The 275,354-nt window shown below is 43.4% G+C and overlaps 2 protein-coding genes across 9 annotated transcripts; both read left to right on the top strand.

Annotated features, from left to right (window-relative positions):
* The first annotated feature begins 34,691 nt into the window (after positions 1–34,691).
* Positions 34,692–179,743, top strand: golim4a (golgi integral membrane protein 4a). 8 transcript variants are annotated; one of them, XM_068042191.1, is made up of 17 exons: positions 34,692–35,289; positions 68,576–68,650; positions 86,296–86,345; positions 89,401–89,454; positions 102,343–102,493; positions 108,469–108,551; positions 110,388–110,471; positions 115,948–116,139; positions 117,488–117,829; positions 125,904–126,109; positions 134,666–134,742; positions 142,759–142,850; positions 152,052–152,222; positions 153,456–153,494; positions 154,334–154,402; positions 161,469–161,531; positions 175,706–175,788. In XM_068042191.1, the coding sequence occupies exons 1-16, from the start codon at positions 35,103–35,105 to the stop codon at positions 161,517–161,519; spliced, it is 1,923 nt and encodes a 640-aa protein (XP_067898292.1). In that variant the 5' UTR covers positions 34,692–35,102; the 3' UTR covers positions 161,520–161,531; positions 175,706–175,788. The 8 variants fall into 8 exon arrangements, with proteins under 8 accessions (XP_067898292.1, XP_067898290.1, XP_067898297.1 ...); XM_068042189.1 differs by lacking the exon at positions 161,469–161,531 and having other exon boundaries at positions 175,706–179,743; XM_068042196.1 differs by lacking the exons at positions 117,488–117,829; positions 161,469–161,531 and having other exon boundaries at positions 175,706–179,743.
* A 14,998-nt stretch (positions 179,744–194,741) lies between these two features.
* LOC137375278 (transient receptor potential cation channel subfamily V member 6-like) lies at positions 194,742–243,147 on the top strand. Its single transcript, XM_068042197.1, has 15 exons — positions 194,742–194,776; positions 198,052–198,146; positions 200,386–200,508; positions 203,098–203,238; positions 207,483–207,581; positions 217,256–217,428; positions 219,762–219,908; positions 225,304–225,510; positions 227,470–227,556; positions 230,054–230,130; positions 232,734–232,899; positions 241,040–241,106; positions 241,883–242,151; positions 242,801–242,910; positions 243,003–243,147. Exons 1-15 carry the CDS (start codon positions 194,742–194,744, stop codon positions 243,145–243,147), a joined length of 1,941 nt encoding a protein of 646 aa, XP_067898298.1.
* Positions 243,148–275,354: the final 32,207 nt, after the last annotated feature.

The following is a 275,354-nucleotide window of genomic DNA, read 5'->3' as shown; positions in this document are numbered from 1 at the left end:
ATGACTGTTTAATCATTTACTTAATGCGCAGTCACGTTATTAAAAAAACTTTTTCATGTTTATCGCAAGTTAAATGTCGATGTTTTTATTTTTCAGCAAGTTTTACAACCTTGTAAAATCATCACTCTCAACTTCAAGTCCTGGACTATGTTTTATTCTTTCCGTGTTCTACTTTAGTCATTTTCAAATTGCTATTTCTGGGAGCTTGATGTACACAAACTGACTGCCGTGTTTCCTACATTACAAAAGTGAATACTATTTCAAAAGCTTTGAGGTATTCTGAGGTCGTAACAGGAGCTTTTTAAATGCAAGTCTCCTTTTGTTTCAAGGTTTGTGGTACCTTATTCCAGGAGATGTATCCTCAACTTTGGTTGCTGCTGGCATCTGGTTGCAAGGTGGCACCTCCTATTGTGGATCCTTCCCAGTGGCTGGCAGAAACAAATACAATAGTTTCTCGAATTTACAGTCTGTGATAAGTTCACTTGTAAAGTCTGTCATGAACATTAAGTTTTCTGAAATAAATCTCTCATCCATATTGTTTACCTTGATCCTCAGTACAATGCGACCTTGAGACAATCTCAATGAAGCAGCCAACTCCAGGTCAGTTGGAAAATAGTGTGGTTCAATGGCGTTGTAAAAAAACTGTCCAGATAGCAGTACCAGTTGTCAGGCAAACTCCCCACCTACCAAGACTGAGGCACACATTATTTTGCCACATGAACATTCAAACTTAAAATTGCAAGCCCTGACTGGAAAGACATTTGCATAGTACTAGCAGTGTTGGAACAATATGGACCCAGTCGTTGCTTCCCCAATACACAGAAGAAGTGATCAGGCCAGTTTTAGTCACATGACTAACTGGCTGTTGCAGAGAATATGAACTTCCAACAAAGGATTTTGAACTCAGACAAAGCCGTGTGCTCATTGGGTAAAGATCTCTGCAGGAAATGAAGCAAGAATTACCTCCTCTCATGTCTGCCTGTCCCATCTCAAGATCACTGGGCCCTGACGAAAGAAAGACTACTTACAAAAAGGACTAAACTGTGAGCTCGAAGCACCGTAGCAAGATATTGCCTCAAACTGTTCCACCTTTTCTTTTCTTCTCTTTTCTGTTCCTATCTGCATGTGTATATCGTGTATGCATGCTAGTGTGGGTGCGTCGTATATCTGTAGGCATGAACCGTATTAGTCTTTAAGTTTTAAGTTTTAATAAAATTCCATCTTTCTTCTTTAAACCTGAGAAAGCCTGTGTGAATTGGTTTCTTTGTCTCATAATTGGAAAATTGTGAACAAGGATTCACAAAAAGGGGAGCCCAAAATACAATGTGTTTAAAATTAAACTCTGTTCCACTAAGACCAGGTAAAGACAGCAAAAGACCCTTAGACGCATTTCTCACCTGGTTGTAACAGAAATTTGGGTGCTAATCTCCAGGATTTTACCCACAGACAAACAAGAGAAATTGGAAGTGGGAAGCCAAATTGTTCCCAATCAAAAAGAGCAAAATATCAATACAGGTTTTCTTATGGTTGTGTGTGATTGAAAACTAACATGTCTGCAACTGAAGCTAGTAGCTTTCCAAGCCAGGGTGAAGTAACTTGGGAAAAGTTAAAAGAGGAGTTGAGAAAAATGACTGAGCAGTGTGGGATCACTGTACGTGGCAAGGCTAGGAAGTCTGAACTCCTAAAGCTAGTGGCCAACCATTTTTCCCTTGAATCTGAAGATGCAGAGGCAGTCTTAGAAGCAGACCCAGACAGGGTACTGCTAGCAAAGCTACAGTTGGAACAAAGGAAGCTTGAATTAAAGGAAAAAGAGAGAGAGAGACAGGAAAAAGAGAGAGAGAGGCAGGAGAGGGAGAAAGAGAGGGCTTTTCAAAAGGAACGTGAAGAAAATGAAAGGGAGGAGAGAGAGAGAGAGAGAAAGAAAAATTCCAGAAATAATGAGAAGAAAGAGACTTGAAGTGGCTTGAGTTAACTAGGGGGTGACAGAGTAACCCTAGTGAAAGCATGGCCAATATGGGGGAATCAGAATTCAGGGTTGGGTACAAAATTGCTAAAACTCGCTCAATTAATTCCAAAATTCAATGAGGAAGATGTGGAAGTGTTTTTCATGTCCTTCGAGAAACTGGTAAGGCAGCTAAAATGTCCAGCTGAGACTTGGTCTCTTTTACTGCAAAGCAAACTAACCAGAAAAGCCCATGAGGCTTAATCCTTGTTGCCAGATGAGAGTTCATCAAATTATGAACTGACCAAAAATGCTATCCTCGGGGCATATGAATTAGTACCCGAAGCCTACAGCCAAAAGTTTAGAACCCTCAAAAAGCAAGCCAATCAAATTTATCTGGAGTTTAAAAGAAACAAGCAGCTGGCTTTTGACCAGTGACTGAGGGCTTTAAAAATATAACTCAGCTATGAGACTCTCAGAGAAGTAATCCTGTTAGAGGAATTTAAAAACTCTCTCCCATTCTCAATAAAAACCCATGTAGAGGAGCAGTGGTTCGGGGAGCCTGGCAAGCGGTCATTCTGGCCGAAGAGTTTGCTTTAATTTATAAGTTGGTTTCCCGTGGAAAACCTTTCCTAATCACCCCCACAAATCTGAAAAGGACAAAGGGTGGGAAGGTGATAAAAGTCCAGGCATTCCTGGGAGAGAAAGGAAAGCAGGAGACACAGGGGGCCCTCCTCCAGCCAAAAAGGAAGGTGCTGTGAGCAAGAGTGAGACCCAGAGACCTGTGTGCTTCCATTGTAATAAAGCAGAGCATTTAAAAGCTGACTGCTGGAAACTAAACGGGAAAACCGCTAGGGTTAATCAAGGCATGCCCACTCATTGACGATGGGGACCTGAGGCAAAGGACAGCAGAACAAGCTGTGACTTTAACTGCAGTAAGGGTGCAACCCAGAAAGCTTACTACTGCAAGTGCAGGAAAAGTTAATAGGATTCCTGAATGTCATCAGGGTTTTGTATCTGAAGGGAAAGTAACCCCATACCCCTCGAGTGGGGCAAGCAAGCCCATAGTGATTCTCAGGGACACAGGGGCCACCAGATCCCTTTTACTGGGAAAAGGCCAGACCTTTCCCCCAGGGAACACCAAAATGGTGGCGCATGGTATTGGAGGGCAGTGTATGTCTATGCCTGTACAAGGTGCATGTGGCGTGCGACCTAGTTTTGGGACCGGTGATGTTAGGGATTGTCCCTAGTTTGCTTGTGGATGGGGTTGACCTGCTCCTCAGTAATGATCTGGCAGGGGTGAAGGTGGTATCTCCCCAAGTAGTGAAAGGAAGACCACAGGAGATCAGAGAGACAGGGCAGTGGCAGGAGATAGTCCCCTGCATAGTCCCTGAATGTGTAGTGGGTCAGGGCATGATCAAACCAGCTCACCCAGAGGAGACTGCATTGGCACTGCAAGCAAATGACCATGAGGTCTGCTTGTCCGAGACTTTCTATGGAAAGTTAGGCGACCCAGGGAATGAATTAAATGGATTTTCCCTAGGTCAGGCTCTGTGAGCAGACCCAGTATTGCAAGAGTTAGCACAGGCTGCCCAGTCTGAAAGTGAAGCAGAAGGAGTCCCTGACTGCTACTATTTAAAGAATGATGTCCTGATGAGGAAATGGAGTACTCCTCACAGACCTGAGGGCCAGGAGTGGATAGTTGTTCACCAGTTAGTGGTGCTACAGAGGTACCAGGGAGATATATTAAGAAGGGCCCATGAGACTACAGTAGCTGTACATGCCGGTATACGAAAGACCAAAGCCTGCATAAGACAGCAGTTTGACTGGCCAAAACTCCACAAAGATGTGGTGGAGTATTGCAGGAGTTGCCACATGTGCCAGGTTGAGGGGAATTCCCCACCTACAGTGAAACCTGCACCCCTAGGTCATGTCCCAGGGTTAGGAGGACCCTCCAGCAGCGGGCTGGTGAACTGAAAGGACCCTCCGCCGAGAACAAAAGGGGTCAGGCAGGCACACAGCTGGCAAAAGTTTAGAAAGAGAAGGGGACAAAGAGACCAAGAGGGCAGGTTAAAGGAAGTCCGGGAAGAATCCCAGATGAAAACCCCTACTGTCTGGTCAACTGACCCAGAAAAATGTGAAAAGTCTGACCCCACATCCTCCTATGTGAATGCAGAATCTAGAAACGTCCCACAAGAGTTGCTAACAGCATTTACAGGAACATGCAGAGACAAAGAGAGACCTCTAGGGAGATGAGAAACTATGAGGGTGATGCGTCACCTAGTCGAAGTGTCACAGGAGAATGCAGTTGCATCTGCACAAATACCTGCAGGTATGAGTATCCCAGAGAACAAAGGCAGAGGAACAGAGACTCCTCCCTCACAATCAGAGGACAAGGGACCCACCCATCCCCTGAAGCCAAAAGTCTTTGCAGGAATCTTGTAGTGCAAGATAGAACCACCCCGCCTACTAACTCTCCTGAGGAAAAAAGAGAACATTAATGCAGTCCTGGCACCCAGAACAGACCATTTTTAATGAGCTTTAAGATTGGTGAAAGAATGGAAATGAATGAGAGAAATGCATGGTTTTTCTTTCTGTATCTTATATTTCTCTCAAACTCTGTAATGAAATGTGGCATTTTCTTCAAATCGCATTTTATTCCACTGGGTTTGGAGGTGTCAGGCAAACCCCCACCTACCAAGACTGAGGCACACATTATTTTGCCACATGAACATTAAAACTTAAAATTGCAAGCCCTGACTGAAAGGATATTTGCATAGTACTAGCAATGTTGGAACAATGGAGACCCAGTCGTTGCTTCCCCAATACACAGAAGAAGTGGTCAGGCCAGTTTTAGTCACATGACTAACTGGCTGTTGCAGAGAATTTGAACTTCCAACAAAGGATTTTGAACTCAGACAAAGCCGTGTGCTCATGGAGTAAAGACCTTTCCTGGAACTGAAGCAAGAATTACCTCCGCTCGTGTCTGTCTGTCCCATCTCCTTCCAAAGGAACTGAATCTTGTGAAAACATGTGAAACGCAAAGAGAGAAAAGTCTCCTACATGAACAAGGTTTATGAAGAACACTGGGCCCCGACGAAAGAAAAACTACTTACGAAAAGGATTAAAACATGAGCTCGAAGCACTGTAGCAAGATAATGCCTCAAACTGTTTCAACTTATCTTTTCTTCTTTTTTCTGTTCCTATCTGATATCACATGTGCATGCTAGTGTGGGCGCGTCGTATATCCGTAGGCGTGAACTGTATTAGAGTTTAAGTTTTATGTTTTAAACCTGAGAAAGCCTACGTGAATTGGTTTCTTTGTCTTATAATTGGAAAACTGTGAACAAGGACTCACAAGGATTCACAAAAAGGGGAGCTCAAAACACTGTGTGTTTAAAATTAAACTCTGTTCCACTAAGACCAGGTAAAGACATCAAAAGACCCCAAGATACATTTCTCACCTGGTCATAACACAGTCAAGCCACTTTTTGCCCATTCTGAAAGAAAGAACTTGCATTTATATAGCATCTTTCATGGCCTCAGGATATCCCAAAGTGCTTTACAGCCAATGATGCACTTTTGAAGTGTATGACTGCTGAAACTCATTGTTCTGTACTTGTTCCATAGGAGCTCAACGACACAGAAAGTTCTCTTTATTCCACACATCATGAATTTTTCATTAGTTTCCAAATAGAAACTAAATACAGTAAATTTCCAATATTGTACAGAACATACTCTGAGGAAAAAGAATTAGAAAAGTTGAATAACTAGGGTAAATGCCCAAGCCATTCATTGGATAAAAATTGCATCTCATCAAAGCAATTGGGTCAAATTTGTGATGGCAATAGGATTTGTCCCGTCACAGCTAATAAGAAACCTTTTCATAGGAATTTGTCGATGTACCAAGTAGTGCAAAAATTTAAAACTCAGTATCTTGAACATTTTTGTGTATTTTTGTGCAGGGCAGATGAAAAATATACAAACTCTGTTTATGATGTAAGTGGCAGCTTTGACCCGAGATAGCTTGCCTCTGTTTATATTGATTGTTCTTTCAGCTATAATGGTGTTCAGGACATCATAGCATACTTAAATTATAGTTTAACAGTCATCTTATATTGTCCACTTCACCAGTAGAACTGTTGCTGATCACATCAGGGACTGGCATAACCGTAACTCTCATTGATTTATCTGATTTAATGAGACCATATTGTGGCTAAATATGACGCTATTGCCAGTGTGCCCCACTAGGAAGTCTTTTGCCATCTGAAGTAGATTTGCTTCATTCTGGAGTTGTAATAGTCTGCCTGAATTTTGGTGAATGATGTGTTGTCACTGGCTAAGCCAGCATTTATTGCCCATCCCTAATTGCCCTTGAGAAGGTGGTAGTGAGCTGCCTTCTTGAGCCACTGCAGTCCATGTGAGGTAGGTACAGCCACAGTGTTGTTAGGAAGGGAGTTCCAGGATTTTGACCCAGCGACAGTGAACCAACGGCGATATAGTTCCAAGTCAGGATGGTGTGTGACTTGGAGGGGAACTTGCAAGTGGTGGTGTCCCCATGCATTTGCTGCCCTTGTCCTTCTAGTTGGTAGAGGTCGTGGGTTTGGAAGGTGCTGTTTAAAGAGCCTTGGTGCGTTGCTGCAGTACCTCTTGTAGATGGTACACACTGCTGCCACTGTGCGTCGGTGGTGAATGTTGAAAGTGGTGTCAAGGGATATGGGGAAAAAGTGGGAACAGGGTACTGAATTAGACGATCAGCCATGATCTTTTTGGAATGGTGGAGCAGGCCCGAAGGGCTGAATGGCCTACTCCTGCTCCTATTTTCTATGTTCCAATGGGGTGCCAATCAAGCGGGCTGCTTTGTCCTGGATGGTGTCGAACTTCTTGAGTGCTGTTGGAGCTGCACCCATCCAGGCAAGTGGAGAGTATTCCATCACATGATGTTTTGTGCCTTGTTGATGGTGGACAGGCATTGAGGAGACAAGAGGTGAGTTACTCGCCGCAGGATTCCTAGCCTCTGACCTGCTCTTGCAGCCACGGTATTTATATGGATTCTCCAGTTCAGTTTCCGATTCAATGGTAACCCCGAGAATGTTGATAGTGGGGGATTCAGCGATCGTAATGCCATTGAATATCAAGGGGAGAAGGTTAGATTCTCTCTTGTTGGAGCGGGTCATTACCTGGCACTTGTGTGGCGTGAATGTAACTTGCCACTTATCAGCCCAGACTTAGATATTGTCCAGGTCTTGCTGCATTTCTGCACGGACTGCTTCAGTACCTGAGGAGTCGCGAATGGTGTTGAACATTGTGCAATCATCAGCGAACATCCCCACTTCTGAACTTATGATTGAACGAAGGTCATTGATGAAGCAGCTGAAGGTGGTTGGGCCTAGGACACTACCCTGAGGAACTCCTGCAGTGATGTCCTGGAGCTGAGATGATTGACCTCCAACAACCACAACCATCTTCCTTTGCGCTAGGTATGACTCCAACCAGCAGGAGAGTTTTCCCCCGATTCCCATTGACTTCAGTTTTGCTAGGGCTCCTTGATGCCACACTCGGTCAAATGCTGCCTTGATTTCAAGGGCAGTCACTTCCACCTCACCTCTTGAATTCATCTCTATTGCCCATGTTTGAACCAAGGCTGTAATGAGGTTGGACCTGAGTGGCCCGAGCAGAACACAAACTGAGTGTCACTGAGCAGGTTATTGCTAAGCAAGTGCTGCTTGATAGCACTGTCGATGACACCTTCCATCACATTACTGATGATTGAGAGTAGACTGATGGGGCGGTAATTGGCCGGGTTGGACTTGTCCTGCTTTTTATGTACAGGATATACCTGGGTAATTTTCCACATTGCCGGGTAGATGCCAGTGTTGTAGCTGTACTGGAACAGCTTGTCTAGGGGAACGGCAAGTTCTGGAGCACAGGTCTTCAGTACTATAACCAGAATATTGTTAGGGCCCATCGCCTTTGCAGTATCCAGCGCCTTCAGTCATTCTTGATATCACGTGGGGTGAATCGAATTGGCTGATGTTTGGCATCTGTGATGCTGGGGACTTCAGGAGTAGGCCGAGATGGATCATCAACCCTGCACTTCTGGTTGAAGATGGTTGCAAATGTTTCAGCCCTGTTTTTTGCACTGATGTGCTGGGCTCCCCCATCATTGAGGATGGGGATATTTGTGAAGCCACCTCCTCCAGTTAGTTGGTTAATTGTCCACCACCATTCACAACTGTATGTGGCAGGACTGCAGCACTTAGATCTGATCTGTTGGTTATGGGATTGCTTAGTTCTGTCTACTGCATGCTGCTCGGCACACAAGTAGTCCTGTGTTGTACTGTCACCAGGTTGATACCTCATTTTGAGGTATGCTTGGTGCTGCTCCTGGGATGCCCTCCTGCATTCTTTATTGAACCAGGGTTGGTCTCCTGGCTTAATGGTAAGGGTGGAGTAGGAAACATGCCAGTCCATGAGGTTACAGATTGTAATAAAAGCAAAATACTGCGGATACTGGAAAACTGAAAACTGAACAGCCGCAAGTACAAACATGAAAAAAAAGTGCATAAACAAACTAAAATAAAATAAACACAAAAAATATATAAAAAAGAAAAAATGACTAAAAATAAAAGTAAAATGGGAGGCCCATCATGCTCTGAAATTATTGAACTATTGAATTCAATAATATCAGAGCGTAATGGGCCACCCATTTTACTTTTAGTTACTTTTTCTTTATTTTATTTTATCTTAGTTTGTTTAGTTTGCTTACACACTTTTTTTTCATGTTTGTACTTGCAGCTGTTCAGTTTTCAGTCCGTTAACACCCTATCTGTTCTAATGCTTTGTCTTTCAACACGCCATTAACATATTGTTTGCCTTTGCTCCATGACCTTCTGGTCGGTTATTCTCTGTGACCTTGTCCTATCTACACCTTCTCCTTTGTTATCTTTTGCCCCACCCCCGCTTTACTTGCCTAAAACCTTTCACATTTCGAATATTTGCCAGTTCTGAAGAAGGGTCACTGACCTGAAACGTTAACTCTGCTTCTCCCTCCACCGGTTACAGATTGTGGTTGAGTACAGTTCTGGTGCTGCTGATGGCCCACAGCATGGATGCCCCATTTTGCATTACTAGATCTGTTTGAAATTTGTCCCATTTATAACAGTGGTAGTGCCCCACAACATGATGGTGGGTATGCACAATGTGAAGGTGGGACTTTGTCTCCACGTGGACATTCCTACCAATACAGTCATGGACAGATGCATTCTGCAGCAGGCAGATTGGTGAGGACAAGGTCAAGTATGTTTTCTCCTCTTGGTGGTTCCGTCACCACCTGCCACATACATAGTCTAGCTGTTATGTCCTTTAGGACTCAGTCAGTAGTGGTGCTATTGAGCCACTCTTGGTGATGGACATTGAAGTCCCCCACCCAGAGTACATTTGGAGCACTTGCCACCCCTCAGTGCTTCTGCCAAGTTCTGTTCAACATAGTGATTCATCAGCTGAGGAAGGGCAGTAGGTTTCCTTGCCCAAGTTTGGCCTGATGCCATGAGATTTCACAGGGTCTGGAGTCAATGTTGAGGACTCCAAGGGCAACTCCCTCCCAACTGTATACCACCACCTCTGCTGGGTCTGTCCTGCCAGTAGGACAGGACATACCCAGCAATGGTGATGACAGTGTCTGGGACATTGCCTGTAAGATATGATTCCATGCATACAATTATGTCAGGGTGTTGCTTGAGTAATCTGTGGGACAGCTCTCCCACCTTTGGCACAAGCCCCCAGATGTTAGTAAGGAGGAGTTTGCAGGGCCAACAGGACTGGGTTTGCTGCTGTCGTTTCTGGTGCCTTGGTCAAGGCCAGGTGGACTGTCTGGTTTTATTGACTTCATAGCAGTTAGATACAACTGAGTAGCTTGCTAGGCCATTTCAGAGTCAAGCATATTGCTGTGGGTCTGGAGTCACATGTCGGCCAAACCAATTAAGGACAGCAAATTTTCTTTCTTAAAGGGTATTTGTGAACCAGATGCGGTTTTAACAACAATCAACAGTGGTTTCATGGCCATCATTAGACTAGCTTTTAATTTCAGACTTATTAATTAAATTCAAATTTCATTTCCTGCTTTGATGGGATTCAACCCCAGAGCAATATGCTGGGTTGCTAGTCCAGTGACAATACCACTACACCACCACCACCACCCCTTGTGTATTAGAAGTCTAATTTGATTCAAGTTTTGCCTCCGAAAGCAACACAGGCTAAGAGTAAATATACCTGCTGATGATTACTTAAGTTCAGGTGATACATTCATTTAGTTACACATTAGAACCATGAACCAGAACACCAACTTGCTTAAAAGCCAAGAATTTACATTAAAGAATTCTGATAAAAGAACTTTTAAGATTTCTTTTTGTTTGTTCTAGGCATTTGGTTGTTGCTGACAAGGCCATGTATATTGCCCATCTGTAGTCTCCCTGAGAACGTACTGGTGAGCCGTTATTGATCACTGCGTGATTCCTTTCACAGAGCCCATTGCTGAAAGGACTTTCAGATGTGGTATTCATGACCATAATGTTCATGTTTTCACATGTGTCTCTGAACTCGTCAGAAACCTAGCTGGTGCCCCAAGTTCAGTCCCTATTCATTTCACCATGATTTTGTCTATAATCACCCTTTAGTCCTTGCTCAGTATCATTGTAGAAAGACTAAATCTGGTTGCCAGTAAAGGCCTGCTCAGGTCACAAGAAAAACGACTTGAACACGACAGAACCACATTGGACCCAAGCCCAACCCGACCCGAGTCCCTCCATTTATTCCCCGCACCCTACCTGACCCAAGCCTGACCCGACCACCGAATGTTCCCTTTGCCTACCTTGCGACTCTGAATCTGCAGGAATCTGCAGCATGAGCGTGATAACATCATAGAGATGCTCACTTGCTAATTGCACAGACTCAGAGTTTCCCTCCTTGACATCCCGGACTCCCAGCTCAGATAGGTTTTTTACTTTTAACACTTCTTGCTGTGTGTGTCCGACTTGGACCCGGCCCGACCCGGACCCAGCGCAACCCGACCAGAGCCCAAAAGCCGGACCCGGAAGAGCGACCCGACCCGAACCCGAAACATGTCATCGGGTCCCATCGGGTTCGGGTCGGGTAGCAGGCCTTTAGTTGCCAGGTCTATAAAATACAGAATGAAAATATTTCTGTCTTTGTTCCATACCTTTAGATCCATGGTGACCATCTTGCTAAGTCGCGTGCCAATGGAAGGCTTACAATAGGATGCAGCGGTGTCCTCCAATACCTTTTACAGGTTTCACACTTTTCACTAATCTCTTCTATTAACCTCGTATATTCTTCATCAACCACACCTTCATCTTTTAGCAGAGTTTTTAACATATGACAAATAGGGTGAAGAAATTGTCTAAGTAACTTTAAGACAATTTGCTATCTTTCTCTATGATTCTTATTACCTGATGCCATTAAGACCTATCTAACACTCTGGTTTTGTTAAAGGGCTACAATAATGTCCTGATTGGGTATATTGCAGATCCACAGACTTTCCAAAAGCAATTGCCTTATCATGCTCCACGTCAAGTTTCATTTGTGCCTTTTTCATAGAATATTTACTCAACAGCAAAGGTATCTCACTAGAGACTACATAAGTACTGATAAAGTGGCTTACTCCGGCTATTTAACATGGAATTACAACTCTCTTTAGTGACCTCAATGTGTTGTCATCACCACATAGTCTTTATAGTCTTTAACCGTGCATTGATCCTTACTACTTAGTGAATCTAGATAACATTTTAATCAATCTGTTCCACGTACTGTTGTAGTGTGCAGGACCAGCAGGCACTCAGTGGACTGCCATGTCTGATGCTCCATGCAGGGAGCAGCTCTTTCCATGGACATAGACATTAGTACGAATGTCTGAGGCATTGTGGCACTCATACTAGGGACAGACTCCTCAAATCTCTCTCCAATTGTGCGCGGTGCATCTGGAAAGGCTGACACAACCCCACACATTTTCTGCTGATGCTTGAGAATCATCTTCTTTGTCGATGGCTCCCGAGACTCAGCGTCTGGTTCCAGCTGAGCAGAGCTGCGCCCTCTGACAGGAACTCGCCACTGCTTTGCCTATCTCCACCCAACTTGTGTTGTGTAAGACACCATGTGAAAACCCAATTGCCTGTCTTTCCAGTCCCACCGAAATATGTGTATCTGAGATGGAGGGAGGTCGGCATGAGTCCTGTAACAATACACGCTCAGAGTGAATGACCTCCTCTAAGGAGTCTTCCTCCTGCTCCTGCACCACCACCTGCAGAATGCATGAAGGGCACATGGGAGATAAAAAGACATGTCAAGGTAAAAAAATGCTAAGTCATTGTGCACATGATCGTATTTCACTGGCTACTGGCTTCACCTCAACATGAGTGAGTGTTGACTGCCATGTGGTTATGTTGATATTTAATTCTGTCACCAGGTAGCTAAGACACCCACATGTATCCATCTGTAATGTCCAGTCATGCCAAGATTCAACTTACCTCCAGCACCTCCTCCTCTGCAGCTGTCAGTATGGAGATGACTTTGGAGCCAGCTCCGGTTCTCTATCTCTCCCTCATATTCGGCAAGAAGAGAAAAAAAGAGACATGTGACTATGAGCTGTGGAATGTTTTGAGAGGGTATAGGACAACATTTGTGAAGTGTCATCGTGAGGGTTAGCTTTGACATTGCATTAGGATGAGGGTGAGTGTCACTTAAAAACAGATTGCCTGGTCATTATCACATTGCTTCAAAAAGTACTTCATTGGTTGTAAAGCACTTTGAGTTGTCCTGAGGTCACAAAAGGCGCTATATAAATTCATGTGTTTCTTTAATCAAGGATCACACCAAAAACATTCATCTGATTTTTGCTTTCAGATACTGATTGGCCTGCTCCACATTCCAGAATTTACTAGTTTTATGATAATAATGCTTTAACAATTCATTTAACCTTGTGAGAAAGTCTTGAATGTCAACAGCTGTGATACAGTTGTTTAAAATGAGTGAAAATTAAAACATAATTCTATTCAGTTTTGCTAATCTATTATCGTGATCAGATGTAGAATTTAAACATGTAGAATTACTATGATGGCAATGCCAGGTTGTAATAGTTCTTCTAGTGTACACTGCAAAGTGAAAAGTGAAAGTTATCACATTTACAAATAAATAATTTCAGTTTCTTTTATAAAGCCACAGATTTAATGAGCCTTTTACAAAATGCAGATTTTGTTTACTGGAATGCTGTTATATTACAGAATCTGGTTCGGAATAAATTAGAATGTAGACTCCATGATTTAATCTCATGACCAGTAGTTGGAAATGCATACTGTTAAATTATTTATCCTTCCTTAAATCATGATTTAAGAATTATTAATCACATACTGTCCTAAATCCACCACATAATCTCAGTAATTTTAGATTACCTCCTACTTTCACTGTTACTTATTAGCAATTAAATAAATCAAATTAATTAAATAAGGCATTTACGACCCTTAATGACCTACATTTTTGAAAGTGAAATTACTAAAGTCAATAGATCACATTACATTCAAGAAAAAAACTCTATAACCTATATTAAAGTATTAATGATGCAAAAATAGCAAAGTTGCCTTTTGATCTCTCAGTTTCTATCAACTTCTAATGTGATTAATTGATCCAGTGAAGATATCCCACCCTAACTGGAAGGAAAGGCCTTTGATAAATTATTGAAAATGAGGCTCAAATCTCCCAGTTTTGAACATTATAAGACATATTAGAACAATTATGCAAAAAACTTCCATATGCAATTTTTTCATTGAAATTATAGTAAGTTTTTTTTTAACCACACATACTTTGAGTGTTATTATGGGCTGCAAAGAATAACTATAGGCTGATTTTTATAGTACTGCAGAGTCGTCTGAAATTTTATCAGTTTAGATATATTCCACCTACGTTTGATGCGAGATGGTTGTCTGTCCAATGCAAAAGAAATGTTTGCATATAAAATGAAGCCTGTATCAGCAATATGACATTTGCTGCACAGAAGCTAAATTACACTTAACTGTACCATCTGTTCTATTCTGTTTCTTAAAGAGAAAAATAACTTTCAAATACTGAAGATACAAGTGACTTTCCAAATTTTTCTTGAAAATAAAATAGCAAAATTATGCTGCCTAGGCATGTATAGTGTCAGGCAAACCCCACCTGCCAAGACTGAGGCACACATTATTTCGCCACATGAATGTTAAAACTTTAAAAATTGCAATCTCTGACTGGTACATTTGTATTGTACCAGACAATGTGGAAACAAAGGGAGCCAATCCCTGTTCCTCCAATAAACGGAAGTGGTCAGACCAGTTTTAGTCACATGATTGACTGACTGTTGCAGAGTGTTTGAACTCCCAACAAAGGTTTAGAACAGACAATGCTGTACCCTCATGGACTGAGAACATCTCCTCTCCTGCCTGTCTGCCTGCCTTCATCTCTTCCCACGGAACTGAATCTTGTGAAAACATGTGAAACTCAAAGAGAGAAGGGTTTGCCACATGAACAAAGTTTTAAGAAGATTACTGGGCCCGGACGAATCGCAAGACCATATCTTCAATCAAGGACCACAGCGAACTCGAGAAACAGTAACAAGATATTGCCTCAAACTGTTCTGCTCATCTTTTCTTCTGCTCTTTTCTAATCCTATCTGCAAGTTTGTATCGCATGTGCATGCTAGCGTGAGCGTGTTGTTTATCCGTAGACGTGAACCGTATTAGAGTTTAAGTTTAAGGTTTTAATAAATTTCCTCTTTCTGCTTTAAACCAAAGAAAACCTGTGCGTGCTCAGTGCTTTGCCTTATAGTTGGAAACTGAACAAGGATTCACAAAAAGAGGAGCTCAAAACACAGTGTGTTTAAAATTAAACCCTGTTACAATAAGACCAGGTAAAGACAGCCAAAGACCCCTAGACACATTGCTCACCTGGTTGTAACAGAAAATGGGTTCTAGCGTCCGGATTATTACCCATAGACAAACGAGCGAAATTGGAAGTGGGAAGCCAAATTGTTCTCTATCAAAAAGAGCAAATCAATACAGGTTTTCTTATGGTTGTGTGTGATTGAATACTAACATGTCTGCAAATGAAGGAAGTAGCTCTCCAAGCCAGGGTGAAGTAACTTGGGATAAGTTAAAAGCACTATCTATGGAGGAATTGAGAAAAATGGCTGAGCAGTGTGGGATCACTGTATGTGGCGAGGCTAGGAAGTCTGAACTCCTAAGGCTAGTGGCCAACCATTCTACCCTTGAATCTGAAGAAGCAGAAGCAGTGTTAGATGCAAACCTAGACAGGGTACTGCTGGCAAAGATACAATTAGAAAAGAGGAAAATTGAATTAGAGGAAGAGAGAGAGGGAGAGGCAGGAGAGAGAGAAAGAAAGAGCCTTCCAAATGGAACGTGAAGAAAAGGAAAAACAGGAGAAGGAAAGAGAGAGAGAGAAAGAAAATTCCAGAAAGAATGTGAAGGAGAGTTACGGCGGCTTGAGATAGCTAGGGGGTGACAGAGTAATCCTAGTGAAAACATGGCCAATATGGGGGAATCAGAATTCAGGCTTGGGTACGATTGCTAAAACTCGCCCAATTGATTCCAAAATTCAATGAGGAAGACATGGAAGAATTTTTTGTGTCTTTTGAGAAACTGGCAAGGCAGCTAAAATGGCCAGCTGAGACCTGGTCGCTTTTACTGCAAAGCAAACTAACTGGAAAAGCCCATGAGGTTTAATCCTTGTTGCCAGATGAGAGTTCATCAAATTATGAACTGACCAAAAATGCTATCCTCGGGGCATATGAATTAATAACCGAAGCCTATTGCCAAAAGTCTAGAATCCTCAAAAAGCAAGCCAATCAAACCTATCTGGAGTTTGAAAAAAGCAAGCAGCTGGCTTTTGACCAGTGGCTGAGGGCTTTAAAAATACAACTCAGCTATGAGATGCTCAGAGATGTAATCCTGTTAGAGGAATTTAAAAACTCTCTCCCATTCTCAATAAAAACTCAAGTCGAGGAGCAGCAGGGTCAGGGAGCCCGGAAAGAGGTTGTTCTGGCCGATGAGTTTGCTTTAATTTATAAGTCGGTTTCCCGGGGAGAAACTTTCCTGATCACCCCCACAGATCCGAAAAGGACAAAGGGCAGTCCTGGAAGGAAAAGGAAAGCAGGAGACACAGGGGCCCCTCCTTCAGCCAAAAAAGGAAGGTGCTGTGAGCAAGAGTGAGATCCAGAGACTTGTGTGCTTCCACGACAACAAGACAGGGCATTTAAAAGCTGACTGCTGGAAATTAAAGGGGAACCGGTAGGGTTAATCAGGGCACACCCGCTCAGTGAAGACAGGACCCTGATGGAAGACACAGAGAAAGCTGTGCAGTAAGGGTGCAATCCAGGAAGCTTACTATGGCCAGTGCAGGAAAAGTTAACAGGATTCTTGAAGGTTATCAGGGTTTCATATCTGAAGGGAAAGTAACCCCATATCCCTCGAGTGGGGCAAGCAAGCCCATAGTAATTCTCAGGGACACAGGGGTCACCAGATCCCTTTTACTGGGAAAAGGCCTGACCTTTCCCCCAGAGAGTGCAGTGAATACCAAAATGGTGCTGAATGGTATTGGAGGGCAGTGTATGTCTGTGCCTGTACATCAGGTGCACGTGGAGTGCAACCTAGTTTCGGGACTGCTGACTGTAGGGATTGTCCCTAGTTTGCCTGTGGACGAGGTTGACCTGCTCCTAGGTAATGATCTGGCAAGGGTGAAGATGGTAGCCACCCCCCACTAGGGGTCAGAGAGACAGGGCGGTGGCAGGGGACGGTCTCCTGCAGAGTCCTGAATGTGTAGTGGGTCAGGCCATGATCAAACCAGTTCCCCCAGAGGAGACTGCATTGACATCACAGGCAAATGACCATGAGGTCTGCCTGTCCGAGACTTTCCTTGGAAAGTTAGGAGACCCAGGGAATGAATTCAATGGACTTTCTCTACATGAGGCTCAATGAGCCGACCCAGTATTGCCAGGGTTAATACAGGCTGCCTAGTCTGAAAGTGAAGCAGAGGGAGTCCCTGACTGCTACTTTTCAAAGAATGAGGTACTGATGAGGAAATGGAGTTCTTCTCACAGACCTGAGGGCCAGGAGTGGACAGTGGTTCACCAGTTAGTGGTGCCACAGAGGTACTGGAGGAGAACTATTAAGAAGGGCCCACGAGACTACAGTAGCTGTACATGCCGGTATACGAAAGACCAAAGTCCACATAAGGCAATGGTTTGACTGGCCAAAACTCGACAAGGATATGGTGGAGTACTGCAGGAGTTGCCACATGTGCCAGGTTGAGGGGAAACCCCAACCTACAGTGAAATCTGCACCCCTAATTCCCTGCTAGGAGGACCCTCCAGCAGAGGGTTGGTAAACTGTAAGGGACCCCCATCGAGAACAAAAGGGGACAGGCAGGCATATGGCTGGCAAAAGTTTAGAAAGAGAAGGGGAAAAAGTGACCCAGAGGGCAGGTTAAAGGAAGTCCGGGAAGAATCCTGGATGAAAACACCTACCACCCACTCAACAAACGAAGAAAAATGTGAAATATTAGACCCCACATCCTCCTATGTAATTGCAGACTCTAAGAGCACCCCACCAGCATTGCTGACAGCATTTACAGGAACCTTCAGAGACAAAGAGAGACGTCTAGGGGGCAGAGAAACTGTGAGGGTGATGCCTCACCTAGTCAAAGTGTCACAGGATAATGCAGTTAGGTCTGCAGTGTTACCTGCAGGTAGGAGTGTCCCAAAGAACAAAGGGGAGAGTAACAGAGACTCCTCCCCCACAGTCAGAGGGAAAGGGAACCAGCCATCCCCTGAAGCCAAACGTCTTTGCATGAATCAGGGAGTTCAGGATGGACACACTCCCCTACTAACTCTCCTAGAGAAAAAAGGGGAAATTAAAGCAGCCCTGGACCCCCCAGAACAGACCATCTTAATGAGCTTCAAGACTGATGAATGAATGGAAAAGAATGAAAGAAATACATGGTTTTCTTTCTGTGTCTTATATTTCTCTCAAGCCCTGTAATGAAATGCGCCATATTCTTCAAATCGCATTTCATTCCTCTGGCTGTGGAGGTGTCAGGCAAACCCCACCTGCCAAGACTAAGGTACACATTATTTCGTCACATGAACAATAAAACTTTAAAAATTGCAATCTCTGACTGGAAGGATATTTGCATTGTACCAGACAATGTGGAAACAAAGGAAGCCAATACACAGAAGTGGTCAGACCAGTTTTACTCACATGACTGACTGGCTGATGCAGAGTTTTGGAACTGTCAACAGAGGTTTGGAACAGACAATGCCGTGTGCTCATGGACTGAGAGTATCTCTCCTGCCTGTCTGCCTGCCTTCATCTCTTCACATAGAACTGAATCTTGTGAAAACACATGAAACTCAAAGAGAAGGGTTTGCCATGTGAACAAAGTTTTAAGAAGATTATTGGGCCCGGACGAATCGCAAGATCATATCTTCAATCAAGGACCACAGCGAGCTCAAGAAACAATAACAAGATATTGCCTCAAACTGTTCGACTTATCTTTTCTTCTGCTCTTTTCTATTCCTATCTGCATGTTTATATAATGTGTGCATGCTTGTGTGAGCGTGTTGTTTATCCGTAGGCGTGAACCGTATTAGAGTTTAAGTTTAAGGTTTTAATAAATTTCCTCTTTCTGCTTTAAACCAAAGTAAACCTGTGTGTGCTCAATGCTTTGCCTTATAGTTGGAAACTGTGAACAAGGATTCACAAAAAGGGGAGCTCAAAACACAGTGTGTTTAAAATTAAACCCCGTTACAATCTTCTTTCTTTGGCCTCCTGGTCTCGAGAGACAATGGGTAGGCGCCTGGAGGTGGTCAGTGGTTTGTGGAGCAGCGCCTGGAGTGGCTATAAAGGCCAATTCTAGAGTGACAGAATCTTCCACAGGTGCTGCAGATAAAATTGGTTGTCAGGGCTGTTACACAGTTGGCTCTCTCCTTGCGCTTCTGTCTTTTTTCCTGCCAACTGCTAAGTCTCTTCGACTTGCCACGCTTTAGCCCCGCCTTTATGGTTGCCTGCCAGCTCTGGCAATCGCTGGCAACTGACTCCCACGACTTGTGATCAATGTCACAGGACTTCATGTCGCGTTTGCAGATGTCTTTAAAGCGGAGACATGGACGGCCGGTGGGTCTGGTACCAGTGACGAGCTCGCTGTACAATGTGTCCTTGGGGATCCTGCCATCTTCCATGCGGCTCACATGGCCTGTTACAATAAGACCAGGTAAAGACAGGTAAAGACCCCTAGACACGCTGCTCACCAGGTCGTAACAATAGCTTTTTAAATTGTGCGTGGCATATGTTACCAGGATTCATTTCTGATTTGTCCACAATGTTTTGAAAATATCATTGGCTCTTGTATTGATTCATTTCCAGAAACTAAAATACCTTGTCCAGTTTTTCCTTATTTCAGCATATCATATTTTGAGAATGCGTTTTTATAAGTCTGACGTAATCTTTAAATTGAATTAATGATTACAGTACCATAATGGTGTTTACAGCAGTATTCTTGCAGAATGTGACACTAATATGCTCAATGTAATTTGCTACTGGTAAACAACCGAACATGCCCCTGTTGATCATAGCCTGTACTGTGGTTGATCAGATTGACATAGCACTTTACAATGAGCAATATGGACTAATATATCAGTTTCTTTATTCCAGTGAATACTCAAAAACTCTACAATGTGAAGATATGGATATATAGACATTGCTGTGACATTAATATAATACATTTTTGCAATATACTTTCTTTGTATAAACTTCATTGGCATTCCACAGAAAAGGACTTGTAACCTCAGTTGATAAAATGTTATTATATATTTCTTTACAAAAATTCATTGAAGTTAGTTACACATTTTGCCGATATGAATATTGATTAGCTTTTTTAAGACTTTCTTCAACTATATAGTGGGACCATTCTAAACTCCTTTAGTAGGACAGATCTTAAATATTATTCCTGTCAATATAGAGTTTTAAGTCTCAAGGCTAGCACATTACCAACCTGGACTTTTGAAAACTAACTGTCAAAAGTGTGCTTTAATGTTACAAAAAAAATGTTACTGGAGATTTCAGAAATTGAACCTCATTACTGATCTTCAAAAAAAGTACGATGTGATTCAGTAGACTTTGACACTACATGATCTTTGAAGAATTAAGTCTGACCATACCTCTAGCACATACTGGTGCCAATTCCTAGCTCAGCATCTATTGTCTTACACTGGACCAGGAGTACTCAAAGAAGTGAGGACCTCATTCCTAATAACGATTTACTTACCTTTTTATTTGAGCCACAAATATCTATTTCAGATCACACCTGGATTATGCTTTCATATAGTTAGCTTTAGGGCAAAGTGGGAACATCCTCAATGTAAAACACTCTTACAATTAAGAGTGACTAATACCATGTGCGAGGGAGTATCTCAGACTAGACTCAAACTTGCAACAGTCTCCAAGCTCTGCCTTAACTCTTCTTGGATTTAATGTGGTCATCTGCTTTTTAAATTCTCTCTGAGAAGAGAGTATAGATACTCTGTCCCTATAGTATTACTAATGCTCTTTCTCATGGAATACACACATTCATCCAGTTCTCAATTGTTGTACTTCTGTGAACTGTAAAACATCTGTTTTGATTATATAAAGAAATTCGGATACTCTGTTTCAATAGCTCCCCCTTTCTCTTAATTAAAGGCTCTATTTTCATCCCTTTCAGCTCTTCTTACACCTGGCCATTGTAAATCATAATATTAATTACCTTCTTCCTGTTCTGTGCAAAATAATCCTACACTGTAATGTTGCAACCTCATTAATCAACTAATTTCCTTGTTTTAGTAGAAGGGTTCATAATTCTAGCCATATGGAAAAGGTCCTGCCAAGTGCCTCACTGTACTGTAGGGTTATATTCCCCTAAAGTGGGGATTGGTTGGCATCCTTCCATCTACGAGAGATAATGGACATGCAGCAAACAATACATTTAGATGGGGTGCCTACATATGGCTCACCTTTGCTGTTGGCTGAGGAGGCCAATCCTTGAGTGGCAGGTTCTGCCACAAGTGCTGCACATGAAACTGTCAGGTGTAACAACAGGTTATTGCTTTCAGCATTGGCGCCTGTTGTCAAGCAGCTGTATGTCACCATACAGAAAGTCCTTAGGGATTCGACCATCTCCCATCCTGCGGACATGCCCAATGCATTGAATCTGCCTCTGTTTGATTAGTGCTAGCAGACTTGGGAGCTCTGCTTTTTAAAAGGCTGCTGCATTTGTGATTTTATTGATTGTGCACGTCAGCCCACAAGAGGTGTCGCTATTTTCCTCTTTCATCGGCTAGTGATTCCCAGGTGCAATAGTCGATGTTTAGGGTTTTCATTTCACGCTTGCAGGCATCCTTGAAGTGGAGCTTTGGGTGCCTCACTGATTGTCTGGCTCTGGCTACCTCACCATACTGAAGGTCCTTAGGGTTTTGACCATCTCCCATCCTGCGGACATGCCCAATGCACTGAAGCCGCCTCTGTTTGATTAGTGCTAGCGCACTTGGGAGCTCTGCCTTTTCAAGGAATGCTGCATTTGTGATTTTATCCTGCCAGGATATACCCATAATACGGCACAGAGAGCAAAGATGGAAATTGTTCAGCTTCTTCTCCTGGTAACTGTAAGTCACCCATGTTTTACAGCCATTCAGAAAAGTGCTGAGAACACAGGCCTTATAAACCATCAGCTTGGTCCTAAGGGTCAGCTTGGTGTTATCCCATGCGCGTTTCATGAGTCAGCCAAAGGTGGTAGCTGCTTTCCCTATGCGTGTATAGAGTTCCGTATCAAGAGACAGGCTGTCTGTCACTGTGGACCTGAGGTAACAGAATTTGCTGACCACTTCCAGTCGGGTGTTATTTAGTGTGATCAGGGTGGAGATGCAACAGTTTGTCTCGTTACTAGGTTTTCTTGATGCTTATAGTCAAGGAGAACAAGTTACAGGCATGGAAGAGACAGTCCATGAGTCTTTGTAGCTGAGTTTTAGTGTGGGCGACCAACGCAACATCATCAGCATAGAGGAGTTCTCTGATCAGAACGTGACATGTTGTCTTTGGTTTCTGTCCTCATAGATTGTAGAGCTTGCTGTCTGACCTAGTGTGCAAGTAGACTCCTTCCATATCTGCGGGGAAGACAAAAGTCAGGAGCCTAAGAAGATACCAAACAGAGTGGGGGTTAGGACACAGCCCTGTTTCACTCCATTTTTCACTCTACAACTGTCAGAAGTGGAGCCATCAAACTGTACATTGCAGTGCATTGCTGTCATGGAAGAAGCAGATGAGACTGAGGAGCTTTGGCGAACAACAAATTGTCCCCAAAATCTTGTAGTGCCCTGCTCTGCTGATGGTGTCAAATACCTTAATGAGATCTACGAAAGTAAGGTGAAGGGTTATGCTCTGCTCCCTATACTTCACAGATTTAAGGTAATTAGCAAAAGAAGCAATAACTACATGAGTATTGGATCCCATTAGTTACACAAAGAGAGACCAAGTCCGACTGTAGCTTTAAGAAACTTTATTGCAGTACTTCTTGGTTACATCATCAGCAAAGCAAACAACAACAACACCTGGGCTCTTCTCTCCTCTCCCCCCTGAGCAGGGAAATCAAGCCTTTCTTATAGTTCTTCATACAAATCAGTGACACCCCCTTTATGTTCCCAATTGGTTTACAAACTTTGCAGTTTCTTGGTGTCATGGCCTGATTGGGGTACTGCCTTATCACCTTCCCCTCTAGCAGTTTCTCATCCCCCCTATCTCCTTGGACCGTTAGGCTGATTGCTATACAATGGGCTACTATGAAGCAGCTTGCAGCTGTCCTGTTAGTTTTTGCTTGTTAGTCCACTTCTACTGATAAGCTGTCTGTGCAACCCTGAAGCTATGAAGTCAATTCTGATAAGCTGTCTCTGCAGCTCCGAGGTTAGTTTGTTAGTAGTACATGATTGATTAATTATTTCACCTTAAATGTCCCCATATTATTCTGTCCCCACAGTCCCCGCTTTGATTCTTCAAATACTTTTAAGAATCATTCCCTTGATCCCACCTAGGTGTCTTTAATGGTCTCTACTTGTCTAGAAACAGCCTTCAACACCCGGAGGGGTCACACTCAAACGTTGCCTGCTTGTGCCACAGGAGGGGCCCGCGGGAGCTCTGTAAAGGCATAAGTTTTGCAGGGGCTTCAGTTACTTGTTTACAACAACACTTAATAAGCAAAAACATCAAATACAGAATTACAATCATCACTAAAAAGAATTCGGCGTTCAATCACAGGTCGCTCGTTTTACATGAGAGGCGTGTATCCAGGCTTTCTTTCCTCTGACTTTAACTGCTGACTGGGTGGTCAGTTGCACTTGGAAAGGTCCCTCCCACTTGGCACCCAAAGGTTCTTTGTGTCAGATGGGACGCATTCAGTTTACATATTTGCGTGCGTGCGTGCGGGGGATCACCCTGCGAGACGGCTGCCTTGTCGGCTAGGGCATTCCCCTTTGCCTCTATGGTGTTGTCTTTCATATGGGCTTTACATTTCAATATGGATACCTTTTGTGGCAATTGCATGGCCTCCAGTAAGTCTCGGACCTCTTTCCCATTTCGAATAGGTGAACTAGCAGCAGTGAGAAATCCTCTTTTGCGCCACAGCTGACCAAAGTCGAGAGCGACTCCAAAAGCATACCGTGAGTCTGTGTAAACATTAGCTGTCTTCCTCTCTGCTATTCGACATGCTTCCGACAGGGCTCACAGTTCGGCTTGTTGGGCCGATGTCCCTGAAGGCAGGCATCCCACTTCCACAACTTCATGTAGGGTTGTAAATGCCCATCCTGCTTTCCGTGTACCGTTGTCAACAAAGGATGAGCCGTCTGTAAAAAGGATTAAATCTGGGTTAAGCAATGCTTCCTCTGCTGCTAGGGTTACCTCCTCTGTTTTTTCCATAATCTCCACACAATCATGTTCTTCTTCCTCCCTCTCTTCAGGCCACGGGAACATAGTCGCTGGATTTACCGGGCTGGCCCAGACTATGTGGAGATTGGGAGCCTCTAGGACTGTTGTCCATCGGGTCCATCTGGCTGCTGTCACTTGGGATACTCTGTTCATAGATAGCAATGTGTGGACTGTGTGTGGACACTTAATGGTTAACTTTTGATCTAACACCAGACCTGCAGTAGCCATTACCGCTTGGCATGTAGCTTCCATAGCTCTTAAACAACTGCCCCATCCTAGGGCGACGGTGTCCAGTCTTTTCGAATAGTATCCAATAGGTCTCTGTTTGTCCCCATGCTCCTGTGTCAGTATGGCAGTCATATATCCCTCTTTTTCATGAACAAACAGGGTAAACGGTTTCCCGTTGTCGGGGATTCCCTGGGCTGGCGCTGAGCACAAAGCCCTCTTTAAGTTGTCGAAAGCTTCTTGTTGTTCTTTGGTTAGGGTAACTGATCCTTTAGAGGCCCGCTTTCCCTTCAAGAGATCGGTTAATGGTTGAGCCAGCTGTGTGTAGGAGTCGACCCAGTTTCTGTTTAAGTTGCACAGACCCAAAAAGGACCTAAGGTCCTGGATAGTGGTGGGCATTTTGGCAGCTCGAATGGCGGCGGTCCTGTCCTGGGTGAGTTCTGTCTTTCCTTTCGAAATCTTTTGTCCCAGGTACACGACCTCTCCTTCTGCTATCTGTGCTTTGTCGATACTGGCCTTATGTCCTCTCTGATGACGGTGGTCCAGCAGGGTACGCAGATCTTGTTCGTGTTGTTCTTCTGTCTCAGAGGCTAACAGGATGTCGTCCACGTACTGAATGACTGTGGAGTACATGGGAGGTAACTCCCTCAAATGGTTTTGTAGGGCCATATGAAATACCGTGGGGCTGTTGTGGAAACCCTGCGGCAGGCGAGTCCAGGTGTACTGTTGTTGTTGTACAGTAAAGGCGAACCACGGTTGGACTTCGGGTGCCAGTGGCACTGACCAAAATCCGTTGGCCATATCGATAACAGAGAACCATTCATGTTCCGGCTTCAGGGCATTAAATACCGTAGAGGAGTCAGCTACCAGAGGGGCCTTTTGATCAATACACTGGTTAGCCTTTCTATAGTCAACAGTAAGCCGCCAGGTCCCGTTAGGCTTCCGTACTGGCCACACAGGGCTGTTTGAGGTACTGTGTGTTTTAACCAGCACGCCTCACTCCTCTAGCTGTCTAATTACGGGTAGGATTCCTGCAATAGATGCTTGACTGATGGGGTATTGCTTAGTACAGGGCAGAGCAGATCCCATAAACGTTGCCGGTTCCATCTGAAGTAGCCCACAATCGTTCTTATCCTGGTCCCATATTGGGTGCTCCCTCAGCTGCTCTTTCTTCAAACTTCTGATAGACCAGGTTACCTGGCCGCCTTCGAAATGCATCGAGGAGTTCAGCTGAGTGAGAACGTCCATACCGAGGAGTGCTTGGTCCACCGGACCTACCCAGACCGGTGTTATCAATTCGTGCGGACCAAGACTGATGCGTACGGGCTGGGTCCTCTTTATTACCAACCCATTGCCCTCAGCTGCGTAAGCTCTTTTCGTCTTACTGTCCATCGGTAGGGAGTTTCCGTATTGTTGAGGTAGACACGTTAATTCGGCTACGGTATCCAATAAGAAGTCAATGTCTTGGTCGCCCACCCTCGCAGTTACATACAATCCATCTTTTCTATTTTCTACTAGCGCTAGGAGAAGCGCCGGAAAGGCGAGGGGGGGCTCTTCTAGTTTTTTGTCGCATCTATTAAGGAGGACATCTCCTTCTGTTGCTGGGGCGTCAACCGTTTGAACTTCTCAAAGAGGTCGTTGGCATCAGTGGAGGAAGCTGGTTTGGGTGCCGGGTTGCGTCCTTGACATCCTCTGCCTCGTCCTCTCACTCTACACGCCTTAGCCCAATGGCCTTCCTTCCCGCAGTAGTAACAGGGGCCGGGTCGCCTAACTTGCTCTTTGTCAGGCTCTTTCGGTGCTGGATCTGTCTGCACGGCTCGAAGCTTGACTCCCATATCCCTGTCCAGCTGTGCGCATCTGTCAATTAACTCTGAGTATTTTACTCTTACCGCGTCCCACTCCAGTAAAGTGGCCTTCAGTATTTTAGACAGTTCTGGCTTTAGTCCATCGACAAAAGCGGATTTTAAGGGTCCAAAACTGGTGTCGTCCAGATCCTCTGGAGTAGGGTCTATTATCCCTGAGTATTCCACCCAGGTGGACCTAAACCTCTCTTCATGCTCCCGCACGTCCTCGGAGTTCTTCTGCTGACAGGCTGCAATTTTGCCCCAGTCCGTTTTTGCAGGACAAAACTCTCGCAACCATGTGTTAATCGCAATCCATCCGGCGTCTAGTAGCTGACCATCTTCACCAAAAGCAATTTGGACCTCTCTCCTTAGCTTTCGGCTTGCTCGTCCGGGCACCATTACGGTCAGAATCTGTACCCCATCCCATAGATGGAGATCGTAAATTCCCTTCAATCGTTCCAGCTGCTCCCACGTTTTCAGACCCCCTTTCTTCGGGTCAGGCAATCTTGTGGATCATTTGTCGATTTTCTCAGGGGAAGCCAGGACGTGTGCCCAGTATGCGTTGTGCTCGGCCGTGGTGACCTCGCTACCGTTCACAGTCTTCTTTTCCGTCTTGACTTTAACGCGTTTCTGTTTAAGGGGAGCTAGTCGCGGAAATGATAACCCATCATCATTGTCACTTTCTTCACTGGAAGACTCAGCTGGACCTGCTTCACGCAGTTGCATCTTCTGTTGTTCCGTTTGTAACGACTTCAAATTCGGATACAAGTTAGTTGGAGGTGGTCGGCGGGAGTCGCAGAGCTGTCCCGGTTCCTTTGGTTGGGTCGTCTGCTGGTCTTGTAGTTGTTTTTTAAGCTCTTTAATTTCAATCTGTAGCCTTTCCTTTTCAGATTGTTGTTCAGTTTCTAGCTTTTCCTTTGCAAGCTTTTCAATTTTCAATTGTTCGCAGACCGCCTTCAGTTGATCCTTTGCACTCGTTAGGTCGCGATCACATTGGGCTTGTCGCATAATCTCATTGCGCTGCTGAATCTGGCCCATTACGGCTAGGGACCATTGGGTCCGTTCTTTATCCTTTAAACGGGTTGTTTTTCCCCAGACTCTCTTTATATCTTCTAGGGACCACTGTCCCGTGGAGGTGCCATATTTTTGCCCAATTTCGGTGTACGCTTTAGCCAGATTAAACTGTTGCTCTACATATTCTTTCAACTGCCGAAGTATTTAATCTTCGGGAACGTCAGGTGGGGCCCGTCCACCTTTGACGGTAGTTGGTAACTGTCGGTTGCCTTCGTCTGTCATCTTATCCATTCAGGTAGGGAAGTAGGTCTCGAGCCGTCAGGCTTTTCGTCAAGTAGGTATTTCGTCAAATACCGCCAAGTTAGACGTCTAGAAAGGGGGTCTCGAGCCGCACAAGAAAGGGTATTTCCGTCAAATACCGCCAAGTTCGGGATCGCGTGACAGGGAACCGAAATTTAGACAACGACCAAGGACTTTTAACCTAAAGAGGAGTCCTTACCTCTGGGGCGCCGATAGGTCCGATGTCTGTGGCTTCAGTCTTTATCCTCCAGCGATCCTGCCGACTACGCCAAGTGATTGGATCCCAGTAGTTACACAAAGAGAGACGAAGTCCGACTGCAGCCTTAAGAAACTTTATTGCAGTACTTCTTGGTTACATCATCAGCAAAGCAAACAACAACAACACCTGGGCTCTTCTCTCCTTTCCTGCCTGAGCAAGGAAATCAAGCCTTTCTTATAGTTCTTCATACAAATCAGTGACACCCCCTTTATGTTCCCAGTTGGTTTACAAACTTTGCAGTTTCTTGGTGTCATGGCCTGATTGGGGTACTGCCTTATCACCTTCCCCTCTAGCAGTTTCTCATCCCCCCTATCTCCTTGGACCGTTAGGCTGATTGCTATACAATGGGCTACTATGAAGCAGCTTGCAGCTGTCCTGCTAGTTTTTGCTTGTTAGTCTACTTCTACTGATAAGCTGTCTGTGCAGCCCTGAAACTATGAAGTCAATTCTGATAAGCTGTCTCTGCAGCTCCGAGGTTAGTTTGTTAGTAGTACATGATTGATTAATTATTTCACCTTAAATGTCCCCATATTATTCTGTCCCCACAATGAGGAAAAACTTTTTTCATGCAGCAAATAGTTAGGATTTGGAATGCTATGTGGAGAAGATCAGGGAGTGACACTCGGTCAACTGCTCTTTTGGAGAGCTGGCGCAGACACGATGGATTGAATAGCCTCCTTCTGTGCTGTAACAGTTCTGTGATTCTCTTGTAGTTGGCATGTAGAGAAGATCATATCCATAGTAGATCTACTAGCTCAGAAATCGCACTGTGCTTCAAGGTACACTTGGCCTTTTTAAAGTTTTTTAAGTATGATCCTAGCAAAGGCATTCTGAAGATGTTGATGATGCTTAGGAATGAGATGCCTCTGTGCATACAAACATACAAATTAAGAGCAGAAGTAGGCCATTCGGCTGCTCAATCCTGCTCTGCCATTCAATAAAATCATGGCTGATGTGTTTATGTTTCAAATTCCACACTCCCATCTACCCCCAATAACCTTTGATTCCCTTGCCTAACAAGAATATAGCTACCTCCACCTTAATAATATTCAATGACCCCACCTCCACCACCTTCTGAGGCAGAGTTCCAAAGTCGTACAACCCTCTAAGCAAAAAAATTTCTCTTCATCTCTGTCCTAAAAGGGCGACCCCTAATTTTAAAACAGTGCCCCCTAGTTCTGGACTCACCCACAAGAGGAAACATCCTTTCCACATCCACCTTGTCAAGACCGTTCAGGATCTTATATACTTCAATCAAATCTCCCCTCGCTCTTCTAAACTCCAGTGAAAACAAGCCCAGTCTGTCCAACCTTTCCTCATAAGGCAACCCGCTCATTCCAGGTATCAATCTAGGAAACCTCCTCTGAACCGCCTTCAATGCATTTACATCCTTCCTTAAATAAGGAGACCAAAACTTCACACAGTATTCGAGATGTGGTATCACCAATGCCCTGTATAACTGAAGCATAACATCCTTACTTTTATTTTCAATTCCTCTTGTAATAAAGTATAGCATTCCATTAGCCTTCTTTATTACTTGCTGTACCTGCACACTAACTTTTTGTGATTCACGCACTAGAACACCTAGATCCTGCTGCACCCCGGAATTCTGAAGTCGTTCTCCATTTAAAAAATACTCTGCTTTTTTATTCTTCCTGCCAAAGTGAACAACTTCACATTTTCACACATTATAATCCATCTGCCAGATTTTTGCCCACTCGCTCAACCTATCGATATCGGTCTGCAACCTTCTTATGTCATCTTCACAGCATACTTTCCTACCTATCTTTGTGCAATCTGAAAATTTAGCTACCATGCCATTGCTCCCCTCATCTAAGTCATTGATATAAATTGTAAAAAATTGAGGCCCAGCACAGACCCCTGTGGGACTCCACTTGTCACATCCTGCCACTCAGAAAAGGACCCATTTATGCATACTCTCTATTTTTTGCCAGCCAGCCAATCTTCTATCCATCCTTATATGTTACCCACTACACCAGGAGCTCCTACTTTGTGCAATAACCTTTTATGTGGCACCTTGTCAAATGCCTTCTGGAAACCCAAGCATGGTACGTCAATGGGCTCCCCTTCATCCACAGCGCATGTTACTCCTTCAAAGAACTCCAATAAATTTGTTTCCTTTCACAAAGCCATGCTGACTAATCCCGATTACCTTGAGTTTTTCTAAGTGTCCATCCAAAACCTCCTTAATAATTGATTCTAACACCTTCCCCATGATAGGAATTCATCTAACTGGCCGAAAGTTATCTGTTTTCTGCCTCCCTCGCTTCTTGAATAGAGGGGTTATACTTGCTACTTTCCAGTCTGATGAAACCTTTCCAGAATCTAGCGCATTTTGAAAAATTAACACCAACGCATTCGCCACCTCTTTTAAGACCCTAGGATGAAGTCCATCAGGACCCGGGGACTTGTCAGCCTGCAGCTCCACCAGTTTGCTCAGTACTGCTTCCCTGGTGATTGTGATTTCACCAAGTTCCTCTCTTCCTTCCACCTCCTGATTTACAGCTATTAGCTGGAATGATTTTGTATCCTCTATCGTGAAGACAGAAGCAAAATATTTGTTCATTTCATCCACCATTTCTTTATTACCTACTATTAACTCCCCATTCTCACTCTTTAGAGGACCAACAGTTACTTTACCTACTCTTTTCCTTTTTAAATACCTGTAGAACTTCTTGCTGTTTTTACATTTCTAGCTAGCTTCCTCTCATACTCTAATTTCTTTCTCCTGAATAACCTTTTAGTCATTCTCTGCCATTCTGTAGTTGTTGTAGTCTCCTCTGTCACCTTTGTTCTTGTACAGTGAAATGATTTTTGCATCATGCTTCTCCTTTGGAAGGGAGCCTACCTTCCAGCGAAGAAGGAGAAGAGCAAGAAGATGTGGCAATAGATGGGACTTTCTATTCTTGAGCAGTTTGCCGGGTGCCCTTCCGTTTGCTAGGCGGTCTATGGCCTTCTTGAGCTCAAGTGATGAGGGTTCTTCATCTAACTCATCTATAACAGGAAACTGTGGGAGAGCATCAAGCATGGACCGGGAGATGTCCAACACTCAGTACAGCTCACAGTAGTGTTCAGCCCTGTGGGACATCTGTTTACTTCTGTCAGTGAGTACTTCACCATCTTCCAACTTCAGGTGAGCAATATTGGTGATGGCAGGGCCAAACGCCCTCTTCATCCCTTCATACATAGGTCGTAGATTAGTTGGGATAATTCTCATTCAATCTTATTTGTCCTTTTCTCCTCTTAGGCTGTGTTCAGTGAGTTTTGTTCATTTGGCTCAATCTTTCTCTGAAATGAACTTTTGTTTCAACCTTTATAGTCCATTCTTCCTTTTATAGTCATAGAAATTTACAAGATAGAAGGAAGTTATTCAAATCATTATTCCTTTGCCAGCTCTCTGATAGTTTTGCGCTTAGTCTCAATCACTTGTCCTTTCCCTATACCCTTTTTTTCTTAAATATTTATCAACTTTCCTTTAGGGACTCTAGTTTCACTACTGTTTTGGGTGGGGCACTCAACATCCTCATAACACTCTGTATAAAGAAAATCTCCTAACCACTCCCTTTGCTCTTTCAATGATGATCTTATATTTAAGCCCTTTTAATTATCAACTCACTAACCAGTGAAAATAGTTTTTCCAGATTTATACAAACCTTTTGTAACTTTTAACATTTCCACAATCTCTTTTACACCTTTTTTTCTAATGAAAGGAGACCCCATTTCTCTAGGCCTCATGCAATTAAGGATGTTACGGACAGGCAGGAAATGGTATGGATAGCTTCCACTTTTCACCTCTCAACTGACTGCAGGTAGTGTTTTAAAAAGTGTTTTAGTCCAAGTGTTTAAGGGTCAAATAAACAGACAAATGACAGGTTTCCTCATAGGTTTAAAAACAAAGATAACTATTTATTAAAACAATACCCAAAAAGTTCACTACCTCACCCACTCACACATTCACACACACACAAGAAAAGATAGAGAGTAGAGGGTAGCATGCAATTAGAGTTTGATTGTTGTAAAGAAAGTTCACTTTGACACCTTCTGGGTTTTTTGGGAGGGATCTTTAACAGTGTTGCAGGCCTGAATGTTCCTTGTCTTAGAATTAATGAAGTGTCGCAGACTCCTTTGTTAAAACTCAGTCTGAAGTTGTTGGTGGAAATCCGGGTTCAATTTCTTAGATGGGGAGTTTTCAAGATCACCTTGCAATCTCTCTGCCTCAATAGTTTAAAGGTGGTACAGGCAGGGCTTATTGCTCAGCTGGATTGATTTCACTGCTTCTCTAGCTGGAATGGCTTTCTGTCTCTCTCTACCAGAGCACTTACTTCTTTTAATTCTATCAGGTTACTTATCAGGTTTTAGTTTTAGTTAGGTGACTCAAGACGCTGTCTCCTGGGGTGTTCATACAATGTTCCAGTATGTGGGGACCATTGTTACATAATGGCGTTTGAATGTGGTCCATTTTGGTAAATACATGTTATTTCACACTTATTATTTTGGCCTTGGCTTCAGAATCAGTCTGTCTGCAAAAGCCTTTGCTAGCCCAATTTTTTGATGATAGGAGTCGTTAGCATGGGATGGGCTGTTTTACATGTCAATGTGCCTCCTCAAGGCGATTCCAGACATTAATAATGGTCCCATCTTCAACAAACATGTTGATAGGCAGTACAGGAGGGGATCACCCGACCTCTCTTTCCATGTTGCTAGGTAGCAAAGTGTCCATTTTCTTGTAGCTTAGTTCAACAGTTTACTTCTATTTCATAATTCCTCCAGTTCATTTCATATTTCATCACCGTTCCCTCTGGAAGTGTGACAAAGGCGCTCATGAATCTTTTCTGCACCCTCTCACTAGCCTTAACAGTCTTCCTAAGTAAGGTGCCAAAACTGAACACAATATTCTAATTGGCCTAACCAATGACTTGTATAGGTTTAGTATTATCCTTTTGCTTTGTACTTGATGTCCCAATTTATAAAACATAGGAGCTTGCATGCCTTTTTATACCTTTATCAACTTGTTCTCCCACTTTTAAAGATTTGTGTATCTGAATCTTTGAAGTCTCTCTTATGCACCTCTACTCCTTTTAAACTTTTACCAATAGTATTTATGTCCTCTGTTTCTTCTTTCTCTCAAGATGTCTCACCTCACATCTGCATTAAATTTATTCTGAAACCTATCTTACCAATGTATTGACTTAATTCTGCCCCCCAGAAGTTACTTACAGTTCTCTTACCATGTTTTCAATTTTGTTCAACTGCAAATTCCCATACACCCAATTCCAGACCTTTCATGTATGCCATGAGTTACTATAGTAAATAACCTTTGACTGGAATGGTAGTCTTACTTACTCTAGATGTATTAAGCACAGCAGAGATACTGGGGTTGATGGTCACCCTGCTTCAAACACATGCTTGTTCTTCCTCTCGACACGTGGCCAATTTGGTCAATTCTTCCCTCATCATTGATAGTTGTGAAATGTGAATGGTACCAATTCCCTGACGTCATTTTTACCCATCCAGGGATACAATATATGCAGCAGAAATATAAAGTTAGCATACTGCTCTCCCTATTCTACGATCAAGTAACAATAGATATATTTACAGTATGCTTGTAATATTCATTTATTTATGCTATTGCATTTTAACATTAAAATTATATCTGAAAAAATGTTTACTTTGCATATACAATGATTACTTTGGATAGAATTCAAGGTGAAAAGGCCAATCAAGGTTCTACACATTTCTGAATCACTTGACCAGTTTGTAGAAGTAATTTGGCAAAGGTATATGTGGCCACAATGAAAGTGAAGAATTTTTCCAGCAGTTTCACAGGACCTGCATGTAATATAAAGAGTAAAATCCTGTACATGATTAACCCAAGCAGCTCTTGTGCAAAAGAAACTGCAAAAGCTTGTAATGTACAGTTATCCATCCTATTTCTATTATTAAATAAAAACTACACAGGAATATAAAATTCCTCAACAAATCAAAATTTCCACACATCACGGAAGGCAGAGGTCACTGGAAAGCCAATGTTATAAATTCCTCCATGCATAAAACATTGTATTTTCTTTCTGAACTCCATTCAAATGTTGAGGTTTTCATCGTGGATATTTATTTTCTGCAGCATCATTTCCTGGCTAGAGAAGTCAATTTATGGAGTCAGACTTTCATTTTCAACAAGGTTTAAGAAATTACCACAAGGACGTGGCACTAATGCAAAAGGCGATTTCAGCTTCTCAACTATGTTATACGGCAAATAATAGGAATGAGTTTCCAAAAGTGACGTGGTTAGTTTTGGTCTTTTTTCAATACTAATCTGTTCAGCTTTCTGCTTTTCTAAATAGAACTGTGCATTCTTCATCTGGTTTTCTTCACCTTGCCAATATTTAACTTCAGAAATAATGGAGCTTATCATAAACCTGAAAAGCAATATAAATAAAAATTATACATGCTCTTATAATGCAAGTAGTGCAAAATTCTGCTAGTAATAACATCAAACAGTTGTCCCATTTTTGTCGGGACAAATGCAAGTCCGAGCTTCCAGCAGGCTGCAGCACAGGAGTGTGTTCTTTCCGTTTAATGCATTTCGGCCTGAGAACAAAACGTCCGAAATCTACATTGCGGACATGGATACTGTCCATCGATATTCTCATCCGAGCAAGCAGGATTGATCTTCTTCGCAATTTTAAGGACTTTTAGAAAGAAGATTTTTCTTCAAACTCCCTCGTCCCTATTTTGTGTAAAACAGGAGGTTTTTGTTGTTGTTTTGCACACGTGGCACCACCCAGTCCTTCAAGTTAAATATGTTAGGCAGTAAGCATAAGCTGCTTGTGAAGACATCTAACTTTTTGGGATCCTAACGTTTATCGAATGCCTCCAAGGTAGTAGTGATGTTAATATGAGATTACTGCCTGATGTTAAGCATCGATCCAGGGACAGGACTTGCATCGTGGAGTCCTCCAATAGTAATGGGGACTGTGGGAATGCTACCAATCGTGCGGGAGGGGGTGGGATTTCCTGTCTGATGTGAGGCTGCAGCGGACTGGAGGTGACACGTAAGACGGGAGATTGGGGAATAGGCCTGGAACTTTTTTGTGGTGTGGATTTAAATAGTACTTTGTTGTTACAAAGCTGTATTCCAGTATACGGATTGCTGCAACCTGACCGATTATAAAGCGGTGCACGGTTTTTGGCAACATTTTACTTCATTCCTGAAATTGGATCAGAGACTTTTTTTTGTTGAACTTTGAAACTTATAACCTGGAAAGGATTTTCAACGTCAGAAGCAGCTAAAGTTGCAGGGACGTGTCTTTCCAAGGGATTGTTGCCCCCGATTATGCTCTTGTTCCATTGAAAATAAACATTGACTTGTGAAGGGAAAATCCCTTCAATCCTTCGGTTTGGAGCCGTCAAGTGCACGTTTTGGAGGAAAAAAAGAGAATATGGGAAATAATATGTGTTCCAGGAGGCAGAAAAAGATTTTTCAAACTTTGTTCTTTCTTACGATAGTGTTTGGGTTTCTTTATGGTTTGTTGCTATACTATGAGATGCATAATCAGTTAAAGAAGGCGGAAACTCTGGCGTCGAAGTACCAGCAGCATCAGGAGGCTTTATCTGCACAGTTACAAGGTAAATTGTTAAAATCGCCACTGTGTGTGTGTGTGTGTGTTGATGTTTACACGCGCGCGCCCGTACTCCCAAACTTACGTTCCTGAGCTTCTTTGTTGCTTAATCGTGTCTATTTTTACCTCCGATTAATAAATATTTAAGGTCAAGACATAACACCAATAAAATCCACAAACTTTTTTTTAGAAAACGAAGTGTTGTTGCACCCAGTATTAACACTTGCTTGAACACCACACTCTGGCATTCCTCAGATTCCCAGGACTGTTTGAAGCGAATATATTTTTTTAAACTGACTGTACTGGGAAGCCGCGGGGTTATTTGGTGTGAGATGCATTTGCGGTTTCATACGGATCTGGGCAGCAAGGGTACCTGCATCTGCTGTTTTATTTGCAGCCGTGTTTAAGTTCGACTGAGCAGCAACAGCAAGAAAATAAAACAAGGCGCAGAGTTTGGGTTTTGTGCTGAGTAAATATCTGGCAGTGCTAAAAGGCGTGTCCAAAGTGAGAAGTAGCAGTGGACGGGCTCTGCTGACCGTTAACATTGGGCTGCCCCTCACAAATGTGATATTGGCAGCAGATCGGAGATAGAGCCAAGAGTGTAAAAAACGGACGTTCCTGCCCATGCACAGAATGATAGGAATTGTTTTCGCTGTTTCTTTCATCTTGGTGTATGTTAACACGTTTGCTCAGTTTTCGGATCTGTGATCTTACTGTTTGAAATGATCGGGGCACATGGAGTTGCGGTTGCAACTGTGGCTGCGAAAAGCACTCGTGGAGATCGAATTCTCTCCTCAGCTTTCCTCATAATGTCTTTCAAACTGCCGTCGTTTAAAATCACCCCCGTTGTGCAGCAGCCACATTGTACCATTTTTTTTTTACTGCCGCATCACTACCAGCAATGTTTCTGTAACATTACAGACTTTTGCATTTTAAAGGAGTTTTAACTTAAAAGTAGTTACATAACTCGAGATCCACCTGATGTGTGAGGCCCTCAGTGGGAGGCTGTTTCACACTGGCTTGGGTTTAGGTAAAATATACCTTAACTCCTGAGGGACCGTGCGATTTATTAGATCAGTTCATGTAATTCAGGATGTGGATCTCAAAAGTTACCAGGGTGGGTGCCAATTGTTTTTTTTGTTCAATGCAGGAATCTCTGGGATTCTCCTGTTTGGTTCTGGACCAATTTATGGAGTAAAGATGTAATTCTCTCCATTATGAATTTGCATATCCCGTTTGGACTATGGAGGTTCACCTTTTTGTATAGCTTTCACTGATAACCTTCCAAACTACAAAGCACACTGTTCATTTCCATTCTGTAAGCATTGTTGATATGTTCCCCGTCTGGACCAGTGTATTTCACACCCATAAAAGTAGTTACATAAAGTGGAAAACATCACTTAATGGTCCTTAACTTTTTCTGAAAATATCTTAGACTAGATGATAGTACAGTAGTACCTGGACTAATAACCCAGACTCATAAGTTCAAATTCCATCATGCATATTGAGAATTGAATTTAGTTTTTTTTAAAAATTGGAGTTAAAAAATACTTTATCAGTAGAAAAGTTGGCGTGAAGCTATTGGATTCTCGTAAAACTCCATTTGGTTCACTCCTTTCCTTTAGGGAAGGGATCCTGTTGTTCTTACCCGGTCTGGCCTATATGTGACTTCAGTCCCACATCAATGTGCTTGACTCTTAACTGCCCTCTGAAGTGGCTACTCGGTTGCATCAAACCAACAGTTCAAGGTGGCACATTCTTAGGGCAGCCAGGGATGGGCATTAATTACTGGGCTTGTCAGCAGGGCTCACACCCTGAAAAAGAAAGTAAAATGATGCATGCCGACTTTTCCTCCTTGGTAATGAATAGTGGAGCTGATAAGTTTAGAATAATTTACACTTCTTAAAGAATGTGTGTTACATGTATCACAATGCCTGTTTGGTATCACTCAGTGGGAACAGTTTTTTCCCCCAATATTTTAAAAACAGTAGATTAAAACATTCTAGTTTTCACTGCCAATTTACCAAACTAGAAAATAGTTTGCTTATTTTCAGTTGAAGTTCAAAACATTTTTACAAGTTATGATACATTATGTCCTTTGGTCTTGCAAATGAAATGCTTGCCTCTGGGAAAAGACTCTTTGGAGTACTCTCACTTTTGTTCCCTCAAAACCTGATTTTTACACTATAATGAATATTGGGCCATTGAACTTTTAATGCTGCCCTATTTACAAAAGGAAAATAAAACAATATTTGGGAGAACATTTTAAAAGTGAGATAGGAAGAGTTCAGGGCCGGCATGTTCCTGTTAGATGGAAGGGCGAGGCTAGCAAGTTTAGTGAACCCTGGTTGATGAGGGATATTGAAGGTCTGGTCAGGACAAAGAAGGAGGCATATGTCAGGTATAGGCAGCTGGGATCGAGCGAGTCCCTCGAGGAATATAGGGGATGTAGGATGACACTTAAGAAGGAAATTAGCAGGGCGAAAAGGGACAATGAGATTTCCCTGACAGATAAGATAACGGAGAATCCTAAAAGATTTTATAAGTATATTAAGAGTAAAAAGGTAGCTAGGGAGAGAGTAGGTCCCCTTAAGGATCAGTGTTGTAATCTGTGTGTGGAGCCAAGGGAAATGGGCGAGGTCTTAAATGAATACTTCTCGTCTGTATTTAGCATGGAGAAGGTCATGGAAGCTAGTGAGTTCAAGGGAGGGAACACCGATATCCTGGAGCATATCAACATTACAAAGGAGGAGGTGTTGGAGGTTTTGAAGCGCATGAAGGTGGATAAATCCCCAGGGCCTGACCAGGTGTATCCTAGGATGCTATGGGAAGCAAGGGAGGAGATTGCTGGGGCCCTGGCCGAAATTTTTGTATCATCGTTAGCCATGGGTGAGGTACCGGAAGAGTGGAGGATAGCTAATGTTGTGCCTTTATTCAAGAAGGGCAGCAGGGATAAGCCAGGGAACTACAGGCCGGTGAGCCTTACATCAGTGGTGGGAAAGTTATTGGAAGGGATTCTGAGAGACAGGATTTATATGCATTTGGAAATGCATGGTCTGATTAGGTATAGTCAGCATGGCTTTGTGCGTGGGAAATCAAGTCTCACGAATTTGATTGAGTTTTTTGAGGAGGTGACCAAGAGGATTGATGAGGGCAGGGCGATGGACGTTGTCTACATGGACTTTAGCAAGGCCTTTGACAAGGTCCCGCATGGTAGTCTGGTCCAGAAGGTTCGAACACATGGGATCCAGGGTGAGCTAGCCAATTGGATACAAAATTGGCTTGGTGATAGGAGGCAGAGGGTGGTAGTGGAGGGTTGTTTTTCAGATTGGAGGCCGGTGACCAGTGGTGTGCCGCAGGGATCAGTGCTGGGCCCTCTGTTGTTTGTCATATATATTAATGACTTGGATGTGAATGTAAGGGGCATGATTAGTAAGTTTGCAGATGACACCAAAATTGGTGGTATAGTGGACAGTGAAGAAGGTTGTCTAAGGTTACAACAGGATATAGATAAACTGGAACAATGGGCAAGGGATTGGCAAATGGAATTTAACGCAGCCAAGTGTTAAGTGATGCATTTTGTGAAGTTAAACCAGGGCAGGACATATACAGTGAATGGCAGGGCCCTGGGGAGTGTTCTTGAGCAGAGAGACCTTGGGGTGCAAGTACATAGTTCCCTGAAAGTGGCAACACAGGTAGACAGGGTGGTGAAGAAGGCGTATGGCATGCTTGCCTTCATCGGCCGAGGCATTGAGTACAAGAGTTGGGACGTCATGTTACAGTTGTACATAACATTGGTTAGGCCGCATTTGGAGTACTGTGTGCAGTTCTGGTCGCCGTACCACAGGAAAGATGTGATTAAGCTAGAGAGGGTGCAGAAAAGATTCACAAGGATGTTGCCTGGTTTGGAGGGCTTGAGTTATAAAGAGAGATTGGATAGGCTGGGTCTGTTTTCCCTGGAGCGAAGGAGACTGAGACGGGACATGATAGAGGTATATAAAATTATGAGAGGCATAAATAGGGTAGATAGCCAGAGTCTGTTTCCCATGGTAGGGGTGACTAAAATTTGAGGGCATAGATTTAAGGTGAGAGGGAGGAGGTTTAAAGGGGATCAAAGGGGTAAATTTTTCACACAAAGAATAGTGGGTATCTGGAATGAGCTGCCTGAGGAGGTGGTGGAGGCAGGAACAGTAGCAACATTTAGGAGGCATCTGGACAGGTACTTGAATGAGCAAGGCATAGAGGGATATGGAATTAATGCAGGCAGATAGGATTAGTATAGATAGGCATTATGGTCGACATGGACGTGATGGGCCGAAGGGCCTATTTCTATGCTGTATGACTCTATGACTCTAATATAACAGATTTTAACTAAATAATGATCGTCAAAACTTTGACAATTAAAGAATCTGTGAATTATGCTGTTGTTTGTTTAAGGAATATGGGTTGCAAAATTGGGCTCCTAGCACTGCTGGTGCCAGCTTGCTAGTTAGGATGCGAGTGGGCGTGTGCCATATGTGCACTGGAAGCTTTTGCAGTGGGCAGATTGCAGTGTCAAACAGCTGTTTCGGCTGATTTGACGCATATTCTGCAAACTTGGACTGTGCAGGTCCAGTGAATGCCCTGTGCTAACCCACTCACAGCTGAACAAGAGCTTACCTACATGAGGGATTCCCACCCTCACCTCCCCCCCCGCCTCCCCCCAAGCCACTAGCATTGTTTAAAGGACCAGGCATCCAACGTCCAACTTGCAGTTGTGGTACTTTTGATTTATTTTGACTTGCAAAGTTTATGTAAGTACTGTGGAATGTTTTTGGAGGTGTTGTGGTGAGTTGCTGTATTCGGAAGTGAGTGTTGTTGCATCCATACAGGGAGGGCAGAGGAGTTTTGTGACCTGTCCAGCCAAGGGCTGGAACAGTTATGGTGGCTGTAGTTGCAGTATCTCTGGGTCTGCAACATGACAGACAAATGGAGCAGAGGCTGCAGAATGGGGAAATTTGGCACAGAAGACCCTACTCACCAAAAGTTTTCAGGAAGTACGTCTCCTGCCTCCACCTCAGCCAGAAATAATGTTTGAGGTGCTTGGGGCACCAAGGAAGTGGCCAGAGAACAGTGCCACCTTCTTCAACAGGACGTGTAGTCTCTGAGCAGGGTGAGGACGACGCTGCCAGTGGCCTTCAAAATCTTTGTCGCCATAAACTTCAATGCGGTTGAATCCTTCTGAGTAGGAGCAGGCGACATTGCAGATATATCCCAGTTTGCTGTCCATCACCGCATCCGAGAGGTGACGGAGGCCTTGTATACCAGGAGAGGTGAGTTCATAGTTTTATTTCTAACCAGAGAAAAGCAGGAAGAGTGGGCTTTGCCTGTGTAGCGGAATCCTCTATGGTGCAGGGAGCCATTGACTGCACGCAAATAGCTCTGTGAGTGCTACATGTCAATGGGGAGAGGTAAAGAATCCGCATGGCGTTCCACTTCATTGATGTGCAGTTGGTGTGCGACCATGCTGAAGCTATCATGTCGGTGAAAGTTGCTATCCTGGCAGCAGCCATGATGCCTTCATCATGAGGTAGTTTGCCACTCCCACCTTCTTCGGGCCACCATCTCGAATCTTGTAACTAAAATCCCCCATCCATTCTGGTAAATCTGGTCCTCTGCACCCTCTCAAGGACCCTCACATGATTCCTAAAGTGTGGTGACCAGAACTGGATGCAGTACTCCAGTTGGGGCCTAACCAGAGCTTTATAAAGGTTCAGCATAATTTGTCTGCTTTTGTACTCAGTGCCTCTATTTATGAAGCCCAAGATCCCATATGTTTTACTCACCAATCTCTCAAAATGTCCTGCCATCTTCAAAGATTGCACCCCCCCCCACCCTTCTGTTCCTGCACATCCTTTAGAGCTATGCCATTAAATATATATTGCCTGTCTCTATTCCTTCTGCCAAAGTGCATCACTTCACACTTGTCAGTATTAAATTTCATCTGCCACCTGTCTGCCCATCTGCTAGCCTATCTATGTCCTGTTGCCAGCAATTCATATCACCCCAGTGTTTGCCACAAGAAGTGGCTACAGAAATAGTGGATTCATTGGTTGTAATTTTTCAAAATTCCCTAAATTTTCTGGAAAGGTCCCAGTGGATTGGAAAACTGCAAATGTAATGCCTGTGTTCAAGAAAGGGCGAGACAGAAAGTAGGAAACTATAGGCCAGTTAGCCTAACATCTGTCATTGGGAAAATGGTGGAGTCTATTATTAAAGAAGTTGGAGCAGGACATTTAGAAATCATAATACAATCAAGCAGAGTCAATATGATTTTGTGAAAGGAAAATCGTGTTTGTAAAATTTATTAGAGTTCTTTGAGGATTTAACAAGCAGTGTGGATAAAGGGGAACAAGTAGATGTAGTGTATTTGAATTTCCAAAAGGCATTTGATAAGGTGCCACATAAAAGGTTACTGCATAAGATAAGAGCTCATGGTGTTGGGGGTGATATATGAGCATGGATAGAGGATTTGCTACCTAACAGGAAACAGGGAGTCGAGATAAGTGGGGCATTTTCAGGTAGGCAAATTGTAACTAGGGAGGTGCCACAGGGATCAGTGCTGGGGCCTCAACTATTTACAATCTATATTGACTTGGTGAAGGAACCGAGTATGTTGTGCCAAATTTGCTGACGATGCAAAGATAAGTAGGAAAGCAAGTTGTGAGGGCTGCATTTTGTAGTCCTGGCGGCAGGCGCGAAAAATGGCGGCCATCCCGTGTGGCACCCAAGCCGCCGCGATCCTGCAGTGGGCAGCCACTTTACATATTCACGGCAGCCGCCACCCCCTACCCCCAATCATGTGGTGGGGGCGGCATTGGCGATGTGGAAACAGGTGCTGGTGCCATTTTTAAAAGGCTGCCAGCCCTGCAGACAGTTCAACAAAGTGCAGAATTCACCCCATCCCACCCTTCCCTATACACAAAGTGCAGAGTTCACCCCTTCCCCACCTTGGCGGTGCCAGCTATTCCTGGACGGGAAAATGAAGGTATGTGAGTGCCGCTCATTGTGCTGAGAATCGGGAACGGAAGGTAAAATCGCTGCAGTTTAGATTTTAATTCATGCAAATATGTAACTTAAATATATGCTAAGTCAGGTCCCGTCGCAGAGTGGTGGAGGGGCCGCCACGGAGCTTCCCCACTGCCGGGAAGATCGGGCCCGACAATCCCGGTATCAGGTGCCATGGTGGCCGCTGCCACTCTGATTTTCCGGCCTGCCCCCTCCCCCCACCACCCCTCCCCTGCCACAGGACCAGATGTCAGGCTGGGAACAAAATCCAGCCCAAAGAGTCTACAAAGGGATATAGATAGATTAAGGGAGTGGGCAAAAATTTGGCAGATAGAGTGTAATGTGGGAAATGCGAGATTGTCCACTTTGGTGGGAAGAATAGAAAAGGAGATTATTTAAATGCAGAGAGACTACAAAATTCTGCAGTACAGAGGGATCTCGGTATCCTCGTACTCGAATCACAAAAAGTTAACATGCAGGTACAGCAATTAATTTGGAAGGCAAATGGAATGTTGGCCTTTATTGCATGGGGATAGAGTATAAAAGTAGGGAAGTCTTGCTACAACGGTACAGGGCCTTGGTGAGACCACACCTGGAGTACTGCGTACAGCTTTGATTTCCTTATTTAAGGAGGGATATACTTACATTGGAGGCAGTTCAGAGAAGGTTTATTAGGTTATTTCCTGGGATGAAGGGGTTATCTTAGGAGGAAAGGTTCAGCAGGTTGGGCCTATACTCATTGAAGTTTAGAAGAATGAGAGGTGATCATATTGAAATGTATAAAATTCTGAGGGGGCTTGACAGGATAGGTGCTGAGAGGCTGTTTCCGCTCGGGGAATCTAGAACTAGGGGGCACAGTTTCAAAATAAGGGGTCTCCCATTAAAGACGGAGATGAGGAGGAATTTCTTCTCTCAGAGGGTGGTTAATCTTTGGAATTCTCTATCCCAGAGAGCAGTGGAGGCTGGGTCATTGAATATATTCAAGGCTGAGCTCCAAGGTAGTAAGTGGTTATTGGGTGGGCAGGGGGAGGTGACAGGAAAGTGGAGTGAAGGCCACAATAAGATCAGCCATGATCTTATTGAATGGCAGAGCAGGCTTGAGGGGCCAAATAGCCTACATCTGCTCCTATTTCTTATGTTTTGTATGTGAGTGCCTGCTGAGACTCCAGTTCCCTTAGAACGCAATCCCTTCACCATCATTGCTGCACTATTCCACCTTCCCATCCATCTGCAACGCTCTATCACAGTGCTCTCTTGGCCAATATCCTACAATAAAAGCCACCAACAAAAACCTTTCGATAACGTCTTTATCTAAAAACATATTCCAGTACAAAACTGTACATTCACCCTTGTACATTCCCTTAGTGCCTATCTTACGGGTGCCTTTGCCTGTTTTGGTGCTCCTACGCAGTGCTATCCTAGTGGCAGCAGCATGGCTGGTGGAAGGCTGTTGACTTTCAGTGGGGGAGACTGCAGAAGGCTTTGCAGGATGACCTCGAATCGCTCCAGGCCTAGAATGCCCAGTTTTGGATTGCACCACCTCAGCATGGGCGGCAGCATCCTGCACTGGCTGGCTGAGAGGCAACAGCAAGGGCACTGGCGGAATGACAGTGGTGGGAGCACTAATACTGCCACCCTGAGAGAGAACCTTGGAGGTTCTTGCTCCAGGGATCCACTGCCATTCCCCTGGTGCAACGCCTCAGTAACCCTAGTAATTTGTTGGAGGACAGATTGCTGCCATGAGACCTTGCCTTCCCCTTTGAGCACTGAGATGCACAGCAATGATGGCAGCAATCTGAGCCTGCATGGCAGTAAGCATGGGTCTAATGACCTCTGTCTGAGCTTCCAGTGCAGCACTGAAACCTTGGGTAGCTTTTACCTGTGCTGAAGCTGAGACAGCTACCAGGTGCTGCATCATGGCTGGGTCTGCAAGTGCTGTCATGGAATTGGGCACCATTTCCACAGTGCTAAGGGTGGGCTTAATGCCCTGTGCCAAGTTGGAGCTGGACTCCTACATGTTCCTTGATAGTGACAAGAAGCTATCTGGCAGACTGCCAATGCCCCAAACATCTTGGTGTGCATGCTCATCAATGTACTCCTGTATACAACCCTATCAAAATCCTCATCTGAGTCCCTTGTAGCAGAACTCATCTGCGATCTCGCCCTTCAAGGACTTGGCAAATGATTTGTCCTTTCCCCCGGCCTTGCTGTGGCCCATTCATGCACGGTGACTCATCACATGCAGATCCCAACTCGATTCTGCCCTGTAAGATATGGGCAGTCCCAGTATCTGTGCTGATGGCTGCAGGTATCAGATCAAATGATAGTACTTCTTCAGTGGAGGCTTGGTGTTGTTCTCTTTCTTCCTCCTGATGCTGCTGTGGCTGACTAAAGTGGCAGTACTGGGTATCTGACAGCAGAAAATCAGAAGGGGAGGTTTGGGGTGAGGAAATAGGGGAGGCATGGAAAGCAAGAGGTCCATGTCACATCATCTGCAGCTTGTAATTCCTGTCAGATAGCAGGATGAGGGAGAGCTGGGATTTGAGAAGGGCCGTAAGCCAGAAATATATTGTCATCCTGAAGGTTCTCAATGGCACTAGCTGCACCAGTTTCTGCCAATGCTGGTAACATGATGTGGAGCACAGTCTCCTTCATTGGGCTAAAGTAATGCAGGTATGCCTGACTCCTGGTCTGCTCCCTACAGTTATTGGCTGCCTTGTCCTGTAATAGAGAGAGGGAAGAATGTTTGGGTGATGTGTCTGCTAGCCCAGGATTGGTTTTGAATTGTGTTCACAGAACAGTTTGAGTCAGACTGCAATTTGAAGACAAAAGAGAAGGAATGTCTCTCTCCCTGGCTCTCTCTCTCTCACGAATTTCCAGATCCACTGAAGCCACTTAAACCTGATGAGAGAAGACTCCTACATTGAAACAAGTTTGAAGGCATGCACTGGGCCCCAACAAAATGGCAAGATTTAACTTCAATCAAAGACTTTACATTGAACTTAAAAGACAGTAAATGAACTCCAGCTATTGCTTCAAACTTTTCCCTTTTATTCTTTCTCCTCTTCTGTATCTATCTGCGTGTGTGTTTATCACATATGCATGCTAGCGGTCGTGTCGTGTATTCATAGTAGTTTTAACTGAATTAGAGTTTTAAGGTTAAGAAACTTACATCTTTCTTGTTTAAATCTAAGAAAACCTGTCTGTTTGATTTATTTGCCACTAAAATTGGAGAGCAGTGAATAAGGATTCATAGAGGGGAAGCTAAAACATGGTGTTTGAAAAAATTAAATCCTGCTGTGGTTAAACTAGGAAAGGCTGAGAGGGAACCCCTAGACCCCTTTCTCACTTGGTCGTAACAAATGCCTATTGCTAGGTTCTTGGGGTGAGACTCCGTGAATTGACCTCCCTGACCATCTGCTCCTATTTCCTTCGGAGAGTGTTCTTTGAGGGCCTGTCTCTTCCTGTAGACCTCTTGAACCAAGGCCACAAGAACCACATCTGACAACTTGGGAGCCCTCTCTCTTACCTGTTATTCCATCTGACGTGCTTTTCCTTTTACCCAATTCCTGCTGAGCTAGCAGCAGCTTCCTTCTAATCAGTGCAGCACCTCTTCTAAGTGAGGCAGTCTGCCTTTAAAAGGTGCAGGCTACTTGGAACATGTGCTAGTCATGCACGCTACTGTGCTCCCTGTTGAGCTTTCATCCAGCCACCAGCAGCGCAGGTTGTGTTTGGCTAAACGCTGCAAACATGCAAATGAGAAGGCAGCAGCTAGCTTGTCTTAATGGGACCGGGAGCAAGCAGATGGCAAATCGTGACCTCTTCCCCGCCCCACCCCCCCCCCCCCCCCCCACCCAACCATGCCCCCACCCCCCACTGAAATCAGGAGCGAGCAATTTTTAGCCGTTAATGTCTGGGATAGTTAATTCCTATCAATGAAATCTGAGACAGCAAACAGCTTTAAATGCTTTTACTGAACACCCATGTAATGTCGTGTATTTGGCAGGAATTCATTATCACATAATGTAAATGGTAAAATGAATTGGAAAGTGTAAATTTACCAATTAACTATTAGTAGGAGCCAACTGCATTGGTGGAGATCTTGTTTTATTTTAATAGGATATGCTGTTAGCAGTGACAGCTACTGGAAACATTGAGGATTTGGAGTTCTGTGAATTTGTTGTACTTTATTTGACTCAGAGGATTGTTTATTTTACTCAGGATTGTAGGGTGATTGGTGACAAAGTATCATTCTCTGTTCTAACCAGTTGCAGAATTTATTTTGTGATTTCCTATTTTGCACATTTTTGGAACAATTTATATCCCTTTTGCTGTAAAGTTAAATGTTACTATCAGAAAGCTTTGTGTTCCCATTAAACCTGCATTGACTGCAAGTTGTGTACATTCTGTCAATGTTTTTGATAATGGTCAAGATGCATTGCTGTTGCATACTCCTCATGCTACCACAGCACGCACAATGGTTTGAATGAGGATTGGATAATGCAGCTTTGGATATATCTCATCTAACTGGTAAGTTGTGGGAATGTGAGGATCGGCTTTTAATTTGGAAAAAGTCCATTTGCTAACTAGTCAAGGGCAAGTTAGCTTGTTGCTTTTGGGAGTTGAAAACAAAATAACTCTTTACCTTGAAAGTTATAACATTTTATTTATCCCTGGCCTGGCTAGAATTTACTGGAAAAGTAACTGATTTAATTTGCACCCTGTTCTTCTTCTTCTTTGGCCTCCTTGTCTCGGGAGACAATGGGTAAGTGCCTGGAGGTGGTCAGTGGTTTGTGGAGCAGCGCCTGGAGTGGCTATAAAGGCCAATACTAGAGTGACAGACTCTTCCACAGGTGCTGCAGGTAAAATTGGTTGTCAGGGCTGTTTCGCAGTTTGCTCTCCCCTTGCACTTCTGTCTTTTTTCCTGCCAACTGCTAAGTCTCTTCGACTCGCCACACTTTAGCCCCGCCTTTATGGCTGCCCGCCAGCTCTGGCGACCGCTGGCAACTGACTCCCACGACTTGTGGTCAACGTCACAGGACATCGTGTCGCGTTTGCAGACGTCTTTAAAGTGGAGACATGGACTGCCGGTGGGTCTGATACCAGTGGCGAGCTCGCTGTACAATGTGTCCTTGGGGATCCTATCATCTTCCATGCGGCTCAGATGGCCAAGCCATCTCAAGCGCTGCTGACTCAGTAGGGTGTATAAGCTGGGGATGTTGGCCGCCTCGAGGACTTCTGTGTTGGAGATATGGTCCTGCCACCTGATGCCAAGGATTATCCGGAGGCAGCGAAGATGGAATGAATTGAGACGTCGCTCTTGGCTGACATACGTTGTCCAGGCCTCGCTGCCGTAGAGCAAGGTACTAAGGACACAGGCTTGATACACGCGGACTTTTGTGTTCCGTGTCAGTGCGCCATTTTCCCACACTCTCTTGGCCAGTCTGGACATAGCAGTGGAAGCCTTTCCCATGTGCATGTTGATTTCTGCATTGGGAGACAGGTTACTGGTGATAGTTGAGCCTTGGTAGGTGAACTCTTGAACCACTTCCAGAGCGTGGTTGCCGATATTGATGGATGGAGCATTTCTGACGTCCTGTCCCATGATGTTCGTTTTCTTGAGGCTGATGGTTAGGCCAAATTTGTTGCAGGCAGCCGCTTGTGTTGATGCGCGGGTGGCCCTTCTGCTTGGAGTGATGCAGCTTCTTTGGTTTGAGTCTAACCTTGCTGCACACCATGGAGTGGTCAGTGTCACAGTCCGCACTGTGGAAGCTGCGTGTGGTTTGAACGCTGTTTAAAGAGGCTCGCCTTGTGATGATGAGGTCCAGCTGGTGCCAACTACGTGATCTTGGGTGCCTCCAAGAAACCTGGTGACAGGGTTTATTGTGAAAGAACGAGTTGGTGATGCAGAGGTTGTGATAGGTACACGACTCTGTCCATTCTCATTCATCCTTCCAATGCCATAGCGCCCAAGGCAGGAGGGCCATGAGTCATGGTCGGCCCCAACCCTGGCATTAAAGTCCCCCAGCAGGAACAGATGTTTCGTATTGGGGATGCTACTAATGATATTATGGAGTTCCTCGTAGAACTGGTCTTTAGCTTCAGGTGGGGAGCAGAGTGTTGGAGCATAGATGCTGAGTAGGTGTACTGGACCAGAGGCGGTGAGCAGTCGGATGGACAGTATGTGTTCTGAGCCATTTGAAGGTGGCTCTATCATGCTGAGCAAAGAGTTTCTGATGGCGAAGCCCACTCCATGCTGTCTTGGTTCTTTAGGATCCCTACCCTGCCAGTAGAAGGTGTAGTCTTTCTCTGCTAGAGATCCACTTGCGGGGAGGCGTGTCTCCTGAAGTGCTGCAATGTCCACTTTGAGTCTCCTGAGCTAATTGTTAATGATGGCGGTTTTCCAAGAATCGTTGATTTGTGTAAGGTCTTCTGACAGGCCAGGACACATAGTTCTGACGTTCCAGCTGGCAAAATGAAGGGCTGATACCTTCTTTCTTCTTTTTATCGTGCTGTTTGGTGCGCTGTTGCAGTCCGCTTTTCGGGCAAAGACCCTGAGCTCCAAGCACCCATTGAAGCAGGTGGACTGTGGTGGGACAGAACCTTATTGACCGGGGGCTGCCCGGTTTGAGGCGGGCAGTAGTTATCCAGTGAGGTGCGATGACCTCTCCCACCGACAAAGGCAACCCGTGACGCCCAATGTCTACGCCAATTGAGCTGGACTTATAACCCGTAACTGCTGCCTTCCATGTTGTTTCGGTCGCTATGAGGCGACTATGGAGTGACCTCTCCATGGCGCATGCCTGGGCGAATGTATGGGGGTTGTGAGTTGCCCAAGCGTCAAAACCCCCCTCTCGGCCTTTATGGTGGGGTCCAAAGGAGTGCAGAGCATGATGTTTGGCACCGGTATGGCTGCAGGAACTGCCGGAAACATGCCAAATGTGACACATGACCGCCTACGGGGTTCCGCTCCGGATTTTCTGTTAGGGTTTACTCCCTTAGCCTTGGACTCTCCCGAGACGCCCACAAGGCAGTGGGGTTGTTAGGGCCCCTGCTCAGGCATAGGTGGATGCCGGTGGGAGGAGGAGGTGCGAGGGGGAGGGGTGGAGGGAAGGGGGTGCGAGGGGAAGCTGGGAAGGGGGCTGCAGGGGGGTAGGGGGTTTGCAGGGGAAGGGTGTGCGGGGCGAAGATGGTGCGAGAGGGGAGCTCGGAGGGGGCGGTGGGGGTGGGGGGGGGTGTTGGGGGCGGTAGGGGGGTGCAGGTAATAAAACATTTCATCAGTTCCCACCATCCCAGAAGACCTCGCTGTGTCTGGTGTGTTGGTTGCTGCTGTGTTTAACAGGATTCCTCATAAGGATTACTAATGAAGATGACAAAGGGGAATGGTTCATAACCCAGCACAAAACCACTGCCGCACATCAATTGTCATCAGCCTGGGAGAATGTTACCACTGGAGTCCCACAGGGGTCTGCTTTGCAACCTGTTTCATATCTTCATAAAAACTTTGCAGCTGGGAGTCACAGCTCATCCGTGTCCTCCGGGAGGTGGGTGACAGCCTCAGGCGCCAGTATCAACAGCAATTCGCCGACATTGCGCTGCAGATGCGCTACGAGCCGCACATCTCCCGCGGGCGCTTTGAAGTTGTGGCCGAGGAGCCGTTCCGCGATGGAGTCAACTGGGGCCGGGTCGTGGCTTTTTACGTGTTCGGGGGCACCTTTTTCTCAATGCTTCCCCCTCTGTACTAGGTCTTATTACCCTAGGGTTTCACTGCTCCTTCCTCTCTGCCTCTCTGCACTGGACTTACCGCACGCCGTGGCCGCGGATGCTCTGGACGATGTAGACAACAGGATAGAAGATCAGAGTATCACCAGCTGTACTTTGCAATTTTGTCCAGTGGAGAAGTGTAGCCCAGGCGTCCAGAAAACTGGATGTCGATTTTAGCAAAATTCAGTGCTCAATGAAGGAAGCAAAGAGCAGGTATGGCTGGGAGAGGGCAGTGGGCCCAGGTAACATTAAACTAGCTGTTAACTTGTAGTTAGGGCTCAAATGTACTGATTAAAGAGCCAGGGGAATTCAAACAGTTTAAGAGGGTAGATTGGGGGAGAAAGCACTAAGAATGGGAGCAGATGGCCATGGATAGAGTTGCACAGCAAGGGAGCTTCCTGTTATCAGTGTGTAAAACATCCAACAGTTTGTGTTAAGTAACAGTGGCGCAGTGGTTAGCACCGCAGCCTCACAACTCCAGGGACCCGGGTTCGATTCTGGGTACTGCCTGTGTGGAGTTTGCAAGTTCTCCCTGTGACCACATGGATTTTCCCCGGGTGCTCCGGTTTCTTCCCACAGCCAAAGACTTGCAGGTGATAGGTAAATTGGCCATTGTAAATTGCCCCCAGTGTAGGTAGGGAATATGGGATTACTGTAGGGTTAGTATAAATGGGCGGTTGTTGGTTGGCACAGATTCGGTGGACCAAAGGGCCTGTTTCAGTGCTGTATCTCAAAATAAATAAATAAATGATACCTCATGAATTGTGAATCACCACAAATTGCTGGACAATTTACGCTGCTGCACCAATAGCCTCTCGAAAACAACAGCTTGCTGCCAACCTCCTTGGGAGTTTCAAGAAATTGCTGCATTTGAGCATTAATTAGTAAGTAAACTTGCTGCAGAAAGTTAGGGATGGTATTTAACAGTGTAAGAACCCTTTTAGTAACGAGAATTATGTTCCTGCAATGCCACTCAAACTCTCCCCCCCAGCAAGGGAACAATTGAAACTATTTTGACTCATTTGCACAGGTAGTAAATTGTTCGTAGAGATTTTAAAAATTTTATTTTGTATTTTTTCTTACGTTTCTGGCTTTTTTCCTTATTCTTTTAATCCAATCTTTATTTCCCTCACTATTTCTCTTTTTGTACCCGATTTTACTCTAATTCATCTTATTTCTATCTCTGTTGTTCCTCTGTTCCTTTCTCAACCCTTATTGGTCCCATTGTTCACCAAGATCCCAGACATCCATTGCCCTCGCCACAATGTTATCAGCTTGCACCTCCAGCAACTTGTGTTGCAAAGATTTATGGAGCTGAAGGGCAAGGAAGAAAATCTAATGGGCACGTTGTATAGTGCCCCTCTCCAGCAATGTTATTCCTGCATTTGGACCATTATAACATGTTACAAATTTCCAAATTCCACCCCACTCCTCCGTGTGGAAATAAAAGACAGTGACCTAGATTTTCTGCCGGAACTGCATTGGGGTACATATTGCAGTACTTTCACCTGCTACAAAGTGGTACCCATAGAACCAGTTTATTTTCTTATCTTAGGATCAGTGCCATATTTTAGGAAGTGTTCCTGGCCTATAACAGCGAGCGTGTTCAGAGTAGGGTTAATGTTTGTTGTGTCCATCTTTTTGTTGAGGCTCGCCACATTGCTGTTTTGCTGACAGCTTCTGAGCTATTGGTATAACTGGCAGGTTTTTGGTGAAAAATTGAAACCTACCTTGTGTGGCCTGTGCCATCCACCACTTGGCAAGCATTTGCACAGGCTTTGTCAATGATTTAAGAATTAAAGGGCCTCCTTCCAACACCATTGCAATAGTGGATGCTAGGGATCAATGAACATGTCTGGCGTTCACCCTTTCTAACATGCAAATGACAGAAATTAAACATTTAGAAAGTTTCCCTCTTCAAATAATTTTGAAACGTTTTGAGCTGAAATTGCTAGAATATTCCAGCAGTACAGCTAACTGAATGCTACTGATGTACCCTGGGAAAGTAGACACACTGCACATGCTCAGACGACATAAACTAAATTCGGCTCGCAAAATTGCAGCTTTAATACTGTCCCAAACCCTTGGGACAGTCCAACATCTTCAAGTAGAATTTCAATGAAAGCATTCTAAGCTTCAAAAGATAATTCAGTGAACACATATAATAATGTTATTGTGAAATATGTACTTTTTGATTTTTAAAATTTTGTTTAAACCCTAATTTTAGACATTTGAGTTTTCAATTAGAGAAAAAAGGTGGATGCAAAAAAAATTCAGAAAGCATTTTGAACGCTTTTTGAAAACCTGGTAGCCATAGAAGTTATAGTCACCCCAGAAAATATGAGCTATTGTCTGTGTCACAGATGCTTAATTAACATCTTTAGCACAGATAATATCTAACATGGCACCACCTACAGGGTATTTACAATAAGTCTTCAATGATATAGGTGCCCATGTACTGAATGTACTAAATAATATTCAACTGTGCAGGAATGTAAGTGATTTCCCTTCTTCTTGCTTCATTCCCTCACCACCCCACACCAAAGCATGCTTTTTTGGCAGTTGATCTGCCTTAGAATTTTGGAATTATTTAAAGTGAGTAACATCAATGAAATGCCAGTTGTGAAGATTGCTCATTGCTTACATAGCTTTAACTATCAAACTCAAAATTGGGCTATTTTTAACTTAAACATTTTACAAATGTTAATGAATGCAGTTCCCTCACAAAGCACGTTCTGATCATTTCATGGACTTGTGATTTAAAGGAGCTGTTTGTCTTTATGTATCATTGGCTGTAGGATTACAGATGTTGTGATTCTTCTGCCAACAACATAAAAGAAAGAACTTGTGTTTAGGCAGTATCATGCCCATTCTCAGAATGTCCCGAAGTACTTCAAGACTAATGGAAGTATTTTTGAAATATTGTCACGGTTGTATTGTAGGCAAATGCAACAGTCGGTTTGTACATTGCAAAATTCCACTAACAGCAATGAGTTAAATGACCAGATAATTTATTTTTAGTGGCATTATTTGAGGATAAATGCTGACCAGGGCACCAAAAGGACTCCCACACTCTTCAAATAGTGCTATGGGATTTTTTTTATGTCCATCTGAGAGGATGAGAGAACATGGTTGAACATCTCAACTGAAAGATTGCTCCTCCAATAATGCAGCACTTCCTCAGTACTGCACTGAAGTTTTAGCCTAGATTATGTGCCCAACTCTCTGGAGTGGGTCTTGAACCTACAGCCTTCTGGCTTAGAGGGGAGAGTCTTAACGTAGAACCGCAGGCCATCCTGTGTAAGGGGTCTCCCTCCACAATGATAGCCTGGTCGCTGTGGCCGCATATAATTTTGAATAATTTGAAACTCCTTAGAAGGTTACTTGATCTTGAGGTGGCCTCGTGTTCTCCCGCCTGCCGGTGGGTCTGCTGAAAGACATTGCTACAGGCCTTCCTATGGCCCAGCTGGGTACCTGTCGCTCCTGTTGTCTTTAATTGGACGGCACTCCTGGAGGAGGCCTCTTAATTGGCTGCAAAGCAGGTAGGGTTCAGGGGGAGGTGGGGGAGGGAGCAAGCAACACCAGTGGAGTTGGGACCTGCTTTTGGTCCCAGCTTCTGAAAATCTTTAAAGGGGCTGCGATTTCACCCAGGTATCATTCCAGTAATTCTCCGCTGCACTCACTCAAAGGCCATCCTAAGGTTTACACAGCACAGCCCTGCTCCTCTACAAGCTTCGCTGCGTTGTTTCCTCGCCAAGAGACTCCGGTATTAAAACACATGAAGGGTGGGAAGTTGCTGTGCTTACCCACTAGACACCACTAAACATGTCAGAAAATGTTAGGACTCCATTCCCAGTTGGTCTCCTTTACCTACCTTTAACAAGGTGGATGTGGTGTATTTAGATTTTCAGAAGGCTTTTGATAAGGTCCCACATAAGAGGTTAGTATGCAAAATTAAAGCACATGGGATTGCGGGTAATATACTGGCATGGTTTGAGAATTGGTTGACAGACAGAAAACAGAGAGTAGGAATAAACAGGTCTTTTTCCGGATGGCAGGCAGTGACTAGTGGAGTACCACAGGGATCAGTGCTTGGGCCCCAGCTATTCACAATATATATTAATGACTTGGGTGAGGGAACTAAATGTAACATTTCCAAGTTTGCAGATGCCACGAAGGTCGGGGGGAATGTGAGCTGTGAGGAGGATGCAAAGAGGCTCCAATATGATTTGGACAAGTTGGGTTAGTGGGCATGGCAGATGCAGTATAACGTGGATAAATGTGAGGTTATCCACTTTAGTTGTAAAAACAGAAAGGCAGATTATTATCTAAATGGTGATAGTTTTGGAAAGGGGGAGGTGCAACGAGACCTGGGTGTTCTTGTACACCAGTCGCTGAAAGCAAGCATTCAGGTGCAGGAAGCAGTTAGGAAGGTGAATGGTATGTTGGCCTTCATTGCAAGAGGATTTGAGTGCAGGAGCAAGGATGTCTTACTGCAGTTATACAAGGCCTTGGTGAGACCACATTTGGAGTATTGTGTGCAGTTTTGGTCTCCTTATCTGAGGAAGGGTGCTCTTGCCATGGAGGGAGTCCGAAGAAGATTTACTAGGCTGATTCCTGGGATGGCAGGATTGACGTATAAGGAGAGGTTGGGTCGACTAAGCCTCTATTTACTAGAGTTTAGAAGATTGAGAGGGCATCTCATAGAAACATATAAAATTCTAACAGGACTAGACAGGCTAGATGCAGGGAGGATGTTCCCGATGACTGGGGAGTCCAGAACCAGGGGTCACAGTCTCAGGATACGGGGTATGCCATTTAGAACTGAGATGAGGAGAAATTTCTTCACTCAGAAAGTGGTGAACCTGTGGAATTCTCTACTGCAGAAGGCAGTGGAGGCCAAGTCATCAAATATATTCAAGAAGGAGATAGATATATTTTTTGATGCCAAAGGGATCAAGGGATATGAGAAAAAAGCGGGAACAGGGTACTGAATTGGACGATCAGCCATGATCTTTTTTGAATGGCGGAGCAGGCCCAAAGGGCCAAATGGCCTACTCCTGCTCCTATTTTCTATGTTTCCATGTTTGTATAAGTTGGACTATGGAGGACATATGTGGTGAAGGATAGAATGGCTGATGATGTGGAAAGTGACAGCACATTATCATCACAAAGGAGGTACATGCATATTTAGAAATCTGGAATCTGACATTTTTTTGGTGAATAATTTACTTTTAACTATATATTGTACAGATGTTGTAGACTATGGCAGCAAGGGGGTAACCTGGTCATGGTCATTGTTACGATTTGGCCTCACTTCCAAATCTTTTTATTTGTGTTTGCTGCAAATGGTCTTGGTATGCCCACATGGAGCTCAGAAATTTCTTTTAGACAAATCTGAAACTGAACTGAAAATATAGTGAAGAGCCTGCAACATATACTTCAACCTAAGAAGCCTCTGACCACAGAACTGTCAACCAAGAGAGATCAAAGAATCAATGGAACAGCTTGTATACGGAACCACTTTATGAGAACAGTTCACAACTCATCCAAGTCTTGCATAACCAATTAATGCTCTGGTGAGGCATTGGGGTAATTTTCAACTTCAGCAGAGACTTCAATTGAAAGGAAAATTGTGTGGCATGTGTAGGGCGCTGATTTGCTAGTGACTGGTTCCGTCCTCGGCTGAAGTTGTAAAGTGACTTTAGCATGAGCTTTCTACAAAGGATTTTTTTACAAATGAGTGCAGCTGTTAACTATGGCTCAGTTGGTAGCACTCTTGCCTCTTAGTCACAAGGTACTGGGTTTAAATCATACTCGAGGACTCAAGCACAAAAATCAAGTTTGATGCTCCAGGGGCAGTTCTGATGAAAGGTCACAGAGACCTGAAATGTGAACACTGTTGTTCTCTCCACAGATGCTGCCTGACCTGCTGAGTATTTCTAGCATTTTCTGTTTTTTTCACCTATTACCAGCATCCACTGTATTTTGCTTTCGTTTCAGTTATCCCGGTGTCCTGGCCAATATTTATCCCTCAATCAACATCACGGAAACAGATTATCCGGTCATTATTACATTATTGTTTGAGAGAGTTTGCTATGTGTAAATTAGCTGCCAAATTTCCTATATTACAACAGTGACTGCACTTCATTGGCTGGAAAGCACTTTTGAGACGTCCATTGGTCGTGAAAAATGCTTTCTAAATGCAGGTCTTTTTGTTCTGTGACAAGATTACTTAACTAGTTTAGCTGTCACCCGTCTGATTGAAGAATGCAAATACAATATCCATCATTCTTCAAAAGATTTGTAATTTGGTTAGCTGCAGTTTAAAGGCCCCTGGGGCTTTGACCCAAATGTTTCCAAGCTACTCGAATAATATATTTTCCTAAAGATTTAATTGGTTGAAGTCTTTTTTAAACTCATAGGCTCTAAAATTCCTGGGCCCTACATGAACAGTGTACATGTAGCAGAGTGGACCTCCTGCCTACCTTGTACTAGACATCCTGTCTGAATTCCTGGTGACAAGGTAATTTTATACTCGGGGTAGGCCGCTGGTGCCTGTAAGGTCACATCAGCAGTAATCACCCCAACCCATCCTGATTTATCTTATAAAGCGGAGTCGCACTTTACACTATATTCAAGGTCACCCAAGTCCCAACTGTGCCTAAGAAAAACATTCATTTTTGATTCTTCAGCTCCCACTGCACCATTCTGCCACTAGAGAAGATCATTGACCCCCTCTAGATCCTGGATTCTACTTGTTATGCTGCCATAATTGTGCGCTCTGATATGTTTTCCTGTCTTAATTGATCACCGTTACAAAGATTAAGATGAACATTGGATCAGATTGTGCAGCAGGTATTTAGAAATCATGGAATATTTGTCTGTGGTATGAATAGTTAAAATAGTTTTTACATTATTTAATTTGCTTATTTAAATTCTGAAATTTGATTGCTTAAGAATTGTTTCAGGTTTTTATTATTTAGGCCAGCTAAGCTTGATTGATGATCTGATGATTGGATTGGAGAACTGATCTTTGTTCAGTACTTTTTACTGTTGTAAGCTTCATCATCAATATATCTTTAACATTTTTACTCTGTATTTTGGATGTTAACCAGTATATTTTCAGAGCTTATTTTTTGTAACAGGATTATGCAACACAGGAGCAAATAATTAAATGAATATTAATGTATTCAGGTATGTGTCAAGTAAAACCACACTCAACATGTGAGGGCGATTTAATTGTTTGGTCGACCATCAGTTACCAAATGTGTGACAGTAAGGTGCTATTAGTGTGAGTCCTATACATAAAATCTTTTTAGGTACAATTACTATGTCATCAAAAGATTCCTGTGGAAAACTGTCATTTAGATAGATGCATAGATATGGAATATTGGCTGAGAGAATAGATATTACAGCCTAGTTATTTTGTTGCAATGGCTTTGGAGACATGGTTTTATTATGACTGATGTCTTTGGATGTAATAGATAAATAGTATCCCAGAGATTGATGACAAGGATTGATTAGTAATCCTGCTTCAGCACTATGTGGCAAATCAGCTTAGATATGTCATGCATTGGAGAGTTGGGGGGGGGGGGGTGGGGGGTGGGGGGGAGATAGGGGGGTGTTGGTGCAGTAAGAATGATATACCCAATGGGATTAAACTTAATCGTTACGGTGATCTTCTCCAATGGTTATTTTTCAGAGGCTTGTTGACCTGCTGTATTGGAGTCTGAATTTAATGTTGTAGAGAAGTGATGCTGTGCTGACGTGCATAAGCACCCTCTATAAATTTATCGTCATATAAAACCAGAAGCAGTGTAATTGCTGCAAATTGTCTTTGAACGAAATTACTGTGCTAATAGATATTATTGTGCACCTCTGCGAAAGCTTTCATGGACTAATGATGCGTAAGGGCAGAAAAAAAATGCCTCTTGCTGTGGGAGTCAAAAAGAACACCCTTGTTACTATGATTTGCTGGAAATGACATAACCCTCTCATGTCAACATTGTTCTTCAGATAATGGACAAAATATGACTCCGGTTTGCCATGTGATGTAAGCCCTAATCTACAAATTGGGTTTGCCAAAAGTATAAATGAAGCAATAGCAAAATAAACTGCGTTAGATTCCATTACTTTCTATTAAACTATAACTCCTTGCAAAATAGTAAAATGTGTCTCTTCACTAATTCCACTAATAATTCTGAACTTCGATCAGAATCAGTGATGTAACCTTTCAATGCAACCTTGAACCCCTCAATAAGGCTTTGCATGCTCAGTCTTCTACAGGCTGCAGCCCAGTCGAACAGGAGGAATTGCAGATCTGGCAAAAATGTCTGTGCTGGAGCTGTTAATTAACCACTTCCCACAGACATACCCTGTGGGACAACCCCAGCGTTTAAAACCAGGCTACTGAGTTCAGGTTTACGAGAATTTGACAACCTGATTGCTGTGATCTCTGCATTTAAAATCCAGACTTGATATCTCAGTATAAGTCCATTCATTGATATCAAGATAAGAGGATCGCTTATAGGTATCAGCGCTAAGGAAAGCCAACCAAACCCAGTAGCACTTTGTGGATTCTCTTACAACATTGGATCCATTTCTTTTAAGAAGGCAGTTCCAGATAACTCAGTTAACAACACTTTGGGCGGCACAGTAGCGCAGTGGTTAGCACCGCAGCCTCACAGCTCTAGGGACCCGGGTTCAATTCTGGGTACTGCCTGTGCGGAGTTTGTAAGTTCTCCCTGTGTCTGCGTGGGTTTCCTCCGGGTGCTCCAGTTTCCTCCCACAGCCAAAGACTTGCAGGTTGATAGGTAAACTGGCCATTGTAAATTGCCCCTAGTGTAGGTCGGTGGTAGGGAATATGGGATTACTGTAGGGTTAGTATAAATGGGTGGTTGTTGGTCAGCACAGACTCGGTGGGCCGAAGGGCCTGTTTCAGTGCTGTATCTCTAAACAAATAAACAGCAATAACTTGCATTTATATGGGACTCTTAAGATAGTAAAACCTTGAAGGGTGCTTCACAGAGTATTATCAGACAAAATTTGACACTGAGCCACAGAAGGAGATATTAGGACAGGTACCCAAAAGATTGGTCAAGGAATTGAGTTTTAAGGAGTGCGAGCTAGAGACACAGAAAGATTTGTGGAGGGAATTCCATAGCTTAGAGCCTATATAGCTGAAGGCATGTCTGCCAATGATGGGGCAAAGGAAATTGAAATGCACAAGAGACTAGAATTGGAAAAATGTAGAGTTCTCAGAGGGCTGTAAGACTGGAGGAGGTTACAGAGATAGGGAAGGGTGAGACCATGGTGGGATTTGAACACACACATGGAAATTTTAAATTTGAGGCATTGCTGAACTGGGAGCCAATGTAGATCGGCGAGCACAGGGTGGATGGGACTTGGTGCAAGTTAGGATATGGGCAGCAGAGTTTTGAGTGAGCTGCAGTTCACAGATGGTGGAAGATGGGAGGCTGGCCAGGAGCGCATCAGAATAGTCAAGTCTGGAGATAGCAAAGGCATGGATGAGGGTTTCAGTGGCAGAAGGGCTGAGGAATGGCCAGAAAATGGGGATATTACAGCTGTGGAACTAGGCGGTCTTGGTGATGGAGTGGATATGTGGTCAGGAGGTCATCTTGGGGCCAGATAGGATGCTGAGTTTGTGAACATTCTGGTTCGGCCTCAGACAGTGACAGACAAATGTATGAAGAAAGAGCCTGCACTTAAATAGCACCTCATGTTATCCCAAAACACTTCACAGCCAATGAAGTGTAACTAAATGCTGTTGCAATGTAAACATGGTAATCAATTTGAACTCAGCAAGGGACCACAAACAGCAAGGAGATTAATGACAGATAATCTGTTTCAGTGTTGTTGCTTAAGACATGAACATTGGCCAGGACACTGGGAGAACTTGGCTGCTCTTTGAATAGTGCCATTTGCTCCTTTACATCCATCTGAGAGACAATGGAGTTTCAGTTTAATGTCTCGTCCAAAGGATGGCACCCCAACATTGCAGCATTTCCTCAGTACCGTACTGAAGTGTCAGCCCATATTTTGTTCTCAAGTCTCTGGAGGGGATCTTGAACACAACCTTCTGCTTCAGAAGTGCAAGTGTTACCCAGTACCAAGGATTGATACATTATTGGTATAATGCTCACAGCTGAGGTAGAAAGCTATGGGTTACAGCATTACATATGATCTCATCTGTTCTGATTTTTATACTCTCATTCCTTATAATTAAAAAAAAATTGTTGCTGTGTAAGTGAAGGTCTAGTATGGTTGTGAACCCAAATCTCCTTGTTGTGACAATTTTCACTGGGGAACCTGGAGCAATGGAGAAATCCAACCAAGATCCTTGCTCCCTGAAGGAGGATCATCTGCTTTGTGCCTTCTCTTGTTTTGCTTCAACTTGTTCAGCCTGCAGCCAATGTACAGCATTTTTTAAATTAGAAGGAGTCAGTGCTGAAGCATGTACTGACACCTGCATCAAGCACTTATAGCCAATACAACACAGATTTGATTGAGGATAAAATTTCCTTAAAACTGTTCCAGCAACTTCCTATTTCTCAGTTAACAGAATTCTATGTCCACTTATACTGCCAATAAGGTCAAAATGTAATAGCATTATGAGCTCATACTCATAACATTATAACAGTTTGGGGCTTGGAATATATTCTGGATTCCTTGGAGGCATAAGAATAGAAACAGCAAAACAAGAAAAGCTCATTTAGTCCATTGTCTGATTGCATATAGCACATACAATCTACACTGTAGTGGACTTGTAACTCTACCTCACCCATTCCTGAAAGAAGATTCTGGTTGGAATTTTATGCCCCCCATGGGAGCAGGCTGGAGGCGGTGGGTGGGGGGGGGGGGGGTGTCATAAAATTGTGTGGGAGATGGCGGGAAGGGGGGGCAGGTGCTGTTCCCATTGCCTTCCTGCCCTCACTGCAATTTTACTAACGATGGGAAAGGTGGAAAATGGCCTACCCGCCCCAGGTCAATTGAGTTAAAGGCCTACTGCCACTGGTATATTTGCACTTTTTCAACTGAGGAGGCCGCCCAGTAATACCAGACGGCCTCCTTGCAGGCCCAAGGGGTGGGTGGAATGGGCACCTCCTGATCGGGCACCCTGTGCCCCACAGCGGATGCCCCCAGCAGCTCCTGCTGCCCCCGCTAGTGCACCTTCCACCACCCTCCTGATTGACCCCTAACACCTCGCCAGGGCCCAGCCGCTTGTCCCGGCAAGGCCCAAAACCCCACTTACCATTTTAAGTTCCAGTGTCCATGATCCTCCTGTAGCTGGGTGCAGTAACAACAGTGTCATAGAGTTATATAGCACAGAAACAGGCCCTTCGGCCCATCGTCTTCTTGTCGGCCATCAAGCACCTATCCTAATCCCATTTTCCAGCACTTGCCCCATAGCCTTGTATGCTATGGCGTTTCAAGTGCTCATCTAAATATTGTGAGGATTCCTGCCTCTACCTCTTCAGGCAATGGGTTCCAGATTCCAACCACCTCTGGGTGAAAAAATTTTGCTTCAAATCCCCTCTAAACCTCCTGCCCCTTACCTTAAATCTATGCCCCCAGGTTATTGACCCCTCCGCTAAGGGAAAATGTTTCTTCGTATCTAACCTATCAATGCCCTTCATAATTTTGTATACCTCAATCATGTCCCCCCTCAGCCTTCTCTGCTCGAAGGAAAACAACCCTAGCCTTTTCAGTCTCTCTTCATAGCTGAAATGCTCCAGCCCATGCAACATCCTGTTGAATCTCCTCTGCATCCTGTCCAGTGCAATCACATCCTTCATCTAGTGTGGTGCCCAGAACTGTACACAGTACTCCAGCTGTGGCCTAACTACCATTTTATACAGCTCCATCATAACCTCCCTACTCTATATTCTGTGCCTGGGCTAATAAAGGCAAGTATCCCATATGCCTTCCTAACCACCTTATCTACCTGTGTTGCTGCCTTCAGTGATCTATGGACAAGTACACCAAGGTCCCTCTGACCTTCTGTACTTCCTAGGGTCCTACCATCCATTGTCTTGTCCCTTGCCTTGTTAGTCCTCCCAAAATGCACCGTCTCACACTTCTCAGGATTAAATTCCGTTTGCCACTGCTCCACCCATCTTACCAACCCATCGATATCGTCCTGTAATCTAAGGCTTTCCTCCTTACTGTTTAGGACACCACCAATTTTCGTGTCATCTGCGAGATTACTTATCATACCTCCTCTACTCACATCTAAATCATTAATGTATACAACAAACAGCAAGGGTCCCAGCACCGATCCCTGCGGTACAACATCGCAAAAACAACCCTCGACTATTACCCTCTGGCTCCTGCCACTAAGCCAATTTAGCATCATATTTGCCAAATTGCCCTGGATCCCAAGGGCTCTTACCTTCTTAACGAATCTCCCATGCGGGACTTTATCAGAAGCCTTACTGAAGTAAGGCCACCACTCCCGGTGGTGCTGCTGGGACTGAGGAGCTGCTGGCCCCTGATTGGCTGGCATTTCTTGGAGGCAGGACTTCCTGCCTCAGAGGGGCAGAAGTCTCGCCCAAGGCCAGTTAAGGGCCTGGGCCATGTAAAATCTCTGCATGGCTCCCAGACCTGGCGGAGGCAGGTTTGCCCCCAACCTTTAAGCCAGTGGGCAGGGCCTCCGCCCTGACATAAAATTCCAGCCTCTGTGTGTAAATACTCCCAAGTTCCAAAAGCAGATGAGCAAAATGCCAATACAGTCAATCATATTTCCATTTCCATTATCCACCTGGCCTGCTTCTCTCCACATAGATGCCCCAATGCTACAGAATGGCATCATACCCCATGGAGCACGCCATCATTTCATTTTATACCTTTCATTAACCACCATTCCCGTTCCTGACTGGGGATTTCTGCAGCTTCTTTTTGAATGAGTTAAGCAGTTCAGTCTCAACTTTTGCGTGGAGTTTTGTCTTTCCAGGTAGCCACACTTATATCTGGAAAAAGTTTACTTTAAATTTCCGGCTCGCTTGAAGCTTGTTAATTTAAAGTCTGCACTGAAGTCAGTCTTTTTACATTGTATTTATACCTCACAGAATTTTAAAGATTTTGATCATAGTTTCCTTCTTCCTTTTCCTAATTTTAAAAGTAAGTAGAGCTTTGCGAGTCTGTCATTGAAATATAAAGTTCTGTATTATCCTTGCGTCTCTTCACCTTTCCAATGTCAGGACAACCACATCAGGTGTGGCAGCACAATGGTATACAGTTGGGAAGGAGTGGCACTGGGAGACGTCAACATTGACTCTGTACGCCATGAAGTTTCATGGTATCAGATGAAACACAGGCAAAGAAATCTGCTGATTACCACCTACTGCCCTCCCCAGCACATCAGTGCAAAAGACAAAGTTCTCCTCCATGTTGAACACCACTTGGATTAAGCACTGAGGGTGGCAAGGGCACAGAAGGTTCTCTGGGCACGGGATTTCAATGTCCATCACATAGAGTGGCTCAGTAGTACCACTACTGATCCAGCTGACTGAGTTCTGAAGGGCAAATCTGCCAGACTGAGCCTATGGCAGGTGGCGAGAGAATCAACAAGTGAGAAAAACCTACCTGACCTCATCCTCACCAATTTACCTGCCGCAGGTGCATTTGTCCATGACAGCATTGGTAGGAGTGATGACTGCACAGTCCTTGTGGAGACGAAGTCCTGTCTTTGCACCTCCATCGTGTTGTGTGACACGAACGCTGTGATAAATGGGATAGATTCAGATCAGATCTAGCAGCTCGAAACTGGGCATCCATGAGGCTTTGTGGGCCATCAGCAGCAGTGGAATTGTATTCAACCGCAATCTGTAATCTCAAGGTCTGGCATATACCCCACTCTACCATTACCATCAAGCCAGGGGATCAATCCTGGTTCAATGATGAGTGTAAGAGAACAGCACCAGGCATACCTAAAAATGAGGTCCCACTCTGGTGAAGCTACAACACAGGACTAAACAGTAGAAGCTGCATGCTATAGACAGAGCTAAGCATTCCGATAAACAATGGATCAAATTAAAGCACTGCAGTCCTTCCATATCCAGTCGTGAATGGCAATGAACAATTAAACAAGTAACGGGAGGAGGACGTTCCACAAACATCCCCATCTTCAATGATGGCGGAGCCCAGCACATCAGTGCAAAAGACAAGGCTGAAGCATTGGCAACCATCTTCAGCTAGAAGTGCTGAATGGATGATTCATCTCAGCCTCCTCCCTAAGTTCCCAGCATCACAGAAGCCAGTCTTCAGCCAATTTGATTCACTCAATGTGATATCAAGAAATGGCTGAAGGCACTGGATATAGCTTGGCTGTGGGCCCTGGCAACATCCCAACTGTATTACTGAAGACTTGTGCTCCAGAACTAGCCCTGCCCCGAGCCAAGCTGTTCCAGTACAGCTGCAGCACAGGCATCTACGCAACAATGTGGAAAATTGCCCAGGTATGCCCTGTCCACAAAAAGCAGGACAAATCCAATCCAGCCAATTATCAACTCATTAATCTACTCTCAATCATCAGCAAAATGATGGAAGGTGTCATTGACAGCACTTTGAAATGGCACTTACTGAGCAATAACCTGCTCACCGATGGGTTCCACCAGGACCTCTGGGCTCCACACCTCATTACAGCTGGTCCAAACGTGCACCAAAGAGCTGAATTCCAGAGGTGAGATGAGAGTGACATCAAGGCAACATTTGACCAGGTGTGGCATCAGGGAGCTGTAACAAAATTGAAGTTAACGGAAATCAGGAGGAAGACTCTCCGCTAGTTTGAGTCATACTTCGCACAAAGGATGTTGGTTGTGGTTGTTGGAGGCCAATCATCTTAGCCCAGGACGTTGCTGCAGGAGTTCCTCAGGGTAGTGTCTGAGGCCTAACCGTCTTCAGCTGCTTTATCAATGACCTTTCCTCCAACATAAGGTGAGAAGTGGGGATGTTTGCCGATGATTGCACAATAGTCAGCACCATTCACAACTCCTCAGATACTGAAGCAGTCCATGTCCGCATGCAGTAAGACCTGGACAACATTCAGGCCTGGGCTAATAAGTGGCAAAACATTCGTGCCATGCAAGTTCCAAGCAGGAACCCTCTGAAGTAAGAAAGAGCATCTCCTCTTGTCGTTCAATGGCATTGCCATCATTGAATCCCCACCATCAACATCCTGGGGGTTACCGTTGACCAGAAACTTAACAAGACCAGTCATATAAATACCATGGCAAAAGAGCAGGTCAGAGGCTGGTAATTCTGCGGCAACTCATCTCCTAACTCCCCAAAGCCTGTCCACCATCTACAAGGCACAAGCCAGGAGTGTGATGGAATACTCTGCACTTGCCTGGATGGGTGCAGCTCCAACAACACTCAAGAAGCTCGACACCATCCAGGACAAAGTGGCCCGCTTGATTGGCACCCATCCACCCCTTAACCATTCACTCCTTCCACCACTGACGCACAGTGACTGCAGTGTGTATCATCTACAGGATGCACTTCAGAAACTCGCCAGTGCTCCTTCGACAGCACCTTCCAAGCACATGACCTCTGCCACCTAGAAGGACAAGGGCTGCAAACGCATGGGAGCACCATCACCTGCAAGATTCCCTCAAAGTCATACGCCATCCTGACTTGGAAATATATTGCCGTTTCTTCAACATCACTGGTTCAAAATCCTGGAACTCCCTCCCTAACAGCACTGTGGGTGTACCTACAGCATGGACTGCAGCAGTTCAGGCAGGCGGTTCACCACAATCTTAAGGGAAATTAGGGATGGGCAATAAATGCTAGCCTTGCCAGCGACATTCACGAATTAATAAAAACAGCATGCCATTATGAAAATATGAGTGTAGAAATTCTGTTTTTTTTGGACAGAAATCTAGGGCTGCATTTTAAGACTGCACTGCCGATGTAGGTGGCGGACGTAAAAAATGCAACCCACGCGTACCACGTCACAGAGCCACCGCGATTTCAAACGTGGCGGCTCATTTGCATGGCCGTGGGGCCCGCCCACCACGATAATGTGGACGGGCAGGCAAGCCGTCGCCGGCAACGGCGTTCAGTGCCAATGCGCAGGCACTGATGCCATTTTTAAAGGGCTTACCGCCCTCAAAGGAGATTTAAAATTTAAAGGGCCAGGTAACGGAAAGTATTGTAAAATTAATTGAGATGACCTGTCCATGCATTCTGCCACCCCCTGGCTTTTTCCCCCCCAGAATTCCAATATTGAAACTTTGACCATCCCGCTCTTGCCCAAAAGTTCAGCACCCTTGTCCTTTACCTCTTCCCATCACCCCTCCCGTACAGAGCAAAAATCCTCCTCCCCCCACCCTCCCCACAGGTGTCGCGCCACGTTTCCCCAAACGGGGATTCAGAGGCACGGCATTGTCGGCAGCAAGAATGAAGATGGCAACGTGATGGCAGAATCGCTGCAGGATAAATGGTAAGTAGCTATTTACATATTTTAATGCCGGTCCCATCGGCGAGCCGCGGGGCGACCGCCACAAGGCCTCGCCACTGCCGCTGAGATCAGTACGGAGTCTGCTGCCCTCGGGGTTGGTGGCGGGCCTCCGCTGTACCGATCTTCATTGCACCCCACCCCCACCACTGTTCCTGATGGCGGAGGGGCTTTAAAATCCAGCCCCTGGTGTACTGGTTACAGAGGGACAGGAAATTTGGAGTGGAACCTATTCCTGCTGGGTTTTCACCCCGTATTTACGCTTACAAGAAATTCTGAGGGGGCGAGGTTGTTGCAGGGGGGTATGGTGTGGGGGAGTGGGAATCTGCCCCACCCCTCAATCCTGAAATAACCTTTGGGGATTGCTAGGATCATAGACTTCCTCAGAAATCCCAACAGTGACTCCTGTTTTCTGAATGTGGTGAGTACACTTGCACGAAGCTTACAGGGCGATTTGTGGGCTACACAATACCATATTCAAGAAGGAATAGATTACAGAGTGATCGATTACCATTTGCATCAGAGCCTAGAAACAAGGAAGCATCCAGTCGGAAAATGTGGGTCATGCAAATTAATTAGTTTCTCCCCTCCCCAGCAAATTGCTACTCAGAATTCCTTTCAGATCTTTCAATTCCTTGAATATTTTAATGTCCCATTCCTAGGATTTGGGACCATATTGTAACAAGCTAGACCAGTGGGCATAATTTCTAGGTGGTAGTGCCTCACCAATGATGGCAATAACTTGTTTTGATTTAGTCAAATTCCCTCATATATGGTTGAGAAATTTGCTTGATTTGGTGTGTTAAAATTGCTTTTCATTAATTCTTTGATGTGGTTGATTTAATTACTATTATTAAGGTGCTACCTTTTACAAAAATTTTCTTCAGGAATTGCTGGACCTGTTACATAAACACAGAATGTTTGCTAAAGTGATTGAGCAATTTTGAAATTCATGATTCTTTTGTGCTTTTGTCTGTTAATAGCCTTTGACATCATCATGTTAATAAAATCAATTCAAGTATGTTACTTCAGTAATATACAGAGAAGAGATTTCATGGAATTGCTGTGTACTTGCAATATATAGTTGCCAATAGTGTAATAAAAAAAGTTAAATGAAATGAACTTTTCTTTAAAATCTGTAAATGGGTAATTTAAAGATTGCTAGATTTGTAATATTTTGCATTTGCAAGCAGATACAATAATGTGTTTTCCAAAACATGTAATGGTTGATAAGACATAATTAATATTATTTTCACCAATCACTGATTCCTGTATTTGTTATAGAGAGAAACATTTTGGTCAGCAGTGTAGACCCAGTAAAAACATAGACAGTAAAAACACATAAGAACTTAGTTGAAACAAAGGGGCCAGTAACACAACAATGAACAGTGTATTGAAGGGAGGATGGGTAAAAGAGGCCACAGCACACAGATGTCCAAAGAGTTATAGATATGATTATAGAAAAGGTATTGAGGAGGATCCCAGAAACTAGGAGTCGTCATGGACACCAGATATGATTAAACTCATAATAGACAATGGGAAACTGTGAAGTTTTGAACAGGTTCTCACTGAGCCAAATAAGGAATTATCATTATGTCATTATACCAGACCCCTATGAGAAGTAAGAGGGGCAGGTCTTAGAAACAAGATTTAACCCCTGACTGAAACTGAGGAAGGTACGAGAACCCCAGGGAAGAACACTGGAGAAGATACCCTGAGCCAGGGGCTCAGAGAACAGAAGAGCAGCTGCAAGTCCGAGACTGATCACCTCGTGTCTTGACGGGTAGTATACTGTGCAAGTAGTGAGAGCTTGTACTTGATGATTTAGTGTGTGAATAAAATATTGATATACCTTTCACCAATCGGATTCCGTGGATTCTTTAAGAGTAGAGTGCGTGTTAGGCACAACAGCAGTAATGTCTGAATAGATCTAAGTGTACAATTCAAATATAAGTGAATACTTAACCATATCAGCTGACCTACTGGTTATTTCTTACAGTTGTTTATGAACATAGATCAAGATTAGAAAAATCACTACAAAAAGAAAGAAATGAACACAAAAAAGCTAAAGAAGGTAAGGAAACATTCAGTCACATTGTCATTTTATAAATGCATTCATTCATTTTCATTTGTTCATTTCCCCTCCACATACTGGTGCAGGCTTGCAAGCTTGTGACACTCCATTCCTCTGGCTTTTTGTGTGTCCTTTGTCTCTTAATCTTATCATTGATGGCAGTGAAGTGTTTTCGCATACTTTTTACTTTAAAGAAACTGGGGTTGTGGGCATTCTGGAGTAGCACAAAATTGGCGGTATTGGATTGGCTGCCCGTTATACATAGCACCTGATATTCAGTTCCATTAAATATCAGGCGCTGTGTATAATGTGCAGCCGATCCAATCCCATTTTGTACCACCAGTTGAAACAATATAAGTACAAATCATTGTTGTCATTGTCATCACCGTTAGAGGCCAAGAATCAGCAACTCTTGTAGGATTCTCAGTTAAGAAAATACATTGAAAAATTAATATTTTACAGTAATGCATTCCTGGCATATATGTTGATTATATATGTAAAGAGTAGATGGTAAGAGAAAAGCGATTAGTACTAGAATCTTCTGACCACAAGTATATTCATAGTGGCCTTGACTGGCGATCTATGGTGGTGGTGAGAGGGAGAGCTGGGCGTATAAATGCAGCAGGTCTACGAAAATAGAGCCTTATGGCAAAGATTGAGAAGAATTAGGCTGACCAGGGACATTATAACTTTCATTTGTTCTACAGTATTGTTCCTGCGGGGACAATCAACCATCTACAATGGGCTAATAGCAGTAAAGGTCATCATTGCCCTCAATTTTAATGTTGCAAGGATCTTCTAAAAATCGACAGGGGATAATTGAGAACTGGACTGTTTGGCATGTACTGCTCCATTAAGGAGATAATTGAAGCCCTGTAATGTTATTCACTCCTAAGAACCACAGAAAATAAGTGCAATGTGTAGGGAAATGGAAGGATAATGATCTGAATGCCCAGTTCTGTAACTGGGCACTATTTTCTTTTTGGACATTTTCAGTTACCAGCCAGTCATGTTTAGTTATTGCTGTTCACTGCCTATATTTTGCTTGGACTCTGGAATCTGATACCTGATTTTTTTTCTTGAATCAAAGAACAACAGATTGCAAGTGGATTCATTTTACTAAGTTTCACTGTTGTAGTGTATGTGTTTTAATGTGATTTGAGGTTTTGTTTGTTCCTTGTGTGCCGTGAACTTCTCCATGCTTGTTGTGGATGCTATCTACTGTTACACAAAGCTCAATAGTTTCAGCGACTACATATGGAAATCCATAAGCATTGGTGCCTAACAATACTTTTAATTTATTCAGCATTCAAACTGCTTTCTAGTGGAAATACTGAAAATCCTGATGTAACAGCTCCTGTTAGGATTTGAGATTCCTAGGTGAAAGAAAAGGATTTTCATGTCCTCAACTTAACCCACAGAAATCATATTTACTTCTGTTAGGGCCACTTGACTAGTCACTGAGGGTTGCCATTAAATCCACTGCCCGTGCTACAATCAACAAATTGTTTTTTAGAGCCAATTAAGGTGCTGTGTTTTGTAAATGTGGTATTAGTGCTGAAACCTTATCTTGGTGTGTCTCTTTAATTGTAGAAACTTTTTTTATGCTTGTTGTAATGACAACCTCTCTATCAACTGTCAAGCTAAATTCCAATTTCTTCACAATGTTTCAGTTTTTTACTTACTAATGTGAAGCAATGTCTTAGACTACTAAATTGTTGCTATTCTTATTCATGCTAACATAAACCCTTGATTGGCCAGCAGAGCTATTTAATGTCTAATTGCATTTATATTTGAACTTTTCCTTGCAGATGTATCTTGTGTCAGTGATATGATTCCTTGCCCAATGTGGCTTACTTTGAAGTTTTTTTTGTATGAAAAGAATTGAATTATCCTGTAATGAGAATTAAGCAATTTTAATATAACACCACATCAAAACACTATAGGACCATCAAAAATGCAATAAAAAACATCTATTGTAATGCATGTAATCAAAACTTGAGCACTGTCTAAACTGTGTAACACAAAGGTAAGTAATTTATTGAAATACTTCAGGATTATGGTTTGCTTCCTGCAGACAGCACATTCGTTCACAAAATTCTCAATTCTGTGTAGTGCAGAGAAAATTTCCATTGGGACATCTGTCTCAGTGCTCAGCAACTCCATCAGCAATCACACATAATTGGATGCCATGACTGTAGTGAGGGCTGGTTCCTGCAAGTCGCATTAGATCACTGAATGTAGTTATTGGGCCTCTCTCACTCTCACTGGCAGCAGCATTCTCCCACATGGCAACAACAATTTCTATGTCTCAGCAACCGAATGTTCAGAGTTCCTTATCAATACTGACAATGGTTTCAAACTCATGGCAGCGGCAGGGAAGAGCTAATGTGCTCAAATAAGTTTTCTGCTTCAAAGTTGGCTGTCAGATGTCTGTGTGGGCTGTTTGACTGTCAGATTCAGCTGATTCCTCTGCTGTTCCAATGAATTTATAGTGCTGAAAGCAGTCGGCAATAGATTCAGCTGTCAGCGCCTTTCATGATGAATGGATTATGTGGATTGCCACCAGTACATCAGATGAAAATGTCAATGCCAGCTTCACGTACAGCAATTACTTTTCACATGAAACAATTCTTGTAGTGCTGTTTCAAAATATAAATCACATCAGTATCCATTGGCTGATCTCATGGATGTTACACTTGGCAGGTAAAAATATTACCTGCATTGCATTTAGAGACAGGCACTTCCATGAGCCCCACAGACATCAACTATGGAGGTGACTTTTCTACCTTACAATGTCACACTTAAAGGTCACACACAGGCAGAGTAACAGTGGTTCAAAAACTTTGGGTGGTTTTGGAATTTCCAATCATCAGCATCTTTTTTACTCAGTCATGCTAGCACAAACCATTATGGTAATTTGCTGCTTTGTTTTTGTCCCCGTCTCATCATTTCTCACTGATGAAAGTTAGCATTTTGTTTGCTGCAGCTTATAAAATGGCCAGTTTCATCAGCATTAAAGACAGGTTCGAGTTATATTTCAGGATTTCTGTTAATATACCCAGTTATCAATGATTTCTGTGAGAATGATTTTTTTCTACCATACGTGAACTTGATTGCATGGCAGTTTTTGAAGTGGCCGATACATGATGTAAAATTAGGATTGGTTCCAATTCAATGTCATTTTTCAACAAGACGAGTTTGGATGGTTTATGAAGATTGGGGTAGAAATTGATATGTATTGCACTTATTTTTGGGCAGTAAATAAGTACAAATATATCAATTTCCAGCAGAATGGCCTGTGTCTAATCTGCTCAAGTGGCCCACTACTAAATTCATGAGACCCATTTTTTAGGTGTCCTGGGTGGAAGCCCTTTGAATATATTAATGAGGAGCTTATTGCCTATTAAAAGACCCCCTTTTCAAACTGAATTCCCAGTGAGTGGAGCAGGCACCTGGTCTACCGCGCTCGGGATTCTTCAGTAGCATCCCACTACACTTAGGTTTAAAACATTCTCTTTTTAAAAAACATTTCCAGTGGAGCCAGAAGTGTTCTTCAGCTAGACAACCATGCCAACCCCTGCATCTCCCCCCACTACCCGCCCCGACACCAATTCCAATGCTGCTGGCATCCCAAAATTGTTTGCCTCTGTCGGGTGAGCTGCCTGTGGAGGCATGACCAGTGGCAGCAGCTTCTCCCAATTATTCAGAAGAGGCCAGTGCACTAATTTCTATCAATCATCGGGCTTCTTGGTTCGAGCATGAACGGCCTTCTACTCTTATTCTATTCTTGTTTTTGAGATGCGGAGAGAGGGTATGATATGTTGCTGTGCTGCAACTATTTTTATTTCTCCAGGATGCACCCCAACGTATTTGATGATCTTGTATTTTTCTTCATTGGTAAGGGTCTTCAAAATCTGGCTAGTCATGTTCAGATGCTCTCTATTTCCACTTGCTGAGGCATTGCACTCACGTGGGGGAGGGGTGCCACACCTAGGCACCTGAAATTGATCGTGGGAGTAAATTCAAATTAAATGGTGGATCTCGCTGATCAGGGGTTGTTTGTGATAGGAATTTGAATTCAAATTAACCAGTAGTTTGAATTGAAATGCAAAAGAAGCATTGCATTTTTAATGGGAGGTATTTGTTGCACAATTTCAAATTAATTAACAGATAATTGAATAAAGCAGCTTTGAATTAAAAGACTGTAAAGTTGACTGTAATGACTGGGTTGTTTTACTTTGCTGCTCATGAAAATCCGGTTTCATGTGGGTGCTGCTCTTCCTAGCATATCCTATCCCACCTTGCACTATCCTTTCCCCATTTTTATTCCACTTGTGTCACTCTCCCCACTCATTTTATCTAACACTGTGTCACTCTTCTGCATATGTTATCTGCTCGGTGCTGCTCTTCCCCCTTTATTTTGTCTCGCTATATGGCACTCATACTGGTTTATTTTAAGCCATCCTGCATTGTTCTCCATATGTCTGTAGGACTTCAGTTGAGAATATTGGGAACTTTCTGCACACATATGCAGCTGTTACAAATTAAGGGTTTGCACTGGATATTCTTGAGTAGGGTTGTCCAACCTTTTCGCGTGGGGGGGCCACATTACAATTTTTGTCTTACATTGTTACATAGGGGGCCAGTGAAACCATTTTGGAAAGATAAATGCATTAAAACTTTATTTTACTATTGTCATGCTAGGCCCCCACCTGCCAAGAATCAGGCACATTAACTTTGTCATGAACATTGATATTAAATTGTTACTGGAGTGAAGAAAGGACTTGTTAAAAAGATCAGCCGTGGCTGGAAAAGACATTTGCATGCTAACAGACAGTGATTGGAAGGACAAAGGACCATTCCCTGACACATTCAACCCACAATGGACTTTGATCACCAGGTATTGTGTGTAAGAGGAGCATTCCAGAGACTGCTAAGGTGATACAATCCAAGACATGGTCAGACCAGTTAGTCCCATGACCAACCTGCATGGCAACCTGGGTTTTTCTGAATTGTACAAACAGTTTGAACTGAGAGTGTCTGTTTGCTCCTGGACTGAGAAGATCCCTCCTGTCTACTCCCATCTCTTTCTCAAAAGCCTCTGAATCTACTGAAGACACATGAACCCTAAGAAAGAGAAGTCTCCTACAGCGAACAAGATTTAAGAAGAATACTGGGCCCCAATGAAAAGCAAGATGTACTGACAATCAAGGACACTACAGTGAACTCAAAGAACCATAACAAAAACTCTTCAGATATTGCCTCAAACTTTTCCACTTTATTTTTCTTCTCCTTTCTGTCTTTATTTTGCATGTGTGCATCACGTATGCATGCTAGCATGGGTGCGTCGCGTATCTCTTGGCGTCAACCGAATTAGAGTTTAAGTATCTGTAAGCATCAACCGAATTAAAGTTTAAGTTTAATAAAATTCAACTTTTTTCTTTAAACCTAAGAAAGCCTGTTTGTGCTGGTTTTATTGCCTTATAATTGGAAAGCGGTGAACAAGGATTCACCAAGGGGGAGCTAAAAACATTGTGTGTTTAAAATTAAGTAAAATTAAAAGTAAGACTAGGTGAAGGCTGAAAGGGAACCCTAGACCTCTTTCTGACCTGGTTGTACCACTATTAATCAAAACAACAACAAATGTGCATTTTTGTGAAGAAGCTTTAAATGAGAAGATTAATTTATTGACTTACTTTCTCATCACTATGTTGGATGTTGATTTAGTGAGATACCTGGCATTTTATTGCTTGCACAAGTCATCAGTGTTTGCCCGCACATCTGTAATGATGCAGAATATTCCAGATAGATGCCAATCTGTCAGGAGTGATTTTGATCACTCTCTCTCCCTCTCTCTCTCTCTCTCACTCTGTCCCTCTCTCTCTGTTCTCCTCTCTTTCTCTCTGCCCCCCCTCTCTCTCTGTTTCCCTCTCTCTCTGTTCCCTCTCTCTCTCTCTCTGTTCCCTCTCTCTCTCTCCTTCGCTCTGTTCACCTCTCTCTCTGTTCCCCTTTCTCTCTCTGTGTCTGTTTCCCCCTCTCCCTCGCTCTCTTATCCTCCCTCTTTCTCTGTTCCCCCTCTCTCTTTTCCCCTCTTTCTCTCTCTGTTCCCTCCCTCTCTCCTTCTCTCTGTACCCCCTCTCTCTCTCTGTTCCCCTTTCTCCCTCTCTCTCTCTCTGTTCCCCCCTCTCTCTCTCTGTACCCCCTCTCTCTCTCTGTTCCCCTTTCTCCCTCTCTCTCTCTGTTTCCCTCCTCTCTCTCTCTGTTCCCCCCTCTCTCTCTCTGTTCACCCCCTCTCTCTCTCTGTTCCCCCCTCTCTCTTTTCCCCCCTTCCTCTCTGTCCCCTCCTCTATTTCTGCCCCCCCCCTTGCTCCCCCCCCCAGTCTCTCTCTGGTCCCCACTCTCTGGTGGTTGCAGAGAGTGGGAGTGCTTAGCACAGCAGCTTTGTGGTTGGTCAGCTTTTTAAAAAAATCACTTTGTCAGTTTCACAGCTGACAGGTACTGACATCGGGAACAGCGGTTTCCCAACTTTGGATAGATCTGGCGTTCTGGGGTGGGCTTTTTAAAAAATGTTAGAATCTGCCGGAAAACACTGAATTTGTCCGTAGTTGGGTAACCGCTGTTCCCGATGTCAGCACCTATTGGCTGTGAAACTGACAGAGTGATTTTTTAAAAGGCTGGTCTGAAAGAAGAAGACGATGGGAAATTTCTCATTTTTGAAATACATCTGCGGGCCGGGTGGAAACTTTTGGTGGGCTGGATCCTGTCCTGTGGGCCATATGTTGGACAAATCTGTTCTTGAGCTTCAGCATCACTGTTCTCACCCATAAGTAGACTTTGGCTGGAATTTTCCTGGCCCCTTGGAGGTGGGTTTGAAGGCAAGGAGACTGAGAAAATAGCGGAAAACTCCATTGTGACAGCTCCCCGACATGGTCCCACCTCTTGGCAAGTTTCCCAGGGCGGGCTACCACTGGAATCGGCAATCCATTCGTCAGAGGCTGGCAGGCAATTAAGGTAATTAAAGCCTCAATTAACAGCCACATTTTGAGAGTGATGCAAGTTTGCCAGCGTTGCACGGGCCCCCTGCTGTGTTGGGAACCTGGCAACGCTTTGGAGGTGGCCTCTTGGCAGGAGGTCGGAGGGCCATCAGAGGCTGTTGCAAATGCCGGTATCAGGTAGACGTAAGACTCAAAGGAGTGTATTCCTGGGTGAACATATTCTTTTGGACGGGTTCCCCCACCACACTGAGGGCCCTCTGTTCCAGGTCTTTTTTTTATTTCTCCCTCTGGATCTTTTCAGGAGCGGCTCCTTTTTGAGGCACCCTCTCGGTCTCCCTCTTCCTCAGCAATGATCACTTTTCCTAGTGGGGCTGCTGGCCAGCCTTTCTGTTGGGCCCAACCATTGGCCCCCCTGCGTCCATGTGCTGCTACCACCCCTAATTGGCCATCTCCCATAAGATCACGCAGGCAGGGGGACTGCTGACACAAGCCAGGTGGGGACCCAGAAATGGTCCCTACACCCATAAATTTCATAAGTCTGGAAGATTCTGGCTTTTGTGGCCTTTATGGTCAGGAATTTACCTTTTATTTTACATAAAATTTGTGAATGAACGCAACGTTTACAGTGAAATTTATTCTGTTACGTAACGCTCCTCATAACAGAAAATAACAAAGTATCTGTCAGCGGGGTAAATTCAATTCACTGATTAGCAGTTTTTTTACCTACTTGGTGCTAAACCTGAGAAGTTTTTCTCCCACTTTCTTGTCCTCCACACTCAATTTCTTCAAACTGTCACTCATTTCTTAGCTGACCAGGCAGCCAGTGGTTTCACTTATGTTCCTCCCACTGTTCTCCCTGCCTGGGGACTGACTAATTAAGTTACCAGTTCAACCTGCTGCAGCCCCCTTAGGAGTGGGCTCTTGGCAGATAATCCACTGAGCTGACATTGTAATAAACGGTTTCTTTTTTTTCTCTTCAGATTTGAAAAAAACAGTGTGTACCTTTAAGACTCTGTTTAAACACATTGCACCTTTAAGACAGGGAGAGGAGGCTTTGGATTTCTGAGGCACAGTGTGCCACCTGCATTTTGTTAGCTAGACGACAGCAGGAGAGAGAGAGGTCACATGGTATAATGTTTCCCCTTAACTGTGTGAAAACCGGCTGAAACCAGTTTTGAGAGACTTTCCAGTGAAGCATGCTGCTGAAGAGAAGAGCTATCTATTTTTCTCAGCAAAAATTCTACAAGGAGCTACAGGACGAGTTAATTGTCCAAAGAGGAAAAAACTCCTTTTTTTTGAAGAGACCATTTGTATTACTGAAGTAAATTTTCGACTGAGAGAATGTCGGTTTTAAAATTCAAGTTGACCGATTGAGGTGTACAAAATCATGAGAGGTATAGACAGGGTGGATAGCAAGAAGCTTTTTCCCAGAGTGGGGGATTCAATTACTAGGGGTCACGAGTTCAAAGTGAGAGGGGAAAAGTTTAGGGGGGATATGCGTGGAAAGTTCTTTACGCAGAGGGTGGTGGGTGCCTGGAACACGTTGCCAGCGGAGGTGGTAGGCGCGGGCACGATAGCGTCTTTTAAGATGTATCTAGACAGATACATGAATGGGCAGGAAGCAAAGAGATACAGACCCTTAGAAAATAGCTGACATGTTTAGATAGAGGATCTGGATCGGCGCAGGCTTGGAGGGCCGAAGGGCTTGTTCCTGTGCTGTAATTTTCTTTGTTCTTTGTTCTTTGATTGCTTTGCTCATCATTGAAATAATTGCTTAATACCTGCTGCAGCCAAAGTGTTTTGAATGCCTATCAAGAACAGACTATTTCATCAAATCCATGTGGAGACTTCGAGTAGCACTTGATTATTTTCACATTAGAAAACTCATCCATCAGGAACGTAACCCACAAAGACTTACTTACTTATTTATTCTTAAGAAACATCTAATTTTTAAAACACAATTTTAAAAAAAAGGAACCTGGTTAACCATAGTTTTTGAATGTATGTGTGTGAATGGGGGAGTTAGGTTAAAATAAGAGGTTATAAGGTCTTTAGGCATAGGTTTATCTTAATAATGTTTAAGATTTAGTTTTTAATAAATAGTTAATTCATTGTTGTCTAAAGATACCTGGTTTGGCCTGTTTTATTCCGAAGGTTACTAGAGTGTTTAATTTGGCTGTTTTCCAGTTTGGTGGGAATACTTCAATATTATGCTGAGTCCTGTGGAGTGATGGGCCTGAATTGATGGTGCATTGCTCCCCCCTCGGTCGTAACATATTTTAAATTGTGTGTCTTGTCTGGGATCAGACTAATTGGGGGGCTCGAGTTTGGAATCATATTAATTGCTCACCTCTGGGATAACATATAAATTGGGTCTTGCGTCTGGCATCATATCAATTGCCCTCACGTCTGGGGTCATATTAATTGGAAACTCGATTGTCGAGATCCAAATCTAATGCCAGTTATGAGAAAAAAAGGAACCGGGTTTCTTTTATAATAAGGTACAGTTTTTACCATCAGAATGGCGTTAGCAGTTGCAGCAGAGTTTCTGGGAAAGGAGAATGTTTCCCTCAGTGACTTGATAACTTTAACTAAGAATACACTAAAAGAATTGGTGGCAAAATTGGGGTTAGAATTGAAATCAGGTGCCAAAAATAAGTTATATTTGATGTAATAGTCCAACATTTAAAATTAGAAGAAGAGGAAGAAGAAGATAGTAAGTCAGAGAATGATACTGTGGAATTGGCTAGAGTTCATTTAGAAATGAAATAACTTGAGCAGGAACAAGAAATGAAAAAACTTAGGCTTCAACAGGAAACAGAAAAAGAAATAGCAATAAGAAAATTTAAACTTCGGAGAGAAAGTGAAAGAGAAGAGAGGGAATTTAGGTTAAAAGAGATGGAAATAAGACAGAGGGGTGGTCTTGAATCCAGGGAAAATTCTGGTCAGGAGGAATCTGAATTCAGCTCAGGACCCAGCAAAATGCTGTTTAAATTTGTAGAAGCTCTCCCTTAGTTTGAGGAAGGGGACATAGAGACATTTTTCATAGCTTTTGAAAAAATAGTCAAACAAATGAAATGGCCAAAGGAGAGCTGGACATTGCTTATGCAAAGCATATTGGTAGGCAGTGCTCATGAAATTTTTGCCATGGTTCCTGAAGAGGCTTCTGTAGATTATGAGATGGCAAAAAAGGCTATTCTCGCTGTGTCTGAGTTAGTCCCTAAAATTTACCATCAGAAGTTTCCGAACTTACAGAGATTGGCTGGGTAGACATATGTAGAATTTGAGGGGGTGAAGCAAATTAATTTTGACCATTGGATACGGACATTAAAGATGAAAACCATATATGAGAAGCTTTGAGAATTGATTCTTTTGGAAGAATTTAAAAATTCCATTCCATTCCATAGTGAGAACTCATGTAGGTCACCTGAAAGTTTTGAAAGCTAGCCAAGCAGCGGAAATTGCTGATGATTTTGAACTTGTAAATAAGCCAAAACCTTTAGTCTGTCACCCCCATAAACCCGAGAAGGATAGAAAGTGGGAGAGTGAAAGGAAGGCAAGTAGACGGGGACATGAAGGAACAGCTGGGAATGGCCCAGGATTACCTCCTCAGGCAAGAAAGGAAGGTGCTGAGGGTAGAAGTGAGGTTCGCAAGCCGAAGTTTTATCATTGCCACAAAATGGGCCATCTTCATTCAGAATGCTGGAAATTGCGAGGTAAACCCATAGGACTTGTTGGGGTACGCAAAATTAATGCAGAGGAAAAGATTGAGAGTATAGCAGACCAGGCTATAGCTTTAACGACAGCTGTGAAACCAGATACTAAAACTAAAGTGATTGTAGAAGTTAAGAAAAACATACCCGAAAGTTATAATGAATTTTAAGTGAGGCAGAAAAACCTATCATTATACTCAGGGATACAGGTGCAACTCAAACACTCTTGCTGGGGAAAGATATAATGTTTCCACGAGAGAGTGCCTTGAACTCTAAAGTTTTAGTTAATGGAATTGGTGGGGAGTATACACCCGTACCTCCATATAAAGTATGCCTAGAGAGTGACTTATATCTGGGATGGTAACTGTAGGAGTTGTCCACAGTTTGTCAGTAGAGGGAATTGATCTACTCCTAGGAAATGATTTGGTCGGATCAAAAGTATCAATTTCTCCTATAATTACAGAGGAACCAAGTGAAGTTAGGGAAACAGAGCAATTACAGGAACAAGTTCCAGGAATATTTCCTGCGTGTGTAGTCACCTGAGCAATGGCTAAACAGGATCCATTGTCGGAGGTAAAAGTGGCACCAGAAACAGCCAAGTATCTGAAACCTTATTTAGGGACTTAGATAATCCAAATGAGATGTTTAACAGATCTTCTATAATTGCAGCACAGCAAACTGATCCAGAGATATACTGAATAGCACAGAGGGCTCTGACAGAAGCTGAGGCTAAAGGAGTTCCAGAAGGCTATTATATGGCAAACAGGGTTTTGAGGAGGAAATGGAAACAACCTCATAGACCTGCGGATGAAGACTGGACAGTTGTTATACAGATAGTGGTACCACCTAAATATCACCAGAGATTATTAAGGTTAGCACATGACATTCCTTTTGCAGAACATAGGGGAATTCAGAAGACCAAATCACATATAAGCCAGCATTATTACTGGCCAGGTCTTACAAAGGATGTGAGACAATTTTTTAGGACATGCCAGACATGCCAAATGGTGGGGAAACTGCAACCTACCATAAAACGGCAGCACCACTAGTTTCCATACCAATGATTGAGGAACCATTTAACAGGGTATTGGTGGATCATGTAGGACCCTTGCTAAAAACAAAAGCGGGACATCAATACATACTTACTATCATGGATATGGCTACTTGATTTCCAGAGGCCATTCCTTTTAGGACAATTATTGCTAAAATAGTAGTAGAAAAGTTAACCCAATTCTTTACGAGATATGGTTACCACTTGAAATTCAATCGGATCAAGGTTCTAATTTCATGTCTAAGATATTTCAAGAAGTCATGGGCAATTTGGAGATTAGACAGTTGAAATCTTCAGCATATCACCCATTGTCACAGGGAGCTTTAGCGAGATACCACCAAACTCTCAAAACAATGATTAGAACATACTGTCACGAATATCCGCATAACTGGGATAAAGTACTGGACTTTCTTTTATTTGCCACCAGAGACTCACCGAATGAGTTTACAGGCTTCAGTCCTTTTGAATTGGTTTATGGACATGAAGTAAGAGGTGATCTAAAACTCATAAAAGACAGATTCTTTGAACAAAGGAATGAATCTTCGATACTGGACTATGTATCGGTATTCCCAGGAAGTCTCACAAAAGCTTGCGGTGTGGCTTAGGCACACCTTAAAGCATCCCAAGCCAATATGAAAAAATGGGCAGACAAGAATACAAAAGCCCACAATTTTCAACCAGGGGATGAAGTATTGGTGTTTTTACCGTTACAGGGGGAACCATTAAAAGCACGGTTCAGTGGCCCATATAGTGGGATCAAAAGAGTGATCGCCGGAAGAATCAGCTTTGTCACATCAATATATTAAAGCAATATTATCGCAGGGAGGAGGATAAGCCAGCACAGGCATGTTAGATAACCGGGACTGTTGAGAAGGAAAGGGATAGTGAGGATGAGGCAGAAAGAGGCATAGACAATTCTCAGATTGAACCTCCAACTGTCAGATTAGCGAATACAGAATGGCTAAGAAAATTAGACAACATGCTTTTACACTTAGAGGCAAAATGACGTTAAGACCTAACCAGACCTTTCAAAACATTTAAAAGAGTCTGTAGGGACAAGCTGGGATGTACAACCTTAGCCACACATGATGTGGATGTAGGGGGAACCGTTCCTTTAAAACAACATCCTTATTGCTTAAGTCCGGACAAACAGGCCCAAGTAAAAGCAGAGATCCAATACATGTTGGAAAACAATTTGACCGAACCTAGTCACAACAGCTGGAGCTCATTAGTACCTAAACCTGATGGGTCAACCCGGTTTTGTATAGACTACAGAAAAGTCAATGCGGGTGCGAAGGCAGACTCCTACCCAATTCCTCATTTAGAAGTCTGTATTGACTTGTGATAAGGCAGAGTGAGCAGTGCTAGGTTTCTTACCAAGATCTACTTGTTAAATGGATCATGGCAAGTTCTTTTGACTCCTGAAGCCAAAGAGATATCGGCTATTGTAACACCTGTCGGTCTTTATCAGTGTTGGGTGATGCCATTCGGGCTAAAAAATGCCCTACCCACTTTTCAAAGATTAAGGAATCAAGTGGTAGCCAGTGTTCCCAACTGTGTAGTATATCTTGATGATGTACTAATACACAGTAACACTTGGCAAAAAGGGCGGCACAGTGGCGCAGTGGCTAGCACCGCAGCTCCAGGGACCCGGGTTCGATTCCGGGTACTGCCTGTGTGGAGTTTGCAAGTTCTCCCTGTGTCTGCGTGGGTTTTCTCCGGGTGCTCCGGTTTCCTCCCACAAGCCAAAAGACTTGCAGGTTGATAGGTAAATTGGCCATTATAAATTGTCACTAGTATAGGTAGGTGGTAGGGAAATATAGGGACAGGTGGGGATGTTTGTTGGGAATATGGGATTAGTGTAGGATTAGTATAAAATGGGTGGTTGATGTTCGGCACAGACTCGGTGGGCCGAAGGGCCTGTTTCAGTGCTGTCTCTCTAATCTAATCTAATCTTAAACCAGCTAAAAATTCTGTTCAAAAATTACAAGCTGTGGACTTAGTGATAAATCTGGAAAAAAGCGAATTCGGAAAAGCAAGAGTAACTTACCTCGGACACATAGTGGGGCAAGGATAGGTATTGACAAAAATGGCAAGCCTTAGTAGAGTTCTGTATCCCTAAATGTAAATGGGAAATAATGGGGTTTTTAGGGATGTGTGGATTTTACAGGAAATTTGTACGGAATGTTAGTACTGTGGCTGCTCCATTAACCGATTTGCTACAGAAAAGAGAAACAAAATATTATGGTCAGATGAATACCAGGCAGCTTTTGAAAAGCTAAAGGCAATCTTAACTAATGAACCGGCGTTGGCTGCTCCAAATTTTATGAAACCCTTTAAAATAGCGATTGATGCAAGCGACCTGGGGGTTGGTGCATTCCTATTGCAGGATGACGAATCGGACATAGAGAAGCCAGTAGGGTACTTTTCAAGAAAACTAAATTGCCATTAAAAATAGTATTCCACTGTGGAAAAAGAAACATTAGGACTTTTGCTGGCTCTCAAACATTTCAAAATATATGTCTGCCAAGACTATAAAGAAACACTAATATACACTGACCGTAACCCATTAACGTTTGTGGAAAAATTGAAAAAAATGAAATGCTACAATATTTCGATGGAGTTTGTTGTTAGAGCCTTAACATTTGAATATTATACGTATTTCGGGAAAAAACAATGTTATTGCCGAAGCTTTGTCACAAAATTTAACCATGTTAAGTTATATGGATGGGGATGGTACAAAGAAAATTCTGTAAATTATCAGTAGAGTGAATGGTGCATGAATGTGGAAAATGTTGGAGTGTTTTTTCCCAGTTTCTTTTTTCTGCATTGTAATGAAAAGCATTTTAAGAATGTCTTTTAATTTTTCCAAGGGTGGAGGTGTCACAAAACTATTTCTTTTTTCCTCCTCGGATTTAAAAATACAGCGCATGCCTTTAAGACTCTGTTCAAAAACAGTGTACCTTTAAGACAGGGAGAGAAGCTTTTGGATTTCTGAGGCACAGCGTGCCAGTTGTATTTTGTTAGCTAGGTGATAACAGGAAAGAGAGAGGCCACATGTTATAATGTTTCCACTTAACTGTGTAAAAAACAGCTGAAACCAGTTTTGAGAGACTCTCCAGTGAAGCGTGCTACTGAAGAGAAGAGCTGTCTATTTTTCTCAGCAAAAATTCGACAAGGAGCTACAGGCCGAGTTAATTGCCTAAGGAGGAAAAAAACCTTTTTTTAAGAGACTGTTTGAAGTAAAGTTTCGACTGAGAGACTGTCGGTTTTAAAATTCAAGCTGACCTATTGCTGTGCTCATTGTTGAAAGAACTGCTTGATGCCTGCTGCAGCCGAAGTATTTTGAATGCCTATCAAGAACAGATTATTTCGTCAAATCCGCGTGGAGACTTCGAGTGGCACTTGATTATTTTCACATTAGAATACGTCATCCATCAGGAATGTAACCCACAAAGAATTATTTATTTATTCTTAAGAAACAGCTAATTTTTAAAACTTTTTAAAAAATGAAATCAGTTAACTGATTTTTGAATGTTGTGTGTGAATGGGGGAGTTAAGTTAAACTAAGAAGTTATAAGATCTTTAGACATAGGTTTAGCTTAATAGTGTTTAAGATTTAGTTTTTAATAAATAGTTAATTTGTCGTTGTCTAGAGATACCTGGTTCAGCCTGTTTTATTCCGGGGCTTCCTAGAGTGTTTAATTTGGCTGTTTTCTGGTTGGGTGGGAAAACTTTAATAATATGCTGCGACCTGTGGAGTGATGGGCCTGAAAATTGACGGTGCATTGCTCCCGCCTCGATCGTAACAATATAAATGAAGTCATTCTAACTTTATGTATGTGAATATTTCCTGAAATGTTTCAATGAGCTTCCATTGTTTCAAGTTGATATGGGATGCAGGAAGCATCATTCTGGACAGGCACCACTGGAACATTGTTAGGTCAATTCTTTGACATTTACAACAGGAAACTGCATGCTTGCCATTGATTGCATTTTACTGAGTATTAATGGTGAAAGGTTTCATAAGTAACAAAGCACTTCTGAAAATTAGAAGTAGCTTGACAATCTGATGGAAAATCCAATTATCAGTTTTTGAAGTCACCTTTTAAATTATGTTGTTGATTCCTTAAATAAGTACGGTAGAAAAAATGTGTATCTATCCATTTGAAAACAGTGAAATATCATCTTGAAACTGGAGGAATATTAGAAAATGAAGTTCAACTGATCATTGCTCCTAGTCAATTTATTTGCAAGTAGAAATAGGATATAATAAGGTGATTTTATTTTAGAAAAATCAGACTTTTTGGGAATCATTAAGCTAGCTTTCTCTCAAATTTCATGAAGTCATTTATGACTTGTGATGCTAATGTAAATTGCTTAGTACATTCATTCAAGATCTCAGAGATTTAGGGCGGGATTTTATGTGGGCACCTTCCTTGGGATTAAGGACCCCAATGACAGAAATCCTGCCTACAGATTGACTGGCAGCTCTTTCACTGTGCAGCACCACCGTGGACGCAGTGGCTGCTGCCAGTAATGGACCCATCGGAAGTGGGGGATCTAGATTACAGATAAATCAGGGTGGGAGGGGTTTCGCGGGGGCTGGGAGTGTAGGGGGTTTCAGCAGCAAGGGCAGGAGGGTGGATCTCAGTAGGTCCCCGCCTCCCCGATGCTGGGTAGTGCCTTTTAACAAGGAAACCACCACCCCCTCCCCCCCACCACCCCTGGAGCCAGCAAGCAACCCACACAGGTTGGCTTGTCATGCTCCCTGTGTGGCAACAGGCCCACCCACCGCTGGGCTAATGCTGGCGGAGGTCAGATGAGGCCATTAATTGGGCATTAATTGCCCACTTATAGGCCTCATTTGGTGGTGGGGCAGACCATCAGTGGGCCTTCCCGCCACAGACTTAATTGGGGTGGATGCTGGAAGGTGGCAGTGTCCCCCCACCTGCCACCACCCCGCCCGATTAAATGCTCTCACCGCCTCCAAACTCGCCGCAGAGGTGAGCATAAAATTCCTTCCTTAGTGTGGGAACTAACCTCTTCATTTTAAACAGATTTGTCCCTCTGCTAAAATAGCAGAGAGGAACTGAACCTCTGTTCTCACTCAGTGTGCACCTGCATCTGGGTTGCAACCAGGAGTGGGACTCTGGCTGATTATCACCTACACAGACAGGCACTTCCAAGTCTAGCTACAGCAATCTTGTTGACTCTGAACAGCCCTCTGAAATGGCCTAGCAAATCACTCAGTTGTATTCAAAAAGGAGACTCGCCATCACCTTCTTAAAGGCAAATAAGGACGTGCAATAAATTCTGGCCTTGCCAGCAAAGCTCATATCCTGCAATTGAATGAATCATTAAAAAAAAATCAGTGTCATTAAATGTCAGACATCTAGGGACCTACATCTAGCAAAAATAAATATTTTCTAATTAATATAAATATTTCTAATTTTATTTGGGCATTGACACAAACAATAATGTGGGATAGTTGTTGTCTCCTGCACTGTCCCTCTTCATTGAAGAATGGAGTGGATTGGTTAGAATGTTTTTAAGTTTTGCCTTTTATTATTTCTTCCCTTTACAAATCTCACCAGAGGACGATCTCTCATATCTCAGAGATTGGCATGTTTGGCTGGTTCCAAAATTATTGATGCATGATGCATAGGAATGGCTTGGTGAAAACTCCCTAAAAGTACATTTTTTTTCTTCTGCTTGTTTGAAAATTCCTGACCTGACTGAATCAGGACTCAGTGAAGGATCAAACCTATTACCCATTATTCTGTGCTGCAGTGTGTTGATTTACCAATAGGCTGCCTGATGAATTAGAGCATTTCTATTTCAATTCAGTCTGAGCATTAACTTTTTTTATTTCTACTTTAGATTATTTGGTTTATAAGTTAGAAGCACAGGAGGCCTTGAACAAAGAAAAGGTGAGTAATATGTTGCTAAGGAATGACATCTATAACATTGTCTTAAGGATTTTTTTTTTAGAACAAAATGCACATACTTTGAGCACTTAATGAACATTTCAGTGCATACCTTCAGTTATTAATTGAATAAAATTTTCACGGCATTATTTAAATGCATGTACAAACTTACTTATGTTTAGTTTTTTGACCTAATACAAGCAATAATGTATATGATTGGTTATTTTGCCAGTGGTGAGGTCTGTTGTATTTGTTTCACCAATTTTATCGGCACAGAATATTTTCTTGTATTTTGCAACTGGAGAAAAATGTAGTATAATATGAATTATGAGCATATAAATGACAGACAGGAAGAGATCTACTGGCCTATCTAACTTGTCCCACAGAGTTGTGATGCCTTACACATCGCCATACATTCACTCCCCACCCTATCAAAATCCATACAATCTCCTGGAAGAGGCAAAAAAAAAGTTTTTAAAAGCCAAGCCAATTGTGTTGATGAAGGAGCATCTGGGAGAGGGACTGGAAAATACTTCCCTACCTCCCTTTAGTGATTAAAACTAGTTCAGGAGATCACATTAGCCCTACTTTCCAGTTTACATTATAGGTTACTTACCTCTTGTGTGAGGTGATCTCCATCCCAGCCAGAAGCATGTCCAGCTTTCATTTGAAGGAATCAACATTCACCATACGAGCCACAAGTCCACTTTTCTTTAGGAAAAGAGGAACCACCTAACATCCAACGCAGTTCTGTCCTTATATGACTTGTAATTATGACTCCTGGTCCTTCCTAACTTATTCAGTTGAAATAATTCTTCTTCTTCTTTGACCTCCTTGTCTCGAGAGACAATGGTTAAGCGCCTGGAGGTGGTCAGTGGTTTGTGGAGCAGTGCCTGGAGTGGCTATAAAAGCCAATTCTAGAGTGACAGACTCTTCCACGGGCGCTGCAGATAAAATTGGTTGCTGGGGCTGTTACACAGTTGGCTCTCGCCTTGCGCTTCTATCTTTTTACCTGCCAACTGCTAAGTCTCTTTGACTCGCCACACTTTAGCCCCGCCTTTATGGCTGCCCGCCAGCTTGGCGATCACTGGCAACTGACTCCCACGACTTGTGATCAATGTCACAGGACTTCATGTCGCGTTTGCAGACGTCTTTAAAGCGGAGACATGGACGGCCGGTGGGTCTGATACCAGTGGCGAGCTCGCTGTACAATGTGTCCTTGGGGATCCTGCCATCTTCCATGCAGCTCACATGGCCAAGCCATCTCAAGCGCCGCTGACTCAGTAGTATGTATAAGCTGGGGATGTTGGCCACCTCGAGGATTTCTGTGTTGGAGATACGGTCCTGCCACCTGATGCCAAGGATTCTCTAGAGGCAGCGAAGATGGAATGAATTGAGACGTCGCTCTTGGCTGACATACGTTGTCCAGGCCTTGCTGCCATAGAGCAAGGTACTGAGGACACAGGCTTGATACACTCGGACTTTTGTGTTCCGTGTCAGTGTACCATTTTCCCACACTCTCTTGGCCAATCTGGACATAGCAGTGGAAGCCTTTCCCATGCGCTTGTTGATTTCTGCATCGAGAGACAGTGATAGTTGAGCCTAGGTAGGTGAACTCTTGAACCACCTCCAGAGCGTTGTCACCGATATTGATGGATGGAGCATTTCTGACGTCCTGTCTCATGATGTTCGTTTTCTTGAGGCTGATGGTTAGGCCAAATTCGTTGCAGGCAGCCGCAATCCTGTCGATGAGTCTCTGCAGACACTCTTCAGTGTGAGATGTTAATGCAGCATTGTCAGCAAAGAGGAGTTCCCTGAGGAGGACTTTCCGTACTTTGGTCTTCGCTCTCAGACAGGCAATGTTGAACAACCTGCCACCTGATCTTGTGTGGAGGAAAATCCCTTCTTCTAACTTATTAACTTCCTAACTTATTCAGTTGAAATAATTAGTTTACATAAATACAATGTACTTCCTTCTTTGGGTGGCACAGTGGTGCAGTGGTTAGCACCGCAGCCTCACAGCTCCAGGGACCCAGGTTCGATTCTGGGTACTGCTTGTGCGGAGTTTGCAAGTTTTCCCTATGACCGCGTGGGTTTTCGCCGGGTGCTCCAGTTTTCTCCCACAGCCAAAGACTTGCAGGTTGATAGGTAAATTGGACATTGTAAATTGCCCCTAGAGTAGGTACGTGGTAGGGAATATGGGATTACTGCAGGGTTAGTATAAATGGGTGGTTGTTGGTCAGCACAGACTCGGTGGGCCGAAGGGCCTGTTTCAGTGCTGTATCTCTAAAATAAAAAAATTATTTTATAAACCTCAATCAAATCACTCTCATGTCTATGCTTCTAAAAAGAATATGGAACAAAGCTTTTGAGCCAATCTGATAAAGTGCTTAAAACTGGGAATTAATCTTGTGGTCACCAGTTCCGCGATGCCTCCAGATCTTGTTCCCCTTCCCCTTTCACCTGTGTTGTGTTCTGTCAGTTGTGGTCATAATGTTTGCTGGTTAACAGTCAAAAATAAAGCTATTAAATGCAAATTAGTAGAACAATGTTTAGCAGTGAGTGGGAATGTAAAATTCTTTGTTTGTGAAAATATGCAAAACTAACTGGCTAATGCTATATGGCAATTAAAGAGGTTACTGACATTCTTGGGAGTAACCTTCTAAATTTACAGAACCAGTAATTCATTTTCTGATCTGCATTTCATTTTCAACTTGTTTGTATAACTTGTTACAGTTTGTCTTTTCATGCCAGTGTAGCAAATTGTTTTACCTGAATTCAGTTTCCTGTCAGATTAGTCACCCTGGGTTCCAATTATTTACAGTAGCCTGAAGAAATTTACATCACTCTTGTCATTGTTAAATGGCGGAGGCTAACACTGCATCAATAAATATCTGAATTTGACACCCTATTAATAAGCCTTCTTTTGACTATTTTCCTGCTACTTCCCTTTGATTTTTGTCTTTTGATCTGCTTTCTATTGTAATGTTACTAAGAATATCTTTTAAAATGCCAACAAAATGACAAGGTGGGCTTCTTTTTAATTTCTGTTTTGCAGCAAGATTCCAGTAACCGATACAGTGCACTTAGTGTACAACACAAAATGCTGAAGGTAGGTGGACTGATAGTTATAACAATTGGATACAGTATTCTTGAGCAAATGTTATCAAATCACTTTACTTCACTTTTTCCAGTGAAGGGTTATTAAATAACCGTATAATAAGAGCATAATTGCCTATGTTCAAGGTACATTTGCTTCCTTAAATAGGCACTGCTACATTTAATGTACAGAGCATTTTAAGAGGACCTCTTGTGTACTTGTAGTTTCATCGTGGACTTGAACAAACTATTCAATATTATAAATTGGAATATTCTGAATTAGTCTTCTAGATAACCTATAATGTATGGAACCTGTATTAATGGCTACTGTATGAATAAAAAACAAATTTATATGGTTAACACCACAAATTCAGTAGTTAGCATGTTTAATGTTAATAATGGGAGAGTAGGTTTCTTATAATTGAAACAAAGAAACCTTTACATATTAAAAGACAAAATACTGCAGATGCTAGAAATCTGAAATAAAAACAGAAAATGCTCAAAATATCCAGCAGCAATGTTCCTTCTAAGCTGCATGGCTGCACAGCAACCCAGAAGTTCCCATGCAGGCTGAGCACAGTTCAGCTCCTTTAAGTTACCACATGCATGTATCTTTTGAAAAAATTTAAAGGGCTCACGCACTTCAACGAAGCAGCCATGCACTACAAAAAAAGAGGAAATGTTGCTCAACAGGTCAGGCAGCATTGGTTGTGGAGAGGGAAACAGAAATAGCAGCCTGGGGCGGCTGTCGCTGACATTGCGGGGGCTCATTTAAATGGAGATGGTGGAGCGGTCACCCTTGATGACATAAAGGGGGTGGCTGCTCTGTCCCCGGCAACGGCGTCCGGTGCCACCACGCAGGCGCAGGTGCCATTTTTAAAGATCCTTCATTCTCATTTAAATTTTTAAAGGTCCCGCTTTGCTGCAACCTGCCGAACAATTTTATTCCAACTTAGATTCCCCTCTCCCACCTCCCCACCCTGCAATGACTCCTCATTTATTACAGTGACATATCCCCCCGATAAAGCATCTTTTGATTTCTTGAACTTCCCCCCTCCCCAACATCAGAACCGTCCCCACCAGTGGCACGCCTCGGATCCCCGAAGGAGGTTGTGGCAAGCCTCTCTCGGAAGAATTTTCCGGGCCCCCCATCATGACCCCCAATGTTGGAGGGCTAGTAAAATTCAGGCCAATATTTCAGAGCAATCATCTTTCATCAGAACCTTTCTTTCTCCACAAATGCTACCAGACCTGCCGAGTATTTCCAGCATTCTCTCTTTTCATAACCTTTTTCTATCTTTCTCTTGAGCATTATGATTCATACCCCATATGTGAAATGCATTATATTGAAATATATCAGCTTTCTAATTCTTGAGTCTGATCATTTTTACATATATAACATATTCAGATTTATAATGGAAAATGGGACTGAAATCATACTGTGTATGAAATGGTTCACAACTATCACAAATGAAGGACCCATTTGCATTGAGCTTCCATTTTATGCAGAAAAATATATAGTGTGTTATGTGCTATGTGGCTGACATACTTATAATGAGGATGTAACCTGAATCTGAACACATCTTTTATTATTTTTCCTATTTAGGACAAAGTAATATACCTCTTAAATCAATAGAAAGTTTTGATTTGATATGTATAATTAAGCAATTCATGTTCTGTTTTGTACTGAAAATTATTCATGCCTGGGTAAACCTTTTTAGCAAAGGTTGAGCTCGGGTCTGAAAAAGATGAAAAGGCAACAGATTCTTCAGATTAGATTATTTAAAATCGTTACCTGTTATACAGATATTTAAAATTCATCTGATTTTACTATAAAGACATGTGTGCAACTTGCTCTATTTTTCAGACTAATCTTCAATGAAAGTTTTACACTGTACTTATTCCTTCTAAAGAACCGTTTCCCATGTTATTTATACTTGTTATTTTGATTTAATTAGATACATGTCTAAGAGTTTATACACCCTTAATGATGTTTTATTTCTATAACCGTCATTGAAATTATGGTTGTATACAGTGCATGTTATTTTTACTTTTTGATCTAACATCTCCTTGCCTCCGCTCAGAAGAACAGAATTGTGAAATTCCACTCATATTGATGCGGCTATTTTAGTTCCAAGTTCCTGCTGTATATCATCTGTTGTCATCTTGCTGAGAGATGTATGGGTAACTTTAACCCCACACTGCTGGCAGAAACATGGCAGGCTCATAATTAAAATTGGCCAGGTGGCTTACTTGCTGACGTCCCTCACAGATCCTGTCATGTTCAATTTCAACCTGTTCTTCTGAGCAGGCAGCAAGGACACCCAACTGAAGTCAGCAGGGTCCTTATTTAAATAAGCAGCTCAGGGTCTGAAGAAGTCATCAGGCCACAACTGCAATTTTAACTGTGGCTTGAACAGGGAAACTGCTGTGACTTGCCTGCCACATGAAGACGGTGGGAAAAGGATCCAGGATCAGAAATTGCCATTTAAAGTAAGTTATTTTTTACTTTCCTTATGGGGCAATGAGGAATAGGAGTGCTCCTCTGGGCTCGACAAGGAAAATTTAGGCCTCTCCTAACTGGGCTCCCTCGCATTCATACCGGCAAGGCTTTCCCAAAACCCCCTCTTTGGGGTTGGCTTCCTGCTGCCTGAAATTCTGCTCCTGCCTGCGGCCAACTAACACTTTCTGACTGCTTCAGGCCGATAGCTGACCAGTGCAATTACTCGGGAGTCATACTGCTGAGATTGGGGTGGGGTGAGGTTTAGCGCTCGCCTCGCCTCACTTCAGCTCCATGCTCACCTGAATCCCAGTCAGGGTAAAATAGGGCCATTGTTGTTTTCATAACCTTTGACGGGAAGTCTCAGAGGAATTTGACTGCAGAATCTACTTGGAATGTTCCTTGGAATTAACCATTTCTTGTGAAGATTTTTACTTAGAAACTACAAGTTTGTTAGATTCCCATTGGGAGTCCCTTGTAAAGTTCTGGTCCTCTAATCATATGAAGGATATTATTGTGATTGTAAAAAAAAAAATGCAATCAAGATGATTTTATGGCCGGAATTTTGTCACTCTCGGCAGCTCCAAGGTGGATGAGGCGGAAGCAGATGAGGACTCCGATCCCGCTCCGCGCCTCACGGCCACTGGCATCACGCATTGAACAGCCAATTAATGGCACCGCGACGTATTTGTAACTGAAAAGGGCGCGCACGGGCGGGATGCTAAGCAGTGTTGGGGGCGGGGCCACACCTGGAAAACGCTGCTGGAAGCTCTTTAAAAAGGCTTGCAGCAATCCCATAGACCATTAGATTCTTACCTGACAGCAGAAGAAGACAGTTGGTGGTTAGTGTGGAAATCTGTGAGCAAGATACAAGGCTCTGCACCTGCGAGGATTGCAGGAAGACTGGCAGTGCCCAGGAACAGGAAATCAAGAGAGAACTCACACAACCAGCAGAACCAAACAGCAGTAATAGAAGGGAGAAGTTTCCGCATGGTCTGCAGATTTTTTGAGGAATCTTTGCAGGTCCTCCTCCAGGCGGTAGAGGCGAAGTGGGAGGTCCTCTTCAATTCAGACGGGAGAAGGAGGCCCTCCCAAGTGACCAGGAGGGCCTGGCTGGAGGTTGTCAGAGGAGGTCAGCAGCCGCGGTGTTGTAAGAAGGACATGGCTCTAGTGCCGCAAGCGGGTTAATGACCTTCTGCACTCTGCCAGGGTAAGGGGCATTCCACATTCATCTCATGGTTAATGTGTCAAGGAAGGTTCTATGAGTGCTCATGCTGCAAGGTGGAAGCCCTCTATGATCATTGCTTGGCTGCTGCCTTGCACAGGGCCACAAAATAGGCAAATCTGAGATGCACGATGATCCAGAAGTGTTCCACATGTGCACTGTTCTGGCATAGCTGTGAAATGCAACAGTCAACCCGAGGGGTGAGTGCGTGATCGACCAACTCATATGTTCAAATTAAGTCTTTGTGTATACATAGGAAAAGAGAGCACATAATGCCCGAGAGAGGTCCTGGACCGGTGATGGTATTGCCAATCAGGCGTACCTGACCAGAATGGAGGAGGATGCGTTGATGCTGGCAGGGAGGACGGAGGACACGCCATAGCAGATGGTGAGGCCGGTGGACCTGGCCATGAGAGTGAGTTGCCTAGTATGTGGTTGAAGAGGGGGTTGGGGGTGGGGGGGGTGGGGGTGTGGTGCTGTGATGCGGTGATTGTCTCATGCACTGAAGTGTGCTCTCAAAAGTAGAATCACACAGATGTGACCTTAAGTCAGGAGTGCTGATCAAACTGATCAATATGATTTTCCCTGCAGGTGAAACACAGCAGCGGCCAGGAAGCGTCTCAGGGGCTCATCCGTCCACCCCTGAGGATGAGGAGGGAGCCTTACCATCACATCCTCGCACCTGACCAAGCGCCAGCGCAGAACTTCCACCACGGTTGGGAATAGTGTGTCCGCGGAGATGTGTTCACATACAGGTGTGAGCACATCACAATTGCCGGGCCAGCCGCCAGAGGCAGTACCGGCCGATGCCTTGACTATTGGAGGAGTGTGGGAGGCCAGGCCAGTGCAGAGCCGCAAACTGATGATGAGCCTCTGAGAGCATCCATTCGGCAGGAGGTGTTGCAGGTGCAGCATGCGGTGCAGAGTTGCCAGAGACGCTGCGTGCAATGACTCATACTCTGGAAATGTCCATCCAGGGCATGAGTGCTGCAAACTCTCAGGCATTTATCCATTTGGCATCCTCCGTTGAAAGATTGGCGGCTGCAGCGGAGGGGCCAGTACTGGATGCAATTCGTGACCTCACAGCAAGTGTGGCCTCCCTGGACCAGAGCATCAGAGAGCAGACTCAAATGCACAGGCAACAGGTCAAGGCTGCTCATCCCTCTGGGGTTACCATTGAGGACCAGTCGAGCCTCAGGAGGGCACAGGGGCAGCAGCAGATCGCATATGGGAGCTCCTCTCTGGGCACTCATGATGCACCCTGCAGCTCCTTGCTCCCTCTGCCAGTGACATCGGAACAGCAAACTCCCAGTGTGTCAGATGGTGTTCCTGTGAATTCTCATGTTCACCCTGATATGCCATGGCCTGCATGGCCGCGAGCAGGCAGAGGACTACCGCCAAAGTCACCAAGAACAATGCGGCAACCTGATCAGCCACCTGCTTCTAGTGAATCTGGCGGCGAGGGATCATCCACATGCAAAAGCACTCGCAAATGTATAAAAACATCACTGTCACATCACACCTGATCCACTGGTGCACTTTTCAATTATTTATTTGAATTGTCAAGGCAAAAAATATAATACAATTTGTGACATGAGATTTTAACATGTCGTAGGTCGTTCCTGAAGTTGCAGCTGGAATCATTGCTCTACATGAGAAGGTTTATATGCGAGGTCACACACACAGGTTGGGTTCATCATGATGTAACAGTGTGCATGGTCAGATCATCTGTCCTCCTGAAATTGAGTGTATCTGCCCTCTCAGCTCCTGTCAATGCCTGCTCACATACTGCCATGTCAAATATTTTTCGATGAAAATCCTCTCGAGAAACGCCTGCATGTTAGAGCCTCCCGGTTTTCTCTCGCACTGAGAGAACTCCAACTGACATTCAGCTTCCTCTCTCCGACCCTCGTGTGGCTGCTGCCCATCTTCCTCATCCGAAACTCCATCCTCGTCTGAGTAATCCTCATGCTGACCTTGATCATCCTCCGGGGCCCCTCCCCTCTCCATCACCAGGTTATGCAAGGCACAGCAGATGACAATAATTCTGGATACCCTTGATGGCGCATAGTGCAGGGCTCCACCTGAGCGGTCGAGACACCTAAATCTCATTTTTAAAAGACCTATAGTTTGTTCAATGGTCACTCTGATGACCACATGGCTCTCATTGTAATGTTCCTCCGCATTATCGCCTGGGAACCTTACCAGTCATCAGCATGTCTTCAGAGAATAATCCTTGTCGCCAAGTATCCGTCCCTCCAGGCTTTCAGGAGGACTGAAAAGTGCAGGCACCTGGGAGTTTCGGAGAATGAATGCATTGTGACAACTCCCAGGGTAACGTGCACACACCTCCATGATTCTCTGATGATGATCACAGATGAGCTGAATATTCAGTGAGTAGAAGCCCTTGTGGTTAATGAATGCCCCTGACTGATCTGCTGGTGCTCTAATGGCCACATGAGTACAATCTATAACCGTTGGGAACCCAGCTATTGTGCTGAAGCCTCTGGCTCTCTCAGCCTGACTGGTGTTGTCCGTCTTAAATGTGATGAAATTGTTTGCACATCTGATCAATGCATCAATCACAACCTTTATGCAGTGGTGCGCTGTTGCTTGGGAGACTCTGCACAAGTCTGCCATTGAAGCCTGGAATGAGCCACTCGCATAGAAGTTCAGAGCTACTGTCACCTTCAGAGCGACCGGCATTGGATGGCCACCGACGCAGTTTAAGGCAACATCCACTGCCAGCATCTCACAAAGAGATGTGACAGTCTCCCATGACAGCCGCAGTCTTCTTCGGCACTGGCGTTCTGACAGTTGCAGGTAGCTTAGACCTGGGCAGTGTACCCTGCCTGCTGGATAGGCTCATCTCCGACAGGTGTTCGCACCCGGCCCACTCTGCCACCTGCTCTGCCTCCCACATAATGAGGATGCACTGGGCCAGCTGGTTGCGTGTTCCCTTACCCAGTTGTCCTCCTGACCCTCTTTGGGGCATAGTCCTCCTCATTAGATGACCTGCCTCCAGAGTGCACAATTCCCGTTGTTGAAGTGCTGAACAGATGCAATGACCAAAGGTATTAGCAGCCAGCTGTTAGGACACGCACACACAACCCCCTTCCTTTCATCCAATAACTCAAAGCAGCTGGGGCCTGAGCGGTAGTGAGTAACACTTAGGTGAACCCTTCTGCATAAGCTGCAAGTAACACCAATTGTTAAGTCACACAAATAACATCGGAGTAAAGAAACAGCAAAACAGTACCTCCAACTCCCTCACTGAAACACCGCCTGCCGCTCTTTTAAACCAGCCGGGTGCCCGAGATGCCCCATGACTCGATTTACGGCCATAAAATCAGATGGCCAACGCAAACTTGCTGTCAATTGCTTTCTCAACGAGCTTAAGGACCTCTCAATTGGTTTTAATTGGGTGGCGAGCGAAGACTCGATCTCGCCCGACTTCCTATGTGCGTGAAATGGCGTCTGTGCGTCATGATGCTGGGGACCCGACCTGACATCATCGACCGCCATTTTACCTCCTAGACGCCTCGGAGGAGAGCCGATTCCTGATGGTAAAATTCTGACCTATGTGTCAGAAATCTAAGTTAGGAGAAAGGTTAAGGAAGTTGGGCTTTTCCTCTTTGGAAAAGGGGACAATTCTAAATGACTTGGAAAGTTTGGAAGATTATGAAAACCATTAACACACTTGATCCAAACAAACTGATCAATGGGGTAGGGAATTTAAAAATTCGAGGACACAAATTGAAAGTCTTGTCTAATTTTTAAATTTATTCTCAGGATGTTGGCACTGCCGGTAAGACTCTATTTACTGCCGGTCTGTAGTTGCTCTGAAAAGGTGTGGTGGGCAATCTTTTTGAACCACAGCTGTCCTTCGGTGATGTTCTTTCCACAATACATTTAACGAGGGAATTCATAATTTTGATGGTGTTCAATCGGGAATTTCAGGATTTTTACCCACTGATGATGAAGGAATGCTGATGCATGTACAAGTCAAGACCATACTAAGAGGAGATTTTTTTTTAATGCAATGTGTTGATCTGGAATGCACTGCCTGAAAGGATGGTTGAAGTAGATCCAATGGTGATTTTCATAAAGGAATTGGATATATACTTGAAAGGAAGAATATGTGGGGCTATAAGGAATGAGCAGAGAAGTGGGACTAATCACTTGCTATTGTAGAGAGCTGTACAACATGATGGGCCAAATGACCTTATGTATGATCCTACTTGGAAGAGAACCTGGAGGTGATGGTATTCCCATGTTAGTACTTCTTGAGGTACCTCAATGATCTATCTCTCACTTCTTTCATAATTCTGTAGAACTATCTAAATCACAAAGGAGCTTTTTCCCTCTAATTTTATTTTGAAGGATGTCCATCTTTACTGTAACCTTGTGCAGAAGAGCGTCTTATATCTCACATCACTGATATATTCTGCCTTACTCAGAGTCATCCTACAAAGTTGTTGTCTCTGCCAGCTGCTTGCTGGGAGGGTTCCTATTGTTCTTGAAAGCCATTTAGGATCTTCATTTCCAAAAGGTTTTCAGCCTTGCCAGGCATATTGGAGCTTATTTTCATCTTTTGCTTAATTTTAGTTTCACTAATTTCCTCATTATCTAAGTAACAACATTGACTACACTTCAGAAGTAATCCATTGGCTGTGAAGCACTTTGCAATGTCCTGACAAAGCACTGTATAAATTCCTTATTACATTGCAGAACCTTTCTTTCATATCAGATTTCCCTCTTTTAACCTTTTGATTTATAAAAACTGAGAGCATGGTTTGAGACCTCGCTATTCCTTGCCTGGTATTTTGATAGGAATAGAGAGCTAGTAAACCTTATTGCCTCTCAGTTGAGCACTTCATGTGGTTTTCAATATGTAATTGGTTTTTAAATCACCATTTTTGTGTACAGTGTATCGTAAGGCATTGATGCACAATACGATGTCTGCAGGCCACCCACCCGACATGATGCAGCAAATTATTCGCTAAACCAATGCGACATATTCTGCACTCTAAACTTCAGATTGGTAAGTGTGAAGTTTAAAGGATATGCCATTTTAGAGACTAACAAGAGTTGAGGAAGGGATTGCTTCAAAGACCAAGCCAACTCCAGAGATTCGATCCATATTATTTCTTCGAAACTTCAAAATAATCTGTAACATTACCAAATGTAACCCATTCTTTCTAAGAGCATGAAAACCATGGAACTCCTTACCTTCCTCAGTCATCCCTTCATCCAGTAAGTTTTTAACACTCAAGCTTGGCTTTACCTAATTATTACCCTGTGATTTTCCTTCCATCCCACACTTTTTTTTTTCTTGTGGTGCCTTGCACTAAACCACTTACATTTCTCAATAATCTATCAGTGTCTTATTAAAAATCTAGTATCTGAACGCAGTTTGCACAACTTGACTTTATATTAAAATTTTGTCTCAGTTTGCATGTTAGCTTTTTCCCATTATCGATTCCTGTATCCATGTTTATAATGGGTTTTGCATATGCACGCTCATCATTTTAATTACAACGTCTGGACAGCAGGTATCCATAAATCGTGTAAAATTCCAGAATTTTCTTTTCATCTGCTATTTTCTTCTCCGTGACTGAAATTTCTAATCTCCAAAGTAAAGATTTAAATAAAATAACATTTCATAATGACATAATTAGATTTATTATTTTAATTGAGTTGTGTTTTGTATCTCTTAAAGCTACATTAAGCAACACCTCAATTTTAAAATTCTCATCCTTGTTTTTAAATCCTTCTGTGACTACTCCTCTCCCTATCTCTGTAATCTCCAATCCTACAACCCTCCAAAATACCTGCGCTCCTCCAATTCTGGCCTCTTGAGTATCCCCGATTTTAATTGCCCCACCATTGGCAACTGCCAAAGCCCTAAGCTCTGCAGTTCCCTCCCCACACCTCTACGCCTCTTGTCCTCTCTCTCCTCCATGAAGATGTTCATTAGAGCCTACCTTTTTGACCAAGCTTCTGGTCATCTACTGCAATATCTCCTTAAGTGGCTCAATGTCAGATTTTGTTTCTTAATGTTCCTGTGAAGCACCTTGGGAAGTTTTACTATGTTAAAGGTGCTTTATAAATATAAGTTGTTGCTGGTCATCAACATTTTCACAAAGAAATCAGCTTCTAGTTTTTATTCCTTAAACAACCAGTTTAGATAAGGTCATACTTTTTCCCTTCAGTCCACACCTCTTTAATTGGCTCTTCCTGTGCACACCATTCTTTAAAATAATGTATTTATATATTTTATGTGTGGGTGCATACCAGATATGATTAGGATTAATATTATCTGAAAGTTGTACAAGTTTCTGTAATGGGGCTTGAACCTATGACTATCTCATATATATATATATATATACAAGGTTGCTACCATTGAGCTAAGGGTAACACTATGATAGTTGAGTTTTAATTATATATATATATATATATACAGCTCTTGTTATACTGAGACTGCCCTGTAGTCAGAGATTAAAATAGTTTAATACTGCTATGAGGTATCAGGACAAGCTATTAAAAACAGTTCATGTACAATCTTGTGATATTTGTAAGAAAAGCACTGCCACTCAACACTTAAATTTTAATCGTGAAATTGTACTTAAATAAAATACCAATTTTAGATGTTTATGAAGCAACAAATTTAAGAATGTTACAGTTGTAGAAAATGAATCAAAGCAGAGGATTTCATCTGTGAATGGCAGTATACAATAAAGAAAATCTTTTTATGCATTCATAACCTAACATTGACTTTTCTTTTGCACTTTTTTTGTAAAGAATGTCTAAAGCTGCAGTGTCTGCTTTCTCACTAACCCTTCTATGCTGTACTAGTTTTATGGATCCTGGTTCTAGGTTTCCCATTAATTGATGTTTCTTCCATATTACATGAACCTCCAGCTTTTCTGCATGAGATACTCATCATATGCCAAAAAGTCTCATGCTTGACTGCAGTGATGAGAATTAGCTTGACAAAGAGCATGGTGGAGCAGTTTGAGAAGTTTTTTTACAATGGCTATAAACTTCTGTAGGCAGGTGCACAGCGGAGGTGCCTGGGCATGTAGTAAAATGCAACAAACAAAAGGAAAGGAGAGTGGTCTCTGCATTTGTATTTTCAAAACATGGCTTTTCTTGTAAAATGTTTAATAGCTCCCGACAGTAGTACCTCGATTGTTGACCATAGTGGCGGGTACCCTATCCCACCCGGTCGAGAATGGAAATTAGCAGGTAACTCAGTAACAGCTCTATGCTGATTTTAAAAAAATCAACTCAAATCGGACCCAAAGTGGCAGCACAGCAGCTAAAAAAAAACAAGAAAAGACACAACACAGCCCATTCTGAATTCTTGACATACAATAAGTACAAGGACCAGCCCAAATCTGCAGCTCATTAATCAAAAGACACATCCCAACCCAACCCAAAAGTCCTGACTCCCACTGATCAGATTAACGGATAACAGAAAGATGGATAAACAATTAGTGTAATTTGTTTCGTTAATGACTGGTCAAAATTGGAAAAGCACTTTGAACTATAGGCAGAGCTTTCAACTTAAACTGGGATTTTAAATGGGTGAAATCAGATTGGCTGCCTGATTTGCCATCCCACTGAAGTGTGTTACTGGAAGCCAATTTGATCTTTCTGGAGGGCACATAATTTGCATTGGTAGGCAAGTGCAAGTGCCATTGCAAGTAACCTACCAGCTGTGGGGCTTTCTCAGACTGTTGAAAACCACAGCCACCTTCCTCTTGGCCCCCTGTGTGAAGAGGTCCGTCAGTACTTTCTTCAGGGATTTGGACTGCTTGCCTGACCTAGACTTTGTAGATTTTAGGAGTAATAGTAAGAAAATTACTAAGTTTAGACAACTTGAAATGAGCAGAAAGCATCATGGATTAAGTCACAAATTGGATACAGCATGTGTATAAAACATCTGTTTGCTGAATATGTAGCATTAGCAACGTAAATGTAGTAGATGTAATTAATTGTATTCCTGTAGACAGTAGATTCTTGGATGAAAATGAATTTAGGAGTGTATAACTTTAAAATAGTTAAGCAAGGTCACCATGGATACGGAAGTATAATGGAGAATGTGTTGACACAGTACAGATAGGAGATATATTCTTGAATAATATCAGTTGGAAAGGGTTGAACTCAGTTGAACAGTACGGACAATAAACTTGTCAAGCACACATAAGAAAGTGGCCCAGTTGCAGTTGTAGTTTCTCACAAACCAAGAGGTCTGTCAGGTGACATGGATTGTTCACTAAAAGGTATAGCAGGGAGAGTATACTGATGTAACAGGAGGCAGCTTGAATTTAAGACACCAAGGTTTTATCCAGCAGGTTGGGTTGTTGTAAGGTACTGTGGACAAGGGGGACTTGCCTGTTTTCTATGATGTATGTGTCAATATAAGGTACGATAGAAGACAGAAAATCTGCTAATCTTATATTTCTTAAAGTATTAAAATTGCTAACAATAGACTCAAACTCATTAAAGCAATAGCTAGATTCTCAATGGGACCCACTTCTGATACCATCTGGAGCCCGGTATCCATCAATTCATTTGGTGTACTTGCCTTCAATACTATGCCAGGTGCCAATTGAGCCAATGAAATGGGAACTCTTGACATAGGGACCTTACCTTGTAAGTGAATGGCAGAGATTCCTCATCTTATTAGGCATATCTGGGCGGCACAGTGGCGCAGTGGTTAGCACCGCAGCCTCACTGCTCCAGGGACCCGGGTTCGATTCTGGGTACTGCCTGTGCGGAGTTTGCGAGTTTTCCCTGTGACCGTGTGGATTTTCGCCGGGTGCTCCAGTTTCCTCCCACAGCCAAAGACTTGCAGGTTGATAGGTAAATTGGCCATTCTAAATTGCCCCTAGTGTAGGTAGGTGGTAAGGATTATGGGATTACTGCAGGGTTAGTATAAATGGGTGGTTGTTGGTCGGCACAGACTTGGTGGGCCGAAGGGCCTGTTTCAGTGCCGTATCTCTAAATAAATAAATATCAGAAAATCCCAGAAGTGGAGACTCAGCGCAACCAGGTCGCTGCCATTTTCCAGTGAATGTTATGGCTGGAGACTGGCAGAAGCCTAATGGATTTCCAGGATCCTTATGCTTGCCTTTCTCAACCAGCCCTGTGATTTGTATGTACAGAATCAACATGAAGATCTGAGAAAACAATACACTGACCTACATGGGGAACATCAGCAACTTGGAGAGGATCACAGTAGAGCAATGAATGAGCACAGCCGGAGATACCTGACCTTACAGCGAGAGAAGGAACAGGAGGTTGCTAAGCTGAAGGGTAATGATGAAAATTTAGTCACTGGATAAAATGTTGTCTTCACTACATGGATGGTCAATTAAATTTTTGTCTCATTATAGAAGCCATTGGTTTTCATTTCAGTAGTGGGTAGATGCTCTACTGCACCAGATTACCAGCCATGCAGTGACAATGAAAATTTACCTCTATGGTATTATTTACAAAATAGCCTAATTTTCATTTCTAATGTTTTAATGCAAGTTTCATTTAAAAGAATACAACTGTGCAATGAAAGTATCTGTTGTTTTCTTATGCTTCCCCTTCTCCACTTTTATTCTGATTCTATCAAAATGCTTGTTCATCGCTCAGTCTTCAGTTCTGAAGAATGATACTGCCTTAAATGTTAATCTGTTTTTTTCACTTTGTAGATGCTGCTGAACTGCTATGCATTTCTAATGTTTTCTGCTCTTATTTCATATGTCCAGCATTCTCATATTTTTCTTGTTTATTTCTATTCTTTTGAAGGGTTTGCAAATAGCCCATGAAAGTAGCTCACTTTGTGCAGTCTTTTTTGTCTTGCTGTAGTACAGCCTTGTAAGTGCTCTGCTCTGCTTTCCACCTGCTTCTAGTTACTGATGAATTTTTCACAAAGATAGAGACCTTCGTGGTTATGACATAATGCTGCGTATGTTGTTTACCTGACTGGAATCAGCTCAACCACAATATTACTGTTGAATAATGCAATGCCAATCATATTACTTAAGAGGTTCTTTGGAAATCGTACATTAATGATATGAAAATACTAGTACAACATAAAACTGGGGCTTCTTCCAGGATTCCAATTTTTGCCCTCCCATGCTTTCTGTATATTACAGAGACTTGCACTTGAAAAGTTTTCAAACTGTGTTGTTCATTAAATTGTCAGGTTGAGACACAAATTAGATGACACCACTAATCCCATAGGAGTTAAGTAATTTGACCTATGTAGCTGTTTGCTAAAGCTTTGACTACTAAATGGAAACATGTAATCTGGACCATTTTATACCCTTAAATGTTTGACCTGGTGAACAAAGTCTTAAAACAACAAAGGGGTTAAGTTGGATCGCCCCGAAAATGGGCACAGGCATTGCGATGTGCGATTATCCTGCTATTGTTCACTGCAATGCAGGCAGCATGCCAGCTTCATGCTGCCTGCTGATTTGAATGATTTCAGCATCCAGCCAGCGCTAACTGAACTGTTGATTGGCTGGACGCATCAGCAGGGAGCCAATATTGTGGGTGGCTAGTGCCACTTAAAAGCTAGCCTGCATCTCTTAAAAGTGCAGGATGGCTGAAGAAGGTGATGGCAGTCATGCAAGAAGTGACTCTGACCTGGGAAACACTGAGGAATGGCACACAGAGGAGAGAGTGGGCTCCCAAGTTATTTAGACACTGCACTGGAGACCTTGATGGAGGAGGTGGAAAAGCAGAGAGATGACCTGTATCCACAAGGGGCCAGGAAGCCCACCCGACAGAAGCTCAGTTGGATCAGTTAGCCATGGAGGTCAACACCCTGAGCACCTGGAGGCAGTGCCTCAAGAAGTTCAATGACCTCACATGAGTGGTCAAAGTCATTGATCCCATCTTCATATGCCGTATCCTATCAACTGCAATATTGGCCTCAGATACTGCTCAATTCACTACAGCCCCATCACTCACCCACCAACAATCTAACATCAGGACTCATACCTAACATTCATAGTTTCACCTCACCTTCAAACACTTAGCACTGCTGCAAGCCTCACACCCACATCTCACAGCTTACACAACTTGCCAGCTATTCCAGCATGACAGCCACATCAGCAAAGCAGATTGCACAACACTCACTGACACACTTTTTTGTCTCTTGCAGGACAAGGTGATGCAGAACCAGAGGCAACAGGAGCTATCCAAAGGGGGAGAGCTGCATCTGCAACTCCTAGCCCCTGGGCAAGGAGAAAGTGCTGGCTGTTATTGGGGCACCCAATGCTGAGGCCAGGGCCAGTGGCGGGGCTGAAAGGATCGAAGGTGACATTATTTCCCACCTATTCCTCCTTCTCACATCCACTTCTCCCTTATCCCACACTCAGTTCTGCTATACAAGCTGCAGATGGTATAAGCCTGCATCTCTTGCTTTTCCCCATCCCTGCATCACAGCCTACCCTTGTGCCTTTCTTCTTTCAAATGCCAGCAAGTGCAACCTGGCCAGGCAGTGGTATAACAGCAAGAACACAGTGATTATGAAGCCACACCATCATTCGATTTCACACTCTCAGCCACCAGCTCAGGTACTGACACTGTGCATAATTTACAGGATGGATTGGAGGCAGGATCTGCATGTGATAACACACTGGGTGTGAGTGGCCTGAGGCCAGGATTGGGGGCAAGGAAAGCGCAGCTGCCAGCTCACTAGTGGGCAAGGTTGCACACAAATGCTGGTGCAGAAGACTTAGATGAGGACTTCGAAGGGGCAGCCTAAAGAAGAAGGCTGTTGGGAACATACAATGAAATGTTTGATGCATTGGGAAGCTTGCCAGAAAGTCTGTCTTCAGTGTCAAGGAGCATGGAGGAGTCTGTCACCAAATTGACCAGGAATTTGCACAGAACCTAAAGCCCATCCTTTCCAGTGTGGAAATCGGCACCAACTTCATTTGCACACTTGTGGACCCAACCATGATGCAGCGTTGGATGGCCAATGTCGCAGCTTCCTTTGCAGCACAAGAAGCAGCCACCCAACATCGGTAAGTGCTGCCATGGAAGCTCTGACTACTGTCATGAAAGCTCAGACTACTGCCATCATGCTTGTGGATTACACTGTGCAAAAGGGCTTACAGCGTGTCGCAGCAGTTAAGCAATCTGTCCTCCAGAAATGACTAGGATTTCTGATGCGCTGTCACAGGAGAGTGGCAGTGGCTCCATGGAGCACAAACTTGGTGTTCTCTCTCAGCATTCGTCCTCCCACCCCTGTCATTCCACCAGTGGCCTTGCTGTTGCCTATCAGCCAGTCTGCCCAGACTGCTGCCACGCATGTCGCGATGTTGCAGTCCGCAGCCAGGGCTTCTACGCCCAGAGCTGCTTGAGGTTGTCCTACAAAGCCATTTGCAATCTCCTCCACTAAAGTCAGGTGGCTTTCACCAGCCATGCTGCAGCCACTGGGCTAGCACTGCAGAGAAACTCGAGGATAGGCAAAGGCACACAAAAGACAGGCACTAAATGGATGCGCAAAGGTGATTAGTTGACATTTTATGTGCACTGTGGCATGATTTAATTGGTACATTTGGTTTGGAATGTTTATTTTATGGTGGCTTTTTTTGCATTGTGGCCAAGCACAGGCTGTGATGCTCAGTGACAGAGGGATAGTAAGGTGTGAGGCTGTTGGTGAATGGGGAATTGGAGTTGTCTTATATTGTACTCGGATGAATCCTTCACATACAGCCTGGACAGAAAGGAGCTGTCTAGATTTTCTCCTTGCTTCCTCTTCCTCGTTCTCATATTCCTGCTCCTCAGCTGCTTGCCATATAGCTGGTAGCAAGGGCTGCCCCTTCTTTTGGTGAGAATGTGCAGCATTCAGTGGGCTGCTCCAGTGCAATTCAGGCAGTGGAAATGTTGTTTTAGCTCTATTACATTTTGTGTGACAACATGGCTTTCATTGTATGCATGGATTGCACACCAGAATAATGTGCCATGTTCCCAGAACTCAATGTTTGAATCCCTTCAATCAGGTTTTCCCCTCTGCCACAGTACTGAAATATCTCTTATCAAAGTCACAAATGACATCCTGTGTGGCTGTGGCAAAGGTAAACTTTCCCTCCTGATCCTTCTCAACCTGTCTGCAGCCTTTGGCATGGTTGATCACACCATCCTCCACCAAAGCCTCTCCACTGTCATCCAGTTAGGTGGGACTGTATTCGCCTGGTTCCATTTTTATCTATCTAATTGTAGTCAGAGAATCACCTTCAATGACTTCTCTCCCTACTCCTACACCTTTACTTCTTGTATCCCCGAAGGATCTATCCTTGGCCCCTTATACTTTCACATCTACATGCAGCCCCTCAGCGACTTCATCCAAAAACACAGTACCAGTTTCCACATGTACGCTGACAACCTCTACCTGATCACCACCTCTCTTGACCCTTCCACTGTCTTTGTATTATTAGACGGCTTGTCAGACATCCAGTACTGGATGAGTAGAACTTTCCTCCAACTAAATATTGGGAAGAGCAAAGCTATTGTTTTTTTTGGTCCCCACCACAAATGCCATTCCATAGCCACTGACTCAATCACTCTCCCTGGCAACTGTTGAGGCTGAACCAGATTGTTCACAACTTTGGTGTCATATTTGACCCCCAAATTTTTTTTATTCTTTCATGGGATGTGGGTGTTGTTGGCAGACCAGTATTTGTTGCCTATCCCTAATTGCCCTTGAACTGAATTGCCATTTCAAAGGGCAGTTAAGAGTCAACCACATTGCTGTGGATCTGGAGTCACATGTAGGGTAGACCAGGTAAGGATGGCAGATTTCCTTCCCTAAAGGACATTTGTGAATCAGATGGGTTTTTACGACAATCAGTGATAGTTTCATGGCACTATTACCGAGACTAGCTTTCAATTCCAGATTTTTATTAACTAAAAATAAGCTTCCGACCACAAATCCACACCATATTTTCACCTCCGTATTATTGCCCAACTCTCCCCCTGTCGCAGTTTATTTGCTGCTTCAAATATACATGGCACAGTGGACTATTACTGCTGCTGCCAGGATACTAGGCACTAACCTACATGATTTGCTGCCTATGGTCACACTCTAGCTGGACATTGAGGAAGTGGAATCCCTTTCGATTCCAGTATAAGGCAGAGTTGATATGCAGTGCCCACAAAGTGACATCTGTGTAGTCAGTGGCACCCTGCATAAGCCTGCAATCCTAGCAAAGCCAAGTGCTTGCTCCACTCTGGCCTTCGTCATCAGACTAGCTTTTATTTTAAATTCCAGATTTATTAATGGAATTCAAATTTCACCATCTGCCATGGTAGGATTCAAACTCATGTCCCCAGTGCATTAGTCTGGGCTCTGGATTACTAGTCCAGTGACATTACCACTACGCCCACCGCTCCCCTTCTTAATTATGCCCTTTACATTTAAGTCTAAACCATTGACATACACCATGAAAAGCAAGGGACCTAGTATGAGCCCTGCAAAACCCCACCTGAAACAGTCTTCCCAGTTGCAAAATCACCGGTTGACCATTCCTGCATCTGAGCCAATTTTGAATCCAACTGCTACTTTCCCTTGGATCCTATGGTCTTTTATATTTCTTATCAGTCTGCCATGTGAGATCTAGTCAAAAGCCTTGCTAAAATCCATGTAGACTACATCAAATGTGCTACCCTCATCAACCCTCCTTGTTACATCCTCAAAGAGATTTTTGCTGTATGCTTTTGCTGTATTCCATGGGGAATGCTTGCTTGTGCTTCCATGCCTAGGAGCATTTGGTTTGTGCAGAAGCCTTGAAGTCAGCAAAAAGTCCTTCATCACCTGCCACACCACTCCCTGTAGACCTTTGCAACTTGAAGGAATTATAGAAAGCAACAAACAGTAGTAGAATTGTAGCAACAGCCAGAAGAAATCAACCAGCAACTAACCTGAAAATAATTGATGATCCTTGCACTAATTGTGCTAATTGGGGGACCTTTCTGCTGCTGAACCTGTGTTCAGCCGTGCAAGGTTAAGAGAGGCGTTAGCTGGAACATTTAGCTCAAAAATTGCACCGCTGATGTCAAGTTGCTCTAATCTGCATACTTCCAGCTGCACCAATGCCCTCGCCAATACGTCATCCGGTGCAGTTCGCTTAAAGGAGTTCCACGGACATTTGTAGCGCCCAAAAAATTTCTAACCCCTAAATGCTAAAGAAAACTAAAGGTTATGTTTAACTTTATAATGTCTTCAAAGTTGATCTAATAACAGGGAGCTGCGACTTACCATACAGCATCTGTGTTCACAGAGAATATCTATAATGTACTTGAAGAGAACAAAAAATTGAGGAAGGCCCACCAGGATGTTCATGTTCAACTCCAGGATGTGAGGGTAAAGTCAAGATTCTACTAATCAGTTTTGCTTTTTCACTTTTTCTATGTTTGGTTATTTTTAATATGGCGCGGAGGACAACATAACAAGTGGATTTCTAAAATTACTAATACATATTATCGCCTTCATCCATTTTGAATTGTCTTGTTCAAAATTAAGTTTGGAGAGTATGCGATATTTTACGGTTGGTATATTATTGCTTAGGAACAATCTTTAATATGCTATGTTGACAAAAGTAGAATTTTTGAAGTTTGAGGGATTAGGTTGTCTGGTGAATAAACTTCATTTTTATCTGGGACTTGAGTTTGAATCCAGCTTAGACTAATGGGATGAAAGTCTTCTCTGCATTGGCTGTAAGGATCCTACGTGAATTGAGTTTGGGCAATTTCAACCCAGTTTGTTATTCATAAGCCAGTAATACAAATATGCAACAAAAACAAGAAATGCTGGATTCACTCAGCAGGTCTGGCAGCATCTGTGGAAAGAGAAGCAGAGTTAACGTTTCGGGTCAGTGACCCTTCTTCGGAACTGACAAATATTAGAAAAGTCACAGATTATAAACAAGTGAGGTGGGGGTTGGGCAAGAGATAACAAAGGAGAAGGTGCAGATTGGACCAGGCCGCATAGCTGACCAAAAGGTCAAGGAGCAAAGGCAAACAATATGTTAATGGTGTGTTGAAAGACAAAGCATTAGTACAGATTAGGTGTGAATATACTGAATATTGAACATCAGCAAGTGCAAACCTGAAGAAAAACAACCTGAAAAAAACAGTGGGTAAGCAAACTGAACAAACTAAGATGAAATGAAATAAATGCAAAAAAAGATTGTAAAAAATGTAAAAAGGAATGCAAAAAAAAGGAAGAAAAAATAACTAAAAATGACTAAAAATGAAAGTAAAGTGGGGGGCTGTCATGCTCTGAAATTATTGAACTCAATGTTCAGTCCGGCAGGCTGTAGTGTGCCTAATCGGTAGATGAGATGCTGTTCCTCGGTCTTGCGTTGATGTTCACTGGAACACTGCAGCAATCCCAGGACAGAGATGTGAGCATGAGAGCAGGGGGAGTGTTGAAATGGCAAGCAACCGGAAGCTCAGGGTCCTGCTTGCGGACTGAGCGGAGATGTTCCGCAAAGCGGTCACCCAGTCTGCGCTTGGTCTCCCCAATGTAGAGGAGACCACACTGTGAGCAGCGAATACAGTATACTACATTGAAAGAAGTACAAGTAAATCGCTGCTTCACCTGAAAGGAGTGTTTGGGGCCTGGGATAGTGAGGAGAGAGGAGGTAAATGGGCAGGTATTACACCTCCTGCGATTGCAAGGGAAGGTGCCTTGGGACGGGGACGAGGTGGTGGGGGTAATGGAGGAGTGGACCAGGGTGTCGCGGAGGGAACGAAATACGAATACAAATATGCATCTACTTTGACACTTAATTGGCCATTTTACCCCTCTATAAGGCTAGCTTGCGATGATTTTCATCACCTGTCAGATGGAAACAGGGTGGAAGTCCAGTGAAAATGTTGGCATAACATGCTGTGTCCCATTCTGCCAGTATCTGGTTATCCCCATTTTGGGGGGCGTGAAATGGGTAGCCCATGTCTATATCTCATTAGCCTGTGCAAATCTGGGTCATATAATGTCAATAGGATCTGATGCAATTTTGAAAACCAATGGGCAGAAGCATGGAAAGCATACACTCTGCCCACTGGTACTTGACAGAGAGAGGCCTAACCAGTGAAGAGATAAAACAAGTATGGTTTCTCAGTTAGTTTCAGTTATTCTTCTGTCGATGTCTCATCAGTGTAAACAAAAATGCAACATGATTTTTTTTTTCTGTAGCAATTACATAAGAATTTATTGTTGCAACATGGTCAGCTGCAAGTGACTTTAGAAGACCACAAGAACTCGCTATCGGCTGCCCAGGTGAGAAAATGTGATTAAAAATTATAATTTTTGGATGGACTGAAAATATATACAAACCTTGCAACAGGAAAATTGAATTCTGTCTAATCTCACCCCACTTTGCATTCTGTGCAATTACATTTTGTAAAACACAATTATGCAACCTACAAATTAACTTCCGTACAGATAGCTGATTACTTGAAAGTACTGATTTTCTTTTACCAAAGACAGCTTTAAAGTTAGTACTGCCAGATCTGATAATAAAAATGCTATTTGTTCTTTTGTTGACGGTTGCTTTTCCAAATTTCCAGCATGCTATCTGAGAATGAATGGGTTCTTGCCATGACCTGTTTGACAGTTTCTGTATAGGGAATTTTATTCACATTTAAATTAATATTTTATTTGTAGATCAGTAAAACCCATTTATATTTTATTCCAACAATTCTTTCTGAAGTCTCTTATTCCTGCTTTTGAAGTCATTGAGTCATAGGCTGGAATTTTACACCGCCCCCCCCACCCCACCCCGGCAGGAGCAGGCTGGTGGTGGGGAGGATTATAAAATTGACCGGGAGCCGGGGGAGGCATTCCCGTTGTCTTCCTGCCCGCGCAGCAATTTTACGAGGGGCGACGGTGGCGAGAAACGGCCCGTCCACCCCAGGCCAACAAAGTCCCTTAAGTGGCCAAGGACCTGCCACTGGGGTGGCGGGGGGTGGGGTGGGGGGGTGGGTGGTGTGGAGAGGAGCGCCTCAGACCCTCCAGGAGGCCGCCAAGTAAAGCCTGGTGGTCTCCTTGTGAGCTGGGGAGGGGCCTGCCTGATCGGGCACTCTGTACCCCACGGAGTCTAAATCAGGGTTAATGTGCATGTATGTGAATGCACGGAGTGTGATTAATAAGATTGGTGAGGTACAGGCGCAGATTGCCATGTGGAAATATGATGTTGTGGCTATAACAGAGACCTGAGTCAAAGAAGGGCAGGCCTGGGTATTAAATACAAGGTGTTCAGGAAAAGATAGGAAAGGGAAAAAGGGGGGAGGGGTGGTGGTATTGATTAAGGAGAGCTTTGCAGTGCTGGAGAAAAGGATGTCCCAGAGGGGTGGAGGACAGAATCAATTTGGCTACAGCTATTGAACAAAAAAGGTGCAATTACATTGCTCGGTGTTGTTAGTAGGCCACCAGCTTGTAGAAGGACGTGGAGGAACAAACTTGGAATGAAAATACAGAGAGGTGCAAAAATTATAGGGTAGTTATAATGGGGGACTATAATTATCCAAACATAGACTGGGATAATAGTATTGTAAAGGCCAGTGAGGGGCAAGAGTTCCTAGAGTGTGTTCAGGAAGATTTTCTACAGCAGTATGTTTATAGTCCAACAAGAATGGAGGCACTGCTAGACCTGGTTCTTGGGAATGAGGTGGTCCAAGTGGATCAAGTGTCAAGAGGAGAGCATTTAGGAGACAGTGATCATTGTATCATAAGGTTTAGACTGACTATGGAAAATGACAAAGAACAATCCAGAGTAAGAATAGGTATGATCAGTAAGTTCAGGGATGACACCAAAATTGGTGGTGTCGTAAATAGTGAGGAGGAAAGCCTTAGATTACAGGACGATATAGATGGACTGGTAAGATGTGGCAAATGGAATTTAATCCTGAGAAGTGTGAGGTGATGCATTTTCGGAGGACTGACAAGGCAAGGGAATATACAATGGATGGTAGGACCCTAGGAAGTACAGAGGGTCAGCGGGACCTTGGTGTACTTGTCCATAGATCACTGAAGGCAGCAGCACAGGTAGATAAGGTGGTTAGGAAGGCATATGGGATACTTGCCTTTATTAGCCGAGGCATAGAACATAAGAGCAGGGAGGTTATGATGGAGCTGTATAAAATGCTAGTTAGGCCAAAGCTGGAGTACTGTATACAGTTCTGGTCACCACACTCTAGGAAGGATGTGATTGCACTGGAGAGGGTGCAGAGGAGATTCACCAGGATGTTGCCTGGGCTGGAGCATTTCAGTTATGAAGAGAGACTGGATGGGCTAGGTTTGTTTTCCTTAGAACAGAGAAGGCTGAGGGGAGATATGATTGAGGTTTACAAAATTATGAGGGGCATTGATAGGTTCGATAGGAAGAAACTTTTTTCCTTAGTGGAGGGGTCAATAACCTGGGGGCATAGATTTAAGGTAAGGGGAAGGAGGTTTAGAGGGGATTTGAGGAAAAATGTTTTCACCCAGAGGGTGGTTGGAATCTGGAACGCACTGCCTGAAGAGGTGGTAGAGGCAGGAACCCTCACAACATTTAAGACGTATTTAGATGAGCACTTGAAATGCCATAGCATAGAAGGCTACGGGCCAAGTGCTGGAAAATGGGGTTAGAATAGTTAGGTGCTTGATGGCCGGCACAGACACAATGGGCCAAAGGGCCTGTTTCTGTGCTGTAGAACTCTATGACTCTAATGGAGCTGGGGCAAATAAATCGGATTCAAAAGTTGGCAGGAAAACTCGTAGCTGAATAATGGGCAACCTTCAAAGAAGAGATAGTTCCGGCACAGTCAAGGTATGTTCCCTCGAAGGGGAAAGGTAGGGTAAACAAATCCAGAGCTCCTTGGATGACGAACGAGATAGAGATTAAGATGGAGAAGAAAAAGTGTGCTTAAGTGTGGTAAAAGGGGGAGTGGGGCTGATTAGAGAGTATAAAGGCGATTTACACATGGATGCAGAGGGCATAGCTTTGAATACTTTGCATCTGTCTTTACCAAGGAAGAAGATGTAACTCAGGCAATGGTAAAAGAGAAGTTAATTCAGACACTAGAAGGGTTTAAAATTGATAAAGAAGACATATTAGTTAAGTTGTCTGTACTTAAAGTGGATAAAGCACCAGGACCGGATGAGATGCATCCAAGGATACTGAGGGAACTGAGGGCGGAAATCGCGGAGGCACTGGCCATAATTTTTCAGTCTTTCTTAGACTCGGGGTGGTGCCAGAGGACTGGAGAATTGCAAATTTTACACCCTCCAGTCTGAAAAACAACCATTTACTACGACTTGCTGTTTTCTGTCCTTAAGCCAATTTTTTATCCAATTGGACTCTGACCCTCCTATTCCATTAGGCTTAATTTTGTTAACTAGCCTTTTATGTGGTTCCATATCAAACGCTTTCTTAAAATCCATATACACATCTACCGCATTCCCTTCATCAACCTTCTCTGTTACTTCATCAAAAAATTCAATTAGATTAGTCAAGCATGATCTGCCTTTTACAAATCCATGCTGGCTATTCTTAATTAACTCAAACCTCTCCAAGTGCCTGTTGATTTTTTTTCCCTGATTATTGTTTCTAAAATCTTTCGCACCACTGATGTTAAACTAACTGGCCTGTAATCGCTATTGATTTTGTTTGATGCTCTTGAACTCACTATAAGCCTGACAGATAGCGCTGCATATCGTGACACCATTATTCCCGGCCAGAATGGAGATGATTCAGTAATTTCCCTTCAGATAGATCAATAGCTTAATTTGCTACTGCCCAAAGCTTGCACCAAACAAATGTAGAGATCAGAGTTTAGAAAATGGCTCCTATTTTGTGGATGGCAATTTCATAGATCATGACTACTCTCAAACTGAGACTGCTTCACTGGGGATAATTTTTCTGTATAGCTATCCATAGGTCAGGTGCTGGACACAGTTATTGCCTGATGGCGCCAACATAAGTCCCAAACCTTTTTGTGGTCGGATTTCATTACAGTACTTATGCTGAACACTAACCGGCATCTTTCGAATTGGGGAATGCTGGCAGCTGCTCCAGAGCTGCGCTAGAGGTACATACGAACATATGAATTAGGAGCAGGAGTCGGCCACTTGGCCCTTCGAGCCTGCCGCACCATTCAATAAGTTCATGGCTGAACTAGTTACTCCACATTTCCACCTACCCCCAATAACCTTCCACCCCTTTGTTTATCAAGAATCTATCTACCTCTGCCTTAAAAATATTCAAAGACTCTGCTTCCACTGCCTTTTGAGGGAGAGAATTCCAAAGACTCACGACCCTCTGAGAGAAGAAACTTTTCCTCATCTCTGTCTTAAATGGGCGACCCCTTATTTTCAAACAGTGACCCCTAGTTCTAGATTCTCCCACAAGGGAGAATCCACCCTGTCAAGATCCCTCAGAATCTTATGTGTTTCAATCAACTCGCCTCTTACTCTTCTGAATTCCAGCAGATACAAGCCGAGCCTCTCCAATCTTTCCTTGTAAGACAGCCAGCCCATCCCATTTATTAGTCTAGTAAACCTTCTCTGTATTGCCGCCAACGCATTTACAGCCTTCCTTAAATAAGGAGACCAGTACTGTACACAGTACTCCAGATGTGGTCTCACCAATGCCCTGTATAGCTGGAGCATAACCTCCCTACTTTTGTATTCAATTCACCTAGCGCTAAACAATAACATTCTATTAGCTTTCCTAATTACGTGCTGTACCTGCATTCTAACCTTTTGCGATTCATGCAGTAGGACACCCAGATCCCTCTGCATCTTAGAGCTCTGCAATCTCTCACCATTTAGATAAATGCTTGTTTTTTATTCTTCCTGCCAAAGTGGACAATTTCCCACTTTCCCACATTATACTCCATTTGCCAGGTTTTTGCCCATCACTTAACCTATCTATATCCCTTTGTAGCCTCCTTATGTCCTCTTCACAACTTACTTTCCTACCTATCTTTGTGTCATCAGCAAATTTAGCAACCATACATTTGGTATCTTCATCTAAGTCATTTATATAAATTATAAAAATAAGGTAGACCCTTAAAGGACGGCAAGTGGCATTCCTAGGGGGTGGGAGGTACTGGGTGACTGGCAGGAAGTGGAATGCTTTTAGTGGGTCAGGAGAAGTGAAAAAATCAATAGGGTGTTACAGTTGACTTCAGTGCCTGTGGGCTATGGCAGGGCATGGTAATCTGAGTTCCTGCTCCTGATTACTATCCAGTGTCCTTTCTGGAAACTACACACGAAGATGTTTGAGGACAATAAGGTCAGGCCTGTGGTGATGTCATTGTCCTCTTCTGTGCCCTTGCTCTCACTGCCCCCACACTATGGTCAAAGAGTCTGCCAACATTCACTGTCTACATTCCCACGCGGAAATGAAAGAATGGGAAAAATGGCTCCTTTGGGCAACGTACCCAAAGACAGTCGGTGCCAATGAACTGTGATGCAGCAAGAGACAGGACCTTCAGGAAAGGTAAAATGGCAAATAAATAGTTTCCCAACTGATTTATGCCTGAAAAGCTACTGGTGCCACTGAGAAAATTAGCGATACTTTTGAATGCCAGGCCGAATGTGCTTTCTTGTACTTAAACCCAACATGGGCACAATGAACGGAACAACCTCCCTCTGTGTTGTATGATTCTGTGAATATACTTAGGGCTAATGTCAAATTCTGGAGATATCCCCTGGGCTTATATCTGAATTTGTTACCAATTACCACATTAATTTTTTTTTTAAATTACAGGCTCAGGTAGAAGAATACAAACAGCTAAGGGAAACCTTAAACAAAATGCCCAGCTTAAGACAAGCTGAACAAATGCCATCTTCCAATGCAGAGAAATCACAGCAAGGTGTTGCTGAGACCTTTCAATATCATGAAAATCTGGGAGCACGTGACCAGATACCAAATAGAAGTGTAGGTAACCAGCATGATGAGGTATGTCAAAGTGTAACTGAAATGGTGCACGGAATTGAATTAAACTTCCTTTCATCAAACTAAGAAGCTGTAGAATTGAGCTATCAATTTATAACACTGATGACAAGTTGGAATAAAAACAGGAAAAGCTGAAAATACACAACTTGTCAGCATTGGAAAAACAATCAATATTTTGGGTATTTCTAGCCTCTTTTTTTAATCTATCAGCCAATAGTTAGATTTTGTTTTTGCAGCATTGATCAGGCAAATATGAATATTTTGCCCTAAAAATGTACTTCAAAAATAACAAATACACAATTGAATACTTATAATCAGCTCTTATAAGTTATTCACAAAACCTTATGAGAGTTCCACATATTTTGTCTAAGAAATGGTTAAACAAAATTAGCCGTTTTAAATTCATTGTGATGCAAGGTCACAGATCTGAAACATTAGCTCTGTTTCTGCTAGATGCTGCCAGACCTGATGTGTATTTCCAGCTCTTTCTGTTTTTATTATATTGAATTCATTAAGGTTGGGTTGCACACGGAATTAAAACATAAGGCTGCTCTGACATTTGTCGGGTGTTTTCCTGTCATAGCTTTGTGCAGGAACACTGTTGATAAATCCAAAAAGATTTCTTCTGGTCAGTATTTCTGATTAAATTGTAGGCTTCCGAATATCAAACAGATAATATCTTCCTTAATGTGTTTATAAATTTGCTGCATGTAGTGTCTAAAGGAAAGAATGCCCACTTGTTTCTAATCTAACCCATAATAATGAAACAAGTAAAGAAGTTACATTCATGTAGCACCTTTCAGAACTTCAGGATGTATCAAAGTACTTCACAACCAATGAAGCAGTTTTATAGTATAGTCACTGTTGCCATTTAGGGAAACTATGGAAGAAAGACTCCCCTGCCTGCCAGTTATAAGCAACTAAAATTCCAGTAGCCTGAAATATGTTCCTTTTGGCACAGGGACACAGTACAAAGGTATCTAATGCTGGATAAATTGAGTCAGATTGCCAAAAGAATGGCTTGTGTAGAGTGTGCGAAAATTCATAATGTTGCAGTAGCAGGTGATTTTCTGAGATTGAGCTTGAAGCTTGTTTTTGGGGCAATAGAGTAAGCCTATACTCTACATCTTAACTTATGCAGGAGCGCTTGCAGCTGATAGGTGCTAAAAGCATTCCCTAGGATGGACTAAACAATCATTCAAAGAACTATAGAGATAAATTCATTAAACAAAAACATGACCTTAATGTTGAACAGATTTCATTTTGTCATATTAGAAGTGATGAATTGTGAGCGGGGCAATAGAGAAGAGTTAGTACACTAAATAAAATTACACATCTATCTTTATTTCAGAAGATAGATGCACAGTTACATATTAAGCCAATGATAGGGGAGAATGATGACACTAAAATAAGAGATCATGAAGAAGTACCAGAGAAGCAATATGCTCAACATGAAAACTGGATAAGGAATGAACATCTAGGACTTTCAGATTTGAAAAAGCGTGGGTATGAAGCAGAGGAGCCTCACCCTGAGTGGGAACAGGAAGAGCAAGAAGATCATACAGTGGAGCAGACAGAGCTCCATAGGCAACATAAAGAGGAAGAAGAAACTGAACATCATCTGACAGAGGATCAGGATAATGAAAATTACCAAACACAGGAACAGAATCTGGCTAGAAGCAGCCCTACTGAGGTAATAAATATTAATTATATATTAATTGTGTTTAATTGTATGCAGGTGGTGGGCATTAACAGAGCATTCACTTGTGCCTCTATAAACAGATACAGACTGAAACTGTGGTTGTTGGTTAAGAGGTACATGCCTGTAATGTGTAACTCTAAGGAAATGCTTATTAAAGTGTGTAAAGATTGGCTCCAGTTCTATCCTTCACCAACTGGTTTTCTGGAGTGTAACAATACATTATAAATTTAGCTGTGAAAGCACTATATAGCTTCTATGTCTTTAGCCAACTTTTAATAATGTACGTTGATAGATCAATTTGTCTTTAAATTGCATACCTTTAGTAAAAACAAGTTGATCTCCCATGACTATACCAAAAGTGAAAAAAGGCTTTGCCTGTAATGTTTGCAATCCCAGTCTCTGATCATTTCCATCATATTCTGTTTTTCTGTTTGTCTTTCATTCTTTTTCACTCCTTCTTTCTTTCTGTCTTTTACAGATCTCTTGCTTGTTCTCTCACTACCCTCCCCCACTGTAATATATCCCTCTCACAGTTTTTTTAGTTGAGTTGTCAACACTGTATATCTGTTTGCTTATGACTTGTTCTCACAATCCCCCATTTGTGTCAATTGTGTCCTTGTCTCCTCATTTTTTGCATGTATCTTATTTTTTATCTTTGTTAAACACAATTTGTTTCTCTTTTCGCTGTGCCTCACATTGTCCTTCCTTTTCATCTCACCTGCCGTGGGGGCAGAGTTTCCTCCTTGGGTACAACCCAGAAGTTATCCTGAAAAATGCATCTAATGTTGCCCTAATTTTGCCGATTTCAAGTTACACCCAAGTATGCTCCCAATCTCATTTGAATATAGCCAAAATTAAACTGAGTGCAAATAGGCATAAAGCAGCATAAACAATCAAGGTCCAAGTAAACATCAAACCCACACCAGTATATTTCTTCTGTGAGTCTTAAAATTTCAATTTCAATTGATTTGATTATCATTTATGCACATCGGGCACAACATATTTTTAAAAAAACTTATAAATGGAGAAGCTTTTCAATTTGTAATAAAACAAAAATGCAGTAAGAGAAACTAAAATACAAAGCAGGCTCATCCAAGACCAGATTTTAGACAAGTAGTCTGACAGCACGTTGGCACTGGGGGATTCAAAAGAGGTGATAGAGTTGAGTGTTGGCAGTGTATATGACCCCATGTCTTTGGATGATGTTGCCAAGGGCAGCGCATAGATGAGCAAGAGGAGAAAGCCAAGGATAAATATTTGAGTCTTTGGAGATGAGAAGAGAGGCCATTACTGGAGATGCTTTGGTTACAATTGGATTGATAGGAATGGAATCAAGCAAAGACAGCCCCACTCAGCTGGACTACAGAAAAGGGGTGTTGGAGGAGGATGATATGATCAACCATGTCAAAGGATGCAGAGGTCTTGGAAGATGTCTTTCTTGACTTTGGTTAGGGCGTTTCATTGCTATGGAGGGGGCAGAAACCTAATTGAAGATTTTCAAACAGGGAATTGCAGTAGACATGGGTACAGGTTTGAGAGAACATGTAGAAATCATTCCATCCCTTAGATTATACTAGTTACCCTGTTTGTGATGTTTTCATAAATGGACAGGGCTATGTCTGGGGAAAGCAGTAATCATTAACATTCAGTCAGCCTTCTGATAATGTTTTTGAATGGTTTGCTCAATTTCTTTTTGAACATTGCTTATAGGAATGTTTTAGTGAGCTTGCTTATTATATTCCTTGTTTCTTTGTTTAAACCACTCACAATTAAAATTAGCTTCATGTTGGCTTTTTCTGGATTGACCAAGTCAATTTGCATTAAAGCCAATTTAAATGTACACCAAATTGGTTATATGTATCCATTCACGTGCACTTCTAATTTAATTCTCAATCAGTTATTCAGATATATAGATGGTACTATTCAGCCTTAATAAGCAGACACATATCTTATCCTTCTTTAAAAATCTTAAGATTTAGGATATTTTACATGACATTACAGTAATGTTTCTGTATGCCCGAACATTGATTGTTCTTTGATTTAGCATGACCTTCTGCATCTCTGCTTCGCTCAAAGATGACATAAGAGGGCAGCAGAGGAGTAATCTGTTGTCTTATAAATATTACATACTCTCTTCTCAAAATGAGTGAAAGTGCAATCCTTGTTTGCTTTGCGTTTTATTAGTTTTGTAAAGCAGACATCCCTGAATTAGCACTTATTCTACAGAGCACAAAATAACTGGAGAGTGGATTGCAGGCCGTCCTTTCAGTAGCATTATTTCAAAAGCTTTAAACAACACCACATACAAGATAGTTTTGCTTTACAGACTATGCTGTTTAAAATGATCATTGCAGACAATTTATGTTTCGTCACCAGTTGATTAGTATTTTACTGTGAATTTCCTTGACGTGCAGTACTGTTGTTATGGAGGCACGCAGAGAAGGACTTTGTATGCAGCAAAGTTCCATAAATAACAATGGGATGATTAAAACATTAATCTGTTTTTGTTGTTTGTTGAGGGAAAGTGTTTTCCAGAAGAGCAGGAGAATTCCCTGCTTTTTAAATTGAGCCATGGAATCCTTAACATTTCCTGAATCAGACAGGGCCTTGTTTTAACATCTCCTCCAAAGGCTGAGGCTGGCCCCTCTGACAATGCAGCACTCTTAGTCCTGCACTGGTGTGCCTACATTATGTCCTTAAATTTTAGACCGGGATTTTACTGAGCTCCCGATGTCGGGATCTGTGGGGGGCGGGGGTTGCCAGAAGATTGTATCGGCAGCAGCCTGCCAGGAGTGCCGGGCCCAATTTTCCTGGCGGCAACGAGGTTCTGTGGTGGCCCCCCGCTGCTGCTGGGCAACAGGACCCAGCTTTACATATTTAAATGAAGTAAATGAAAACATTTGAATAAAATTTTAAGCGATCTTGTCTTCTGGCGGGGATCTTCTGAGCAGCAGCCGGCACTCGCTTTCCCATGCAGAGAAAGCAGGCGCCACTGAGTTGGGAATTTTAGTGCAGTTGGGTGGGGGAAACGATCGCCATTAACAGTGTAGGGGGTGAGGGGAGGGGGTGACCTCTGTACTCAGTTTTGGGGGGGAAGGTCAAGTGTTGTAGGTAAGTGTTTTGTGGGGGGTGGAGAGGACAACTATTGAATTTAATTGTTATGGGGGGGGAAGGAGCAAAAATTGTTTTGTGGTACATTTTGGGGTGGTGGGGATAGGCCTTTAAAAATTTAAATGTACTGGCAGGGCTGGCTACCCTTCAAAAATGGTACCAGCGCCTGCTCACAAGCAGCTGACGCTGTTATGGAATCACAGAGCCCGCCCCCTCCACGTGATTGGGGGAGACGGCCCAGCTGGCGCATTATCCTGGGCCGCCGCTAGGTGGATCGCGGCGGCATGGTGGCATGCGCCTGCATGTGTGGGCTGCCATTTTCTTGGATGGGGCAAGCAAAGAAAATTCAGCCCTAAGAGTGGGGCTTGAACCCAAAGCATTCTAGGGAAGGTAAGAGTTCTACAAACTAAGCTTAACTGTCACAGATATGTACATTCTTAACTACAACTCTGTATTGTCTACAATGTATTCAGTATGCAGATGGCACTTGTATGTCCGCTCACACTGAAACTGAGCTCCAGATCATTGTCGACTCCTGCTGCGAAGCAGATGAGAAAATGGGTCTTTCACTAAACACTCAGAAAATGAAGGTCCTCTTTGAACCAGCTCCCACAGTACACCTCCCCCGTCAATCAATATCAGTGGCGAGATCCTGGAAAATGTGGACCATTTTCCCTATCTTGGGAGCCTCCTCTCAGCAAAGGCAAACATAGATGACAAGGTTTATCATCGCCTCCAATGTACCAACTCAGCTTTCTGCTAACTGAGGAAGAAAGTATTTGAGGATCAGGATCTCAAACCTAAGATCATGGTTTACCCAGGCAGCTGTTATCCCTGCGCTCCTTTATGCTTTGGAGATTTGGACAATGCACAGCAGGCACCTCAAAGCACTGGAGAAGTACCACCAGAGGTGCCTCCGCAAGATCCACCAAATCCGGTGGCAAGAAAGGCCATCCTACAGTAGCGTCCTCTCCCAAGCCAACAAGCCCAGCATCAGGACGCTAATCACCCAAAACCAGTTCCACTGGATGGGACATTGTTCACATGCCTGACACCAGACTCACGAAGCAGCTGTTCTACTCAGAACTTGGTCGTAACAGGAGACTCCCAGGAAGACAGTGGAAATGCTTTAGAGATGTCCTCAAAGCATCCCTGAAGAGATCAAACATCCCTGTTGACTTGCGGTAATCCCTGGCCCGTGGCCATTCTAGATGGAGAAAGCTCATTTGGGAAGGCATCATACACCTTGAGGAACTTTACTGGGGACATGCAGAGGTGGAGTCGTGGCGTCAGAGGGAGCGCACAAACCTCCATCTACTCATCTACCTGACCCTTCAAGCATCACTTGCCCCTCATGTGGCAGAGTCTGCAGATCACGCATTGGATTATCAGCCATCTTAGAACCCATCGTACCGGAATGAAAGCAAGTTATCCTCAATCCCAAGGGATTGCCTAAAAAGAGAGACAATGTACAGGATAGAGAAAAAGATTCTTATTAGGTATAGTCATTACATTAGTTACTAATTAGTGTCAGGGGTTTTATTTTTGTACTAAAATCTTAGAATTCTATGTGTTTTAAAAAGAAACTGAAAAAAGGATTTTCAGCAGATATGACACCTGCAAATAGCTGAAATTTTTAGATGTTGACTTTGTATGCAAGAATAGGAAAACAAGCAGTTTCAAGGAAGCCAGCCAGGGGTTTTGATCTCAGAGCACTACTTTGAATGACAGGGGAGACTGTATGTCTGTTCACATGATCTGCTCAGGAAGGTTCACTTTGGACCCTTTTATAAAACAGTGAATTGGCCAAAGAGCAGGCATTTGAAATTTGATTTTTGACCTGCCTGAAGATTAAAATGGAAGACCCAGAAAAAGACGTCTCTCTGTAAAGTAGACTTGCATGTCTTAAAAAGGTGGCAAATTCCTATTGTCTCCTGTCTCTGAAGAATTCTTGCATCCAGTGTGGTTTCTCTTGCCTCCTATATTTTGGGAAATCCTGGCACCTGAAGAAAGCTTCTACTGCTATACTGCTGCTGTGAGTTCTAAGCAGACCTGTTGCTACACCCCTACTGAAAGACCTATGTGATGCCTGCTGTAGCCAAATTGTCTTGAATGCCTATCCATCAAAAACTGTTCATCAACCTCGCCTGGAGAAACTTCGAGTGGCATCCGATTATTCAACTGTGGGATAGCTCACCCAACCGAAGAATCTCCTACCAGAACATGAAAAACTGAATTATTTCATTACTCCTTTTTATTCCCATGAAACAGTTGTAAACCAAAATCCTTTTTCCCTGGTTAACCATATTTTTTGAATGTATGTGTGTGTGCATGAGGGCTGGGGAATTAAGGAGCTTTTCATATATATAGATTTATCTCATTAGTGGATAAGACTTTTTTTCTAATAAATAGTTAATGTTATTGTTGTTTCAAGAAACCTGGTTGGTGTGCTTTATTCTGGGGGACAAATAGAGTTTCTAATTGGCTATTCTTCAGTTGGTGGGAAAATTCATTGATATGCTGCGACCCGTGGAGAAGTCGGATTGAATCAACAGTACATTTCTCCCGCCTTGGTCGTAACATTAACAAAGGTTAGATAACATGACTGTACAATTTTACCTTAAGTATAATTTAAGATCCAAGAGTTAAGGCTAGTCACCATATGAAGGATATCATAAATTATTGTGTCGCAAAATAACATGAGATTTTGAATTCTTTGGTCTCCTTTAGTATCCATTGTGTACTCATTGAGGCTGTAACACCACCCATTCACACATGCACACACACAAGGGTTGCCAACTGTTGTTGATGTATTTCTGCAGATTTGATCATATGACATCTGACCACATGCCACTTGCTCACAAATACTATTGTCAAGATCGGGCCGACTGTGGTAGAGTGTCTTTGCTCCTGGTTTTGTGCTAGCAGTTGTCACATGAGAAGCTCTGAGAATGAGGAGGCTGCCTGCTGGCAGGCGAGGAAAGTGCACAAGTGTAAACTACAGGTGTGAAGCTCCAAAGTAGTAAGGTCCTAAGACCTGGAGACAAGGCTTGCTTTCAGAACAGGTGAGTGCAAGCAGGAGGAAGAGATTGGAGATGTGTTTGAAGTTCAGACGGAACAGGAAATTTGACACAACCATTACTGTATTGATGCCATCAGAAGATAAGTAAGGATGTAATGCAGAATGTGAGGTTGGAAGTGAGATGGATACCTTTTTGTTGTATCCAGTCTGGAAGTGTGCTAGCAGTGTAGGTAGAGTAATGTTGTTGGGGGGAAAGAATTGGTTGGTATGAAAGAAGTTCATAGGCGAGTTCCAGGGAGGGGGCAGCTTCAGCAACATAAGTGATATGAGTGATGTGCCAAGTGTGGTTTATAAGTTTTGGACCACTTAGAGCTCATGTCATTGAACAAGGAGAATGTTAGAGATAATGGCATCCCTAGTTTTCAGCCAGAAAGAAATTTTAATTCCGTTTTAACTATGGATGGTGTTTCTTCCCATATCCAAATACTTGTTGCTAAAGTGCTTTCTAATACCAAAAACAAGGTGACCACAATGGTGGTGCTGATACAATGCCCTGTGCCACTGAAACCACTCTACTCTATGCACAGAGTGGCTGCATGAGCACTCACACGCTCTGCGCTGGCCTGTGGGAGCAGCTGCGCCAGGTAGGGAAGGAGCCAGCAGAGAAGAAATTGCAGTGGTCACTCATTCACATACACTTACACACATACACTTACACACACATACACTTACACACACACACACACGTCAAGGAGGAACATAGAAGATCACATTGAATGTTCTCTGACTTATTACTTGATACTCCGTTAAGAATGAAAATGTCATCCCTGAGTATTTAACCTCCTTCAAGCCATCTTAATTACCCATAGCTGAGAACTGTCCCCCTTTTGGGATTATGTACCAGTGTCTCCTTGTTGTATACCTCCTTGGTTCTAATTCCCTGCATGCGTTTGCAACAAGCCAGTAATGTGATTCTGTGCTTTTTAATGCTTTATTGTAGTTTTAGGGGGCAAGCATAGTGAACAGTGTTCAGAGCCAGCTTTTTATATTACTGATTCCTTTTCAAAATTTATTAATTTTTGGACTATGAAATTAAATTAATGTTGCAGGTAGTACACTGAAGTCTTCAGTTTTCTTCAACAACATGACGGCCATTTGTCTCTGGCTAGAGGAGGATGTCTGGAATTTTTCAGTAATCTGGTGGCCCATCCTAGAAGCTTTTTTTCCTTCCACTGATTGCGAAAGCGGTTTAAAAACGGAGTCAGTGGCTCTGTGTTGAGCCCTGCAATAATGCCTCCCAATTGATCATGTAATGACATGTAGGAGAGTAGTTTGCCATTGTCATGATTAAGAACGTATTGAAGTAAAGTTCTGTTTACTTGTGGAGGGAGGATGAAGAAGAAATTGATAACTTAGGAAGGGTCAAAAACCTGCAACTTGGGTCTAGGTCAAAAACCTGGAACTCCCTTCCTAACAGCACTGTGGCTGTACCTACACCTCATGGACTGCAGCAGTTCAAGAAGGTGGTTCACCACCACCTTCTCAAGGGCAGTTAGGGATGGGCAACAAATGCTGGCCTTGGCAGTGACACCCACATCCTGTGAAAGAATCAAAATCAAAAAAAGGAAGGGAAAAATACAGAAGGTATGGTTCAATAGTAAATAATGGCAAGTCAATCTGGTTTGAGTTGACCATTTCTGTTCTGGTATTTAACATGGCATAAACTCCTTTCATATTTACTTAATGACATACTGTATCACAAATAATTTATGAATGTAATTTACTAAAATATTTTAGGCTATAGTTGGTTTTCCTAATACTAAACATATATGAAATTGTTTGGGTGCATTTAAAAGACGCATTTTGAAAAAACCTCACAAATCTGAATTGAATAGCTTTCATATGCATATTTAATTGCCTTTTTTGGAATAGATTAAAATGAAGAAGTATAAATCACCATATGAGGAACAGTTGGAACAGCAGCATCTAGCAGAGCTACGGGCAGAAGAAGCACGCAAACTGAAAGAAAGACAGGATGCACTGCACCAGCAGAGACTGAAGGAATACATGGATCGGCAGCAACGCCTTCAGCAAGAAGCAGAACGCAAGGAAGAGTTGCTGAAACAAGAGCAATTAAGGTGAATTTTTGTTTAGCTGCAGTCTTTCTGTTTTATGGGACTTCGCCTTAGACAGTGCGACATTTATTACTGGAAGTTAAGATTTTTAGGGCCTCCGCCAGGCAGGAACAGGACAGTAGTGCTCTAAAAATTACTGTGCAGCATTTATAGATCTGTTATCATTGCTGCTTGAGCCACCAACGTTTTTGACCCATCCTCAAAATAAATGGCCAATGTGACTGCCTGTTTCAGGCTACCTTGAATATGCTGATGGGGGTTGAATACTATTTTGTAGAACTGCGATGCAATTTTCAGGTACCAGTGGGCAGAGCATGAGCCAAGTTTGATTTTCATGAAAATTCTTGCCACTGGATTTCTCACCTATCCCGATTGGCGAACTGACTGAGTGTTGATCCATGCTCACTGCTCGCGGTACCTATTATGCTTCCACGCGTAGTTTGGAATTTTGGGTCACTTGCTTTGCTTGCAACGGCACATAGTTAAGTCCCAGGAGAGGAGAGCTGGAGTGACAACAAAGAAGGAGTGATCAGAATACAGTGGATTTGGAGAAGCACCTCCAATGCGCTTCATCTGGCGTCATAGCAAAAAAAACTTCTTTATTTTAAAAGAACTAACCTTTTGCTGGTGACTACTGAAAAATCTGGAGCAGAGCAGACCGAGCTCCTGTGATATCTGTTTACATAGAGGAGGCCTGAAACAAGCGTTGGCCCCTCAGTTACACATGACAGAGGCCTAATGTCAGTTTTAAACAGCTGCCAGGGATACCTGAAAAATGGTCCAACCTGCTATGGGGTTGAACATGTTTTCGGCCTCCTGCTTTAAATTGGTCTGCACCCACAAAATGAGTGCCACTAGTTCCATTTTCCAAGCTATAAACTTAATGACACAAATGAAATTACAATTTATGAGATGGAAAAAACTAATACAGTGCACTCAACAAATGTTATCTCTGTGCCTCGCATTTAAAGTTTAAAACTTTTGTGCAGCTTGTGTGGACAAGAGCGAGGGCTGCAGTGTGGATGAGCAGACTGATCAGGCATTATTGTGCAGGAAGCCGTGCAAGTGGGGGGAGCAAAAAGGAAAGTAGTGGTAGTAAAGGACAGTATAGTGAGGGGGATTGACACTGTTCTCTGCAGCAAAGAGCAAGAGTCCAGAAGGCTGTGTTGCCTGCCCAGTGCCAGGGTTCAGGACATTTGCTCAGGGCTGGAGAGGAACTTACAGTGGGAGGGGGAGGAATCAGTCGTCAAGGTCCATGTAAGTACCATTGACATAAGCAGGACAAGGAAGGAGGTTGTGTATAGTCAGTATAAAGAGCTAGGCACCAAATTAAGAAGCAGAACCTCAAAGGTAATAATCTCTGGATTATCACCTGAGCCCTGTGCAAATTGGAGTAGGGCAAATAAGATTAGAGAAATGAATGCATGGCTCAAAGACTGGTGTGGTAGAAGTAGGTTCCGGCTCGTGGGGCATTGGCACCAGTACTGGGGAAAGTGAGGGATGTACAGTTGGGACAGTCTACACCTGAACCGTGCTGGGACTAGTGTTCTAGCGAGCTGCATAACTAGGGAAGTAGAGAGGGTGTTAAACTAAATAGTGGGGGAAAGGGATCAAATTTGAGAAGTTGTGGTAAATCAAAGAGTAGAGCCAAGACAAGAGGGAAAGGTATTAATATGGAAAAAGATAAACAGACCGTGACAGGAAGGGACAGTGTGTACAAATCTAAGAGCAAATCAGCAGACAAGGCTAGAGGTTACAAAAATAATAAAAGGACAAAGCTAAAGGCTCTGTGTCTGAATGCACATAGGATTCAAAACAAAACAAATGAACAATAGAAATAAATAAGTACGATCTGATAGCCATTACAGAGACATGGCTGCTGGATGACATAGATTGGGACCTGAATATTGAAGGGTACATGACATTTAGGAAGGACAGGAAGCTAGGAAAAGGTGGATGGGTGCAAAAACAAGAAATGCTGGATTCACTCAGCAGGTCTGGCAGCATCTGTGGAAAGAGAAGCAGAGTTAACGTTTCGGGTCAGTGACCCTTCTTCGGATGGGTGGCTCTGTCAATTAATGATGGTATTAGCACACTAGAGAGGGATGACCTAACTTCAGGAAACCAGGATGTAGAAGCGGCTTGGGTCGAGATGAGGAATGATAAAGGCAAGAAGTCACTTGTGGGAGTGGTGTACAGGCCCCCTAACGGTAACCACATGGTAGGACATGGTGTAAATGAAGAAATAATGGGTGCTTGTCAGAAAGGTACAGGGGATTATAGACTGGAAAAATCAGATGGGCAAAGGTAGCCTAGATGAGGAGTTCATAGAATTTTTTTGTGATAGTTTCTTAGAACAGCACATTCTGGAGCCAACCAGAGAGCAGGCTATACTAGACCTGGTATTGTGCAACGAGATAGGATTAATTAATGACCTCATCGTGAAGGCGTCCCTATGCAACAGCGATCATAATATGATTGAATTTTACATTTAGTTTGAGGGAGAGAAGAGTGGGTCTACGACTAGTATTTTAAACTTAAATAAGGGCAATTATGAGGGCATGAAAGAAGAGATAGCTCATGTGAACTGGCAATTTAGGTTAGGGGATAGGTCAGTAGAGATGCAGTGGCAGATATTTAAGGAGATATTTCAGAATACACAGAATAGATACATTTGAATGAGAAAGAAAAATTCCAAGGTGAGGACCCACCATCCATGGTGAGCTAAACAAGTTAAAGATAGTATCAAACTTAAAGAAAAAGCATATAATTGCACAAAGATGGGTGGCAGATCAGAAGATTGGACAGAATATAAAAAGCAGCAAAGAACGACTAAAAGATTAACAAGGAGGGAAAAATCAGCATATGAGAGAAAGCGAGCTAGAAATATAACAACAGATAGTAAGAGTTTCTATCGACAGTTAGAAAAAATCTAACAAAGTAAGCATTAGTCCTATAGAAAGTGAGTCTGGGGAATAAATAAGGGAAAATAAGGAGATGGCAGATGAATTGAACAGGTATTTTGCATCGATCTTCACCATAGAAGATACAAGTAACATCCCAGAAATAAAATCAGGAAATGGAAGGGAGGGAGGGACTCAAGAAAATTACAGTCACCAGAGAAGTGGTACTGAGCAAATTGTTGGAGCTGACAAGTCCCCGGGTCCTGATGGACTTCATCCTAGGGTCCTAATAGAAGTGGCTAGGAAGATAGTTGATGTGTTGGTTTTAATTTTCTAAAGTTCCCTAGATTCGGGGAAGGTTCCATTATGTTGGAAAATAGCGAATATAACTCATTTATTCAAAAAGGGAGGAAGACAGAAAGAAGAAAACTACAGGCCAGTAAGCTTAACATCTGTCATAGGGAAAATGTTAAGAGCTATTATTAAAGATGTTATAGCAGGGCATTTAGAAAAAATCAAGGTAATCAGGCAGAGTCAACATGGTTTTGTAAAAGGGAATCACGCTTAACCAATTTATTGAAGGTCTTTGAAGAAGTAACATGTGCTGTGGATAAAGGGGAACCAGTGGATGTACTGTACTTAGATTTCCAGAAGGCATTTGATAAGGTGCCACATCAAAGGTTATTGTGGAAAATAAAAACTCATGGTGTAGGGGGTAACATATTGGGATGGATAGAAGATTGGCGAGCTAACAGGGAACAGAGAGTAGGCATAATTGGGTAATTTTCTGGTTGGCAAGCTGTAACGAGTGGTGTGCCACAGGGATCTGTGTTGGGGCTTCAACTATTTACAATTTATATAAATGACTTGGATGAAGGGACCGAAGATATGATTGTTAAATTTGCTGATGACACAAAGATAGGTATGAAAGTTAGTAATGAGGAAGACATAAGTGACAATATTGAAAAAGCTGGTCCCTTTAATTAAACAGGAATCATTTCAGTGTTAATAGAGAGCAGGTGATGCTCAATATAATTTTGCATTTCAGGGCTGGGTTTTTGCCTAGTGGGGGAGTTGCTTCTGGACAGAGAATTAGTCCAGAAGGCAAGAGTGGGAAGTGATATTTGCACTGAAATATGAATTGACAATAAAACAGTTGTAGATCAGAGACTGTCATCGGCTTCCTCATTTTGGTGAATGGACATCTGCCTGTTAAACAATAAGGAGGCTACAAAGGGATATAGATAGGTTAAGTCTAGCAAATGGAGTATAATGTGGGAAAATGTGAAATTGTTCATTTTGGCAGGAAGAATAAAAAACAAGCATATTATCTAAATGGTGAGAGATTGCAGAGCTCTGAGATGCAGAGAGATCTGGGTGTCCTAGTGCATGAATTGCAAAAGGTTAGTATGCAGATACAGCATGTAATTAGGAAAGCTAATAGAATGTTATCATTTATTGCGAGGGGAATTGAATATAAAAGTAGGGTTACACAGGGCATTGGTGGGACCACATCTGGAGTATTGTGTATAGTATTGGTCTCCTTATTTAAGGAAGGATGTAAATGCGTTGTTAGCAGTTCAGAGAAAGTTTACTAGACTAATACCTGGAATGGGTGGGTTGTCTTATGAGGAAAGGTTGGACAGGCTAGGCTTGTATCCGCTGGAGTTTAGAAGAGTAAGAGGCGACTTGATTGAAACAGATAAGATTCTATGGGAGCTGCATTGTGGCTGGAGCAGGTGCTGACAGTCATGCAGAAGGTAAACCTGACCTGAGAAACAATGAGGAATGGCACAACATGGGAGAGAGTGGGCTCCAGGGTTTTCAGATGCCGCATTGGACGCCTTGGTGGAGGAGGTGGAAAGGAGGAGAGATGTCCTGTATCCACAGGGGGCCTGGAAACCCTCCAGATACACAATCAGAAGGCAGTTAGTACAGAATGCTGTGGAGATCAATACCAGATGTCAAGCCTTGAGGACCTGGATGCAGTGTCACACCAAGTTCAGTGACCTCACATGAGTGGTCAAGGTCAGTGAATGCATCTTCACATGCCACATCTCACCAACTGTACCAGCAGCCTTGGCCACAGCTCAAATCACCATACCCTCCATCACCCACCTACCAACAATCTCGTTCAATTACGACTCGTAGCTAACATTCATAGCTTCACCTCAACTCCACACACACTGCATTACTGCAAGTCTCGTACCCACATCTCACAGCTTGCACATGACAACCATATCAGCTAAACACATTGCATAACATTCACTGACATTTTCCCCTCTCTGGGGATCTACGGTCTGAGGCAGTGGAGCTAACCAGAGGGCCACATGCGCGCCAGCATCTCCTAACTTCCCCCCGCCCCTCCATGGAGGAGGTGGCATTGGCCATTATTGGGACATGCATTACTGACGCTGTGGCCAGTAAGGGTGCTGAAACAATTGACAATACTTAATCTTCATTCTCACATCCCATTTCCCCCTCATCCCACACAGATGAAGGGTCATCGACCTGAAATGCTAACTCTGTTTCTCTCTCTGCAGATGCTGCCAGACCCACTGGCTATTTCCAGCCTTTTCTGTTTTTATTACCCAAGAGTTGCAAACTGGCCTGGCAGTGGAAGAACACCAAGGAGAGACTGATGATGAAGACACAGCTCCATGTTTGGATTTCACACTTGCAGCCACCAGGACAGATACTGACACTGTGCATGTCCTAGAGGATAGATTAGAAGTGGGATATGCACATGGTGAGGCACAGGACACAAGTGGGCTGCAGCTAGGGCAAGGGTATCACATTGTTGCCCGCTCGCTGGAGGGCAAGGTTGCACATTGTTTCTGATGCAGAGGACTCATGAGGAATTCAAAGGGACAGCCTACAGAGGAACACTGATGGATATGCACAACAAGATGCTCGGTACGTTGGCAGGCCTGCCAGAGTGTCTGAGGTCAGTGTCAAGGAGCGAGGAGGGGTCCAGCACCAACTTGGCACAGGATTTTTTGTAGAAATTAGAGCCCATCCTTTCCCACATGGAAATGTTGGCCAACTCCATTTGCACACTTGTAAACCCAACCATGATGCAGTGGCTGATGGCCAATGTCACAGCTCTCATTGGAGCACAAGCAGTAGCCACCCAGTGTTTGAGTGCTGCTATGGAAGCTGAGTCTGCTGTTGTGGAAGGTCATCTGGCTGCCATGTGAACTCATACAGCCACCATTGTGGATATGGATTACATTATTCAAAGGGGCTTGCAGGGTGTCACAGCAGTCCAGCAATCTGTCCTAAACCGATTACTAGGACTGCTGAGGTGCTGTCCTGGGAACTGGCAGTGGCTCCATGGAGCACAAACCTGTTTCCTTTCTCAAGATGACAGTATTCGTCGTCCTACCACTGTCATTCTGCTAGTACCCTTGCTGTTGCTTATCAGCCAGCCCAGACTGTTGCTGCCCATGCCGAGATGATGCAGTCAGCAGCTGGGCCTTCTAGGGACAGAGCTCTTCGAGGCTGTCCTCGAAAGCCATCTGCAGTCACTCCCACCGAAAGACAGCAGCCTTTCACCAGCCATGCTGCAACCACTGTAGTGGCACTGTGTAGGAGCACTAGGACAGGCAAAGGCACATGGAAGACATGCACTAAGGGGATTCACAAGTTGACTTTTGTATTCAATTTGCCATGATTTCATTAATAAATTTGGTTTGGAATGTTTATTTTTAGTGGCTTTTATTTTTGCATTGTGGCCAAGTGGATGCTGTGATGGTCAGTAAAAGAGGGAAGGTAAGGTGTGGGACTGTTGATGAATGGGGAATTGGGGTTGTGGTTACTGACATTGGACTGAGATGAGTTCTTCATAGACTCCTTGATCTAGTTTTCCTCCTCCTCCTTTTCCTCCTCCCCCCTCCTCCTCTTCCTCCTCCTGATCCTCTTCCTCTTCCACCTCCTCATTCCTGCTCCTCTTCCTCCTCCTCCTTATGGTTCTGCTCCTCAGCTGCTCACTATATAGCTGCTGGCAAGGGCTGTCCCCTCATGATGGCGAGCATGTGCAACATGCAGCAGACCACAGTGAAATTTGACACCCACTCTGCCAAATATTACAGGGCTGCAGGTAGCATTGTTTCAGCCTGCCAATGGTCTGCTCTATCACCTTTTGTGTGGCAGCATAGTTTTGATTGTATGCGTACTGTGGATGTGGGTTGCGCACTAGAGCATTAGTCATGTTGTCAGCGGATACCCTTTGTCACCCACTAGGCACCCTTTGCTTTTCTGTGATGACTCAAATGTAGCTGGCACTGTGCATTGGTGACTGCTGCTGGGATACCAGACAATGATCTGGCTGAATGGCTGCCTATGGTCAATACCAGCAGGATATTGAGTGATTGGAATCCTTCTTGGTTGCGATATAGGGCAGAGTTGACATGTGGCATCCACAAAGTGATGTGTGTGCTGTTAATGGTTGCCTTCACTCTAGGAAGCCAGCAATCTTAGCGAAGCCATGCGCTCCCTCGCCTGCTTTTCTCTGGTAGGAGAGAGTAAAATGTAGTTATCGTTCTTTGAATAGAGGACCTCTCTTAGGTAACACTGGATGGTGATCTGTGAGCGGTTGCAAATATCTTCAGCTCCAGACTGGAAGGAGACAGATGTTTCAAAGTTCATCGTCACGGTCACCCTCACAGCCACTGACGGTGTGGTCCTTGTTCTGTTCTGAGGTTGCAGTCATGGCTGCAGCAGATAGCAGGTTTCACTGAAGCACAGATGTTGCACACATTGTTCCTCACTGAGGTTCATGTAGGAAAATTACTCTCTGAACACCCTGGACAGTTACAGCCTCCTGCTGAAGGCCCTTCTTCCCCCTCCACTCCTCCCACTTTCAGCAGCTTGTCCTGCTCTGCGTGGCCTCTGTTCATTCTCCAAGTCATGCTGATTTCCAAGGGAAATACCTACTCGTTCACCCATATCTGGAAGCAACTGGTTTGTACAGAAGCCTTGAAGTCAGCAAGTCGTTCTTCAGCTCCTGTCACAGACTCACTGTTGCCTTTTGCAATTTGCAGCAACTATAAAAAGCACCAAATATTTGTAAAACTATAGCAACAGCCAGAAAAAATCAACCAGCAACCAACCTGTAAGTAGTTCATGATCTCTTTAAATGGCGAGAGTCCTTCCTGCTACTGAACGAGGTGAAGAGAGGGTATTAGCTGGAGCTTGGAGCTCAAAATGGCACCGGTGCCATCAGATCAGCATTGCATGCTGATTGACTTTATGATCTGCCTGCTCTGCATACTTCTTGTGGCCAAGCATTGCGTGCCCACTAATGTACTCACCAATATAGCGTCTGGTGTGATTCACTCCACAAGTGTGTGTGCATGTTGCGCACACTATATTGGAGTTTTATGCACACTGTAATGCCCAAACAATGGGTGCTAATGAGCCCAATTTCTCACCCAGTGTGTTCAAAAGATGCTACCATTTGCAGCTATTGTGCAAATTAACTCAGAATGAGTAATATTCATGAGATTAGCATGTTCTTTTTGAATTACTATCTTAATTCCACTGTGATATTTTCTGATCATGCATTTAGGTTTCTCCATAGAAATAAAACCATTGATAAGTTAATATTGTACTGATTATATACATCTTGCTTACGCTGGATTTAACATCACAGGCAACAGTCGGATTTTAATAACGGTGATGCTGCTGAAGGTGATGATGAGCAAGATGTGCACGAAGAGGAGGAAGAGGGTAAGATTGGATCGAAGGATAGGGTGATTTAGCTGGTTAACAGTTGTGCACAATGCAATATTGAACTAGCATAGCTGGCAAGAATTTAAATATTTTTCACAAACTCTTGTCTTTAACAAAAATATTGGAAAGATATAATTCATAGAATGTTTTGCAAGTTTAAATTAATGAAGAATGTCTCAAAGGTGCACACACCTAAATAATGCTAAAGTAAAAATGAATATTCTGAACACTTGTTCTATTCTACCACATGATTTGTACCCATTGAGTCATGGCATCTGCATTTAGGCCGGAGCCATAGCAATTGAAGTGCAATCTAAAAAAAAACAATGTTTTTTTCTTTTGTCTGATTGTCTTGCAGAGATATACGTTTGGTTATGCAAAAGTGAGGTATTAATTCAACTGCATACTAAAACTAGTCATCAACAGTCTTTGAATCAACAAATTTATACAGATTTGTGTCTGTATGTGTTGTGTATTTTTCTCTCTTACCCTGCTTTTCTATCTCCCCATGCCTTGCACCATATCCCAACAAAAAGGACAAAAGACCTCCTCCCAGGTTTCACCTGTGTCAGTTTTGAGTTATCTGTTTGGAGACATGCCAGAGTAATTCACACTTTCCTGTTTTGTCTTGTCTCTCCCTTGGCTGTTTTGCTGAGAACAAGAACATAGAACAGTACAGCACAGTACAGGCCTTTCGGCCCACGATGTTGTGCCGACCTTTTAACCTACTCTAAGATCAAACTACCTACATACCCTTCATTCTACTATGTACCTATCCAAGAGTCGCTTAAATGTCCCTAATGTATCTGCTTCTACTACCACCGCTGGCAGTGCATTCCACGCACCCACCACTCTCTGTGTAAAGAACCTACCTCTGACATCTCCCCTAAACCTTCCTCCAATCACCTTAACATTATGCCCCCTGGTGATAGCCCTTTCCGCCCTGGGAAAAAGTCTCTGGCTATCCACTCTATCTATGCCGCTCATCATCTTGTACACCTCTATCAAGTCACCTTTCATCCCTCTTCGCTCCAATGAGAAAAGCCCTAGCTCCCTCAACCTTTCTTCAGAAGACATGCCCTCCAGTCCAGGCAGCATCCTGGTAAATCTCCTGTGCACCCTCTCTAAAGCTTCCACATCCTTCCTATAATGAGGCGACCAGAACTGAACACAATATTCCAAGTGTGGTCGAACCAGGGTTTTATAGACCTGCAGCATAACCTCGCGGCTCTTAAACTCAATCCCCCTGTTAATGAAAGCCAACACACCATACGCCTTCTTAACAACCCTATCAACTTGGGTGGCAACATTGAGGGATCTATGGACGTGGACCCCATGATCCCTCTGTTCCTCCACACTGCCAAGAATCCTGTCTTTAAGCCTGTATTCTGCATTCAAATTCGACCTTCCAAAATGAATCACTTCACACTTTTCCAGGTTGAACTCCATCTGTCACTTCTCAGCCCAGCTCTGCATCCTGTCAATGTCCCTTTGCAACCTAGAACAGCCCTCCACACTATCCACAACTCCAGCAACCTTCGTGTCATCGGCAAACTTACTAACCCACCCTTCCACTTCCTCATCCAAGTCATTTATAAAAATCACAAAGAGCAGAGGGTCCCAGAACAGATCCCTGCGGAACACCACTGGTCACCGAGCTCCAGGCTGAATACTTTCCATCTACTACCACCCTCTGTTTTCTATGGGCCAGCCAATTCTGTATCCAGACAACCAAATTTCCCTGTATCCCATGCCTCCTTACTTTCTGAATGAGCCTACCATGGGGAACCTTATCAAACGCCTTGCTAAAATCCATATACACCACATCCACTGCTCTTCCTTCATCAATGTGTTTTGTCACATCCTCAAAGAATTCAATAAGGCTTGTGAGGCATGACCTGCCCCTCAGAAAGCCATGCTGACTATCTCTAATCAAACTATGCTTTTCCAAATAATCATAAATCCTGTCTCTCAGAATCCTCTCCAATAATTTGCCCACCACCGACGTAAGACTGACTGGTCTATAATTCCCAGGGTTATCCCTATTCCCTTTCTTGAACAAGGGAATAACATTTGCCACCCTCCAATCATCTGGTACTACTCCAGTGGACAGTGAGGACGCAAAGATCATCGCCAAAGGCGTGGCAGTCTCTTCCCTCACTTCCCGTATAAAACCTTGGGTATATCCCGTCTGGCCCCGGGGACTTATCTATCCTCATGTCTTTCAAAATTTCCAGCACATCCTCCTTCTTAACATCAACCTGTTCAAGCATATCAGCCTGTTTCACGCTGTCCTCACAAACGACAAGGTCCCTCTCACTAGTGAATACTGAAGCAAAGTATTCATTAAGGACCTCCCCTACTTCCTCCGACTCCAGGCACAAGTTCCCTCCACTATCCCTGATCGGCCCTACCCTCACTCTGGCCATCCTCTTGTTCCTCACATAAGTGTAGAACGCCTTGGGATTTCCCTTAATCTTACCCACCAAGACTTTTTCATGTCCCCTTCTAGCTCTCCTAAGTCCATTCTTCAGTTCCTTCCTGGCTACCTTGTAACCCTCTAGAGCCCTGTCTGATCCTTGCTTCCTCAACCTTAAGTAGGCTTCCTTCTTCCTCTTGACTAGCTGTTCCACATCTCTTGTCATCCAAGGTTCCTTCACCCTACCATCCCTTCCTTGCCTCATCGGGACAAACCTATCCAGCAGTCGCAGCAAGTGCTCCCTAAACAACCTCCACATTTCTGTCGTGCATTTCCCTGTGAACATCTGTTCCCAATTTAAGCTCCCCAGTTCCTGCCTAATAGCATTGTAATTCCCCCTCCCCCAATTAAATATTTTCCCATCCCGTCTGCTCCTGTCCCTCTCCATGACTATAGTAAAGGTCAGGGAGTTGTGATCACTATCACCGAAATGCTCTCCCACCGAGAGATCTGCCACCTGGCCTGGTTCGTTGTCAAGCACCAACTCCAACATAGTCTCCCCTCTAGTCGGCCTATCTACATATTGAGTCAGGAAACCTTCCTGGACACACCTGACAAAAACTGCTCCATCCAAACTATTTGCACTAAGGAGGTTCCAATCAATATTAGGGAAGTTGAAGTAACCCATGACAACAACCTTGTTACTTCTGCACCTTTCCAAAATCTGCCTCCCAATCTGTTCCTCCGTGTCTCTGTTGCTATTGGGGGGTCTATAGAAAACTCCCAATAAAGTGACTGCTCCTTTCCTGTTTCTGACTTCCACCCATACTGACTCAGTAGACAAACCCTCCTCGACGACCTCCCTTTCTGCAGCTGTGATACTATCCCTGATTAGCAATGCCACTCCCTCACCTCTTTTACCTCCCTCCCTATTCCTTTTGAAACATCTAAACCCCGGAACATCCATTCCTGCCCCTGTGATATCCAAGTCTCCGTAATGGCCACAACATCGTAGCTCCAAGTACTAATCCATGCTCTAAGGTCATCACCCTTATTCCTAACACTTCAACCCATCATACTGGCTGCAACTTTGCCCTGTCAACTGTCTACCCTTCCTCACAGACTCTCTGCACTCTGTATCTGCCTGTTCAACAGCTACCCAATCCACTGATCCGTAGCTCCGGTTCCCATCCCCCTGCCAAACTAGTTTAAACCCTCCCGAAGAGCTCTAGCAAACCTTCCGCCCAGGATATTGGTGCCCCTCCAGTTCAGATGCAACCCGTCCTTCTTGTACAGGTCCCACCTTCCCCAGAAGGTATCCCAATGATCCACATATCTGAAGCCCTCCCTCCTACACCAGTTCTGTAGCCACATGTTCAGCTGCACTCGCTCTCTGTTTCTAGCCTCACTAGCACGTGGCACCGGGATCCATCCTGAGATTACTACTCTGCTCGTCCTGCCTTTTAGCTTCCAACCTAACTCCCTATATTCGCTTTTCAGGTCCTCATCCCTTTTCCTAGCTATGTCATTGGTACCAATGTGTACCACGACTTCTGGCTGCTCCCCCTCCCCCTTAAGAATCCTGCAGACTCGATCCGAGACATCCCTGACCCTGGCACCCAGGAGGCAACATACCATCCGGGAGTCTCGTTCTCGACCACAGAATCTCCTGTCTGTTCCTCTAACCATTGAATCTCCTATCACTATCGCTCTCCTATTCTCCCCCCTTCCCTTCTGAGCCACAGAGCCAGGCTCAGTGCCAGAGACCTGGCCGCTGTGGCTTTCCCTTGGTAGGTCGTCCGCCCCAACCGTATCCAAAACGGTATACTTATTATTGAGGGGAACGGCCACAGGGGATCCCTGCACCATAGGTCTACACCTATGTCCTACTAATCATTGGAAGCTCCTTGGATTAAACTGCACCTATGAGTGCATTTTCAATTACTCAGAAAACAAAACTATAAGATTGCGATTACAAATTTAATTGAATCACTACTCTTGCAAAGGAGTGATAATTAATCTTTTGAATTTTCATGAGAGATTACTGATAGACAATAACTTCGGAATTTGGCGAATCTCGGCCTCTAAGCAATAGCATTCATAAATTTATTTTAGTGGCCGTACATTCTGGTTGAAACATTCAAACAGAAAATATAACTGGAATCATAGATCTTCCGTCTATAATTTTGCTTTAGCCTTTTTTGTGGGCTGCTCTAAATGGTTACTATTTCCAGTAAAATCCATTAATATCTCCATAGTAAACCAAGTACAATCTATGCAGGAGTTTACATCATAAAATGTACACAATAATAGTTTAAGTACTATATACAAAGAAGTGTATGCAAAAGCCACTAACCAGATCAAAAGTTCTTCATAAATAATATTAACTCCCTATAGCCTAGAAATTACTGTTGATGCTGTCAGTGGTCAAAAGTTTAATGCATTTGTATGATGTGTCTTTCTCCATTATTTTAATGCCAATAATTTAAATATTATTGATTTGGTGTCTTCATTATAATAACAGACAAAAATGGTAAATCATATGCAATGAGCGTTCATCTGGTCAGTGCGAAAGCTAAGTTTGTCCAACTGGGAGTCGGGGAATCAAACTTGTACTTTGGATGACTTGGCAGCAAGGGGACCAAACTAGGAGCTGGGAAAGGCTGGCTTAATTTGTCAGAAGATCAAAAGGTGATGGGAGTCAATGTTGAAGATGGTGGATGGGGTGCCAATCAAGTAGGTGCTTTGTCCTCGATGGTGTTGAGCTTCTTGAGTGTTGTTGAAGCTGCACCCATCCAGGCAAATGGAGAGTATTCCATCACACTCCTGACTTGTGCCTTGTAGATAGTGGACAGGCATTAGGAAGACAGGAGGTGTGTTACTCACCGCAGACTTCTCAGCCTCTGATCTGCTCTTGTAGCCACAGCATTTATATGGCTGGTGCAGTTCAGTTTCTGGTCAATGGTGACCCCCAGGATGTTAATAGTGGGGCATTTGGCTATTGTAATTCCATTGAACATATAGAGGAAGTGGTTAGATTCTCTCTTGTTTGAGATGGCACTTGTGTGGTGCGAACGTTACTTGCTGCTTATCAGTTCAAGCCTGGATATTTTCCAGGTCTTGCTGCATCTAGACATGGGCTGCTTCAGTATCTGAGGAGTCGCGAATGGTGCTAAACATTGTGCAATCATCAGCGAACATCCCCACTTCTGACCTTATGATTGAAGGAAGGTCATTGATGAAGCAGCTGAAGGTGGTTGGGCCTGGGACACTACCCTGAGGAACTCTTGCAGTGATGTCCTGGAGCTGAGATGATTGACCTTCAACAACCACAACCATCTTTCTTTGTGCTAGGTATGACTCCAACCAGTAGAGAGTTTTCCCCCTGATTCCCATTGACTCCAGTTTTGCTAGGGCTCCTTGATGCCACATGCGATCAAATGCTGCCTTGATGTCAAGGGCAGTCACTCTTACCTCACCTCTGCAGTTCAACCCTTTTGTCCATGTTTGGACCAAGGCTGTAATGAGGTCAGGAGCTGAGTGGCCCTGCGGAACCCAAACTGAGTGTCAGTGAGCAGGTTATTGCTGAGCAAGTGCTGCTTTACAGCACTGTGAATGATCCCTTCCATCACTTTGCTGATGATCGAGAGCAGACTGATGGGGCGATAATTGTCTGGGTTGGATTTGTCCTGCTTTTTATGTACAGGACAAGATGCCAGTGTTGTAGCTGTATTGGAACAGCTTGACTGGGGCGTGGCAAGTTCTGGAGCACAGGTCTTCAGTACTATTGCCGGATTGTTGTCAGGGCCCATTGCCTTTGCAGTATCCAGTACCTTCAGCCCTTTCTTGATATCATGTGGAGTGAATCGGATTGGCTGAAGACTGGCACCTGTGATGCTGGGGACCTCAGGAGGAGGCTGAGATGGATCATCCACTCGGTACTTCTGGCTGAAGATGGATGCAAATGCTTCAGCCTTGTTGTTGGCACTGATGTGCTGGGCACCCCCATCACTGAAGATAGAGATGTTGTGGAGCTTCTTCCTCCTGTTAGTTGTTTACTTGTCCACCACCATTCATGACTGGATGTTTCAGGACTGCAGAGATTAGATTTGATCCGTTGGTTCTGGGATCGCTTAGCCCTGCTGCTGCATGCTGCTTCTACTGTTTGGCATGCAAGTAGTCCTGTGTTCTAGCTTCACCAGGCTGACACCTCATTTTTAGGTATGCACCATGCCTGTTGCTGCTCCTGGCAGGTCCTCCTGCACTCTTCATTCAACCAGAGTTGGTCCCCCAGCCTGATGGCCATGGCAGAGTGGGGGATATGCCAGGCCATGTGGTTACATATGGTGGTTGAATACAATTCTGCTGCTGTTGATGACCCACAGTGCCTCATGGATGCCCAGTTTTGAGTTGCTTGATCTGTTTGAAATTTATCCCATTTAACACAGTGGTAGTGCTACAAAATGGAGGGTATCCTCAACTTGAAGACGGGACTTAGTCTCCAAAAGGACTGTGTGGTGGTTGCTCCTACCAATACTGTCATGGACAGATGCATCTGTGACAGCTGACTGGTGAGGATGAGGTCATGTAGGTTTTTCCCTCACCACCTGCCTCAGACCCAATCTAGCAGCTATGTCCTTTAGGACACAGCCAGTAGTGGTGTTACCTAGCAACTCTTGGTGATGGATATTGAAGTACCCCACCCAGAGGACATTCTGTGCCCTAGCTACGCTCACTGCATCTTCCAACATGGAGAAGCATTGATTCATCAGCCAAGGCGGGACGGTAGTTGATAATTATCAGGCAGTTTCCTTGCCCATGTTTGACCTGATGCCATGAGACTTCAAGGGATCCAGAATCCAAGTTGAGGACTCCCAGGGGAACTCCTTTACACCTGTAAAGCACTGTGCCACCACCTCTGGTGGGTCAGGACATACCCAGGGATGGTGATGTCGGGGACATTGTCTTTAAGGTATGATTCTGTAAGTACGACTATGGCAGGCTGTTGCTTGACTAATCTGTGGGACAGCTCTCCCAATTTTGGCACAAGCCCCTCCAGATGTTAATAAGGAGGACTTTGCAGGGTTCACGGGGCTGGGTTTGCCTTTGTCGTTTCCAGTGCCTAAGTCAATGCCCGCTGGTCTGTCCAGTTTCATTCTTTTTCTTAGGCATTGTAGCGGTTTGATACAACTGAGTGACTTACTAGGCCATTTCAGAGGGCATTTTCAGAGTCAACCACATTGCTGTGGGTCTGGAATCACATGTAGGCCAGACCAGGGAAGGACGGCAGATTTCCTTCCCGAAAGGACATTAGTGAATAAGTGAACCAGATGGGATGGGTTTGTACAACAATTGACAATGGCATCATAGTTACCATTAGACTAGCTTTTATTTTTTTTTTAACTCCTGATTAATTGACTTCATATTTCACCATGGATGGATTTGAATCCATGTTCTCTAGGTTATTAGTTTAGTGATTATGCCACTGCCTCCCAACATTATTAGATGTGGTTTGACTGCAAAGATTTCTGGATTATTAGCAGTGGGAACTAACTGAATTGAGTAACAAGGTTTTCCATCATTTTGCATACTAGTTGAAAATGAGAACAATCCACACGAAGAAGATGAGGACCCAGAAATGGAAACTGAGGATCATCACACCGAGCACGAGTCTGTCAACCAGCAGGTGAAGATTACTACAATGTGATTTATAATGATCCATTTCGAGGAGTTTGACTCAGTTTACTCAATAACAGATCAAACCACCAGCAAATCTGATGGTTTAAATTTCTGCTGTAGAACTGACCGGAGCACTTGTGTGTCCTTTAATGATATCTGATCAATAAGCAATAGCAGAGCACAGAATCTGCCACTGGCAAGGGCTTTCCTGCAAAAAGAAGTGATAGATTTGCTAATATTAATCTGCTACAGGTATACCTCTGCCATTCATTAAATTATTATAAGAGTACAGAAATTTACTGTGATAATTTGAATAAAAATAGGACTTAGAATCAATTTGATTTTCTGTTCTGGTTTTTACATGGAGTAGCAACATTTCCCTTTGACTAATACTTAAAGTCCCCTATGTATATCTTAGTCATAGCAACTTGCATTTTTACAGTGTCTTTAATATACCATGACATTCATAGAAGAGAAATGGATGCCATGTCGTAGGAGAATTAGGAGAGATGACTGAGCGTATGAAGTTGGGGAGAGGTGACTGGATGGAGGAATTTAGGGAGAGAGTTCCAGTACGTTGGGCTAAGGGAACTGAAGCCTCCGTCACCAGTGCTAGAGCGAAGGGAATGAGGCTGGAAAGAAAAATGTTGGAGAAACTGAGGTTGGAGGTAACAGAAGTGTGAGTTTCAGTGGTGGTAATGTTAGGGCAGAAGAAAGTTAATGTGGTAGAGGTAGAAGTAAGTGCTCTTCACGATGGAGTAGATACAGGATTGAAGCTTAGCTCAGGGTTGAACTGGATTCTGAGGTTGTGCACCATCTGGTACAGCTAGGGAGAGGGATAAAGTCAGATACCTGGGACTGAATTTTCAAGTCTCTTGGGGTGGGAATGGAGGTGGCAGGGGATGAAAATACTGACAACGGCTGGCATGCCAGTCTCCTGATGGCATTCCTGGAGCTGGTGGGTTTCACCAGGGTGGGGGAGGGCAGCCCCGAGATCCCACCCAATCCATTAACAACAGCAATGAAAATTATTAAAGAGCTCATTGAAAGCTTGCCAAGGACATGTTCTGATTTTGATGGAAGCGCATGGGCTCCACGCGCTGTCTGGGGCAGACCAGGTGTATGAAGGCGGACACACAGCAGGGAACCAGTCATGGCTGTCCCAGGGAATTAGGTGTGCACCATGCAAGTGTGAAGGGCAGAGAGGGGGCTCTGCCATTGGTACACAGGTGCTATCGGCTCATTGCAGTTTGCAGGGAGAGTGGTCAACATGTGCAGGGGCTGTCGCCCTCCTGGCATCGGGGTCCGGAAGAGGAAGGGGCAAGGCGGCCAAACACAATTGGCAGCCACCTGAGCACAAAGAAGGCAGCAGCTGGCAATGGGGACACAACTCTCAAATTTTGGGTCCAATGGTGATGTCTAGCAACACTGTCTGCAGGAAGGGCAGTGCCCTGGACATCAGGAAGGACACAGAGATCATACTCTCAGCATAGGATCTACCGGTGAAGAAGGAGCTACCTTGAGATGACCAAGAGCCAGTAGCGCAGGAGACTGCATTTCTCCAGGCAGATGGTAACAGACATCTGTGCCCTCGTCATCGAAGACCTCACACCAAGCAGCACTGCTTGCCATGCCCTGCCAGTAGCCGCCAAAGCCACTGTGGCCTCAAACCTCTTTGTTTCTGTTTCTTTCCAAGGATCAGCTGTAGACCATAGTGGCATCTCAGTTGCTGCAGATGAGTGGGAGAACACCTGCAGAAATTTACCCCCTCTGTATTATTCACATTTGTATACATTTCCTATTACCATTAAATACTATACTTTCTCATCATTGATATATTACATACCTTCACGATTTAAATTTTTGCCCCTTCATAATTATTATTTCAGTCTGAGAAGAAATCCCCAACCCACTATTAAATGGATAATTATAAATGGCTGTGGCGCATAGATTTACTTTTCCCCAACAAATGCTTAAACATGGCTTTTGTTTAATTATTTAGGTATATCATCTTCTTGATGTACTAAAAGGCAAGTTTCACATTAAAGATTATTTTCACATATAGCATTGCTTAATAAGCTCATTGACCCGCTTTTAGTTTTGCTTGAGCCAAATATCGAAGAGTTACTTATGCCTGAGGTGCAGAATAATTGATAGGCTGAAGAATAGAGATGACAATAGAACAGCAGTCCTAGAGCTGGATTTTATGCTTCGTTGGAAGGTGTTTTTTTTGGTGGGGGGGGAGGGGGCAGGAGAATCAGCATAGATTTGTCCGCCATGGAATTGGACAGCATAATGCCAGTTTCAGATTTTTTCGGAGGCGGCAAAGTTCCATGGCAGCACCTCCATCGTGATGTAATGGGATTGTAGTTTAAATATGTTAAAGACTGTTTTGCATGCATTTGTATCTAATTTGCCACAATCCTACCAGGCGCTCACAATCTTCTGCATGACGTACGGCACTCGTGTGCCTTCACTTTCCTGTCTTTGAAAAGCTGGCTCCACCGAGGCGAGAGTCCCCGGTGCCTGCAAAAGTTAGGTAAGTTATCCGTTGTTATCTTGTGTAATTTTTTTTTGGCATCGGACATGCCACTAAGCTCAATCTGCAGATGTGAGGGGAGGTTGGAACTCTGCAAGTGGATACTGTTGGGGGCGGCAGAACTTGACAACTATATAGGGTGTTTTTTTTCGGGGGTCCAGTGCAGGCAACTCAAATGGTATTGGTATGGTTATGATGTCTCACACTTATTGAAAAGTTGTGAGAGCAACATTAAACCATACCATGGAGCTCATGTCGCAATCCTGCAGAACCAAAATTAACACAAATCTTTTCCCAGATAGGTTAACTTGACCTTTTGAAAGAAACCAAAGTTACAAGGAGGATAGAGATGGGTATGATTCACCCTGTCTTCTTGGATCCCCTTGCTGTGATGAGGCATGTCCGCTGGAGGCAGGCCCAAGAGGCAGCTGCGGCTGAAGAGGTAGCTCCCAGAGTCCAAAGAACTCGGATGACATTCCTGCAGATGTCTGAGCACAACTGCCAGAGACAACCGCGGATGTCCAGAGAGCCCGTCACACATTTCTGTGCACTGCTGAATGATGATTTGAGACCAATGGGTTTTGGTGGTCACCTTATGCCTGTGGCCCTCAAAATTACTGTGGCCCTAAATGTTTGTGCCTCAGGATCATTCCACAGATCCACTGGTGATATGTGTGGGGTCTCTCAATCCATAGTGCACCGCTGCATCAAGGAGGTAACCAATGCTGTGTTCAGGAGGGCCAGCAGCTATGTCCAATATAGGACAGACCCTGAGAGTCAGGCCGAGATGGCCATTGGATCTGGGGCCATTGTGGGATGCCCACAGGTGCAAGCTGTGATCAACTGCACGCATGTGGCCATCAAGGCTCCCAAGGAACAACCAGACGCCTTCATAAACAGGAAGGGGTTTCATTAAATTAATGTCCAACTGGTATGCAGCCACAGAAGGCACTTCGTAAAAGTGAGCTCACTTCCCGGGCACTTGCCAGGACTTGTACATACTGTGCCAGTCTCAGGTGCCACTGTTTTTCACTCCCCCACTGCCCTCACCCTCTGCCCGCTGCTCATCTTCAAGAGTGGATTCTTGATGACATGGCTTCTGATGCCTGTAAAGAACCCCAGCGATGATGCGGAAGAGCGCTACAACATCTGCTACGGCTCCACCCGAGCAAACATCGAGCAGACCATTGGTATGCTGAAGATGCACTTCCGCTGTCTCGATGGATCTGGTGCAGCCCTTTAGTATGTCCCAGACTGGATTACGCGCATTGTTGTAATCTGCTGCATTCTACACAACATTGCAGTACAGAAGGGGGAGAAGATGAAGTACGGGAGCATGAGACATCCTCTGAGGACGAGGACACAGAGGGCTCAGAAGGACAAGTATGCATGGAAAATCAGAGTACAATGATGGAGGCCAGACATGGTGAGCAGCGAGCAAGGGAGGGAAGGCAGAGACTAATAATTGTGCATTTCCACAATCCATGAATTTCAATAAATATGTTTGCTAACAGAATTCACCACCATATGTGTAGTCTGAAGTCCTGTGCCTATGTAATATTTGTCTCTCCAGCAAGATTAAACAGCAACAAACTGAGCCATTGCCCATGTGACATCATTCGTGCAATTAAACCTCATGCATATTGACATGGTAATGATGTTAGTGGTCACATGGCAATGCTGTAAGGCTTATGATGGAATTGAAAGTCACATTCACTCCATGGTGGAATGTGGTTTTCAGACAATAAAGGCTGATGATTGGCAGGAAAACACATTTAATTAAAGTAAACATGGCATATCTGTCTCACCCGTGAATATGTGTCAAGGTGTCTTTTTAATACTTTTGCGGGTGCTCCCTCACGGTGTTACCTCTGTGCTAGCAGCTGGACTGGAAAGTTTCCCGATCCAATCTGGAGTCAGACAGGGCTGTCCTCTCTCCCCTGTCTTTTTTGTTTGCTGTATTGAACCCTTTGCTGAGTCGATTAGGAAGAATGTGAGCATAAGAGGGGTGACAATCCCAGGCAGCGGAGGCACTCAGGTTAAAACCTCCCTGTACATGTACGTCGCCGTCTTCTGCTCGGATCCGCTGTCCATTCGAGGACTGATGAGCATCTGCGACCAGTTCGAACTGGCCTCGGGAGCCAAAGTTAACCAAGGCAAGAGCGAGGCCATGTTCTTTGGGAACTGGGCTGACCGAATCTTTGTCCCCTTCACCGTCAGGTCAGACTACCTGAAGGTGTTGGGGATATGGTTCAGAAGGGCCAGGGCGTGCACCAAAACCTGGAAGGAGCGAGTAGCCAGGATACACCATAATCTGAGCATGTGGGAGCAGCGATCTCTCTCCATTGTGGGTAAGAACCTGGTCATCAGATGCGAGGCGCTCGCGTTGTTGCTGTACGTGGTGCAGGTCTGGCCTATACCCCACTCTTGCGCTGTGGCGGTCACCCAAACCATTTTCCGCTTCACATGGGGATCCAAAATGGACCGGGTCCAGAGGGACATGATGTTCGAACCTCTGGATAAGCGCAGGAAAAATTTACCCAACGTCGCCCTCATCCTGATGTCCACCTTCATGTGCGGTTTCATCAAGCTGTGCGTTGATCCCCGGTACGCAAACACCAAGTGTCACTACGGTGTTTTCGAAGGATGGGTCTGGTACATTGCTGTGGAAAGCTCCATCCAGTTGGACCGTGCCATATCACCGTGGAAAATTTTCTGCGGAAAAACACCTGTGACCACCAATCCATCAGGCAGTGGTCTGCACGGAATGTCCTCAAGGCCTTACGGGAAAAGGAGATGGTGGATCCTGTCGGATGGTTCCCCGAGCAGACTGCCAAGGTCATTTGGCGGAATGCCTCATTACCAGAACTTTCAAACAAGCACCAAAATGTAGCTTGGATGGTGATGAGAAGAGCCCTCCCGTCAGATCCTTCCTGCACGCTCGGATTCTCACACCCTCCGCACAATGCCCTCGAGGTGGCTGTGGTGGGGAAGAGACGGTTGCCCACCTCTTTCTGGAATGTGTCTTTGCAAAGTAGGTGTGGAAAGAGATGCAGTGGATTTTGTCGCGGTTCATCCCAAGCAGCTCTGTAACACAGGAGTCTGTGCTCTATGGGCTGTTCCCAGGGATGCACACCGAGACAAACATCAACTGCTGCTGGAGGACTATCAATTCAGTGAAAGACGCCCTTTGGTCTGCCCGAAACTTGCCGGTCTTCCAGTGCAAAGAGTTGTCCACAACTGAATGTTGCAGACTGGCACATTCCAAGTTCCAGGACTACGTGCTGAGGGACGCACTAAAGCTTGAGGCAGCCACAGCAACGGCTCAATGGGGAAAGACCACTGTGTAAGGTCCCCCCACCAAGGTGAACTGAGGGGCTGGATCCATGAAAAACCCCTCGAACTGTATCCAGAAAATATTTGTTTGCTGTAAAATGAAATGGAAGGGTTGTGAGGCAACTCACTCCTGTATTGAAGGAAACTGATCTTCTTTGCACTCTTTGTATTGTTTGACTTGGTGCTTTTTGGAACTGTTTTGGAATGTATTTTTTACAGATTTTTATGAATAAAGTATATTTTGGGGGAAAAAACAGCTGCTGATCAGAATGCCATTTGACATGGGATGACTTCGGCAGTCTTCCTCTGGGTGCCTGAGGTCTGGAGGGCCTCGGCTGCCTGAAGACTTTCTGCACAAGTGCAGGATTGTCCTCAGATATCGCGGCTGCTGGAACTGGACTCACTGGTGGAGGAGCTGAGGAGCTGGTGTCCACACTTGAATCGCCCTGAGGGCAGACTCCAGATGTGGAGTGCAGCCTCTCCCCATCCCTCTCGAGGCTCATTGGAGCCTCCCTGCTCTCCGGAGCAGGGAACTCTCTCCAGACTCCTGGTCCTTCTCTTGCCCTGCTGCTGTTGATTTGAAATCATTGCCAAGGCGAGGGTTTGCAGGGCATGGTGTATCTGTGCAATGTGACTGTCCATGAGGGTCGCCACTCTCTCGACAGATGAAGCCAAGTGCTCACATGCCTGAGACATGGCTGCACTTGTGGCACGGATAGACTCCTCCAGTCCGCTCCTGGCTGTGCATGGCCTTTGGCATCTCTGCCAGATGTTGTCTTACCTCTCCCTTCAACTCAGCATGCCCTGTGCTGTTGACACCAGAGGCTTGTCATCAGCCTGGGTCTCAGAATGAGCCTGGCCACCCACAGTCCTCCGACTGTCAGAGGCCACGGCTGTCTCAGCCTCAGCCAGCTGTTCAGGCACGTGTAGTGCTCTCACCAGCTTGTGACCCCGAATCTAATGCTGATCGGATACCCACCAAGGTGAGAGTATATGCGCTGGTGGAAGGTGCAGGAATGTCATGGGTCGGTGCATCCTCTAAGTGTAGCTCGTCCTCAGAAGTTGTCATTGTTTTCTCATTGTAAGCATTTGCGAGCACAGTCCTGTAAGATAAAATGTGAAGAACAGACATTTAGGTGTTTGGGTACATAGATCACAATGATGACAGCATTGCATTTCCCTATAAAATGTAATTTCAATTTATTCTGGGTTTGTCAATATCACTCTGTTCAACTGGGACCCTGAGCTCAATGTCTGAAATGACACGTCCTCCTTGGCTCCCAGCTAACTTGAGCCCCTCTTCAGCCTGAGACAGAGGCCGCAGGTCGGCCACCCCGCCACCAGTCCTGGATGCCTCCCAGCTGTTGTGGGCTCTCTTCTCCTGAAAGATCAAGGATGCAGTTAATGCTAAGTTTCAAACATCTCTACAGCACATCAATAATAACGTGGGCCCCTTTTCTGTACCTGGGGATGCCGCTGCTCTCATACTGACTCTATCTGTCATGGGTCTAACATGGGCTAAGATAGAAATGAGGGAGACTGTCTCATTTATGTAGTCAGTCATTTGCTATCATTATGCTATAACCTTCTTACTGTTGGAATGGCTGTGCCAACCATGCGTCTTTGTGCTTGTGAGTAAACAGATCACAGCAAGCTGTGTGGAACCGCGCAACTTAACTTGGCTGAGGAGGTCATTGATCCGCTTCCTGCACTGCACCCAGTTACGACAGATGACCCCATGGCTACTAGCCCCCTCTGCGATCTCCGTCCAGGCTTGCTTGGTCAGGTGGGAGGACCTCTTCTCGCCATCTCTGGGGAAGAGGGCCTGCCACTTTTTCCGTGCAGCCTGGAGGAGAATCAGCAAGGAGGCATCACTGAACCGTGGGGCCATCCTTGCTCTGACATCTGGCCTAGTCAGAATGATACCCGGGGGGTGGGGGGGGGGGGGCGGATGCTTGCTGAGTTGCAAAATTATGGCAAACCATTGAAGCTAAACTAAACTGTTGCTGCAGTCAGCTGCTATTCAATACAAGGAGAGTAAATGCAGGGCTAGCAGCCTTTTAAAGATGGCACCAGTACCTGATCCAACATCAGGTGAGTTTAATGCTGTTGCCAATGCTGCCTCCGCCACGTGATTGGGGGGGGACGGCTGCTGTCATTATGCTAAATGCTGCCTGCTTTGTAATCGCAGTGACACGGCCACAAACATCACAGGCAGGCCTTTGCACACCCGGCAGCGAGATATTTAAATCCAGCCCCGACTTTCAAATGCAGCAGATTTCAAGTTGTGAGTCTTAATGGACCATTCCCTCTCTCACAAAGGGATCTAAAAGAAGTTCATCTGATCCTGACTCCAAAAGCACAACATCAACAACTTGCATTTATATAGCACCTTTTATATAGAATAAAACATCACAAGGCTTCACAAAGGGATAATGAAAAAATAAGTGCTGAGCCAGGTGTCCTCTATTGAGCTGTTAATAAATAAGTTCCCCCAATCAATCATTTTAAAGTTGTATATCCTGTTCTTGGACCTCAACTCAAAATCTTGTTGAACTTCCATTTTATGACTGCTATCAACCAGAGGTGCTCGAACTTTCTGTGTCTGGTGCTGTTCAGTTAATTAACCCAAGTCAAACTGTGAGTTTGGTCACAGTAGAAAATTTTACACATATATGTCTGTTCCATTGTACTGGAAAATGAACCAAATAAAGTGCCCAAAATCAAAATTTCCTTATAAGGTGGGGATGTACCCTCAGATCCTCCAGGAATAAATGCTGTATGCAGGGTAAAGTCTAGGTACTTTTAAAATTGCTTGTTTCTTTTCAAAATGTTGAAGGAGCAATGCTGTTACAATAGCGGTCTGCGATGTAGTGGTCCCACACATAGCTGGACAGTACAAGATGAAGATGAACCAAGATGAAAAGTTGTGAAGATCATATATAAAAAAGCAAAGTAAAATTGATTTCTGAAGTGAGCTGCATGTGCCTGCTCAGAGTTGAGCTACAGTGTTAATGGGAAGTGAGCTAATTTGTTATTTTTTTTCCTTTTCTGGAGTTTCTAAGTTCTATGCAGGTCACATACACAAGCATTCCCATAGGAAAAAAAGGAGAAATACATGGTGTGATATATCAATTCCACTTCCTCCAAACCTTTGCTCACTTGTCTCTTTCCTTTTGGTATGGAGAAAACTACATGTGAGTGTGAATAAGACCAAAACTTGTCACTCTTTACCTTTGATAACTAACTTCATTTGATTCTGATGTATTGGACTTAATATATCAACATAAGTTACAAAAAGCAATATGAAGACTGATATCTGTGTTGGTGCAGAAGCCAGTGGGGGAGGACCTAATTCCAACTGATGATCCTAATAATCAGGGTGAGGATGAGTTTGAGGAGGCTGAGCAGGAACAAGAGGAAAGCCCGCAGGATAAAAATAATCCACAGCAAAAAATGGACAGTCAACTACATGACAATCATGAGATAGAGGACCAACTAGTGGTAAGGATAATAAACTACGTTACATAAAAATTGAGGTATGGCTTTAAAGTTAGGGTGCCAAAGCCAAGTGACAATGCTATCATCATTAACCTTAAATTTTTAGCTGATGACTTGTTTGTCACAGAGATTGCTAGATTGCATCTTGTTATGTAGCTTGTGCTAGAATCAAGGAGGGAGCCGTAACATAACTGTACTGCAAATAGGTCTAATAGAACTCATTCTTTTTCTACTGAGCAGTATATTGTAGGTTAAATAAGAGGAGGCTAAAAAGACTAATGGCTGAAAAAAAACTTAAATATAAATATCATTAAACAGATCAAAGTTGTTTTAAAAATTTAATTGGAGAAGTGAAAATGATTAAGGAGAGGGCAGCAATAGAGCAAGCATAAGCACATTCGAGAGAAAAAAAGCACAGCAGTGTGTGTACAGGAAGAAATCAAAGAAGAAAATAGGTGAAAGGGGAAAAAATGAAGCCTTGAAGATTAAAGAAGCTGATTAAAACATTATGAGAAAACAGCAGAAAGAAAAACTGAGGAAAATCAGAAAATAATGACATAATTTAAGCTATAAAATTTTGTTAATTTTTTGCTATGGAAACGATACAGGACCATTATCCATTTCTGCTGTTTTAAAACATTACTAACAATAATTTGCTAAGCAATAAGCCAAGCAAACCTGCTTTATCTTTTTTTGAATCTTTCCCCTCCCTCGCCTATGATAATGGTAAGGTATGTCCATAAGTACTGGATTGCCACTTGATGTTTTACCAGATTTTGAAGCAACTGTAACTGAAAAACATTTCCTTCTCTAACAAAAACATCATGCAGCTACACATCTGTAATGAGCAATTTGGCACTGAAATCAGTAAATCTAATTAGTAGTTATGTGCATTTCCTCTGAAAGTAAGAATTGTCGTCAAGCTAATGACTCATTTCATGAGACATTAACAGGTGGATGCAAATGTGTCCTTCACATTATTCAAAGAAAAGCAGGGGAGCTCGTCTAGTGTTCTGGTCAACACCAAAAACAAATTATCTCATTGCGATTTATGGGATTTTACTGTGCCATGTTTCAACAATGACTACATTTAAAAGGTACTTAATTGATTGTAAAGCACTCTGGGATGTCCTGAAGATCTGAAAAGAGCTATGTAAATGCTAATTCTTTCTTCATATATGTAAGCATGAGTCAACAATTGTTTTTCTTTTGTTAGCATTTGTATTATTTTTACAGGAAAACTATCTTACCTTTATTTTTGAGAAGAGAGAAAAGGTAAAAGCATACTTTTGTGAACATAAACCATTTTGAAGCTTCCTAATTAGAAACTAATTATAAATAAATGAAGAATACTTAACAATGCTTCATCAAACAACACAAATCATTTTACCCATAATGAAGTAAAATTTGGGAAATGCAGTGGGGTGTTTTAATTTTTCAAGAGTTATATATTAAAATTATTTATGTCTATATAGTTATAATCGTTCTAAGTCCTCTGCTTCCTTTTTAGGTCTCTCTCTGCCATGTCTCATTCCCTAGTTGAGAGGGTAGAATTACATCTCTGTTCCCACACATCTGCCAGTGCTGCTCTTAAACCAACAATGAAGAAGTTTGTGAGAGCAACCCAGAATGACTTGTACTCTGATCTCTATCTCTCTTCTCCTCTTTGTCCCCTTCAATGTGACACTTTTCCTCTAGTCACCTCTATCAATAGCAAGACGGGAATAAGGCTTGTGTGAATTCACATCCCATTCCTCTGTGGATGTGTGATGGTGTTTCAAAACACTGAGCCACTGAAACCTGTAGATGTGAGAATGTTTGTGCATGTTAAATTGAAGTTAGTTGCAGTCATCAAAATTAATTCTGCTTCGGCTTGGTCAAATAATTGAGTTAAGTTGGGTTAAGTTCTAAGCTTGCACAAATCAAGGTATGTTTTATAGAGAAAAATGGATACCTGGGGTTAATAGGATGTTGCAAGATACTTTAAATCATAAGTTCAAAGTATGTTTGTATGAATTATCTGAACCTAGGATTTCAACATTACAACATTTAACTTCTTCCTACTTTGTTTTGTGGAACGTGTAGATATAATCTCTATATATTGATGTTTACAGATTGGCGGAAATCCTGACCAACAGGAGGATAATCTGGATGACCAGTACCAGGATGAAGGAGAGGAAGAGGTAAGGAAGTTAGCTGGTGGGATGGCACTGTAATTTAATGTTACTTATACATTGAAATATAGGCAGCACCATCATTATGTTAAGTAGTTTCTTTTTCAAAAAACTTTGGGATAAAATAGAGGTACTCCGTTCCAACAAGTGTGTTGAGAATATCAGTAATGAACATCATATAGAATTCACATGTTTGTATTTAAGCAATGGCATTAATCAATTTAAAATAAATTGGTCAGGCAGCATCGGTGGTTCAAGGAGGGTAAGATGCTTCCTGATCTGTTGAATGTTTCCAGCATTTTCTGTTTTTATTTCAGATTTCCAGCAGCTGCAGTATTTGCTTTTTAAAATAAATGGCTTTATCTTTTTGATAAAAGTAGTTTCATACAAATATTGCATTGTGAGACTTCAACTCAGTTGAATATTATGTAATATAGTCTGGTGAGATAAACTGTTGGTATGGTGCAGTGAAAGGATTATGATCTTGTGAGATATCATATTTTTTGATTATATAATCTAAGTTCTGCTTGAGCATGAGTTTTCTTCAGCCATCTGCCTATATAGATAGGATCTGGGAGATAGCGTTGTTGGGAACAGGATTGATTGTTAAAGGGACAGGTATAAACTGACATCATGCTTCTAGGAACATAATTGTTCCTGTGTTGCTGTGCGCAGGAGGTGGGGAATGTTGCTTGCAGATGGCAGAAGACTACTGTTTAAATTGTGAAGAAATAGATGTAAACAAAAAAAAGTAGAAATGTCAGCCATATGATCCATTGAGATTGTTTCATATCGTCGTGGTGTAACTGAGCATTGTACCTCATCCATTCGTAGCCACACAATCTTTTGGAAAGGCATTAAAAAATAGAAAAAACTAAATGGCTTGGAGGCATGGGGAAGAGATCAGGGCTGTTTGTGAAGGAAATGGGCCAGAAATTGATGAATATTCTGGAATTGTACACAATTACCTGTGGAAATGAGGGAGCATTATTTATGCAGAAATTTTCCTCGGGATATTCATTAGAACGTTTGATTCCATGGGTTTAATGGGGGGAAAAAAGGCTTTTATTTTTCCATGTTTTCCTAGATTTTTTTACAGTCAAAAAGCAGAACAAATTTTTGTGTAGTCACCATCGTAATCCTGATGGGAATTTACATTAAACAGTGTCTGTGTTTAGGTTATAATATCAGATGTTAATTTAAAAAAGAAATAAGTGGCGTTGTGGTATTGCTGCTATCCATATCCATAGTGTATCAATGTTATAACAGAGCCAGCAGAAAGAATTAACAAAACAGCAGTTACAAATTTCCATTCTTTATTTCAGAAACACTGCTATTAATTTTGAATAGTACTGTTTGTCTTTACATGTAATTGCACTATATGTTTGTTTCCCTTCCCCAAACCTTCATTATCTGATCAGGATTAAGGACATCTCCTCGGGGCTGGAGAGGAACTTGGAGTGGGAGGGGAAGGATCCAGTTGTTGTGATCCATGTAGGTACCAAAGACATAGGTAGGACTAAGAAAGAAGTTCTGCTAAGGGAGTATAAGCAGCTAGGGGTTAAATTAAAAAAGCAGAACCACAAAGGTAAAAATCTCTGGATTACTACTTGAGCCAGGAGCAAATTGGCAGAGGGTAAAGAAGATCAGAGATTTGAATGCATGGCTCAAAGATTGGTGTGGGAGAAATGGGTTTCGATTCATGGGGCACTGGCATCAGTACTGGTGAAAGAGGGAGCTGTACCATTGAGATGGGCTTCGCATGAACAGCGCTGGGCCAGTGTCCTGGTGAATCGTTTAACCAGGGCTGTGGAGAGGGCTTTAAACTAAATAGTGGAGGTAGGGTTGACATGAGACAGATTTAGAGAGTTATTGAGAAAATTCAAGGCAATAGTGCAGGGTAACCATATGGGTAATGATAACCAGAGTGTGACAGGAAGGGACAGAGTGTACAAACGTAAGAGTGCACCTGAAAATAGGGTCGGACTAGGGAAAAATGGTAAAGAGACAGAATTAAAGGTTCTTTATCTGAATGCACACAGCATTCATAACAAAATGGATGAATTGGTAGCACAAATAGAAATAAATGGGTATGATATGATAGCGCTTACAGAGAAATGGTTGCAGAGTGACCAAGGCTGGGAAGTGAATATTTAAGGATATATGACATTTCAGGAGGATAGGAAGAAAGGAAAAGGAGATGGGGTAGCTCTGTTAATAAAGGATGAGATCAGTACGTTAGTGAGAAATGTTCTCGGCTTGGAAGTTCAAGATGTGGAATCAGTGTGGGTGGAGATAAGAAATAGTAAGGGAAAGAAGTCACTAGTGAGAGTTCTTTATAGGCCACCTAACAGTAGCCACACTATAGAACAGAGCATAAATCAAGAAATAATGGGGCTTTGTAAGAAGGGTACTGCAATAATTGTAGGTGATTTTAGTCTTCATATAGATTAGACTAATCAAATCGGCAAAGATGATGAGGGTGAGTTCATAAAGTGCATTTGGGATAGTTTCTTAGAACAATATGTTCTGGAACCGACCCGGGAGCAGGCTGTTTTAGAGCTGATAATGTGGAATGAAACAGGATTTATTAATGACCTCATAGTAAAGGATTCTGTAGGCAAGAGTGATCATAACATGGTAAGAATTTCACATTCATTTCGAGGCTGAGAAACTTGGGTCTGGAACTATTGTCTTAAACTTAAATAAAGGCAACTGCAAGGATATAAAGACAGAGTTGGCTACAGTGGTCTGGGAAAATAGCTTAAAAGGTAAGACAGCAGATCAGCAGTGGCAGACATTTAAGGATATGTTTCACAATTCTCAACAAAGATATATACCATTGAGAAAGAAAGACTATGAGAAGGATGCACCATCCATGGCTAGCTAAGAAAGTTAAGGATGGTATCAAATTGAAAGAAAAGGCATACAAAGTATTTTGTATCTGACTTCATGGAAGAAGACACACAAAATATTCCAAGAATAGTGAAAATCAATGGGCAAAAGAGGGGGAGGAACTTAAAACAATCACTATCATTAGAGAAAAAGTACTAGGAAATCAAATGGGACTAAAGGCTGACAAGTTCCCTGGACCTGATGGCCTGCATCCCAGAGTCTTAAAAGTAGTGGTTGCAGAGATAGTGGATGCATTGGTTATAATCTTCCAAAATACCCTAGATTCTGGAAAGGTCCCAGAAGATTGGTAAATGACAAATGCAACAACTCTATTCAAGAAAAGAGGGGGACAGAAAGCGGGAAACTATAGTCCAGTTAGCTTAACATCTGTCATTGGAAAATGGTGGAATCCATTATTAAGGAGGTAGTCACAGGACATTTAGAAAATCATAATACAATCAAGCAGAGTCAACATGGCTTTGTGAAAGGAACATCGTGTTTGAGAAATTTATTAGAGTACTTTGAGGATGTAACAGGCAGGGTGGCCAAAGGGGAACCAATAGATAGTGTATTTGGATTTCCGAAAGGCATTTGATAAGGTGCCACATAAAAGGATACTGCACATGGTGTTGGGCGTAATATATTAGCAAGGATAGAGAATTTACTAACTAACAGGAAACAGGGAGTCAGGATAAATGGGTCATTTTCAGGTTGTTAAACTGTAACTAGTGGGGTTCCACAGGGATCAGTGCTGAGGCCTCAATGTATATTCATGACTTGGATGAAGGGACTGAGTTAATTGTAGCCAAATTTGTTAAAGATACAAAGATAAGTAGGAAAGCAAGTTGTGAGGAGGACACAGAGTCTGCAAAGGGATATAGATAGGTTAGGTGAGTGGGCAACTATTTGGCAGATGGAGTATAATGTGGGAAAATGTGAGATTGTCCACGTTGGTGGGTAGAATAGAAAAGCAGTATATTATTTACATGGAGAGAGACTGCAGAATGCGATAGTGGAATCTGGGTGTGTTCGTACAGGAGTCACAAAACGTTACTTGCTGTGCCTGCATGCTAATTAGGAAGGCAAATGGAATGTTGGCCTTTAGTGCAAGGGTGGGGGGGGGGTGGGTTGGAGGATAAAAGCAGGGAAGTCTTGCTACAGCTGTGCAAGGCATTGGTGAGACCACACCTAGAGTACTGCATACAATTTTGGTCTCCTTATTTAAGGAGGGGTGTACTTGTGTTGGAGGTAGTTCAGAGAATGTTTACTAGGTTGATTCCTGAGTTGAAGGGGATGTCTAATGAGGAAAGGTTGAGCTGGTTGTGCCTACACTCATTGGAGTTCAGAAGAATGAGTGGTGATCTTATTGAAACATAAGATTCTGAGGGGACTTGACAGGGTAGATGCTGAAAGGATCTTTCCCTTCATGGAGGAATCTAGAACAAGGGGACACAGTTTCAAAATAAGGGGTTTCCCATTTAAGACTGAGATGAGGAGGAATTTCTTCTCTGAGGGTCGATAATCTTTGGAATTCTGTATCCCAGAGAGCAGTGGAGGCTGGGTCATTGAATATATTCAAGGCTGAGCTAGACATATGTTTTATCTACAGTGGAGTAAAGGGTTATGGGGGCTGGCAGGAAAGTGAAGTTGCAGATTGGCCATGATCTTATTGAATGGTGGAGCAGGTTTGAGGGGCATTGGCCTACTCCTGCTTCTATTTCTTATGTTCTTGGCACTTATTTCTCTAACCCTTACCACTGAAAAACAGTACACAACACTTAATATGCTCTTGTGTAACTGCTACGACCAAGGCATGAGGAGTGCACAGTCTTTTCTAGTTCCACTTCTCCACAGATCACAACATATATTTAAATGTTTACCTGGTTATCGATACAGCCAATCATATATCCTAGTTTTATATCCCAGAATAAAATACACCAACCAGGTTTCTTTAATAAACAACAGAATTATCAGTTTATTAAACAACAAGACTTAACCAGTAACGAAGCAAAGCATTAACACACAGATTGAAATATGAAAGTTCCCTTTTTCAAATTCCCCAGTTAAACTCACAGACACACGGGGGTAAGAATAGAGTTCTCTCTGCAGAGATCTGTTACAAAAAAGACACTTTGGCCAATTACTTGCTAATTCTTGATTTAAAAAAAAAGAGAAGATATGGAAGGAAGTCAGTTGTCCCTTTTTTAGTCTGGTGTCCGGGTTGTTGGGATCGTTTCAGAAGCAGTCCGTCCTGGAGGTGTCGAGAATTATTCTAGTAGGCTTTCCAGGAGAAATGTGACATCAGGGTTTTCTGCCAGCACACACTTGAATTGCAGGAATTTTTCCAACTTCTCAGGAGCTATGCAGCACCAGGGATTTTTTTTCCACACTGGATCTTTGCAGGATTTCTTCAGAGAGATAGAGAACAAGGTGAGCTGGGTGGTTTCTTTTCTCCTTGTCAGGAAAACACCAGCCCTCTTCAAACATTTCACACCCCAAGACCTCATGCATTCCCTGATTGGGGGCTGATCAGTTTTTTTTTAATTCTTATCATTTTGGGGAGTCAAGTTTCAATCCTAGCCCATTGCCACCCTGCTAGAAGCTGTTATACCTCATCTCCCTGGACATGACAGCCACTAGTTTTCTCCTGGATCCCTTATGGGCCATAAAAGCAGTAACATTAGAGGTGTCCAGAGACTATGACTGTCAAAAGGTTGAGCAGCAATTTCAAAAGAAGATTTGAGTAATGGCAGTAGTTAGTTGGAATGGCCAAAAGATTTGGCGCTGTCATATTCATTCAACCAGCAATCCAAGATATGTATTTGTTATATTTCTTTCCAAACGCACTTACACTTTTCAGGATTTTTGATCTTCCATGGGCTTCTGTTTGAATTTTTCATTTGATATCAGTAGCTAGTCTCTTTAGGTACCATCCAGCATTTGTAATCCAACAGCATATCACAGATGATGCTGTCAGTTTTGTGAATATTGCCTTGATTACTGTAGTAGATGGAGCATGAACTGCATATCTGCCATTGTCTGTGTTCATCTTGTGCTGTTGAGACTTCAAGCTCTTCTAGTTCAAATGCTGGTCTTCCAATCCTTTCATGTGTTTCTAATTTAATTCAGCCATCTCCATCTTACTTCTGTTTCTGTTTAACATGCACAAGTTGCTTTCACAATTTTCCATCCATCCCCTAGTTTCTGCATAAATCTAAATGTGAGTCCGATACTTTTTTGTTTCACCTCTTCTTACTCTCTAAAATTCTGATTGTTCAAACTCATGCATTTCCTAAATGTGTTTGCTTTTTTGGTTTGTCTCATGACTTTCTCTTCCTGGAAGTTCTGTTCAAATTCCATTTTAAAATTCCTTATAGTCAGTGTTTTTAGCTGCATCATTGGTGCTAATATTCATTGGAGAAAAACTACTGTGGAGAATCTTGGTTTTGATAAACCAGTAGTTAATTATATTATCTTCTGAAAAATGAATTGTCAGCTGACAAGCTTTTAACTCTGCATGCACTCCATCCAAAACTTTTCCTGCTTTTCTCAGTTTCATAAAACCTCTGTCCTCATTACGATTTACTCTGGCTGCACTTTATACAATACAATACAATAAATGAATTCTTTGAATTTAGCTGTTTAAAAATTCTGCTATTTTTCTTAATATTTGCTCCCTTCCTCTCTCATGGGTGCACATGATTCCATCAACTTGTCAAGGCAGTATTGTATATTTGAGCTCAGACACTGGGAGTAATTTTGATCTTTAATGGCAGTGTAAAGTGGATGATATCAATTCAACCACCGGTTTTACATCTCGATTTCCGGTTCTAATGACTGCAATGGAGATGAAAATAGAGAGAGATGCATAATGGAGGATAACCTCATAAATAACACATGAAAAGCTTTTCAACTAAAATAATGTTGTTTTTGCCCATCTGTGGAACTATAGCTAGCCTGGATTGTCCAGGTTATAACATGGTTAAGAGGTTCCAATGATATCTTGAATTACCAGAGAGTGAAGCTGGAGTAGTTTTCTAAACGCTTTGAATTCTGAGATTACATTATAGCTTTGGAAAATACTATCCGAGTCAGCTGTTATGTTTTATTTATGGATCTAATATTTTGCCGTTTGGTTGTGTTTTGCCACTGCTACCATACTTTTGTCATTCCTTCACAGCTGTCGCAACTGTTTTGGCATAAGCATTCACAGTTGGGCAGCATCACTTGACAGGAGGAAAAGGTGAGACAAGATTTACTTTTCTGCATCTGAACCTATGCATAATTATGATAATCAGCTGGCAAAAGAAAACTGTTTGCAAACAGTACACTCACTGTGTTTCAGTTCAACATCCATTTCAGACCATTTGCTTTTGAACTGCACCCCACAGAAAATCTAGGCTAAGGTATTTTAAAATCAAGATGAAGGCAAAATCATCAAATTAATTTTACATTGTGTAATCACCAACTCCCATCTATTGTTATCCTCTTGAATCCTTGATCTGTGAGCCATAATGACTTTTTTAAAACATTGTCTTACAGAGACGATTTTATGCTAACTCAAAAATCGGTCCATTTCTCCTTGAAATGCTCTGTAGAGTTAACATTCATTCATGACAATCACAATAATCTAAGAGATTGTGAGATGTTCCATATTAGTTTCTTTTCTTACTGCTGGTCACTTTTTCAATTTCAAATACTTTTACTTGCTGCCCTCAATTTTTTTAAGTTTGGTCTTAACCTCATCTTGCATTCATTTCACTGTGCAGAATCTTCTTTTAGTCTATCCTCATAAAACACTATCTTCCAAGATAATTTTTTACTCTTACCTTTTCTGATTCAGCTTTTCAATGTTCCTTTAAAACTGTCGAGTGGAAAGTTCTAGTGGATTCCCTTCCTTCTGTTTAGGTTCCATTCTTTCAGCACACTCTATTGCTTAGCACATCAGTCACTTTCACTGCTGAGATGTTTCTCAAGACTGGTGTCATTGGTCTTCTCGAGATTTGGATACCCCCCTACAAGATCTGCTGACTACCCCCTCTTCTACCTCTGTGGTAGTCAAGCACTAGAGGGAAGCATGTTATTCTAGGGTGTCTGGGCATGCAATGCTAGGACATTCAGTAATTTATAGTTAAGGTGGTGCAATTTGCTGCATTTGCTTTGCAATGTGTTTAGTTTTTTTTCAGACACAAGGTAACATTCCCAAGGGGTTCCCAATTGTATTCAAACATGTTTCGCTTACATCATTCATCACTCTTTTGAAGATGTGGATGGCCCAACCTCTGGAATTTCTTTCTCTTTTATTCCCCTTTTGCTATGTTTTCCTCTGTCTCCCAGGAGCTCAAATTCCTGTTTTTGTGAATGATATCAAAAAAAGTATAACATGTTGTTTTCTCCAAACAAGACAAAAAGGGCTGGATTTTACCAGCCCTTTGAAGATGGGCTGGGAAGGGGGAAGGCCTGGTAAAATGGCAGCAGCAGGCATTGGGAGGAGAGCCAGCAGCGGGAATCTCAGCGACATGGCCGCCTGGTAAATTGAGCCAATTAAGGGCCACTTCCCGGCCCCTTTGGCATTTTGCCAGCATCGGGAGGGGCTGCTGCCAAGTGGGGAGACCACCAGGTATACCCTGGCGGCCTCCCAGCAGGTTCTGGGTAGAGGGTGCCTCCTTTATGGCAGCTCCATGGCCCACAGAGGGGTTCCTGGGCAGCAGTGGCCACCCCCACGGCTATGGCACCATTGCTGAAAGGTGTTCCCTTCCCTGCCAATCCCAGGCCTGCCTGTCTGACCCTGACACGGTACGAAAAAAAATTACCTCGTCTTCGAGGGCAACTCAGCATGGAGACACCCTCTCCTTCCTTCAGCCTCAGCAATGGCCACCCCCAATGGTAGTGCTGCAGACCCACTGATTGGGCTGGCAGTTCTGGGAGGCAGGTCACTGCCTGCAAGTGGATAGTGGTCCCAGTGGCAGCCTCTTAATTGGCTGCCACTGGTAAAGTGCTGCCCAGGGTCCCGCCACTGGCCCATGCGGGGAGGGAGTGTTGCTTTCAGTCCTGGCGATGGGACTTCTTACTTTAGCATAAGATCCAGCCTGAAATGCCAGTATCCCCTCCCTATTTCTCTGTTATTCTTCCCTCTTTCATTGTTACTCCCTCTCTCTTACTGTCTTTCTCTTTAAGTTCACAAGACACTGAGCTATTATAAGATCACATCAAAAGAAATATACATGTATATGGGCCAAAATAACACAAACTATGAATGCTGCATATAAAAAGGGATGCAGAAGTGCAGACACATGATGAAGGTGGTTCATAACAAAGAAGTCAATAGGATCGGACAAAAAGGAGAATGGGCCTAATATCCCAGACCCTGCAGGAGCATCATAAATTCATTACCTGACTCAGGAAAATCGTAAACTCATTTTGAAACGTTGTATGTCACAATTTACTATATGCAGATCAGACATTATACAAGTTTGATAACTTGATATGGAGGTCAGTGCTATTTCACAGGCATTTGCCATTATTCTCTTACATCTGCATTCCACAAAATGTTAAAAATAAATAGATTTCAAAGTATAATGCACAATAACTAAAATACACATTTTTAGATGTTGCGGCATATTAAGCTATAATGTCTCAGTTTGTATCTTCATAACTTCACAGGTGAGCCAAGTAGATGCTAGCCAAGGTTGACTTCTGAAGAAGAACCCATTGACTTATCAAGAGAAGGAAAAGGACAAGGTGGAATCAGCTAGCTATTTTACTCCAAGGTTTACAATGCCCAGATGATGTTGGTGCCTGATGTGCAGCAGCCAGCATTCAAGAGGCATAATATGCTCATGATAAATTGAAGTATAACTCCACTTCAGGATCCTTCTTGGGGTCACTTCTCGAAACGAAGAGGTCAGAAATCCATCTGGAATGTATAAAAGTAGACACTGAAATTAGAATATCTCAACCCACCAATCCACCCCACACCTACAATCAACAGAATGCTAGAAGTGTTCTGAGGATTTATTACACAGGGAATGTCAAGAAGCTATACATTCTTCTTGGTGCAAATTGCATAATGATAGAACACTATGCATCATTGTGTGCTAGTAATTGGAAACAGTTAACTGAGCAGATTGACTGTAATCTGCTCAGTTAACTGTTTCCAATTACTAGCAGAGCCAATCTGCTTGATGACACTGGTGTACTGCTATCCTATCTTCGTCCCACAGTCCATGAGAGCTCTTCTTGGACAGTCTGATTGGATTGTGTGGAACTCTTGCATGATTTCAATCTGATGTGAAACTCCATGGTGATTCCTTCCAGTAAATCTTATTCACTGAGTTTGATAACAGCATGTAGTTCATTGTTGTAAAAACCCATCTGGTTCACTAATGTCCTTTTAGGGAAGGAAATCAGCTGTCCTTACCTGGTCTACCCTACATGTGACTCCAGACCCACAGCAATGTGGTTGACTCCTATGTGCCTTCTGAAACGGCCGAGTAAGTCACTCAGTTGTATAAAACCACGACAAAGTGTAAGAAAAGAAATGAAACTGGACAGTCATCCAGCATCACCTAGGCTGGAAACAACAACAAACTCAGCCCTGTCGACCCTGCAAAGTCCTCCTTGCTAACATCTGGGGGCTTGTACCAAAATTGAGAGAGCTGTCCCACAGACTAGTCATGCAACAGCCTGACATAGTCATAGTCACGGAATCATACCTTACAGAGAATGTTCCTGACACCACCATCTCCATCCCTGGATATGTCCTGTCCCACCGGCAGGACAGACCCAACAGAGGTGGTGGCAACACTGACTCTGGACCCCATGAAGTCTCATGGGATCAGGTCAAACATTTAGATTTCGAACAGATCTAGCAATGCAAAACTGGGCATCCATGAGGCGCTGTGGGCCATCAGCAGCAGCAGAATTGTACTCTACCACAATCTGTAACCTCATGTCCCGGCATATCCCCCACTCTACCATTACCATCAAGCCAGGAGACCATCCCTGGTTCAATGAAGAGTGCAGGAGGGCATGCCGGGAGCAGCACCAGGCATACCTCAAAATGAGGTGTCAACCTGGTGAAGCTACAACCCAGGACTACTTGCGTGCCAAACTGCATAAGCAGCATGCAATAGACAGAGCGAAGGGATCCCATAACCAATGGATCAGATCTAAGCTCTGCAGTCCTGCCACATCCAGCCGTGAATGGTGGTGGACAATTAAACAACTAACTGGAGGAGGTGGCTCCACAAATATCCCCATCCTCAATGATGGGGTAGCCCAGCACATCAGTGCGAAAGATAAGGCAGAAGCATTTACAACAATCTTCAGCCAGAAGTGCCAAGTTGATGATCCATCTCAGCCCCCTCCTGAAGTCCCCAGCATCACAAATGCCAGTCTTCAGCCAATTCGATTCACTCAGCGTGAGCTCAAGAAATGACTGAAGGCACTGGATACTGCAAAGGCTATGGGTCCAGACAATATTCCGGCAATAGTACTGAAGACCTGTGCTCCAGCACTTGCCGCACCCCTAGCCAAGCTGTTCCAGTATAGCTACAACACTGGCATCTACCCGGCAATGTGGAAAATTGCCCAGGTCTGTCCTGTATACAAAAAGCAGGACAAGTCCAACCCGGCCAATTACCGCCCCATCAGTCTACTCTCAATCATCAGCAAAGTGATGGAAGGTGTCATCAACAGTGCCATCAAGCAGCACTTGCTTAGCACCTTCCAAACCTGCGACCTCTACCACCTCGAAGGACAAGAGCAGCAGATGCATGGGAACATCACCACCTGCAAGTTCCCATCCAAGTCACACACCATCCTGACTTGGAACTATATCGCCGTTCCTTCACTGTCGCTGGGTCAAAATCCTGGAACTCCCTTCCTAACAGCACTGTGGGTGTACCTACCTCACACGGACTGCAGCGGTTCAAGAAGGCAGCTCACCACCACCTTCTCAAGGGCAATTAGGGATGGGCAATAAATGCTGGCATAACCAGTGATGCTCACATCCCATGAATGAATAAAAAAAAAATGGGCAAGGAAACCTCCTGCTGATTACTGCCTCCTTCCACCCCCCACCTCCTCGGCCGATGAATCAGGGCTTCTCGATGTTGAATTGGAAGAAGCACTAAGGTTAGCAAGGACACAGAATGTACTCTGCGTGGGGGACTTCAGTGTCCATCACCAAGAGTAACTCGGTAGCACCACTACTGATTGAGCTGGCTGAGTCCTAAAGAACATAGCTGCTAGACTTGGTCTGCGGCAGGTGGTGAGAGAACCAACAAAAGGAAAAAACCTACTTGGCCTTGTCCTCAGCAATCCACGCAGATCTATCTGTCCATGACCATATTGGTTGGAGTGACCACTGCACAGTCCTTGTGGAGACGAAGCCCCATCTTCACATTGAGGATACCCACCACTGTGTCGTGTGGCATTACCACCATGCTAAATGGGATAGATTCCGAACAGATCTAGCAACTCAAAACTGGACATCCATGAGACACTGTGGGCCATAGGCAGCAACGGAATTGTATACAACCACAATCTGTAACCTCGTGGCCTGACATGTCCCTCACTCTACCATTACCATCAAGCTGGGGGACCAACCCTGGTTCAATGAAGAGTGCAGGAGGGCATGCCAGGAGCAGCACCAGGCACACCAGAAAATGAGGTGTCAGCCTGGTGAAGCTACAGCACAGGACTACTTGCATGCCAAACAGTGGAAGCCACATGCTATAGACTGGGTTAAGCGATCCCACAACCAACGGATCAGATCTAATCTCTGCGTTCCTGCCACCAGTTGTGAATAGTGGCGGACAATTAAACAACTGACAGGAGGAGGCTCCACAAATATCCCCATCCCCAACGATGGGGATGTCCAGAACTTCAGTGCAAAAGACAAGGCTGAAGCATTTGCAACCATCTTCAGCGTGAAGTGCCTAGTGGATGATCCATCTCAGCCTCCACCTGAGGTCCTCAGCATTGCAGATGCCAGCCTGCAGCCAACCTTATTCACCTGATTGCTCCTGACCTCTTTACAGCCTTTGTCCAAACATGAACAAAAGAGCTGAACTCCAGAGGTGAGGTGATAGTGACATTAAGGCAGCATTTGACTGAGTATGGCATCAAAGAGCCCTAGCAAAACTGGAGTTAATGGGAATCAGGGGGAAAACTTTCTGCTGGTTAGAGTCATACCTAGCACAAAGGAAGATAGTTGTGGTTGTTGGAGGTTAATCATCTCAGTTCCAGGGCATCATTGCAGGAGTTCCTCAGGTTAGTGTCCTGGACCCAATCATCTTCACCTGCTTCATCAATGACCTTACTTCAGTCATAAGGTCAGAAGTGGAGATGTTCGCTGATGATTGCACAATGTTCAGTACCATTCGTGACTCCTCAGATACTGAAGCAGTCCGTGTAGAAATGCAGCAAGATCTGGACAACATCCAGGCTTGGGCTGATAAGAGCAGGTCTGAGGTTGGGAATTCTGCGGCGAGTAACTCACCTCCTGACTCCCCAATGCTTGTCCCAAGGCATAGGTCAGGAGTGTGATGGAATACTCTCCACTTGCCTGGATGGGTGCAGCTCCAACAACACTCAAGAAGCTTGACACCATCCAGGACAAAGCAATCTACTTGATTGGCACCCCATCCACCACCTCCAACATTCGTTCCCTTCACCACCAATGCACAGTGCCAGCATTGTGTACCATCTACAAGATGCACTGCAGCAACTCACCAAGACTCCTTAGACAGCACCTTCCAAAGCCGTGACCTCTACCACCTAGAAGGACAAGGGTAGCAGATGTATGGGAACACCACCACTTGCAAGTTCCGCTCCAAACCACACACCATCCTAAGTTGGAACTATATCACCGTTCCTTCATTGTCACTGGGTCAAAATCCTGGAACTCCCTTCCTAACAGCACTGTGGGTATACCTGCACCCCAGGACTGCAGTGGTTCCAGAAGGCAGCTCACCACCACCTTCTCGAGCAATTAGGGATGGGAAATAAATGCTGTCCTAGCCAGCGATGCCCACATCCCATGAATGATTTTTTTTAAAAAGCAAAACACTGCAGGTACTGGAAATCAGAAATAAAAGCAGAAAATGCTGGAAATACACAACAAGTCTGGCTGCATCTATGGAGAGAGAAATGGAGTTAACATTTCAGGTTTGTGACCTTTCATCAGAACCATTCAACCAGCCTGGTCAATAGCTACCAAATTCAATCAAAGAAAAAAGTGCTGAGGCCGTGTTCTGAGATGGTTCTATGTTCAGCACATCCAGTTTCTGGAGCGTTCTTGCAACATGGATTGTATTTGTCATCTGGTTACTTTAATATGCATTAGAAATTGACTTACTTTGAGCTGGATAATTCATTTTAAATTGATACAATGCTGTAGTAGGTGGTGTTATATCTTGTATAATACCTGCAACTCCTAATAAGAAAAACCCGATAGTGACTCCCAGCTGATTTATATTTGGAAGAAAAAATTGCTTGTGTAATGCTGCAAGATATTTACTACTGTTACTACTAAATGAGGACTTGCGGAATGCTCACTCCCGATGTAGATCCTCGCCTACCAGGAGTGGATATTGCAGATGAGTTTAATAATAGGCGGTCTGCGTGCAAGCTCGGTTGGGGTGGTCCTCCTGATCGGGTACCCTGTGGCTCATGGAGGGCCCCCCAGTGGCAAGGGCCGTCCCCTTGTAATACCCCTCTTCCCTCAACAACAACACCCCATTCTCTCGCTGGAGCCTGCCACAAACTTAACTTCATTCCAGGCCCTCCCCCATGTGGCTGATCCTGGCCGGCTGCAGTACCAGCAGTGGTCACTGCTCCCAGAGGTGCTGCTGAGAATGAAGAGCTGCTGGCCCTCCACTTGGAGTGCAGCTCTTGGAGACAGGACCTCTGGCCTTATAGGGGCGGAAGCCCCGACACCAGGAAGTCAACTGCGGGGCTTCTGAAAATGGCTTGGTGGGGTTGCTTCCAGCTTTCTGGTTGGTGGACGGTGCCACTGCCGCAGCTAATAAATTCAGCCCACTGTGTGCAAATACTGGCAGTGGGAGGTGGGGCCTGGCTGGAGTTTTAACTCTGGATAGGTGGGTAACAAAGTGAGTTCCACAGCTGCAGAAAACAAGACCAAGGGTATCTTAACTCCCAGGCTTCATTACAATCAAACAAACAGGTTTCCCACCCAATTTGTTAACATGTGGGAAGCCAACCAGCTTCCAGAGTACAATTTCAGGCTGGTCATCGGAGGCTTATATGAAGCGGTAAGCCATCTCTTCAAGCAAGGTTGCATTGTCTTTTAACTGATTATGTTGTGGAGGAAAAAACTGCTTCCTGTTGAGGTTTTCTGAAGCCTCCCTTGAAGTCCTGCTGGAACAAGGCAGGGAGAGGAGAGAAGATTTCCTTCTTTTCAATGGGAGGAGGATGGCAAACAGCAGGTTCCCAGGCATGGAGAGACATTGCAGAAATTTCACCCAAGGACCTGGATGCAGCACAGGATGTACTTTAAGGACCTCACAAGTGTAGCAGGATTAAGTACATCTCTTAATTTCTCCATTTCTCTCAACAATACTTGGTAACAATCCTCTACCACCTCTCTTAGCATTCTCAACATTTGTTCTCCTCAATCACATGCACTCTTTATTTGTAGAAGACGTGCATTAACTCTTGCCCTCTCTTTCTCTGCAGGACAAGATAGTGCATAACGCAAGGAAGAGAAGGAAGACATGGGGCTGGGGGGTGGTGGTGGTGGCGGGTGGGGGGCGCGAGGTGGTGGACCAGGTAACATCATAAACCTTTCTGAGCACTGAAAAACAATGGCCCCTCCAGAGCTGTCAGAATAGGAGATTGTGCGCCCAGGGACTTCTCTGTACAGGATCTATGACTATTACTTGTACTCCTTCATGAACCTCGAAAAAATTCACAATCTTACAGCTTAACTACATGAAGCTGCATTGTGATACCTGTCATATGCTACTGCCCAGCCTCTCAGTTCAATGCTAACTTGTGTCCCTTTTCTCTTTCCTCCAGCTTCTTCTCAAAGGCTGCAGAAGAAGGCATCTCACAGGAGGAGAGTCCTTCTGAGGAGGCAGCATCATGCATTGCATTACTCCCAAGCAACAGTACCTAGATGGCTGGGTTAGACTGTGAGTTAGAGAGGTTTGCATGTGGTGAAACACTGAGCAATAGTGAGCAGCAGCAGGTGCTGGTGGCAGGGATAGCCCAGGAGACAGATCGCCAGAGAGTAAGGCCCTTTCCCACCTCTGCTGAAGAGAACAAAGATACAAACTTCAGGGGCTCAGCTGTGAGAAGACTTTGCTTTGCACAAACATAGTTATCATGTATTGGAGGGCCTGCCCCAGGGAGTTTCACCGTCATAATTGAAAGTATGGAGGAGTCTGCTTCCAGGATGTGTGGTGCCATCCCTCAAGGCATCACCACTCTGCAGTTTACCCTGAAGAGTGGGATCACTTCCAGGGATGCTACAGCCAGGCCCCTCACAACAGAAGTCCATGTTCACAGCCTTTCCAGCTTTGGTGGAAGCTCAGAATGGTTGTCCTGCAGACTCTGGGCTCAAATCTGTGCTGCCCCTTGGAGAAGTAGACGCTTGCCTTGCAGAAACAGACCTTGGAGAGACTTGTGGAGCAAATAGATAGGAACTTTCAAAATATTAAGTCATATTCTGTAGTCTGCTCTTCACAAATCAGTAGAAGTGATGAGTACCAGATCATTGGGAGTAGCAGTGATTTCCACTAGGTGGGTGAGTTTATATCAGGACCTAGAGTCAACAGGAAGACAATTGGTAAGCTGTACCATCTGCCACAAGGACACCAGCAATCAATCTGCACTGTGGGGTTTGCACTTTGATGATAGGAAAGGTTACTGTTGCAATCAACATTTTTGGCTCTGCCTTCTTCCAGTCCAGCATAAGCATCATCTGCATTATCAATCAACGAACAACTGACTGATACATTAGTCGGAATACCCAGTTATTTCATCTTTCCTACTGACTAACAACAGAAGTGTGATGCAGTGGTCAGTTAATCTTTAAATTTCACCTCTTCCCTCTCTCCAGAATTCTTCCAGCATCAGGCCCAATCACTGTTCCCTCTAAGCAGCGTGGCTACGCAGTAACCTGAAAATTCCTGCGCAGGCTCTGTACAAGTCAGCGCCTTTAAGTTACCACGTGTGTGCAGCCATGCAAAAGGTTTAAGGAGGCTGTGCATTTAAACAAATCACTCGCACACTTCAAAAAAAATTACAGGGTACATTGGGCCCAATATGAAACCGAAGCTCATTGAAGCTGCTCAGTGTAGGTTGATTCCAAAGGTTTCAACAGGGTCAGTGAACACAGATACCTTTGTCTCCATTTGCCCTTCTAGTCTTTACAGAAACCCAAAGATTCACCTTATGATGTCTCTCAGCAAGCATGCCACGTCATTTTCTATGTTTTAACATTGCACCATGCATACAGAAAAGCACAAACTGTTGAAGCTACAATCCTAAAAGAACAAAATAGACTTGATTTTTTTGGCTTTAATTATCATAAACTAGATCGCGGCAAAACTGAAGCTGTCCTGAAACACGGCCTTCATGTGAGCTTCCCAATCGATTAGTAGGGAATATAAAAGTTAATTTCATAATCCTGTGGATTAATAGGGAATTTGGTAATCCTGTGCATCCAGTGGGAAGCTGTGCTTGGAAGTAGCATAGGTCATAGAGTGGCAACTACATTGTTGTAACCCTGTCTCCAACCCCTGCGCTCCTTCCAAGTTTGGCTGATAGTGTGGTATCATCTCAATGGCACAATCTTTCAACATGACCACTAGAGAAGAGGAATGCATAACCGCTATCAAAGTTGTCAGCCTTTAGATGCAGACCCGCTTGTCTTCCAGGAACATTAATCTGCAAAAAAGCACAAATGATGCTTACTCCAAGACTGACGAGGACTAAAGGCAGTCCAACTGATTCACCTCAAAACAACCAAAGAATGTACCTGTCAATAAAGGAAATTATATGGCATCTTATCACATCCGCAGGATATCTCAAAACATTTTACCAAAGTATTCTTTTTAAATGAGTTACTGTTATATAGGCAAACATGGCAGCCTATAATAGCCAATAGCACAGTAAATAATAAATAATGGTCTTCAATTGCAAGCAAGCATGTTTTACACTTACATGGAATTTGTAAGACATAAACATTTCATTCGGGTGAATTTATGTAGCTGATTCAATTTCATACAGTTTGGCTGCCTACCTAAATGCACTGTTGCTCAATTTGGTGCTTTTTGCTCATCTGACTTTCAAATTTACCATTAAAGAAGTATTCATATGTAGTTCATGAATTAAGGAATGCATTTTAATAGGAAAAGACCTTGGTTAAGATGAAATGCTTAGACATCAGATTGATTAGCTTTGTCAGACCTGGACATTTTATTGGGTATGAACTACTGGTGTCATGCAGGCCCCTACCTGCCAATAATGAGGCACATTAATTTCTCCACAAGGACATTAACTTCAAATTGTTGATGGGAAGAAAAGAGAGCCTATTACAAGGAATTGCCAGGCCCCAAGCCAGAAAGACATTTTTGCATACTAGCAGGCAGTGTTGGAACAAAGGAACCAGTCCCTGCTCCCAATACACAGAAAGGACAGTGGTCAGACCAGTTTAATCAAGTGCGTAACTGGTTGTTGCAGAGTTTTGAACTGAGAGTTTTTAATTGGAGAAAGAGTGTTTGAAGACCAAAAAGCACTTAGCTCCTGGATTGAGAACATCTCTCTCCTGTCTGCTCCCATCTCTTTCTCACCAGCTTTGGAATCCATTGAAGACACATGAACCCCAAGAGAGTAAAGTCTCCAACAGTGAACAAAGTTTAAGAAGAATACTGAGCCCCAATGAAAAGCAAGAATTACCTACAAAAGGCCTCTACAGTGAGTTCGAAGAACAGTAACAAGAAACTGTTCAGATATTGCCTCAAACCTCTCCACTTTATTTTTTCTTCTCTTTTCTGCCCCTATCTACATGTGTGTATCATGTGTGCATGCTAGCATGGGCACGTCGTGTATCCGTAGGCATTAACCGAATTAGAGTTTAAGTTTTAATAAATTTGACTTTTCTTCTTTAAACCTAAGAAAGCCTGCTTGTGCTCATTTCTTTGCCTTATAATTGGAAAACAGTGAACAAGGATTCACCAAGGGGGAGCTCAAAACACGGTGTGTTTAAAATTAAATCCTGTTACATTAAGACCAGGTGAAGACTGAAAGGGACCCCTAGACACCTTTCTCAGCTGGTCATAACACTGTTAATACCTATCAGCAAACATTTAACATCCCATCTTCCAAAATTAGGTGAGGAAGGCATGTAACTAGATGGATATAGTGTGATTGTTCTTTGTACTACATAGCAAAATAATCTCTGAATAGATTAGCCAAATCTGTAAATTGGAATATCAGATTCATACATATTTCTACATAAACTCTTCAAAGGATTAAAAGTCCATTTCTCCAGAAAAATATCAACTATTGAACAGCATTGTTAATTGACCAGTGCATTGGTCTGTTGGGAAAACAGTTACCTTTACCTTGGAAATAATAAGCTTTGGAATTTTCATTTCAGATCAAGGCCTTTTTGTGATATAATTTAGATTCTGGAAGAAACAAATATGACTCTCATTGTAATAATTTGGGGTGTCACTGGTGCTTGTCACGCCTCCAGAGTCAGCTTACCCATTGTGAGGGTCTCAATTTCTCCAGGAGCATCCTTAAGGTATATACTGGGGGAAGAGTGGCAGGCCAATGCTAAATATGGGCTGACAGCAGCTCTCAAGAGTGCTGTAGAACTGGGAGGAGCACCCACTGCTCCTCCTAGCTCCATGGATAAGTTTCTTTCCCACGTTTTTCTGGTGACAGCCTCAGTGACTGCTGTAGGATCCTGAGTGGAACAGGTTTGGAGTCTCCACTCATAAACTACTAATTTAGTGCTGGGGTCCTGAAACAGACATATGTAAGTGACCTAATGCCTGTTTCAGATGGGTGCCACAGTTGCCTCGGCAAATGCCTGCACCAGTATGACAGCAGCTGAACCCCTGGCATCAATTGAACACCAGCTGTTTCTCCCCAAAATTGGCACTCATTATGCCCATGATATGGTGCAAAGAGGTCCAATTTCTACCCTGGTGAGTTTTGGTCTCCAGTCATCTGTTCCCTTAAGCATTTTTCGACACACCAGGAGATTGGTAACTCCTAGATTTGTGGGTTCGTTTAAATATAAACCTTAAACTAGACCAATTGCATCCAAAACTCTGCTGCCCATGTCTTAACTTGCACCAAGTCCCATTAACTATCACACCTGTGCTGGCTGACCTTTGGCTGCCAGTCAAGCAACGTCTTAATTTTAAAATTCTCATCCTTGTTTTCAAATCCCTTCATGGCCTCACCCCTCCCTATCTCTGTAATCTCCAGTCCCACAACCCTCCGAGATATCTGCCCTCCTCTAATGCTCCAATTCTGGCCCCTTGAGCATCCCTGATTTTAATTGCTCCCCTGTTGGTGGCTGCGCCTTCAGTTGCCTTAGTCCCAAGCTTTGGAATACCCTCCCTAAACTTCTCTGGGTTTCTACCTCCCTAAACTTCTCTGGGTTCTACCTCACTTTGCTCCATTAAGACACTCCTTAAAACCTACCTCTTTGGCCAAGCTTTTGGTCACCTGACCTAATATCTCCTTATGTTGCTCGTTGCCGTATTTTGTTTAATAACGCTCCTGAGAAGCACCTTGGGATGTTTTATTACATTAAAGGTGCTACATAAAGATGTTGTTGTTCAGATAAACCCAGTTATATTGATTACCATGTGTTAGATATTTGGCAAACATTGCCTCGTATGAAAATGTCCATGATTGTTGATTTATTGATGAGGAGTGATTTGCAGAATTTTAAAAAAAAGATTAATCCGTGCTCTGTTCTAGTACAGATATACAACAACAACCTGATTTTTATACAGCACTTCTGCCCTGTTCCTAGGTGTCTTAGAATGTATTTCAACAAAGAGGAAAGGAGTTGGTGGACACCAAGGAAAGGGGATTAGTAATTTGTTGATTATTGTGAAAAGGATCTAGAGCACCTGAATAACTGGGAGAGCGTTAGCCAAAAATGCGAAAAAAAGTTTTGAATGTTACCATATCTAGTAAATGAATAGAGGTTGTGCACTCATGACTGGAGGAAAGACAGTCACATCAGGAAACCAGAATTTTTTACAGCGGGAATCGTACTGGTTTTAGCGTTTATGTTTAAAGTAGTGTCTTTACCACCTGTGTCTGTAGAGAAGAGAGGTAGTATTTTCGCTTGTGTGTCTGCATTAAGCATTCTGTCAAGTTGTATCATATACACACTTGTTCTCACAGGTTGATGAGAAGGAAGGGGAGGCTAATGAGCAGGAAGAAGAGGCAGTAGCTGACGATACCAACCAGGAAAGGGAGAAAGAGGATGAAAATTATGAAGAGGAGGAGGAAGAAGAAGAAGGAGACGTTCCTGCTGCAAAGACAAATCGGCGGGCAGAAATGTGACTTTTTAATAATTAACTTTTTATTGTTTTTGTTTCATTGCCCAATTTGAGTTGATCAAACTACAATCTTTTATGGATACTTTCACGTAAATATATTTAATATGGTGCTTTTCAGGTTAATTTAAATTTGGACATATTTAAAGGTAAAGTTTTAAACCCTTCAAAGACATCTGCTTTCTGATTATATATAATTTATACTAGGTTCAGTGTGAAAGGATAGTCCACAAAAGATCCATAGTAAACCTTTTAAATGTTACAATGTTCAATCACATTTGTTTGAGGTGTTTTGTTACATGTGCTTCATATGAAACTAATTGTTTCAATGCAAAATCAATTATAATTTGAGCAATTGTTGAAAATTTTGTGAAATTCATCAAAATCTATTTCCTCACTTCAGTGATATTTATCATCATTGTGATCAGATGTTAATTTGTTGACATCATAACTGATCAGATATTAAGCACTGTTCTTATGCAAAGCACACAGTGGGCTAGGTCATGACTTTGTGCAACAGTGTAAAATGGGTGATAGCAAGTCAGTAGCTTGTTTTAGATCTCTGCTGATTTTTGTTCCATTGAAGTCTGTAGAAAGTCAAGATCTACCCCACTTTACTTAAATTGGAGCATTTAACTGTTCTCAGCCTCATAACAAAATGTGCTTCATAAAGAACTGTTCTTGAAATAGTTAGTAATTTCTCCGATATTACGCATCCAATACCGTTATGTTAGTGAGTGACATTCTATTCAAAGGATATTGAGCAAAGTTTTTCTGTGTAATAGGGAGACTCAATACAGAAAGGATCTATTTGTGCTCAATGAATTACTGTTTCTATTTATGTCCCTTTGTTTTCTGAAGGAAAGTATGTTGTATTTTAAACTGTTTTAAAACTTATTGCATTGAAATGACAATCAAACAAGTAAGAAAGCCCATAAAGATATAGACTGAAAAACAATTATTAGTTTGGTTACTCTATAAATAACATTAACTTTCTTCTGGTTCCTGTGCAAGTAAATTGGTTCAATTTAAATATAATCTTACATTTGGGACCGTGTGGGAGTTTATAATTTATGACAATAAAAGGGTATATAAAGAACCCTGCAGCACCTAATCCATGAGGTGTACCAATCTGCAACACTTGGTACAGTGCTGATATTTTAATAATTGTGATAGATTAAAATTTAAAGCTTTAAAATTAAATACATAAGTCGTCAAGACTCTTTTAATGTCAAGGTGACAGAAATTTTTATAAAGGCAAAAGGTTCACTTTTTCTAAAGGATTTCTAATCAACAATGTAAAATATTAATATGGTGCATATGAATCAATATTTACGTCATTGAAGCAAAGGAATGTTGATGTTCAATATCAAATTTATAAGTACAATTGAATATTTACATAGTGCATAGTATTTATAGCACAGAAACAGGCCATTCGGCCCGACATGCCCATGCCGGTGTTTATGCTGCACATGAACTGTATCCCACCTTTCTTCATCTAACCACATCAACATATTCTTCTATTCCTTTCTGCCTCCTGTGCTTATCTAGCCTCCCCTTAAATGCATCTATGTTGTTCACCTCAACTACATACTGTGATAGTAAGTTCCACATTCTAACCACTTTTGAGGTAAAGAAGTTCTTTCTGAATTCCCTATTGGATTTATTAGTGACTGTCTCAATTTTGTGGTTCTTAGTTCTGGTCTCCCCCAACAAGTGGAGACATATTCTGTGTATCTACCCTATCAAAATCTTTCATAATCTTAAAGACCTCTATCTGGCTACTCCTCAGTCTTTTTTTCTAAAGAAAGGAGCACCAACCTGTTCAATCTTTTCTGATTGGTTATCAGCTTTCAGTTGGGAATGTCACTTGAGTCTAATTAGCTAAGTTTCCTTTAAAGTTTTTGGGTACAGTGTAGTAATGGTGCCCCTTTCAAAAGGGGCATTTAGTTCCTTTTGCTAATAACCTCATGTTTGGTCCAAAGAGGTATAAGCTGTCAGTTCTGGTATCATTCTATTAAATCGTTTTTGCACCTACTCCAGAGCCTCTATACTCCTTTTATAATATGGAGGCATGAACTGTTCACACTACTCCAAGTGCGATCTAGCCAAGGTTGTATACAAGATTAGCATAACTTCTGTGTTTTTCAGTTCTGTTCTAGAATTGAACCCCAGTGCTTTGTTTTTTTATGGCCTTGTTAACCTGCATCACTTCTTATAGTGATCTGTGTATCGGTGCCCCCAGACCTGGCTGCTTCTCTACCCCATTTAGACATTTGTTTTCCAAGGAGTGTGCAGCCTCTTTATTCTTCCTAGCAAAATATACCACCTCACACTTGAATATATTGAAGTGCATTTGCCAACCGCATGTCCATTCTGCAAGTTTATTAATGTCTTCCTGTATTTTGTTGCAGTCCTGCTTTGAGTTAACTACACTACCCACCCCCCCGCCCCCACGCAATTTGTTGTCATCCATGAATTTTTAAATTGGATTTAGGATTCCCAATTCCAAATCATTTTTATAAATGTTGAAGATTAGTCGTCCCAGCATTGATCCTTGTGGAATACTATTTTCCACCTTTTGCCAGTCTGAATAACCATGTTGAACCCCTGTTTCTGTTTTGTCACCAGCTTGCTATCCATTCTGCTACTTGTCCCCTGATTGCACATGTTCTGACCTTAGTCATGAGTCTATCTGGTACCTTATCGAAGGCCTTTTTGAAATCCAAACATATTATTTTACTGCATGATCCTTATCTACCCTTTCTGTTACTTTTTCAAAGAATTCAATAAGGTTCGTCAAGCATGACCTTCACTTTTGAAATCCCTGCTGACTAGTCTTCCTTATTTATTTAGAAAAACAGCACTGAAACAGGCCCTTCGGTCCATTGAGTCTGTGCCGACCAACAACCACCCATTTATACTAACCCTGCAGTAATCCCATATTCCCTATCACCTACCTACACTAGGGGCAATTTACAATGGCCAATTTACCTATCAACCTGTAAGTCTTTGGCTGTGGGAGGAAACCGGAGCACCCGGCAAAAACCCACACGATCACAGGGAGAACTTGCAAACTCCGCACAGGCAGTACCCAGAATCAAACCCGGGTCCCTGGAGCTGTGAGGCTGCAGTGCTAGCCACTGTGCCACCCAGTTTTTCCGTTTCTGTATGTCTTTTGCTACATCTTTGAGAAAGAATTCCATTATCTTTTCTACCACCGATGTTAAGCTAATATAATTCCTCAGTCTTGTTCCATCTCCTTTTTTAAACAAACACCTTTTAAGTCAACTAATTTTTAAGTAAAATAGTAGTGGCATGTATTATAACCATTTTGCTTGGAGTAACTAAGGAGAACATTGTTTTTCAAGATGTTAATTTGCTTTAAAGGCTCAATAGGACAGTTATTGTTCTATTGTAACATGCAGAAATTTAACATTTCAGTCCTGTATTCACATTTGGTTGGTTGGCTATGTTATTTTTACATTGCCAGAATACTCTTTAAATAATAGTTGTAGAACTATCTTGACATTCTATCTGTTAATAAATAACTTGGATATTTTAGTATGTTACCAAAGTGTATAATGCTGTTATAAGAAAAATATGCAAACATTTCTAACCAAACTCAAGCATAGATGTCCATTCATGTGTTGCTTTTTGTGCTGTTTTTTTGATGGGTGGGGCAAGGGTTGATTATGCAAAGAACTTTTCAGGATAGATATTTTCCACGGTTTCTTGTCAGCAATATTCATGTAGCCAGATACATGTGGGAACTCCTGTTTACTGAACTTTATATCAGTGTAAGTGTATATTATGTAAATACTAATGCTGATCAACAAAAATGAAAGTATGTATAGTAAAATACTATGATTTTTGAAGAAAATTAAGTGATGTGGAATTATTGGTCATCATTAAGCTGGGTAATTATTCAATGCTTTATGTTATGTGCTTATTTTGTTATTGAAGCATAATTGCTTGAATCATTTTTCCCCCTGCAGTTAATTTTCTTACGTGATTTTAGACAAATAGATCGGTGCAGCAATATTTTAGAAGATAATTATAAAAGAAACTGTTCCTTATTAATCACACCGGCTGGACATTGAACACCCAACTTTTGAGGAAGAATATTTCTTAGTGATTTTATTTTTCAGAACTTAATTGAAACTTTGTGGGTGCTAACAATGGACATTATAGGTTTTTCAGCTGGTAGGTTAGGAAATGGCCCCTCACCCCTGCAAGTAGGTTCAAAAATCATCACAGACTGGAATGAACAGCTCCACTTTGTGGTGTAAAAGCCAAAGATGAAGTGAATTTGGACCAGCTGAGCCTGTTTCTAATGAGACTGAACTGCTGATATGGAGCTACAGTACAAATCTGCCTGCAGTTTGGAATACGTTAATATCGTGTCAACAATCTCACTGTGAGAAGACGTTTCTCATTGCCTCAATAAATCACAGGTTTATGAGGGCAATTAACCCGCGCCCATACAAAATGATGTAGGCAACACGCAAACTTTGTGCTAATTATAATGATTGTGACATGCAGCCCATCACTGAATGCACTGTTGAGTGGCTGCATGTCTCAGCAGGGGGCCTAAGTCTATGCGAGGTTAACACCACTTATCACTTAGACTGCATTTCTTAAAGCCAGGCTGCACCTCTTAAAGGCAAGGTGCATTCTGGCTGCAGCAGGGGCCAGAAATGGGTACAGAAGAGTTGAAGTCCAGCAAGAACCTACAGAAATGGCGCAGCAGGCCAGAGAGTATGCCTGAAGGTTCTTGGATGCCATGATGGAGGTCTTGGTACAGGAGATGCACAGGAGGAGTAAGGTCCTCTTTCTCCAGAGGCCCTGAAGACATATCTTGAGAAGGCAGTGAGGGCAGATAGCTGTTGCAATCAATGCCAGCAGTCTAGCACTGAGGATCTGGATGCAGTGCCACAAGACGTTTAATGACCTCATGCAAGTGGTCAAGGTCAGTGAATCTCCACATGGCATATCTCACCAACTGCACCATGAGCCTCACACACCCCTCCATTCACCACAGCCTTTTCACTCATTCACCAACAATCTCTGTCAGCCACAACTCATAGCTCAGTAGCCTCAATTCACCCTCACCTGGGGTCGGCAACGTGTCCGTAGTCAAAATTTTGAGGTTCGTGGTAATTTTAAATGTTTTGTACCAAGCCTTTAAGCTTGTGTTTTAAAATAACCTCGCAGCTAGGTTTCCATCCAGCCCACCAATCCTCTGTGATTGATAGTGGGCTGCCCGTGGCTCAGCTTTGATTGACAGCTCTCCGATTAAAGTGTACGTCAGGTGGAGGGGGTAGGCGGGACCTTCATCTGATGGGCAGCAGATGCCTGTCTGTAATTGCTCAGACTGTGACTGTAATTGTGAACTGACAGTGGGCTGCCTGGGCAGGGCAAATGCTGATTGGTGGTTTGTGGCAGAGGTGCCCTGAGATTAGTCGCCCCTGCTGTTTTCACGCAGTTCAGGGAGTGAGTGGGAATGGCTGCTGCATGGGGGGAAAGAGAGAGGCCGAGGGGAGGAAGTGGGCCAGTACGCAACCAGAGGCATGGTGCTGAGGGAGCACACTGAGGGTCAGGCAGCCCTTTAAACAAGCACCAGCTGGGGGAGCAGAGGGAGAGAGAGAGGAGAGCAATAGACAGAGAGAGGGGGGAAAGAGGAAAGGGGAGAGAAAGGGACACAGGGAGAGAGTGAGGGAGAGAGATGGACACGGGGGGGGGGGGGTAGGGGGAGGGAGATGGACACAGAGAGGGGAGAGAAAGAGATCAAGATCACTCCTGACGGACGGACATCTATCTGAATTCGCCACATTGCCACATCAGGTGTGTGGGCAGACATTGATTATTCGTGCAAGCAAAAACAATGCCAGGTATCTCACTAAATAGGGAGAAATGTGTTTTAAATCGGACAGTCTTGATTTCATTAAGTTGGCTATCCACTTTTCATACAGATTAATTGTCCCTGATTTCACGGGCTGAGTCAATAATTTTGTCAAATGTCTGTGGTGCAACATGTTGGTGCCTGTCCCTGACCCTGACCCTCACACACTTAGCACTGCTGCAAGGTGCACACTCACATTTCACAGCTTGCAAACATTATCAGCTATTCAGCTGAGGCAGGTGCATTTCCCAAACACATTGTAGCACACGCACTGACACACTTCTCTCTCTTGCAAGACAATGTGGTCCATCGTAGGCAGCAGCAGCAGCTAATTGGCAGGGGACAGTCAAAGCTGCATGTGCTCACCCATGGGGGAGACGATACTGGAAATAATTGGAGCAGCTGTCATTGAGGCAGTGGCCTGTGGCAGGGCCGAAAACATTGAGGATAATGATATATTCCTCCCTAATCCACTGTCTCACATCCAATTTACAAGCTCCAGATGGTATAACCATGTACCTCTTGCTTTTCCCCACTTCCCTCACCCCACCCCTGCCCTTGTGTCTTTATGCTTTCTGATACCCAAGAACTGCTGCCTGGCCAGCCAGTGGTGCAGAGGCTGAAGGTTCTTTTCATAAGAGAAATACAGCACTGAACCAGGCCCTTTGACCCACCGAGTCTGTGCCAACCATCAACCACCCATTTATACTAATCCTACATTAATCCCATATTCCCTCTCGCATCCCCACAATTCTCCTACCACCTACCTACACTAGGGGCAATTTACAATGGCCAATTTACCTATCAACCTGCAAGTCTTTGGCTGTGGGAGAAAACTAGAGCACCCAGCGGAAACACACATGGTCACAGGGAGAACTTGCAAACTCCACACCGGTAGTACCCAGAACTGAACCTGGGTCGCTGGAGCTGTGAGGCTGCGGTGCTAACCACTGTGCAGTCCTAAAGGTCTAGTGGGAAAAAAGACTGATGAGGAAGAGACACCATCACTTGATCAGACACTCAGCCACCAGCTCAGATACTGGCACTGCATGTAATTTAGAGGGTGGCACTCCAGGCAGGTTCTGCACTTGGTGGGCTGGATTTAGTGAGCCCATCACATTTGCAGCACTGGACCAGGAAGTGGGCACTGTCCCCACTCGTCATGTGTTTGGACAACCCACTGCGATTACATGGCGGGTGGCCAACTATAATAATGGAGGTACGGGGCCCGGCCAATTAAGTATCGGGGGTGGGATTCGAGATGCCCAATACAGCGTCAGATAACTCTGGAGAAGGTGTTGGCGTCATATTTAAAGGCCTGCCAGCCCTGCACTCACTCCTGCCTGGTTTAAAAGAGTGCCTTCCTGAGTGTCCTCTGCTGTCCCAAGACCCCTTCTTCTGCCTCCGCTGCCCGAGGACCCCTTTTGCTGCCTCTGCTGCCTGATAGCCAAAGAGCTGAATATGAGCCTGCAGCGACCATGGCTGAAGGAAGACACCACGGTTTAGCAATGCCCCCTTCAAGATTCTCCTCCAAGAAAGGCATGATGCCCTCTTCCTCAGCGATGGCAAGAAGAGGTCCTCCTGCCTGACCAAGCAAGTTTGGACGTTGATCGCAGAGGAGGTTAGCAGCCATGGTGTCACCACCACCGCACCCCCCCCAAACATGGGTACAGTTCTGCAAGAGGGTCAATGACGTCCTTCATTCTGCCAAGGTGACTGCTCCATTCCTCTCTCCTTTTTAGGGTTTTCACGTGGCTATGCAGGAAGGAGCAGAGCATGGGGAGGGAGGCACCACAAAGGCACGGACAAAGCAGGTTAAGCATCATGTGATTCTGATGATGCAGTCATGCATTGTGGCCACAGGCCACCCTCTTTCACATCTCACCCCCATTAACTCCCCTGAGAGCTGATGGGAGGATGAGCTGTATGGGAAACACCAGTCGGGGACGAGGGCCTGCCACAGGCAGAACTGTCATCCTGATCTCTCTGCGAAGTATGACTATCTTCCTCTTTCCACTTGCAGGACAAGACAACTCATAACAGGAGGGAGACAGCGCAGATTGGCTGAGGAATCCCAGAAATTAGGCCTGTATCCACAACTGAGGAGGAGGCACTTGAACTAGTGGGGACCCAGGGTGGCTGCTCAATAGCAGATGGTGAGACTGGAGTCTCCATGCAAGAGAGTGAAGATTAACTCCACCGACATACAATTCACTTCTGGTGACCCACATCACACATTGTTGACATGATGTGATCTGCACATCCTAACCCACACATATTTGTGTTCTCTCATGCAGGTCAGTATCCGCAGGAGACCCAAGTAGAAGGGGGACCTAATTCCACCTCTGAGGAGGATTAGGAGTCAAAGGATGCACCCTCCAATGACTCTCCCACACCCTCCACCAGTGCAGATACTTTCACCTCGGTGGTTTTTTTGTTCGGCTGCAAAATCAAGGTAATAAGCTGGTGAGAGCACCAAACACGTGCCCAAGCAGCTGGCTGAGGCTGAAACAGCTGAGGCCTCTGACAGTGGGAGGACTGTGGGTGGCCAGGCTCATGCTGAGGCCCAGGCTGGTGTCGACAGCACAGGGCACGCTGGAGTTGCAGAGAGAGGTAAGGCAACATTTGACGGAGATGCCAGAGGCTATGCGCAGCCGTGAGTGGACGATGGAGGAGTCTATCCATGCCATGAGTGCTGTCATGTCTCAGGTATGTGAGCACATGGCTTCCTCCATCGAGAGGTTGGCGACCTGCTTGGTGAGCCAGACCCCACAGATGCACACAGACCTGCACACCATCGCCTTGGCCATGAGTTCAATGCGGCAGTGGCAAAGCAAGAGAAGGACGAGGTGCCTGGAGTCTTCTCCAGCTTTTCGCTCTTTGGTGAGCAGGGATCCTCAAGTGAGCCTTGAAAGGAGGAAGAGAGGCTGACCTTCACAGCTGGGGGCTCCCCTCAGGGCGCTCTGAGCCTGGACAGTGGCTCCTCAACCCCTCCACCGGTGAGCCCAGCTCCAGAGGTCATGAGGTCTGAGGAGAGCCCTGCACCTGTGTAGGAAACCCTCAGGCAGCCGGGACCCTCAGGATGGTCACTGAAGTCATCACAGGCCAAGGAGCAGCGTGATCAGCAGCCTGCCTCCAGCCCAACTGCTAACGCAGGAGTCACACCTCGTAGAAGCATTCGAAAACATATAAAGAAAACCATATAGAGACACTTGGGGTTTCAAGGGTATTTGACATTTGTTTTCTCATATAACGTTATTCTGTTTTTGCAATTAACCTTCATTGTGCAGAAGTGATTATTCTATCAGGCATTAATTGTGAGCTGCTGACTTCCCTCTTCCCCCTTAGTGGAATGCCAATGTAGGCACAGCCCTTGTCTGATTAGTGTCTCCCATGGACCAGAGTGTATGGTTCAGCTGGGCGCTAGGCACGGAACACAAATAGAAAGGCGGCGACAGACAGCATGCATTGAGGTGAGTCTTTATTGATTTTATTCTGAGGCCATCATGGTAGCTGGAAGCAGGTAAGTATGAGATTGTCTCTTGCATCTTTGGCCCATTGCTCAATCTGCCTGGCCTCCGGTGCAAAGGGTTCAACATCCAGTGCTGCCTGCTCATCTCCCTCCTCTCATCCTTCTCGTAGGTGGAACACTAGCATTCAATCATGTCCTTATCATGCTAGGCCTCCCCCCTCTGCAGTGCTAGATTGTGCAGAGCACAGCAAACCACTACAATATGCAAGACCCTCACTGGGGCGTACTGCAGGGCTCCACTGGATCAATCAAGGCTGCGGAATCTCATCTTCTGCAGCCCAATTGCCTGCTCGATGGTCATTCAGGAAGAGCCTTAACAAGTTTTTCACCTCTCTTCTGTTGCATTGCGAGGGTTCCTCACAGGCGTCAATAGCTATGTCTTCAATGGGTAGCTCTCGTCCCCGAGAATCCATCCCTGAAGGCGAGCAGAGGGTCTGAAGAGCTGCAGCACCTGAGACTGTTGGAGGTACGTAGGCATCTTGGCTGCTTCCCGAGAAACAGCAGGAAACACTTTCAGTGGTCGTCAACTATTTGAACGTTGATGAAGGTGACTGGCTAGCTGGTCTGTTGGAGCCTGATGGCCACATGCGTGCAATCTATCACACATTGCAGATGAGAGAATCCAGTGATGGCCCTAAATCCGATGGCCCTCTCAGCCTGACTGTCAGGGTCAGTCTGGTAGCGCACATAATCACTGGCCCTCTTGAACAGGGCATTGGTCACTTCTTTGTTGCGGCAATGGGCTGCTGCCTGGGAGATGCCACATATGTCCCCAGTGGATCCTTGGAATGATCCAGACGTGTAAAAGTTAAGTGCCACAGTGATCTTTAAGGCAACAGGCATAGGGTGACCATCAAATCCCATAGGTTGAAACTCAGCCTGCAGCATTGTGCATAGGTTGGTTATGACCTCCCTGGAGATCCATAGTCTTCGCTGACATTGCTGCTCAGAGATTTGAACGTAGCTGAATCGAGTCCTGTATACTCTCTGGTGCAGGTGGGCCCTTCTTCGCATGGCCGGCTGCTGTCACTCTCGTCGTGGAGCTTCATGGGCAGACGCAGCTGCCTCCTGGCCCTCCCTCTGTCGGAGGTGCTGCATCATGCCGTGGAGATCAAAAATGACAGGGTGTATGAGACCCATGCCAGATGATCACTAGGCCTCCAGAAGGCTGTCTTTGCAGACACAGATCTGTTTTGGCTACTTTCTCTTTGCTACTTCGCTCGGTAGACTCACTAATAGCCCTCAGTGTCCACCCTTGCTGATAGCTGACCCTCTCACCCAGCAGTGTGGGCACCCAATACAGCCACCCAAACCCAAGCCCCTCCATACAAACCACCCGAGACCCAGCCCCCCCTTGCAGACCCGATACCAAGCCCACCTGGTATTGCCACCTGAGACCAAGCCCACCCATACAGACTGCACAGCTGTCTGACAATGGCCTACGCTCCCCTCTCTTCTCCTATGCAGTGCTGGTCATGGCTGCCTACCCGTCACGGCACTGAGGTCTCGCCACGGTGCCGCCCGCTTTCAATGGCCGGGATTCCAAAGGCACGTGAGGGCCACCCGTCATCCACTTAATTCCAAGCCCCCCATTGAATCGGTTTCAATTACATGCAAATATATTAAAACTCACTAATCTACGATTTAAAATTGCAGTCCCATCCCGCTTTGGTGCTTTCCCACTGCTGATTAAATCTGGAACTGACTTGTCTGCTGCTATTCTCCAGCCCCCATGCCTCCATTCCTGCTCCAAATGGCCTCACTAAATTCAGTAAGAAGAGTCACTGCGTATGAGTTTGCTGCAGCCAGGTTGGTGGAAAGATTGTGCAGGTAGGTGCCAGCTCCCCGGAGGTCCGGGTCGCACAGGAGTTCTGTTGCAGAGGGCTCTGATAAGGAATTGGATGAGGCTGCATACAGAAAAAGGCTTATGGGCATGCACACAGAAATGCTCGGTGCATTGATTGGCCTGCCAGAAAGCCTGCTGTCACTGTCAAGGAGCATTGAGGAGTCCGGCACCAATTTTACATGCAGATCTTGGAACTCATCCTTTCCAGCTTGCAAGTGGTGGCCAACTCCATGACAGCACTTGTGGACTTGTTAGAACTCAGATAGCCTGCTGGTGAAGGATAGAACTGGAGCCTAGTCTTTATACATTTGCAAGCTTTTATTTACATATCATGCACCTCCAATCAACAACCACACTTTCAGTCTGCTATACATATAAGTACAGATGGGTTCCCAGTTAATGCGCACTACTCCTGAGTACAATTAACCCCCAACTGATACATAATTAACACTGACAATGATGTAACATCTGATGGCTGATGCCTCAGCTTCCACTGCAGCACAAGCAGAAGCTAGCCAATGCCTGAGTGCTGCATTAGAAGCTCAGACTGAGGTCATGAAATCTCAGCTTGTTGCCATGTAGGGTCAGACTGCTGCATTATGGTTGCAGATGCCAGTGCTCAAAGGGGCTTTAACAGTCTTGCAACAGTCCAGCAATCTGGCCTCCAATCTGTGCACAGATAGAAAATTTGACTGAGCATTCAACCACTTCTCCTGCTAGATCTATAACCCAACATCTGTGAAAGCCAATTAAGGTCTGTTGCTTTTAGTTGGCTAATGCAAAGCTAAGTACCAACACCAACAAAGGTTATTGTGTGGATGATCAAGTGTAAAGATTACAGGATTGCAGACAACTGACGTTCCATTCTGTTTTGATTTGCAATTCAATTTCACCTTTAGTGAATTCAATTTAATTGCTAAGGAAATTTCATGATAGAGCTGGTGAGACCAGTATTTCCTGTTAGTTACTGAAACAATCAGTACATTTCCCATAATACACAGAAACCATAGCAAGAAATTGGCCTGTGTGTTGCCAAAACAATTTGTCACATATTTCCTGTCCTCTAAGAACTGGTGTCAATGCCACATTGTGCTGTGAGACTTTTCACAGAAATGATTGTTAAGAGCGTGTAAGGTAAGAAGTTTAAAGTTGTTTTTATGCACGATCTAACAAAATTGAAGCTAATATTGTAACAGTAGCTGTTACTAGAAATGCTCATCCAGACTTTGCAATTGTTGCTGACTATGGTATTGCATAAACACTGGAATGAAAATTAGAGTCTTGCGTATGTCTGAAGAAAAAGATTAAATGTGGAAGTTAAAACATACAATTTGCTTAAAACAGTAAAAATGTAATTTAACATTTACTAAAAATTTTGGGAAGAATGAGGAGAGACAATATAAACTAAATGGTGCAATTTTAAAGCGGCTGTAGGAACAGAGAGACCTGGGGATTTACATACATAGATCTTTGAAGGAGACAAGACAAACGCTTTTTTTTTTAAAAAGGCATATCGGATATCAATAGAGGCAGAGAGTACAAAAACAAAGATGTTATACTAAACCTTTATAATTCATTGGTTAGGCATCACCCGGAGAATTGTGTCTGATTGTAGGCACTACGCTTTAGAAATTTCTAGTAATAGCTACTGTTAGGAAGGATGTCAAGGCCTTGGTGGGGGTGCAAAGGAGACTTACCAGAATGATACCAGGGATGAGAAACCTCAATTACTTGGAAATCCCAGAGAAACTGGGATTGTTCTCTTTAAAGCAGAGAAGGTTTAAAGGGAGATTTAACTGAGGTGTTCAAAATTATGAGGGATATTGATAGAGTAAATAAGGTAGGAGGGTTGGCAACCAGAGGGCGGACTTAAGATAATTGGCAAAAGAATCAGAAGAGAGATGGGGGTACATCTTATGCTGTGAGATTTTATGATCTGGAATGCACTGCCGAAAAGGGTGGATGAAGCAGATTCAGTGGGCTGGATTTTATAAGCTCGCCGCCGATATTCAGCATGGCAGCTCATTTAAATCAGCGGGGCGGACCGCCCACGCCGATGACGTGGAGGGGGCAGGCTGTCTGTCTCTGGCAATGGCGTCAGGCACCATTGCGCAGGCGCCAACGTTATTTTTAAAGGGCTACAAACCCTTTCATTTATCTTAAATTTTTAAAGAGATTATGATGTAAAATTTATTCGAACAAGTTAAATAAACATTTCTGGCCCCTCTCCCAGCCCCCCAATAACCATACAATTAATTCCTTGCCCTCTCCTCCGCAAAATACTTAGCTTGTGCACCTGACCTCCACCCCCGCACAGATCATAAACTGTGAACTTTACCCCTTCCCACCATCCTGTAAACCAGTCAGGTGAATTTGACCCCATTCCCGCCCCCCCCCCCCCCCCCCCCATCTCCCGCAATGAAACACTTATCTGCTTCCCCCTCCCCACCAGTGTTACACCTTAGATAACTGGATGGGGTTCTGAAGGCGCGGAAGTGCCGGCCACCGGCAGCAATGTAGCTCCGGGACAGACAGCAGGAGCGGGTAAATAAGTCATTCATTTATTTAAATAAATTAACATATGTAAATTTGGGTCCCGTCGCCAAGCGGCAGGGGGGCTGCCACAGGGCCTCACCACCACCGGCAATATTGGGCCTGCCCTTCCCAGCAGTGAGGCCCATGGCGAGGCATTCTCCGGACCCTCTCCCTGCCGTCATGACCCCCGACGTCAGGGGGACTGTAAAATCCAGCCTAGTAGTAACTTTCAAGAGGGAATTGGATATATGGTTTAAGAGGAAAGATATGCAAGGCTGTGGGGAAAGAGCAGGTGAGTGGGACTGATTGTTATGGATATGGAACGTTCTATCTGTAAAGCTAAGTCTCCAAAATGACTCCAGACTCCATGAAGTCTCATGGCATTATGCCGAACATGGGCAAGGAAATCTCCTGCTTACCACCTACTGCTCGCCCTCAGCGGATGAATCACTGTTCCTCCATGTTAAACATTGGCATGGACTTGATGGACGGAATAGCCTCCTTCTGTGCGCAGTGTCTCCATGACTTGGAAGAAGCACTGACAGTAGCAAGGGCACAGAATGTACTCAGGTACGTTCGTCACCAAGAGTGTCTTGGTAGCACCATTAGTGACCAAGCTGGCCAAGTCCTGAAGGACATATGTGCCAGACTGGGCCTGCAGCAGGTGGTGAGAGAACCAAGACAAGGGAAAAGCCTCACTCTCACCAATTTACCTGTTGCAAATGCATCTATGACCCATGGCAGTATTGGTAGGAGTGACCGCCACACAATCCTTGTGGAGACAATGTCCTATCTCCACACTGAGGTTGTTGTCATCGTGTTGTGTGTCACTGCCACCATGAGAAATGGGATAGATTCTGAACAGATCGAGCAGCTCAAAACTGGGTATCCATGAGGGCTGTGGGCCATCAGTAGCAGCAGAATTGTATTCTGCATATCCATCACTCTACCATTACCGTCAAGCTAGGGGATCAACAATGTTCAATGAACAGCATGCCAGGAGCAGCACCAGGTATACCTAAAAATGAGGTGTCAACCTGCTGAAACTACAAAACAGGACTAATGCATGTTAAATAGTGGAAGCAGCATGCAATAGACAGAGCAAAGCAATTCCACAACCAACAGATCAGATCAAAGCTCTGCAGTCCTGCCACATCCATTTGTGAATGATGGTGGACAATTCAATAACTAGCTGGAGGAAGAGGCTCCACAAACATTCCCATCCTCAACGATGGTGGAGCCCAGCATGTCAGTACAAGAGATAAGGCTGAAGTATTTGCAACCATCTTCAGCCAGAAGTGCCGAGTGAATAATGCATCTCGGCCTCCTCCTAAGGTTCCCACCATTACAGATGCCAATCTTCAGCCTGTTTGATTCATTCCATGTGATATTAAGAAACGTCTGAAGGCACTGGATACAGCAAAAGCTATGGGCTCTGACAATATCCTGGCTATAGTACTGAAGACCTGTGCTCCAGAACTAACCACCCCCCTAGCCAAGCTGTTCCAGTACTGCTACATCACTGGCATCTACCCAGCAATGTGGAAAATTGCTGAGGTATGTCCTGTCCACAAAAAGCAGGATAAATCCAATCCAGTCAATTACCACCCCATCAGTCTGATCTCAATCATTAGCAAAGTGATGGAAGGGGTCGTCGAAAGTGCTATCAATAACCTGCCCGCTGGTGCTCACCTTGGGTTCTGCCAGAGCCACTCAACTCCAGACCTCATTACAGCCTTGGTCCTAACATGGACAAAAGAGCTGAATTCCACAGGTGAGGTGAGAGTGACATCAAGGCAGCACTTAACCGACTGGAATTAAGGAGCCCTAGTAAAATTGAAGTCAGTGGAATCAGAGAAAATTCTCCACTGGTTGGAGTCATACCTAGCTCAAAGGAAGATGGTTGAGGTTGTTGAAAGCCAATCATCTCAGCCCAAGACATGCTGCAGAAGTTCCTCATGGTAATATCCTAGGCCCAACCATTTTCAGCTGCTTCATCAATGACCTTTCTTTCAATATACAGTCAGAAAAGAGGATGTTCGCTAATGTTTACAAAGTGTTTAGTACCATTCGCGACTCCTCAGATGCTGAATCAGGCTGTGCCTACATGTGGCAAGACCTAGAAAACATTCAGGCTTCAGCTGATAAGTGGCAAGTAACATTCACATCACACAAGTGCCAGGCAATGGCTATCTCCAACAAGAGAGAATCTAACCATCTCCCCTCAATTTTCAATAGCATTACCGTTGCTGAATCCCCACTATTAACATCCTGGGGGTTACCATTGACCAGAAACAGAACTGGACCAGCCACATAAATGCTGTGGCTACAAGAGCAGGTCAGAGACTAGGAATTCTATGGTGAGTAACTCACCTCCTGACTCCCCAAAGCTTGTCCACCATCTACAAAGCACAAGTCAGGTGTTTAATGGAATTCTCTCCACTTACCTGGATGAGTGCAACTCCAATAACACTCAGGAAGCTCGACACCATCCAGGACAAAGCAGTCCGCTTGATTGGCACTCCATTTACCACCGTAAACTTTCACTCCCTCCACCACCGGTGCACACTGGCAGCCATATGCACCATCTACTAGATGCACTGCAGCAATTCGCCAAGCCTCTTTCAGCAGCACCTTACAAACCTGCGACCTCTACCACCTAGAAGGACAAGGGCAAGAGATGCATGGGAACATCACCACTTGCCACCAAGCCACACACCATCCTGATTTGGAACCATATTGCTGTTTTTTCACTGTTATTGGGTCATAAGCCTGGACCTCCCTCCCTATTAGCACTGTGGGTGTACCTACACCACATGGACTACAATGGTTCAAGAAGGTGGCTCACCACCACCTTCTCAAGGGCAATTAGGCTTGGGAAACAAATGTTGGCCTTGCCAGTGCGCTCACATCCCATGAATGAATAAAAAAATGTGGATTCCACAAATAATTTTAAAAGGGAGTTGACCAGCTACTGATTATGGGCAAAAAGCAGTAATGTGGGACTAAACAAGACTTTAAAAGAGCCAACATAGGAATGTCGAGATAGATGGACTCATTTTGTGCTGTACCTTTCTATGATCTATGATACTATGAATTGAATAGTTCTTTCAAAGAGCTGACACAGGCACCATGTGCCAAATAGCCTTCTCCTGTGCTGTATGGTATTGTTTCTATGAACAAGAAAATTAGTTCAAGACAATGCGAGCATCAGTAATTGTTAGAAAGTGAGTCGAAATTATGTGGCATTATGTTCCAAATTTTGGGCTTTTTTGTTTATACTCATTCAATGAAAGAAAATACCTAATGTGCTAGCAGCTTGAGGCAAATTGTACAGCAACTGCAAAAAAAAATGTATCTCTATATAAATTTTGAAAAGTTAATTTATTGGAGGAGGAAATTATAATTTAGCTCTGTACAGTCGCTGTAATTCTTCCCTTCATTTAATTTTTTTTTAAATGTATAATTATTTTTACCCAGTTATTATTTCTGTTATGAATATTGACCTGCTCGACTTCAGAGAAGTTGGACTGTGTGGTCTATTGGAACTGCAGAATATTGCAACCATCAATCGTATTGGCAGTGCAAAGTTATCAGAAAAGTAACCTCCATATTATGAAAAGTATGTGCAGATTGCAAGGATATTAATTATGAGAATTATTAGATTTTTATCAATAGCATTTTCAGCTAGCTGAATTTTAGAAAAGAAAGAATCAGTGAGGAAATGATGCAGAATTACAGTTAAAGGAATATCATGTGGGATAGGGCCTAAAACACGAGTCAATAAAAAAGTCAAAAGCCGCACAAGAAAGAAATGGCTGAAATTTAGTCTAACTTGAATAAGTATTTCTATTTTCTACTTCTGAAACCAAAATAGGGCAAGGCAGTTTTTTTTTAACATTTTGATCATTTCGTTAACTGGGACATAACAGTAAAATAATTGGCAGGCGAGCAAGCAGTCAGAAGAGGGAACATACTATATATTTTAAGTGGAACACTTAGTCTGTGCTAAGGGATTACTGTGGATCGATCTATGAAATAATGAGCTTGATGCTTGGATGCAGTAATTAAAAAAGGTAAATTAGTTACTGGCTTGTATAGTCAGAAGGACAGACTAAAAATCAAAAGCGGCTACACTGTTGCATAGAAAAGCATTTATCAGAACCCATCGTAAGTACTGTCCACAGTTTTTATCTAATCACAGCAAGTATATTGTTGCCCAAGAGATGATACAGAGGCAATCATCCAAAAAATTCCAGGTATTAAGAATGGGTAGGTTAAAAAACTCAAATTTGCTCTTTGGATTAAATCAATTAACATTTTCAAAATTAAAGATGGGGTAAATCCAGACAATAGCAAAAGACTTGAATAGTACCAAGTTAAAATTAGGAAGTTAGGAATATGAAAAGAAACCATTCTTATTAAATGATCACTATCTTCTAAGGCAGCACAATTGATTTTCCACTGTGATTCAAATTGCAATTTAATATATGGACTAGCCTTCCTCGTTGCTAATTCTGTGCCATTCTTAGGATTGACCCTGACCATTGAATTTCTAAAGCTGTCGTCCTGTTGTAATCAGCTTTCTTGAATATCCAAACTTCAAAGAAAGCACAGGCTTTCTCTATTCACAATTTAAATACAAATATAATTTAAATATAGCTACAGATGTGGTGAATTCTTTAGTGCTGTTCACTTGAAGACTGTGGCTTCATCTGGTTAGGTGGAATTATTAAATAGACTATACACTATTGGTCAAAATTAAATAGATTAATCATCTGAGCATGGAAAGAGAATTTCAAACTAAAACTCTATCATGATTAAGAGTTATATGATCATATTATTGCACTTTAAAATGAAAACATTAAAATTAAACATTTCCCAATTTTATCTCAGAATGCTCGATCATATGTTGAAAGTTGTGTAGGACTCAAATATTCAGAATAAACATGAGCAAACCTTTCACTTTTTATTTCTTAAAGCAAATGTTTATATCTGGTCTTTTCACTTTTTAAAGGATTTTACTGGAGCTTGGATTTCTCAAATTCTTTGACAAAGTCTACATGCACGTCACAATGGATATGAATGACACAACAAGGTAAATCACACAAAAAATGTTAAAGCATGAAAAGTAATAGCTAAAAACAGAGTACTGAATATCATAGGATATGGGAGGGAGGAGGAGAGAATTTGAGAAGGATAGCCCAGCGTTCTGGGGGGAAAAAAGGCAAATTTTGATCTTTCATTATTGGAAACCTTCACTATGAAATAGCATCACTGGTGCCGCTGCTACGGAACCCCTGAAGTCAGAGGGAATTTCTTAACGACCTCCTGTCCGCCCCCGGTAACATGGCCTCTCTCCTCCAGTGCACCTCCATGACCAAGGCCTCCAGCACTTCATCCGTGAATCTGGGAGCTTTCTCTCTGACCTGGTTCTCCATTTACAACAGCCTCCTTTCATTCAGTGTAGCTCCATTTTAAGAAGGGTAGATTGTTTTTTAGAGCAGGAGGTTATCTGAATCATTTGCCAATCTTGCCCGCTATTAGGCCCCCGATTGAATGTTCGTCCAGCCAGAGGCACAGGTTGCACTCGGCTGCGTGATGAAATCGTAGAAGTGAGGAGGCAACACAAAGTTTGCATGCTGCCTGCCTCACTGGATCTGGTCGCAGACAGATTGCGAATGGCGACCCCCTCGCATGGACAGAAATGAACAAGTGTTTAGACTAGGAGTTATATTTGCTCTCAACAAGATGTGTGGGTTAAATTATTACTCCTCTTTTTTACTCAATTTACTGAATGGAGATATTTTTTAAGTCTGTTTCCTGGTAGACAGCATCACTGGCAGAAATGCACTTTGGGAATTTCAGTGCACTACCCACAAATTTCCAACTATTCATTCCAATAATCAGAGAATTGTGGATAGTGCACACCTTGGGCTGGATTTAATAGGCCCCCAAGAGATTGGCTAGAAGGTGGGGGGACCCCATATAATTACAATGGGAGGCGGGGCACGGATAGCCCGTCACCTTCCCATCACACCACTATTAAGTTGGTGGCGGGATAGGCCGACAATGGCCTTCCCACCCAGAGGCCTATTGAGGCCCTTAATAGTTCTATTATCAGTCAGTTAACGGCGTCTTGCTGCCACTGCTGGAATTAAGCCAGAGGGAGGGGGCGGAGGGGGGGGAGTGGGGTGGGGGTGGTTGGAAGAAGTGCCTCCGTCACGCAGGGAGGTTGCCAAGTAAAATGAAGCGACCTCCCTGCGGGCTGGGGGTGAAACTCTCCTCCATGGAAATCTGTGGCCCATGGAGGACCCCTGACGGAAAACAACCCACCTTACTGAACCCTCGCCCCCTACACTCAATCCCCACCCTCCCTTTCCCCATCGCGGGGGCCTGAAATAGTGGAAGTGAGGAGGCAACACAAAGTTTGAATGTGGTCTGCCTCACCGGATCTGGTTGCAGACAGATTGCGATTGGTGAGCCCCTAGCATGAAGATGGGTATAAAAAAAGGTTTAGCCCCAGAGTTTTATTTGCTCTCCAAGATGTGTGGGTTCAATTATCTCTCTTTTCTTGTACTTACAGAAATGCCTAAATTTACTCAATGGAGATATTTTTTAAGTCTACTTCCTGGTAGATGTCATCACTCGCCAGGAATGAACCCGCCTCACTTACCTTGTGCTGGGCCTGGTTCCAAGGCCTCCTGCATTACTGGCAGTCAACACCACTCCCAGTGGCACTGCTGTTACTACTGAACTGCTGGCTGTCTGATTGGCCAGCAGCTCTTGGACTTGGCATCCCTGTTGTTAAAGGGATGGAGATCCCAGCGCTAGGCAGTTAATTGCCTGGGTGCCATTAAATAGAACCAGGTGGACTCTGAATGGAAATGGGCCAGGGTGGTTTTCTCACCACCTTTTTGGCCTGGCGCCGGGAGCCCCACTGACTCCACTAAATCCAGCCCTTCAGTTTCTTATATACACTTCCAGCAGGTGAGGCTCCCAGTCAGTAGTGCAGACTGGTAACATTAGCACAAGTGCATTTAGTTAGAGCCTTTTTGTATGACTAATGTACAATAGAGTGATAAATAAGAATGTACCCACAGTAAATCTGCTGATTCACCTGGTAACCCTCTTAATAGGCCCTTACACGCTCTAGCAGATAGTCAGTGCCTCAGAGCAGCTGTGACCTGTGCAAATTTTAGTGCTAATTTTTGGAGTAAGCAGAACTTTAAAAGCCTGCTTCACATGGTGTGAGGAGATAGCAAAATGCAGATCAAAAAGGAAGTACTAAACAGAGTCTCCAACAGATGTAAGTAGCAATCATATAGAAGGTAAATTTGAATCCCTGATTTTAACCCATCCTGCCCAGCAAGAACAGGCAGAATGGAGCAGAAAATTAGATCAGTTGTGTGTAAATCGGGCATCCATTCCAAACCCGCCCCATTCTTGCTGGCTTAGTTTAAAATTGGTAGTGTGGTGCCTACAACTCATCACACTTGGAAGGATTTGAAGGTGTCTAACTTCAAGACAGTGCCAAGGGAAGCAATGAGGATCATTGTCAATTATCTCAAGTTGCTTTCAACGCTTTACACTATATAATCTACCAAGCAGCAGCATAGCCATTGGCGTCACTGATTCAATTTATGGCTTCATACTTATGGGCCATTAAAGAAACAGAAGATTCTTTACAAGCATGAACTGGTGAGTAAATCACATAGCATTGTACAAGGCATCACTAGCTAGTCTAGATAGACTTGCAGTTTCTACCACTAGGCAAGGGTTTTCTGCTTGCCAGATATCTATGGACCTTCTTCAATGGAAATAGAAATCAAAAGTATGTAAAATGGCCTGCCGACTCGCTATCACCCATCTTACACTATTGTGCAAGGTCAAGGTATACCTCGTGATGTATAAATCCTGAGTAAATTTACACCTTTCAGTTTAATTGGTTCTTAATAAGCAGTAAAACATCAATATGTGGTCAGCATTAATGTGCATCACCTGTTTACAATTTGAGGAGGTGTAGACAAATAGTGCTCACTTTATTAGTGCCAACTACCAAAATGACTATACCTTAAATGTGTGAACTAGCTCAAAGCAAATTAAACCCTACGGTATAAAAGTTTTGTTGCAATTCTCCCTAAACTCTCAGGTTATTCAACACAATATTGATAAATAAGTGAATTGAGTTACAGTCAGTCACTATCATAGCTTTGAAGTGTTGACAGTTTTCCGATTAAAGCAACAATTTCAAAGAAAAGGGAAAGCATGGATTTTTCTTGAGATGTTTGAGTTACCTGACTGGCAATGAATTTTAAAGAGACTTAAATGCTTGTTTTTCTTCAAATAAATGCAAAAATGTTATTTTCACAGACATGGGAGTGAGTTTTTTAAGGCAGCTCACACAAATGACACCATCAGCATGAAAGCCTTATTGACAAGTGAAGATTTTGACCCTTACGTTCGAGGTACTTACTCAAAGAATTAGAAGTTTGATTTCTCTTGACTTTGTACCATTAATTTTGCTTTTTCTTCCCTCACCATTTACCAAGTCAAGAAGCTGATGACATAGCCATCTGTGGATGTCTGCCAGTGGCATTCTCTTTGTGTCTCAGAACAGGTGCATGAGTGTAGTCTGGGTTAATGGATCCATGTATAGCTCTTCAATTCTGCCCCAGACATGCCTCATCTCTGGCACTTTAACCTGAAGTTTCAACTGAGATGACAAGCTGACTTTATAGAGAATCATGGAAAACATGTTCCATCACTTTGCCCTACAGATTTGACATGGTTCAACCTCTGTCCTTTCTTATTTATATTTCCTTGCAGCAATCACCAATCAAGGTGCAACCTCTTTCAGACAGATAATTGGGTTGTCTGGCCTACGCTCTACAATCACACAAAATGTTTGCTTCTTTCACATAGGAACTTCATTAATTTGAGCTGTGTACTTAGTAGCTTGAACAAGAATGAGAAGGAAAGAAAGTTAAACTTCCCAGTGATGTAACTTAAACTCATGAAAGTGACAAATGTCCAATGGTGTGATATTTTAAGAGGAAAAATACATTAATGATGGAAGTTCACCAACAATACAATTTGTGGACAGAAGATAAACTTACCATGACGAATACCCCATAATGAATATAGAAAACCTTCCCCTGGTGCCATATATTCTGGTTGGATCAACACACATCGGATTAATCTCATCAACAATAACTACAGCTCTAGGTATATCTATCTGGCAATGACTGAGGGGAATTGCCTTGTATGGTTAGGATCAGCACAGAGACATTGCAGAGCTGTACTGTCTGCTGTGAGGACATCTACATAGGGCATTGTTAATGGCTGCCTCAACAGTTATACCTGTAATTTTCTCTGAGGCTAGAATATAGTCTGCAAATCTTGATTTATCAAACAAGTGACTGCAGAATTGTTCAGAAAGGCCAGTGTTTGCAGCCCCTTTCCTGGTAAATAATCCCCATCTCAAACAAGAGAGAATCTAAACTTCCTTGACATTCAATGGCCATCACTGAAACACCCACCATCTAAATCCTGGGGTCACCATTGACCAGACCTCAACTGGACCAGCTACATAAATGCCACAGTTACTAGAGCAGATTAGAGCCTGGGCATTGTATGGTTAGTGGCTCACCTCCTGACTCCCTAAAGCCTCTCCATCATCTGCAAGGCACAGTCAGGAGTGATGGAATACTCCCCAACAATACTCAAGAGGTTTGACACTATCCAGGACAAAGCAGATCAGCAACCCATCCATCTTCTTAAACATCCATTCACTCCAACAGTGGTGCATTGTGACTGCAGTGTGTACCGAAGACAAGATGCACTCTAGCAACTTGCCAAGTCTTCTATGACAGCATCGCCCAAAACCATGACCTCCACCACCTAGGACAAGTGCAGCAGCTGCATAGAAACACCATCACCTCCAAGATCCTGTCCAAATCACACACCATCCAGACTTGGACGTATATATTGGTGTTCCTTGATTGTCACATGGTTAGAATCCTGGAACTCTACATGTAACAGCATTGTGGAAGTCCCTTCACCACATGGACTGCAGTGGTTCAAGAAGAAGGCTCACCATCACCTTCTCAAGGGCAACTTGTGACAGGCAATATATGCTGATCCTGCTAGTGACGTCCACATCTCCAGAATGAATTTTTAAAAATAGGGACAGTAGCTTTGCACATCTCTGCAAATTGATTTAACTGCTAGATTCCCTAAAACCTAAGAGATCTTTGAGGATATCGATGTATTTGTTCAGACTTAATAAAGGTTTAAAGTTAGAAAAGGTTTTTGTTAAGTGAATATGGAAAGTCTGTTTTCAGTGGGTGGCTAAGCACTCACAAGGGGTTATCAGGTTGAAATTGTTACTGAGGGGAGAGGTTAGGAATATTTTGTTTACACAGAGAATTCTTACAGCACAGATTTCTTTGCCATATGGAGGAGTTGAGGTGAAAACCATTGCATCTTTTAAGGGAAGAGAAGTTAAACATTTGATGTAGTGGAAGATGCAAAGCTACAGAGATAGCAGAGCAGTGAAATAGTTCTGGAATACACAAGGCAAAAGCTAGCATAGACACAGTAGGCTGAACTCTCTCATTTGTTGTTAACTTCACTGGCTCTAATTGTCTTGGTATTCTTCTCTGCATTTGTTCTGAAACTAATATTCAAAAATATAATTTAAAGGGAATTTAGAAGAAACAATACTACATTCAGCATTGTTCAATGGCAATAAGGAAATTGCAGCGTTAATTTTGGATAAGATACCATCACTAATCAATGAACCAATGACGTCTGAAATGTACAGAGGTAAGATACATTATGTCCGTTGTTTATTAGGTTTCAGAGTAAACAACACAGAAGCATTAATTTACTTAATTCAGAAGTGCTGTAAATACATTCACATTATTATTTTTTAAATGTTTTATGAAACACCTTGGGCAGGATTTTTCCCTCAGTGGACAGGAGCCGTCCACTGACTAAAAAGTCGGTGGCGAACCCGCTTCCGCCTGACCTGGGGATCCGACTCACATTTTGCGGTTCCCTGGCCTTTAACTGTTCTGAGGTGGGACTTCCACGCACTTGAGGCAGGAAGTCATGCCTAATGGAGCTGCCGGCCAATCAGCAAGCCAGCAACTCTTAGTCCCAGCACCACCACCGGGAGCGGTGGCCACTGCTGGAAATGCAACCCAGATTCACGAAGCTGATGTCGAGGAGCCCCGGAAACAAGGTAAGGTGATCGGTCAGGCCCCGGCGAGGCAGGTGTGCTTGATTGGGGTGACAGTGGGGGGGCGTGTTGAGTGTTGGGGGTGGGGGTGGTTGGGGCAGTGGGGGCGGCCCTCTTTCGGGCACAGGGTGCCCGATCATGAGGGCTACCACCAGGCCATTTCTCAGGTGGCTTTTCTCGGGCCTGGGCCGCCCATTTGCCATGGGTAAAATCCCCGTAGCAGTGGGCGAAGGCTGTCAAGTTGCCGTTAACTGGCCACTTAAGGACCTTGATTGTCCTGGGGTGGGCGGGCTGTTTTTCGCCGCTGCCGCCCTGCGTAAAGCGGCGGCAGAGGCGGGAGTGGGTCGGGAAGGGTCACCGAGCCTCCTGCTCCATGTTACGCATCACCCCCAACCCCCACCACATTCCCACTCTTTGGGGGGCGGAGGGGGGCATAAAATTCCGGCCCTAGTAAAATTACTGTTCTGGGATCAATGAATATACAAGTAATCAGCAACATTGCACAAACAGCTTTATAAAAAAGTTGTTATCTGTCAATAAAGACTTTAATGAATGTTGTATGGTATTATAGTGCACTTAAGCCTTTAAATATATGACTGTTACCAATACTAAATCTTCACTACCTTTATTTTTGTAATGCTTCCTTTCTCTCATCATCCATTATAGAAACATAGAAAATAGGAGCAGGAGTAGGTCATTCAGTCCTTCGGTCCTGCTCCACCATTCAAAAAAGATCATGGCTAATCATCTAATTCAGTACCCTGTTCCCGCTTTCTCCCCATATCCCTTGATCCCTTTGGCATTAAGAAATATATCTATCTCCTTCTTGACCATATTTAATGATTTGGCCTCCACTGCCTTCTGCGGTAGAGAATTCCACAGTTTCACCACCCTCTGTGAAAAAATTTCTCCTCATCTCGGTTCTAAATGGCATACCCCTTATCCTGAGACTGTAACCCTTGGTTCTGGACTCCCCGGCCATCGGGAACATCCTCCCTGCATCTAGCCTGTCTAGTCCTGTTAGAATGTTGTAGGTGTCTATGAGATCCCCTCTCATTCTTCTAAACTCTAGTGAATATAGGCCTAGTTGACCCAGTCTCTCATACGTCAATCCTGCCATCCCAGGAATCAGCCTAGTAAATCTTCTTTGCACTCCCTCCATGCCAAGAAGATCCTTACTCAGATTAGGAGACCAAAACTGCACACATTACTCCAGATGTGGTCTGACCAAGGCCCTGTATAACTGCAGTAAGACATCCTTGCTCCTGTACTCAAATCCTCTTGCAATGAAGGCCAACATACCATTCACCTTCCTAACTGCTTGCTGCACCTGAATGCTTGCATTCAGCGACTGGTGGACAAGGAAACCCAGGTCTCGTTGCACCTCCCTCTTTCCTAATCAATCTCCATTCAGGGAATAATCTGCCTTTCTGTTTTTACAACCAAGGTGGATAACCTCACATTTATCCACGTTATACTGCATCTGCCATGCATTTGCCCACTCACCCAACTTGTCCAAATCACATTGGAGCCTCTTTGCATACTCCTCACTGCTCACATTCCCCCCCAAATTTGTGTCGTCTGCAAACTTGGAAATGTTACATTTATTCTGCAGGTGTCCAAATAAGTATGTTTGAAAGACCAAACAAGAATCGCTGGTAATGTGTAAAATGGCATCATCAATTATTTGAAGCATAACAACCAAGTGGGACCAGCAGGGAATGGTAGCCTGGTAATTATAATCCAAAATCTTAAATTCTCAGCTGGTAATCTGCAATTTGAGTTCCAGGCTCAGTAATATTCAAATAGACTCAACTAGGAAGGAAAGCAAGGGTGGGGGTGCTGGGAAGAATGGTGTTGTGGTTGCCTTCCTGGTCATCAGAAAGATGCTGCAGATTGAGAGGAATCTATCCAACACTGTTGTAAATCAGCTGAGTGGATAATCCAAAAGTTAACATTGGCAGTATCCAGTGAGTTGTCTGTGAGCAAGACACTGCATCCTTTTTAAGTGAGAAGAACATCCTTGAAATACCACATGAAATGGAGGGCAGAAAATGTTAGGGAAACATAAAAAGAGTAAGGCTACTTTAGTACACTATATAGTGGTCTTATTCTGCTTCGACCAAAGAACTATTTTTAGTATCACTTTTTATTTTTTTTTCAATCTATAGGTGAAACACCCTTGCACATTGCTGTTCTGAAACAAGATGTGGAAATGGTTAAGGAACTGTTGAATCGAGGTGCTGATGTGGTAAATGCTCGTGCAACTGGTTCCTGCTTTGTCCCAGGAGAGGAATGTCAGTGTTACTATGGTAAGGTTTTGTTTTTGTTCTGAGAGGTAAGATGAGATAAATTGTTGAAGCACTATTGTGGATTGCTAAAAGTTGAGGATTCTTATGTATATGTAACACAATTATCTAGTTGTTCATGTTTTAAAACATCCTCAGTAACCAGACAGCTTGACTCTGATTGGTCAAGGCATTGCCCTGAGGAATGAACCAGCAAATAGTTGTCACTTATTTTGTTCAGCTGAAACAGGCGCAATGTTTGTACATATTGTTTCTGTTCTGCAAAGAACAGGGCCCTGTGTATTAATATATGTATAATATGTACAAAATAAGAAACAGCCATTCATTGGTTCATTCTTCAAGGCACTGCCTTGACCAGAGTCAGTTGCCTGGTTTAAAATTCAAACAAAGCTTGGCAGTTAACTGCCAGTCACCGTAAACTGGTGCATTCTCCATAGCAATGCCTCTACCAATCAGAGTTCACTTACCAACCAATCAGCACTCTCTTCTCATGCAGTATAAGTTGTTGTTTTCCCTTACATTGGTTATTCTTGCCATTGTCCTGATGAGTGCAAGATGAAAAGCTTCAACAACATGTCTCCATTTTCAGCAATTATTAAAATATATGGCTTGTGAAATATGTTTTCAATTTCCTTTAGATATGTTTCAAATCTCGAAATAAATTTTCTTTTAATGTCATACAGTTTGATGTTTGCCATTTTTGAGTTGCTCAATAAACTAACAGTCATTTTCAGTAACCTCTTCAGGGAACTCACGTTAGCTTTACATAAGAACGTAACTAATGTTGAATGCTATTTTTTGAAGTAATATTAAAATATAGGTACCTTAAGATTTGAAGAATGCTGTACATCTGAAAACCAATCATCAATGTTACCACTTTTTGATTGAAAACAATCTCAAGTGCATTAATAGGAAAGTGACCATATGACTCATAGAATCATAGAAGGGTTACAGCACAGAAGGAGGCCATTCAGCCCATTGTGTCCATGCTGGCTGTCTGCAAGAGCAGCTCAGCTAGTCCCATCCCCCTGCCCTTTCCCCATAGCTCTGCAATTTTTCTCTCTTCTGGTGCTTATCCAATTCCAGATTTGAAAGCCACCATTGAATCTGCCTCCATCACTCTGTCAGGCACAGCATTCCAGATCCTAACACTCCCTGCGTAAAAAGCTTTTCCTCATGTCATTTGGCTCTTTTGCCAATCACCTTAAATTGGTGTTCTCTGGTTCTCAATCCTTCCGCCAATAGCAACAGTTTATCTCTATCTGCTCTGTCTAGACCCTGCATGATTTTGAACACCTCCATAAATGTCTTCCCAACCTTCTCTTTTCTATGGAGATGAAGCCCAGCTTCTCCAATCTATCCAAGAGCTGAAGTCACTCATCCCTGAAACCATTCTTGTAAACCTTTTCTGCACCCTTTCTTCCTACCAAAATGCATCACTTCACAGTTCCCTGCATTAAATTTCATCTGCCATGTGTCCACCCATTCCACCTGTCAGTTGTCCTCTTGAAGTCTATCACTATCCTCCTCCACAGTTCACAATGCTTCCAAGTTTTGTGTCATGTGCAAATTTTGAAATTGTACCCTGCAGCACAGGCAGCAGAGAGGGGAAACTGTGTTCAGACGGAGGGGGTGCTGGAGGCTGTACCCACCTAGGCTATTCAGGAAACAATTCTCCCACTCCATCTCCATCAGGACAGTATCTGAGGGAGCTATGATTCACAAAGGATGTGGTCACTGAACTGTGCCACCTCCTCCAACTGAACATGCAGCTGCAGTGCAGGATGAGGATGGCACTGCCAGTAGCTGTCAAGATCATCATGGCCTTCAATTTCAACACCTTAGGATGCTTCCAGGCTGGAGCTGGCAGCATTGCCAACATCTCAGTTCACTTTCATCGATGCATCACATCTCTCCTCCTTTCCACCTCCTGGACTACGGCCTCTAACACTGCATCAGAGAGGCTGGGAAACCTCTCCCTAGCCTGCTACTCCATTGGTACTCTTATTCCTTCTCTGAAACACTTTTTTGATACAGTTCCACCAGTTGCTGCAGCCTGAGTACACCTGCCCTTTAAGAGGTGCAGGCTAGCTGTAATTTGTGCTATCCAGGCAGGCATCTCTCACCCCACTATTTAAGAAGGGAGGGAGAGAGAGAACAGGGAATTACAGACCTGTTAGCCTTACATTAGCTATTGGGAAAATGCTAGAATCTATTCTAAAGGACGTTTGGATAATAATGATCTGATTGGGCATAGTCAACATGGATTTATGAATGGGAAATCATTATTGATGAACCTGTATGAGTTTTTTTGAGGATGTTACTAACAAATTGATAAAGGGGAGGTGGACATGGTGTACTTGGATTTTCAGAAAGCTTTTGATAAAGTCCCCCACAGAAGATTGGTCAGCAAAATTAAAACACATGGGATAGGGCATGGATTAAGGATTGGTTAGCAGGCAGAAAGCAGAGAGAGTAAGAATAAACAGGTCATTCTCGCGTTGGCAGGCTGTGACTAGTGGAGTACCGCAGGAATCAGTGCTTGGGCGCCAGCTGTTCATAATATATATCAATGATTTGGATATGGGGACCAAATGTAGTATCTCCAAGTTTGCGGACGACACAAAACTTGGTGGGAATGTGTGTTGTGAGGAAGATGCAAAGCGGCTTCAAGGGGATTTGAACACAATTAGTAAGTGGGCAAGAATGTGGCAGATGGAATATAATGTGGAAAAATGCGAGGTTATCCACTTTGTTAGGAAGAATATTTATTAAATGGTAAGAGATTAGAAAGTGTAGATGTACAAAAGGACCTGCGTGTCCTTGTCAATAAGTCACTGAAAGCTAACATGCAGGTGCAGCTAGCAATTAGGAAGGCTAATGGTATGTTAGCCTTTATCGCAAGAGGATTTGAGTACAGGAGTAGTGAAGTCTTGCTTCAATTGTACAGAACCTTGGTTAGACTGCACCTAGAATACTGTCTGCAGTTTTGGTCCCCTTACCTTCGGAAGGATATTATTGTCATAGAGGGAGTGCAACGAAGGTTCACCAGACTTGTTCCCGGGATTGCCCTTTGAAGAGAGTTTGGGGAAACTGGGCCTGTATTCTCTAGAGTTTCGAAGAATGAGGTGATCTCATTGAAACTTACAAAATACTTAAAGGGAGAGACAGGGTAGATGCAGCTAAGATGTTTCCCTTGGTTGGGGACTCTAGAACCAGGGGACACAATTTCAAAATAAGGGGAAGCCACAGAGATGAGGAGAAATTTCTTTACTCAGAGGGTTGTGAATCTTTGGAATTCTCTACCTCAGAGGGCTGTGGAAGCTCAGTCATTGAGTATGTTTAAAGCAGAGATTGACAGATTTCTAAATACAAATGACATAAGGGGATATGAGAATAGTGTGGGAAAAAGGCATTGAAGTGGATAATCAGCCATAATCATATTGAATGGCGGGGCAGGTTCGATGGGCTGAATGGCCTACTCCTGCTCCTATGTTCCTATGTTCCTATCTGGGACCCCTGCTGAGTGTACAGCCAGTCAGCAGCACTTTCACTACTGGGCTGCTCAGCAAAATAACTATGATGAGCAGGCAGCATGAAGTTTGCTTGCTGCTGTTATAACCTTGACTTGGGGCAGGGTAAGTGCGTATTGTGATCCCTGCACCTGAAAATCGGCACTATATGGTTTTTAGCCGACTGAGTCAAGAGTTCTGAAGTCACTACTTCAACTTCACACCAGTTGTAGAATTAAATCCAAACCAGTGGAAAACTAAAGTTTAAGAGTGCTCAGGAAATCCACTCTCATCTTGGGAATTTTACATACCTGCATTTGACCTTTTATGTCACACACAAAAAAACATTCTCATCCACTTTCTTGTAACATTAAAAAGCAAACAACGTGAGAGTGGAGCCCACTGTGACTGTGATTAATTGAGGCCTGTCAACTGTCCGTGGCATTGTAGATAAACTGGTCTGAGACAGCGGCCTTACATGTTATTTCTGAATTTGGCAATCCTCCTGTGATATTCATTTGTGTCTTCCCAATAGCTGCCATGGATGTGTTCATAACCTGTGGTAAATGCCTCACTCATACTGCACAGAAATGTTCTTGATATGACATAGCCTGGTGAATTATAACTGGGATATCTATGCTACATCCACAGATTAATGGTTCAGCAGCAAAAATGATTTTGCTGTTAAATTTTATTGATAATAGCATTTTGACCACATTTTTTTCTTAACTGCAGGTGAATATTTGTTGTCATTTGCAGCATGCATTGGCAATGAAGAGATTGTTAGAACTCTTATTAAGCACTGTGCTCCATTAGAGGCACAGGATTCCTTAGGTAAGGATTTCACCATTCATCAACCATCAAGTTGTTATCTTTTTCTTCATGTACCATTATCATTGGGAACTTAATCCTTTCCTCAAAACCTTGTGAATTACCATTGCATTGAAGTGTTTGGCTAGGTTAAAAACATTTATGAGCTTTTCATTTTAAACACAACCTTGCATAACTTAGTACAAATAAAACGTTGTAACACTGCTATAATAAAATTAGAATGCTTCCATTTAGTGAATACAAATCTCTGACTACCTGTGGACTCATGGAAGGCTCCTCCTCAGAAATATCTGAATGGGAATAATTACATAACACAGTGCAGAACTCACAAAATTCCTGAAATCCTTGTACACAAACATCAAGAAAACCGGTAAAAACTCATTAACAATTTTAGAAAAGATCACTTAGTACCAGATACCTATCTTTTTACAATCCACATGCCAGACAAGTTAGACTGAAAGTGCAGTGGGACATGGGCTGGTCATAGCTAATTGGCTGCTATATCTAATATTCAACCACTTTGATTGCAGAAAGAAAAAGAAAGTACACAAAAGTGCAGTTTACAGCAGTGATGTAGTAAGAAATTCTTGAAGTGGCACATAAACACGGAAGCCATAAGATTTATTTTCATGCAGCTCAGCTGGAATTTTACGTTAGGCGGGAAAAGTCGGTGGTGAGCCCGCCTCCGCTGGGCCTGGGGAGTAAATGCCGGGTCGGGTCTGCAAATGAAACCCGACCCGAGCCCAACAGAACCGCATCCGACCCCGAGCCCGACCCGGTCCGAGTCCTTTCATTTTTTCCCACGCCTGATCCGACCCGACCCAACCATCAGTTAACCTATCTTCCGTTTTTCACTTTGTTGCTGATTTGATCAAGCTTAAAATAACGGTAACAAAATCACCTTTCTAGTCCAAAAATTACATTAACATTGGAGCCACTTACCTGAGGTTGTGATAGAGCGTGTCCGAGCTGGTCAGACCCGACCCAAGACCAAAGGCCGGACCCAGAAGTGCGACCCGACCCAAACCCGACACATGTCTTCGGGTCCCGTCGGGTTCGGGTCAGGTAGCTGGCCTTTGCTGGGGAACCAGGCTGGGATCTTTCGCTCCCCAGGCCCTTAATTGGCCTCAGACTGGACTTTCACCTCCTTGAGACAGGAAGTCCCGCCTAATGGAGCTGCTGGCCAATCAGTGGGCCGGAAGACCTTTATCTCAGCAGTACCATTGGGAGTGGTGGCCACTGCTGGGACTACACCCAGCAATCGGAGGCAACAGGAAAGATGGCCCTGGAACTCAGGTAAGTTTTTAAGGCCTCACCGGAGATTATCGGGCCCCGGCGAGGCTTGTTTCGGGGGCGGGGGAGTGTTGTGCGTTGGGGGCAGTTGGGGCTTCAGGGGCAGCCCTTCGTGGGGCACAGGGTGTCCAATTGGGAGGGTCCCCCCTCCCCCATCCCACAAGAAGGCCGCCTGGTTTCACAGGTGGGGTTCTTGGGCCCTTTGCCATCTGACCGCTGAGGGTAAAATACCTGTGGCAGTGGGAGGAGGCCCTTACGTGGCAGTTAATTGGCCACTTAAGGGCCTTGATTGGCCTGGGGTGGGTGGGCCGTTTCTTGCCATTGCTGTCCTGCGTAAAATTGCAGCGGATGTGGCAGGGGTTTGGGAATGGCCCCCCCACCTCCCACTCAATTTTACTCCGCCACCTGCATGGTCATTGGGGGAGCCGTAAAATTCCAGTCCTCGTAACAGCTGGGCTCTGCTATGCTGTCAGTTCCAGTGAATATAGCAGAAACCAGTCAGGACATTTGGCTAAGAGTTGGGGTTTTGCCATTTTAGATTTAGATTTTTTTTTTGATTTAGAGATACAGCACTGAAACAGGCCCTTCGGCCCACCGAGTCTGTGCCGACCATTCACCACCCATTTTATACTAATCCTACACTAATCCCATATTCCTACCACATTCTCACCTGTCCCTATATTCCCCTACCACCTACCTATACTAGGGGCAATTTATAATGGCCAATTTACCTATCAACCTGCAAGTCTTTTGGCTGTGGGAGGAAACCGGAGCACCCAAAGGAAACCCACGCAGACACAGGGAGAACTTGCAAACTCCACACAGGCAGTACCCAGAATTGAACCCGGGTCGCTGGAGCTGTGAGGCTGCGGTGCTAACCACTGCGCCACTGTGCCGCATTTTCTGGCTCTTTTAATGATCTACATTTATTTTACAGTTCAACTGCACAATATTTTGGAAGTAGCTAGCACTTGTGATGACATTGTGCTCTTTCTAATGTACATGAGCAATTGTTATGTTTTTGCTATCTGTGTATAAATAAGTAGGTGTTTTCATAGTGCTGATTTGGATTTATACACCCAGGTCGATTTGAAACAGAAATGATTAATGGATGTTGGGACTTTGAGTTTCCTTACATGCTTGAAAGCATTTTGTTAAACTTTTCCTTCATTCTTAAACAGGATTGCACAGCATCTTGCAGAGAGAATAAACATAATGCATGCAACAGATTTTCTACGTGGGTGCCAAATGGGCATTATTTCGGCAGTGTACCCATGTGCCATCAGGAGGTCTGAACCACTTACAGGTTTGGGCCTCATCAACATTTTTCCAGTGAGTTGCAGATGCCAAGTAGTGCTCCACTGCAGCTCGCTGGTTTCCTGTGGCAGAAAACTGGCTGGCTGTAACCTGCAACCAGTCAGCAGGTAAAGCCTGTTGGGGGAGGGAGCAGTTGATGGTGGGGGTGGCGGGCGGCGGGTGTGGGGGGGTGGTAGTGATGGTGGTGGGTGGTCTACGAGCTGACAGTGGACTGAATGATTTTACTGGGGCCTGAAGAAGCACCTTTGTACATGCTAGCTCCACAACGATCATTTAAAAAGCTTACCTTTTTGGACAAACCTTCAGTGGACCCTTTAAGGACTTTCAATGCCCTGAGAAAGTGGGAATGATGTGCATTGCACATACTGCATACATTTTTCTTTGAAACTTGCAATCAGGGTTCTCCGGGATTTAGATGTTTCAGTAAGAACAGAGAAGATGGTAAAAGAGGGGGGGGTGTGGCATTGTTAATCAAGGAGAGTATTTCAGCGACAGAAAGGACGTTTGAGGACTCGTCTACTGAGGTAGTATGGGCCGAGGTTATAAACAGGAGAGGTGAGGTCACCCTGTTGGGAGTCTTTTATAGACCTCCAAATAGTTCCAGAGATGTAGAGGAAAGGATAGCGAAGATGATTCTCGACAGGGGCGAGAGTAACAGGGTAGTTGTTATGGGGGACTTGAACTTTCCAAATATCGACTAGAAATACTATAGTTCGAGTACTTTAGATGGGTCAGTTTTTGTCCAGTGTGTGCAGGAGGGTTTTCTGACACAGTATGTAGACAGGCCAACCAGGGGCGATGCCACATTGGATTTGGTACTGGGTAATGAACCCGGCCAGGTGTTAGATTTAGATGTAGGTGAGCACTTTGGTGATAGTGATCACAATTCGGTTAGGTTTACCTTAGCGATGGGCAGGGACAGGTATATACCGCAGGGCAAAAATTATAGCTGGGGGAAAGGAAATTATGATGCGATTAGGCAAGATTTAGGATGCGTAGGATGGGGAAGGAAACTGCAGGGGATGGGAACAATCAAAATGTGGAGCTTATTCAAGGAGCAGCTACTGCGTGTCCTTGATAAGTATGTACCTGTGAGGCAGGGAGGAAGTTGTCGAGCGAGGGAGCCGTGGTTTACTAAAGAAGTTGAAGCGCTTGTCAAGAGGAAGAAGAAGGCTTATGTTAGGATGAGACGTGAAGGCTCAGTTAGGGCACTTGAGAGTTACAAGCTAGCCAGGAAGGATCTAAAGGGAGAGCTAAGAAGAGCAAGGAGAGGACATGAGAAGTCATTGGCGGATAGGATCAGGGAAAACCCTAAGGCTTTCTATAGGTATATCAGGAATAAAAGAATGACTAGAGTTAGATTAGGGCCAATCAAGGATAGTAGTGGGAAGTTGTGTGTGGAATCAGAGGAGGTAGGGGAAGTGTTAAATGAATATTTTGCGTCAGTATTTACAGTAGAGAAAGAAAATGTTGTCGAGGAGAATACTGAGATTCAGGCTACTAGGCTAGATGGGATTGAGGTTCACAAGGAGGAGGTGTTATCAATTTTGGAAAGTGTGAAAATAGATAAGTCCCCTGGGCCAGATGGGATTTATCCTAGGATTCTCTGGGAAGCTAGGGAGGAGATTGCAGAGCCTTTGTCCTTGATCTTTATGTCGTCATTGTCGACAGGAATAGTGCCGGAAGACTGGAGGATAGCAAATGTTGTCCCCTTGTTCAAGAAGGGGAGTAGAGACAGCCCTGGTAATTATAGACCTGTGAGCCTTACTTCGGTTGTGGGTAAAATGTTGGGAAAGGTTACAAGAGACAGGATTTATAATCATCTTGAAAAGAATAAGTTCATTAGCGATAGTCAGCACGGTTTTGTGACGGGTAGGTCGTGCCTCACAAACCTTATCGAGTTTTTCGAGAAGGTGACCAAACAGGTGGATGAGGGTAAAGCAGTGGATGTGGTGTATATGGATTTCAGTAAGGCGTTTGATAAGGTTCCCCATGGTCGGCTATTGCAGAAAATACGGAAGTGTGGGGTTGAAGGTGATTTAGAGCTTTGGATCAGAAATTGGCTAGCTGAAAGAAGACAGAGGGTGGTGGTTGATGGCAAATGTTCATCCTGGAGTTTAGTTACTAGTGGTGTACCGCAAGGATCTGTTTTGGGGCCACTGCTGTTTGTCATTTTTATAAATGACCTGGAAGAGGGTGTAGAAGGGTGGGTTAGTAAATTTGCGGATGACACTAAGGTCGGTGGAGTTGTGGATAGTGCCGAAGGATGTTGTAGGGTACAGAGGGACATAGATAGGCTGCAGAGCTGGGCTGAGAGATGGCAAATGGAGTTTAATGCGGAAAAGTGCGAGGTGATTCACTTGGGAATGAGTAACAGGAATGCAGAGTACTGGGCTAATGGGAAGATTCTTGGTAGTGTAGATGAACAGAGAGATCTTGGTGTCCAGGTGCATAAATCCCTGAAGGTTGCTACCCAGGTTAATAGGGCTGTTAAGAAGGCATATGGTGTGTTAGCTTTTATTAGTAGGGGGATCGAGTTTCGGAGCCACGAGGTCATGCTGCAGCTGTACAAAACTCTGGTGAGACTGCACCTGGAGTATTGCGTGCAGTTCTGGTCACCGCATTATAGGAAGGATGTGGAAGCTATGGAAAGGGTGCAGAGGAGATTTACTAGGATGTTGCCTGGTATGGAGGGAAGGTCTTACAAGGAAAGGCTGAGGGACTTGAGGTTGTTTTCGTTGGAGAGAAGGAGGAGGAGAGGTGACTTAATAGAGACATATAAGATAATCAGAGGGTTAGATAGGGTGGATAGTGAGAGCCTTTTTCCTCAGATGGTGATGGCAAACACGAGGGGACATAGCTTTAAGTTGAGGGGTGATAGATTTAGGACAGATGTCAGAGGTAGTTTCTTTACTCAGAGAGTAGTAGGGGCGTGGAACGCCCTGCCTGCAACAGTAGTAGACTCGCCAACTTTAAGGGCATTTAAGTGGTCATTGGATAGACATATGGATGAAAATGGAATAGTGTAGGTCAGATGGTTTCACAGGTCGGTGCAACATCGAGGGCCGAAGGGCCTGTACTGTGCTGTAATGTTCTAATTCTAATTCTAATTCTAACATTCATATGGCCCTTTATTTGCATATTTAAACCTTCTCCCACCTATTTGTACTGGGTGGCCATTTAAAGGCCTTTCTGACGACTGATCTAGGCAGGCCAATGGGTGCACTAGGTCTCCACCAGATTTTGTCTGGCAGTTCCCTGTTTTCCCGGCAAAAGATGAGTGGCCGGCAGTTGAACTTCCTTTTCTCCATGTTTCTAACTGTAAATTGGCACTGCTTTGCTTTGAATTCAGCAACAGAGGCTCAACCCACCATCAACACCTGTTACATTATCCAGTGCATTCTTTATCAAAGTTATTATACTCACATGGCACTCCAAGGGGATTGGGTACCAGAGGACTGGGTGATGTTCTACAGTCGATACAGATCTTTTACATTTAGGATCTGAATTCAAATCCAAACCTGATTAAGAAGAATAAAAGTTTCCTTGCTGAGCATATGGGTCCTATACAAAATTAATTTGTACAGTCTCATTCCATATCTTAGCAGGAATAGGTCTCTCTACGGCACAAAACAGACACTAATTGGCAGGACATTAGTTGTCTTATGAAGAGAGGCAATAGGGTTACATAGGAAATAGGGAAAAGTCAATGTACTCATCTAAAGGTGGGGCATGGTAGAAGGAGCTTTATTCAGCACCTAACTGTGCTTTGAGAATGCTTGAGGCTTGCACCTCCCACACCCTTGGACGTAACAGAATTAAAAGCTAGTTATCTGGTCGGCAATCCCACTCTTCCCTTTATCCTCCAACTTCTCTCTCTATTTGATTAATACTATGATGGTCAATATTTCTCTGTGCTATCCTCTTATTCTCCTAAGCTACAAATACACCATCCCACTTACACATCTTCTACCCTGCATTCTCATTGAGTTGAAATCCAATATCTCAAAACTGTGGAACATAAGAACATAAGAAAGCAGGAGTAGGCCATTCAGCCCCTCGAGCCTGCTCTACCATTCAATAAGATCATCTTCTACCTCAGCTACATCTTAATGCAATATCCCCATATCCCTTGATTCCATTAGTATCCAAAAATCTGTTGATCTATGACTTGAATATACTCAATGACTGAGTATCCTCAACGCTCTGTGGTGGAGAATTCTACAGATCCACAACACTTTGCGTGAAGCAATTTCTCCTCATCTCAACCCTAAATGACTAACCACTTATTCTGAGATTGTGGCCCCTAGTTCTAGACTCCCCAGCCAGGGGAAACATCCTGTCAGAATCTACCTTGTCAAGCCTTTAAGAATGTTATATGTTCAAGTGAGATCACCTCTCATTACTTTAAACTCTAGTGAATTTAAGCAATATAGATCTTGTCTACTCAGTCTCTCCTCAAAGGACAATACTCATCCCAGATGTATTTTCTTTCTCTAGTTTCTCTTCCATCGCCCCTCATACTCTCTGTGTGATTACCTTGAGACCCACCTCCTGTTCCCTCGATTCTATTCTTGCTAAACTGCTGATCACACAACTTCCCTCTTGGTCCGCATGTTAGCCAATATTGCAAATGGTTCTCTCTGTTCAGGTGTTTTCCCTCTCTCTTTTAAATCTGCCGTCATCACCCCTGTCCTCGAAAAACCAACCCTTCACCCCACCGTCCTTGCAAACAACTGTTCCATCTCCAACCTCTCTTTCCTCTCCAAAGTCCTTGAATGTGTTGTTGCCTTCCAAATCCATTCCCATCTTTCCGGGAACCAGTGTTTGAATCCCTCCAGTTAGGGTTTCCCCCCTGCCACAATACCAAAATAGCTTTTTATCAAAGTCACAAATGACATCCTATGTGACTGCGACAAAGGTAAAGGTTCCCTCCTCATCCCAACCACTTGCAATGGCTCCTCTTTCTGCTCCCACACCATTACCCCTGGTGTCCCCCGAGGACCTATCCTTGGCCCCCTCATACGAACATACGAATTAGGAGCAGGAGTAGGCCACTCGGCCCTTCAAGCCTGCTTCGCCATTCAATAAGTTCATGGCTGAACTGATTACTCCACATTTCCACCTACCCCCGAAAACCTTCCACCCCCTTGCTTATCAAGAAACTATCTACCTCTGCCATAAAAATCTTCAAAGACTCTGCTTCTACTGCCTTTTGAGGAAGAGAATTCCAAAGACACACAACCCTCTGCGAGAAAAAACTTCTAATTTCTGTCTTAAATGGGCAACCCCTTATTTTTAAACAGTGACCCCTAGTTCTAGATTCTCCCACAAGGGGAAACATCCTTTCCACATCCACCCTGTCAAGACCCCTCAGGATCTTATATGTTTCAATCAAGTTGCCTCTTACTCTTCTAAATTCCAGTGGATATAAGCCTAGCCTGTCCAACCTTTCCTCATAAGACAGCCCGCCCATTCCTACTTCTCATCTATATGCTGCCCCTCGGTGACATCATCTGAAAGCAAAGCTTTAGTTTTCACATGTATGCTGACAATACCCAGATCTACCACACCACCACCTCTCTTGACTCCTCCAGTGTTGCTAAATTATCAGACTGCTTATCTGACATCCAGCACTGGATGAGCAGATATTTCCTCCCATTAAATATTCGGAAGACCAAAACTATTGTTTTCAATCTTCACTCTAAGCTCCGTTCCCTAGCTACCAACTCCATCCCTGTCAACAGGTTGAGATTAAGCCAGTCTGTTCACAATTTTGGTGTCACATTTGACTCTGAGATGAGCTTTCAACCGCATATTTGTGCATCACAAAGACTGCCTATTTTCATCTCCGTAACATTGCCTGACTTCGCCCCTGTCTCAGTTCATTTGATGCTGAAACCCTCATTCATGCCTTAATTACCTCTAGACTTGACTATTCCAATGCACTCCTGGCTGGTCTCCCACATTCTACTCTCCGTAAACTTGAGGTCATCCAAAATCTGCTGCTCGTGTCTTAACCCGCACCAAGTCCCGTTCCCCCTCTCACCCCTGTGCTTGCTGACCTACATTGGCTCCCTGCCAAGCAACGTATTGATTGCCATGATCATAATGAATGGCGGAGCAGGCTCGAAGGGCCAAATGGCCTACTCCTGCTCCTATTTTCGATGTTTCTATGGCCTTGCCCCTCCCTATCTCTGTAATCTCCTCCAGCCCCACAACCCTCCAAGATATCTGTGCTGCTCTAATTCTGGCCTCTTGTGCATCCCTGATTTTAATCATTGGTGGCTGCACCTTCAGTTGCCTAGACCCTAAGCTCTGGAATTCCCTCCCTACACCTCTCTGCCTTTGCACCTCACTTTGCTCCTTTAAGACTTGCTTAAAACATAACTTTTTGATCAAGCTTTTGGTCATCTGACCAAATATCTCTTTTGGTGGCTCGGCATCATACTTTGTTTTATAATGCTCCTGTGAAGCGCCTTGGGATGTTTTATTATGTTTAAGGCGCTATATAAATAAAAGTTGTTGTTTGACAAACTTCATGCTTTTGGAAGTCAAGTTTGGCATCATTTGTCACAACTTATTTATTTTATCTGCATTTGTACTAATCTTTCCAATGTTGATGGAATTCTAAACCACTTCTTATCCTTCATCCAGATTTCTCAATTTAAAAACAAAATGTCAACCATTACATATCAAAGTTTAAATTTAAATTCAAATGAAAAGTCATCTCTAGCAATAACCACAACCCTTCTTGTATCATAGCAAGGGGTGGGAATTCATATTTCTTTGCATGTATAGACATTCATTTCTAAAGGAAGAAGCGAAGTAAAATCCCACCTGAGAATAATTGGGTCTGGTTTAACCATATTCAAATTAACCTGAATTAGCCATGTTGAGAAAGGCTTGGGGTTTTCAGTTTGTTTGAAGAACTTGCTCACAGATACATTCATGTACACTCACACAATTCAGATTACTCCCCATATATTTTGAACACAGGAGGAACCCACAAGGAGTAAATGTTAACTGTTCAATTTTCCTTCAGAAAGCAAATTTATTTTGGACAGGTAATACAGTACTTCATGTGTTGGTTACACAATCAGAAAAAAAACAGAAGTATTCCATGTATGATCTCATCACATCACTTGTGTCTGAGAAACAACAGCCAAGTCTTGAGAACATTGTGAACAATGATGGTTATACTCCATTGAAGCTCGCAGCAGCTGAAGGTGATTTGGAGGTAAGTAAATTGTGGCTTTATCATGAAATACAAAGCTATTGTTCGCTAAACTGAATAAGAAGAAGGATTTTGTTTATTTAAGGACCCCATTCATTTTGAGCACATGCCAGCTTAACTATGTGAATATTGGAGTTTTTTGGGAAAGTGAGTTAGTTCATAGCCACACTGCTCCCTAAAATATATGACACTTTAAGGATGAACTAGATTCTATTGTGCAATGGAAAATAGCCTTTTCAGTACATAGTCTGTTTGTAGCCGCATTATTCAGCACACTATGTTCCTTAACATTCACAATACAAACGGACATACGAGTATACGAATTAGGAGCTGGAGTAGGCCACTCAGCCCTTCAAGCCTGCTTCGCCATTCAATAAGTTCATGGCGAAACTGATTACTCCACATTCCACCTACCCCCGATAACCTTCCACCCCCTTGCTTATCAAGAATCTATCTACCTCTGCCTTAAAAATATTCAAAGACTCTGCTTCTACTGCCTTTTGAGGAAGAGAATCCCAAAGACTCATGACCTTCTGAGAGAAAGAATTTCTCCTCTTCTCTGTCTTAAATGGGCGACACCTTATTTTTAAACAGTGACCCCTAGTTCTAGATTCTCCCACAAGGGGAAACATCCTTTCCACATCCATCCTGTCAAGACACCTCAGGATCTTATATGTTTCAATCAAGTCACTTCTTACTCTTCTAAATTCCAGCGGCTACAAGCCTAGCCTGTCCAATCTTTCCTCGTAAGACAGCCCGTCCATTCCAGGTATTAGTCTAGTAAACCTTCTCTGTACTGCCTCCAATTCATTTACATCCTCCCTTAAATAAGGAGACCACTACTGTACACAGTACTCCAGGTGTGGTCTCACCAATGCCCTGTATAGCTGGAGCATAACCTCCCTACGTTTGTATTCAATTCCCCTCGCGATAAACAATAACATTTTATTAGCTTTCCTAATTACGTGCTGTACTTGCATACTAATCTTTTGTGATTCATGCACTAGGACACCCAGATCCCTCTGCATCTCAGAGCTGTGCTATCTCTCACCATTTAGACAATATGCTTCTTTTTTATTCTTCCTGCCAAAGTGGACAATTTCCCACTTTCCTACGTTATACTCCATTTTCCAGGTCTTTGCCCACTCAGTTAACCTGTCTATATCCCTTTGTAGCCGCCTTATGTCCTCTTCACAAGTTATTTTCCTACCTATCTTTGTGTCATCAGCAAATTTAGCAACCATACCTTTGGTCCCTTCATCTAAGTCATTTATATAAATTGTAAAAAGTTGAGGCCCCATCACAGATCCCTGTGGCACACCACTCATTACATCTTGCCAACCAGAAAATGACCTATTTATTCCTACTCTCTGTTTCCTGTTAGCTAGCTAGTCTTCTATCCATGCCAATATGTTACCCTCTACACCTTGAGCTTTTAATTTGTGCAATAACCTTCGATGTGTCACCTTATCAAATGCCTTCTGGAAATCTAAGTACAATACATCCACTGGTTCCCCTTTATCCACATCACATGTAACTCCCTCAAAGAACTCCAATAAATTGGTTAAACAGGATTTCCCTTTCACTAAACCATGTTGACTCTGCCTGATTACCTTGAATTTTTCGAAATGCTTTGCTATAATGTCTTTAATAATATCTTCTAACATTTTCCCTCTGACAGATGTTAAGCTAACTGGCCCGTAGTTTCCTGCTTTCTGTCTTCCTTTTTGAATAAAAGGAGTTACATTCGCTATTTTCCAATCTAATGGAACCTTCCCCGAATCTAGGGAATTTTGGAAAATTAAAACTAATGCATCAACTATCTCACTCGCCCTTTCTTTTAACACCCTAGGATGAAGTCCATCAGCACCCAGGGACTTATCAGCCCCCAGCTCCAACAATTTGTTCAGTACTACTTTCCTGGTGATTGTACTTTTCTTGCGTTCCTCCCTCCCTTCCATTTCCTGACTTACAGCTAATACTTGGATGTTACTTGTATCCTCAATAGTGAAGACTGATGCAAAATATCTGTTCAATTCATCTGCCATCTCCTTATTATCCATTATTAATTCCCGAGACTCACTTTCTATAGGACCAATGCCTGCATTGACATAGTCGCTATTGTTTTTTTCTCCTGTCCAGTTTTTTTGGCCATTAATATTAGTCGCATTACTCTCAGGACAATCACTATGGGAGAAGCAACATTTGTAACATTTCAAAACAAATGTTAGAAGAAGATGTTCAGTGAACTCTAGTTGAAGTCAAATCAGTTCAAACCTTTTTTTAAAAATTGTATCAGATTTAATTTAATATTTTAATTGAACTTTATTTTGTAGATGTTCAACTATTTGGTGCAAAAACAAAAGAAAATATACTGGACAATGGGGACAATATCCTACTGTGTCTATGATCTCACCAACATTGATACATGGGGTGACCAAAAATCAGTTCTGGACATCATAACAACAAGCAGGAATAGAGAGGTAACCATAAGGAACGAACCAGCCTCTTCATTGTCATTATCAATTAGACCACACATTTCCATGGGATAATTTTCCATTTTGTTTGACTTTAACTTCTTTACTGTGCAGCTGCATAAACAAGTATTCACATTCTTAATGTGTATGGACTTCAGTAGAGATTGTTGCCTTAGTGGTAATGGCTCCCCACTCCAACTCTATATTCAGCTGCTCAGCCTTTGTTGATTTCCTAAAAATATTTTCACTTCCCATCACAGAACTAGTGCCACAAAATTCCATAGTGTAGCGCCCGTATTTTTGGCACTATGGGTGCCATTTCGGGTCCAAAATGGCTTCCATGCCATGTGCACACACTTCTAGTAGGTTCATGCTAGGTGCCATTTTGGGTACATCAGTAACGGTGAGCTAGGAGCGTGCACCAGGAGTAGGCAGATCATGACGTCAGTTATTATGTGATGCTGATTTGACTGGAGCGGTGCCATTTTCAATCTTAACGCTCCAGCTGATGTCCTCTCCTCATCTCGCACATCTGCATGTGTTCAGCAGCAGGAAGGACTCATCACAACCACCACCAATGATATTTAAAGGCATCATCAACCACTTTCAGGTTAGTTGCAGATTGATTTCTATTGGCTGTTGCTGAGCTAGTTGAAGTGTTTGGAGGTTTGTATTATTACCTAAAGTTGATGAAGTCTACAGGGAGTGGTTGGGCACATGGTGAAAGCCTTGGTTTTCACTTCAAGGGTGCTGCTAAGACAACTTGCACCCAGTCATAGATACTGTAGTTTCTACCCCCACTTGGCCTGCAGAGGAGGACAAGGTGCTTGAAAAAGGAGGAGGAGGAGGGGAGAAGGGCTCTCAGCAGGAGGCCATATCCACTCAAGGAGAAATTCTCCGACCTCCACCTCAGCGAGGAACAGTGGCCGGGATTTTACTGAGCTCCTGACGTTGGGCTCCGTGGCCAGGGGTGGCTGGAAGATCATTCCGGCAGTGGCTCACCACAGAGTCCAATGCCAGGAGTGCTGGGCCCAATCTTCCCAGCGGCAGTGAGGCTCCATGGCAGCCGCACTCGCATGCCTTCACTTTCCTGTACAAGGAAAGCAGGCGCCACAGTGGAGGGGAAGGGGGAACTTTTGATTTTTAATGCTGGAGGTGGGGAATGGGGTGAGATTTACAGCACTAGTGTAGGGAATGGTGGGAAAGGGTGACCTCTGCACTTTGTTCAGTTTGTTGGGGGGGCGGGGAGGGGAATGATCAAATGTTGAAGGTAAATTTTTTTTTGGGGGGGGTGGGATAGGCCAAATATTGAATTTAATTGTTATTGGGATGTGGGGAAGGAGTGACAGATTTTCGAACTGTACAGTGAAAATTAACTTTAAGAATGTAAATTAGCCGGCAGGGCTGGCTGCCCTTTAAAAATGGCACCAGTGCCTGCACACAGGCAGCTGACACCGTTGACGGCTTCAGAGAGCACGCCTTCTCCATGTGATTGGGGGTGCGGCCCGACCGGCAGATTATCGTGAACCACCGTTAGGAAGATCACAGTAGCATGGCAGCACTCGGCCCGCATTTTTTTTTGCCTGCCACCGCTTCTGGCGGCAGGTGCATAAAACTCGGCCCAGTGTGTACGATGTCTCCATTTCACTAAGAAGGTGCTCATTGAAATCTGCCATCTGTTGCAGGGAGGTTTTCAGCCTCAGATAAAGAGAGGACAGGCCTGCCAGTGGCTGTGGCCAGGAACTTCCTTACATTGGGCTCCTTCCAGGCTGGAGCAGGCAACATTTCCAAAATCGCAGAGTTCGCCGTCCAGTGTTTTGTAAGAGAGGTCGCTGACCCACTGTATACAAAGAGAGGAGAATACATTACATTCTAGAGAAGCAGATGGAATGAGCACAATGCTTCACCAGGATGGCAGACTTCCCCATGGTGCAGGGTGCCATTGATTGCACACCTGTCGCTTTACAGGCACTGCAAGTAAATTCAGGAATAGACTGTAACCACAAAGGCGATTCAACATCCAGCTGGTGCGCAACCAGACTCAACACATCATGCAGGTCAATGCCCAGGATCCTGGCAGCGGTAACAATGCCTTTCTTCTGCACCAGTCCACTGTACCATTAGTATTTGAGCCATCATGAGAAACCAGAGGGTGGCTACTGAGTGTGAAAAGGTATCCACAGACCATCTTGCTCATGACTCCCATGTGCAACCCCATGCATACGTGGCCAGCATGCATATGACAAGAGCCATGCTGCCACATGAAATGTCATTGAGCAGACCATTGGGATGCTTAAGCAACACTTCTGCTGCCTGGATCACTCTGGAAGAGCCCTGCAGTACTCTCCAGAGCATGTGTCATGATTTGTCATGGTCTGCTGCATCCTGCACAATCCCGGCGTCATGAGGGTACAGCCCTTGCCATCAGGTAGACAGTGAGCAGCTAAGGAGGAAGGGGAGGAGGAGGAGGACGGGCGGAGGTAACCAACAGGCTGTCCATGACCTGCTCATCTGACTGCAATACCAGTCAACGCAACCCCAATTCCCCATTCGACAGCAGTCCTATACCATACATTCCTTCTGTCACTGACCATCACAGTGCCTTCTTGGCCACAATACTGAAATAAAAGCCACCACAAAACAAACATTTCAAACCAACTTTATTAATCAAATCCAATATTCCATTCACTAACCACCCTTGTGCATTCCCTAAGTGCCCGTCTTCCATGCGGCTTTGCCTGTCCTAGTTCTCTTTGACAGTGCTACACCATGGCTGGAGCATGGCTGGTGGAAGGATGCTGACTTTCAGTGGGTGTTGGGGGAGAGGTGGTGGGTGGGGACTGCAGATGATCTTGCATGTGCCCTCGAGCTGCTCTGGGCCTAGACGCCCAGCTTCAGACTGCATGACCTCAGCATGGGCGGCAGCAGTCTGGGCTGGATGGCTGGCTGAGAGGCAACAGCAAGGACAGTGGCATGGTGGCAGTGATGGGAGGATGAATGCTGTAATCCTGAGAGAGGACAGTGGATTCGTGCTCCATGGAGCCACTGCTGCTCCCCCCAGGGTGCTGTCTCAGCAATCCCAGCAGTGTTAGAAGACAGATTGCTACACTGCTGTGAGACTCTACAAGCCCTTTTGAACACTGGTATCTGCAACTATGATGGGAGCTGTCTGACTGTTTGTGGCAGTAAACTGAACATGCATGACTTTTGTTTGCGCTTCAGCTGTAGCACTCAGATTTTGGGAGGCTCCTGTTTGTGCTGAAATGGAAGCCAAGACATCAGCCATCAGACGCTGCATCATGGTCAAGTCCACAAGTATGCTAATGAAGTTGGCCACTAATTCCATGCTCAAACTGATGGGCTCCAAGCTTTGCGAAAACCCTGTGTAAGGTTGGAGCCGGACTCCTCCATGCTCCTTAACAGAGACTGCAGGCTTTCTGGCAGGCCTGCCAATGCACTAAGCATTTCTGTATGCCGACCCATTTGCCTTTTTTTGTACACCACTGCATTGAAGTCCTCTTTTGGGTTCTCTAGAGCAGAACTCATGTGAGACCTTGCCTTCTGGTGATCTGGCACCTGCACTACCCTTTCCCCATTCCCTGGCTGCAGGACACTTGTGCATATGTCACCTCTAAGCTAGCCCCTAAAATATGCAGTGTCAGTATCTAAGCTGGTGGTTGTGAGTGTAAGAGAGAGTGACAGTGTTTTTTTCATCATTAGTCTCTTCTTCCTCTTCCACATCTTGTTCCTCCACCACCGCCTGGTCAAGTGGCAGTTCTTGGATTTATTTTTTATTTGGAGATTACAGCACTGAAACAGGCCTTTCGGCCCACCGAGTCTGTGCCGACCAACAACCACCCATTTTATACTAATCCTACATTAATCCCATATTCCCTACCACATCCTCACCATTCTCCTACCACCTACCTACACTAGGGGCAATTTACAACAGCCAATTTACCTACCAACCTGCAAGTCTTTGGCTGTGGGAGGAAACCGGAGCACCCGGCGGAAACCCACGCAGTCACAGGGAGAACATGCAAATTCCGCACAGGCAGTACAGTCAGTGGTGCAGTTGGTGGGGTGTAGCATTTGAAGATGCATTTACTGACCTTGATCGCTCATGTGAGGTCATTAAACTTCTTGCTTTATTGCGTCCAGGTTCTCAGAGCTAGATTGTTGGTATTGTCCGCGTCGATTATCTGCTCCCATTGACTTTGCAGTGTCAATCTGGAGGACGTCCTGGCTCCCATAGATAGAGAACTTCTCTCCACCTATCCACCTTTTACAACAAAGCTTTCCGCGCTGCGTCAGTAAACCTTGGAGCCAGTTTTCTGCTATGTTATGCCATCCTTGTGTCTTTCCCAGTTCAAACTCTGTTTTAGAATGACTTCCAGCACCTGCTCCAGTCAAAATCCAAGTGAAGGCTGGCTTTAAGTAGTGCATGCTGGCTTGAACTCGTGCTAGCTTCTCACAATTTTGCATCCCCTATTCAGGCATGGAGCCCCTTAAGTGCATTTAGCATTGACTGCATGCTGAAATCATGTTAATGAGCAGACATCACAAAGTTTGAATTCTGCCTACATTGGAAACATTGGGCACAGGGTAATCACATATTGCCATCCCCCTGCCTGTTTTCAGGCCTTATTGAATTTCGTGGCCTAGAAATTTAAATTAGTTTCCAGATACATCGTGAAATGTAACATTTTGGAAATGTTTCTGCTGTTAGTTCTTAACTTCATGTTCTGAGAACTTCTAAGTTGGTGAAAAATCACCTCTGGATCGAGTTAAGAGGCATTTAACATGACCTAGTGGTGACCATCACATGACCATTTTCTTTGCAATATTTACCCTTGACAAAAAAGTATATGATAAATTCAATATGTCATCCAAGAACATGTAATAGCAGCTTAGAAATACGATTAAACTTCCACTCATGTTGATTATACATCTATCATTTAATTGCTTTCATACATCAATCCAGACTTTAAGTGAGTATTCTTAAAGGAGAACTAAGAATATTGATAATTATTGTAGACTTTGGGTATTACCTAGATTTTTCAGACAAATATCTGAACACTTCAGCTGCTATGTTGAGATGAGCAGAGACTTAAAATTGGTCCTGCAATGAAAAATGAAAATGTTTTTCCTTCAGTGATTTTGTAAAATTGCTGGAGCAGGCATTCTTCACTTTTCCTCATGGGTCTGCACTGCTGTTTGTGGTATATGAGTTAGTCTGCAAGTGATACTGAATGAACAGTCGATAAGCAATGGAGATACAAATGGCTATCCTGCTCAGTCTCCCTTATGTAACATAAATCATTTTTATATGGCTGATCATTAATGATTTTGAATTCTGCATCGAAATGATTAGATAGGAATTAAGCTGTTTTCTTTGTAGGTTCATAAACTCATTGATGCTAAACCAGTGAAGGAATTGTTGCATCAGAAGTGGATTTCATTTGCATACAAGTATTTTCTAATATGGATGTTTTCCTATAGTATGTACATCACAATATTCACCATCTCAAGCTTGTACCGACCCTTGAAACCAGTTCCACCTGGCCAATTTGGTGACCATATTGTTAAAACACAAAAGACTTTAGCAGTAAGTATCGTACCGTACTAAAATGTCCAATACTATATTTGTGATGAAAGTATTTTAAAATTTGTGAATTGGTAAATTCTTTATGAAATACAGTAACAAATCACTGTTATCTTATAATGAAGACTTGCTTGGATACTGAATTACCTGCCAAACTGTTGGAATGTCCAAGAAGCTGCTCATCTAGTTTATAGAAGTTGGAATGAGACATCCTGTCCCAGCTGGAAATGTTCACGTTTTGGTCAATCCCCAATACATTCTACAAGAAAGGACTCTGAGGATTACCTCATGAAGAATATAATTCCAAGCAGGTCAATGGGATGTGACAATAGATGTAAGGAGTTGCAGGAAGAAGCAGTTAATTGGAAAAGTAGATTAGTGGAATACGATCTTCAATTATCACAGCTGGGATGCATTTACATTCCTTCATTAGATAACCAGTCACCATTGTTAAAAGCATTCATTATTAATTAATAGTACGGTGCTGGTGCTAATAAATCTATATGCCTCAAATACAAACCAACTGATCATTCTGGTAAGGTAGCAATCAAAAGGTGAATGTAAAAGCATACATATGTGTGAAAGATAGACATGTTATGAATGTTGTGACAGTCAAGTTCATCAATTAATTTTCTTCTTCATCGGCTAAATATCTCTTCTTTCTCATTGGTTAAGCCTCTATTTTTATCCTTCTATTTGATTATTCTGCTTCCATATTGTAGGAAACTGTAAAGTACAAAGTCTTACACAATATTCAGATGATTTGGACTTAAATATAAAGAGATGAATATCATAATTTACTGATAATACCAAAGTGGGAGGAACTGAAAACTGCAAGAAGGAATAGAAGAGACTACAAACATAAACAGGCTTGGAGAATTGGTTGATAAGAGGCTGGTGCAGTTTAAAACAGAATGGAAATATAACTTAATTGTTACATTTCTCAGTGTAGTGGAGGGGACAATAATATCTAGCATGCAAATATATAACTCCTTAAATTTGAGTGAATAGATTAAAAGTCTATGAAGGAAAATGGGCTTTTGAGCTTTAGATCAAACAATGAGACTGTTTTTTTTTGAATGATTACTAAAAGAGGTTATGGAATGAAAGCAGGAAAATGGGAAGGGACAGACCTAATGCTGTAAGGGCAAGAAGGGCCAAATTACCTCCTGCTGTGCTAAGATTTCTATGGGACAGATTTTCATCCATCCACATCCCTCTCTCCCCACCACCCAGCCATCAGGCAGGAACAAGGTGGTAGTGCAATTAAAATAACAGCACTGCTCTTATCACTCATTGCTCCCAATTTGTTGGGAGCCTTGAAATGGGAGTCCTAGGTACCCACCGGAAACAGATAGCAGTCTTTTTAGCCCATTCAAATCAGGATCCTATGATTGTCAATAGGATAAAATAGTAGAATGAAACTCAGGCGGGCTCTATAAAGGCCATGTGATCTGCTCCGCCTGATTACTGTCTAGCTGGTGAAGTTGAAAATCTACCCCATGACCTTGGAAGGTCTCTGCCCAAACCTTGATTCATGCACTGAGCATGGCCATTGCCATCACTGGTGAGATACAAGAGCCTGATTCTTATAACACTTGCAAGCAGTGCCATACAAAATTCTCTGGAATATTTTAATTCAACTGTCATATAAATGTGAAACAGTTATGTAATTAAAGATTTTATATAAAACCTCAGCGCTATAGTTCCTGGTATTACTATTGTTAATTTAACAATTAAAGAATGGTCAGTAAGTATCAGTTTATGGCACATAACTGAGTTAGCATTCCGAATGGGCATTGTTGCTCAGTGTTCTAATGATGCTTGTCTGTCTGTGACCCCAAAATTCACATTCTACTCAGTACAATTCATATTCAGTAGCTGTTCTTTTATATTTGTATGTCATGCTATTAAAATTATCTGCTTAGACCATAATTTATTTAACAAAGTAAACATTTTTAGGAATCCTATCAAACAAAGGAAGACTATCTGAGACTTCTGGGTGAGCTAATAACTATCGTTGGAGCACTGGTAATACTCATCAGTGAGGTAAGCCGAACTCTGTTATAAACATAAAGTCAGAACTTGAGTACTTTAGATGGGTCAGTTTTTGTCCAGTGTGTGCAGGAGGGTTTTCTGACACAGTATGTAGACAGGCCAACCAGGGGCGATGCCACATTGGATTTGGTACTGGGAAATGAACCCGGCCAGGTGTTAGATTTAGATGTAGGTGAGCACTTTGGTGATAGTGATCACAATTCGGTTAGGTTTACCTTAGCGATGGGCAGGGACAGGTATATACCGCAGGGCAAGAATTATAACTGGGGGAAAGGAAATTATGATGCAATTAGGCAAGATTTAGGATGCGTAGGATGGGGAAGGAAACTGCAGGGGATGGGAACAATCGAAATGTGGAGCTTATTCAAGGAGCAGCTACTGCGTGTCCTTGATAAGTATGTACCTGTGAGGCAGGGAGGAAGTTGTCGTGCGAGGGAGCCGTGGTTTACTAAAGAAGTTGAAGCGCTTGTCAAGAGGAAGAAGAAGGCTTATGTTAGGATGAGACGTGAAGGCTCAGTTAGGGCGCTTGAGAGCTACAAGCTAGCCAGGAAGGATCTAAAGGGAGAGCTAAGAAGAGCAAGGAGAGGACACGAGAAGTCATTGGTGGATCGGATCAGGGAAAACCCTAAGGCTTTCTATAGATATATCAGGAATAAAAGAATGACTAGAGTTAGATTAGGGCCAATCAAGGATAGTAGTGGGAAGTTGTGTGTGGAATCAGAGGAGATAGGGGAAGTGTTAAATGAATATTTTGCGTCAGTATTTACAGTAGAGAAAGAAAATGTTGTTGAGAATACTGAGATTCAGGCTACGAGGCTAGATGGGATTGAGGTTCACAAGGAGGAGGTGTTAGCAATTTTGGAAGGTGTGAAAATAGATAAGTCCCCTGGGCCAGATGGGATTTATCCTAGGATTCTCTGGGAAGCTAGGGAGGAGATTGCAGAGCCTTTGTCCTTGATCTTTATGTCGTCATTGTCGACAGGAATAGTGCCGGAAGACTGGAGGATTGCAAATGTTGTCCCCTTGTTCAAGAAGGGGAGTAGAGACAGCCCTGGTAATTATAGACCTGTGAGCCTTACTTCGGTTGTGGGTAAAATGTTGGAAAAGGTTATAAGAGACAGGATTTATAATCATCTTGAAAAGAATAAGTACATTAGAGATAGTCAGCACGGTTTTGTGACGGGTAGGTCGTGCCTCACAAACCTTATTGAGTTTTTTGAGAAGGTGACCAAACAGGTGGATGAGGGTAAAGCAGTGGATGTGGTGTATATGGATTTCAGTAAGGCGTTTGATAAGGTTCCCCACGGTAGGCTATTGCAGAAAATACGGAAGTATGGGGTTGAAGGTGATTTAGAGCTTTGGATCAGAAATTGGCTAGCTGAAAGAAGACAGAGGGTGGTGGTTGATGGCAAATGTTCATCCTGGAGTTTAGTTACTAGTGGTGTACCGCAAGGATCTGTTTTGGGGCCACTGCTGTTTGTCATTTTTATAAATGACCTGGAAGAGGGTGTAGAAGGGTGGGTTAGTAAATTTGCAGATGACACTAAGGTCGGTGGAGTTGTGGATAGTGCCGAAGGATGTTGTAGGGTACAGAGAGACATAGGTAGGCTGCAGAGCTGGGCTGAGAGATGGCAAATGGAGTTTAATGCGGAAAAGTGTGAGGTGATTCACTTTGGAAGGAGTAACAGGAATGCAGAGTACTGGGCTAATGGGAAGATTCTTGGTAGTGTAGATGAACAGAGAGATCTTGGTGTCCAGGTGCATAAGTCCCTGAAGGTTGCTAACCAGGTTAATAGGGCTGTTAAGAAGGCATATGGTGTGTTAGCTTTTATTAGTAGGGGGGTCGAGTTTCGGAGCCACGAGGTCATGCTGCAGCTGTACAAAACTCTGGTGAGACCGCACCTGGAGTATTGCGTGCAGTTCTGGTCACCGCATTATAGGAAGGATGTGGAAGCTATGGAAAGGGTGCAGAGGAGATTTACTAGGATGTTGCCTGGTATGGAGGGAAGGTCTTACGAGGAAAGGCTGAGGGACTTGAGGTTGTTTTCGTTGGAGAGAAGGAGGAGGAGAGGTGACTTAATAGAGACATATAAGATAATCAGAGGGTTAGATAGGGTGGATAGTGAGCGTCTTTTTCCTCGGATGGTGATGGCAAACACGAGGGGACATAGCTTCAAGTTGAGGGGTGATAGATATAGGACAGATGTGAGAGGTAGTTTCTTTACTCAGAGAGTAGTAAGGGCGTGGAACGCCCTGCCTGCAGCAGTAGTAGATTCGCCAACTTTAAGGGCATTTAAGTGGACATTGGATAGACACATGGATGAAAATGGAATAGTGTAGGTCAGATGGTTTCACAGGTCGGCGCAACATCGAGGGCTGAAGGGCCTGTACTGCGCTGTAATGTTCTAATTCTAATTCTAATTCTAATTGTCTATTCTCTCCAGTAGTTACAAAAACGTATATAATTTAAATATTGCCTTTGTTTCAGATCCTGTATTTATACAAGATTGGCCCAAAAAATTACTTTGGGAATACATCAATTGGAGGACCTTTTCCATTACTACTGTAAGAGCATAATTCTTCTTCACCCTTCTTGTTTGAGGGAATCTATTGGAATGTATTGCCAAAAATAATAATTGATGATGTTCTGGTTTCCTATTGCCCAGACTGCTTGCCTAAGATAGGTGTTAGACACCTTGAGCATGCAAATCAGGAGCTTAAGCGAATTTTAGGATAGCAACACAGAATTATTGAAATTCTAGGCTGCACTCTGTTTTCCAGGTCTCCTTTTGCCTAACCAGTGCTCCTTAAAGAGAGTCAACAGAAGAACAAATTAAAGTTTTCATTTTATAACTTAATGTGGTGGCAGGAGGAACAGGTGTGCTTCTCCTGGCAGCTCCACAGGAATATGGTGGGCTACTACCAGGCCTCTCCATTCCCTAGGTGGAATCATTGTCTGAGCGAAGTGATATTGAGAAGGCCCTGACTAGTTAATTGCATCAGGATGCACAATTGGTGTCTGCAGCTTATGTAGATGAGACACGAGACTTAATTTTTATTGAGCCTCGGATCTTTATCACCGGGCCTGCATTCTAAGCCAATTTCCCAGTTAGAGTGCACCAATGGGAGATCTGTTGTCAGACGAGGGTGAGCTGTTGAGTAATGTCAAACAAAGCTCACTATTTAGATGTCTGTTGAGAGAGGGAGTAATAATGGATGCACCGTTGTCAATATCTGGACAATATAGTGGGGGGGGGGGCAATTAAAGTAGCTAATAAAGTGCTGGGATGTATAATCAGCACACTAAAATACAATTCTTATCGAGTTTTGCTGAGGCAAAATAATGTATTTATTATGTGGCTTAGATAAATTCAATCTGGAATTTCTTCATTCAAAGGATGGTAAGTGTTCAGAATAATCTGTCTGGCAGCATATTGAGGACACAGACTTCAGGGGCTTTGAAATTCAATTGCATACCAGGCTGAAAAAAATTCAAATACTAGAGCTTTTTTGGGCCAAGTGACCTTTTCTCATCCTTTACTTTCATTATCTTATGAATTCTAAAGTGTAGCATTCATTTATCTTTACCTTTAAATATTTGTGTTCATAAATTATTTGAGTTCATCAAAGTGATTGATGCCAGTGCTGGAAATTTGAATCTTTATACTTCTGGCACCAGCATCAATAATGATGTTCCCTTTATTCTGTCCAAACAAAATCCTTCAAATATAACTATGAAAGGGCAATCACTCTTTACACCAGTAGTAAATTTCTATTTTACACACTAACCACTCTGACTTGAGATATATTTCCAACAAAATAGAAGGAACAAAGAAAGAACATATATTTTAATAGGAAGTTCATGATCTCTGGACGTCCCAAAACAATTCACAGCCAATGAAGTAATTTGAAATGCAGTCACTATTGTAAGGTATGAAAACATGCTGCCAATTTTTGTCAAATTATTTGCCATTTTTCATAGGAAGTGCAATGTATCCCAATTGAAACTAAATTGAGATTGCCTATAATTCAACTGTCACAGCCGGCTTGAAACCCAGGGCCTACAGAAACAACTAAACACAGTGTAAACCTATTATACCATTCAATCCCTCCATTCCATTTAGTTTAAATCAATTTTCAGACCATGAACACTGAATTGTTAACAGATTAGAGCAATTTTGTTGCTGAATGCTTAACTGTTCGAGCTTTATTTGAATCCCCTAAAGGTAGTAATCAACGCACACAATGGGCAGAATTTAATAGGCCCCCCCCTGGAGACAGGCTAGGAGGCGGGGGGTGGCCCATAGAATTGCAACAGAAAGCGGGGGGGGGGGGGGGGGAGGAGCAGAGGGCCCATCACCTTCCCGTCGCAATGCATTTAAGTCAGGGGCTGTTAATTGCTCGAGCACCATTGAATTGTGCTGGGTGACGGTGGGGGGGGGGGAGGGGGGGGGGGCTCCGAAGGGCTGAGGGGAGGTTCCCTCGCCTTTTCAGCCTGGAAGCAGGAGACCTGCTGGCACAACATAAATTCAGGCCAATATTAGTTTGAATAGTAAGAAGAAAGAACTTGCATTTATTTAGCAACTTCCACAGCTAGAACAAATCTCAAAATTCTTCACAGTAATTAATTACTTTAGAAATGTAGTCACTGTTGTAATGCAGGGCAATGCAGCAACTAATCTGCACACAACAAGATGCCAGAAAGAGCAACGGGATAAGTAGGAACTTGAGCTATTTTGGTGATGTTGATTGAGGGATAAGTGATTAAAAGAATCCCCTCCTCTTCTTTGAATACTCTCCACTTGAGAGGGCCGTAAAGATCTCAGTTTAATGTCTCATCCAAAAGACAACACCTACAGTGTAGCACTTCGTCGTACTGGATTGGAGTCGGGTTTGAACCTGCAATCTTTTGACTCAGTCAAGAGCAGTACTGCTGAGCCAAGGCAGAATATAAGTAACAATTCCATGTTGAATATATATCTGACTTTTTATGATGCGTCATGCTGTATTTTTCAGTTGCTCCAATGCATAAATGTTATGTTTACTGGAAGTGTATAAAGCAAGAGTATTAATACAATTTGTAAAATATACATCTATATAAAATAGTTAAATTACTCATCTAGGTTTGACTTTTTAATATATCATTCTGCATTTTCCCATTGTTCCAGAGTCTGTTACTCCCTTTTGATTGCTGTGGCAGTTATAATGAGAATTCATGCTGATGCTGGAGAAGCAGTTCCAATCTCCTTTGCTCTGATCATCGGGTGGTGCAACACCATCTATTTTGCCAGAGGTTTTAAAACATTCGGGAAATTTTCCATTATAATACAAAAGGTAGGAAAATAGGCTGAGGTAAAGACTGACAGAACTTATTAAACAATAGGCCAGAATTTACTGTCAAAATAATGGTGGGGTTAATGACCCTCACCATTATTTATACACAAATGTTACAGGAACTTCAGGTGAGGGCAGATATGTGGTTAAAGGTGAAAATGTGGAAGTTGCTGTCCAAGATGTGCCGCTCTGTTGTTAACTTCCCAAAGACAGCATCTCGATATCTAACACACCATTGACATGCATTAGATAGCATGACGTTCCTGTACTTGCATGGTAGATATGAATTAAACTCACCTCAAAGTTAGGGCTCGTCCATTTCAATCTAAATATCATTTTTAATGGTGTGAGAAGTCTTAATTACTGCCAAACAACCTCTCTGGCACTGAAAGTTAACTATTAATAAGTGAGTAGTGAGTCGTGAGTCTTATTATTTCAAATTTTAATTATGGGAATTAATCGATACTTTATCAATTTTTTTTTCTTTTTTACTCTTTAACTCCAATCTTTCTTTCCCTCTCTTTATTTTGGTTTCTTTACCTGATTTTGCAATTGAATTCACTATTCTAACTTATACTTTCTGGTTCAAACCCTGCGCTGTCCATTAAGAATCTTCAAACTAATTAGTTGAAGAGAGTTGCTAATTAGTTAATTAGTTGCTTAAAAAAAGGCTTGCATTTTTTAGCACCTTTCACAACCTCAGGAAGTCCTAAAGCACTTCACCGGCAATTTAAGTACTTTGGAAGTGTGGTCACTATTGGTAATGTAGGAAACGCGGCAGCTAATTTGTGCACAGCAAGTTCCCACAAACAGCAATGTGTTACAGACAAGACAATCTGCTTTTTAGTGATGCTGATTGAGGGATTAATATTGATAAGGACCCTGGGGATAACTCCCTGCTCTTTGAAGTAATGCCATGGGATCTTCTATATCCACCTGAAAGAGCAGACAGGCCTTCAGTTTAATACCTCCTCCAACAGTGCACCCACTCCCTCAGCACTGCACTGGAGTGTCAGCCTGGATTTTGCACTCAAATTTCTGGAATGGGCTTGAACTCAGAACCTTCTAATACAGAGGTGGGAGTGCTACCATCTGAGCCCCAGCTGTTCACACCGGTCCCAGATGCCCTTTAGAGGATGCTGCGCCATTTCAATCTCCCACTTACAGCAAGTTCACATGCAAAAGCTTATGGCAATCAGTTGTACAACAGCGAGTCTACTCATTCACTGGCTATAGTAAATTCTGGACCAATCTGTAGTATTTCCATCAGTGAGCAGTAAGAAAAAAGAAAGAGCTTGCATTTATAAAGTTCGTTATCACATAGGATGTCCAAAAGCATTTTACAACAAACAAATTACTTCTGAAGTGTAGTCACTGTTATTATATAGGCAGATTTTGCAGCGGATTTGCACTCAAGGTCCCACAAATAGAAGATTAGTGACTGGCTAATCTGGCTACATTTTGCTCATGTTAGTCAAGGGTCAGTGTACTGAGAGGACTTCTAATAATGCTGAGGGATCTTTTACATGTACCTCAGGAGATAAGCAAAAGTTTTCCAAGAAAAAGTAATTTCCGTCTAATCTTTAGCAAAATTTCCCCTTCAAAAAAAAATTGTCACAACAAAATTGAATGAGGTAATAATACACTATAGGTATTGTGCTAGCAATTTTTCTCAGCTGCCATGAGCCACTTGAAGTAAACAAGATGTTCAACCCAGTAGGAAGTACGTATCATTTTTGAAATTAATTTATTTTATTTGGCTCAAATGATAGCCTGTAAAAAAGAAAAACTCAGTTGGAGCTTTGTTCTACTGAGGACAGAAGTCACTCTATGCATGATGTGACAGGGAGCCGCAAATGATCAGGGTATTGCAATAACCTAGAGTTAGCCTCCAATGAATGAAAAGGATAAATGTCTTCATAAGTTATTTGTACTTCTCTGTTTTCTAAGCTCTTCAAGTCACACTTGACCACTGGTTCTTTGGCAGCAGGAGGAAGAATGGGGGTGAATTAGTAAAATGGGGCTAAATTTTATGAGTGCACCGCAGTTCGCGGCAGCGCACTATAAGAACGATGTGCATCCCATGCGGATGCACCATCCCTGAGCCCCCGCGATATTACGTGCGGGAGCTCATTTAAATAGAGGGGCGAAGCGGCCGACCCCAGCAAAGGTGTCTGGCACCACCGCGCAAGCGCCAGCGCTATTTCTAAAGGGCTTTAAGCCCTGGCATCTGATTTTCAACTTTAAAGGGACCAGCACTTTAAATGTTAATACAACCATTACATTCATCATGAAAGCGCTACTTCCACCCCACAATGGTCACAAAATAGATGTATTTCCCTCTCACCCCCGAGAAACCATTACTGACAGTCCTGACCTTTAAACCCCAAACTTTCCACTCTTTGCCCTTCAACCCCTTCCCACCATCCCCACAGCCAATGAAAAATGTTTTCCCTGCTCCTCCACCCCTCCCGCCCTGAAAATTCTATTCCTCCCTCCTCCCCACCAAATTCTCACCCGGAACTCCGTGCGGAGTTCCGAAGGCGCGCTGAGCATGAACAGTGGCTGCAATATTGGAGTGGGACGGCTGCCACCTGCAGGTAGGTAAATTTGCATTTCATTAAGCCTCATTTTAATATGAAGGTGAAAGGCCCGCCGCCTGGCGGCGAGAAGCTGCACCGAGGTCCCACCGCCGCCGGTAATATGCAGCGGGCCCTTCTCGATGCACAGTTGATGCTGACCTCTCCCCGCAGCATTTTACCGCCCCCCCACACCGCGACCCACAGCGTCGAGAGGCTGGTAAAATTCAGCCTATGATGTAGAGACACTTACGCCAAGTTGAATCAAAAATCTCTGCTGGTAAAGCAATGCTTCTCTTTATCGACAACAGTAAGATTAAGTCCAGCAAATGTTAGGAATGTTATGGGCGGCACAGTGGTGCAGTGGTTAGCACCGCAGCCTCACAGCTCCAGCGACCCGGGTTCAATTCTGGGTACTGCCTGTGTGGAGTTTGCAAGTTCTCCCTGTGTCTGCGTGGGTTTCCTCCGGGTGCTCCGGTTTCCTTGCACATGACAAAAGACTTGCAGGCTGATAGGTAAATTGGCCATTATAAATTGCCCCTGGTATAGGTAGGTGGTAGGGAAATATAGGGACAGGTGGGGATGTGGTAGGAATATGAAATTAGTGTAGGATTAGCATAAAATGGATGGTTGATGGTCGGCACAGACTCGGTGGGCCGAAGGGCCTGTTTCAGTGCTGTATCTCTAAACAAAACTAAACAAGAAGAGTTTTTGAATTGTCACAAATTTAAGCAAAGAACAGATGCTATTTTTCTCTGCTCGAAAAAAGCAAAAAATCATAATTAACATATTTATTGTTGCAACAATATGTTTCTTAGGATATAGAATGAAATCCAAGAGTCCCATTCTGGATATTGCATTGATGCACTTTAATTTTTGTAAATTGTTATGACCGACTGCTCAAGACAAAGCCCCCGATCAAAATATATATGATTCTGATTGCAGTGGGAGAAACACACTGTCAATTCAGTCCCGTCCCTCCACAGATCACCTACCATATCACTTTAAACTGTCCAAATTAAAGAAAACCACAGCTGAACTGAACCATCTATTAACCCCCCAAATGAGGCGAACCAAACCAGATATCTTTATATCAACAAATTAACAGTTTATTAGAGAAAACTAAATTCTTAAACACTACTAAGATATAAACAACATTTTTAAAAAAAATTAACAAAGTCCTTGCAGATTTACGCTCCTGCCGAAGTGGAATCTTCTAATGTGGAATAGTCCAAGGTTACTTGATTCCTCACAGCTGTCCGATGGGGAAAAATCAGGTTCTTCAACAGTAGGACAGTAAGTCAGCAGTTGAAGTGATGCTCTTCGTCTCGTCCAGCAATGCACAGAGTAATTGTAGTTCAGTCGTTAAAGTAATTTTTTTTTTAAGAAATTACTCTGGCTTGACTTTTCAGAATTCTCAGTGTATAATAAATAGGACTTTAAGCAGACAGAGGGAGAGCGCTCCTATTTCCTTCAGTATATGCTGGCAGACAGTCTATGGCCAGAATTTTACGCCACCCCAATAAGTCAGATGGTGGCGTAACATGGAGTGGGCTGCTCCGGGAGGCTTTCCCAACCCACTCCCGCCTCTACCCCTCTTTATGTAGGATTGGGGGGGGGTGCAAAAAATGGGCTGCCCGTTCTAGGTCAATTCAGGCCCTTAAGTGGCCACTTAAGGGTCTTCGCCCGCCGCCACGCGGAGTTTACGCGTGGCAAGCAGGCCTCCTAGAGCCGGGAAAAGCCACCTGGTAAAGGCAGATGGCTTCTCAGCGCCCCAGGGGTGGGCGCTGATAAGCGAAGGGCCACCCCCTGCTTCCCCAACCACTCCCAGGACATAACACGTCCCCCTTGCCCCCCAAACGACCACCCTTGCCTCGCCGGGCACGACCAATTACCCCAGTGAGACAACCAAAACTCACCTTAAATCCCGCTCCATGTCTTCCTCTGAGGTCAGCTGGGCTACAGTCCCAGCAGTGGCAACCACTCCTGGTGGCACTGATGGGACTAAGAGCTGCCGACCCGCTGATTGGCCAGCAGCTCAATAAGGCAGGAATTCCTCCCTCAAGCGGGTGGAAGTCCCACCTCGGAACAATTAAAGCCTGGGGCCCTGTAAAATGTGGGGTGGATCCCCAGGCAAGGCAGAAGCAGGTTCGCCACCGCCTTTTACCTTGGTGGCCAGCTCCGGTCCGCCCAACGTAAAATCCAGCCCTGTGTGTCTGTATCTCAAATGTCTCTGCAAAAGCCAGTTCTTCAACCAGTTTCAAAATTAAACGGCAACATTGTATATCCTGTCCTTGGTCTCCGAATGGCTGTATCTGGGGCAACCAAGATGCACTTCCCTTGGTAACTTCTGGGGCTGTCGTGTTCTCCCTCTCTGTATGGCTATATCCAGCAGCAACCAGGATACACCTTCTGTAACTCCTGAGGCTTACTTGTTTTTAAAGCAGTACTGATCCTTTTCTAACTTAAAGACACACCGCATACTTCCCAAATAAAAAAAACACCAGGATCATAATATCGCCACCTCTGGCGGAATGAAACGCCATTCCTGAAATACATTTCATTACAATGCAAAAAATAGTAATTGAAAAAACTAACTTTTTCACATTTGCAGATATACAATTCTCTAAAATTGCAAGATTATAACAACAAGTTCCACCAGAACATTTGGCTTTAAATTTGCAAAAGGTTGTCCAATTAATTCATTTCAAATTTCCAAGCATAGTTTTCCAGTTGTTTCATGTTTTCCTTCCAAGTGTCCCTATTGTCCATCACCTCAGCCAGGTGAGCTGCACAGCTAGGAGCACTGAGCACTATTGGGTTCACTATTCTCTGAGAAGTTTCTCGAGTACCCCTTAATCTATGTGGCATCACTTGACACTGGAAAACCCTGTCCGGTGTAAACAGAAGCTGATTTTTTCTTATCTGGGGTGTCAAAGGAATTTGACAATATCCCTCCAATACATCTGTCTCTTTAAGACACATGACGTTGCCCACTCTGTCCATACAGTCCTTTAAATAAGAATTTGGGTAGGAGTCTGCCTTCCTTACCGCAGTTACTTTTCTAGAGTCTACGCAAGTTTGAACCGACCCACCAGGTTTAGGCATCAAGACCATCTGCAAATTCCAGCTGTCCTGACTAGGTTCAACTAAGCTGCCCTTCAGCATGCATTATAGCTCTGCTTCCACTTGGGCCTGTCTGTCTGGACCTAAGCAGCAAGGATGTTGTTTTAAAGGAATGGTTCTCCCTACACCCACATCATGTGTGGCTAAAGTTGGACATCCTGGCTTATCCCCACAAACTTTTTGAAATGTTGTGAAAAGCCTGGTTAGGTCTTCACGTTGTTTTGCCTCTAAGTGTAAAAGCATATTGTCTAATTTTCCTAGCCATTCTGTATTCGCCAGTCGGATTATTGGAAGTTGAACCTGAGAATTTCCTCGGCCTGCTTCTGCCTTATCCTCACTATCCTTTTCTTTCTCAACAGTCCTGATTACCTGACATACCTGTCCTAGCTTCTCCTCCCCACTGCGATAATATTGCTTGAGCATATTGATGTGATACAACTGGTTCTTCTACCGGCGATCAGGGGTGTCAATCAAATAGTCCACTTTACCCACTCTTTTGATCACTCTATATGGGCCATTGAACCGTGTTTTTAATGTTTCTCCCTATGATGGAGAATGGGCAGGAAAGTGGAGTTGAAGCCAAGATGAAATCAGCCATGATCGTATTGAATGACGGAGCAGGCTTGAGGGGCTGAATTGCCTACTCCTGCTCCTAGTTCTTATGTTCTAACACTAATACTTCATCCCCTGGTTTTATGGTAGGTTGTGGTTTTCCCACCATTTGACAGGTCCCTCCACAGATCGCCTAACATATCACTTTAAACTGTCCAAATTAAAGAAAATCACAGCCGAATTGAACCATCTATTAATCCCCCGAATGAAGCGAACCAAACCAGGTATCTTTAGATCAACAAATTAACAGTTTATTAGAGAAAAGTAATTTCTTAGACACTTCTAAGATATAAACAACATTTTTAAAAAAGTAACAAAGTTCTTGCAGATTTACGCTCCTGCCGAAGTGGAATCTTCTAATGTGGAATCGTCAGAGGTTGCTTGAAGTCCTCGCAGCCATCCGATGGTGGGGGGGGGCGGGGTGGGGGAAGGTGCTTCAATAGTAGGACGGTCAGTAGTCTAATTCAACAGTTGAAGTGATGCTCTTCTTTTCCAGCCACGAACACAGTAATTACAGTTCAGTAGTTAAAGTAATTGTTTTTTTTAAAGAAATTAATCTGGCTTGACTTTTCAGAATTCTGAGAGTATAATAAATAGGGTTTAAACAGACAGAGGGAGAACTCTCCTATTTCCTTCAGTATATGCTGGCAAACAGTCTGTGTCTCAAATGTCTCTGCAAAACCCAGATTTTCAACGAATTTCAAAATTAAATGGCAACATTGTATATCCTGTCCTTGGTCTCCAGATGGCTGTATCTGGGGCAACCAAGATGCACTTTCCTTGGTAACTTCTGGGGCTGACTTGTTCTCCCTCTCTGTATGGCTATATCCAGCAGCAACCAGGATGCACCTTCTCCAACTCCTGTGGCTTGCTTATTCTGAAAGACACGCTGCATACTTCCTGAATAAAAAAACCCCACCAGGATCATAACAAAATTCAATTCATTTGCCCAATATACCTTCTGGATTATGGCAGAACTTGGCAATGTAACAATAGTCTTCCATCCTTTTCCTCGGGCATATTGTGGTAGCTTTTCGCCTTGCACTCCAGGCATAAAACTGGCATTGAAATCAATGGAAATTGAATGGAACAGTATCTACAACTGAAGTAATAAAAACAGAAAATGCTGAAAATACTCAGCAGGTCTGGCAGCATCTGTTGGGAGAGAAGGAGGGTTAATGTTTCAGCTCGATGACCTTTCATCTATAATGGGTGGCTGATCATAACACCAGTTTTATGCCATCAGGCATATTGAAAACCTTGCCCATTAAATCCCAAATCACACTAAACAAAAGCATTTTTATTCCCAGTGGCATTCCTCATTTAAAATTTAAGGAAGTGGCAAATAAATGATGTTTATCATCTGCTATATTTGTCTAACTATGGTTTTGTTCACAAAATTTCTGTTAACTAGTTGTTTGGAAAACACAAGACAGAAGAAAAGTCTGAATTGGAGAATATAGATAGAGTTTTATTTCTGGAGGTAACCCTTTCCACTGGGTTAATGGATATTGGTTCCTGTTGGGGCTTGCACTTAAAAGTTTGAATTTTGAATGTGATATGTTATTGTAAAATAAAATAATCAAGATAAAATATAGGACATTGTTTATTCATGAGTTTAGATAAATGTGCATGTTTTTTGTGGGGGAATTCATTTAGAGTGTCAATTTACATATTTATCCTTTACATTTACATTTTTTATGATTAATGGTCTTAGGACACTTAGTCATCTTGTACACTGAGAGAAACACAGTAAAATAATCTATGTAAAATTGTACCATTGTACATGAGCATCACAGTTGTGGATTTTTATTTACTTACAGCTAATATTTGGAGATTTTATGCATTGGTGCTGTCTGGTATTTATCTGCATCATTGGATTCACCTTTGGTATGTGTTTCATCTGAATAAATAGCCAATTTTAACCCCTTTCTATTTGAAAATAGAATTGCAGCTTGAAACGCTGAATGTTTTGGTCTGGTTTCATAAGCTGAACCGTTGCTGGAGGTGAAGAGGAACTTTAGAGTGGGACTGTGTGTGGTCATCTGTACATCAATCATGTGTAGTTTTTTAAAAATTGTTTTTAAAAGTAATTTTAGTTGCAGGACCTCATGTGCATGATCTGTGTATGCCCATTCTAATGGTGTAAGTGCCGGAATGTCAGGTGAGAGGAACACTTGATGACGCATTTGCACTGTATTAAAATAGTAAGGTTCATTTATTCAGTTTTGCTAACAGGTCATTCTCCACTGTTTAATTTTATGTTCACACTGAACATTTTCTGGAATCCCTGCTAAATATGTTACAATATATGATTTGATGTTGGTTATTATCATCAGTACTTTGATTTTAGGTACAAATATAACAATACTTTGCTGGAACTATTACAATTTCTGATCCTTTCTTTTGTTGTAGTGTAAGAATTAGTAACCAAATTCTTCTGATTTCAACTTTTTTTTTAATGTAATATATGGCATAGAAATGCCAGAAGTTTAATTTGGGCATTTTAATTTATGTTGATCCTGGGTAGATCTTACTGACAATCAATAAATTATTTCCAAAGAATGAATAAAACAACATTCAGGATGCTGCAGTGTTTGTAGAAATTTTAATTCAAAGCTTTACATTTTCATGAATGACTTTTGTGTTTTATTTCTTTCCTGCAGCATTTTACCTTTTGTTTCGGACTCTGGATCTGGCAGATTATCCGTATTTTAGCGACTTTTCAATGACATTGCGCACCACTTTTGAGCTGATGATGGGATTGATGGATATTCCTCTTCCTTATAATAAGCCTACTCCCACCAATATATATATTGCCTATGTCATGTATATGCTCTTTGTATATCTCCTACTATTAAATCTGCTGATTGCGATGATGGATGATACATACTGGAGAATTGCACCAGAAACAGAGGAGCTATGGAAAGTGCAGGTACACTCTGTTTTTTTAATGTGGTTTGTGAGCCACAGCAGACTAAATAAAGAGGTGGCAAGCAGATAATGTGATCAAAAGGAAGGTAATGTAATCTATACTGAGACCTAGAAGCACATTTTTTTAGAATAGACTGCCTTTGCTTTTGGCACAACCTTGTTGTGGCTATATTCTGTGATATGCTGAATCAATTTATTTCACGACTAATTAATCACTGTAGCAACTTAAAGCATTAAATAAGAATTTTTTTAACTTATAAGAGAAAGTCTAATTTGTAATCAACCTAACTCATGTTTACAGCAAGGTTAATCAGTTTTTTTCCAATCTCTGTGCCTGTATAATACTGCAGAGGTTAGCAGTATTTTATTTTTATTCTTTCATGGGATGCTAGGACAGCATTTATTGCCCATCCCTAATTGCCTTTGAGAAGCTGGTGGTGAGCTGCCTTCTTGAACCACTGCAGTCCATGTGGTGTAGGTACACCCACAGTGCTGTTAGGAAGGGAGTTCCAGGATTTTGATCCAGCGATAGCAAAGGAATGGCAATTTTTCTGTGTCTATGTATGTGTGAAACCAAGTGGTGAATCAAGGCTTTTGTGTATATTGTCCAATCTTCTTATCTGCTTTTTATTGATCGTTTTCTTTTTCAGATAGCAGCTACCATACTACTTCTAGAGCAACGAATACCAGCATTTTTGAAGATCCGCTCTGGAGTTCCAGGAAGATCGCTGGGCTTTGATGATGACAAGTGGTATATTGGGTATTCAAAAAATTGCATTTCCAGATTTTTCTTATTCATAACTTCTGAGTTGAAAATATGTTTCCTTTATCTAAACTGTATTTTTAATCTAGGGTTGAAGAGATTCTTCCTGAGACAGAAGGGGGAGCCGGAATGAGCACACAGAGATATTCACAAAATATAAGATGGGATGTGGTGAGAAGAAATCTTGGAAAAATCATAAAGATGAAAGATTCTTCTGAATCTACCATTTTGTAGGAAATATCAACAATGAATCAATCCCTTTTTATTCTTAAATGAACTAGTGCTTTGATTAAAATTGCTAAATCTTTGATGTTAGTTATTTCCGATAAATATAGAGGTTGAAAAAAGATCAAAACCAGCTATTTCCCCTAAAAAAATTACGTAGCTCCTTAACCACAAATAATCTTAGTGGAGCCATCTCTTTATACTTTATAGCTCAAAGGGTAAAGCCTGCTTTCCTGAGGATATCAACATTCCTACAACTCTTTATGTAGGAACCTTTGGTTCAGAAGGCTCTATGCGATTGGACCTCAAAGCCGGAAGTGGCAATTTACTTTTGTTTGACATGATCTCCTTTTCCATAGTAAGAATGGTATAAATATATAGTAAAATAGAATAATAGGTATCCGGAATCTACACAGTAAATGACCAGATAGCTGTAGGGAAATATATGATAAGCTATCCTTTTATTGTAATGTTAAATAGTTTCTTTTTATTGGGAAATTTAGGTCAAAAAGAGCAAAAGAGATGAGTTAAACTAGGAAATAGTAATTTAAGTTATAGGAAAGTGGAAAGAGTGAAGGATGTAATGAAGTTCAGTGAAAGATTAAGTTAGAGTGTTAGACTCAGATTTCAATACCGTTTAGCTCATAGGACTGCATACTTGGACTTTAGAAGAAACAGGAAAGGAAAGTTCAGAGAATCACTGGCCATAATAAGACAAGATTAAGGATAAAAGCATAGTACTGTAGATACTAGAAATCTGAAATAAAAACAAAAAGTGCTGGAAATACTCTGCAGGCCAGGCAGCATCTGTGGAGAGAGAAACAGAATAAACATTTCAGATCTTTGACCTTTCATCAGAACTGGCAAAGGTTAGAAAATTATTAGGTTTTAAGCAAGTGAAGGGGTTGGTGGTAGTGGGGAAGAGAACAAAAGGGAAGGTGTGTGATAGGGCAGAGGGCAGGAGAGATTAATTAACAAAGATGTCATGGGACAAAGGCAAAGAGCATGTTAATGGTTGTGATGAAAGACAAAGCATTAGTCCAGAGAGAGTGTTAATAGCAGAATAATTTTTTATTTTATTTTTATTTTAGAGATACAGCACTGAAACAGGCCCTTCGGCCCACCGAGTCTGTGCCGACCAACAACCACCCATTTATACTAACCCTACAGTAATCCCATATTCCCTACCACCTACCTACACTAGGGGCAATTTACAATGACCAATTTACCTATCACCTGCAAGTCTTTGGCTGTGGGAGGAAACCAGAGCACCCGGCAAAAACCCACATGGTCACAGGGGAACTTGCAAACTCCACACAGGCAGTACCCAGAATCGAACCCGGGTCCCTGGAGCTGTGAGGCTGTGGTGCTAACCACTGCGCCACTGTGCCACTCTGAGCAGCTTTGTCCAAAAGCACAACATGAAAAACAGGCACATGGTTAAAACCAAAATAAAATAAAATAATTTTTAAAAAGAAATAAAAAACGGCCAGTCATGCTCTGAAATTGATGAACTCAATGTTGAGTCCGTAAGGCTGTAGAGTGCCTAATCGAATGATAAGGTGCTGCTTCTCGAGCTTACGTTGATGTTCATTGGAACACTGCAGCAAGCCAAGGACAGAAATGTGGGCAGGACAGCAACGTGTAGTGTTGAAATGCCAAGCAACCAAAAGCTCGGGAGCATGCTTTCGGACTGAGCGGAGGTGTTCAGCAAAGTTACCAAATCTATGTTTGGTCTCCCCACTGTAGAGGCGACTGCATTGTGAGCAGCTCTGTCCAAAAGCACAACATGAAAAGATTAAGGATAACTGGATTATCCAAAGTTTCACAACTCTGGTGTGCTCACTGATCACTGATAAGCCGCCGATTATCTATTTACCCCTATGCAGCAGGTTATTATAAAGACAGTGAGAGTCATATTTTTCTTTTTTCAAGAAAGAAGTATTTTGAGTCCTTTTTCATTGCTTTTACAATCAACAAACAAAATGTTAGATACCTGTAATTTTGCAATGGAATTGTTTCTTTAATGGCAACGATAGTAATCATTATGGGCCAACATATTGACACATCATTTATTTTACCATACTACAGTAAATTTCAGCGTATATGTCATCAGCAAGATGCGTAACAGCTTGCAATGTTAAATAATGGACTATTTATAGAGCAAGGAGGATCAAAAATAAAGGAAATGAAATAATTTTTTTCAGCTAATCTCATTTTTTCTTATCTATGAAGGCTATGTACTCTCGCAATATAGTTTCCTGATACTGCTAAATCTGACTATATGGGCTGAATTTTATTCTCCCATATGCACTGGTCACAGACTGCCATGCCGCCGTGATCTACCATGCAGCAGCTCAAGATAAGACGCTGGTCAGGCCCCCCCCCCTCCCCCACCAATCACGTAGTGGAGGCTCTGTGACACCAGCAACAGCGTCAGCTGCCTCTGCACAGGTGCTGGAGCATTTTTAAAGAGCAGCCAGCCCTGCCATTAAATTAAAAAAATTTAAAGCTGTACACTCCCCACCAACCCCACCCCCCGGGTACACTACAAAAAGAATTGCCCCACCCCCCATAGCACTTACATATAATAGTTACCCTCCCCCCCCCCAAAAAAAAACACTTACCTGCACAATTTGACCTTCCCCCGCCCCCCCCCACAAACTGTTCAAAATGCAGAGGTCGCCCCTCTCCCCTCCCCACCCCCTGCTCCCCATGCCACGCTTTTTAAACAAATTATTGGCAAGCTGTTGTTACATTTTTGCCTTTGGGGATAGGTTCCAATATTTCCCCTCCTCTCCTTCCACCCTTGGCTCCTCTGTTCTTGCAAAGTACTAGCCTATCACCAACTTCCCTTTCCTATCCAAAGTCCTTTAATATGCTGCCTTTCCCAAATCTAAGTCTACCTTTCCCCCAACTTTATATTATAACTCTTCAAACCAGGTTTCTACCCAATTTGTATCGGAAACAAAGGAAGTGAAATTCAACTTTGGTTGGTTGCAAAATAGCATTAATGGATCAGCTGCCCATTTTACATTGACTTCAATGGATAGGAAATTCAGCAGGATGTATAATGGGCATCAATCCACTACCACCAGTTTTCTACCCAATAGTGAAGGTTAAATTCTACCTTGCCTTTTCTGGAAATGCCAGCCATGAAACAGAACGGTTCTGAGATGTATATTTTTGTTTGATTTCAATTCAATTTCCTTTGGATGCCAAAGAAAGTTTCAGAATCTTACCTGCACTCAACTGTTGACTTGGTTGTTTTCTTCCATTAGGAGATATGTTGGGGATAGTCCATTACAGACTAAATTGTATACAGTCTATTGGAAGGACTACTTAAAGTCAACTAGTCTGTCCTTGCTCCAAGTGGGTCACTTGAAGTTTAAAACTTTTCATTTTATACAGATGCCAGCCATTTGTCATGGAATACGAACAGAAATTGAGTTTCATTGTGAATTCATGAACACTTATATTGTTCTTAAATGCCCCATCATTCAACTTCTATTACTTTTATATTAATGGAATCAGAGGAGGCAGCTCAAAACTTACAGAATGAGTTGGGTAAAATAAGTAAGCAGAAAAGTGGTAAATGAATATATCAACACAATACAGGTAACATTGTATAGAAAGAAAAAAAATTAACAGTTTGATATAGCTAAGTGACTTTCTAGGCTAGGCCTTTCCAAAGGGCAGTTTTGAATCACCCACATTGGTGTGGAACTGGAGTCGCATATAGGCCAGATCAGGTAAGTACAGCAGCTTTCCTACATTAGTAAACCAGTTGGGTTTTAGAACAATTACATTTACTTTTATTTCCAGATTTTTTTCAAATCGAATTCAAATTTTCAAACTGTCGTGGTGGGATTTGAACTCTCGCTCTCTGGATTGTTAGTCCAGGCCTCTGAATTACAAATCCAATGACATTAGCCATTACTGCACCCAATCTAATGATGCGTAACATGCTTAATCAATGTAGAACAGCAATTAACAAAACCAATAGATTGGTGAACTACACAGCCAAAACAACACACTGCAGCCAGAATTTAACATTGGGCAGGAGGCCCCGCTCATTGGCTGAAAAGTCGGGGGCAAGCCCACACCTGCCAGGCCTGGGGAGCCATGCTGGAGTTTTTCACTCCCCAGGTCCTTAATTGGCATTGGGGGGGACTTCTACCTCCTTGAGACTGGAAGTCCCGCCTAATGGAACAACCAGCCAATCAGCGGGCCAGCAGCTCTTAGTCCCAGCAGCAGCACCAGGAGTGGCAAGAGGAAGGACAGCCCCCGAACCGAGGTAATCTTTTGGGACCTCGCCGTGCACAATTCGCCAGGCCCCAGTGAAACAAAGGGGTGTCGGTTAGGGAGGGGTGTAAATGTTGTGCGGTAGGGACGGTTGGGGCTTTGGAGGCGGCCCTCCGTGGGGCACAGAGTGCCCGATCTGGAGGGCCTCCCGCCCCCAGCCCACCAACAAGGCTGCCTGGTTTTACCTGGCGATGTTCTTGGTGCTTTTGCCGTCTGGCTGCCGAGGGTAAAATACCAGCGGTGGCAGAAGGCCGTTAAATGCCAGTTAATTGGCCACTTAAGGGCTTTGATTGGCTTGGGGCGGGCGGGCGGTTTCTCACCACCGACGCTCCACATAAAATTACAGCAGAGGTGAGAAGGCATCGGGAACGGCCCCCTCTGCCTCCCACTCAATTTTATGGCCCCTACCCCTGCCGACAAGGCCACAGTGGAGGTAAACAGACTGTAATCTCTTCAGAAACTATTTGATGCTGAAGTGGAGGAACTTTAGGATCTAAAATAAAAACAGCAAGTGCTGGTGATACACAGCAGGTCTGGCAGCTTCTGGATGATGAACTAAGATGGATGAAATGGTCTTTCGTATCCGTAACTATCTTGTAATCTTGTGACAGACATTTTCTTCAAAGAACTTTTGGACAAAATAATATTTGAAATTATACTGCATTTGTTTATTACACATAATGTAAAGTATTATTCTGTGGACATATTTATGTACAAACAAGAACATACATATGATGCATGTAATTTTTTAAATTTAGCACATTTGTGGAACAGTTAAATAAGTTAAAAAGTGACTTGTTTAATAAATATAATAATTTGATACAACAATTCTCAAAGCTCATTATTTCCCATTATCACTATTAAAAATATCGATAGTTCAAAATGACTTATCAAAAAAAGTCTTGTGAAGGCAGCTGTTGATTACTAGTTTTGTAATTATGCAATAGCACACATCCTGGAGTTTACAGGACAGTCGACTGGTACACAATCAGCTGGCAATTTAGGAATTCCATCTAATGTCTTCAGGTTTGGCAATGAAGAGAACACTCTGGAAATAATGAAGCATGCAATTTTACATATTTCAAATATATTCAGGTTTTTTTTTAAACATATAACTTGTTTTTTTAAATCAGCAAGTCATTAAACAGTCATCTAATTCCCTAAGGCTTACATTTTCTTGACTATGGGTCTTACAAGAATTAATTGACAGTCACTTACTAAATGGAAACATTTAGTAATGAGGGATTATCACACTGAAACTGATGAATAGGATCATGCAAAATTGGTCCTCTGTCACCATCAAGATATGACTTGAAATCTGAGGGCACTAGAAGACCCTAATGTCAGTGCACTGGTCCTGATTGTGATGAATGACCGCTATCAGTGATGCCAGCACCAGGCTCATGGTAAATCTGGGGTGCAAGGGGGGAGTAGATCATGAGGGCAGTGAGCAATAGTAGGCAGTTACCATCAATTTTAATTTTTACCTACCTGAATGCTGTTCCTCCTGGTTCCGTAATCAGGAAAATACACAATTTTACTAATGCTTTTGATAGCAGATTTCAGGGGATTCTTTATAAGAAGCATTGGTTTGGCTGCTTCAAGGTCTGAGAAAACTGATTGCAGAAAGCACCATGGATGCTCTAGTCAGCCACAATCCAATTTCGAAATAAGGCCTGAATTGGTTGTTAGGCTGTCCGCTTGTATAGACAAGCTCATTTCAGGCAAGCACCCGGGCTGACTGAGGAGCGCCCTATCCAATATGGCAGCTGACACACTGGGCTGGATTTTGTTCTCAGCCCAACATCAGGTTTTGTGGCAGGAGTGGCCGGAGAATCGGAGCGGCAATGGCTGCCACTGAACCTGATGCCAGGATTGCCAGGCCTAATCTTCCCAACGGCGGGAAAGCTTCATGGTGGCCCCTCTGCCACTCTGCAACAGGACCCTGGTTTAAATATTTAAAATACCTCTCTGCATACATTACCATGTCATCCGCCAGGAACCTCCCAACTGTTCCTTATCTTCAGAAAGACATGCGGCACTTACGCGCCTTCTCTTTCCCGTTCAGGAGAAACTGGCACCACGGAGGAGGGGAAGGGGTCATCGCTGCATTTTGAGTATAGATGTGGGGGGGGTGGAGGTGGAGGAAAGGGGTCAACTTTGCATTCAGTGTACACATGGGGGGATAGGGGCAACTCTGCATTTTGTTTGCAGGGCTGGCAGCCTTTTAAAAATGATGCTACCATCTGTTCACAAATCGGGACACCATTCACGGAGTTGCCGAGGCCACACCCGCCACGTAATTTGGCGGGGGGGGGGGGGTGTGGGGGGTGCAGCTGCTGTGAATATGTAAAATGTCCACCTGCCATGTAATCATGGCAGAGCGTTGGCATGGGTTCCGTAGGAGATAGCTGCCATGTTCCACGCCTGCCACTGCTCCCAGCGGAGGGACTACTAAATCCAGCCCACTTTGTGTGTTTAGATCATGTGCAATTGCTGACAAAAATTATTGTATTGTGGATATGTTTAGTGTACAAAAAATGGGCTAAATGAGGTCCAAATTTGCCCCCTAAATTTTCTGCTCAGGTGAAAACTCAAGCGGAATAATATCAGGGGGCCATTTGCGTCAATACCAGCACTCAAATGGCTGACTCTGCCACAATTTTCAGTCAGCTCAATTATACTAATGCAGGGAAACCCCTGGCCTTTTTACCACCTCCAATTGGGAGCTGACCATTTGAGGGCAGGGACCACCATGTTGCTGCAGAAGTTAAAGGCCTGTAGCAGCTTTAAGGTGCCAGCTCAGGTTAAGAAAGTAATAACACAATTTGGTTCACAAAGTCTGTCTGGTCTGCTGGAAAACAGAAATCCTCAGGTTCTCTGATGATGCCATTGAAGTGCTTCTATTAGATATTAAAACAGAGAGAGTAATCAGTCTCTGGCACTGCAAGAGGACAGATCAATTAAAGGAGTTCACTATTCACAACTGGGATCCTGATGGATGACTTCTCAGCATTGCAGTCCACTCTGGAGCATGTAGTAGCACCAGGAAAATGCAGTGGAGGTCACTATAACAAATGCCTTCTTCTTTGGTCAATAACCTTACACATACGAAATGCCTGCACATGTCACAAATGAAGGCAGTTACTGCATTTTGAAGTGTTGATATATGGAAACTAGTTTTTTTAGCTGACACATGTATAGATGCAAGCACTGTTACAACTTGTGAGAGCACATTTAAAAGACCTTTGGAGATGATATTACTGCCTTCTTTGCAATCTATGCACTAAATCGATGAACATAAGGAGTGCAATCTACCTCCGTGTGTTTTATTATTCATAATAAGCTATATTGGCCAGAATTTTATAACCCCCGCAGGAGCGGGCTGGAGGTGGGGGGTGGGGGGGGCCATTCCTGGCGTCTTCCCGCCCTCGCTGCAATTTTACAAGGGGTGGTGGTGAGAAGCTGCCCACCCGCCCCAGGCCAATTAAGGCCCTTAAGTGGCCAATTAGCTGCCAATTATCAGCCTCCTCCTGCCAACATTGTGACCAGCAGCAGCTGGGCAGCTCGGAACCCCCAGGTGGCCACTCAGTAAAACCTGACATCCTCCTTGCGGGCTGGGGAACCCTCCTGATCGGGTACCCGCACTGCACAAGCTGCCCCACTGCATTACATTCCCCAACCCCACCCAAGCCAATCCCCCTTGCCTTGTCAGGGCCCGGCCAAGTGTCCCCAGCGAAATTCCACGCACTTACCTTCATTCCGAGGCTGGTGTCCCTCTTGCTGTTCTGGCTGGGTGCAGTCCCAGCAGTGGCCACCGCTCCTGGTGGCAATGATCAGACTGAAGAGCTGCCGGCCCACTGATTGGCTGGCAGCTCTTAGAGCAGGACTTCCTGCCTTAGAGGGGCAGAAGTCCCACCTGAGGCCAATTAAGGGCCTGGGCCATGTAAAATCATAGCATGGTTTCCAGGACCGGTGGAGGCGGGCTCTTCCTGTCTTTCTGGCTGGTGGGTGGGGCCTCCAGCCCAACATAAAATTCCAGCCATTTTGTCAGCAGTAACAACAAGAAAGACTGGTACAGCAGATATTAATTCCACATGGCTCTAAAGGATGCCACAACAACAGCATTTTTAAATGGTCAAGATGTATTTTCCAAGCCACAATGCTGAAACTGTCATATATTGCTATCTTCTCAGGGGCTTCTGCTATATTGTAACCAACGACAAATAAATACTCAGCACAACGTTCAAATCAAGTGCAGGGTATTTATGTTCTCTGTTATGTGGTGAGTGAATTTTAGCAGCTTATATTGATATGGTGTAATTTATCTAATCTACCAGTTCTAAGTGATTCCCTTGTGGAAGAGGTCAGTGAGTTGGTTGGTGACAAACCTTTTCTGGAATTCTGGTGTTGCTAGATCTGCCTAGGTTATGGGAACAATGTCATTGCCCTTCCTGTGAGTCAACATCGAGAACTTTTGTGGCTGACTGTTAATGGCTTTTCCTCTGTGCAATGTACACCAACTACTTTGAGTAGAGAGGTTTCATCAGTCCTTTGAAGTGTATGCTTTTTCTCACTTATTCCTAGCCAAAAGAATTACAGCACCTGGCCAATCAAAGTGACATTTTTCAATCAGTAACCCACCAATCTCCAATTTGGTGAGTGGCCAGTTAAACCCACAGGCTTTTCAAGTGCCTACTTAGTTTCCTAATTACAGCTTGTGGTTGATTCAGGGTACTTAGTGTTGCTTCCTTGTATTGACTAGACCACTGTATGGAACAGATTTACCACATATTAAGGCACATTCTGAAAGCAGCAAAATCATACGTAAACCAGGATAGGTGTTTACTCTGGAAAACATTTAGTAGACCACAACTTGTCCATGATTAGCACAACTAAAACATAAGAAGTCATTTCTGCCTACAGTTACTGATGATGAATATGTAATATTCACCCCTCTCCCTATGATCTGAGAATCCAGGACTTTGCTCATTGTTAGCCCAACCTCCCTCTCCAGTGTTCCGCGGATTCTGGAACTCACTCCCACTGCTCTCAGACTCTGGGTAATTCCTCAAAATACTGTGACATCCTGCGATGCCATCACAGTACTGTCAGACCCCAGGCCACTTTCCCACTGCCCGAGATCACAGAACTACCTCCAATGCTGAGAACTCAGTGACCCTAATAATTCTACTTGACAGAACACAAGGTATGGAATTGGGTGGCACTGCAGAAACCAGAGGCCCTCCCAATGGGGGCACACAGTGCCTCTGGCTGCTTCTGGCGTGGCCCATATGCTTCCTCATGTTGGGAAGAGGGCTCGTGTGGGTGTTCCGTGCATGCCCCAGAATCATCCCATCTGGCCTGATTTTGACAAGGTACTGGCTGATTTGAGGCATGATTTACAAATCTGGACCATGCACGCTCACTCAGCATATTCGCTTGTCACTCACCAAAGGACATGCGCTCAGCTGCAAGATGGACCCACCACTAGTGTTAACTAAATTGACAGGCACTCAACTTGCAGGTTAGTTGATTTTGAATAAATGCTGCTATTGCAACATTTGTGGAAGTAGTGTGGAGTGTATTTGGGGGGGTGGAGGTGAGTCGCTGAATTTAGCAGAGAGTGTGTAGCATTCTCTCAGGAAGTGCAAAGGATTTGGTGACCTATCCCAACAAAGGCTACAACAGGTATGGGGCAGCAGTGGCAGTGACTCTGGGTCTGCAAAACTCCAGGGAGATGAAGCAGAGGCTGCAGAAAGAGGAAGCTCTGCATAATACCCTCTGCCAAATTGGAGCTGGACTTCTCCATGCTCCTTGACAGTGACTGGAGGCTTTCTGGCATGCCAGCCAATGCACCCAGCATTGTGGTGTGCATCCTTATCAATATTTTCCTATATCTCGCTTCATTGAATTCCTTATCTGAGTTCCGTCTAGCGGAACACATCTGTGACCTCACTCTCCAGTGAACTGGCACACTAACTATCCTTTCCCTCTGACCTGGATGCAGCCCAGCTCTATATTAGCCTTTAAGGTACATACAGTGCCAATATCTGAGCTGGTGGCTGCGAGTGTCAGATCATGTGATGGCACTTCTACATCAGTGGTGTGGTGTTGCTCTCTGTCTTCCTCTGGGAGTTGCTGTGGCACTTCTTGAAAGCAGAAAATCAGAAAAGGGAAGGTTGAGGTGAGGGACGATAGGTGCGGTGGAAAGAAAGATAACACCATCAACAACTTGCACATCCTGCCAAATAGCAGGATGAGAGTGAGCTGGGAGTTGAGAAGGGACATAAGGCAGGAACATATCATCATTGTCATCTTCCCAGCGATGCCAAATGCCACAAGCTCTGTCATTAGCTGGCCCCTTGAGGTAGAAAACCATATCCTCCGGAGGGCTCATGAAATGCAGGCGTCCATGTCCACGACTGCTCTGCTTCTGGTGGTTTGGGGTGATCTTGTCCCGCAAGTGAGAGGGAAGAATGTCAGTGATAGTTTTGCACTGTGTTTGAGTGATGTGCCTGCCACAGTTGAATAGCTGGAGTTATGTGGAAGTAGCAAGAGCTGAGTGTGAGACTGGCATCATTGGAAGGTGTTTGAGGGTGAGGTGAAGTATCTGGATATTATGTGTCGGTCCTGAGTGCCAGGGGCTGCTGATGGATGAGTAATGGCGGTGTGGTGCATTGAGCAGCATGAAATGCTAGTGGTGCAGTGGTTATGAGGTTCTTTGAAGCTGTATTCACTTATCTTGACCACCTGCATAAGGCCATTAAACTTCTTGTGGCACTACTGACAGGTTTTTTTAGGACGAGACTTCTGATGAAGTGTCACTGACCTGAAACGTTAACTCTGCTTCTCTCACCACAGATGCTGCCAGGCCTGCTGAGTATTTCCAGCATTTCTTGTTTTTATTATCCTTGCATTGACCTCCCTGGCTATCTGCCTCCTTTCCCTTCGGATGATGGTTCCTGAGGGCCTCCTGGCTTCTTCTGGAAATATGACCTCTTTCCTCCTGTCCACCTCAATGACGAAAGTCGCCAGTGCCGCATCCTTGAACCTAGGGGCCCTCTCTCTTCCCTGGTACTCTAGTTGTGCAATTCCTACATGAAACCAGCGTCAGTACAGGCAATCAGCAGCATCTCCATTCCACTGACTGCAGGTCCGCTTTAAGTGGGACAGACTGACTTTAAGAGGAGCAGGCTGGCTGCACCATGCGCTATCAGCACACACTGCTTGGCCTCCTGCTGAGTGCTCAGGCAGTGACCAGTGGGGGTTCTGCTCGGATCAAGGCTACAATCAGGTAAATAAGGAGACAGCACCACGTTTGCCTTACTCAATGACACCAGGTGCAGGCAGGTTGTGAACCGCAATCCGTCCGCATCCAAAATAGGTCTAATTGAATTTTCAGCCCTGTTCTTATAAACATCCAACATCCTGTAAGCAATGACACAGGCAATCTAATAATATGATAGAAAAATTTCTGCAAGCTAATAGTTAAACCTAGTTGTGAAATCCCAAAGCTGGTATTGCCCAAAACCTTACAAAAAATATGCCAAAACTTATCAGAAAATATGAAAAATATTTGTGTAAATTATACAAATCTATCTATGGGAAAGGCTACGCAACCCAAATTTGGGTAAAAGGTCAACAGGCACTTTATAAGTACAGGCTGATTTTCAGAACAAACAGCCTTTGAACCACACAAAAGCAAAAAAAGGACACATCAATGACTAAAAGATCAAAAACAATTAAAAGCAGGTAACATATTTTGCACAAAAAACAAACATCAAAGCACAGCAAAGGAATTCAAAATTAAGGAAGCAATGAAAGTCATAGAACATACAGCACATAAACAAGCCATTCGACCCAACCAGTCAATGCTAGCTTGGATTCAAGACCAGGTTTGGAAATAAAACAATATTGCAGGCATTAGCAACACTGCAGAGGTAATCTATGGGTACAATGAGATTGTCCTGATAATTATTTAATTTTTCTGTTTTCCTTATGTTATGAATTGTATTTTGTTTAAATTAATAGTCATATAGTGCTCAGCAAACAAACATGGACACCGAAAGAAAGAAAAATGCTCTGCTTTCTGTTTGTTACTTGTTCATTTCTGGTATTTTTTTCCTATTTTTGTTTCATTCACATTTAGTTAACCCAATATTTGATTCAAATAACTACTTACATGCTGTTAACCATTTTCATTCCTACCAATATGGAATTCCTTTGGGATGTGACACTTTTGAGGTTTGGAACTATAGAATTCATGGAATCATAGATGAAATCACACAGTACAGAAAGAGGCTATTCAATCCATCATGTCTCTCTAAAAAAGCTATTCAATCAGTTCCCCTCCACTGCTCTTTCCCCATTGTCATGTAATAGCCAGTATTTTCCCCTTAGATGAAAACTGTACCATCATGTGATACAATCTGGGCGGCACAGTGGCGCAGTGGTTAGCACTGCAGCCTCACCGCTCCGGGGACCGAGGTTCGATTCTGGGTACTGCCTGTGTGGAGTTTGCAAGTTCTCCCTGTGACTGTGTGGGTTTTCACCGGGTGCTCCGGTTTCCTCCCACAGCCAAAGACATGCAGGTTGATAGGTAAATTGGCCATTGTAAATTGCCCCTAGTGTAGGTAGGTGATAGGGAATATGGGATTACTGCAGGGTTAGTATAAATGGGTGGTTGTTGGTCGGCACAGACTCGGTGGGCCGAAGGGCCTGTTTCAGTGCTGTATCTCTAATATAAAAAAAAATAAAAACAACCAAAAAATAAATAGCCTTTAAAGGATCTGCAAATACAAATGTTTTTCTCATCCCTGCCCATTCCCATTTGACTCAATATTGTTGCCCCGATTCACAAATTACTAAAAGTAGTAATGCAGGTTTACAAAGCCAAAAAAAATGCAAACAAAACACTGGGATTCATTTCCAGAGGAATAGAATCCAAAAGCAGAGGAATTATGTTAACCTAATAGAGAACCTTAGTTGTTCCACACTTACAACAATTCTCTATATTATATAAAGGACATAGAAGCACTGGGGAAGAGCAGAAAAGATTTACAAGGATGATACCTGAACTAAGAGGGTACAACTATCAGAAAAGACTGAACTACTGAGGCTCCATTCTCTCGAAAAGAAAAGACAGTTGGACAACCTGATAGATGTCTTTAAAATTCTACAGCGTTTTAATAGACTGGACATAGAGGTGATGTTTCCACTTGATGGGGAGTCTAAAAGTAGGGACCAAAAATGTCAGATAGTCACTAATAAATCCAGTTAGGAATTCAGGAGAATCTTCTTACTCAAGAGTGGTGAGAATGTGAAACTAGAAACTGCAGGGAGCAGTTGAGGTGAATAGCAAAGAGGTATTTAAGGGGAAGCTAGATGAGCACATGAAAGAAATGTAGAATATGTTGATCTGGTGAGATGAAATAAGGTGGGAGGGCCAGCATTAACTAAACGGCCTGTTTCTGTGCTGTGTAATTCTATGTTGAGAAATACATGTTTTTTTGATCATAATGAAAGAATCACAAATGACAATAGTCAATTTATCTTTTATTAAGTGAATTTAAGTGTTCAAGGTGTTCTAAATGACTTCTTGCGATTAGCATACTAATATGTGTTTGCCTATTCCGAAACACTTTCTTAACTGAGGTTGCAGCAGTAGTGGTTGTCGGCTGAGTCAATTGGTGAGCTATGTGCATTTCAGAAGTCCTGTTACCTGCATCTGTGACGAATTCTGATTTTTGTGCAACAGTGTCAGGTGTGCTTTGTGCCACAGTCACTTGAGTTGCATTCCTGAGGCAGTGCTGACTGTCACTGTGCAGAGCAAATGGCCCAGAACTATCAATGGCATCACAGTCACTGCTGGAAGCCATCATCTCATAAAGTTCCGAAGAAGGGTCACTGACCCGAAACGTTAACTCTGCTTCTCTTTTCACAGATGCTGCCAGACCTGCTGAGTGGTTCCAGCATTTCTTGTTTTTATTTCAGATTTCCAGCATCCGCAGTATTTTGCTTTTATCTCATAAAATTGAATGTTTTGTCTGAGTGTAGAACAGTCAGCATCTATTACATTTTCAAATCCCTCTTTCTTAATTGTTCAAGGTTGTCAATTCAGGCTTTAAATGCTCCTTGGACTGGACCCCAGACAGCCAAACCTGGAACATGGACATCCATGAGAGGTATTCTCATTGCTGTGGCGATGGCTTGGGGTATTGCAGTTCCACGGGTGTTGCTTCATGTTCAATGTTGGACTGCTGTAGGGACAACAGTTGTCCATCGCTTGCATTACCAAGGGTATGATGCCAAGTACTTACCCAAGAGAGTGAATTTTTCCAATATCCTTTGTTGGAAAACAAGCTTACCAAATCTTTGTGTCCTGAGGCAACTCATGGGAGGCGTACTGCATGACAAACATTGCTGGCCTCAGCAATTGTCACATGACCAAATGTTCCACACCAGTAGACATGCTTGACCCTCTGTTGTCTCATCCCCAGTAAATTACGGGCTTGAAGTTTCTCTATCTGGACTGGTGACTGATAAGAGTATCAGTGATACTACGATGATTGTTCCTCTGCAGCTGATGACAGCTAGGTTCTCCATGCTGTACTAAGAGAGGACATTTTTAATATCCATTCATGTTTATCCACTTGACAATTATGCTTTTATTTTCTGAAGTATGAAATACTTGTGCACAATGACTGTGGATGGTGTTACGACCAGGTGAGATAGGGGTCTAGGGGTTCCCTCTCAGCCTTTGCCTGGTCTAACCGTAACAGGGTTTAATTTTTAAAAACACTGTTTTTAGCTTGCCCCTCAGTGAATCCTTGTTCACCTCTTTCCAGATGTAAGGCACAGACATCAATTAGACAGGTTTTCTTAGAATTAAACAAGAAAGATGGAAGTTTATTAATCTTAAACTCTAATTTGGGTAACGGCTACAAATATGCGATGCGACCACGCTAGCATGCATACACGATAAACACACATGCAGCTAGAGGCAGAAAAAGTAGAAAAGAATAAAGGGGAAATGTTTGAGGCAATAGATGGATTGTAGTTACAGTCCTTTGAGTCAGATGTTGCGTCTTTTGTTGCCAGTAAGTCTTGCTGGGACCCAGTGCATGCTTTAAAACTTGTTTCAATGTAGGAGTCTTCTCTCTTAAGGTTTAAGTGTCTTCAGTAGATCTGGAAATCAGTGAGAGAGAGCCAGCCAGGAGAGAGGCTTTCTTGTTCCAGGTTCAGTTACAATCTGCAGTCTGACCAAACTGTCCTGCGAGCACAATTCAAAACTCCATGTTAGCTAGCAGGTTAGTCATGTACCTAACTGGCTTAACCACTCCTGTGTTTGTGGATTCCAAAGCTCTCGGTTGGGGCTGGGGGGGGTGGGATGTAGAGCTGTATCCCACCCTCACAAGATGTGAATCACCATTGCCCAGCCCAATCTCTGTTAATTGAATCCATGAGCAATTCGTTTGTCTCTCCAAGCACTTTCTCTTAGTATGCAAATGGTCTTCCAGCCACAGCTGGTCTCTTGAAACAAGTCATCCCTTCACTCCAGCAACAATTTAAAATTGATGTTCATATGACAAAATTAATATGCCTCATTCTTGGCAGGTGGGTGTCTTCATGACAATGGACATGTTGATATAATAAATGGTGCCTAGCATATACTTGATTAATATAGTACATACCAGTGATTCGTGCTGTCATCCTAATGACCAATGTCTTCCCAGAACTTCCCTCCCTATGAATTACACCATGAACTTCTCATGTTCAGTGTCAAATGTTTCTTTTTTAATAGTTACTCTATGTTGCATTCCTTGCCTAATGTTCAGTATTGTGTACCATTAAATAGAACACTATGAATTGACAATGGGGGCTGATGTGTTACCTGGTTTTGCATTCAATCCTTAATGAGGAGAGTGCATATTTCATTCTGATCATAACAAAGCACACAAAGAGGAATTGTCTTTCATGTCTGGCACAAGAAAAATTCTTTGCATTTTGTGAAAATTGCGTTCAAATGGTCGTACCTCCTCCTGACATCCTCTCAGCTCCTCCTGGTGGCTGACCAAAAATAATGCTAGTGCATCAATACTTACAGACAAACATTACCCAGAAAGTGGTGTTATAACTCAGGTGACAGTTTGACAATCTGATTGTTGAATGCACCAAAACCAAGTGGTGGGAAGTCGCCTCCATTAGGAACTTCGCACAAGATGTACGAGAAGGATAAGACAGTGCAAAGCCAAATTTGAAAAACTTTGGTCTCGTATTTTCTCATGGCTGTTCCACGCTGCTTTGATGGAAGTGCTGCAGAAAATCCATGTCCCTGCATAAAAGTAGTTTCTACCTCATTTCTGACAAAGTTATAGTGGTGGAGCTGGAGCAGTTCCAGGAAATTCCAAACTTAAATTTGAAAGTCTTACATTTTAGTAGAGTGTTGATACTCCACTACACTTCCTCCTAATATTAAAATGTAACTAACTGACTAATATGTGCAGTTGTGTACATGCATTCTTACAGATATGCAGAAATCTTTTTTGTTGAGGTGAGAAGTGTGCAGTGCAGCTGGCAGTGTAACTTGGGTCTACGAACTGCACATTGTGCTCTAAAGGTATTGATCATAAAGTAGCACCTGGATTACAAGTTAATACTGTCACACTCACGCAATATGAATTTACAAATAACAAATATGAATTTATGAGGAAAACCCGAAATGACACTTTCCTGTAAACAAAATGGAGTTGAGAGGTCAAGTAACCTTTTCTTTCCTGCCTACACATGGAACTGCAAGAGCCCCAAGCTAATTGTCATGTCTGGACAAGTCTCAGCGAAGTCATTAAAATGCAAATGACCTTTCTGTGGTTATGGTTGCATATCTCCAGCTAATGAAGAAACAACTGAGTTCACACTATTATTGCAAACTCTTTGACTCCAAACTCGAAATACAGAAAATGGTTGTGAAAAGCACAATTTTTTCAAGATGGTATGTGGATGAGTGATACCCAGACTCATTGTCTAACAATGGCCTAACCATCAGAAATTACTTACGAGGACAATGGAAAGGATGTTTTGGTCACATGACAGAAATTAGGTTTTTGATAAGGGGTTTTAATAAGGCATATTCTAAACAGACAGCCAGTGAGAAAGCATTTATGCCAATAGAAAGCCCCCGCCTAAGACCACCAGCTTTAAGCCACATGTGGGCAGAGACTCGAGTTGGCCCTAAACTCTTCACCTGAGGAACTGTAACAGGGCTTCAACATTGAACCTTGACTGGAGTATAACAAGAGAAATCTGCTACTGCAAACATAAAACAACAGTGACTCCATCCTTCTAAACCTCCAGAGCTTTTCTTCAGTGGAAAAAAAAGGATTGCAGGCCTGCATTGTTTCAAGTCATCACCCCAGGGAAAGGAAGTGTAACAGCGAACTCCTGAAATCATAAGACCCAAATGAACGCTACTTTTATAATCCCAATCATTTCTTGAGTGAATGTGTACCAGTATGAGAGTGAGTGTGGGTGCAGTTGCATATATTCAGGTGTTGGACAATCAACATTTATCTTTCTTTTAAAACTTACGAGAAAACCTGTTATTTGTCTGTTCCTGACAATTAAAGCACTCAGGAGCTAAAACAAGTTTTTTAAACATGCTGTCTTCAGTCAGTCAAGAGGTGAAAAGGGGAGCCTTCCCTATCATCTCTCTCTTGTCCATAACAATACAAATAGGAACATAGGTACAAAGGAATGTACATGACCAAAAAAAGACTATAGTGATCTGTCTGTCTTTTCCCAAGATTCAAGAATTACCATGTTTTATTTAATCTTTTATGCCCTTTGATTGCTTCTAAAACAAAAGGTATTGCATTATGATCAGAGACGAAATTTTGACATATTTTGGAACTCTCCAAATATGCAAATAAGCATTCCATTCTTGTTTTTTTTTCACTTGCTTCATATGTGTGGATTAATCATACTTTTGAAGACAGAATGCTCAGTAATAGTTGTTATTTTTCCCCAATCTTTGTCAATGATGGTGTTAGAGGTTTCAGTACCATCATATTTTTAAAAACCCTCATACTTAAGCAGTTAATGATGTCCCCTGTTTAATTTGCATTTTCCCAGCAAAGTTAAATTGCACATACTTGAATCTATACTTATCCTGAAATTCACAAGGGTTCCTTTTCAATGTAAGTGATTCTACTGGAGTTGCTCCTAGTTCATTAAGTCCTCTTAATGTCATTATGTTGTTTTCAGTTAATGACAAATGCTGAATTTGGGGAATTTTCGGCAGTTGTTTAAATGATGTTAAATGATTTTTGTTAAGATTAAGTTCTTTACATCTGCAAAGATAAAATAAGCATATTGTGTTCAGTTAGAATCTGAAAGATTACCAAATTGTATCTAAATTTTGGAAATCAAAGCACTATGTTTCTTGGATTTCTCAATAATGAAAGATTGAGATAAGTGGCAAAAGAGGAGTTGTTAAGAACAAGGCACTAAGGTCAGGGAAGTTAAACCTTTAGCTCTTTTAACTGAACCGGAATGCCTATATTCCCAGGAAAGAACTTTGTCACAAAGGATTCAGAAAGGAAACAAATGAGTTTGTGAAGAAGCTTGGTCCTGAATGTACAAAAAACAATTGGAAGGTATTTGAAGTAATTGTGACTGAAGCTAATGTAATTAACTCTGTGTAATTTCTAAAGTATTAAGGATGACAGTATAGCTGCTGGTAGTTTTAAAGTTTTATTATGATTAAATCAGAGGGATCAAAGTGATTTAAGTAAGGGGCATGTACCAATTTATCCAGGCCAAGCGCAGGATAAATACAAATGTCCCTCACCAGAAGAAAGGCACCATTAATAAGCAATCTAAAAGTGTAAACAGGTAAGTTTAAGTAACAGTTGGTTATCACTGTCAATTAGGCAGCTGATGCCCTGCAGTGCCAACTAGTCATAAAATGTTTCAAATTAACCACATAAACATGCTCCATGGTTACCCTGGCACGCATTAAGTATTGGAACATTGCATGCAGTTAGATAGATCCTGCCATGATCCTATGCATTCTGGAACTGTGGATGGTGGATTTCACGAGTCCCAGAAACAGAACCCCTAGGGCCACCTCTGAACTTCAGATGACCAAAGGTAAAGAGCAAGGCAAAAAATGGAGACAGAAATTCAGAAGCAGCCCTTTTAAGTAATAGAAACATGTAGAGTTGTAACAAAGGCCTTAAGATGTTTCCATATAAACGCTAGTATTACTAGAAATAAAATGTTGAAATCTGCATCTATGGAGGATCAATAGTTAAGCACTGTAGTCCCTACCTTGGCAACCTGATAGAACTAAGGTCTGTCAGAAAATTGTCCACCAGCTGAAGCTTTTCCACTCGAATCAACCTGCGAAGAATCTTATAAAAGTTTTCCAACTGATAGGAATCACCAAGGCCTTGGTATGACAGGTTTACCTCCTACTTAATGAAAATGGAAGTTTGGTTAGTTTGCACATTTTTGACAAAAAAATGCATGTGTTTATCAACAAAGCTGAAATCGTTTGGAAAACTCTTAACATTTACCTGTAGTTCATAGTATTTTAATGCGATCCTAGTGAATATGGAATAGGTTCACATGAGATATGACCTTACAGTGTTTAACATACAGTACAGCAAAATACGGTGTCTATCTCAGAAGTCATTTACTGAATTGGCTTTGACAGTCATGTACCAATTACCATTTTATTTAAGAATTTATAGTTACCAATTTGGCTTTTGTTTAAAACATGAATTAGTCAATTATACCATATAGGTTGTGTTGTTGTAAAACGGTTTTATCTACTTGTTGGCAAAAAATGTGCAACATATTTACTTGAATCAAATTCAAGCAAGTAATGACAGCAACTCCAGAAGATCATAGAATCTTACAGCACAGAAAGTGGCTATTCGGCCCACCATGCTCGTGCCGCCTCTTTGAAAGAGTTACGGCTGAATTTTATGGGATCATTTGAGATGGCAACGGAGGTGGGGGAGGGCCATTAAATTGGGATGGAAGACCATCGGACAGGAAGTTCAATGTTGTGATGTCCCTGCCAGATTTTCCAGTCAAAGGCCAACATAGAGGGCAGGCTTCGCACAGTCACGAAACAGGAAGCCAATTAAGGTATTTAAGAACCCAATTGACAATAATTTTATTCACAATTTTGAATTTTCCTGATGGCGCGTGGGAAGGAGGCGGGAGCTCCGTGTTGGCTTCACTGGGAAGCCATCGGGTAAGGCAGGGTTGTGTGGCAGGAAGGGTGGAGGAGGGGAGGCATTGTGAAAGACTGTCAGGAGTGAGCGCTAAGGTGCCAGCACTGCAGGCACCCACACTAGGTTGGCATTGGGGCAGTGCCACCTCATTGAAAGGAACAAGTAGTGGGGGAGGGGTGGGGTGGTGGTAGGTCTGTTTGGCCCGGATGCTTTGCGTTCAGCGAGAGGCAACCTCTCATGGTTCTCATTCACACAGTTGAGGGGTAGGAACAGAGAGGGAGGGAGCATCAGGGATGGGCAGGAGAATGCCAGAAAACTGAGAGCCCACAGCAGGGTCAGCTATGGGCACAGGAGGCTGGAGAAAGTTGTAGAGGGGCACAGCAATAACCTCCGGTGTGCAGAAGATACGCTCCAGATAGGGTCTACTGGCCGCAGCTCAACTTCCTGCAGATGTCCGAGCAGCAGTGTCGCCGAACACTGCGCCTCTCCAGGGAGGCTGTCAATGAGCTATGTGCCATAATGCAAAATGAGCTGAGGCCCATAAGACTTGGAGGGCACCTAATGCCTGTAGCGCTGAAAGTTACCATAGCACTGAAATTCTACACCACTGGATCATTCCAAGGGTCCACTGGAGATATGTGCGGAATCTCCCAGTCAGCAGCTCATTGCTGCAACAAGGAGGTCACCAATGCCATGTTCCGGCGACTATGTGCACTTCCATACTGATGCAAATAGTCAAGGTGAGAGGGCTAAGGGATTTGGGGCCATTGCTGGATTCCCCCAGGTGCAGGGGATGATTGACTGCACACATCAAGGATCCCATGGACCAGTCTGCTACCTTCATCAACTGGAAGGGCTTCCACTCCCTCAATGCACAACTGGTCTGTGACCACCGGAAGTGGATCTTGCAGGCGTGTTCATGATTCCCGGGAAGCAGCCACGATGCCTATATACTAAGGCAGTCCCAGGTGCCAGACCTTTACCATGTCCCCGTGTGCCTTCAGGGTTGGATCCTTGGAGACAAGAGCTACTCACTGAGGACATGGCTACTGACGCCAGAGAGGAACCGGCACACGGATGTAGAGGAGCGATACAGCACTTGCCAGGGTCAACCCAAGTGACCATCGAGCAGGCCATTGGTCTCCTGAAGATGAGATTTAGGTGCCTATTTCGATTCGGTGGAGATCTTCAGTATGCCCTGGTGAGGGTCTTGTATATTGTGGTGGTCTGCTGTGCAGTACACAACCTGGCACTACAGAGGGACGAGGCTATGACCAGTGGAGGATATCATGGAGCGAGATGCCCCTCCAATGATGAGGATGCAGAGGATGATGCTGCCCAGGCAGTGCCAGTAAAGGGTCCCAGACACAGCAGGAAATGCGTCAGGCAATACGTGCAAGGGAGACATGAGACGCCTTCATACATTCACATTTCCTTTGAGCCTTACCACCTTCTGGAACTGCAAAAATAAAGCCTTACTATTAAACAGCCCTGTTGCCGCATTCATCCTTCTGCACTATAGCACCCAGGTGCAGGTTACAAAGTGGCAAAGCTGAAGCTTCGAATGCTCGGGACTCGTTGCCTCACTACCCTTCCCTTAGAGGGAGGTTTTGCAAAGAACTCCCAAAAGGAATCCACAACAGAAAGGAGAGGAAGCGAGTGAACAACATTTCGCATGACAGCCATTGCAACAAGTTCCTTTTCTACAACATTATCACCGCTGATCTGCTCAGTGCATCTATGTGCTTTAATAAACTTGTTTGCAGGTGCTCCTACGTGATGCTCTCTCTGCGCTCTCAGCTGAGGTGGAGGCAGGCTGCTGACTTTGCTGCCCCTTGGCTTGGGATGACCTTGACGGCCGTCCTCTGGCTGTCTGAGGCCTGGGGGGCCCTGGAACACTGAGGGCCTCCTGCAAAGGTGCAGGGATAACCTCTGTCATCGGGGATGATGGAGGTACTGGCATCACTGGCAGAGGAGCTTTGAATCCACTATCTGCACCGGAGGCACCCTGAGAGGAACCCCAGATGCAGCAGGTAGCCCTGCCTCCCCCCTTGTATGGTACTCTTGTACCTCTCTACTGACCTGAGAGGAACATGGACCTGGTAGAGACTCCAGGTTCCTCGTCCCCCTCTCGTCTTGCCATTACTGCATAGAACTCATGGACAATGTGATGGTGGGCAGGTCAGCGTACATCTCCAACAGCCACTGATTGGTCTGCTGGATGTGACCCTCCATGAGAGTCACTAATCTCTCAATGGAGGAAGCTAGATACGCAATCGACAGAAACAGTGCAGCATCCAAGGCCTGGATGGACTCCTCCAATGTCCGCGCTTGTGTTCGCAAAGCCTCTGGCATCTCTGCCAAACGTTGCCTGACCTCTTGCTGCAACTGCAACTGCAACATTTCCCATATTGCCACCGACATTAGAGGCACGTCATCAGCTTGGGCCTGGCCTCCCAGAGTCTTCTGACTGCCAGTGGCCTGGGCTGTCACAACCTCCATCAGCTGCCCTGGTGCGTATGTGCTGTGCTCACCAGGTTGAGTGCCTAAATCTAAACGTGTGTGACTACCCATTGACATGAGAGTATCTGTGCTGGTGGAGGGTGTGGGGGAATGATGTGATAGTGGACCCTCTGAGGCTGCCTTTACCTTCTCAGAGGTGGCTGATTGTCCCCCAGCCTCTTGAACTCTCCCTTCTCAGTCACCTTTACCTGCATGAAATTTCACTGAAACAGAAGGATTAGGATCTGCCCATCATGACATTTCTACCACCCCAGGTGTACCTCTGCATTGCTGCCATGAGGATTACATGCGCTACATGGCTCATTGGCACCACAGACACCCTTGTGCTTCGGGAGATGCTCAGCCACTCTCTTGGGTAGGCAGCCCTATCTAGCCATCAGCTGTGGCGCGGCCGCCTAGTTGCCCTACCAGTTCCATGGCCTCCTCCTCCATTGAAGATAAGAAACTCTACCGCCGGTCTTAACGTACTCCTTCCTGTTGTGGGCTGTCTTCTCCTGCAGACACAATGAGGGACAAGGTTAATTTGCCTGTGATTAAAACTCCCAGACTTCTGATGATGATTGTCCATTGAGCCATGATGGGGGCTCACATATGCCCCTTGTATGTGACCATCTCGAGGGTCGATGCAGGGGAATGCATTGACAGATGGGCATCTCTCACTGAGGTGCAGCCATGCCTCAGACCCCATTGGTGACTCCAGAACCTCGTTGCCATGGCTGGGTGGTCCCTCCCTCCCCATCAAAGGAATTTTCTTGCTCTGACACAAGCTGAGTGCTAGGGTTGTAATTGAATGGAAGACTCATCTTGGCTGACCAGATCAGGTTATTGACCCACTTCCAGCACTGGATCCAGGTCCTTGGATGACCCCACAGCTGCTGACCTCCTCCGCTATCTCAGTCCAGGCTTGCTTGTTCAGGTGGGCTGGTATCCTCTTCCCGTTCCTGGGGAAGAGGACCTCCCACCTTTCCCTTGCAGCCTGGAGCAGAGTCTGGAGAGAAGCATCGCTGCACTGCGGGGCCACCCAAGATCTTCCTACTGCCATTCGTCCTGCAGACTTGCACAACGATGCCTGGCACTCCTGAATGCAGGGGCTCACTAGATGAAACAATCAGTCAGGCAGGGATTGTCAGCCCTTTAGGTGTGGTGCCGGGAGCTTCTGTGGCGTCACCTGATGCTGCATTCGTTGCCTCCGCCCTCTCAGTGGACAACTCCTGTGACTCCCGATCCTTAATTGGCCAGCTGCTCAATTGCATTTGGCCGGCAGCTCATTGTCCCAATGGATCCCACACCTGCTTACAGTCCCGATGTCGGCACCTGTGGGATACAAATAAAATTCAGCCCATAGTTTCTTACACACTGGGCTGAATTTTATTAGCTCGCTGTGCGAGTTTCAAAAAGTGCGCTGCGCAAGTCGTGCGCCGTGGAGTTGCTGCGATATTTCGCGAGGTGCTCATTAACATGGAGGGAGTGGACCACCCACTCCTGATGATGTGGAGAGGGTGGGCACTTTGTCCCCGGCAACGGCATCCGGCTTCAAGCCAATATCGGTACTTTTACTTTATAAAGTGAAATGGATGTGACATCTAAATTAATAAATTTAATAAATGATCGAAAACTTCCTCCCACTGCCTCAATGATCATACACTTAATTCCCCACTAAAAAACATTTTGTTCCCATCACAAACTTTCCCCCCAACCCATTCCCACCATCCCCTCAGCCAAAAGAAACAGTTTTCCCGTGCCCCCCCAACTGCTCTGAAAATTTCACTCCTCCCCCCTCCCCATCAGTGTTACCCCTCGGATCTGCGAACAGAGATCCGAAGACACAGAACATCTGGCCATCAGCGGGAACAATGGGAAGGGACGGCTGTCGGGAAAAGGTAGTTACTTATGTAGTCATTATAATTTATTTAAATTAAGGCTCCGTCGCCGAGCAGTGGGGGGAGGGGAGGTGGAGGGGAGGGGGAGGGGAGGAACACCACCCGGTAAAATGGGGCAGGGCCTTCTCAGTGCCAAGGCCTGTGACGGGCCTCTCCCGGATGTATTTTCTGGTCCCCCCACCGCCACGACCCCCGTTGTTGGGGGGCTGGTAAATTCAAGCCCACTGTATCAGTTTCACACCCACAGTAGTATAACTGCAAAGGTCTGTTTTCCTGGCACGAAGATGAGGGTATGATATGGGTTTGTTAGCCTATGTTATTCTAAGAAACATGGAGCTTGCTAAAGTCACCTATAGCATTAAATTCCCTTAGTGAACTTAAAGAACTGTAACTAAAAGCTGGGTTCATCTGCTACACCATTTTAACATTTAAGAGCCATTTTTACAGACGTACACGTCTGGTGGATGAGGCTCTGGCGACAGCAGTATTTTGAAATATCGCCCCTTTAGCTCTGCTGCAGTATTTGATTTGTTGAAAGCTTTGTAAATGAAAGAGGATTTGGCAATTGAATATGGTAAATATTGTGCAATTTATTAGATTCTTTTGCATATGCAAAAAAAATCTTATTGCTCAGTCTCACCAGACAATTCTCCCAGTTTTCCAGTAATCTTTGACCCAGTGCACCTTCGTTCTGTCTTTCCTTCCTCACAGGTGAAATTCCTTCTCTGACTTCATCATCTGGTGGAGGGCCTATTACACACAGATTTTATTGAATTGTTAGACATTGCTGTTTAATTTTAAAGACTAATCTTTAAATCTTCCCGTCTTTATTCATGATGTGCTTGTTAATAATTGTTAGGTTTTTTTGATCCTCACAAAATGATCTGTTCATTTAGGACATTTATGAGGGTGATTGTAGGGTGAATTTTAAAGTATTACAAATTGGAAATCTCAAAAATTGCATGCTATGGTAGGTAGGAGATAATTATCTAAAACATAGCATTACAGTTAACAATTGAAAATACTTTGCAGTTAAAGATGCATTTTAAAGCTTGACTGCTTGAGTTCATATTTTTAAAGTTCCTGAACAATGAACCATATGAAAAATGTCTGGAGGTGAAATTGGTCTTTGGTGGCAGCACAAAATGAAAGATAAAGAATCAGTGGCCTGTTTTATGCCTCGCTCGATAATCTTTTCCACTGACTTCAATAGAAAGAGAATCAGGCGGGATGTAAAACACGCTTCAATTCCCTAGTACCCATTTTATGCCACCAGGGAAGCCAATTTCACGCCCTATATATTTTAATGCAGAAAGCTAATATTTTTCTGAAGCAAAGTATTCATTAACAGGTGTATAACATTCTACCTGTTTTATGCATTGTTCATAAAATCCTGCAACATTTTCAGAATGTGCTCTATCCTGTTGTATTTTGAATATTGCAGAACAAATGTTGTTGGGGTTAAGTTTGGAGCACTTCCTTTTTTTTATGTTCACAGACACAAATGGTGAGGTCTGAGGACCCTTGGACTTCATCATAACAAAGAGGATGCTAAGGGAGGTGGTCGGTCCTCCAAGTTTGGGCCACTGTTAGACCAAGGCTGGGGGCATGGTGGGACAGTGGGGGGGGGGAGGGTGGTGGGGGGGCGGCGGGGTGCAAGTCATGATAGGTGGAGATTCAACTTGGGATTGTTTTTTTAATTCATTCATGGGATGTGGGCGTCACTCGCTAGGCCAGCATTTATTGCCCATCCCTAATTGCCCTTGAGAGGTGGTGGTGAGCTGCCTTCTTGAATTGCTGCAGTCCATGTGGGATAGGTACACCCACAGTGCTGTTAGGAAGGAAGTTCCAGGATTTTGACCCAGTGACAGTGAAGGAATGGCGATATAGTTCCAAGTCAGGATGGTGTGTGACTTAGAAGGGAACTTGCAGATGGTGGTGTTCCCATGCATTTGCCGCCCTTGTCCTTCTAGTTGGTAGAGGTTGCGGGTTTGGAAGGTGCTGTCTAAGGAGTCTTGGTGCGTTGCTGCAGTGCATCTTGTAGATGGTACACACTGCTGCCACTGTGCGTCGGTGGTGGAGGGAGTGAATGTTTGTCGATGGGGTGCCAATCAAGCGGACTGCTTTGTCCTGGATGGTGTTGAGTTTCTTGAGTATTGTTGGAGCTGCACCCATCCAAGCAAGTGGAGAGTATTCCATCACATTCCTGACTTGTGCCTTGTAGATGGTGGACAGGCTTTGGGGAGTCAGGAGGTGAGTTACTCGCCACAGGATTCTTAGTCTCTGACCTGCTCTTGTAGCCACGGTACTTATATGGCTACTCCAGTTCAGTTTCTGGTCAATGGTAGCGCCTAGGATGCTAATAGTTGAGGATTCAGCGATGGTAATGCCATTGAATGTCAAGGGGAGATGGTTAGATTCTCTCTTGTTGGAGATGGTCATTGCCTGGCACTTGTGTGGCTCGAATGTTACTTGTCACTTATCAGCTCAAGCCTGGATATTGTCCAAGTCTTGCTGCATTTCTACACAGATTGCTTCAGTAACTGAGGAGTAACAAATAGTGCTGAACTTTGTGCAATCATCAGCGAACATCCCCACTTCTGACCTTATGATTGAAGGGAGGTCATTGATGAAGCAGCTGAAGATGGTTGGACCTACGACACTTCCCTGAGGAACTCCTGCAGTGATGTCCTGGAGCTGAGCTGATTGACACCAACAACCACAACCATCTTCCATTACGCTAGGTATGACTCCAACCAGCGGAGAGCTTTCCCCCGATTCCCATTGACTTCAGTTTTACTAGGGCACCTTGATGCCATACTCAGTCAAATGCTGCCTTGATGTCAAGGGCAGTCATTCGCACCTCACCTCTTGAGATCAGCTCTTTCATCCTTGTTTGAACCATGGCTGTAATGAGGTCAGGAGCTAAGTGGCCCTGGCGGAACCCAAACTGAGCGTTACTGAGCAGGTTTTTGCTAAGCAAGTGCCGCTTGATGGCACTGTTGATGACACCTTCCATCACTGCACTGATGATTGAGAGCAGGCTGTTGGGGCGGTAATTGGTCGGGGTGGATTTGTCCTGCTTTTTGTGTACAGGACATACCTGGACAATTTTTCACATTGAAGGATAGATGCCAGTGTTGTAGCTGTACTGGAACAGCTTGGCTAGGGGTGCGGCAAGTTCTGGAGCACGTCTTCAGTACTATTGCCAAAATATTTTCAGGGCCCATAGCCTTTGCAGTATCCAGTGCCTTCAGTCGTTTCTTGATATCACACGGAGTTAATCGAATTGGGGGATGATAGGAGGGATTAGAGCCTCAGAGGAGGAAATGGGGGATCAAGTTGGGACCAGAGACTTCATCTTGGGATTGGCAACATCAACTTTCAATTGAGGCATTGGAGGAGAGGTCAGAGAGCCTGGATCTTTGGAGAGGCTGGAGGGATCATGGGAACAGATACAGCAGTGATTGGGATGTTGATTGTAGTTAGTACTTTCCTTTTATTTAGGAGATGCTTTGGGTTGGTTTTCCCTGAGCCAAACCAATGTTGCAGCATATGCAAAGGGCTTAATGCCTGATTCAGGCATGGGTGAAGGATCCTCTTGTTTGTTCTTGCCAGTATGGCAGGCGACGCACTTCCAGTCGGATGTGTGTGCATGCTTTCTCCCCGCCATTTGGGGTCTTAAGAAGCCGAATACTGCCTGAGAAACAGATATTATACAGCCCAATGTAACCCCCATTGTCTATGCAGTATTTTTTGTGAAATTAAATTATGGATTTTATAAAATTATTGCCTTTACCTTGTAGTAATGCAGCAACATTTGTGCCTCTTAAAATTTGACCAAAACAGTGAACAATTTATAATTTTTATAATCTTTTTGAAATTGATGTTACCTGTTCTTACTCTTGGACAATGAAGTTGAGTACCTTTGATGTTATTTCCTTCGAGCTCACGCCAGGTTCTGAACTTGAATTTATCGGACGGTAGCTTAGAATAAATTGGCAAAGAAGTTCAGAGATTTTCATTATATTGTATTAGACTATTAATCAAGTAGTCATTAAACTTCAGTAATTTAGTAAGAAAAGTCTGTTTAAAGGACACAAAATTATTCTATACAAGTAATTTTCAAGTGAATTCAGAAAAATAATAGCTTTCTTGACAGTATAATTAAATTATGTATATCAATTTACCTCCAAGCTCTTCACAGGTATTACTTTTCTGATGGATTTCCTTTTATAAAGTTGTAAATAGTAGGGTAATGATGGTATATTTCAAAAGATCTGCATTACACTGAGATTAGAAACTCAATATGAAAATTGTTATTCCACTGTACATGAATAGGAAGGGAATAGAGGGATATGGGCCCCGGAAGTGCAGAAGGTGTTAGTTTAGGCAGGCATCAAGATCGGTGCAGGCTTGGAGGGCCGAATGGCCTGTTCCTGTGCTGTACTGTTCTTTGTTCTTTGTAGCCCCTGAGTAGCCCACCACCTTATTCCCCAATGCCTCTCCTTCGCCTATAAGGCACAAATCAGGAATATGATGCAATACTCTCCACTTGGCTGAATGGGTGCAGCTGCAACAATACTCAAAAAGCTTGGCACCATCCAGGACAAAGCAATCCTCTTGATTGGTTTTTCATCCACGACGCTAAACAGTCAGCTCCCTCCACTACCAGTGTACCATGGCTGTACTGCAGCAACTCATCAATGATTCTTTGACAGCAAAACCTCCACCAGTTAGAAGGACAAGAGCAGCAGGTGCATGGGAACACAATCACCTCCAAATTCTCTTTTATCTCATATACCATCCTGACTTGCTTCATGGTATGTGACTCAAAATTCTGGAACACTCTTCCTAACAGCGCAGTTGGGGCACCTTCACCCTTGTGCCAGCAGGGGTTAAAGAAGAGGACCAACTAACACCTTTTCAAGTACAAAGGCAACAGATACGGACAATAAAAACTCACCTTTCCAGAGACACTCACATCCCAAGAATGAAGTACCAGTCTACCATATTCAGCTTTCTTTTTTGCAATTTGTGTAGAAAGAGAAAGTCCAAGAAGTGAAACAATTCACTTGAACTGCTGGTGTCTCATTACCAAACCAGTAACTCATATATGCCTTGAAGTTATGTCTCCATTGAAATAGTTACTTGTGAGTATTCATACATTAATATTCACACAGTATACTTTAAAAATAACTTTCTCATTCATTGCAATATCCTTATTCTTGCTTTTTAAAAGGAAAAATATTTTAAACATTTTAGGTAAACATTTTAGCTTACTAAATACTTCTGCTTCTAATACAATTCAAGGATAGGCTGAGTGGGTGTAAAACAATGAGGTAATATTGTGGCATCACAGAGACATACATAACCTTTTACAGGGCAAGTAACTGTGAACCTCCTGAACCAATCAGATTGAAGGATTGTGAAATTAGCAGCATAAGGACTGGGAAGGAAGTATAAATTAGAATGGGTGAAGTCAAAGTCAAATCAGGTACAGAAAGAGAAATAAAGAGAGGGAAAGAAAGATTGAATTAAAAGAGAGAGATTAATAAAAGAGACAAAGGAAAAGTAGAAAAAAATAAAATGTAAAATTTGGTATTTTTAAGATCTCCAACAATAATTAAAACTTAAAGGAATGAGACTCCACATTTGCAGGAGTTAATTTTCAGTGCCAGAGAGGTTGAATGGCAGGAATCACATTGATCATTTCATTAAAGGAATCACTGACAGCTTTGCAATAAACATCAATAATCTAGATGAAGGCATTGGGTTGTTGTCTGCAAGTTTGTAGATGACACAATGAGCTAAGCAAGTGTCAAAATGCATGATGGGAAGAAAAAAATTAGAATCTGATTTGGGAATTAGTCTGCATCTGGCAGGTGACATTTAGTGTATAAGTAAGGTTAATGTTAAGCATGTTTAAGCATAAGCATGTTGGCCTTTAAAGTTTTTTGAAAGGGAGCAAGACCTAGGTGTTATAGTGCATGAGTCTCTAAAGGTTCACTACAGGCTGTACAAAAAGCAAAGAGGATGTAGAGGATGAAACACTACAAAATAAAGAGCACAATAGTGTCCCTGGACTAGATCTTGGTTAGGCCTCATCTAGAATATTATGCCAGTTCTCTTCCCCTCATATGGTTGTGGGAAATATACAGGCCATAGGAGGCCCATTAGATTAATAACCCAGTCTAAAAGCCCTTAGCTGTCATGATTGACTCAGAGAGCTGAGTATTTTTAGATTTTGGGGTGATTCGATTGATGTATTTAAAATGATTATTTGAATCAGGTACATCAAGGAAGACAATGAGACATGTGTAAAAGCTGCATAAGTAATGAATTAGGTTTCCCCAGAGGAGGAATAGGTTGACAACTCCTGCAATGGATTCAGATTCACTGCAAATTTTCAGAAGGACAGTGAGAAGGTTTCTGGAAAAGGCTGATATTGCTACATACAAAAGGTAGTTGGGATGTTGGGTAATGTAGCTCTTTTGTTTATTTGTTTTTGTGGTGGGCATTGCTGGCAAGGTAAGCATTTATTTCCCATCCCTAATTTCCCTTGAGAAGGTGATGGTGACCTGCCTTCTTGAACCACTGCAGTCCATGTGGTATAAGTACACCCACAGTGCTGTTAGGGAGGGAGTTCCAGGATTTTAACCCAGTGACTGTGAAGAAGCAGTGATAGTCAGGATGGTGTATGACTTGGAGGGAAGCTCGGGGATGTTGGTGCTCTCATGTGTCTTCTGCCTTTGTCCTCTAGATGGTACAAGTCACGGTATGGAAGGTGCTGTCAAAAGAGTCTTGCAAAGTTGCTGCAGTGAATCCTGTAGATAGTACACATTACTGCCACTATGTGCTGCTGGTAAAGGGAGTGAAAGTTGAAGATGGTGGATGGGGTGCCAATCAAGCAGGCTGCTTTGTCCTGGATGGTGTCAAGCTTCTTGAGTGTTGTTGTTGCTGCACACATCTAGACAAATGGAGAGTATTCCATCACATTCCTCACTCCTGCCTTGTAGATGGTGGACAGGCACTGGGGAGTCAGGAGGTGAGTTACTTACCGCAGAACTCCCAGCCTCTGACGTGCTCTTGTAGCCACAATAGTTATATGGCTGGTCCAGTTCAGTTTCTGGTCAATGGTAACCCCCAAGATTTTGATGGTGGGTGATACAGCGATGGTAATGCCATTGAATGTCAAGGGGAGATGATTAGATTCTTTCATGTTGAAGATGGTCATTGCCTGGCACTTGTGCGTTGC

This window comes from Heterodontus francisci, chromosome 11 (assembly GCF_036365525.1).
Source record: "Heterodontus francisci isolate sHetFra1 chromosome 11, sHetFra1.hap1, whole genome shotgun sequence".
NCBI lineage: Eukaryota > Metazoa > Chordata > Chondrichthyes > Heterodontiformes > Heterodontidae > Heterodontus > Heterodontus francisci.
This window is presented reverse-complemented; position numbering and strand designations above follow the sequence as displayed.

Coding starts and splice junctions, on each gene's coding strand:
- golim4a (XM_068042189.1), top strand. CDS start 35,103: ATGGGAAATAATATGTGTTCCAGGAGGCAGAAAAAGATTTTTCAAACT. Junction 108,552..110,387: donor TTCAACTCCAGGATGTGAGG/GTAAAGTCAAGA, acceptor TTTTTTCTGTAG/CAATTACATAAGAATTTATT. Junction 110,472..115,947: donor ACTCGCTATCGGCTGCCCAG/GTGAGAAAATGT, acceptor TTTAAATTACAG/GCTCAGGTAGAAGAATACAA.
- LOC137375278 (XM_068042197.1), top strand. CDS start 194,742: ATGCACGTCACAATGGATATGAATGACACAACAAG. Junction 200,509..203,097: donor GACGTCTGAAATGTACAGAG/GTAAGATACATT, acceptor TTCAATCTATAG/GTGAAACACCCTTGCACATT. Junction 230,131..232,733: donor GGACCTTTTCCATTACTACT/GTAAGAGCATAA, acceptor CCATTGTTCCAG/AGTCTGTTACTCCCTTTTGA.